The following is a 243,793-nucleotide window of genomic DNA, read 5'->3' as shown; positions in this document are numbered from 1 at the left end:
AGGGCCCTGACCGCCAAGCCCCCGTACACGATGTTTAATAAAGATAAGGTCCAGCTCTGCCCACACCCTTCGTTCCTCCCGAAGGTGGTCTCTGCTTATCACATGGGTCAGGTCATTTTTCTGCTGGTCCTCTGCCCCAAGCCCCATGCGTCCAGTGAGGAGCGCCGCCTCTATACGCTGGATGTGAGACGGGCTCTGGCTTTCTACCTGGAGCAGACTAAGCCATTTAGAAAGTTCTCGCAACTGTTCATCGCCTCAGCCAAGCGCATGAAAGGTCGGCCAATCTCCACTCAGCGGCTCTCCAACTGGATCACCTCATGCATCCGTACTTGTTATGACCTGGCGGGAATCCCAATTGTGAAGGCGCACTCGACTCGGGTGCAGGCCTCATCGGCTGCCTTTTTGGCCCATGTCCCCATTCAGGACATTTGTAGGGCTGCCACGTGGTCTTCAGTTCACACATTCACCTTGCACTATGCGATCATCTCCCAGCCCAGGGATGACGCCAGGTTCAGCAGGGCTGTGCTCCGTCCCAAGAATTTGTGAACACCTACCCACCTCCAACAGATATAGCTTGGAATCACCTATTATGGAATACCATGAGCAATGATTCGAAGAAGAAAAGACAGTTACCTTTTCCGTAACTGGTGTTCTTCGAGATGTGTTGCTCATGTCTATTCCACATCCCGCCCTCCTTCACATTTGTCGGAGTTGTCTGGCAAGAAGGAACTGAGGGTGGGGGGAGCGCACAGTGCCCCATATACCGCGCCATGGAGGTGCCATTCCAGGGGTCGCTGGGGCACTCCCTTATGGGTACTGCTAAGAGAAAAACTTCTGGCACCGGTGCACGTGGCGAGCATGCACACCTATTGTGGAATAGACATGAGCAACACATCTATTGTTGATGGGGGGGATTCTTTGTTTATCAGAGGGATAGCTCAGTGGTTTGAGCATTGGCGTGCTAAACCCAGGGTTGTGAGTTCAATCCTTGAGGGGGCCACCTAGGGATCTGGGGCAAAAATCAGTATTTGGTGCTGCTAGTGAAGGCAAGGGGCTGGACTCGATGACCTTTTGAGGTCCCTTCCAGTTCTATGAGATAGGTATATCTCCATATTATCTCGAAGAACACCAGTTACGGAAAAGGTAACTTTCATCCGAAGGAGTGAGGTTTTTACCCACGAAAGCTTATGCCCAAATAAATCTGTTAGTCTTTAAGGTGCCACCAGACTCCTTGTTGTTTTTTTTGGAAAAGGTAACTGTCTTTTTTGGTCTTTGGAAAATGATTTCAGTAGATGTTTCTGGCCTAGTGAGCTAGATCCTGCTGGGATGAGCCCCTTTCTCACTGGAATAGCTTTTCAAGTACACTATTGACTTTCTCCTCCAATCATTCAGCTCTGAAAATGTAACCACCACTTATCCTGCTGTCACAAAGTGCTGCAAAACTGTTTTTAAATGTCACAACAGATTTCTACAGTTTGAAGGTGCTAATCAGATGCCCGCCTCCATGTCCATTAGTAATCTCTGATTTGCAGGAGGCCAGTGTATTTGCTAGACTTAAGCATTTTGGGAGGGGACTGGACCCGTTTTAGGGGTAAGTCTGTTCTTGGTGCAGCTGGGCTGCTGCTTCACTCACAGCTATGACAAAATGAATGCAATACAAAATAGACCCCTCAGGCTGACTTTCTGCACCCTCCACAGCTCTGAGTTTATTGGAATAGCTCTTCCAGCTGAAGGAACTATGCAGACACAGCAGGAAGATATAGCTCAGTCCCATCCATTCCAGCAGGGGGCTCCAGAGCTGCCACCAACATGTACCATCAAGGTAAGTGACAAAACTCCCAACAAACCAGTGTGACAGCTACTAGCCAGTTTCAGGCTTTAGCATGATTTTCATAGACAACGTGTGGAACATTTAATTTGGTTCCTTAAGGGTTAATACACACTGTTGCACTTACGATAGTTGTTATCCAAGAATGACTTCATTCAATTATCCCTCTTTGGCAGTGGAGACCTTACTGTTCTTGGCAGCTTTCTGAAGGAATCATAACATAATGCATACTTTTGTGTTTCCCCTGTGGACATTCAGAGCCACGTTTTAGCAAAAGTTCTTGGTTGCAACATATTCAGATATGTTTTGCTATGGATTTGGGAGCAGAACATCATTTAAAAGAGAGAAGTTTGCTGATGTCATGGGGGAGTCTGAGCCTTTGAAGGTATTGAAAATAGCACAGAGCAACCCCCTTAAGGAGGCAGGAAGTTCGGAACAGAATCCAGCATGGAAGAGAGACCTGCATTGCCTACAGCAACATCCAGTCTAGCAGCATGTACCAAAGCACAATGGCTGAGAAAAGTATGCACTGAAAGTCCACGTCGCAGCTGTGCAGATCTCAGCAACTGAACTGTCTTTGAGTATGGCTATAGATGTAGACCGTGATATAGAATGTGCAGTCGCTCATAGGGGAAGTTGAGCATCAGCCAAATCATAACAAGTAACACATCCAGAGCAGGGGTGGGCAAACTACGGCCCGGCAGACGTTTTAATCCGGCCCTCGAGCTCCTGCCAGCTTGCCCCACTCCGTGCGGCTCCTGGAAGCAAAGACATGTCCCCCCTCTGGCTCCTACCCGTAGGGGCAGCCAGGGGCTCTGCATGCTGCTCCCACTCCAAGCGCCACCCCCGCAGCTCCCATTGGCTGGGAACAGCAGCCACTGGGAGCTGCAGGGGTGGCACCTGCGGATGGGGCAGCGCGCAGAGCTGCCAGGCCACACCTCTGCATAGGAGCCGGAGGGGGACATGCCACTGCTTCTGGGAGCTGCTTGAGGTAAGCGCTGCCCGGAGCCTGCACCCCTGACCCCCTCCCGTGCCACAACCCCCTGCCCCAGCCCTGACCCCCTTGGTCCCAAGCCCAGAGCACCCTCCTGCACCCCCAACTCCCCATCCCAGAGCCCGCATCCCCAGCTGGAGCCCTCACCCCCTACTGCACCCCAACCCCCAATTTCGTGAGCATTCATGGCCCACCATACAATTTCCATACCCAGATGTGGCCCTCGGGCCAAAATGTTTGCCCACTCTGTGTGGAAATAGTGGATTCCCCTAGACCTATCTGCAATAGAAACAACAGATGTAAGGGATTTCTTGAATGGTCTGATTCAGTCCAAGTAAAAGGCCAACACACTCTTAACACCTAGTATATGGAAGGTAGCTTCCTGTGTAGACTGATGCAGCTTAAGGAAAGAAAACTGGAAGGTGAAAAGTCTGGTTAATATGAAATTCAGAAGAAATTTTAGGTAAAAAATTTGGATGGGGTCATACCTTCTCCTTGGAGAACACATTAAATGGAGGGCCTGCTATTAGAGCCCCCATCTCCCCAACCCTCTGAGCAGAAGTGATGGCCACCAAAAAGGCCATCCTCATAGATAAATATAACAATGAGCATGTAGTGGCTCAAAATGCTGTTTCATGAGATGGTTAAGAACAAGGTTGAGATCCCAAAGTGGAGTAGGATCTCTAATTTGTGGAAAAAGATTCATAAGAGCTTTCAGGAACCTCACTGTGGTCAGATGTGCAAAAACTGAGAAACCTTCTACTGGTGAGTGGAAAGCTGTTACTGACACTAAATGAACCTTGATGGAACTTAAGAGACCCGATGTTTTCAATTCCAACAGAGGGTCCTGTGGCACCTTTAAGACTAACAGAAGTATTGGGAGCATAAGCTTTCGTGGGTAAGAACCTCACTTCTTCAGATGCAAGTAATGGAAATCTCCAGAGGCAGGTATAAATCAGTGTGGAGATAACGAGGTTAGTTCAATCAGGGAGGGTGAGGTGCTCTGCTAGCAGTAGAGGTGTGAACACCAAGGGAGGAGAAACTGCTTCTGTAGTTGGATAGCCATTCACAGTCTTTGTTTAATCCTGATCTGATGGTGTCAAATTTGCAAATGAACTGGAGCTCAGCAGTTTCTCTTTGGAGTCTGGTCCTGAAGTTTTTTTGCTGTAAGATGGCTACCTTAACATCTGCTATTGTGTGGCCAGGGAGGTTAAAGTGTTCTCCTACAGGTTTTTGTATATTGCCATTCCTGATATCTGACTTGTGTCCATTTATCCTCTTGCGTAGTGACTGTCCAGTTTGGCCAATGTACATAGCAGAGGGGCATTGCTGGCACATGATGGCATATATAACATTGGTGGACGTGCAGGTGAATGAGCCGGTGATGTTGTAGCTGATCTGGTTAGGTCCTGTGATAGTGCTGCTGGTGTAGATATGTGGGCAGAGTTGGCATCGAGGTTTGTTGCATGGGTTGGTTCCTGAGTTAGAGTTGTTATGGTGCGGTGCGTGGTTGCTGGTGAGAATATGCTTAAGGTTGGCAGGTTGTCTGTGGGCGAGGACAGGCCTGCCTCCCAAGGTCTGTGAAAGTGAGGGGTCATTGTCCAGGATGGGTTGTAGATCACTGATGATGCGTTGGAGAGGTTTAAGCTGAGGGCTGTAGGTGATGGCCAGTGGAGTTCTGTTGGTTTCTTTTTTGGGCCTGTCTTGTAGCAGGAGGCTTCTGGGTACACGTCTGGCTCTGTTGATTTGTTCCTTTATTTCCTTGTGTGGGTATCGTAGTTTTGAGAATGCTTGGTGAAGATCTTGTAGGTGTTGGTCTCTGTCTGAGGGGTTGGAGCAGATGCGGTTGTACCTCAGTGCTTGGCTGTAAACGATGGATCGTGTGGTGTGTCCGGGGTGGAAGCTGGAGGCATGAAGGTAGGCATAGCGGTCGGTGGGTTTTCGGTATAGGGTGGTGTTAACGTGGCCATTGCTTATTTGTACTGTGGTGTCCAGGAAGTGGACCTCCCGTGTAGATTGGTCCAGGCTGAGGTTGATGGTGGGGTGGAAGCTGTTGAAATCATGGTGGAATTCTTCCAGGGTCTCCTTCCCATGGGTCCAGATGATGAAGATGTCATCAATGTAGCGTAGGTAGAGAAGGGGCGTGAGTGGACGAGAGCTGAGGAAGCGTTGTTCCAGGTCAGCCATAAAGATGTTGGCATATTGTGGGGCCATGCGGGTGCCCATAGCGGTGCCACTGGTCTGGAGGTATATATTGTCACCAAATTTGAAATAATTGTGCGTGAGGATAAAGTCACAGAGCTCGGCAATAAGTTGTGCTGTGTCATCATCAGGGATACTGTTCCTGACAGCTTGTATTCCATCTGTGTGTGGGATGTTTGTGTAGAGAGCCTCTACATCCATGGTGGCTAGGATGGTGTTTTCTGGGAGGTCACCAATGCATTGTAGTTTTCTCAGGAAATCTGTGGTGTCACGGAGATAGCTGGGAGTGCTGGTGGCGTAGGGTCTGAGTAGGGAGTCCACATATCCAGACAGTCCTTCAGTGAGAGTGCCAATGCCCGAGATGATGGGGACCCCTCACTTTCATAGACCTTGGGAGGCAGGCCTGTCCTCGCCCACAGACAACCTGCCAACCTTAAGCATATTCTCACCAGCAACCACGCACCGCACCATAACAACTCTAACTCAGGAACCAACCCATGCAACAAACCTCGATGCCAACTCTGCCCACATATCTACACCAGCAGCACTATCACAGGACCTAACCAGATCAGCTACAACATCACCGGCTCATTCACCTGCACGTCCACCAATGTTATATATGCCATCATGTGCCAGCAATGCCCCTCTGCTATGTACATTGGCCAAACTGGACAGTCACTACGCAAGAGGATAAATGGACACAAGTCAGATATCAGGAATGGCAATATACAAAAACCTGTAGGAGAACACTTTAACCTCCCTGGCCACACAATAGCAGATGTTAAGGTAGCCATCTTACAGCAAAAAAACTTCAGGACCAGACTCCAAAGAGAAACTGCTGAGCTCCAGTTCATTTGCAAATTTGACACCATCAGATCAGGATTAAACAAAGACTGTGAATGGCTATCCAACTACAGAAGCAGTTTCTCCTCCCTTGGTGTTCACACCTCTACTGCTAGCAGAGCACCTCACCCTCCCTGATTGAACTAACCTCGTTATCTCCACACTGATTTATACCTGCCTCTGGAGATTTCCATTACTTGCATCTGAAGAAGTGAGGTTCTTACCCACGAAAGCTTATGCTCCCAATACTTCTGTTAGTCTTAAAGGTGCCACAGGACCCTCTGTTGCTTTTTACAGATTCAGACTAACACGGCTACCCCTCTGATACTCAATTCCAACAGTTAATCCAAGATTGTGAAAGAGATGACTGGATAGTTGAAAGATGATGGTGGTTACATCAAAGATGATATCTTCTCCACTTCTGGAGGTAAGCAAATATTGTAGATTCCTTCCTGCTATTTAACAGCACATGTTGTTCTTCCAATGAACAAGATACCTCTAGACCAAAGAACCACTGAGGAGCCATTCTTGGAGTTGTAGAATGTTCAGATTGGGGTGAAGTGTTCAACAAGCATTCTGAGACAACAGTTGAGAACGGATTGGGAGCCGCCACAGAGGATGAGAGATGAATCTGATGAAGTAAAGGAAACCAAACTTGTCTTGGCCAAATTGGTGCAATCAAAAAGACCCTGACTTGGTCCTGCTTGATCTTGTTGAGAACCTTTATAAGCAAGGGAGTTGTTGTATACACTTAAAAAGATCCTTGGTCCATGTAATGAGAAAGGTGTCTCCTAGACATTGGGGATCGAGTCCTTCTTTGGAACCGAATTTTCTGCACCTTGTGTTGGCTGCAGTGGCAAAAAGGGCAACCTTTGGAAACCCCTCAGCTATGAATATTTTGTTGAGGACTTGCAAGGCCAACTCCCATTTGTGACTTAGGGAGAAATGTTTGCTGAGATAGTCTGCCATGGTGTTTTGTATACCTGGGAGGTAAGAAACCAAAGTGACTATCTGGTTGGCTATCCACCAATTCCAGAGCTTTACCACTTTGGTGTCGAGTGAGGAGGAATGTGCTCCTCCTGGATGATTGATATAAGGCATGCTAGCTATGTTGTCTGTCATGATCTTGATTGATTGGGGAAGAAAGTGGAGGCAAGCATTTCTGACTGTCCTTGGCTCCTGCAGATTGATGGGCAAGTGGTTTGCGTTGTGACCATTTGCCGTGGGCTGTGTGGGGAAAAATGTGCTCCCCATCCCAAGAGGGAAGCATCCAGTGTTATGACTGTAAAGGGATTCTGGGTGCTATGCATACACATAATAAGAAACAACCTTTGCCCACTCCCAAAAGCATACAACCTAAATAGACAAAACAAAGGGTGGGAGAAAGGAGGTGGTGTTATCCTCATTTTATAGGTGAGGAGCTGAGATTAAATGACCCCTCAAAGTCACACACAGAGTCCATGGCAGAACCAAGAACTGAACTCATACCTCTTGAGTCCCAAGCCAATGTCTCAGCCACAAGACCAGTCTTCCTCTCAGGTAGTGCTATTGAGATTTTTGGGTGAACAAAACTGTATTCAGTAAAAAACAATTCTATTGACACACAACCTTATAGTGAAAAAAAAATCAACACAATACTAACTGGTAAGCAACTCTATCAATGTGTAATTCCATGGTTTTATTAGTCAATAGGCCTATACTGTTATCAAGCATCCACAAGGAAATGGATTGCCTATAACCCAGTGGCTACAACACTCATCATCTGCCAAACACACACACTCTCCTCCTCTTCAAATTCTTCCTTCTTTTTTCTCCTCATCAATAATTCTCACCTATCTCCCTCCTCTTCTGAACTAAAACAGCAGTGCTTGATCCAAAGCCCACTGAAGTTAACAGAAGTCTTTCTATTGCTTTGAGATCAGTCCCTGTGATGGGGCATACTCCCCACACTGGCCCTGAGGGGACTGAATTAGGCCAAGTGGGATCAATCCAGCCAGCTAGGTTGAAAATGGGGGAAACAAACTGGAGGAAGCTAATTAGAAGAAGGCTCAACTGTGAGGGAACAGGCAGGACTTATATAAAGTCAGGAAATTAGAAGCAGAGGATGCTGCAGGGAGGTAGTCTGCAGTCCTTCCCTGGGAGAAGGGAGTTGAGAGGCTGGCAAACCCAGAGAAGTGGGAAGAGCCAGGAGGTGAGGAAGAGGGTCAGGGAAAGGCAGCATTATGCAGGAGAGAATCACACCTTGCCTGCTGTTTAGAGGGTCCCTGAGCCAGAAATCGGAGTAGAGGGCAGGCTTGGGCTCCCCTTCCAGCCCCTGAGGGAGTGGCACCTGGGTCAGTGAATGGGAGGACTGCCTGAGAATGTTGGTAAGCAGGGACTTTGATACACATCTTCTCCCAAGAAGGGGAAACCACACCGTGACCTGGCCAGAAAGCTGAGCCATGAAGAAGATGCTGCGGATCCTGGAGACTGGGGCTGTGGGGAGAGAGAAAGACAGAGTGCAGAGCGTCGGCTGTGCAGGGGGCACCCCCTGTGGTGAGTACAGCACCCATCGGAGTCCCATATAAGGTCTTAGTTTAATCAAACTAAACTTCTTTTCAAAGCAATGTCTTTGAGAATGTTTCAATGTTGATATGACACCCAAAATTAATATTTATTTACATTTTCTACGTTACTGAAAAATACTGGCAACAAACATGAGTAACCATTTTAATGTCAAACAAGCAGTATGGAAAATAACACACCTCCACAGTAAGATTCCAGTTTTAAAAGAAATTAAGTGGCAGCTATGTTATGTTTACAAGTGTACAGTGGTTTAAACTCTATTTTAAAAAAATAAAAATACATCACATCAGAATATTGCATAAAAAAGTAGAATTTGCCATAAAATAAAAACCAATTTTAAAAATTGCAAAAGTAAAATGCATACAAACTCCAGTAAAACTGAACAGTCTTACAATCTGAGGATAGTTTACAAATCCATACCCATACACACACACACACACAAACCCTCTTATGTTTCTATATGTTTACACGTCAAAAGAAAACCAACTGTGACACATTATTAAAAGCCAATATTTCCATCACATATACTTGTTTCTAAAATATACAGTTGAAGACGAACATCGTAGGGCAAGCAGAATTTTAACCAAGTGAAAATCCTGCTGAGAGACAAGGGGCCAAATTCAGAGGCGATGCTTTACATTTGGCTAAGCAACATACAGGAAAGTACAGTTAGTTAAAGAGTTTGGGATAATCAGAGAGCTGTTAGTGAAATTTTGCTGGGTTTCCATTTAATGATATGAACATAAAGCCCCATGAGGCAAATTCTTGCAACGTGAGAGAGCTCACTATGCTTCTTGCCAAGGGCACTGTAACATGACTCATCAATTTTCAAGAAGCTTCTCTAATTCTTAAAATGTCTGTGTCTCTTTCCTGACCGATACATTTGACACAGATTTAAACCCAAGGTAGTTGTATTAAGTTCATAGGCAATTAGAACAAATGAGGACAATATCAAAGGGCAATCAGAATTTCAAAACCAATTCAAAGGTCAGTTAAATAACCAATGAGTATGACAAGCAGCTCTTAAAAGGTGACTTTGCAGTAGAAGAGCTATGAAAGAAATATAGGCACTGCTGATACATAGCTTAAGATAGAGTGGCTTTAAAACCAGATGACCCACTCACCCTCTGACACCCACCCACCCATCATTTTCTAAGATCATCGATTCGTGGTACACCATCTTTTCCGATCAGTTTGCTTTTGCTGAGGTTACCCATCCTGTCAGAGGCAGTTCTAAATGTATGGAAATATACACTTATATGCCATATATGGGGATCTGATCCCAATAATGCTGTGTGCTCTCAACTCCTGATGACTTCAAAGAGAGCTCAGTAACTCCACAGTATCGGACTCTATGTTCTCAATAAAAAGTCACTTTAATAAAAACCTGAAGAATATATAGGAACACCTCATATTAACAGTATTTTGCAGTTCTAGAGCTAGTGCCTTCCATCAGAGGATCTCGAAACTCCTTACAAACAGCAATTTCAGCATCACAACACCTTAGTGAGGTAGGGAAATATTATATCCATTTTACAGCCGAGGAAACTGAGGCACGAAGAGGTTAAGTGATTTCCCCAAGATCTCATAGTTTGTCAGAGCAAGTCCTGACTCCCAGTCCTGTGCTTTAACAACAAAAGTACCCATCACTTCTACATATGGACCATCTACAAAGGAAAATAATTTCTTTTGACTTTTACATATGGTGGAACTAAGGTTAGAGGGAATGCCACAATCTAGGGGGAAAGCTCTGAATAAGAACAAGTGTTCTGAATAAGAACAGGTGAAAGTCATCCATGAAATTCCAATACTCATTATGAAACAGTGAAAAAATTCACTGAAGCAACATAAAGAAAGTATGTGAGAGTAGGCAAGTGAGGAACACAGGGAAGACAAAACAAATTTATGTTTACTCTCCTGTACGCAAGGTCAATTACTGTCTTCTAAACAAACATCTCAAGGATGACTGCCGAATGGAAGCTTTAACAATTAACCCAGCAATCATATTTCCTGAAGTGTTATGAACACACAACACCTGTGCAGGGAGTGAGGAAGAAATACTGATGCAATAAATTATGTGTTTATAAATTATTTCCAGGTCCAAAATGGAAAAAAAAAATCAGGCAAGCTTTTCAGAAGTGATTTGGTTTTGGGGGCTTTGATTTGTGGGTGCCCATCTTGAAACACCTTAATGACTTCCAGGGGAGAGTGCCAAGCGCCTTCTGAAAATCAGGCCCTTTAAGAGGTCTCAAGTTGGGTTACCAAAAATGGAGACACCCCATATCACCAGTCACTTAAGGAAACCTTGGCTATTGCATCCATTCACCATCTCTTCTGGACCAATATCTACCATAGTGTTGCTACAGATATTTTCTGCAATGTTGCTTTCTTTTAATGAGTATTAAGCTGTAGTGTTCACTTTGCTTAGAACCTGTATGCAAATCTAGTAAAAAAAAGAACAAGTGTGCAGTGATGTGGGATCATGGAATTCAGAAGAAATTTATGTCAGAATGCACGGTCCCAGACATAGCAGTGATCCAAGATTAAAACAGGAATCAAAACATCTGCACAAATATTTACTTTTGCTTGTTAAAACTTCAAATAAAGATGAATTTTCCCCTTTATTTATTATTGTTTCATCTGCCTTAAAATGCCAACTGTAAATGCTGTAAGCAGACTGACAGGTTTTGATTTCACTGTGGCCTCTGTATCCTCCACTGATGTTACTTAACAGCAATACTCCTTCATGAGTCAAAACAGATATTTCTACACCTCCTAAAATAAGAAACTTAAGTGAGGCTTTTTCATGTTTTATGGATGCTGGGAGAGCACCACTGCCCAAAATATGAACCAGCATCTCATCAATAAGAGCATCGACTTGCTAAAGACAGACAAATAAGGTTGATCAGAGTGATGTGGGTATTGTTATAATTTCAGAGTTTTCCTCTTTATGATAGCAAGGGTCCTTGACTCTGGTCCCCATCATTGGAAGTTTTTGAGAACAGGTTGGACAGACACCTATCAGGGATAGTCTAGGTTTACTTGGTCCTGCCCCAGCGCAGGGGGTTGGACTAGATGACCTCTTATGGTCTCTTCCAGCCCTACATTTCTATGATTCTACTATATCCTGGACCCATTGAAGATAATGGCAAAATTCCCATTCATTTTAATGGGGTGAGCTTTTAGTCGTATGTGATTTGTGTAACTGCCATTTGCGAGAGAGAGAGAGAGAGGGAAAGAGAGAGATTACACTGGTACTTTACAAAATTTAACACAATGATATTCAACACAAAATTCTAATCACACCAGCTATACACACTGTACATCCATCCATCAAAGGTGTTATGAATTTCTGGCATTTTCACACCAACATAGTAGTTAACCTGCCAAACAATTACACTGAATTATATTTAGATTCTAACCAATCTAATAAAACATACAAAAATAGCATCTAAAACCAATTGTTTGCCACAAACTAGTCAACATTTGTTTTTCTCTTAAGTTTAAAAAAATGACAATGAGAAATAGCAGATTTATTAATAAATTGCTACTCTCACAGTTTTATAGGATGTCAAAAGCCATAGGATAAAACATCTAATCCCTATTCACATATCAGTCAATTCTCACATCGTTCCCCCTTTTTGGTAACAGCCGATATACACACACAGATCAACTTTTTTCTTCTTTTTACAATGTAAGAATATGTATTCACTCTTTGCTTAGTCCAAATGTTCTCCATAAACACACACTCCAGGTAATACAGCTCCTTCAAGATATCCCTTTCTCACATGCAACAATGCATTTGGTAAATTCCCAAGTTTCCAAAAGAGCAGTCACTACATGGAAACTTGTATTAGCATTACTATGTTTCTGTTTTCCCAACAGAGTTACCACAAAATAATGCTCATTATTTGAAAGTTACTTTGCAATTCACACATGTCACTACTGTACAGAAGACTGCACAAGGGACAGTGTGTCTGACAAATCTATAGGAGTCTGATCTTAAGAGGTGCAGAACATCAGCAGGTCACATACTGAATGCATTCCTCACTGGGTTTGATGAGAGCTGCTGGTGGTCACCACTTCTTGGAATCTAGTCACAAGCAAGATCATGGTTACTAACATGGTTCTACACTCAAGTATCTCTCTGAGCATCAAGGAACCAACTTTTAATTGTATTTGACAAATGTAACCTGTTATTTCAATTTTAAAGTGCCCTACAGAGAGACAGGACAACATCTCTAGCCTATTTCCAAACAATTGGATCTGTACAAAACAGTCTCTCCATAGCACTGTGGATGCACGAACCACATAGATAGGCTGAAATTTGCCCAGACACTAAGGGATTTAGGACCCCCAATATCCATTCTTTTTAAATTCCTTAGATGACTTTGAAAATCTCAGCTGTAGCATATACCAGTATACATTAAATACAGTATTACACAATTTCCTCCTTCATATTCTATGGATACAGGAACTACATATATAGTTTGTATCTGTATATGCGCTATATCCAGTACAGTATATTACAGTACCTAAAATCCTTGGATTCTGCACTTTATGTTCAGTGATTTTCTACCACTGAAAATAATTTTCTTTGAATATCGCATAGATGCCTGGCCAACCCTTTTCTTTAGAACTGAACTGGGAATTCAGAAAGCTCTGCTTCCATGGTACTTGTATGGACACACATTTAAGAGAGAAAGGGCCATAAAGGAAGGAGAAGGGAAACAAGAGGGAGGAAGTGGTGGGGGATGGGGTGAGGAGGGAAGTGAAGAGAGACAGAAAATAGGGATGGACGTGAAGGCCAATCCTTCTAAATCTTACCTACCTCATTAGCAGCAAGAGAAATAGTACAGCCCAGGAGCCAGCCAAAGGAAAAGGCAGCATAGCTGGAAGTTGAATTTAGTTATTATGGAGCCAAGTGAAAAACTGAGGAGCAGCCTAGAACGTAACTAGCTATTTAAAACAAAGATCTATTACAAGAGAGGAACGGGAACTGCACAGCCTCATTGCTCACATTTTCAACACAAAATGCAGCATGATTGTCCATACTCTAGTGGCTTTGCACATATCAGGGCTAGGAAAAATTGCTCTTCTGGATTTCTACAGGAAATAACTCAGAGCCAAGAGGGGAAAGGGAATAGTGTCTTTTCTCAGAGTATTTTCCTGTTAAAATCAATTACAGTTATGGTCAGAAGTGTTTGATATCAATCAATGTCAGTACTCACTGAAAATTAGAGGGACAATTAAAACTAAGTTGCACTTCCAAAAACTGATGTGCTTTTTTACTGCTAAATAATAAATATGAAATATTTTATATTTCATTTCTGAATCTTTTCTGGGACTACTCAATATTAATATATAAGCAATATTTAAAACCCTCCCATTGTCTCTTTCAGTGAGACCTGATTAACCAAGATAACATTTACCTTTACAAAGTCAAAAATACTAACAGGTAGCCTGCTCTGGTAATTGTTAGTCAGGCAAACTCTCATTGGCTTCGGTTGGATTTCTACCTGAGTAAGGGCTGCTAGCTTGGATTCAGTGGGGGAGAATGCTTTTTGTGTAGTCAAATGAAGATCTGAGCTATTTTAAAGATCATGTCAAAGTGCATTCTAACTCTAACAAAGCCACATTTTATATTTCCCCCACCCTCTGTCCTTCAACACATTCTCCCCCACCTGCCACCCAAAGATATGTTGATCTGATGAAGTCCTCAAGTCTGAAAATTCATTTCTATTTATCATAGCAGCAGACTCTTACCTATGGGAGAACTTCTTTATATAATTGGGATCTGCTCCTGTAGTTCTTCCTCAGGCAAAAGCTCCATCAGGCTCAAATGGGAATGCTGGTTGAGTAAGAACTGTAAAGTGGTGGCTTTTGCTAAATATAGTAGAACATAACCAAGAAAGCTGGATGGTTAACACCTTTGTACCAATCAACTGATGAAGACAGTAAAAGGATATGTCCAACTGTACTTTGCCAGTTTTCTTCAGCAGCTTGAACATGCTGATTAAATTTATTTAGGATATCTCAATACAGATAGCTCCATTGTCTGACTAGTGCCTTTCAAGGAATAACTCTGATCTTGTAATAGCTGATGTAGCCAATAAACAAGGTCACAACATCCCATACTTGCTATGGTAAATATGCCCATTTCACTGAAAACAATAAAAGCAGATGATGTGAAATAACTTATTTCATTTTACTGCATGAATACAATTTTGAATTTAAAATGTCAATAAAATATTCACTCTCTACAGAGAGCAGACAGAACAAATGGATACATAGCTGAAGGGTAGTGCACAGTTCAGCTTTTATTTTTGAGAGTTACAGTGGCTGTATTACTCAGGAGTGGCAGAGCAGAGCCCCTCACAGGAGTGGAGTGCGTTTGATTCAGATTTCTCACTGAAGCAGAACATTACATGCCAACGCCCTCAAACATGTACATATCCCTCTATATCAAATAGCTACATTAAGAAAAGACATTCACCCAGTGAAATAAAACTCATGTCACAGTTGGTATATGCGTGCAACTTCATTCACTGAAATGATAGCTTAAGTTCAAACAGTGGCATACCACCATCCAAAGACATAATTTTTAAATAAACCTATAAACACACTCTACATACAATATTTATATATTATATAATTATATACAACATATAAATATTATACACACACACATCTGTACATATATACATGTGCACACACACACATTACACAGAGTACAGGAACATACTCAGAATGGAAACGCCGTAAATATTTTTGAAATGAATGATAAGAATTCAGAAATTACTAATCAGTTCAAAATTGAGTTAAAAAACTACTTAAAGTCTCTTAAGTATCTCTGTTCAAGTAAGGGCCAGACTGACCACAATTTTCTGCTTGGCACAGTACTTCCCAGGTTATTCCAAAATTCATGGACTCATGAAACAAAATATTCCACATGATGTGTCATTTCGCTGCTAACAAGGGCACCTCACAAAGTCCAAAGACATTTCAGAAAAATGCCACTTATAAAGAACTGGATATTTAAAAAACATTACTTAGTACCCATAATTGTAAACTAATCTTAAAAACACACATGCACTACAGCCCAAACCCCAAAACCTTTACTAAAGCTAAACTTACTGGGGATTTGGCCCTACACACCTACATTATTTAGTGGCATGAAATTGGGGTTCACAGTATTAACTGGAGATGAAAGAGAAGTATAGTGGTGGCCATTACATCATCAACATTTATCAACAGAGACATCTGAGATACCATTGTTCTTTCCTATTCTAAGCATATGGAAAAACTGCAGAATTTCAGTGCTACTGTCAGCTAAGGTGACTTTTAGTGGCAACTACTGTGTAACTAAAACTGCACTTATCATTCAGTGCACACTTGTTCTGGAGTGAAAGTTAAAGATTTCTAACAACAGGGCAAGGACTGCTAAGATTAGTCAATATGGTTGAAAACTCGGGTACCAAAGTCTTACCAGAAATGGCTTTATTAGAACATAATGTAGTGCAGGAAAACCATATTATTTTAGCTTATATGTTTGCTGGCCTTTTAATATTTAAATGTGTTACCTATTTAAGTTATAGATTTTTAAAAAAAAGGTTATTCACTATTCGTATTCTGATAGAAGATGGAAAGATTACTGGTACCTTGGCATCTCTTTAAGTGGTTTGAATTGGCACAGAAAATCTGTACACTTAATAGCTGCAAGTATTGTTTTTTAAATAACGTATCACAGTTCTGACTTTAGAATATACACATCAGATATAGTCCACTTGTGTATTTTAGGATACTCTTATTCCCAACTGAAGTACCACACTGTTTATCAAGTCAGTAATAAAGATCAAGTCAAGAGATGTTTTAAAAAAATATCTTCGTAGTCTGGTAAAACCACATTTAAAATTTTGTAGTTTCTTTGCTTTTTCCGCCATACAACTGTGCAATTCCAAGCAATTTGCAGAATGCAGTATCGATTTCCAGTCTCTTTCAAAACTCTGTCAGTTCTGTGCTATTAAACTGAGACAACGACATCAAGATAAAGTCTATCATAGGATTCCCTGAAGCACAGAATAAGGAGTAGGCTGAGCAAACATGATCCTGGGAGGCACCAGTTGAACCAGGACAACTCTGTAAAACAAAACAAAAAATGCAGTTTCAGAAGTTCATATAACATCTCCACCGTCAAAGCAATCAGGACTTAAATACTGGAAACTAAAAGTTTAACTGATGGCTTTGAGCTAGCTCTGCTCTAATAGCAAAACAGTAACAATGCATGGGATTGACAGGTGGATGAAATATTTTATGAGATGTTATGGATTTCTTTTTTTAAAACCTCAATACCGTTAATTAATTTAATAACTTATTCATTCACCTTTCATAGATTCTAAGGCCAAAGGACACCATTATGATCATCTAGTCAGACCTGTGGTATAACACAAGCCACAGAACTTCCCCAAAAATAACTCCTAGAACAGAACTTTTAGAAAAATATGAGGTTACTTACTTGTACATGAAGGTTCTTTGAGATGTGTAGTTCCTATCTGTATTCCACTGAGAGTTATACGCATGGGCCATGCACCCGGAGCTGGAGATTTCAAAGTAGTAGTGTCCATTGGTCTGCGCATGCGCCCTTGCTCTGCCTCATGGTTTCGACCAACGTGATAAAGGGTGGGGCACACTGATTGCACCTTCAGTTCCTTTTCCACTGCAAATCGAATAGATCCCCAGCAGAGGGGAAGGAGGGCAGGATTGGAATACAGACAGGGACAACACACCTCAAAGAACCTCCAGTTACAGGTAACTGGAAGTTCTCTTCTTCTTCGAGTGAAGGTCCTATTGTATTCCACTGAGGGTGACTGACAAGCAGTATCCAGTTGGGAGGGTGCAAGGAAGAAGATGGCATTGTGGAACGGAGAACAGCCGCACCGAATGAGGCATGCATCGCAGAGTCTTGCACTAGGGCATAATGGGAAGAAAAGATATGTGCTGAACTCCATGTGGCTGCCCTACATATGTCAGTTGGAACCATGTGAGGCTCAGGAGAATGCTCAGGAACATGACCCGAAGGCAGCAAGTCCAAAGCTGGGGAGTGGCATCTCTGATGAGGTGACGCACCAGGAGACATGGGACCTCACCTCATCTATGTCAAACAGCTCATGAGGACCAAGAGCTGACTTGAGCTTCCCTAGTTTCAGCAGCATGCACTCCACAGACAGAGCTGGGGCCAGAACCAGGGCCAGAATGGAGGATTGCCTCTGAACCAATGATTCCCGTGACTTTGGGGGTATCGATCCGGAAGGGGTACGCAGTTCGGTAACTGGGATCAGAGGATCCAAGATTCTATGTGACTTCTTGTCACGTTTACATGCCATGGAATGCGCCACTTCTCCATGGCTAGAACCCATGGAGAATGCAGAGTCCTTCATGGGTCTTGAGGAAGACTTACTGTCATGCTTATGCACGTTTCCTTGCCTCACGGCTAGGCCCCGGCACGGGGTCCGTAGTGCTGGTACCAGCGGAACCGGACTGGAATGCCACAGTAGGAGGTGCACTCCTTGATACTCAGGTCAATATACAGGGAGAGAGGGGTTCCCCAGCCTGGATCCAACCGCGGCCTCATGGCGACATCTGTGAGGTGTTTCTTGAGATGGAGAGCCCGGCCTTCCTGCGTATGGGCAGGAAGGAGAGACAGATACTGCACCTGGATGCGACTTGGGCTTCGCCAAGCAGCAAAGGCAGCGTTGGTGCTAGTCACTGATGGGAAATGAGCAAGGGCAGGAAGTGCAGATCTTGAACCCTGGCATCTTCGACATAATCCAGTACCCAGGTGTGGGTGCTGATGGAGAAGAGGGCAGGAAACCGGCAAAAACGGCATCCCAAAATCCTTAAAGTCCTAAACTACCACTAAAACTACTACAAAAATAACAAAACACTAACTATACAAGAATAAAACAGTCTTTTCTCCTGAAATTAGGAAAGAGACAAGAGAACAGAAGGGGCTCTGACTCAGACCATGCAGTGGTGAGAAGGAACTGAGGCCGTGGTCGGTCTGCCTGACCCTTTATCACTTCAGTCGAAACCATGAGGCTCCACCTCATGGCACGTGTGGACCAGTGGACACTGCTATTTTGAAAAGCTCTGGCTCCGAGTGCATGCGTATAACCCTGAGTGGAATACTATAGGGACCATCACTCAAAGAACCAATATTGATTTAAAAACAGTCAGTGATGGAGAATTCACCATGACCCTTGGTAAATTGTTCCAATGGTTAATTACTCTCACTGTTAAAAATGTATGCCTTATTTCCAGTCTGAATTTGTGTCGCTTTAACTTCCAGCCATTGGATCACGTTATGCTTTTCTCTGCTACACTGAAGAGGCCATTATTAAATATTTGTTCCCCATGTAGATACTTATAGACTGTAATCAAGTCACCTCATAACCTTCTCCTTGTTAAGCTAAATGGATTGAGCTCCTTGAGTTTATCGCTATAAAGCATGTTTTCTAATCCTTTAATCATTCTCATGGCTCTCCTCTGAACCCTCTCCAATTTATCAACATCTTTCTTGAACTGTGGAAACCAGAACTGGACACAGTATTCCAGCAGTGGTCACAGCAGTGCCAAATACAGAGTTAAAATAACCTCTCTACTCCTACTAAAGATTCTCTTGTTTGTACATCCCAAGATCGCATTAGCTCTCTGGGCCACAACATCACACTGGAAGCTCATGTTCAGCTTATCCACCATGACATGATCCACCATATCTTTTTCAGAGTCACTGCTTCCTAGAACAGAAACCCCCCCATCCCTCCAAGTATGGCCTACATTCTTTGTTCCTAGATGTATACGTTTACATTTAGCCATATTACAACGCATATTATTTGCTTCCGCCCAGTTTACCAAGTGATCCAGATTGCTCTGAATCAGTGATCTCTGTCCTCTTCATTATTTGCCACTCCCACAATTTTTGAGTCATCTACAAACTTTTTCAGTGATGACAGTAGGGAAAAGAAAATCAACCTTAAATAGCAGTCTTATTGTTTCGTAGGACTTGTCTACACAAACGATTACATACACCATGGGAAACTGCCATAGCCTAACTATTCACATACACCATGGTGACACGTTAACCATTAATTAGAGCACTTTGATCTAGTCCTCTCTGAAACAGAACTAGCTCAAAGTGCTCTAGCAAACTGTTAACACATGGCAGGATATACCCAGCTAGAGCTGGATAGTTTCACACCCTATCATGCCATGGTCTGGTTGTTAGTGTACCCAAGCCCTTAGATTTCTACTGGCTAAAATATGAAAAGGATAATAAACAGCACTTTGATTATGCATTAGTTCAGCTACACAGTTTGGACATGGAAAGCTAATTTCTCAACAGAAACTTTTGTGCAGTAAAACTATCCAAGTTATAAAGGTCCCAGAACAAACTCTCAAGAGACCTCTTTGTAACCATTAAATGTAATGGGTAAGAGCTCTTAAGAGCGTGTGTCTTGTAGGTTTGAAGAATCCTCCCCACTGATCAATATTTAATTATTAGTTTAGCCATTTTAATCAGAAAGCAAAGGCATAGCAATTCCTTTTGTTTTAGTATTTTGTCTCTGACATAAGTTACTGAAGAAGCATCAGTTCTACTGGAGATGGTCTTTTGCCTCATTCAATATTTCTACAGAATTCTAAATGCTCTCTTACGGTTTAGTAATCATATTAAAGGCTCCAGCAATGCTGCTTAGTTTAATCCATAATTCATATGGCTAAAGGTAAAGCACAATGTGTGTTCTGGAATTCAAAAACACAACATCAGAAAGCTCGAGAAACCAAACCCCAGAAAATGGCAGTACAAAACCCACCCCCTAAAAACCCTGTCTCTATTATTGTAGTAAACTTAGACGTGCCTCAGTAAAACTCTTCGTTGGTTTAAGTAGGACTGCTGTATTCCCAGAAGTTATCAGAAACATGCCTCTCTAACATTTTCCTCAGAAAGCTATACTTGTGCTTAACTAGACTGAATATAATCTAAACCAAACATCTAAAAAGGCTGAGAATTTTATGACCTATTTTAAACTTTCTCTTTTTGTACTACAAAAATCAGTAGAGCACTAGTCAATTCATGCTAACACATCATAAAAAGTCCAAAGTTTAAAAAAAATAGAACACTGAAGAAAACATGAAACAATATGCAGAGACTGGGCTTTTGATACTAGAATACAGTGCTAAGAAGTTAGATAAAGGATTCTACATCTCACATTCTAATCATCTGGATCAGAATCTTCAGTCTTAGAAAACTTCAGTCTTAGAAAACTCTAAGGACTGTCTCCCCAATAGCCTTAATAATTGGGACACTAATATCAGAATATGAGGAGAGGGGAGACATCAGAATGAAAACTAGTGACTGATTATATGATTTGAAAGTGAGACAGAGAGGCCTAGAATTCTACTGCACTTCAGCTGGAATGACAGGAAAAGATGTATGAAAATCAGAGGAGAAAAGACTGATTTTAAAAAGGAAGCATTTTTATTACAAAATCATTTTCCATTTTCAATGGATTTTTGTTTTGGTAACATAGCCAGTAATTTAATCAAATGGACATTGATCAACCCTTAGAGATCATATAAATGATCACGCTTTTAATAATTTGAGACACTCCATCATTGAGACTGCATTATCTTGAAGATGACAGTGTAACTCAGTGCTTCTTCCTTTGGCAAAAAAGACTACAGCTTATGCTTTTTTCATGTTTGCATTCACGTGTATTTATTGACATTCTTTATGGAAAAAAGTACTAGAGTATTCTAAATAATGATCCAAAACTGTGATTTATCCAACATGTTACTGCCATGTTTTGAGGTATTACTGTAGAATACTATAATAATTATTTTTAGTAAAATGACCTCAGACCCATTGATTTGGTACAATGTACTAGCCTAATACTCAATGGAAAATGAATTCATAACACTGGACTTTCACTCTCATTTAGAAGTACACTGAAAATATTTCAAATTTGTTTTCTTTCATCTTGCCAACTCATTTGTGAATATTGGAAACAATCGTATTTGTGTTAAATCAGTTCACATCCACTACTATTCTCAATATAGATTTGATTAAATCATTGCAATTTGAACGAGTTTCCTAAACAAACATCAAATCACTTTTAACTGGTAGATACAGGCCCATGTTTGAAAAACTGGTTTTTAATTTCCAGGCCACAAACGATAGTTTAAATTTCTATCAGCTTGCACCTACAAAATAGTAGTTAGAAGGTAGAATGAATTTACAGTTATTCCTTTTCACAATTAATTGTAGGTAGAAAACCAGAGACATCTGAGTCTGGCCAATAATCTAATATTTTTAATGTCAAAATACAGTTTACTGTGAAGTTTACCACTTTCCTCTTGGCTGGGAACATAACATTTTAATTAAGAGATGTCTTGACAATTAAACTTAGAATTCATATAAGGTTTTATATTTACAAAGCAAACTACAAACATTTTGGTTGAAAGTATTCTTCTTGTACCAAGAAAGAAAAATTAACCTTGCTGATTTCTACATATAAAAATAGCAATTTGTAACTTTAAAAAGAAGAATTAGTGAGGTTGCAGGGTTTTATTCTAAACTTATCTAGATTTTCATATTGTTAGCACAGTAACTCGTATCTAAATGCAAATATAATCTGCAAGATATACCACTCAAAATTACAATGACACATTATGTGAGCAAATAAATAATACACAAGAGATGAAAATAATAAAGGATCTATAAAGAATTTGTTGGAAATATCAACACAAAGGACTATCTTAGCATATTAGACCACTACACATCATCTATTGCCGTATTCTGACTCAGAGCAGTGGCCAATATCTTGTGAAGGTAACTCTCTCCCGCCATCAATAATTCACCCAACCATGTGTTCAATGATAAACATTGCGGGGACGAAGGAGAAATTCTTTTCTGCCCACCACCGGCGAGCAGTTTATACCCTGAAGCATGAGATTGGATTAGCTTTATTGTTATTTTATCTAGCATAGCTACAAATGTTATTAATGGCCAGAACATTATCCAGTTCTTTGTAAAAATCTAACCATCATGTTTATCTCAATAGCTTCCTGCTGCGGTGAGTTCTATGCAAAGTCTGGATATCTGTTTTCTAACTAAAGGATTTCATTCTTCGATTGGCATGCATGTAAAGACAAACAATTACAGGCCTTTTCTCCCACTGATGTGCAGCAGATTTATGCACAGAATTAGCATTAATGGGAGTTTGGTATGTAAATCCTCCTCCCACTGGTGCCAAAATAGACCCCTTACAGAATGTCTTCACAGAGAATTACATTTAGTAAATAGCTCATATTTCTTACCTGTATGGTAAAATGTGAGAAAAAACAAAAGCACTCCCATAAACATGTTACTCAAAAAGGTGACAACACCACATGTAATTCCTTCTGGAACAGGGTAGACCGTCTCCACAAAAAGCTCAAAGAATATAGGTATGCTACTATTCAGGAATACTCCGAGCAAGATACAGGATGTGTATAGTGTAGCTACAACAAAAAACAAAAACAGTGGTTTAGTTTCATAGTAGCATTTTGCTATCATATTTCAAACAAAAGATGCCCAGGATATTAATGCTTAAGTAACTGGAAGACAAAGGAGAATCAGACCTATTTTTACCTCTGTGCATCATATAGTGTATAATGTCTCTCTGTTAGTAGTCAGCATTTATTTTTGGTTTGATCATGTCAGCAATTTTTATTTGGATACAAACTGAATTCCTGAAGATACACTGAGTGATTTGGAGTATGTTTACCAAATATCAGAAAACAGAAAACATTGGAAAAAATATTTATGCAAAGAGACATCTAGGTTGAGTTACCTCCAAAGTGAACAATAACTGTTTTATACTCAATTAGAGCAGAAACAATTACTGTACTGAATCAGAAATGAACTGGAAATTAACGTTTTGACTCTCAGTTCCAAAGGTCAGAACTAATTTTTGTTTTCACTTTCCAGACAAATACTACTAATGATCTACCAGATACCAAGGCACTGCAGGATTAGCCTCTTGTTCAGTGGTTCTCAAACTTTTGTACTGGTGACCCCTTTCACATAGCAAGCCTCTGAGTGCGAACCCCCCTTATAAATTAAAACACTTTTTTGTATATTTAGCACCATTATAAATGCTGGAAGCAAAACAGGGTTTGGGGTGGAGGCAGACAGCTCACGACCCCCCATGTAATAACCTCGCAACCCCCTGAGGGGCCCCGACCTCCAGTTTGAGAAAGCCTGCTCTAGTTGAAAGAGTAGGTTATTTGTCATTGCAGGACTCTGATTTTTCATCCAGGATGCATAATATTAGAATATGGCAATTTCTTTAATTGGCTGGGGTATTTTGTTCTGTGACTTCTGATGTCACCGCACTTCTTCCAGTTTCATGCTAGTATAGATATTTTAGCTAGGAAATCTAGATTTTTCTAAAGCTATGCAGAAATAAAACATTTTTCTTTTCATTCAGTAACTCTAAGGATCCAAATCAAGAAAGCACTGATTTCAATGGGACTTAGTCATGTGTTTAAGAGCAGTCCTGAATAATGATGGTTTTCTGAACTGGAGCCTCAGTGACATGAAGAGACCTATCAAAGGAAAAGCAAATATGTAAGGGAAAGCATTAGCTAGAAGAAATATTAAGACTGAAAAGAACAAATAAAATGTCTAGAATATTGCTTGGCGGTTCTGTAAGAGCTCTGGTGATATGAAAAGAAACATCCTTGGGATGCAAAAAGTCACCCAATTGCTAGGAAAAGATTTCAAATTTTAAGGTATCTTTACCCTGTGCTGTAGCAGAAGGATGACATATGAAAACTGAAACTATACTACATTAAAAAATCCATCATGGAAAGTGGAGAATTGAGAAAGCTGTACTTCATCTTAAATTAAGCATTGCTCAATTTCTCAACTGAGAAGTTGTTAGTAAGCAGGAGACTTGGCTTAAAAAAATTCACCATTTGTCAAAATATGAGGTATAATGAAAGGCAGAAAACAAGGCCTTAGGAAATACAGTAGAAATGCCTATTCATCAGCTCAATCATTTGATGCGGTTCTGCCAAAACACAGAGACGTTTTGGCAGAACACAAATTCCAGGGATTTTGCCTGGAAAAGGAGAGGGAGGAGGGGAGCAGAAAAAGCTGCCAGGAAGATGATATAGTGGCAAAACTTTGGAAGGGGACTGATCAGGCTGGCCTCTATACGTTTTTAAAAGGCCTGGATGTCACTGTCTCTCTCTCTATGAGAAACCGTAAAAGCTTTTCCAGCTCCTGTAAATTCTTTTATAACCAGCTGGAGGATGAAAGTCAGAGGAACTGTTCCAAGATAAGTTCAGAGTTCTCAAAGAGTGAGAACAAAATTTAGTATCCTGACGCCAACAGGCTCTTGTATCTGAAATTGAATGAGTAATTCCGCTGCCATGATATCCACAGAACCTGCTGCAAACTCTCATTGATATTTTGAAGTTAGTAAATCTCTCGCACAAGTCCTGGTTCCATCCAGTAGCACAGCCTCTTGCTTTCGCAGTTCTCTAATCCCTGTTAAATAAGCAGCCATCATTGATTCAGTTTTCTAATTTGTAGCTAACTATTTTAATCTTTTTTGATACCAGCAAAAAAGGATCTGGTAGTGGCTTTTGAAGCTGCAATATCAGAATAGAAACCAACAGAGACAGGTCTTTTCTCCCCCAAAAATTCAGCTGGATAAATCTATGGACACCTATTTAGAATTAAAGTGAGATTCTCTAGTACTTTCCAAAGAGAAAATATATAAGGAACTAGTAACTATTGGGAAGAACTTCAGATGGTGAAAATACATTAACCATACAGTTTTTGAGAAATTTTGCCCCAAATTTTAAATACTTGTAATTTAGCCAACCAGTTCTCATGAACTTTGAGAACTGTGTTCCTACAGTGCGGCTTGTTCTACACTACACACTTACTTCAGTCTAACTATGTCACTCAGGGGTGTGAAAAATCCACACCTTGAGTGACATAGTTATACCAACTTTAACACGGACCCCCAGCCCTCCTGTGTAGACAGCACTATGTTGGCAGGAGAGCTTCTCCCGCTGACACTGCTACTGCCTCTCACTGAAGTGGAGCTATTAAGCTGATGGGAGAGCTCTCTCCTGACTGCTTAGAGCATCCGCACCAGACACACTATAGTGGTGCAGCTGCGCCAATGTAAATTTGTAATGTAGACCTGCCCTAAATCTCAAACAACTCTAAGATGGAAAAGAAATCAATCATTGCTAACTGAATAGTGAGCACCAGTGTTGAACACTAAGGCACAAGCTACATGACTTGGGAGGCTCTAATATAATCAGGTTTGCTCCAGGACAAGCTGTACATCTCCAGCAGAGGACCGAATGAGTTTGCTATAGTGAGTTCCTATGAAATTACAAAAGGTCCTAATGCTGATTCTGCTGAAGAAAAGGATGGCATGGTAAAGTAACTAAGATAGTCCCTGAGTTTGGAGGCAAAAAGCTTCAGCTCCTCTCATAAGCACCAGGTGGGATGGAGTTGTCTACAGAATTTTCCAAATAGCACCTTCTTATTCAACTAATCTATATCCTGTATGTTTTCCAAGTCACTTTTGTTTGCTTTAGTGACAAACACACATTTTTATATTACAGTGAGCAATGCAGAGTCAACATGTCACCTTGAAAGACATTTACCCTCAATCACCACAGCATTAGCCAAGATACTGGTGTATTTCATTATCAGAGTAGATAGCATTGCATTTTCCTATTCCAATGGCCTATCTAAGTAGGAACTTACGTGGCCCTCATTGTAGCAGTAACTGTAGGGAAATGCTGCAGTATTTCAACATGCCATCATTTGGCATCTCTGAAAATTATAAGTATTTTAATGCTGGCAACCACCACATAGAAGTGCAAAGTGGGTTCTTCTCTGCCTCATTCACCCAATACCAAAAAGTGTCAGCTGTACTGACTTCAGAATCTTTACTGCTGTGAATAATAGTTATAGATAAGGCTGCGAGTCTGTCATGGAGGTCACAGAAGTCATGGATTCTGTGACTTTCCGGGACTTCCGGGACTTCTGCAGCAGCCGGTGCAGCTGGCCTGGGGGCCGCCTGAGCAGCTCAGGCGCACCGACCACTGCTGGGCCAGTCTCGGGCCACCACACCCCTCTCCCCCCAGCAGGAGTTTGGGCATGAGAGGGGGCTCAGGACTGATGCAAGGGGTTGGGCTTGGGGTGCGGGAGGGGGTGAGGGCTCTGGGTGGCGTTTACTGTGGGTGTGGGGGCAGGCTCCTAGGCAGAGGCGTGGCCAGGCGGCTCTGCGCATTGCCTCTGCCTGCAGGCACTGCCCCCGCAGCTACTATTGGCTGCAGTTCCTGGCCAATGGGAGCTGCGGAGCAGGCGCTTGGGGCAGGGGCAGCACGCGGAGCCCCCCTGGTCGCGCCTCCAAATCCATCTAGGTAGGGGCCGCAGGGACATGCCGACTGCTTCCGGGAGCCGCGTGGAGCCGGGTAGGGAGCCTGCCAGCTCCGTCAGCCCCCCACTTCTTCCCCCAGCAGCAGTGGCTCCCCCAGGCCACCCCCTGCCCCAGAGCCCCCGCAGTGCCCCAAGTTTTAGTCGGGTGTACAGTACAAGTCATGGACAGGTCACGGGCCATGAATTTTTGTTTACTGCCCGTGACCTGTCCATGACTTTTACTAAAAATACCCGTGACTAAAACATAGCCTTAGTTATAGATCATATTTATATATACCCTTTTCAATCACAAAGCTCTTGGGACACTGCATAAACACTTAAAATATAACATATCATAAAACACATGCACTTTAAAATCTAAAAAAATATTAAAAAAGTCAAAGCAACTGGATCAATGTTAAAGGCAGAAAGAACAGGGCGTGTTGTAGATCCCAGGATGAATTTACAGGATTTGCAGTAAGAAAATATATCTTTTAACTTGTGAACTAAGAAAAAATGGATGTGGAAATGACAGTATTAAAAATCTGGAAGCCTCCAATAACATATGTATAATCACGTCTCTAACTGTAACCACACTTTAATGACAACATTTCCATGTTATGGTAGTATAAAGCATCTAAAACTCCTGAGTGCTGTAAATATAATAAATAATTTTACTGCAACAATTCAGCGTTTAAAAGTAACAAATCCAATTTGGTCGACTATATAGAAAGTCATAAATAAAATATACACTGCAAGAAAAATTTATTGGAAGAAGTCAGATAAATGGTAGTCCAGAAGTGGGTTTGGCCTTTTATTTAACATACTGTAGTGAGTACAGTGCCTAAAATACCAGCTCAAGGGGTGACAAAGCTACTATGGCAGAGTGAGTGCCAGCTATAAAATGGAGTCCATTTACTTCTCATAACAGGACTTCAGACTGCATCATCATTAAAGAGTCCCATGATTTCTTTTATAGTTTAAAAGAACTGATGTTAAAATTACACTAAATGCTTTTTTAATTAAGAAACTCTGACTACCATCAATGGTGCAGAATGCAGACAAGTGTAAGTACCAGCACAAAAGCTAACATTTCTTCCTCACTCTCTTGTTCCAAAAACAGGGTAAACAACTAATTAATGTCTGCTTGGATAAAAATACACACCAGAACTGTACTTCATCTGCATGACATATATCATATCAGAAGAGCACTTGCCCTTTCCTGTGAAAAGTAATTAACTGGGAAAAGAGCAGTGTGCTAAGACATGTGCTCAAGACACTTACATTAGCAAGCTCTAGTCATTAAGAAATAATAGAATCGGGGTTTTTTAAAGCAACTGTGATAGAGTACTTGGTATTTTTAGGATCTATATAGATCTCTGTGTATATTAAGCAGCTATTAACTAACATACTAATGTAAGAATGGCCATACTGAGTCAGACCAAAGGTCCATCTAGCCCAGTATCCTGTCTTCCGACACTGGCCAATGCCAGGTGCCCCAGAGGGAATGAACAGAACAGGTAATCATCAAGTGATCCATCCGGTCACCCATTCCCAGCTTCTGGCAAAGAGGCTAGGGACACCATCCCTGGCCATCCTGGCTAATAGCCACTGATGGACCTATCTTCCATTAATTCTTCTAGTTCTTTTTTGAACCGTTATAGTCTTGGCCTTCTCAACATCCTCTGGCAAAGAGTTCTACAGGTTGACTGTATGCTGTGTGAAAAAATACTTCCTTTTCTTTGTTTTAAGCCTGGTGCCTATTAATTTCATTTGGTGACCCCTGGTTCTTGTGTTATGAGGAGGAGTAAATAACACTTCCTTATTTACTTTCTTCACACCAGTCATAATTTTATAGATCTCTATCATACCCCCCCTTAGTCGTCTCTGAAAAGTCTCAGTCTTCTTAATCTCTCCTTATATAGCAGCCGTTCCATTCGCCTAATTATTTTTGTTGCCCTTTTCTGAACCTTTTCCAATTCCAACATATTTTTTTTGAGATGGGGCGACCATATCTGCATGCAGTATTCAAGATGTGGGTATACCATGGATTTATATAGAGGCAATATGATATTTTCTGTTTTATTTACTGGCATTACATACCAATTCTTAGAAAGTGTTAGTATTTATATCCATAGCTATTATCAGCAACACAAAGTAGCAAGATATTGAAACTGAGGGAAAGGGGGGAAGAGGCAGTGGGGATGAAAGGGGGAGTGGAATAGGGCAGGAGAAAGGGAACGTGTGAGTGAGGGGAGGGGGATGAGATGAGGAAGAAAAGGTGATAGGGGAATCATGGGGGGAAGCAGGAGCCTGGTATGCGGCGTCTCCTCGGCAGCAGCTGGGGTTCCCCCATTAAGCAGGCTCATTGAACACTCACCCTGACATGCTCTACCCCCCTAAACCTAGATCCCCCCAATGAGCCTCCCACACACAGACCTCCACCCCACTGAGCCCCAACCAGCTGCACCTGGATCCCCACCCCATCAAGCCCCACTCCATCATCCAGACTCCCCCCACTGAGCCCCATCTCCCCACACCCAGACCCCCCCACTGATCCCCAACCACCTTCACCTGGATCCTTTGCAGAGTCCTATTGCCCCTGCACCTGAAACCCCCCAACGCGCCCCTGTGCATCCAGATCTCCCACTGAGCCGCCCGCACCCAGATTGCCCCACACGGAAATCTCTCACCCCACACCTGGATCCTGCTGGGCACAGCCTGCCTACCCACACCTGATGCGCATGGCGCAGAGAAGCAGGCCCCTGGGGTGTTTCTGGGGCAGGCCCAGCCCTTGCACTGTGTCAGGGTCAGGTGCAGCCTCACTGCTGAGTCCCTATAGCTGGGGAGGTGGGGACTTCAGGGTGATCTCCCACCTCAATGCAGCCAGTGGCCTGTGCTCCCCACTGCCATGCTGGAGCCACATTTATTTATTGACAAATAATATTTGCAGAACGTTGCAGAATTTTAAAATATTGTGCACATAATTTTTATTTTTCTGATGCAGAATTTTTAATTGTTTGACAGAATTCCCTCAGGAGTAATATATCCTGACCTCCAGTACCCTGGTTATTCCAGTAATGGGCCTCTTAGGAGCAGAAAAACTGTGCCAAGTCATGTAGAGGTTTTCTATGGATAAACAAGAAGGAGGGTAGCTCTAAACTCGTTTTCTCTTGGGACTCAACACGGAATTTAAACAGGTCTTTAGAGATCTGAGTTGTTTCTAATTTGGCAATCATGCTAGAATCCAAGTGCTAAGATGATAGGCTGGTGCCTCACCTAGATGTCTGTTTTGTCAATTTTACTGAACTCTGAAAATGTATTGAATGAGAGAAATTCTGCCCTAAAATCAGATCCTGCCACAGCTTTAATCAGTTTATTAAAGTAGAACAGCAAAACTTCCTTATAACTTCATTCCTATCATGAGCAAGGATAAGAACCATAAGGGAAGTAGCCAGCTTTAACTTTTCTGTAAGAAGTGTGACCCATTGTGAAGCAACATAACTTTTATTGTAATTTGCTTAACAGAAGCAAAGATAAAAAGGAAGGATTTCCCTTTAAAGTACATTTATAACATTAATATACCGTATATACTCGACCATAAGCCGGTTCATTCATAAGCCGAGCCCCCCAAGATGGATATGTAAAAATGGAAAAATTTTATGACCCGTTCATAAGCCGACCCTATAATTCAGGGGTCAGCAAACTTTGGCTCCCGGGCCATCAGGATAAGCCGCTGGCGGGCTGAGATGGTTTGTTTACCTCGAGGTCCGCAGGCATGGAGGTAAACCTAAGTAAACAAAGTGTCCCGGCGCGCCAGCTGCTTACCCTGATGAGCCGGGACAGCAACTGGTGGGGAAATTTTTGGGGGGGGAGAAGCTGGGGGCCAGGGGAGTAACCCCTGTGACCATCCCCCACATGACCCCGCCTGGGACCCCCACACTCTCCCCATCCCATCCCTTCCCAACTTATCTGGGGAGGGCCAAGGGAGGATGTCTCTGGCCTGGCTGGAGCTGCTACGGCAGGCTGGGCATCATGGCCGCAGCCTGCTCCGGCGGGCCGGGCGACGCGACCACAGCCTGCTCTGGGGGGCGGGGCCGAGCGGCACAGCTGCAGCCTGCCAGCCCCGGAGCTGCAGCTGCTTCGGAGGCTGGGGAGGGCAGCGTGGCCAGAAGCAGAGAGACTCTGGCCCCGCCTCTTCCCTTCTGGCTCTGCTGGCTGTGCTGCCTCTGTTGGGGGGAGGGGCTGTGTCCCACCTCTCCCTCTCTAGACCCGTTCAGAAGCCGACCCCCTTCTCTGGTGCTTCCCTTTTTTACTAAAAATATTCAGCTTATGAACGAGTATATACGGTAGTTCATTGGATGAATTTTCATTCCTGTGTGTGCTTAGCAAATTCTTAGATCTTGATATAGTTATGAAAGTGACTGGAAATCTGATCAAATTGGATTTGCTCCAAACATTTCCCAAAAGAAAAGCAAGTGAAACTTGTGGTTAAAGCTGAAGTACAAACTTTGAGGAGCTAAAAATTGTATGAACAGGTAAGTGATCCTTCAGCTAAAGAGTAGAGATCATGAAATAACGGAGGCTTCATACTGTTACATTTATGGGTATATTCTTGAAATGTTCCTCACTTCAGATCCAAACTGACTTTGCCACACATTTGCTGCTGTACTTGCTTTTTATTGTTGATAATCATAATAATAAACTTACCCTTTACAAAGCACTTTTCATCTGTAGATCTCAAACTACTTTAAGGAAGGCAAGTGTCTTTATCTCCAATATTACAGATAGGAAAAAACAAGGGACAGAGAGATGACATAATTTGCTCAAAGTCCCATAGCAGGTTAATGCCAAAGCTAGGAATAAAAATCTAGTTCTTCAGAGGCCCTAGCAACTCTATCATCCACTGGGCCATGCTGCTTTATTCACATCAAATATATGCTATTTATGGTAAAGAAATTACTGTCTTATCATTTTACCCTTTGTGCATAAATAATTTTCTAGCCTCTCTCACTGTGCTTGTTTCTTCAATATTATGGCCTATATTTGGGTAGAGAGATGTGTTCTTACTTGCTGAAAGTTTTAATTCATTTATTTTTAATTATATTGCATAACTTAAATTCAGTTGTTGACACCATGGACTGCCATGAAAATCTGACTGCCCGATGCCCAGTGTGAATACAGATTTTGTAAAAGGAAATGTTGACCCCAACAACTTAAAATACTGTTGAAAATATTGATATATATTAGAAATGTATTGGTATTTTTTGCATAAAACATTGAATCTGAGTCATATGCAACTGGCATTACATACCAATTCTTAGAAAGTGTTAGTATTTATATCCATAGGTATTATCAGCAACACAAAGTAGCAAGATATTGAAACTGGCATTGTGCCATGTTATATAGTTATCTTGGGTCAAAATACCCCATTTTACATTAATTAATGTAATGAGTTCAATACAAACCAAACTAACAATGCACTTGTGATAAATGAAGGGGGGGAGGGAGTAGCTCCCTTTTATGGATACCCACCCAGCCAGTTAGTTACAAAATCCCTGTTAGTAGCTGTTCTCTACTTGCTTTACCTGTAAAGGGTTAACAAGTCCACAGGTAAAAGGAAGGGAGTGGGCACCAGACCAAAAGAGCCAATGGGAGGGCTAGAACTTTTTAAAATGGGAGGGGGGGGGGGGAAATTCCCTTTGTCTGTCTGTCTGTTGTTCTCTGGAGAGAGGAGACACATAGCTGCAATGCTATAAGAAGCTTTAAGCCAGGTATGGAAATCATCAGATCATACCTAGAACTACTTATCTGAAACCCGAGATATGTAAGTAAATCAGGGAATGTCTAGGAAGATGCGATTAGGGTTATTTCTTTTATTTCTTATTGGCTTGTGGACTCCTCTGTGATAGCCCCAAATGCTTTTGTTTTGCTTGTAACCTTTAAGCTGAACCTCAAGAAAGTTATTAAGTTCCAAATGTATTTTTTCTTTTTTTGTTTTTAATAAAAGTTACCTTTTTTAAGAACAAGATTGAATTTTTGTGTCCTAAGTGGCAACAGCTGATTTCCTTTATTTTCTTTCTCAGCTCTTCCCTGGAGGGGGTGGTGGTGAAAGGGCTTGAGGGTACCCCACAGGGAGGAATTCCCAAATGTGCCTTCCTGGGTCCCAACAGGTTTTTTGCACTTGGGTGGTGGCAGCATCTACCCATCCAAGGTCAGAAAGAAGCTGTAACCTTGGGAATTTAATACAAGCCTGGAGTGGCCAATATTAATTTTTAGAATCCTTGCGGGCCCCCACCTGGGGGAATCAGCCTTGACATCACTATTCTAGCACAGACAATGGAAACAACTATTTTAGAGTTAAGGGTGTATACAAAACTGTCTTTGGAACTCAATGAAGAATTTAACTTAGTATAATTTAAATAATGTATATTAAAATTTATTAAAAGAAAAGTCAAGCTTTCTTCAAGTGTATTGTAATCAGTTATCATTCTTATATATGTTTCCAAATATGCTTTCATGTCAATTCTGCTGAAAATATCTTAAACCTCCCCTCCCCCCACTAATGACAGAAAGCAAAAGCCATGCTGTATAAAAGGAAGAAAAGCCTTTTGAATAGCAGTCTGAACATAAACTACTGCTGATTAAAGAAAACATGAACTAGTCACTGATTTTTAATATCAATGTTAAAGGTCTCTAAGCAATTTTGTAGGAAATCACTTTTATAAGCAAATGCAGGAAACAACCATGTTGCTTTGACCCCTTTTTTCAATATATTAACACCATCTTCCTCCCTATTTTAGCTAGAGATTTATAAAATTGCTACATATACTGCTGATTGAAAGTTGGTTTAGACAGTAGTGGGTGAAATTTTTCAACTGAAATCTTTTATCGGCAAAGAATGCAGATTCAGTGACAGAAAAATGTTTCACAAATTCATGTCAGTTTCATCGAATTGCTCATTTAAAAGAAATCCAAACATTTGACAAGTTTCATTTAGATGTTTTCTGTATGAAACATTTCATTTTTTATATGAACCAACTTTTTGTTGTAAAATTTACTTTTATTTTATTTTTTAAAATGCAAAAACATTAAAATAAAAAAGTTGAGATTTTGACCATTTTGTCAAAAAAAAAAAAAAAAAAAAATCACCAAAAAACCACATTTTGTTAGACCAAAAACATTTTCTGACTTTTGAAATTGCCAACAAAGATTTGCTCAGTTCCTCTACTCAGATCTTAAGGACCTCTTTCTTCCACTTCACTTTAGGGAGAATAATCGTACCTAATAACAACTTCCCCTTAAACATGTCAGGAACCAGTCTAGTGAACTGAGCGGAAGTCCAGGAGCTCCAGAGTTTTAACTCCAGCTCTGACATCAATTCCCTGGTGTTGGGTTGGCCAAGCAGCTTGGGACTAAATTTTCAAAAACAGGCCACCAAACATCACTCAGTTAACCGCTTCTTGATTGCTTCCACAGTCCTCCTGACTACTCACCCCACTGAATCTGGTAGACACTACCAAACACATACCTTCTCCTTCTGAATAGCATTCCTCTCATGGGAGTAGCCTTCCACAGGTACCTGGCTCATCCTCCATAATATTCTGATTGATGAGGTTTGCTTCCTCGTCCAAGTAGCTGGCTTTCCTTTTGGAACAGCTCCCCTCCTGACTGCTCAGACCAGCAGCATCGGATGAGTCCATCCTGATATCTGGCCAGTTTTAAGATGTTGCTGCAACCTATCAAGCGTGTGTTTTTGCATGTGTAGGGCCTATTTGCTTATGAGAAAGATGTTTGTATATACTAATGGGCATATGAGACACCCAGGAAAAGAAATTTGACACCACTGAAGCTCTCTGGGAAGAGTGGAGTGGAAGTGAACACACAAATCTTGGAAGAGAAACCTGTGTAGGGAGCAGAGAACTCCTCTACAGGTACCACTGCACATTTATGCTAGCTTCTGCAAAAATTATTTTGGACCTTGATCTCTCTGCCTTAAAATCCTCACAGTAATATAGGAATTATAGTACTTGCTTCCCAGTGGTGTTGTGAAGATTAGTTAATGAATCCAAAGTACCCTGAAGATGTAAAGCACTACACAGTAATAGCTACAAAAAATACTAAGATAAATTGTTTCAGCTATATATAGTGCTCTTTCAAACACAAAAAAGTGCAAACGACATCCTTGCCCTCTAATGTCACTGTTGCTCCACTGATTGAGCACACAGAGATGCTTCCACATTTAATAGCCATCTCTCAATCCTTCCCCAAAGCCCAAGTGCCACTAGGCAGTGGCCTGCATTCAACCTTCTATACTTTGGCTCACTTATATTCTATACTCTCAAACTTTTAATTAAACAAAAAAGTTCAACCAAATCAATTTAAATGTGCTGTTTCTCCCACTTACTGTGAAGTGCAGAAGTCATAAGCATATTGCATCATTACATTTAGGAATAATCTACATGAAGCCCTATACATTAGTACTTTAAAAAGCTTGTGCATTTTCATCCATAAGAATGTATTTTATAAAGATGTATCACTGGTATTCAATATACAAAGACCTACATTAAACAGGCATATTGCATTTATTTTATATTATTATTATATTATATTACATTACAGCTAGTACTGCTATTCAAGGCAAGGTTTTGTTTTCTCAAAAAGGTGCTCAGATACTACAGTGATGTGCACATTAAAAGAACTTAGACAGAAAATAGATAGAAAATCTACCACAGGAAAGGAATAGTTTTATTTGAGTACTTTATAAAAACCAAATTTAAGGGACTGCTTATTATGAAGGCAATAACAATACATCTATTGTAAAGAGAGCTCTAAACTATCAGATTAAAAAGAAGAATCTAACCTTTAACTACACACTGGTTTAGGAGATTTCATGCCAAATCCTAAAATATGGACTTGTACACAGGAATGAGGTAAGAAAGGCTTTTAAAGGAAAGCTTATTGCACTGACGTGCTACAGTAACATTACTGTCTACTCTGGACACTGCTGAAGTTATCACGAGTTGAAGTAATTTTCCACCTCACGGGAGGTGCTCACCATCTTGGAAGACTGGGCTCTAATTTTGTCAAGCTCCTTTTAGCTCTACCAGATATTCAACAATGGTCAGCCCAAAAATCATCCAAACAATCTTATTCAGGGAAAGTTTCCAGGAGAGTCCATGAATTACACAGAAGTGGCAAAATGCTTTCCAATATATTTTAACATGAGTTACAATGTAATACTTGCCAAACATCTTTAAATGGGAAGGAAACAAGGCACAGAAAGACAAAAACTAAGATGGAGACGGAGACATCAAAATTCCTGCTATAAAAGTTAATAGTGTGACCTTCCTCATGACTTTTAAAAAAAAACCTCACAAATGCACCTGATCATAGAGGAAGGATTTACAACAATCCTGCAGCCCAGGATCAGAAGAACCCTTTAAGGAGAAAGGAATCTGGAATTCTGCTACAAATAGTACTGATGGTGACTCAGTGGTCGTAATCTTTCACCTCAGATTCAGCATTGATCCAGTACCCCAGCATGGTGACTGAGACTACTATGTTGCTAAAGACACCTTCTTTAGTATACCATATAAAAGTAAGGGCACTGATCAGTCAGGTCTTCCAAAAAAAAAAAAAAAAAAAGGAAATGAATCTTTAAAAATAATAAGGGCTGAGATTTAATATAATAATCATAGCTGCAACTCTAACAACTCCTGGGTCCTTGGAAAAATCATTTAACTTTCGCCTCTTTTTCCTCATCCGTGAAATGGAGATACTCCCCCCAGCCCACAGGTGGACAGTGAGGATTGGAGATTGTATGTGGCCTCCACTTGTGTAATTTTCTATGTATATATGCACTATCCCTGGTATGTGTAAGCCAACATATTTTGCCCACAAAAATTCAACCAGAGGCACACACAAAGAGATGGGATCTATCATATTCATGCATTGATGCTTCATTCAAAGTTAGATTCAATATTTGTAAAGCACTTTGAAGATGAAAAGTGCTATGTTAATGTCATTATTACTAATGCACTTTGTGGCATACAAAGCAGACCAAAATTAAGAAATGCTGTTAAATCTGTTTCTCTGTATTTTTACCTTCCCCTCAAATTAACCTGGTTCCTTTCAGTTTACCCATTAGGATAGTTTACCATGAGTCCCATTCCAATTACAAGAATCCACCTGCCAATTACAAAAGCCTACCAGTGTCTGAAAGAAGACATGCTCTCCAATAAACACATTGCAGTCTAGCAATCATTAGTCAATCACAAAAAGAGCCACACTGACAATCACTGACTGACTGTTTCTTGAGCCAATTCTACCCACAAAAAGTAACATTTTAGAAGTTATTGTGTACTTGCATGTTGCTTTATATCTTTTCATTTGCCTACAAAAACTCCTTTCCAAATCTTCATTAATTTCATTTTTAAACAGAGTAATTGTGGGAGGGCACTAACATTAGTAGTTCTTCCTTGAGAGTACACAGCTGTCAGTTTAAGTTCTGTTTAATTTTAAGTATTTTTTTTTTATAATCACCTCTCCCCCCCCCCATTTTACAGTCCTGCAGCTGTATGTTGAGTAAACAAAAAGAGATAAGGAGGCTGCTTTATTTCTCAAGGATCCTATATAGTGTGCTGAGTTCTTAAAAAAATAAGAAAACTAAAGGCTGGTAAGTAAAAATTGATATACCAGTTCTGTTTTAGATCACCATGTATGTAATTAATTTCACCTACAGGAAGTGGTCTGCTTTGTTCTCGTATGTAGGCAGGGACAGGAGACTGATAAGTTTGGCTCACTGCATTAATTCAGAAAACAAAATTTTTGTACAAAGTTACCTTTCTGTAGGTGTGTAATGATGGAACAGACAAGCACAAAAAGTAAAAGCTGCTAGTCCATTTTTTCACCTGTGATGAAGAATGGGGGGCACGCCACACAGTTTGGGTTCCACTGGATTAATTAGTTCAAGGTTTTAGTTAATTTTTAATAATTTATTTAATCTTTTGAATTCTAAGTTCCCAAACTTGCCATTTTTCCTCTATATATTCACCACTACCATATACTCATAATATCACCATCACTGTTTTATTCAGAACCACAGCTATTCCCAAAAATGGTACTAATTAATAATCTGGATTATAATAATTATGTTTTTAGTCAAAGTTTTTAATTCTTTTATCATGCTTTTAAAAGCTGGTCAAAGACATTTTTATTTAATAAGCTTTAAATCCTTTTTTTGTCCATCATTATAAATTAGTGGATGAAAACTCAGACTATTATATTTAATGTATTTATCATCAGGATTGGGTTCTCAAAACAGATCATAATATAGTTTAATTAAGATGGCAAATATTTGCCTACAATATCAGTTGTTTATAAAACAGACCCAAAGAACAATAAAAATCATCTCTTTTTACGGTTTTACATTGTTCTAGGTACCTGTGGTTAAAGGCAGGTGAGTGACACTAGTAAGACAGGTGAGAGTGAACCAGGTGGATGCCAGTGTTGCGCCAAATAGCAGCAGCAGAAGTATAAGTTTCAGCATGCCCCTGATAAAATCTGCAAACCTGAAATAAAAGCACAAATCTCATAAATTCAAATGTTATTTTTCAAGTTATTTAAGCATGACACTTTACAGTAAAATTAATACATTCTCACTATATAATCCAGAAATTAGAAAAGACCCCTGCACCTTATTCTGAAACTGCTAGAAGGAGTTATATATAATGGTGATTTTTGTCATGGTTAAACTGAAGCCTGACTTGATTCCACAGCAATTCAAAAACGTCTGTCTCATCAATTCAGGATCATTGGCATACAGGAAGGATTCTTGTTTGCAGTTCTTAGAATGTAAATCCTCTTGGGCAGGGACCATATTATTTTTAAATATCTGAACAAACACCATGCTCTAAAACTGGAAAATAACTGTTTAACTCTGCTTTGAAATCTCTCTTTCCACAGTCTCACAACCACAATCCAAGATTTCTTTGCTGTTTTAAAAGTATCTTCACAGCTCCAATATACAAAACTTCATAAAACACTACACTCACTCCCTACCTCTTCCTTATGCTTGACTCCTATGTATTTTTGCCAGATCACAGTTATCATAGGGATCATCTCTGCTATTATAACACATTTTTAAAATTAACTCTTTGCTGCCATTCTCTGACATCTCCTTGTGGACATCTAGCTGCTAGCTGAAGCTCAACATGGCTAAAATGGAGCTCTTGATCTTCCCCATCAAGCTCTCCCCATTACCTCCTTTCTCAATCACTATGGATACCACCACCATGCCACCTGTCACTCAAGCCCGTAACTTAGGCATCATCTTCGACTTGGACCTCCCTCTATGTCCTCATATTCAGGCTATGACTAAACCTTGCTGATTCTTTCTATCTAAGGCCTGGTCTACACTTACCCCCCAAGTCGAAGTAAGGTACGCAAATTCAGCTACGTGAATAACGCAGCTGAATTCGACATACCTTACTTCAAACTTACTGCGGTCCACACGCGGCAGGCAGGCTCCCCCGTCGACTTCGCGGTACTCCTCTCGTCTAGCTGGAGTACCGCAGTCGACGGGGATCACTTCCTGGTTCGATTTATCGCGTCCACACCAGACGCGATAAATCGAACTCGGAACTTCGATCCGCAGCCGTCGAAATACCCGGTAAGTGTAGACTAGCCCTAAGATCTGTAAGACATGGCCTTTTCCATTCATCCACAGCTAAAACTCTGATCCAGGCTTTCATCTGCCTGGTGAAATTACTGCAACATCCTATTCTCTGGCCTTGATAAATGCAATCTTGCCCCTGTTCATATCCACGCAGAATGCTGCTGTAAAGATAATTGTCCTAGCCTGGTGCTTTGACCACATCACCCCTCTCTTTGCATCACTTAACTTGTTTCCTTTTCTCTATTAAATCAAACTGCTTCTCTTCACTTACCCATCCAATCATCTTTCATTCGCTATCAAGATGTTGACTCCCGCCTTTGACTGGCCCATGATGCCAGTGTCTATAGCCCACTTATTAAATTTTCAAACAAGTATTTTTGTACTTTCTCCTATGCTGCCCCCTGAGAATTGGGAAGAGCCCCCTGTAAACATCTGCAAAACTCACTCATTATCCTCCTCGACAATCCTAGTTCGCTGTGATGCCTAGAAAAAGCTTGATGACATTTAGCCTGTTGGTATGCAGAGAACACAACCTATCATGCTGGCTAGTACCGTTTCATTGTTTATTTATACTCCCCTCATTTGTGTCTGTCAGCCTGTAGTCTCATTTATTACTTTGATTGTAAGCTCTTTGGGGCAAGAACTGTCTTTTTGTTCTGTTTTTACAACACTCAGCACAATGAGGACCTGGTCCATGACTAGGGTTCCTAAACACGACAGTAATTCAAATAAAAATGAATAATAATAATAATAATAATTCAAAACAATTCAGCCAATGGGGACACTGTCTCGCTTTGTATATTTACAAGGGAAACTTAACAGATAGTTCAGATTGTGTTTTTCAGCAGCTAAACATAAGAGGAAATTTTATTTTTTTCCCCCCAAAGCAGATCTCTCTCAGAACAAAATCACATCCTTACTTACATGGCTGCTTGCCAGTCAGTGGCATTTAGACTTGAGGGTGCATTGATCAATTAGTTTAGGGTGACTTGCTTGATTATGTGCAAGCGTAGATATGTATTTATTTCATCAAGCTAGACTGAAGAGCTAGGATCCATTTTTGTGGAAAAACTCACACCTTTCTGGTTATTCTCAAATCCTCAATACTAATATCACTATGAAGTCATTGTAACAAAGAACAACATGCTGTGTATAACAAGAGAATAAGTTGGGTCTTGTAAACCCAAATGAATCAGTGATGGAGGTCTCAGTAAATAAGGCAAGCAGAAACCCTATGCTCAGACACTTGCACCTGGATACAAAACTAAATAAGATCTATTAAACAGTTTGCTGGGGCACTCAATTTTTTTGCACCTTTTGTGTTTATTAAAAAAACAACAACAATCCAGCTGAGCACTGAACCCACAACACAATTAGTACTGCAACCGCTCTTTTCAAAAGGGATTTTAACACTGGTGCAAACTTAGAAAAAACATTTGAGAGAGGGAGATGTTATTCAATTCGTTAGTAATTTTTTGTAGTTCCCTTGCTATTATTGAAGTTATGTCTGAAGAACTTCTCCCCTCATGGCTCAGTTTTAATCCTCTTGTTGGATTGGGGTAGTGTGGTCCAGGAAGTTTGGAATGATGAAGACATCCTAACTTGTCTGCTAATTGCCTTATTTCCCCTGCTAAAAAAAGAGATGGGTGGGTACTTTAAGGTCCAATCCTACATGGCCCACTTGATATAAAAGGTAACACTATATACAGCTTGAAAGTAATGCCACCTTTAAGTAATGTTCAGCAGTTTATCTAGCATGGGAGTTTTATGAAATATTGGATCTTAAGACCACATCTTTCCTCTTATTTTGTCCTTCCCTCTATTTCAATTCCACACTGAACTTCGAAGTCAATAACTGGCACAGCTAGAATCAATGCTGTACATCATCTTAAAGCTTGTAATCCCAGCTTTCAAATAGCACAGAGTATTAACTTCTAACTGCAGAAGTTTAGCTGTTCATGCTCGATTTGAAGGGGGGGGAAGAAGAAAGTAATCAGTTTGACCCAACTTTAAAATCACAGGAGTCAGTTTATTCATTCATTTTTTTCTGTATTTTTGTCATTAAACTAACTATGTGAAACTTCTCAGAAGTGTCACAAAACATGAACTTCATATTTGTCCCATAGAGCAAAGTCCGAGGGGTTATTTTGCTGCCAACATCAGTTTTCCATTTCTAAAGCTGAGCGGGGCTACATATGCTGCCTAATAAAAAAAGTGGATGAAATATCAGATTGGGGGTGGGGAAAAATGGAGTCAGATATTTTCTCCACTTTACTGTACTGAGCAGTTGCAGCTGTCTTTTAATATAGAAAGATAAGCTGCTGTTGAAATTAATAGCAGTAACGGGCATCTCAGATTTTGCTGGGAGTAAAAGTTGACATTTGCCCCTTATTTGGTTCTAAGTTTCACAAAACTGTTGAATTAAACAAAAATGGAGAAAACATAACAAATAAGGTCATACTCAGTCCTTTAGGGGCCTGTATTTCACCTCTGGTGAACTCAGTATGACTAGTAAAAATGCTTGCAAGACCTGTAAACTTTTCACAGCACTGGTCTCAGTCCAATGATCAGAAAGAAAATTTTTGTTCCCCAGTCCCAGCAGCTCTGTCACTTACAACCATGCAGCAACACACCAACACCACCCTGCACCCACAACTTCATATACTACCATCATCTATTATCCCAAACCAGCACTAACGGTGGATGTGTGCATGTACTAAAGAAGAGGTAATCCAGGATAGTAGGTGAGTATCTGCCTGTAATGGGGTCAAGACATATCACTGTGCCCTGTGCTTGTGGCAAAATCTTTCATGACCAAGCAAATCCACCTGTGCTGGATCCTGCAGTTAAGGCCTAAATGTATGTTGCTGAGAAAAGTCTGTTGCTAGGGAAATTATCACCAAGTCACAACATTTCAGCATTTTGACATCACTGCAGGATAAAAGCAGAAGGAAATGCTGGGCTGTGAAGGACAAAAATCCAGAAATATCTGAGATCATTAGCAAATGTGACAAGAAAAATTCTGGGGAAATGGAGATAGATTTATGTTTCAGCATGATAATAAAACATGAATGTGACTCTTTAAAGTTGCTTTGCTTCGGACCAGTCTCATTCTACCTCTGCCAGCAAAGGGTACAACATCTGCCAATTGCCCAAAATATCCCAGACTTTTCCATCATTAAAATGCATCACACAAATTAACCAAACATGTCTAGTTCAGGATTGTGGGGGAGTAGAGAGAAGTAGGATTTATTTATATACCTTGTGGAGAAAAACTCCTCATACCACCAAAAGCAAAATAAAGAGATTTGGATCCTGATTTTCAATATGGGCCTTCCTTTTGAAGGGGCACAATTTAATACCCACAGTGAAATTCAGGCACAAACGCTACCATTGCAGGCAGCAGGTGGTTAAGATATCTACATGGTTCCATTTGCGTCATCAAAAACTGAAGCCAAATTTGAAAAATCAGGCCCTTTGTATGCAGTTAAAGAATTAAATCATGTTAATGAAAGGGTAAAATTATATCTAGACTTTATGGTTTGAGGAGAATAAAGTAAAGCAACACTATCATTCTTAAATTGTAACATTTTTGGTTTTACAAATTAGCAGCTGGTAGAACAACCCCCCCCCCCCAAACCCCAAAACCAAAACCCCCACCTTACCACAGGCTGTTAAGAGAGATAGCTGCTTGCCTGGTAAGTCACAGTCCTGACACTGAAATACATCAGCTTGTCATACTTGACAAGAATCATTACCTAATTTTCCTAATTATAACTTTCAGCAGATTACAGTCAAAGTCATCACTGGTTCAATCCTACACAGATACCTGCTGAATAGGCCTAAGAGGAGGGAATCATCTATCAAAAGTGACAAATCACCCTTGCCCACTTTGTGTATGTGTGCAAACGCTACTGTTTGAACTATATATTGCCTGAATTGCAGAGACATATTTGGAAACAGACTATTAGCATTCTTTTAATTTACTCAAAAGCAAAGTTTTGAACTCTACAAAATACTGACCTTGCTATAAAGTTTGCAGTCTATTTTGCAGCAGTTATAAAGGCATTAAGTATTTTCTGAAACTAAAACTAGGCTATATATTAAATAAATTAATTTACCATAAAGGCTGAGATTTGCATTATGGGTCTGAATCAGCAAGTTCTTGCTAGAGAAGCTTAACGCTAGAAAGGGTGCCCCTCTAGTGTTCAAGGGCCTCAACTGCAGTAGCAAAGGCTAGCCCATATGAGAGAGAATTCCGCATGAGTATTCACACTAGTTTCTCCATCATACTGCTTTTGCTGCATGGACAGGACATATATTAATAGGTCATTATTTACCAAACACTACTTTTATAATGCCAGGAGGGCTTTAAACTTTTCCCTATGGAGAAAAATGTCATAACCAAATCTAGCAATAGCTAACAAACAATGGGTCCTCTGCAGGGATCCTATTGGAGTATGACCCTTGATTAGTATGATTTAGCTCTTTGGCTAGTTAGCATTTGGAGTACTGTGGTGGGGGAGCTCAAATGTCTTTTTCCCTTTTCCATGTCTGTGGGGGAGCTTTCCTCTTCCTCCTTTCTAGCTGTTAAGTGGAATAAGAGGTGGCAAGAGGAGAAACCCAATAAGAACGGCCATACTGGGTCAGACCAAAGGTCCATCTAGCCCAGCATCCTGTCTTCCGACAGTGGCCAACGGCAGGTGCCCCAGAGGGAATGAACAGAACAGGTATTCATCAAGTGATCCATCCCGTCGCCCATTCCCAGTTTCTGGCAAACAGAGGCTAGGGACACCATCCCTGACTATCCTGGCTAATAGCTATTGGTGGACCTATCCTCCACAAATTTATCTAGTTCTTGTTTGAACCTACAGTTTGTTATTTATTAGTTATACATGTTGTTGTTGTTGTACAGTACAAGAAGACGACTGTCTCTGCCCCCAAAAGAGATTACAGTTTTGGGTCCCAATCCTGCAATGACCTCTGTGCAGACAGACTCCTGCACCCGTGCAGCATTCATTGCAGAATCAGGGCCTCGGTAATGGATGGAAAGAAGACAGAATTCTACTGGGAAATCCAGAGATGAGTGTAATGTAGTGGTTTTCTATTTTTTATTAACTTAAGTTTCAAGAGCCGCAAGGAAGGTGATGGTTTTTGCTTTTTCGTTGTTTTTTTTTTTAAACAAAGCTTGGATGGAAAGAGTCTGGTAGCTTGGTTTGGGAAGGGCATTCCTATTCTCACTTTTTCACTCATAAATGCACATCTTCTCAGATGGTTGGTGGGGAGTCTCACACTACACCCATGGTGGTCAGGAGGAGAGATGCTAGGAACACTCTGTGTCCACGTATGTGGGAAGTGTGTTGTATTCTCAGCATCAAACACTCAGTGGATCAGATTGCTAGACAGGCATTGGCAGGAAACAGACACTGATGTTCTTTGATGCTTTTCAGAGGCGCTAAACTGGTTCTTCCCAAGATCAGGCAACCTCCTTCTCACAAGGCTACCCTGAAAGGGAGCGGATGGGAAGCACTCTCAGACATAACAATATGACTTCTTAAACTTGATGAGTGAGCAAATGGCATTTTCAACCCATGTAGTTCAGTAACATGAAATATACAAATTACAAAAAAAAACAATACATCATCTTGGAGAGTCATATTTGCCATCTCAAATATTTCACTAATGATTAGAAATAAATTCAGTTTATAGGCTTAAAAACCTAAGTGATCATTACAGGTGAAGAAAAATGAAGAACTGAAGGAGAGATCATTATTCCTACCTTGCCATTGCTATGCCAACAACACAGCCTCCAACTATGGACCAAAATCCAATCCAGCCTGCATCCACCTGATGGGAAACAGCATGGGGAAATGAAAGTGTTAAGGCTGAGAAAACAAGATGCTACACCTCTACCCCGATATAACGCGACCCGATATAATACGAATTCGGATATAACGTGGTAAAGCAGCGCTCCGGGGGGGTGGGGCTGCGCACTCTGGCGGATCAAATCAAGTTCGATATAACACGGTTTCACCTATAACTCAGTAAGATTTTTTGGCTCCCGAGGACAGCGTTATATTGGGGTAGAGGTGTACTTTGAAAAAAGGAGGTGGGGGAGAGTGGAAGAGGAGGGGTACTGAAAAATCCTAGCAAAAAAACTGATGGACTTTTCTAAGAAATTCAAAGGGAATATAATTTAGTTAAAAGGATACGGTCAAATAGTCTATGCCCCGAATGTGACCTCTCTTTATATTGGAATCTGCTGGGGACTGTCATCTGGATTTCTATGATACCCTATTAGAGGCTTAAAAATAAAATCTCTCTCTCTACTGATTTTGTCCTTTCAATTTGGCAAACATTGATTTTCTTTTCCTTCGCTATTTGTGAAGGTACAGCAGCCAACACTACTCCCTTTTATTTATTTGCCTCTTTATTAACATCAATAGGTGCGTACAGCTCTGAAAATATGAACTGCCACTGTAGAATCAGCAGGGGGAGCCACAATAACTTTTGGTATGTCAATGCTAAAAGTTTGTTTTGTTTTATGTTTCAGTAGTGAAGTGGTGTGTATATATTGATAGTTCCAGAAAACAGTGAGAAAAACTAAGGTAGGGAATATGTACATCAGCTCAAACACCATTACAAATCTAACAAAATACCTATGAAATACAGCAGCTGCTGCACGTAAATACTTACTTGGCTGACGTGAACTGGTGTTAATATCAAGTCCAGAACACCAGACCAGCCAGAGAAAACACCCAACGGTATAGCATAGGCTAACGCAATCATCAAAAAACGGAAATTGCTGTGAAGACAACATATATGCAGTTAGCTGCTGTTTGTATTAGAAATGGCTCAGATTAACTTCAAGAGTAAATTGTACCCTAGAATCTATATTCTGCCCATTAAGAAAAGTAGAAATCTAAAGAGTGAGTCAGAAAAATCAAGTATAGTATTTGGCTATTTCACTGAAATTCCAAGTGCTGAGAAGTTACTGCCTGGCACCATGTTATTAAAGAAAAAGCATTTACTATGTGCGTACCAATGGCACCTTCTTGATTTTTGGAACATGCTAGGCTCTCAGACTTTCCTTGTCTTCACAAGAAATTCAGTTTGTTATGCTATTTTATTACATTGACAATCTATGCAGTGTTAACATATTAAAAACCAATAAGCATAAATTCAGTGTGACAAAAGCATATTTCATATATAAATTCAGAAATTCATATTCTTCAAGGTACTCTTGCTGTTTACTTTCTTTGAGAAAAGGAAATTTACTGCATTCTCTCCTTGCCCTACCAGCTTGTCACTTGCATTACACATCACAAATTTATTTTCTTAAACTTATTTTCTGCTTAAACAAAAACATAAAAATATTATAATCCAACTCTTTGGAATACTTATGCAGAACATAAACAACAATTTACAATTATATCAGAACTTTTATGCAAGGATCTCAAAGCACTCCGGCAAACAAACCTCCCTGTGACTAGATTAAGTATTTTTCCATGTTTCCATAATAAAAGAGCCCAAGCTAAACTCATAAAATATGCACATGTAAAAGAAAACTGTGCACATAAATAATTTTGAAGCAGAAACTGGTTGTGTGTATAATTAGCCATTTTTGCACATGTAAATACATATTTTAAACTAATTGTCTTATTTTGCTTCCGCACATGTATTGTGTTGGCACAATTTAGGTACTTTTATTGGAAAATATGCCTTCAGTGATTTTCCCCCCAAGGTGACAGTGAGTTCGCAGCAGAAAGAGGAACAGAACCCAAGAATCCTAGCTCACCAGTAGAACACCTTTCCTCCAACGAATGTATTTGGAATACAGTCCTGTTATTTGAAATCCCCACTTGTTTAAATGTTGCTGTTCCCATTTTCTGTAGAAGCATCATAGAAAAGTACAGTGAAAAAGTCAATATTGTAAGCAATAAACTTTTCAGAACTTCCTCATATGTTCCTCATATTCAATAAGGACAAATGCAAAGTACTCCAGTTAGGAAGGAACAATCAGTTGCGTACAAAATGGGAAATGATTACCTAAGAAGGAGTACTGTGGAAAGGGTTCTGGGGGTCATAGTGGATCACAAGCTAAATATGGGTCAACAGTGTAACACTGTTGCAAAAGGAGCAAACATCATTCTGGGATGTATTAGCAGGAGTGTTGTAAGCAAGACAAGAGAAGTAATTCTTCCACTCTACTCCGCGCTGATTAGGTCTCAACTGGAGTATTACGTCCAGTTCTGGGTGCCACATTTCATGAAAGATGGGGACAAATCGGAAAGAGTCCAGAGAAGAGCAACAAAAATGATTAGAGGTCTAGAAAACATGACCTATGAGGGAAGACTGAAAGAATTGGGTTTGTTTAGTCTGGAGAAAGAAGACTGAGAAGGGACATGATAACAGTTTTCAAGTACATAAAAGGTTGTTACAAGGAGAAAGGAGAAGAATTGTTCTCCTTAACCTCTGAAGATAGGACAAGAAGCAATGGGCTTAAATTGCAGCAAGGGCGGTTTAGCTTGAAAAACTTCCTGTCAGGGTGGTTAAGCACTGGAATAAATTGCCTAGGGAGGTTGTGGAATCTCCATCATTGGAGATTTTTAAGAGCAGGTTAGACAAACACCTGTCAGGGATGGTCTAGATAATATTTAGTCCTGCCATGAGTGCAGGGGACTGGACTAGATGGCCTCTCAAGGTCTCTTCCAGTCCTACGATTCTAACACAGTGTTTGTGACCTATTCACATTGGGTGTGTGGGGGAGACAAACGGAGTTATAGTTAACAAGATACTCTAAACCAGCCAGTGGAAGAGAGTAACTGTAAGAAGCACTCATGGTAGTCTTGAAAGAGATTGGGTATTTATCTGGATACAAGCCAATGCCATTTGAATTCTGAATTCAACTTTCAAGGAAGATAACAGAAAGAAGAATGCTGAAATTTCAGGCAAGAATGAGAACCAACAATGTGCAAACTTAGAACCCAGAATCACTGCCTCAGGGAGACAAAATGACTGTCAACATTATGGGTGAAACAGGGCTCCAGTTCAAATACACTATACTCTGAATACGTTTACACATATTATTCAGCTAATAGTACTTAATGCCTTTTTCTTTCTTTGGGGAAGAGGGAGAGGGGAACAGTAGCAAGAGTGGAAAACATCAGCAATTTAAACCATAAAAAGTGGTGGAGAGAGAGAGAGAGAGAGAGAGAGAGAGAGAGAGAGACAAACACACACACAAGTCTAAGAATCTCTTCTAAAGAAATCAGGATTTTTTTCAGTTAAAAAGATTCACCTTCACTGTTCATTGAAGGTGAAACAATCAAAGGTTTGTCATCATCTGCACCCTACAAAGTTAAACAGGAGTTGACAAGACGAGTCCTAAAACAATCACCTAAAGCAACAGCATTACTGTAATTGACAGCACACACAAAACCTCAATTGAGAGGCAGCTTGCTCTCCATCTAAAGTATTCCAGTTTTGGAATAAAGAGGAAGATAGAAAACGGTGCCTTTACATTTAGCAACCCTAGTATTTCTAACTAAGATTTGGACAGTGTTTATTTTATCGCTTACTTTTAGGGCTCTGTCCAAGGTAGTTACCCAAAGGATGTTCATGTAACCACAAAAAGGCCTCCCTCAAAGCAGGTTCCATAGGACTGAAATTGATCAGCACCAGTTCCCTAGACATGAAGGGGCAATTTGCTAGTTCACACAACTATTGAAGCTGAGGAAAAGATCTTAGAACATTCTCTCAAATGTTCAGAATTTCAGAGGTCACATTTGTTTTATTCCATGAGAAGATCTAAAGAACATAGCCAACATTTACCTGGAGCCCTTTTTCTTTCACACAGCCTATTCTCGAGCAAAGCAACTACATTACATAAACATGGCCTTCTCCCAATACCACTTGTCAATTTTCTTTTAATAAAACAGTGCAAGGAAAGCCTAAACACAGGAGTAAGGTTATTTCATGTTCTCACTACAATTTTAAAGATGCATTTACAGTGTTTTCTACCATCATTTGTCTGCCGTCTACTAGGCCCACTTTCTCCTCCTTGACTCTGGTCTACCTTGTGCAATCTTGGAGTCTAAGAGGGCAGATTGCCTTTTGTACTCAGTGCTATTTTCCAAAATTATTTAACATTTCACATTTGGAAGGTATGTCAATGTTTGCAGAATAAAACACAATGGAAAATGTTCTACCTGTTTGGGCACTTTCTAAAGAAGGGACCGAACTTGTTCCAAAATACTGTCTGTCAAATAGTCACAAATTCTGGGTAGATGATTGCATATCTAGTCTTCCTTCTAGACTGAAAAGAGACACTAACAGGGGAGATTAAGTTGTAACCTACCTTGATGGTGGTCTCATCTGGATCGTCTTGCCTTTTGGCTATGAATCAGCTCTTTGGCTGTGGTATGGCTATTTTGCCAATGGATTCTGGCCATAAGCTGCTGTATCCAGCCCATGAGAATCACATCTATGTAAGGGGCTCCTCTGGTGACAGTCACCTATGCCACCCCCTGTACCAGCATTAGGGACTGGAGGAGAGAAAAGGGTGCATAGCTGAGGCAATCTTATGTTATGCCAATCTTAAGCTGTCATTTTGTCTCCTTGGACCTATTAATAGACAATATGAGTTGCAGCAGCCTTTGGGCTACTTTAACATACACCTGGGGGCTGGCTCTGTTTTCAGCAGCCCCAGCATTAGGGGGTAATGCAAAGGTGAATATAGCCAAGAATCTGGCCATGCGTATTTATCTTTGCAATTACTCCATCCAAAAATTTTACAGAAAAAGCAAGCGTGTTGCTGCCTGTCACACTATCAACCACTGCACCCACATTATTTCCCATCATAATATATACGTGCCTATGACATGGGAAAGTTAGCATCAACCTTTTTTTATTAAAACATTCTCCTGGAATATGGATCAGCTTTAAAAAAAAAAAAAAAAAAAAAGCTATTGCACACTACTAGACTCCATAAGGCAAGACTGTTCAGATGGGAGCCCTGTCAAAGTCAATCAGCTTCCTGGCAATAACCTTGACAATGTCTATTTAGCACCAACTTTATTCTGTGGCCTCCTTTCTGGATGTAGATGTCATGTGAAACTATGACTTCTAGTTCATAAAGGAGCAATAGATACACAGAGTCCTTAGTTTTATGAGCTTTAGAATAGTTTACATAGGTTCTTCAAAATATTAAATTTATATAATTGGCGAATACTGTCAAGCTGCTTTAAAACTAAATCTGTTATTGTTAATTTGAAACATAAATGTTTTAAACTATTTGCAGGTACTGGGATTTTTTTTTTTTTTACTGAAGCACTAGGACATGCTGTTTGTCCTGTTCCAGTGTAAAAAAAACATTGCTAAACTAAGGAGCTAAGAAAGGGTATTTTTCCCAGTCTTGACTAGGGTATTGTAACAGGATTGGTGGCCCACTGAGTTGAGTTGAGCCCCCATATGTGAATATTCAGTTGCCTACGAGCTGATGTTGTGAGACTGGGATCTGGTGATTGCTTGAAGATCACCTTGTCTCCGTAAGAGTCAGCAAGAAACTCCGTTATTAGCGAGAGCTGAAGGGAGTAGGTAGGCTCCTGGAGGAATCCTCATGTCAGGGGAAAGAACCCAGATCATTTGTAACTCCCAGGTAGATGGCCTGTGGAGTGTAATCCTGCAGGGAGCAGACTACAAAGGAGAAAGGAGCAGAGAGGCTCACTTTGATTCCAAGAAGGTGGGCTGCAAGGAGTACACAGGTTCCTGAAGAAAACACCACATCAGAGGTAAAGGACATGATTGAGGTGTTGAACTTATGTTAAACAGTTTTATTTTTAAGAAATAAATTGAAGAAATATTTGAAGAAATAAAACTGAAGCCCTGAAGAAAAAGATACAAACTCATGGCTGCAGTGTTTTTTGGTGTATGGACTTGTGAGTTAGCCCACAGGCTCAACATGTATCAAATACAGATATGCATATCAGTAACATATGAAAGTAATCTCAAAATAGGGACACTAACTCTGTAATCCAGGGAGTCAGGATTCATCAACTGAGTATCCCTAATTTACACAGCTCTGTCAGAAGAAAGAGTCCCTGTCTCAAAGACTACAAAATGTAGATTAGACAGACAACATGGTTTGATGTCTAACACAACCGATGATGGATCTCTCTCACAGCACAGCAGATTCCATTCTTTTATAAATCCTTCCTCTTTGATGGATTACTGCTGAACGGCTCCCCAAGAGAAGTGTGTTTTGAATGATGAGATGGCAATTGTTTGGTGTACAAAGGAAGAGAGAGAATGCCTTGTGGAAGGGACAGCATGGAAGAATGCATAAGGGGAGGAAGATACAACATTTACTTAATAGCAATAGACAATCCTGACTCTTGACAGCAATGTGTTAAAACACAAATAAGTTCACTATTTAACTGCAAGATATATTTATTAAGAAAGGTTTAGGTGAGTTGTTAATTCAGAGTTTTGCAGTTCACTAGCTGACACTGTAAGTATCCCAGATCCAGTGTTTACTGTACTGTGTACAACCAATTAGTTACAAGGCTCCCAAATGGAATACTGTCAACAGAAATTTTATATTTCACCTGCAGAATCAGTTGTTGTTTGGGTTTTTATTTGACAGTAACGTTTTTACAACTCATCCCTCAGGCAAGATCTCTGCCCATAGCAGTTTAGGCTCATAATGCAGCATTAATAAGTGTGCTCAGTGCCCTCAAGGGAATTGCTATTTTTTAATACTTCAAGTAGGTCACGTTACAGATTAACTGACCAATTCTGTTCTCACCTCCTCCTCCCTCACTGCCAACCTTCTCCAGAAAGGACACACTTTGGTGATTATCTTGCCTTGCACCTTCTGGTAACAGAATATGTCTACACTGAAATTAACCTGCAGCTGGCCTGTGTCAGCTGACTCGGGCTGGTGGGGCTCAGGCTAAGGAGCTGTTTAATTGCAGTGTAAACATTTGGGCTCCGGCTGGAGCCCAGACTCTAGGACCCAGTGAGGTGGAAGGGTTCCAGAGCCCAGACTCCAGCCATGGGTGTCTAACTGAAGTTTGGACATAGCCTTAGCCAGGTTCCAAATAGCAGAAATTGAGCATTTCTGATTGGAAATGATTTCCCTAAGAACAAGAAGAAGAGAGGAATAATTTTTGCAGGCTTTAAATGCAAGTAAAGGCGGCACAGAGTTATAACAAGTATGATTTTATTGCTCTCTAATAATTGCTTAGTTAAAAAAGCTTCACAAATATTCCATCCTAAATGGTCCCTTTTACACATTGATTTTATTCCTGCTACTGACAGCATGGTGGTAGACTGCTGCACATGAGCAGAGTTCCACTGAAGTCAACTGGACGGTGCATGGGCATAACAGTTCACCTTTGCGCTATCAGTTACGGGATCCAGGCCTTTAATATTACTTATTATTTGTATTACAGCAGTGCCGAGAGGACCCATCTAATATCAGGATGCCATTGTGTTAGGTGCTATATGAGCACATAGAAAGAAATAGTCCCTGCCCTGAAGAGCTTTCAGTTTAAATACACAAGACCGACCACGGGTGAGAGAAAGGAAGCAGCATTAGGACATTTTCTTCATAACAAAGTTAAAAAAACACTGGAAATGTTTAATCTGAGACCTTGCCCAGCAATATGACTTATTTTCCATTCCCCCATTTTGCATTTTAACACCATATGCAATTAACTGAACTCAATAGGACAAATTCTGCCTTAGATGCATTTGTGTACTTCTTTCATCATAGCAAGGGCTGTGGGGCTCACATTTGAATGGGGAACTGGACCCCAAGTTATTCCAACATAATGAGCAATGTTGGCAGCTTAAGAGCACTGAAAATGAATAAAACAATTTAATGCTCAGTTATTCACAATGTTAAATTACCTCAACACTTTACAGAACACATCCCTTTAATTGTCTTGTATTCATTGTAACAAAAATATTTAGAGGCTGTGATGTTGATGCTGAATGACTCTGACATGTGGTTTGCAACATTTTTGAAAATAGTTAATAATTAATGACTACACTTTTTAACATCTAGTGTTCTTTCATGTCTATGTATTAATATTTAATTTGATTACAAAGCACTACAAATTAACTTGTTTGTTCTTCAGCGAAAAGATTAAAGCTCATGTTCTGTTGTTTTGCTTTTTAAATGTAGGTTTAAAAAAAGCTGAATTGGCTTTGAACTGTAAACCCAAGCTGTCCCCAGGAGAACCTACCTTAATAGCCGACAAAAACTTCTCCTATAGCTGAGCCGCTGACTAGCTGCAGCCACACTGGGAGGAAATGGAGGGCGTGATGGGAAGTAGGCTAGTGCTGCAGAAAATATCAGGGAGACCATTCCAAATTCTAAGAGACAATTAAGAAAAACCAGTTTAACATTGTGATGGATTTTAACAGTGAGAGCTTATTTTAATACAATAAAGTTATCTAGCCTATTTCATACAAAAATTGTATGCCAAATGCTTTATAAACTTCAATAATAGAACTATAGATCTAAAACAATAGGAAGAGGAATTAAGGGAATATATTTTTAAGCAAGATTGGGAGTCAATTAGGTAGATAGATATAGGCAGGTCATTGGCAATGGCAGGAGCTGCAGAGGTAAAGGCTTTTGCATCAACAGTTATAACACTACCTGAAGAGACAGAGAGGAGGCCAATGCAGAGACGGACAAGGTCTGTGAGGCAGGCTGGAGCAGGTCTGCTTGTGGTTTTAAACACAAGGAGGATAATATCAAACTGGACCCAAGTGGATAATTCTGAGGGCGTGAGGGCAGTGATGAGGTTACTTTTCATTGTGTGAGAAGACAGGTAGCAGTACATGCTAGAGTTTGGACAGCTGGGACTTGGGGAAGCCCTAGAGCAATGAATTTCAATAGTCACAGCACAGAGTGATGAAGACATGGAAAAAGAATTCAACAAGAGACAGCACACACAGAGAGTGTTACTGTGGTAACAGACAGATTTACAACGTAAGAAGGAAAGTACAGTCAGCCATGTCCCAAGGAGAGAATGGCCACAAATGGGACAGAAATGAAGAAACAGAGTTGTTTGCAGATGCTGCTTTTGCTCAACAGCAGTGGGTCTGTCTGTCAGAAATCTCAGTGTGGCAATTTGGGCCTGAACCTGCATGAGACACTCAGCAAGTCTCATGATTAGACTTTTTGAGAGAAAGCCACAAATGTTAATCAACCCCCAGCCCATCTAACATTAAGGGTACGTCTATACTTACTTCCTGGTCCGGATGTAAGCGATCGATCTTCTGGGATCGATCCCGGAAGTGCTTGCCGTCGACGCCGGTACTCCAGCTCAGCGAGAGGAGTACGTGGCATCGACGGGGGAGCCTGCCTGCAGCGTCTGGACCCGCGGTAAGTTCGGACTAAGGTACTTCGAATTCAGCTACGTTATTAACGTAGCTGAATTTGTGTACCTTAGTCCGAAGTGGGGGGTTAGTGTGGACCAGGCCTTATAAGCATTTACAATTTACACAGCATTCTCCCTATTCACAGGCTTAACCCTAATATGCTAGTTTTCCTAAACTCTTAAAAACAGGATTCTTTACTACTATATAGGCAATCCTATAGCTATGGATTATGTCCTCTGAGGAGCACCTGGGATCTTATTACAAAGAAGTGATTCACCAGTACTACCTGGAAATACTATCTAGAAATCCAGTAGTGCTGGGTACTAGATTGCTTTAGCTTCCTCCTCTCTAAATACTTTTTTTTTTTTTTAAATAAAGTCAATACAGAGAGAGAAGGCACTTTGCCAACTGCTCTGCCAAATGAGGGGGAAATAATTCATGAAAGTGAAAAGTAAATGATACACAGAATCTGAACGGACCAGGTGGGGGGGAAAAAAACAGAATAACTGTTTCAGTATGGAAAAAAACTATAAACACACAGGATTTCTTTTGAGGGTGAATTCTTGTAGATTTGACCATTTTGTTCTCCAGCATCAAATACTAAATGATTCACTTTGGACGAAGCCGTGTTTCCTTTTCCTACTGCTGTCTCATCATAAAAGGATTGTCTTTGAGGGTGAAGGACACGTTAGCTACCCCCACTGTACACTATAACACCACTGCCTCTAGGCTATACAAATACAGTAAGTTCTATGCTGCTGTACATTACTGCCTTCAAGGAAATAAATGGTGAATAAGGAATTGGCTATATTGTAACTGAATAAACCCAGACTTAAAAAGAAGAGAAGAACTTTCTGTGATATTGGGGTGAAGCCTAGAAAAGGAAGCAAGGTATGACAATAATAATTTTTTTAAAAAATGCCTTTTATTCCATTTTCAAAACAAGATTTCAGAATTACATGTGGACACATCCAAAAGATCATCTGGTTAGAGACAAATCTGGAGATTGGCTAATGTACACTACTATTTAGCTATTATATAGTTTAACTATAAATCAGAAGGTTTAACTCTTTTTAAAATGTAAAGCATGTTGATTTAATATTTTTAAGAGCAGACATTTTACAAGTGCCTATTCTCATTTAGGGGAACTGCTGAGATTTACCTGACAGTCCTTTTCATCAGAGCCAACTTCTCTAGCATGCTCTAGTAATGCTTAGGTCATTTTTTAAATCATTCGAATAACTTGGTGGTCTCTGAACTGTTTCCCTGTAACCTTTAGTATCTTCCCGCCTTATATCTGCTACTCTGATGAACCTGCCTTGTGGTCACTGCCCTTTCACATAAAAAAGGACAGAACAAGTTTGATATCTAGCCAAAAACAAAGGGGTCACTGCTACTAGGTAATAAAGGACCCTCATATCAGTTTAGCCCTGTGTGCCCTACACTTGCAGCTCTATCTGAGGTTTAGGAGCCCAGAACGGAATCAGCTTCTCACATGTCACAAAGCTGATGCACTGCTGTCCCCACCAGGACCACCAAGAATAATGGGTTTGCCTTTGTCCCTACCATCATTCATTATACCATACTCTAGATCAGGGGTGGGCAAACTACGGCCCGCAGGCCACATCCGGCCTGTCAGACCATTTAATCTGGCCCTCAGCTCCCACCAGGCAGTGGGGTCAGGGGTTTGCCCCGCTCCGTGTGGCTCCCAGGAAGCAGCCGGCATGACCCCACTCCTGCTCCTACGTAGTATACGGAGCCGTGGCCAGGCGGCTCTGCGCGTTGCCCCGTCTGCAGGCACCGCCCCCGAAGCTCCCATTGGCCATGGTTCCCGGCCAATGGGAGATGCAGGGGTGGGAGCTGCAGGAGTGGCGCCTGAGGATGGGGCAGCGCGTAGAGCCACCTGGCCGCACCTCAGAGCCAGAGAGGAGACATGCTTCCGGGAGCTGCTTGTGGTAAGCACCGCCCAGAGCCTGGACCCCTGAGAACATTTCCTGATCTGCCTGGTTGTGAACCGGTCTACCTGGGGAGACCCCCATCTCTGGAAGATGGATCTGGTCACCTCTGGGTGAAGGGACCACTTGTGGTGAGAAAAGAAAGACCTGCTGAGGTGATCTGCCAGAGCGTTCCAGGCTCCCAAAAGATGTGAAAGAAGCCAGGGTGAAAGAAGCCCCTCTAAGCTAAGAGAGGGGTTCTAACTATCTACACTATCTACACTATGTACACTAAACTAGAAATTAAGATTAAAATAAAACTAAACTAGAGAATAACAGGAAAAATCACTGAATGAACGTCTTGCCAAAGCAAGAGGACCTATTCCAGCGACCATCATAGGTGGTAAGAAGGAACTGAGAGGGTGCGGGGCCAGCTGGGCCCCTTATACCAGTGCATGAGCTTGCAGCACCAGAGGGCGCTATGGCCAGCCCGACAGATACCACTGAGGGAAAATTCTCTGGCAAATGTACACGCAGCGCACGCACACCTAACATGGAATGGATATGAGCAAGCACTCAAAGAAGCAGGGGCTATGTGGTACCCACTTACATGATGATCCAACTTCAACTGCTTGTTATTAAAGTAAAGAAAGGAAAGTGCCCCATACCCTGTCATTATTAACCTATAAGAAAACTCGCCTCATGAAGAATGGACTGGCACAAAGCACTGCAAATAGCCAGCAGAGTCCAATATACTTGTATATACACTTTTAAACATTGAAGTGCCTTTTCAAAAACATTTTAAATAGAAAAAAATGAGCCTAGCAATATCTCTTGACTGAACTCTAGAGAGAAAACTGGGCCAAATTCTTAACTGACACGAAATGGTCAGCTATAGCAGTTTACATTAGAAGAGAATCAAGCCCTAGATTCTTAAACCGGTTCAGCCACATCTTTAAAGAAAATTTGCCACTGAACATGACTAGAATAAGTTTCTTAAAACACCTAAGGAATTATCCTGCTGAAGAAACCATCGCAAGGAAAAGCCTGGATAAATAAATCAAGTATTTTACAGTGTTCATTTTCATACATTACTATTATTCAGTAAATTGTTGCTTCTGAATAATAACTGTCACATAAATCTAAAGAACAGCATTAAGTAGTTTTTGGTTAAAAAAATCAAGATCAAGTGGGGTTTTATTCCACAATTATATTCTTAAATAATTACTTAACAAATCACTTTTGAAAGATTCTTACTAGGGCTGTCAAGCGATTAAAAAAATGGATTGTGCGATTATTGATTTCAATTACAACACAGAACACAAAGTGTACAGTGCTCATTTTACATTTATTTTTTATTACAAATATTTGTGCTGTAAAAAAAAGAAAGTATTTTTCAACTCACCTCATACAAGTACTGTAATGCAATCTCTTTATCATGAAAGTTGAACTTACAAATGCAGAATTATATATAAAAAAACTGAATTCAAAAATAAAACAAAGTAAAACTTTAGAGCCTACAAGTCCACTCAGTCCTACTTCTTGTTCAACCAGTCACTCAAACAAACAAGTTTGTTTACATTTGCAGGAGATAATGCTTCCCACTTCGTTTACGTCACCTGAAAGTGACAACAGGCGTTCGCATGGGACTGTCATAGCTGCCATTGCAAGAGATTTATGTGCCAGATGCGCTAAAAATTCCCTTCATGCTCCAACCACCATTCCAGAGGACATGCGTCCATGCTAATGAGGGGTTCTGCTCAATAACGATCCAAAGCAGTGCAGACCGACACATGTTCACTTTCATCATCTGAGTCAGATGCCACCAGCAGAAGGTTCATTTTCTTTTATTTGAGGTTTGGGTTCTGCAGTTTCCACATCGGAGTGTTGCTCTTTTAAGACTTCTGAAAGCATGCTCCACACCTCGTCCCTCTCTGATTTTGGAAGGCACTTCAGATTCTTAAACCTTGGTTCAAGTGCTGTAGCTATCTTTAGAAATCTCACATTGGTACCTTCTTTGCGTTCTGTCAAATCTGCAGTGAAAGTGTTCTTAAAACGAACAACATGTGCTGGGTCATCATCTGAGACTGCTATAACATGAAATATATGGCAGAATGCAGGTAAAACAGAGCAGGAGACATACTATTCTCACCCAAGGAGTTCAGTTACAAAATTTAATTAACACATATTTTTTTAAACGAGCGTCATCAGCATGGAAGCATGTCCTCTGGAATGGTGGCCAAAGCATGAGTGCAGTTGTGTAACAAAAAAAATCTACCTTTGTAAGTTGCACTTTCACCATAAAGAGATTGCATTACTGTACTTGTATGTGGTGAATTGAAAAATACTATTTCTTTTGTTTCTCATTTACAGTGCAAATATTTGTAATAAAAATAATAATATAAAGTAAGCACTGTACACTTTGTATTCTGTGTTGTAACTGAAATCAATATATTTGAAAATGTAGAAAAATATCCAAAAATATTTAATAAATTTCTATTGGTATTCTACTGCTTAACAGTGCAATTAAAACTGCAATTAATCATGATTAATTTTTTTAATCATGATTACTTTTTTTGAGTTAATAGCTTGAGTTAACTGTGATTAATCGACAGCCCTAACACTCTCACATTTAAGCCCTAAATGGAGGACTGATTTAACACAGAAGTTAAGCATGAAATGCTGAGAGATTTTTGGATTTACACTATCACTGTTAATGATAGAGAGAAACATGAACTGGTAGTGAGAGGTTTACTGTTAAAAAGTTCAACAAAACAAGCATAATTTTGAAGTTCTGCATTAAAACACAAAGCCCTAGTGGAAGATATTTGTCCTGGGAAATCAGAAGATATGAAAAACTAGACCAGATACTGCATTTAGAATGAATCTGTGTCTGCATTCAGAGACACAGCCCAATTGGTTACCCCACATGTGTGGCAAAGGGAACAGAATTTAGCTCCCCCTAGAACACAGGATTCTACCACTTGAAATATAGGACAACTACTCTTTAAGCCATCAGCAGTTTTGTCTGCAGGCCAGCCACTAGAGGGTAGTAGTTCACACTTTAGATACAATAAAAGTAAATTAGTTTTAAAATACCTGCATACAACACAGCTTCAATGCGGTCCTTGATATGCTCAGAGTTACTTTCAGATGCAAGTGGAAGATGGGATGTTCCATTAGGAGATGGAACCACCAGAGGTCCTACTAAAAATGCACATGCTGCACCAAGATAATTGAGCAATGATGCAATAGCTGTTGCAGTGGCACGTTCATCGGGAGAAAACCAGGTAGTGGAGAGAAATGGAGCAGCATTCATTACAGTTGGACCTGCCAATCCATTTAACAGCTGCCCTCCATGAATCAGTCTGGAATGGAGAAAAGAATATGCAGACATTTACAAAGTAATTACTTAAACATTATGTAAGATATAGAATGCACTAAAATGTGTAACTCCACAAAAGATATGCAGAAATCATTAGCAGAACAGGAATATTCTATACTAAGAGAAGCAGGAGTAGACTCATGAAGAATCTAGAAGCTACTTTTGTTCTTATTAGCACTTAAATGAATGGAGAAGTTAAATGTTCTCTTCAAAGAAGGAATGGTGAAGGGAATAAAAGAGTGACATTGCTTTGGAGAGGAGGATAGCATGATAGGGTATAAAGGAAGAAAGAGGCTTAGTCACAGTCAAGCTCCAAAATGTTAAACCTAACCCCATGTGTGTTATGCAGGCATGAGTCCCACTGGGAGTTTAAAACCCCTTATCGGGTTTCAATTTTGGATCTATCACAAAGCCCTTTTGCATATTTTCATTATATTATTTACTTCCACACTAATGGAAGATTTACGCTAAAAGCAAGATAAGATTGGACCCTTAGTTGTTCTGAGACAGAACCATCTTATTCTGCTATTTAGAACAGCCATGTAGCAAAATACAATTTCCCTTTCCCTGCCCCACTCCCTGATGCACTCTCACCTGGGTCTAACAGCTAACGGCTGGAAATCAAAACAAAGGTATTAGTCCCAAACACTATAGACACTGAACACACACATCCAGCACTGGCACAGTCAGCACACACATGGAGGGATTTTTGAGGTCTCTTATAAACAAGGAATCGAGCCAGAAACCTTCCACTTTGACTTTTGCAAATGTAATCAGACTTGAGATGCCAAGACCTTTTGGAATTTATAAAAGACATGAAGTCTAAAAAAGCAGTCAGGGACAAGCTAGCTAGCAAGCCAGCCAAAATCATTTTCAATCTCCAAAAGGGATACACCCTTTGTACATTAAGATGAGAGTGGAGGTAATTTCAAAATTTATTTTGATGGTTATTTTTTAAAAATGAAATGTGAACCCTCTGTTACTGCTGCAAGAACATAGTCATAAGAAACACAAAGATATGGCCTAAAAATGGGAAACATAAGCCAAGCTTAATTAGCATTTAGGCAACACTTCAAGCCACAAATGCTAAACGTCATAGAGCATTGCAGGAGCTTTAAAACGTAGGAAGGAAAAAATCTCAGGAAAAGGCTGATAAACTATCTATCAAATTAACAATCTAACATGTACCTATAAGAAAAACTGATGAATGCCACTCATTCAACATTCATTTCAATCCAAATCTATTATAAAAGATACTTACGAGCAAAAAAACACCATCACATACCATCTAAAGGAAACATTTTACTGACTCTTTACTTGGGGGTTAAATTATATTAACGATTAAATGAAAGGAAAAATATCTGTTATAAATCTAACAATTAGATGTGTTATCCTTTCTTTGTAATATGCAACTGCAGCTATACTATCTCATGCTATGATTTTAACGGAAATCGCAAGCTAAGCAGGATCAACCATGTTCAATTCTTAGATTGGAGGTCCCAAAAAAACCCCAAACGAACAGTTACTGACCTTCTGTCACAAGTTGTTCTTCAAGATGTGTTGCTCATGTTGTGACCTGCAAATGTCTTGCATTGGAACCTGGGCCAGAAATGCTGCTGAAGAGGCCTGCACTCTTGTGGAATGAGCAGTCAAGATGGCAGGCGGTGGAACATTCGCTTGCTCGTAGCATGCCTGAACACAGGAGGTTATCCAGGATGAGATTCTTTGAGCTGAAACCAGTAGGCCTTTCATCCGCTCTGCTATTGACACAAAAAGTTGTGTGGATCTGCGAAGTAGTTTAGTTCTCTCAATGTAGAAGGCGAGGGCACGCCTAACATCCAATGAGTGAAGCTGCCGCTCTTCTGAATTCTTGTGCCACTTCGGGAAGAAGACTGGCAGAAAAATGGCTTGGTTGCTATGGAACTGTGAGACCACCTTTAGCAGGCAGATGGGGGTGCAGTTGAATCTTGTCCTTGAAGAACACCGAGTATGATGGCTCTGACGTAAGGGCCCCGATTTCAAAGACCCTTCTAGCTGAGGTAATTGCTATCAGGAAGGCAACCTTCCATGAGAGAAACAGCAGAGGACATGATACTAGCAGCTCAAAGGGAGGGCCCGTGAGTTTCGACAGGACCAAGTTCAATCCCACGGGGGAATTGTTTGCAAACCTGAGGGTGAAGTCTCTCTAACCCCTTAAGAAAGCGAATTGTCATCTCGTGAGAGAAAACTGACCGACTGCCCACTGGCAGATGGAAGGATGAAATTGCTGCTAGGTGTACCTTGACAGATGTGTGTGCCACGCCTTGTTGTTTTAGGTGAAGCAAGTACTCCAGAACACACAGAAGGAAAACCAAGCCAGAGAAAGACCTCATTGGGATGACCATATCAAGAAACACTTCCACTTGGTGAGGTAGGTAGCCCTAGTGGACGGCTTCCTACCACCCAGCAAGTCTTGTCAAACGTGTTCTGAACAGGCTTGCTCCTCCAGGTTCAGCCATGGAGCTTCCATGCGGTCATGGGAAGGGACCTGACATTCGGTGGAGCAAATGGATGTGGTATTGCGAAATCAGGTCCAAACAGAGTGGGAGTGATAGCAGGGGTGCTACTGGTAAGTTTAGCAGCATGCCGAATCAGTGTTGGCACGGCCATGCCCGGGCTATAAGAATAACTCTCACCCTGTCCCGCTTGATTTTTAGAAGGACATTGTGTACTAGAGGATCTGGAGAAAATACATAGTATAGGAGCTCTGTCCATGGAAACAGGAAGGCATCTGAAAGGGAGCCAGGGCTGTGCCCGTGCAGTCAGCAAAACTGATGGCATTTCCTGTTCTGCTTGGTCATGAACAGGACTACCTGGGGAGATCCTCACCTTTGGAAGATGAACCTGGTGACCTCTGGGTGAAGGGACCACTCGTGGCAAGAGGAGAGAGATCTGCTGAGGTGATGAACCAAGGCGTTCCCGGCTCTTGGAGGATGGGAAGTCTCGAGGTGCTTCATGCAGAAGTCCCATAGATGGATGGCCTATTGACATTGGGCGGAGGAGCATACTCCTCCCTGCTTGCTGATGTAGAACATGGCCGTGGTGTTGTCCATCAGTACTCGCACTACCTTGCCTGGGAAAGAAACACTTGGCAAGGTAAGCAAATGGCTCTTAACTCCCTGACATTTTTATGCCCAGGACAGCTCTTCCTGGGACCACAGGCCCTGCATCCTGAGGCGATCAAGGTGGGCTCCCCAACCTAGGTCTGAAGCGTTTGACACTAAGGATATGGATGGCTGGAGGGCAACAAAGGGAATACCTACCACTGCCGACTGGGGGTCTCTTCCATCAGTTGAGGGAGGCAAGGACCGAGGCCAGAACAGTAACTACTGAGTCCAAGTGGTGTCTGTTCAGTGAGTACACTGAAGCTAACAACGCCTGCAGGGACCTGAGGCGCAGCCTTGCATGCCATACACGGAAGTGGACGCGGCCATGTGTCCAGGAGCTTGAGGCAAACCTGGGCTGTTCTGATTGGGTGAGCTGTGACCTGGGATATCAGAGCTGACATTGTCTGGAATCGAGCCTCTGGAAGGAAGGCTCTGGCCTGGGTTGAGTCAAGCACTGGCCCGATAATCTCTATTCCCTGTACTGAAATGAGAATTGACTTTTGTTCATTTATCAACTGGCCCAGTGTTCAGAAGGTGGCTTGGACCAGGCCCGTGCTGTTCTTTACTTGGGCCTCTGAGCAACCCTTGATCAGCCAGTCATAGAGATACGGGTAGACTTGAACGTCTTGCTTTCTGAGTAAAGTTGCTACCACCACCATGCATTTTGTAAAAACCCAAGGGGCTGCAGACAGGCCAAATGCAAGGAGGGTGAACTGGTAATAGGTCTGGTTTACAATAAATCTGAAGAATCTTCTGTAGCCATGGAAGATAGAAATGTAAAAGTAAGTATCCTTAAATCGAGGGCGGAGCACCAATCCTCTGGATTGAGGGAGGAGATGATGGAGGCCAGGGAGACCAGGCGGCACCTCAGTTTCTTGAGATAACTGTTGAGGTGAAGCAGGTCCAGGATGGGATGAAGCCCTGCCCTCCCCCCTTGGTCTTTGGGATTAAGAAATATTGGGAGTAAAACTCTTTCCCTCTCAATTTTTGAAGTGACTCTTCCACAGCCCCCATCTGTAGGAGGATCTGCACCTCTTGGGCTAAGAGTCGCTTGTGAGAAGGTTCCCTGAAGAAGGATGAGGGTGGGAGGGAGGGGTGGATGAAAACTGAAGGGTATAACCATCCACCACTCTATTTAGCACCCAGGGGTCCAATGTGATGTGGGACCACACTGGGCTGAAGTGTGAAAATCGGTCCAAAATCAAAGGGGGGGGGGGGGCAGGATTCAAAGCGGGAACTGATAATAGTGCCTTCGAGTGCACTTTCAAAAGGCATGCTTGGGGCCACCGGAGTACCTATGTGATCCCGGCATCGAAGTTGAGGTGGATAGAAGTGGTTGATGACACTTGTAACCTCTGCTCCTTCTTTTTAACAGGTCCTGTCTTGGCGGCGGAGCCGAAAAGTGAACCGGCTGTTGAGGCCTAAAGTGCTTCCTCAGAGTAGATGGAGCATAGAGGCCTAGCGACCTGAAGGTAGTCCTTGAGTCCTTTAGGCCATGGATCTTTGTGTCTGTTTGCACTGAAAAAAAATGACGAGCCTTCAAAACGGAGGTCCTGAATCGACTGCTGAACATCCTGAGGTAGCCCCAAGGACTGCAGTCAAGAGCATCGCCTCATGACCACTGCAGGGGCCATCATCCTGGCTGTGCGTCGGCTGGGTCCAATGCCGCCTGGAGTGAGGCTCTGGCAACGTTCTTTCCTTCCTTAAGAGGGCAGAAAATTCCTGCCTTGAGTCCTGAGACACAGTCTTTAAATTTGTACAAGGAGACCCACAAATTGTAATCGTATCTCCCCAGCAGGGCTTGGGGAGTCCACCTGTCGAACTTTCTCCCAAACAGATAGAGTTTCCTTGCGCCCTTTTGTTTGTGGGTAGCACTTGCTTAGCCCTGTCTAGACCTCTCATTGGCTGTCGATATAACTAGGGAGCCAGGAGGGGGGTTAGAGTATAGGTATTCGTACCCTTTGGCTGGCACACAGAATTTCTTCTCTGCCCTCTTCGAAGTGGCAGGGAGAGAAGATGGGGTCTGCCGCAGGGCTCTGACCAGACCCATTACAGCCTTGTTAATGGATAGAGCCACCTTAGATGGTGCTGGTGCAGCCAGAATGTCAACGAGGCTGTGGGATGATTCCTTGAGAGCCTCAACCTCTAGCCCCAGGTTAGCCGCTATGCTCTTTAGAAGCTCCCGATGGGCTCTAAAGTCATCTTGTGGCAGTGAGCCACTCGGTCCCGAGATGGCCTCATCTGGGGAGGAGAAGGAAGAGGCCTGTACCGGTGAGGGCGAGAGGGGGCTTCTTCCACTTCTTCAGCCTCAACTACCTTCATGGGTCCTATGTCCTGTGTATCGGCACCAGAGTGAAGGTCCGGTGCCAAGTGAAGTGGTGCAAGGGGCCCTCCTCTTGGAAGCAACCAACCAAGTCTGACTGCTGAGAAGACGGACCCAGTAGTGGGGGAAACCCCCATGGGTTCCAGAATGGCCATTGTATAGACCACTGTCCATGTGGCCAAGTACCAGCGGGGGGACCTGCACCGGGGTCCAGCGGCATGTAAAACAGGTACTGGTGGCAGTTCTTGGGATGGGTGTTCTTGGGAGGGCTCCACCTCGGACTCAGACGCTGAATCCTCCCGAGGTACCCCTCACTTCCACCGATCGGTGTCGAGGGTCCGGGGACAACCTCGTAGAAGAAAGCAGGGTAAGCTTGCCCCTGGAAAGTATCGAAAGTCCCGGTGCCGGGAAGAAGCTCGGAACACCATGCTCTCTTGCGCTCGAGCTCATCGGAGCCAGTGGTTGTCCCACTGGAGATGGCAGTACCCAGAGTGATAAGTCCCTGGCCACGCTAAGGACTCTGGGGTTGAAGGCACTGCAATTCCGCTGGAGCCATGATGACTTCCTGGCATAGGCAGGGGGCCCGCACTGGACTCAATGTTCTGGCCAGAGTCAACAGTGCCACCATGGGACCAGGGGTGGAGGAATGGCCCAACGAGGGTCGCACTCCACTACCTTCCCTTTCCCTGCCTTTCTAGGCACAAATGAGCACCCTCTCTCGGAGCAGTGCTTTTTATGTTTCTTCCTTGGCACTGGAGATGGCAAATGGTGCCAGGATATGCGTGGTGTCAGAGGAGCATTTGCACCAAGGCCAAAGTGCTTGGTGCCGAATCCAAGAGGCTTGGCTCCAAAGCTGGTCTAAGAGCAGCTTCCATTAGGATAGCCTTCAGTCTAATCTCTCTGTCTTTCTTCATACGAGACTTAAAAGTCCTGATAAATCTGACAGCGCTCTCTTACGTGAAATTTCCATTACATGCGTCTGACGAAGTGGGCATTCACCCACGAAAGCTTATGCGCCAATACATCTGTTGGTCTTAAAGGTGCCACAGGACCCTCTGTTGCTCTTACGGGAGCCTTCCAAACACTCCAGACAACTGGAGTCTGGGTCACTCACGGGCACAGGCTTGCACAGAAAGTACAAGGTCTGAAGCCCGGGGCTGGGCATGCCCAGCCCCAGGGGTGAAGGGAGCCCCTCAACAATAAAGGAAAGGTTCTAACTATTTACACTAGTATTATATACAATATTTATACTAAAACTATACTAAGACTAATAAACTAGGATACAGAGAAGAAACCACTGAAAAACGCCTTGTCAAAGCAAGAGGAGTTGTTCCAGCAACCATCATGGACAGTAAGGAACTGAAAGGATGCGGGACCAGTGGGACCTCCTATACCAGCACATAGGTGTGAGGCACCAAAGGGCGCTAGAGCCGGCCCAATGGATACCGCTGAGGGAAAAAGCTCCCGCAACAGTGCATGCAGCACGCACACACCTAATGTGGAATGGACATGAGCAAGCACTTGAAGAAGAATCTGGTGATTCAGCAGAGAGATTAAATCAGTACTGAAACAATGCTCCAGAATGGGTTAAGAAATGACATGCTGTCTTTGAGCAAGTTGCAAAATGAAGACCTATTATCTTTGTAAAGATCTATAATCGCATATATAACCTCAGAGATACAAAAATATTCACTTCACTGTACGAACCCAAGATGGAGACATCACATTTTAATTCGGTACATTATCCAAATAACTTAACTGAGGGGGGAAATTTTTTTGAATTAAAGACTTCACATTTGTCTCTTCAGTTTATTTTCTTTAACCCATGCTCTCTTTCCTTTCCCATTTAGTATGACATCTTTTTAACTATATCATACCAACTCTTTTTGCCTCTTAGTCATCTATAAAGCCTGGTGCTATCCCATCGTATAGGCTATTTCTTTTACAAGTATTTTCACATTATTTTTCAAATGCCAATATTTTAGGTTTTTAAATGTCAAAACTTTATTCTCTCAACTATTTGTGCTTCCGGAGTATTTCCTGCTTCAAATGTCTCTGCATATGTTTGTATTGTTAACTTCATTTTATCCCTCATTCATGAACTTGCTTGAATTAAGTTACTTTTCAAGAGAAGGAGATTATTTTCATTGTTCCTCTATGTATCTCTAGCTTGTCTCTCAAACGAGATGGAAAAGATACTCAAAATGTGGTTCAGTGCATTCAGTAGCAACCTACTACTATACTCTAGGAGACAAATATATAGCAGCTAATACGGATGACAGAGAAATATGAACACAATAGTATCAGGGATTGCTGTTTGTTACAGTGTCTTGCTATCCATGAACTAGATTTCGGTCTAAAAGACTATCAAGACTATTTCCTACAGACCATCATCAGCACTAAAAATTGCTCTAAGATTAGAACATTTGTTCCCATTATTTCCCCATTTTCTTCTGTTTGTGTTATCCAAAAGGAGCAAAGAGCAACTACATTTTTTCCCTACAGCCTTACACTGTAATTTAAGTTTGATTCTGTAATACAAGATGTCTTTTGTATGAAAGGCGATGACTGAAAGAGAATTTTAGTCCAGTTCTGAACCCAGTTGGAAACATTTTTAAGACCTGACACACTAACAGTTGAATTTTGCTTGATTCTGTGTTCAGCTCTGTTCTGCTCTCAGATTTCTACATTAATTAGATGAATATTGGGAAAATATTTTCAGGTACCAAGCAATGTAGAAAGTATTGAGCTCAAACAACAGAAAATATCCCAAGAGTGTGATGCTTTTTATCACAATCATGAAAAAAAATTATGACAGAAAAATTTCATAAGGAATTTAACACAGACTTATAAAATAACCAATTGTTCTGCTTCTGCCTTAAAATGGAAGTGGGTGAGTGCAGGCCTGATTCAAATACAACCTTGGCAGCCATCTTAGAAACCCATGTTTAGGAGCACTTTTTGGATATCTGCTCCTTTGGCTAGTGAATTTGGCATTAAGTGAAACTTACGTTTGGAGGGTGGGTCACGGATTCTCTGCTAAAAGCTTTTTGACTCAGGGAGTGGCACTGGTTTTAGTCTTTCAACTTTAAGTATCATGTATCACAGCATTCTATAGTAAGGAGTGCTTGTAAAGACATGCATAGGATAAAAATTAACTGCCATACAAATTGACAGGTCATGTGAATCATCCAATTGTGCCTAGATCATCTTTTTAGTTAGCGAGAGACAGGGAGAATGGAGAATCTGCATAGAACAATAGAGGCTGAGATTCAAAAGAGCTCTGTAGTCCATCCTGTCTGCCTCTTTTCAAGGTGTTTATCAAGTCTAATTGTAAATGATTCAAGCTATAGAGTTTTTCTCTTCCCTCAGGTCACTAATCCACATCCAGAGACTGGTCTATGCTGAAAATTTACACTGGCATAGCTATACATCTCTCAGGGGTGTGAAAAATCCACACCCGAGAGATGTAGCTATGCCAACCTAACCCTCTGTGTAGACAGTGCTAGGTCAACAGAAGAAGTCTTCCATCAACCTAGGTACCACCTCTCAGGGAGGTAGATTACCTACAGCAACAGGAGATCTCCTCCAGTCACTACAGAGAGTGTCTACACTGAAGTGCTACAGCACTGCAGCTGTGCCGCTGCAGTTTTAAGTGTAGACATAGCCTAGAGCTATGTCTACACTACAGCTTATGTCAGCAGAATTTATGTCACTCAGGTGGGTGAATAAATCATTCCCCTCAGCGACAAAAGTTACACCCATATAAGCGCCAGTGTGGACAGCGCTATGTTGGCAGGAGAGCTTCTCCTGCTGACACAGCTTCTGCCGCTCGCAGTGGTCCAGGAACAGTGATTTACCCTGCCCCTGCAGCTACTCACCATTTTGGGGGTCTTGTGGCTCATGTGTGCTTGTCAGCCAGTTAGTGACAGGTGTGTGAGTACTGGCTGTGTTTTAAAGCACTGAAACAGTGTGGTCTGTGTTGCAAACAACACTGCTTCTGTAAAATGTTGCATTTAAACTTCACAGAGATGACTTGGGAGCACAGCCTCTCTCTTTGTTATCGGCGGCAGAACAGCTACGCAGAATTAGAAAGCGACCAAGAACTAAGGAGGACTTTATGCATGAGGTTATGATGCACTCCGCCACTGAGAAAAAAGAATTGAAGGAGTGGCGGGACAGCGGGAAGAGGGACCAAAAGAACGCGACACTCCAGAAAGAAGCCACGGAGCTGCTCTTTACAGTTATGGAGCGCCAAGCAGACACACTCCAGGTGATACTAGCTCTTCAAACCAAGCAGCTCCGCGCCCACCCTCCCCTGCAGCCTCTGTCGCAAAACTCTTTCCCATGCGCTGCCCCCCACACCGCCAACACACTCTTATCAACCTCCTGGTTCCACTCTCCAAATGAGAAGGTTGGGTATGATCCCTGGACGTACACAAATCTGTAGCCATCCTGAGACCCCTCCTCCTCTTGAGACCTTCCCTTCCCCCAACTCCCATCACCCTCCCTGCTGATGATTTTTTTCATTTGACTCTCTCCTCTGGTTGTTGCTTTTCAATAAAAGAATTGTGTTTGTTTGAAAGCATTTTTTTTTCTATTAAGTGAAAGCAAAAAGAGCACTGCAAAGCAACATACAATTATGTTACAGAGTGGTAGCCGTGTTAGTCTGTATCAACAAAAACAACAAGGAGTACTTGTGGCACCTTATAGACTAACAAATTTATTTGGGCATAAGCTTTCGTGGGCTAAAACCCACTTCATCAGATGCATGGAGTGGAAAATACAGTAGGAAGATATATATAGCAGTACATGAAAAGATGGGAGTTACCTTACCCAAAGCAGGACCAATCCCCGGACAGATTTTTGCCCCAGATCCCTAAATGGCCCCCTCAAGGATTGAACTCACAACCCTGGGTTTAGCAGGCCAACGCTCAAACCACTGAGCTATCCCTCCCCCCAGCTGGGGCTGGGAGCAGTGCCGTGTCTCGGGAGGGGCGGGGGGATGACCCGGGCAGGGGTAAGGGGACAACGTCTGGGGCCAGGCACGGGGCCAGGAGCGGAGCCCTGGGCACAGGGCCTGCAGCCGGGATCCCACATGCAGGGCCAGTAGCAGAGCCCCGGCCGCAGTGACCCCAGGCACAGGGCCAGCGGCCGGGAAGGAGGGCTGGCAGCCAGGACCCGAGCCTCGGGCATGGAGCTCTGGGTGCAGGGCTGGGAAGTGGAGTCCTGGGCTCGGGGCCCCAGACACCGGGCTGGGAGTGGGCCCCCTGCGCAGAGCCGGCAGCCAGGACCCAAGCCCTGGGCTGGGGAGTGGAGGCCTGGGTGCGGGGCCAGCAGCCCCACATAAAACCTGGGGGTGCTGCAGCACCCCCCACACGGCTAGTTCCCGCGCCTATGGAAGAGGGAGGAGCGGGGATGGGGCATGCTTGGAGGAGGGGGCGGAAGTGAGCGGGAAGAGGAGGGGTGGGGATGAAGGGGGGGTGGGAAGAGGCGGGGCGGTCTTGAGTACAGTACTGTACAGGGGGTTCCCAGTATCAGTGGTCTTTTTCAAGAACACAACCCCGACGTATACTGGCGACTTGCTGTACCTCAGGCAGTAGAGGGATACTAGGTATGTTTACACTTCCCATGGCAGGCCTGTGCTACTTGACCCATGCTCGCAGGGCTCTCGAGCTATGGGGCTGTTTAACTGCAGTGTAGACGTCTGGGCTCAGACTGAGGCCTAGTTTCTAGGACCTTGCAATGTGGGAAGGTCACAGAGCTTGGAGCTGGAACGTCTACACCACAATTAAACAGCCCCACACCCTGAGCCCCAGTCAGCTGATGTGGGCCAGCTGCGGGTATCTAATTGCAACATAGACATACCCCCGAGTGCGTCTCCACCCAACAGAGGTGACGGCTAAGTAACCTGGAGCTTACAGCGGGTGCCCTTGCTGGATCACAGAGGGTGAATACAGGTGTAGTAGCAGCCCTGAACTGTGACAGTATGCCATGGTACGCCCACATCTTGAATACTGTGTGCAGTACTCCTCCTCCTAACACACGAACTAGGGCTCACCAAATGAAATTAATAGGCAGCAGGTTTAAAACAAACAAAAGGAAGTATTTCACCACACAACGCACAGTCAACCTGTGGAACTCTTTGCCAGAGGATGTTGTGAAGGCCAAGACTATAACAGGTTCATAAAAGAACTAGATAAAGTCATGGAGGCGAGGTCCATCAATAGCTATTAGATAGGATGGGCAGGGATGGCGTCCATAGCCTCTCTTTGCCAGAAGCTGGGAATGGGCGACAGGGAATGGATCACTTGATTACCTGTTCTGTTCATTCCCTTTGGGGCACCTGGCATTGGCCACTGTCGGAAGACAGGATACTGGGCTAGGTGGACCTTTAGTCTGACCCAGTATGGCCATTCTTATGTTATGTTAACAGTAACATCACTGAATGAACTGAGCAAGAGAAAACAAACTGATTACACAAGAGGAGGCATTTAGTGATCAGTGATAACACTATCATTAAGGTTGAAACTTTCCATTCAAACCCTTTTATATTAGTCTTTGACTAGCGTTTGGTAAATTTGAAGCTCCACCTTCATCTAGTTACTGGAACGGAAAAGGAGCAGTCTGTCTCCCTTCTCTCAGAGCTGTGTGAAGGAGCGAAGGGTGTCTTCATATCACTACTCCTTCTGGCTGCTGTGAGGCTGAAGGAAAAAAGGTCCCTGCTACCTTTCTGCCTTCACAAACAACACCATGCCTGCCTCCGCTGCTGTTTACAGGCTCAAACAACAACAATAACTGAAAACATTCTTGACAGTTTAATTGCCGTCCACACTTTTAAATAGAGGCACTAAAAATAATTAGTGTTTTGTTAGTTTCATTCTCTTGTTTGGCAAACCTATGAGCAGCAGCAGAGGCAATGACCTGCCCATGTGATGACTCATAAAAAACAACACTGTATGGAGTCACATTCAGTTCACAATTGGCAGATTATTTGCTGGCCTTTATAGCTGCTTTAAGAAAGGATTTTTTGTAGTGAAGTTTATATTTTGCAGCAATTGATGGTTATGTCCTCACATTCGCCAGGGAAAGCTTCTCATTTACCATAGGCAGTGAATTATTCGATCCATGCTAATTTTCATTACTCAACTCATCAGAAAGAGATGGTGACTTCTTCTGAGTTCACACAGTGATTAATACTTTGTGGAAGCTACTGGAAACAAACAACAGAACCTTTCATGTGAGGATCTCCAAGCACATTTCAAACATGAATGGATTTAGCCTCGCTAGATGGCAGTGAAGTGAGTAAATATTAACCACATTTTACAGTTGGAGAAACTGATGCACGGTAAGGTTAAGTCACTTGCCCAGAAAATAAAAAATATATGAAAAAAAAGATTCTATTCACATTGTACATTGAAGATTTATTACAGGATAGGAGAAAATTGATTCTACTTCTTGAGTAAAAAAAAATATAATTTTCACAATGGCTAGATCTTTCCTTAGACTCATGCTAGAGGTTTAGAATAGTTAAGTTATAAAGGTAGAGGGAAACCAGGAAACTAGATAATATCAGTGCTTTCTAGCAATACAATTCCACTAAAAAGCATCAAACTCTCTCCTGCTTATGGCCCAAAGATAATTTACCTACAGTCCATAGCAGGATAAAAGAATTGGGAAGCAAACTTACATCTGGAGAAAGTAATGTATTAAACTAACTTACCAAAGGATTTCTTTGTGTATAAATGGCAACTTTTTCAAGATTTTCATTAAATGATACATTTGTAAGGCAAAAGCTTTGTGCCACCTGGATATTCAGGGATTGTGGTTGTTAGCGTTTTCTGGTTTGTTTTTGACACATGTAGTCATTAATATATGTGGGATAATGTAAGGACATTTTTCTCAGTAAAAAGAATTATTATAGGTAGAAAGTCACAGTGTAGCAGAGCCACTGTGTGGTACATTATCTCTGGCAATAAATGAAATAAAAATTGTTATAAATGTACCGTCTACAGTTTTCATTAGGAACTCAGCTCACATCTCATCTGTTGTACTTATTGCAGACTCATCACAATCTATCATGTTATTAGAGAATGAGCTGACTTTGAAATGACCAACATCAGATCAGAACATCTCTCAGATTTAAACATTTTATTAAAGCTAATGTTAAAAAAATTATGTAATATCATAGGTTGAGAAAAGAGTGTCTGTACATCTGGGTATAGTACTTAGATTATCCACAAATACAGAGTTTGTTTTTAAAAAGTCATATGATACACAGAGTACATAATTAGCAATAATCCAAATTAGGTGAATACATTTAAGAACACAGTTTATATATTAGCATCCATGTATTCGGGTACATCACTCATGAGAAGTTGTACAGAGATTTGGTTGTGGAAAGCAAAATATATCAATGAGTGGAGATTGTCCCTCAGTAATTGAGAATTAGGGTAGGTTGTCCATAGGAAATACAATCTATCAGGGAAGTCTTTCAGTTACTTTCCTTACTGCGCTTCTCGTCAGCACTCTAGCTCATCCCTCCTAGTATTGCCGATGTCCGGTGATGTGTTTTATGTAGCCGTCCCTCAACCATCTGATGGCATCCGACACCATGAGTTGCTGCATCAGCCAAGCGTAGTGTTGAATGATTCTGCATTTTCGCAATACTAACTCGTTACTGGGGTCCCATGTGCCCAAGGCTCCGACGATCAGTACGTGCATCTGAACCTGGTAACCCCTAGCTCTCAAGGTGTTGGCCAGAGGGGCGTATTTCTCCACCTTTCGAGCTCGGGTATCGTGGAAGGCCGGGGTCCTGTTCTCAAAGGGCACCATGACGTCCACCATGATGATCTTCTTCCAGTCCTCGTTGGGTGATGACAATGTGTGGTTGTAGTTGGCTGTCAGTTCTGAGGATGGTGGAGTTCATGGCAACCTTCCCTATGGGTGGTGGGATGGCTCTGACCAGGGATCTAGGATGGCATTGTGTCCCAGCTGCCAGGCTCCGGAATGGGGCTTGCAGGATGTGGGGTAGTGTCTTGTTGGCACAGTCGCACTTCCTACATCACTTGTCCCGATTCCCATGGCGGACAGCTCCGTTCAGCAGAACGCAGTTGAGCTGGGCCCCGTAGATGAACCTCCAGTCGGCAAATCGGCTGAAGCTGCCCCCGGGGAGGAAGTGGTTGCTGGCGTCCCACTTGCACATCACCTCGAATGCCTTGCCCTGGTCTGGCTTCCGCTTCAGGTTTTCAACATACTGGCAGCGGATAGCATCCTTCAGGGTCCTCTCCAGCATGGTTCTAGCTTATGGAGTGAGGACTGTGTGGTCCATGTTCTTCACCTTTGGCACCAAGACTCGCAGCTCCTAGCGTTCCTCGCACCATGTCCAGCAGCAGCAGATACGCTTCTCCAGTTGTCACATAGCGTTGTGGGCACGAGTCCAGAGTGAAACAAAGTCTCCCGTCTCTTCCAAATTCACCTTCCAGCGAGCCGCTCAGGTAGGAGGCAACATCTTGGTTGGAGGTGGTCCTGGTGACTTGCTTCTTGATGACATCCCGAATGGCACTTTCTGCGATGTTCCTCACCATGGCGTCCGGGCACGGCAGAAGGCGTGAGTGATCACTGCAACACTGCACAGATCACCCATACAGGGACGTTGGTGTCACTCTGCCTGTGCGAGATGTACACCAGTTCATTGCTGACTCTCTGGGGAAGAAACATCCGCTTCATCACTAGCTGCCTGATGTTGTTGTCTGCCTTGTTCAGCGATACCTTCGCCACGGCAGATCCCCTCAGGACAAATGAGATGCGGGGGATCAGGAAGGTGTCCAAGGCATTGATCTTCTGCCATGGTGCCAGTAGGGAGGAGTCGATTGTGGATCTCGTAGTATCTCTGCAATGGTATCCTCAGGTGTCTGTTGGATGCGGAAACCTGTGGGTGTGCTGAGACGTTGGTATACTTTCCCGTCCTCAAGGAAGATCATAGGTTCACCCTGGATCTGAAAAGACGTCGCCTGGACTGAGTCCATTCTACTGCCATCGATATGCAGAGATGTGCACCTCCTAGCACTGAAGTGGAGTTCCATCCAGTTGGCAGGATGGCTGGTGATGTCGAGCATTTGTTGGAGACACTCGAGGTTGTCTGTAATCAGGACCAGATCGTCTGCGAAGGCCAGGATATTCATGCTGTTGCTGTAGAGGTCGAAACTGCCTCGCCTGCTGGAGATGTCTCAAATGAGCGGCTCCATGGCTAAGTTGAAAACGATGGGGCTGAGGGGACAACCTTGCTTCACGCCGCTATGGATAGGAATTTCAGGCGTCTATCCTTCCATGGAGCGGATGATGGTGGTGCAGCCTTCATAAAGTTCCTGGATCAGCTGGAGAAAGTTTTCAGGCATCCCAAACTCTCGCAGCATGGCAAAAATGTGCTGGTGGGGCATCGATCCAAAAGCATTAGCCAGGTTGAGCCACGCTAAGGCACTGGTCTCTACTTCCTGTGATGTAAAGTCTTGTTCCAGGTCTCCTGCACAGTCAACGTGGGGTAGAGGATGAAGGCACTCTGGACGCTGCGTGTCGCTCTGAGCTACACAGTCAAACATACCCTTGAAGTATGAGAATAGTCTCTCTGACAGGATTGCGCAGTAAGATGAGGGCCTGTCAAGGCTCTCTCTCATAGCCTTAGGGCGGTTTGACCAGTAGAGCTTCTGGATCCTGGCTGCTGGGTCGTAGCAGCGACTGATGTTCCTTCTCCTGGCTTGTTATGTCTCTACGCAGAAGTTCTGTGAGCAGTCGGTGTGCACTTATTGCAGTCTCATCACAATCTATCATATTATTAGAGAATGAGCTGACTTCGAAATGACCCACATCAGATCAGAACATCTCTCAGATACTAAATCTGGGTATATCTCTTCTCTTACCTGTGTTAAAAAAAAACTTGTAAAGTTGTGGGGGAAAAAATGGATTGTGTTTTTAAAGTTAAAATAATTGAAAAAGTGTAGTTACTTTTAAACTAATATTACTGAAAGCCTACCAAGAGAAAGACAAGGATTTACAGTGAAACAAACACTGCAGTATCAGGCCAAGACACTGACATCTCTGTCAGACATACTGACAGTTAAAAAGCAACAACATAACAGTATAGCGAGACCCTTGACAGTACGGCGACAAATTCACTCAAATCCTCACATCATAACACCATGTTATTTGTACAGCCATCATAGCTGTCATATACGTGAGAATGTTTTTTTGGTCAAAGCTTTATCCAAGTTTGAAAAATGGGGCCATATGAAATGAAAGTTTCTTTTCAACATTTGTTATTAAGAGACTATTGAGGTAAAACTAAACAAACCCAGCTCAATAGCCTTATTTTTCTTCTTTCAGTGCTATTAAAGATGTTCTCAAACCCTATAATCAGGGAAGGTTATGGCTAAAGCAGCACGAATGCCGGGCAAATTCACTAAATGTGAATAAATTTTAAAAGACCCAATATGACGAGTTGCTGCATGCCCAAAAACAAACAATTGTGTCATTGCCTAATCATGAGACACTAGATACAGCATAAAGAAACAAAGTCTCAAGGAAGGGCTGCCACATGAGGAGAAATGTAAAAGAATAGGATAATACTCTGCACTTCTTCGGAGTCTTCTCTCCAAATATCACCAAGGGATATTATGGTAAATTTGTAAAAATATTAATGAGTTGAGCCTCACACCACAGCCCAAACCTGAAAAACAAAACGATCACCTTCACAAGAGGACATTACCATTTTGAATTAAGCATTTTCGCACTCCTGGAAGCTAAGATATAAAATGGTTGGCACTTGTCTGTAAAACACTGCACCTTCCTGTTAGACAGTACTCTAAGTTTCCAAGAGGTAAAGAACTTCATGTCTCCTCAGACAGGCAGGCATTGCCCAATACTCAATTTTCTCTAATGACCCTCCATGCCTTGAGACTGACACTCAAATCAACCATGAAGGATATTAGGGCTTATCTATATGACAAACTATACCTGTATAAGCTATGGTGCGATTTATAGCCATATAGTTATACTGGTATAACTCCCTCTGTGTATGCTGTTATTCCAGTATAACAGCACCTTTTTTTCCTATTTGGTTTATGTCACTCTGGATGGGTTTTAAGCTAATCTAAAAAAAGCCACTATTAAACTAATAGAGTTATAAGGTATAATAGAGTTATAAGTGTGTTCATGTGAACACACTTATTATGGTGTAACTATATGGGTATAATTACACCATCTGGTAAAATCTTTCCCTTGTAGACAAGTGTTTCTGGACTGAAACACTTTTGAAACAAAAATAAAGAAGACAATCCACAGAGCATTTCCGCTTTACATACAATATTTAAAATTCTTTACTCTGTTTTTACAAGTAGAATAAATATTGAAGTCTACTGGATGGAGAAAATTTTGCCTTCATATCAAATCACAAGTATTTTAGATTTAGTGCAAACTGAAAAGATAAGAAGAAACCCAATTTAAATCTGCATATAAGAGGTGTGGAGGCTTTCATCACATTTAGAAATTTGTTTAAATAACCTTTTTACAATTTTACAAATTTACCATAATATTCCTGACACTTACAACAGCAATTATCTGAGAAAGTCTAGATGTGTCTGGTCTGAGCCTACATAAAATCAGGACGTCTGGTCACCCTAGGTCCACAAGTCTCATGCCAATATCTATACCTCTCCATTTCATCCATGTCCTTCAGTCCAACCTCTGTTAGATTTATTAATCTTTGGCATGGAGTCCTAGTTTGACAGTCCTGCTAATGCACTTAGATCCCCCTCTTGTAGGTTCACCAGAAGGATCAGCTGCCTGGGAATAGATCCATAATGTAATTCCTCAGTAACACAAACTTACAAACTTAATTCTGACTTCATACTTTCTCACATGCAAGTCATATTACAGATTTTACCACTACACCTATGCATACAGGACACAAGTCAGCTGAGGTCAGTATTAAGTTTTGTTTGAGTGTGACTTTGAGGTATTGCATGTGTACATTGTGGGTGGTTATACACTAGAACTGAGGAGTTTGTTGTGGACTCTATATTTGGGGATTATACTGTTTATCTAGAAAAGCATGCGAGTTGGTGTGGATGGAACGTAAATTTAATTCGTGATCTCCTGGATTTTTAGTGATCACTTTGATAGGAAATGTGCTTGAGCAACCTTAATACTGAGTTGCCAAAGTTTTTGGGATGGAATGTCTACCAGGCCAAACTGAGACTGAAAAAAACAAAAACAAAAATAAAAACCCAGAAACCATTATTCTAATTCTATTCATCATAATATCATTGCAACTCTCCCATGGGTAACCATTACATATGTTTCTATAGATTATTCCTTGGACTGTAACAATATCATTACAGAATATTCAAAAATGTTTCAAAGATTTTCACTTATACCACCTTCTAAAATAGGCATTATAAAGAAGAAAATCAGTTTTCAATTCAAGAAGACTTTATTTGTGGAACGACAAACTATTGAAGTATTGCCAAAGCATAACCTGTTAATCCTATGGGCTGATGAAAGCTCATATATTTATGAGTATTTGGAATAACTGCACAGTTGAGGGCACAGCCAACTGTTACAAAATTTAAAAACAAAACTGTATAAACCAAGAATGCCTGCTTCAATAAGCACAATTTTACTGGATAAAAGATTTCTCAAGTGATGTAACTTGGCTTTCAGTCTTCGGCCTCAAAATGCAGAGTTAACAGCAGATAGCTGCATATACAGTGTGAACAGTGCAGTTACAGTTGTCACAAGAAATCTACAATAAAAAGAACAGCCTTTTTTCCACACAGTTGGGAAATAATTAATCCTCTGTATATTTTTATTACACAATCTAAAAGATCAAACTACACCTCTACCCCGATATAACGCGACCCGATATAACACGAATTCGGATATAACGCGGTAAAGCAGTGCTCCGGGGGGGTGGGGCTGCACACTCCGGCGGATCAAAGCAAGTTCGATATAATGCGGTTTCACCTATAACGCGGTAAGATTTTTTGGCTCCCAAGGACAGTGTTATATCAGGGTAGAGGTGTATTTCCATAGGTATAGCTGTAATTCCTAAAAAAAACCTCTCTACTTTTATAGAACAGGCAAAATATCTAGCAATTTTATCAATTTCAATTTGAGATTATATATATTTTCACAGCACAAACAAATGAAATAAGTAATCTTCTCCATCAGGATTCTGCTCAGGCTACCGATCGAGCTATTGGTTTTCAGTAGCACACCTCACCATAAAAGCTAAGAGCTTCCCTAATAAATTAGATATGGATGGTAAGGTCCTTATTGGTCTTCATCGAGTCTTCAGCTCCTCTCCCTTCCCTAATTTAAGAGGCTCTTGGTGATAAAAACACCTACAAGGGAGTGGGTTTTTTTCTCCCCATCCTTCCCTTCATTGTGGACATGGTGGAAAAGTTTACTCAAAAGGCTGATTTAATTAATCTGATCTTCTCAAGAAACTTGTTCCACAGGCAACCCTGCAGTTTGAGAATATAGTATCTCTGGTGCTTACATGCTTTGTAACCCTACTATAGCAGGTCAGAGATGAAAGAGTACAAAATATTTCATTCCAATGCATTTAAACTATTTGACACATTTTTGTAATATTTAATTGTTGGTGCTGGTGAGAGATACAGAATTGACAGAGCTGTAGACTGAGTACTGCTACATATCCCCAGAACAGGTACAGCATGGGCAATCAGCAAGAACAACTCCCCATGCTGCCTTGACAACATGCTTCAACCTCACTTCACAGCCCATTGAATCCTTGAATAACCTGCTGCGACTAGCAACAAAGATGGTTAATATCAGGTGTACCTGTGGTTTTTGTAATATACATACTTGTCATCTGAGAATTGGAATGAAATCATCAACACATTACACCTAGGTCATTAAACTAGTCATCACATGATGGTAACTTTACTCACTATTGACCGGGTCTGGATTAGAATCAATGACCTAGATGTCTTATCTCATTACCTGTCCCCTAAACCATCCACCTCTCTCTTTACAACTTACCTGATTTGCAGTCTGTAAATCTCTGCCCTACAATGTACTAGCATTTCAAAAATAAAAGCCACTGTTCTTTCCTCAGCAAAAAAGTTTCTACATTGCTATTTCATTTTGGAGCAATGCAAGTACTCTGCACTAGCATGTGGCTGGCTGAAATTCAGGAGCAAGGCTAGGAGCAGGAGAATTTAAAACATTCCTTCTCTTTCATTGTTCTCTGCTGAATGATCCACAAAGAGCAAATACATGTGGTCCTAGAGCAAGTCAATTATCCTGCTCCTATTACTGAAAGCAAAGAGACATGAGGTTAAATACACCACTGAGTTTCTAAAGCAAGGAGACACTTCCAGACCAAAAAATCCTTTAAAATTAACTCCTTTTTTAGATAATAAGATACAGTACACACACACAAATATTCAAGAGTCAATGCTACTACACTCTTCTGAAGAAAAAGAAATGTATAGATGTGTTATTATGCTGCCTCCTATTGGCAAGAGAGTGTATAAAAACAGACAAATAAAGATGGCTGAACAACAAATGGTCATTTAGCATGACCATAAAAATAGGACTTGTAGCCTGTACTAGGGACAGGCTTCCAAATTCAAGACATTCTAAAGAAAGGCACAACTGAACAGTTTGGATTTATGTGGCTTTATTAAGATACTACTTTCTATTCCCATCTCTGACATTGCCTATGTGCTAAGGACACATTTCAACCACATAGAAAGCAAGTAATTTTAAAATATATATTTCCTAGGAATGAGGATTGTAATATACTGTATGCAAGGGGGCACTTTCATATTAGTTCATTTGCCTCAGTGTTTGATCACAGAAATCCAATACATAAAATGTAAGCTACTTATTTAACATTTGCAAACAAATAACCTATTTTTATTTTGTGTGGGATGATTAGCTGTATGATCTTGGGCAAGTTTCTTAACCTCTCTATACCTCAGTTTCCTCATATGTAAAACTAAGCTTAATGCTTATCTTCACAGGGGTGTGGTGAGGCTTAATTAATTGAAATTCATAAAGTGCTTTGCAATCCTCAGATACCATGTAAAAGAATTATGCTAAAATCAATTCTGAGAAACAAAGAAAGAAGTGTTACAGCTAGTTTAAATTGAATGGGTGTTTCTATATATCAGAGTCTGATATGGAAAACCTGTGTTGACATTACTCTGTATTGTAATAGCAGCGAAAACAGGGACATTTAAAACATGCCAAAAAAAAAAATATTCTCCACTTACTTTTTTCTTATTGTTAGATCTGACAGTGGTACACATCTTAGGCCGGCGCCTAACACCATGAGGAAGGATGTTAACAACACTGTTACCCTGAGACCTAAGACAAACAAAAATTGCAATATATTACAATTCTTTAAAATAAATCAGTAATAATGCTAAGAATGAAGCTGAATACATACACATACATGCAACCTGAAATTGCTTCTTGACACGCCATCTTTTTCATAAACACCTACATAACCATGAAGCTTTGTGTTATTACATATATCAACTATGACTTCACATTGTAAAATACAGACCTCTCTATATTCAAGCTCCAACCTTTTCAATCTTTTGCAGGATCTGGGCCAATCATATATAAGCACCTTTAGAAGAGAAAAATACTATACAGTTTCACTGGTACTCATGCTGAAGGTTCCTTATTATGCACAATTGACGTGTCAGGCAATAACATGATCTGAAATCTAAAAATCTCTGGACTATATATGTAGAGGGAGAAATGGACCCCACACATGTTCTTTTCTGAACACTAAATGAAGTAGTGAGTTTTTGTTTTGTTTTGTTTTGTTTTTTTGTGGGGGTGGTGGAGGTTTGCTGCATTCTTTCATAAAGCAGATTTACATTTCACCTTGAAAAATAAATTATTCACTGGAAAAATTTGCCTTCTTTGCAGTACTTGCAATTAACAGAAGTTTTTGATGTGTTCAGATCAAGTTGTCAGAGGTTGTGTGTATAATACATTTCTAAAAAAATAAGTTACAATTGACTGATTCCTTAAATATTTTCCCCTCCAAATCTGTGATTCAGGATTGAGAAGTTGCTAGATCAAAAACAACTTCATCTTTAGTGCTGTAATTTCATTTGCCAACTACTAATGATGATGTGTTTCTGTCATCAGTAAACAGAAGGAAAATAAATATACCTTGACAGAGTTAAATCTTGATAGCCTTATGAAATATGGCATACATCCAATGAAACAGCACTTGTATATTTCATATTTATGTGGCCATACAACTTGAAGTTAATTCACAGCAAAAGAAAGCATTGCATGTAGCAGGATGTCTGTGTCCCAGGGAGCACAGACTAGTGCAGGGGTCGGCAACCTTTAAGAAGTGGTGTGCCAAGTCTTCATTTATTCACTCTAATTTAAGGTTTCACGTGCCAGTAATACATTTTAACGTTTTTAGGTGGTCATAAGAACGGCCGTACCGGGTCAGACCAAAGGTCCATCTAGCCCAGTATCCTGTCTACCGACAGTGGCCAATGCCAGGTGCCCCAGAGGGAGTGAACCTAACAGGCAATGATCAAGTGATCTCTCTCCTGCCATCCATCTCCATCCTCTGACAAACACAGGCTAGGGACACCATTCCTTACCCATCCTGGCTAATAGCCATTAATGGACTTAACCACCATGAATTTATCCAGTTCTCTTTTAAACGCTGTTATAGTCCTAGCCTTCACAACCATGTAAGGAGTTCCACAAGTTGACTGTGCGCTGCGTGAAGAAGAACTTCCTCTTATTTGTTTTAAACCTGTTGCCTATTAATTTCATTTGGTGACCCCTAGTTCTTGTATTATGGGAATAAGTAAATAACTTTTCCTTATCCACTTTCTCCACATCACTCATGATTTTATATACCTCTATCATATCCCCCCTTAGTCTCCTCTTTTCCAAGCTGAAGAGTCCTAGCCTCTTTAATCTCTCCTCATATGGGACCCGTTCCAAACCCCTAATCATTTTAGTTGCCCTTTTCTGAACCTTTTCTAGTGCCAGTATATCTTTTTTGAGATGAGGAGACCACATCTGTACGGAGTATTCGAGATGTGGGCGTACCATTGATATATAAGGGCAATAATATTCTCAATCTTATTCTCTATCCCCTTTTTAATGATTCCTAACATCCTGTTTGCTTTTTTGACCGCCTCTGCACACTGCGTGGACATCTTCAGAGAACTATCCACGATGACTCCAAGGTCTTTTTCCTGACTTCTTGTAGCTAAATTAGCCCCCATCATATTGTATGTATAGTTGGGGTTATTTTTTTTCTCTTTCTATAAGTCTATAATATATAACTAAACTATTGTTGTATGTAAAGTAAATAAGGGTTTTAAAATGTTTAAGAAGCTTCATTTAAAATTAAATTAAAATGCAGAGCCCCCCGGATCGATGGCCAGGACCCAGGCAGTGTGAGTGCCACTGAAAATCAGCTCGCGTGCCGCCTTCGGCACACGTGCTATAGGTTGCCTACCCCTAGACTAGTGGAGTATTTTTTTTCTAAATTATTCAATTACATGAAACTTAAAACAGCTGCAATACTAATAGGCAAATAAGAAACCATAATAAATGCTTCTTGCTCTAAACCCCCTTTCTGTAAACTTGCAGAGATCCTGGGCTTACCCACCATTTCTGAACTACAACTGAACATAGATAATTGCATTTGTAGACACGAATAAACAAAGTCCAGCCCTGGTTCAGTTGCACCAGGGGTGTGCCGTCCATGCATGCAACGTATGCATTGTGTGCCCCAGAAAAACTAGCTGCCTTTGGTCCCATTCTGTCCAGCCCCCTTGCCCGAACGAGCATGGAGGATGCCATTTTAAAACCATGTCCTCTGCTCAGTGTGACTTAGCTTGTACCACACATGCAAGGGCACATTGCACGGAGGATGCCATTTTGTGGAACGTCAGGCATGCAAGTGTGTAACTGAATACACTAGGTATGCACTGGAGAGTGGGACCAAGATAAGCAGCAGTCAGTCAGTGGTAGCCACTAGCCAAGTTCTGCTAAATTTATATACAGGAGAACATAGAAATTCATATAGCACACTATAAACAAATTATGCACACTAAAATTGCCATGTTAAACAAAGCCCCTAGATAGTTATATACATAATTAATTTGAAACTTTACTGTTTTCTAAAACAAGATCTACTTAAATATTTATGGTGCTTAAAAACCAAGATGTCCCCCCTACTGTTTCCACTTCATTAGCCACACCTGATTCTTTTCCTGCTTTAAAGTGCATCCTTGAAAAATGCCTTTTTATATGCTTCTCTTTAATATGTTCTTCTGTTCTCTACCATATACACTCTGACTAGCCAGTACTTTGCAAAACATTATTTCTCTGTAAAAGCTTAAGGCATAAATTAAAGTTTCACACAGGTTGCTGGAATAAAGTCTCATTAATGGCAAAACACAAGTTTGGAAAATAAAGAGAATATCAAGTATGCCCAGGAAGGGGATGGCAGCGATCACTGTTACTATGTTTTCCTCACCTGTGCTATCCTACAGCTGAGACCAAGCCAGAGAGAACTCCCACTGCAAGTGTAGAATTGAATATACAAGGCGTGCAAGTGTACAAATGAATCATCTGTGATAGACCAAAACTAGTGGCATAAACTCTTAATCAGTTTAGTACAAAATTAGTTAATTTAGGGCAAATGACTATATAATTAAAACAAATAATAGTAAATGGACGGTCAAAACCAAAATTGCAATTAGTGAGTTCTTACAGAAAAGCAGGAAAAGATCTGAAACAGTATTTCAGTGAAGCAATGTATAAATGTGAATGGATCTGTAGGTGTGCAGAAATAAGGTATAATGCTGACCCTGTCTACCTTTTTATCAAGGAAAAGAAAGTGTGGAATAAGGCAGGATATAATGGCCTACACAATCTACAAAATGTAGACATCATGAAACTAGCCAGAAACACCTAGCACCCTGCATACAGTTACAAACATTGGGACAAGCTTGCACTGATCTTCAGTTAGATGAGCAATAGAGAATTGCTGTGAGACAACTCACACAAAAATTTGCTAAATAGCCTGATTCTGACAGCAACTAATTTGTGTTGTATGTCATCTTGGAGAACAAGAGCTGGCATTTCATGGGCATAACAAATCAGATGATTCTCTGAGACAGGGCAGTTATGTAAAAATCCTAGAATTAGTCAGTGAGTTCAATTATTTACTCAAGCAACATCTGGAAACCTCTACTGTTTTTTCAGGAACATCAAACAGAATTCAAAATGACCTCATCAAAGCAGAAAGCAATGTTCGATTTAATGTCATTGTCAAAGAAATTGAGGAATGCCATTTGTTATTATTTTACTGGACGAAACCTCAGAAATCGCCAATAAGTCTCAGCTTTCAACTATACTGCATTATATGAGCAAGAATGGTGATACTACAGAATTCTTGGTTGGTTTTACTGAAGTTAGCAACAATTGAACTGCAGCTGGCCTTTATCGCTATGCTGAAATGATGTGCCAGAAGTTTAAATTCAGTGACAAGTTGGTAGCTCAGACATGCGATGGTGCAGCAGTAATGGCAGGTCATGTAAGTGGGCTTCAGAAACATATTTGTGAAAAATTCCCCTGTGCACTTCTTGTTCATTGCTATGCTCATTTTTTAAATCCTGCTCTCAGTTTTCCAGGATACAGTATCAGAGAATGACTGATTCTTTAAAAAAATTTAGAAGGAATATCTGCATTTTTCTCTTGATCTCCAAATCAAGCTGAACTTCTTTGAAACGTATTTAAACAAAGCCTGCCTTCTATTTGTACCACAAGATGAAATTTTCACTCAAGGCTTGTACAAACTGTTAAGCAGAACAGAGAAGTATACTGCAAAATCCAGGAGATTGGAATGCTCGTCTTTCACCTCAGCCAAGACTTTTCTGACCATGCTTGATGATTTTCAGTTTATGTTTCTCCTTTGCCTCTGGAGTGACATATTTGAAGTGACAGGAGAGTTATTTGATGTTCTTCAAACCAAGATGGACAATACTGGGTTTTGTATTCAGCAGATTCGTGAGACAGAATAAATTCACCAAAAGCGACAAACTTTTGATGAGTTTTGGAAAGGTGTCAGAGCAAGATGCACACGAATCTCGGGAAAAGAGAGCAAGAGAAGGCCAAGCAACATGTAAGCGTCTCTTCTTTGAGGTTACTGACAATGTCAGCAAACAGATGTCAGTATGATTTGAAAGCGTAGAGAAACTTGAATTTCTCCAAAAAGATTCAAGGCGTTCCATACACATTTTCCAGCTGATAGTCTCATATCTCTGCAAGTACGTTACCTCAGTATTTTTTATATTAGTCAGCTGCACTCAGAACTGTTTGCGGTGTACAACTCAGAACAGCTCCAAGGGAAAGATCAATTTGGACTTGTATAGAACTATTCATATGCTGGATTTACATATTTTGCTTGTCTGAGGTCAACAAGTCAGATACCTTAATTCTGACTATTCCCTACTCTACTGCCACGATGGAACAGTCTTTTTCAACTTCAAAGTGCATTAAGACATACACATGCAACACTCAGCACAGCAAATGCCTGTCCAAATTGGCTTAAGTGATCATCAAAAGGGAATTGCTTATGTATCTGCGCAGTTTACCAGATTTCTACACCTTGGAGTTTCTTAAAAAAAGATAGAAGAGTAGATTTTCAGTTTCAGTAGAAAGGTCAGGCAATCACATATTTGTATATTCTCAGCTTTCATTATATTTGACTACTAGTATTTGCCAAAACATATGTATCTGGTTTATTAATTGCTAGGGGTAGGTTTTTAGAAAATAAATAGTTTCATCTGTCATCTAAAAAGTTGCTGTATGCCTTGACAATTTCACCGCGCACCACTGAATGGCACCCATTTCTGATAGCTATTGCCAGCAACAGTTAATTTTCCTAGTGTAGATAAGGTTACAGAGACACATGACCATTTTTTGATGTGAGCACAAGTAGCATCTAAAGCATTCTTAAACTGTATAGATTATCTCATACTACAATCACTGACAGTGTGCTCAGAACTATACAAGACAGATAAAGACAGAGGTCCACACCCCAAGAAGCATATAAGGTAAGGCCCTGCCAATTACAACTTTTAATTGAGTTAGTAATTAATTACTAGCATGGCTGGTTCTAAATACTCTCTCTCCTCACACTACCTGATTAAAATACTGTTAATAACCGTGGCAGCAAACAGTGTCTTGCCTCTGACAAGAGGCAGGAGCTGGAACATGGCTGTCTTCATGTAATGGGCTAGCACACTTTGTTTTGCAACACAAATAGGAATTCCATGTTTTATAAGCAGTTAAACTAGGCAGCCTTCTGCCCAGTTTTCATTGCCATAGAACACCCTTGAGGACATTGCCCCATGTGCTGCTGATGCCACATAGCTGGTGGATTGAGTGTATGAAGGCTAGGGCACTATTGGATAAGTACCCAGATTTTCTCAGAATGCATCAGTACAAGTACAGTTTGGTAGCATAGTAAAAGGGGGGGGGGGGAGATGCACAAACATAGTTGTGATGTCTGAAAAGCTATTTTGTGGACATGAAGAGAACGTATTAAAATTCATAAAGCCACCACCGTATGCTCTTAAATACCTCCTTTAAATCTACCTCTCCTGTTGCCTAAAAAACAAAATTCAAAAAATTACTTCAGTCCATCATTAGCTAGGCAAGCGGCGAGCTCAGACTTTGGCTTCTCTTCTAAACTCTGTGCATTTCATTGTTTACCTCATCCTCCCAACCCATTCCCAGTTCCATTTGTCTGTTTTTTTCCACCTGTTGCATTCTGTCTGCCATGAGGATTGTGAGCTCCCTGAGGCAGAACTTGTCTTTTTGTTACCAGTCTGTACAATGCTGAGTACTGTGGACCCCCTATTTTTGATTGTGGTTCCTATGCACTACTGTGAGTTAAATCGTGATAATGTCTCATATACCCAGTAAATGTGGCTGCATCTCTAGTTATTTACAAAACAAACAAACAAAAAGTCACATTACAGATCTAAATGTGAATAGAGGCCAAAAGATGAACAAAGAAACACACAATGGGCGGTTCAGATGCTTACTTTTTTGTCACTTAGTGTTTCTTAAATTGGGTGGTTTCAGAAGCAGTGTTTTAGGAGCATAAACACATATTAATAGAGAAATATGAATGTATGTATTTCCTTTTAATATGAACTAGTGGTTTTCGTAAAGATTTTGCTTTCACATAACCATCACAGCACCATTTTTTGACAAAATATAATTTTAATTAAGGAAGAATAATCTATTATTTACATTACTGTAGCTCCTAAGAGCCTTAGTCATGGACAAGGACCCATTGTGCTAGGAGCTGTACAAACAGAAAAGACCCTCCCTGCCCAAAAGAGCTTACAATCTAAGTTGTTCTGAATAGATGATACAAGCCTCCTTCCCACACTATGTAGCAGCATAAGCCCCAAAATGAGAGAAGCTTAATCATTTTTAAAAAGTAATTCTTAAACTCTTTATTTTATCAATATTCTAAGATAAAGTTAATTGGGAAAGTGCAGCAGGATATAGTCAAAAAAATCTCTCTCTATATATATAAATAAGTGTATTCTGTGCCTGATGCTCTTCTTCATAAATTTAACAAGACAAAAAACAAAAACAAAAAAAGCTGGCAGTAAATTACAGAAAGTTACTCTTCTGTGTTTCCTGCATCCCTGTTTGGCTAGCATCGCTTCCAAAAGTAAAAACTCTGCCCCTAAATGGAAAGAACATAGGCACATTCCTGTAACTTTGAAGGATCGACTCTCTGTGCAGTAGTCAATGGAAGTCTGCCAAAAGAAGGTTAAAAGCACCAACAATCAAAAATATTTGTTTGCTTCGAGGACTTTCATTAGCTGTCAAACTTATATGCCTGATTGAGCATTTAATCACTGCATATTACCGTGAAACTGGATTTTCATTTCCAGTGTGTGGAAAGCACCAACCAGTTTATCTGAGGATATCGGTGCTGGATAACCAGTAGAGGGAGGAAATGTCGGCAGGTGTTGCGGACCGCTCATAGTTTTAGGAGATTGATGTGTAGGGTGGATTCGGTCAACGACCATCTGCCCTACACTGTGAGATTGTGGAGATGTGCTCCCCAACTCCTGTTAGATACCAGATCTACTATAGCCAAGAATCTGTGATGTGGTAGGAAGGCTCTGGCTTGTATGGCATCCAACTGTGCGCCGATGAATTCCAGTTGTTGTACCAACACTAAAGTGGACTTTTCTAGGTTCAAAAGGAGGCCTAACTTTAGGAACAGGTCTATTGTTATGTGGACGGCTCGGAGAGTGTCGGTCTCAGATGGGGCCTTGAGGAGACAGTCATCCAAGTATGGGAATATGACGACTCCTTTTTTCCTTAGGTAGGCATCAACTACCACAAGGACCTTGGCAAACACCTGAGGTGCCGTGGACAGTCCAAAAGGCAGTACCTTGTATTGGAAGTGATTGTTGCCCATGATGAATTGGAGATATCGTCTGTGGGCAGGGTGTATTGTAATATGGAAGTATGCATCTTGGAGGTTGAGAGCTGAGAACTAATCCAATGTTCCAGTGCTGGGATAATAGCGGAGAGGGTAACCATCTTGAAGCATTGCAGTTTGACAAACTTGTTTAGATTGCAAGGGTCCAGGATGGATCACCAGCTGCCAGATTTCTTCTGGATCAGGAAACAGTGGAGTAGAAACCCTGTCCCATTTGCTGGGAAGGGACCAGTTCTATGGTTCCCAGTTGCAGATGATGATTTATTTCTCCCTGTAGAATGGAATCGTGAGAGGGGTTCCTGAAGAGAGACGGGGAGGGGAGGTGGCGGGGGCGGAGTAGATAGGAAGGGGATGGAGTATCCTTCCTTGATTATCCTGAGAATCCACTTGTCCGAGGTGATTAGTCTCCAAGATGGGGAAAATGGAGTTAGTCAGTCACCAAACTGGTGGAACATTGAAAATGGTGGGAATGACTGGAATAGGGGGAGGCTTCTCAAGGTCTCGACCACACCTTCTAAATTGTTACTTTGGTGGGGGTGCATGAGAGGTAGCCCCTTAAGGAGCGGTCTGTCTACACTTGGTAGGAGATCTTTGTCTTCAGTTCTGGGTGTCACAGTGCCATCGAGGGGTACTACTGTGGTCAGGATCGTGGGAGGAGATATTTCCCTGGGTGTCTCTTTGGCACTGGCGTGTAAATGCCAAGAGATTGGAGTGTAGCTCGGGAGTCTTTAAGGGAGTGCAGAGAATCATCCATGTGGTTCAAGAATAGTTTCTGGCCCTCAAAAGGTAAGCCCTCTGCCACGTTGGTACCTTCTTAGGAAAACCCAAGAGCTTGAGCCATGATGCATGCCTCATGGCCACAGCAGTTGCAATGGATCAGGCAGTGGTGTCTGCAGAGAGGCTTGCAGGGCTGTATGGGCTAGGAGATGTCCTTCCGATACTAAGAACTGGAATTGCTCTTTCTTGGCTTCCGGCAGGTCATGACAGAGTTCCTCCAATTTAGAGCAGTTCAGGTAATTACACTTAGTAATGAGAGCTTTGTAGTTGGAGATTCTAAATTGTAGCATGGCTGATGAACACGCTTTGCATCCAAATAAGTCTAGGCGTTTCCAATCAATTCCATAGACAGACAGTCTATGTCTGTCTGGATAACTAGCATAGGATTGGTATAGACGGCCTCTCTCTTGTACTGCATTAACCACCAAAGAATTTGGGGTGGGGTGTGAGAATAGAAATTCTGCATCCTTTGCCGGAACATAATATTTTTTGCAGGTTGGAGAGATGAATGCCGGTCTGCCAGAGCAGCTTCTAAGGATTGAGAAGAGCCTCATTGATCGGTAGTGTAATCTTGGAGGAAGAGGATGTGTGGAGGATATCAATCCGTTTATGCTGCTGGTTCTTGACTTCCTCCAAAGGAATCTGCAGGGAGTCTGCAATCCTGCAGAATAAGTCCTGAAAATGTCTGAAAATTGTCAGCAGATGTAGGAGGTGGAGGCATGATAGCCTTGTCAGAGGAGGAGGATGAAAAACTTAGTGCTGGTGGAGTGTCCTCCTCCTGTTCCTCCTCTTCAGTTGGTACAGGCGGGGATTCAACCGCTGGAGGGTGAGAGACTAATGGAGAAGGAAGAGGTATAGGTCTCCAGCTTTGCTTCCTGGGAGAGTTCCCAAACTGTGCCCTGTACATGGCCTAAGGGTCCCAATATGGCCAATGTTGAGGGAGTGGAAAATGTGGCTGCATCCATGGTAGTCTATGTCAAGATTGTGGACCAAATGTGGATTGTGGATAGTGAGGATGAGTTTGTGTGATTTGCCTGGCAGATGAGGAAGCAATGGAGACCTCCTCTTCCTCCTCATCACTGGGGAAGGGAGGCGCCATCCTAGGTGGAGAAAGGGAGGAGTATTGTGAGTCCAGAGAGGAGGGTGGAAGTGGGGGGAGGTCACGTTGAAGGAGTGAAGACTCAGGAGTGTCAGATTTCAGCAGATCTTTAGGATATCTAAAGTCTTGGGGGTGGGGGAGAAGAGCATCATCTGTGCTAGTGTATGACTCGGTGATGAAGGGTGTATTCTCCTGAAGTGTCTGAAGATGGTGCCAGCGATTTGGCCGGCGCCAACTGTTTCATCAGTGTCGGAAAGGCACCAGTGCCGGCAGTTTTGTCAGTGCTGTAGCTCCTGAAGTTGGCCTATTTCACTGCCCAGAGTTGGGAAACTGTGCCGAGGGCTGTAAGTCTGCCCAGTTAGGATCTTTAGACCGTGTCTTCACATCGGTATCAGGGGTATTTGAACAGGTCCAGGAGCTGTGTCCGCTGTCAGATGATGTTGAAGCAACAGATCTCGCTGGAAACGGTGTTCTTGTGGGCTGTGCCTCAAAGTGTGAGGAGGGAGCCCGTTTCTTTTCATCCGAGTGAGAAAGAGAAAACTTTCTTTTCAGGGGAAGTGGGGAGTGAGGATCAGCAGACGACCTGGCAGAGTGTGAAGGTCTCTCCGCGGAAGAAACTGGGCCCGGGTCCAATGCCAGTCGCAGCGATTTCTCCATGAGGCGAAGTTTTAATCTAATGTCCTGGTCTTTCTGGCTCTGGGTTTCAGGCCAAGGCAGTGGGAACACTTTTGTGGGACATGTCCCTCTCCCAGACAGCAAATGCACCGCGGGTGGCCGTCTGTTACCGGGAAGACAGCCCCACAAGAAACGCACCTCTTAAACCTGGGGAATCTGGGCATAAGGGTGAGGGAAAAAGCTTCCTGGTCGGGAAGAGCGGGAATCAGGGAAATGGAAACCTAAGCTATGAGATAACCGTGAAAGTAAAGTTAAAACAAAAATTTTTTTTTAAAAGATAGAAGAAAGAAAGGATGAGAAGAGGATACTAAATACACTACACTAATAGCTAAAGCACTGCCTAGTAAGGGAATTGGAGAAGCGGGCTCTGCTGTGGATTCTGTCCCAAATCAAAGGCATTAGAGAAGGAACTGTGGACGGCTGGACCACACAGCGCTATATATACATCCTGCACACAGTGCGAGAGTGGGGAGGTGCGCATTATTAAAAAAGAACACCGTTACAATATAAAAGGTCCACATTAAAAAGCAACAGAGGGTCCTGTGGCACCTTTAAGACTAACAGAAGTATTGGGAGCATAAGCTTTCGTGGGTAAGAACCTCACTTCTTCAGATGCAAGTAATGGAAATCTCCAGAGGCAGGTATAAATCAGTATGGAGATAACGAGGTTAGTTCAGTCAGGGAGGGTGAGGTGCTCTGCTAGCAGTTGAGGTGTGAACACCAAGGGAGGAGAAACTGCTTCTGTAGTTGGATAGCCATTCACAGTCTTTGTTTAATCCTGATCTGATGGTGTCAAATTTGCAAATGAACTGGAGCTCAGCAGTTTCTCTTTGGAGTCTGGTCCTGAAGTTTTTTTGCTGTAAGATGGCTACCTTTACATCTGCTATTGTGTGTCCAGGGAGGTTGAAGTGTTCTCCTACAGGTTTTTGTATATTGCCATTCCTGATATCTGACTTGTGTCCATTTATCCTCTTGCGTAGTGACTGTCCAGTTTGGCCAATGTACATAGCAGAGGGGCATTGCTGGCACATGATGGCATATATAACATTGGTGGACGTGCAGGTGAATGAGCCGGTGATGTTGTAGCTGATCTGGTTAGGTCCTGTGATGGTGTTGCTGGTGTAGATATGTGGGCAGAGTTGGCATCGAGGTTTGTTGCATGGGTTGGTTCCTGAGTTAGAGTTGTTATGGTGCGGTGCGTGGTTGCTGGTGAGAATATGCTTAAGGTTGGCCGGTTGTCTGTGGGCGAGGACTGGCCTGCCTCCCAAGGTCTGTGAAAGTGAGGGATCATTGTCCAGGATGGGTTGTAGATCACTGATGATGCGTTGGAGAGGTTTAAGCTGAGGACTGTAGGTGATGGCCAGTGGAGTTCTGTTGGTTTCTTTTTTGGGCCTGTCTTGTAGCAGGAGGCTTCTGGGTACACGTCTGGCTCTGTTGATTTGTTTCTTTATTTCCTTGTGTGGGTATCGTAGTTTTGAGAACGCTTGGTGAAGATCTTGTAGGCGTTGGTCTCTGTCTGAGGGGTTGGAGCAGATGCGATTGTACCTCAGTGCTTGGCTGTAGACGATGGATCGTGTGGTGTGTCCGGGGTGGAAGCTGGAGGCATGAAGGTAGGCGTAGCGGTCGGTGGGTTTTCGGTATAGGGTGGTGTTAACATGGCCATCGCTTATTTGTACGGTGGTGTCTAGGAAGTGGGCCTCCCGTGTAGATTGGTCCAGGCTGAGGTTGATGGTGGGGTGGAAGCTGTTGAAATCATGGTGGAATTCTTCCAGGGTCTCCTTCCCATGGGTCCAGATGATGAAGATGTCATCAATGTAGCGTAGGTAGAGAAGGGGCGTGAGTGGACGAGAGGTGAGGAAGCGTTGTTCCAGGTCAGCCATAAAAATGTTGGCATATTGTGGGGCCATGCGGGTGCCCATAGGTCCACATTGTTATTAAACATTTATATTGTGGTGGCACATGCGGTCTAATGCCTTCCTTCCCCTGAAGCAGCCTTGTTTGTTTTTGTTCTCCCTCTTTTACTACACACTCTTCTACCTTTCTTCATTTGTGGTTTCTATTGTGGCTGTGGGAAGCTAAACTGAAGAAATGAGCTCCACGTACAGCTGATCAAATAGTGAGTTTTCTTCTGCTAAAAAGTGTGTCTGATTTTTCCATGGAAAACGTCAATATTTTGGTGGAAATTCAAATACCGAAAAAAGTTGAGCTGAAAAAAATCATTTTATTTCGATTTGGAAATGCTGCTGCAGTGCCTCATGGGAGCTGTAGGTAGGACGCCTCATGCTCCCATTCTCATGTACACACTAGGTTCTGTGGTTGGATTATGTCTCCCAAGATGCACCACAGTCTCCCCTCTTGGAGAGGGAAGGGATACATCATGGAAAATGAAGTCCAGTCAGGAAGCCTGATCCATAGAGAAGAATTAGCAACCAAATTAAAACTTCCATGAGGCAACATTTACAAATCAAAATATTTCCATTTTCAGATGTTCATTTTTGGGATGAAAAGTTGAAAAATTATTCATAGCAGACTTTTGCAAAAAAAATTAATCAAAAAACCCAATTTTCCACTGAAAAAATAATGGACACAAAAATTTTGAACAGCCCTTGTTCTACGCTTTACTCTTAAAACAGTGAGGTCTGTAGTCACTCTCACTTCTGTCAGAAGAGTCTCTCTTTAACCTGCAGCTAAGAAATCTGTAATGAATCCAAGTTTTAGTGTCTTTCCTTAAATTTAATCTTAATCTCATATGCCAGGAAATTTAACTGAAAATCATCCATTTTACCTAATAAAGCAGATGAAGTAGTTGATAACTCCTCAACCCTTCCAAATTTGAAGTCTAAACCTTGAGTTCCTAAGCTACAAATTATAATGCATTGCCTTTAAGTGTTTCACATTGTGCTGATGATTTCTTTGACCTTTTGTTTCCTCTTAATATGCATGTACACCTAAAAATCCCCCTTGGTTAAAGAATAATACAGCACATTGAAACTGCCACACCAAAGAAAATCAGTAAAAGAATGTCAGACAAGTAGCTTATTTTAGACAATAGTCTCATTGCTAATAACATGCTTCCCTATTTATTTATTTTTTACATTTCACATCTTGTTCTCTCAACTCCTTTTTCTTTTCCACCTTAGTTAATGAAGACAATAGTCTAACAAAGACTACCCAAACTGCAGTTACAGTATGTTATTGTTTAGTATCTGTTCTTTTACTCTAAAGCCTTCATATATTTTGGCTTTGACGTTAGTAGCCGCTCTTAAATTTAAAGCTTCTTTATACAAAATGCTATCTGGGGCACATATCCTGAAACAGGTTACTAGTAATTTTCGGTATACAATAAACACACACAAACTACAAATAAAACTTACACAAAGTTGAATACCTTATAACATTTCTCTAAGGCCTGGTCTATGCTGGGGGGGGGGGGGGGAGGGGTGTTTTGATCAAAGTTATGCAATTTCAGCTACGTGAATAATGTAGCTGAAGTCGACGTACTTAGATCTACTCACCGCGGTGTCTTCACTGCAGTGAGTCAACTGCTGCCGCTCCCCCGTCGACTCCACCTGCACCTCTCGCACGGTGGAATACAGGAGTCAACGGGAGAGCGCTCGGGGGTCGATCGCTGCCCACCGATCCGGCAGGAAGTATAGACATACCCCAAGGCATGGTTTTTAAACATACACAATCAAATGTTTGATTTAGCTAGTTGAAAATCTCTCCCCCACTGTTAAATATCTATCAAGGCTTTAGGTGGGGAACACTCCTCTAAACTCTCAAATATAATATGTATTTAAATACAGCAAATTACATGATGTACTACTGGGCCCAAATCTTCTTTCACCTACACAAATATAAATCAGGAGTAATGCTGGTGTAAAAGAGAAGGTGAGAGAAGAAAACCAGGCCCTTACTGTTTACTAATTAACCTTCTAATGCACCAGGGTGTGGAATATAAGGAAGTGAGGAGAAGAGGCTAGTTGCATGGGAGGTCACAGCAACTGTTGATCATACAATTTGAGTGAAAGCTTTTATTTAGGACTAATTCCTACCCTCATATATAACGAGGCAATTCCTGGCCATGTGTATGTGTTCAAGAGCAGAAATTAGCTCCAGCTGTTTAGCGAATTTTTCCAAGCATTTTGGTCCCCACTTTGTGTTTCATCCACAGGGTGAATCTGGGGTAGTAAAGCCCTCCCACTCCACCTCCCCCCAAAATACCCCAAACTGCCTGAAGATTCTCTCTTGTGACTGCTAAAACAGAGACACTGCCTCTTTCTCAGTGACCATCATAAAACAAAAACATGAGACAGGAGTTGACCATACCTCATACAGACTTAATACACAAGAGACTGGTAATCTTTAAAGCGATGGAAGAATTTCTAAAAGACAAGGGTGGTATCTATGCAACATCAAGGGAACAATCCTACCCATCACAGAGTTAGTATTTTTCCAACAGGTGTCTTCTGTTTGAAGTTATCAACGGTAAGTTTACAGCTCCAACTTAGAGATTGAAAGTGCTAAATTAGGAAAATATGATCATCTTGGAGGTGCCAAGAAAGATACCAGTGATTTATAAAACTTCTTTGCTGAACATGTCACTGAAGAAAGATCATATCTTAACTTTTTTCTTCACTCTACTACTACACGGGAAGGATTAGGAAAAGGTTACAGTATGGGAAGCACCTTTCATTTCTGAATTTTTTGTAACCATTTGCAAAAGGAGTCACTATACAACAGCTCTTGAGCATTAAGGTGTTAATATTTCATTTAATACCTCAGTTTAATTTTTCTGTTCTAACCATGAATCACTCTCACTATGTGTTTGTTTTTTCTGAAGCCCTACCCCCCAACACATCCCCGATGACCTGGCACACCACTTACACAGGGGCCTTCCTCCATAGTGCTTGTGCCAAAGCAATCTTCACCAGGCTGTTATAGGGGTTTTAGGTGTCCCTTTACACCAATCCAGCCCTTCTATGAAGGGGCCAGAGCAGGGATCAGAATCTCAGCCTATAATTTTATTAAATATAATAAGCATAGCATTATTCCTTTAATACTAGATCCATTTGTAAGGGCTGCAAACCACTAAATATTTACCCTCCCCCCAAACTGAAGAATGCAGTGACAACATTCCATATAATTCAAACTTCCTGCTTCCTTTCTATTTTTACAAAATACAAATTAATTCAAAAGTTATGACTCTTCACTGGAATGACAGAAAATAAGATACACAGTTCCCTGTGTATGTGCTGTACTTTTTGTCCCATCATGCCTACTTGTAAGCAACACTTTAAGTCATTAAAATAGGATTGGTATTTTTTCTTTTGTTACTGGCATTTTACCCAATTTGCGACCTAAGACATACCAAGTGCATTTTTCCATAAAAACAAAGATCATGCAAAAACAGTATAACTACCTATAAAGAGACATGAATAAAATCTACATATTTGTAAACCTTAAAGATTACTCCTCCTTTCACTTTCTAAACTATATTCTCAGTCACTTATTATGATGAAAATACAGAGAACCTTGAAACGTACATGTGAAAAGCAGATGGTAAAGGTCCAGTCTTTACTCAGAAGAAAAGACGGTTACTCACCGTTGTAACTGTTGTTCTTCGAGATGTGTTGCTCATATCCATTCCAATTAGGTGTGCGCGCGCCGCGTGCACGATCGTCGGAGAATTTTCTACCCTAGCAACACCCGGTGGGTCGGCTGTGGAGCCCCCTGGAGTGGCGCCTTCATGGCGCTGGATATATACCCCAGCGGACCCAGCGCCCCCTCAGTTCCTTCTTGCCGGCTACTCCGACAGTGGGGAAGGGGGGCAGGTTTGGAATGGATATGAGCAACACATCTCGAAGAACAACAGTTACAACGGTGAGTAACCGTCTTTTCTTCTTCGAGTGCTTGCTCATATCGATTCCAATTAGGTGACTCCCAAGCCTTACCTAGGTGGTGGGGTCGGAGTGAGACATTGCTGTGTGCAAAACCGCTGACCCGAATGCAGCATCGTCTCTGGATTGCTGCACCAGCGCATAGTGAGCGGCGAATGTGTGGACTGACGACCAAACTGCAGCTCTACAAATGTCCTGGATTGGGACTTGAGCCAGGAAGGCAGTCGAGGAGGCCTGGGCCCTCGTGGAGTGAGCGGTGAGGCGCGGCGTCGGGGCGCCGGCCAGGTCGTAGCAAGCACGAATACAGGACGTGATCCAAGAGGACAGGCACTGTGAGGAGACCGGTAAGCCTTTCATCCGGTCGGCCACTGCAACGAAGAGTTGTGTCGTCTTCCTAAACGGCTTTGTACGGTCAATATAGAAAGCCAGGGCCCTGCGTACGTCCAAAGAATGCAAACGCTGGTCTTGGCGAGTAGCGTGTGGCTTAGGATGGAAGACCGGGAGAAATATATCCTGGTTCACGTGAAAAGGTGAGACTACCTTGGGAAGAAAGGCAGGGTGGGGGCGAAGCTGCACCTTGTTCTTATGGAAAACAGTGTATGGGGGCTCGGACGTAAGCGCCCTGAGTTCAGAAACGCGCCTTGCTGAGGTGATGGCTACAAGGAAGGCTGTCTTCCAGGATAGGTACAGGAGTGAACAGGTAGCCAATGGCTCGAACGGAGGCCCTGTGAGCTTGGAGAGAACCAGGCTGAGATCCCACGTCGGAACGGGCTGGCATTGCTGTGGGTACAGTCGGTCTAAGCCCTTGAGGAATCTAACGACCATCGGGTTAGAGAAGACCGTGGAAGCGAGTTCTCCTGGGTGGAACGCCGAAATAGCGGCGAGGTAAACCCTGATTGAAGATATCGCCAAGCCCTGCCGTTTTAAGGATAGGAGATATTCAAGTATGAGAGGAATAGGCGCCTGCAAGGGGGACGTGGCTCGCTGCTCGCACCAACAGGAGAACCGTTTCCACTTGGCTAAGTAAGTGGTCCGTGTAGAGGGCTTTCTACTTCCCAGCAGAATCTGCTGGACGGACTGCGAGCATTGCCGCTCTGTCCGATTCAGCCATGGAGCATCCACGCCGTGAGGTGGAGCGATTGCAGGTCGGGGTGACATGGTCGGCCGTGGTCCTGAGAGATGAGATCTGGACACAAGGGAAGTGTGATCGGTGTTTGAACCGATAGCTCCAACAGTGTGGTGTACCAGTGCTGCCTTGGCCAAGCTGGAGCGACTAGAATTACCCGTGCCTGGTCTCTGCGTAGCTTGAGCAGTACCCTGTGGACCAGTGGAAATGGAGGGAAAGCGTAGAACAGGTGGTCTTCCCAGGTTAGAAGGAACGCGTCCGACAGAGAGCCCAGAGCTCGCCCTTGTAGGGAGCAGAATGCGTGGCACTTCCTGTTGGCTCGAGATGCAAACAGGTCGACCTGGGGAAATCCCCACCTCTGGAAGACGGAATAGATGATGTCTGGGCGAATTGACCACTCGTGTGTCTGGAAGGACCTGCTGAGACGGTCCGCTAGCGTATTCTGGACTCCAGGAAGAAACGATGCCGTGAGATGTATCGAGTGGGCGATGCAGAAGTCCCACAGGCGAATGGCCTCTTGGCATAGAAGCAATGAGCGGGCTCCTCCTTGCTTGTTGATGTAAAACATGGCCGTGGTGTTATCGGTGAGGACTAACACACAACGGCCCTGTAGGAGATTGAGAAATGCCTGGCATGCCAGGCGCACCGCCATCAGCTCTCGAACATTGATGTGCAGGGCTAGTTGGGGTGCGGTCCACATTCCCTGGGTATGGTGCTCCCCGAGGTGAGCGCCCCAACCTAGAGATGAGGCGTCCGTAACCAGGTGCAGGGAGGGTTGAGGGGCGTGGAACGGCACTCCTGCGCAAACCGCCTTGCGGTCCAGCCACCAGGTGAGAGAGGCCAGGACCGAGGTTGGGATTGTGACCACCATGTTCAGGCTGTGTTGATGAGGGCGGTACATTGACGATATCCAGGCCTGCAGTGGGCGAAGTCAAAGTCTGGCGTGTCTGGTTACATAAGTACAAGAGGCCATGTGACCCAACAGGGCAAGGCACGTCCTTATTGTGGTAATCGGAAAGGCCCTGAGCCCTCGAATGACGCTTGTGACGGTATGAAAGCGATTGTCTGGTAGAATAGCTCGGGCACGTCTGGAGTCTAGGACTGCCCCAATAAATTCTATCCTCTGGGTTGGCTCTAGAGTGGACTTCTCTTTGTTGAGTAGAATGCCCAACTCGTGGAATGTTTGTACTATTATGTGGACGTGAGCTTGAACTTGCTCTCTGGTGCGGCCGCATACCAGCCAGTCGTCTAAGTACGGGAACACCTGTATCCCTTGTCGACGAAGGTATGCTGCCACGACAGCCATACATTTTGTGAACACTCTGGGAGCCGAGGACAAGCCGAAGGGAAGGACTGCAAATTGGTAGTGCACCTTGTTTACCACAAATCGCAGGAAGCGCCTGTGAGGCGGATAGATCGCTATATGAAAATATGCGTCCTTCATGTCGAGGGCGGCGAACCAGTCTCCAGGATCCAGGGAAGGGATAATGGCCCCCAATGATACCATGTGGAACTTCAACTTTACTATGAATTTGTTGAGTCCGCGTAAGTCTAAGATGGGTCGCAGACCCCCTTTTGACTTGGGGATCAGGAAGTAGCGGGAATAAAACCCCCTGCCCCTTAACTCTGGCGGAACCTCCTCTATGGCCCCCATAGAGAGGAGCCCAAAAACCTCCTGTGTAAGGAGATGCTTGTGAGAAGGGTCCCTGAAGAGGGACGGGGGGGGGGGCGTGGGAGGGGGGAATGAAGAAAACTGGAGAGCGTATCCCCTCTCCACCGTGCGAAGGACCCAACGGTCCGAGGTTATAAGGGACCAAGCACGGTGGAAACGGGAGAGGCGATCCCGAAAGGAGGGAGCTGGATCCTGGATAGTGGCTGGGGCGCCGTCCTCGACCGCACCTTCAAAAGTTCTGCCTAGGGCCTGAAGGTGGCCTAGGTGGCCCCTGGTTCTGACCGGGTTAAGGGACGGTCGACCTTCGCCTACCACCTCGGCCCCGCCTTCTGGCGAAGTCCTGTCTCGGACGAGGCGGGGGAGGGTAGAACCTTTGAGGCTGGGGCCTAAAGGGTCTGCGCTGGGGCCCTGGGACATGCATCCCCAGGGAGCGCATGATCGTTCGAGTCCTTGAGGCTCTGCAGCCGAGAGTCCGTCTTCTCCGAGAACAGCCCGTGGCCCTCAAAGGGTAAATCCTGCAAGGTCTGCTGCAGTTCCAGCGGCAAGCCCGAGACCTGGAGCCAGGAGACTCGCCGCATGGCGATACCTGAGGCCAGCGTCCTCGCGGCCGAGTCTGCTATGTCCAAGGAGGCTTGTAAGGAGGTCCTCGCCACCTTCTTACCCTCCTCCACTACGGCCCCGAACTCTTCCCTTGAGTCCTGGGGAACCAACTCTAAATTTCCCCATAGAGTTCCATGAATTAAAGTTGTAGCGGCTCAAGAGCGCCTGCTGGTTTGCCGCTCTGAGTTGTAGCCCTCCCGCTGAATACACCTTACGCCCAAACAAATCGAAGCGCTTAGCGTCCTTCGATTTGGGCGCTGCAGCCTGCTGGCCGTGACGCTCCCTTGCGTTCACCGATGACACCAGTAGTGAACACGGTTGGGGACGAGTATATAGGTACTCATAGTCCTTGGAAGGGACGAAGTACTTCCTTTCCACCCCTCTGACTGTGGGTGGAATAGAGGCAGGAGTTTGCCATATTGTAGTGGCATTAGTCTGAATCGTCCGAATCAGAGGCAATGCCACCCTGGATGGGGCATCAGCCGAGAGGATGCTCACCACCGGGTCCTGCACCTCTACTATCTCCTCCGCCTGGAGATCCATATTACGCGCCACCCTACGTAATAGGTCCTGGTGGGCACGAAGATCTATCGGGGGCGGGCCTGAGGCTGTTGTGCCCGCCACCTCAGGTGGCAAGGGGTCTAATGGCGGGTCCTGCTCCAAGGGTCCCTGAAGCGGAGCATCGCCTGCCCCTGGGTCCAGGGCCTCAGGTGGTGTAGGCACGGGAGCCTCCATGCCCCCTGAGGGAGGACGGGAGATGGTGGCCTCCGGGACCCTGGGCTCAGAGCGTGCCGAGCAAGAGGCTGATGGTGGAGCCCCCTGCGCCTGGTGATACGCCCACGGGGTCCAGAACGACCAGTGCATAGGTCCCTGTGCAGGGTCCTCCGCCACCTCCTGCCAGTGGCCCAAGTCAGCCGCAGCAGACTGACCCTGAGGAGGGTATGCCGATCTCGAGGCCCCATCGGAGGAGCGAGACGCTGATCTCGAGGGCCAAGGCGGTGCCGGACGCGTCGAAATCGGCTCAGGATGATACGGTGCCGATCGGTGCCGGTCCGGAGGTGATCGGTGCCGGGATCGGTGCCGGTGGCCATGTCGGTGCCGAGATCCGGATCTGGACCTAGACGACGACGACGACCGCGAGTAGACCTGGTACCGGGAGCGGCCCCTCGAACTCGAGCGGCGCTCGTACCGGTGCCGAGAACTACGTCTGGAGTCCGATCGGTACCGATGATCGTGACGGTGCCGAGACGTAGACCGGTGCCGTGAAGAGGATCTTGGCCGCGAGTACGACCGGTGCCGAGGCGATAGTCGGCTCCGGGACTGCGAGCGGCGTCGGAACCTGCTCCGAGACCTGGAACGGTGCAGTGAGTCCACGTCCTGAGACGGCGGGCGCACCAGGGCAGGCTTGCCCCTGGATTGCACTGCGCGAGGAGCTGACGGTGCCGGCTCCGTGAGAGCAATAAGGTCTCTCGCCGTCGCAAAGGTCTCTGGGGTGGACGGAAGACAAGGCTCCACCACCGACCGAGGTGGTGATCCAGTCCGCACCGGACTCAACGGCCGCGGTGCCGGAGTCGACGGTGTAGCAGGCACTTGCTTCTGGCGGTCCAAAGGCGGACGCGGCTCTACCCCCGGCACCGGGGGAGCCGGCATCTTCAGGACAGCAGTCTCCTGCGCCTTGCGGGATTTCTTGTGTCCTGGAGACAGGGACCGGCGCCGAGGCCCCTGTGGCGGGCGCGGTGCGTAAGGAGGCCGGTGCCGTGAGGCCTTGTCCAACTCTGCCCGCGGTGCAGTACCGGTCGGTGCCGCAGGGGCGCTGCGCACCGCGGCACTCGGTGCCGGGGCTGGACGCGCCGAGGGAGGATCCGGGCTAAGTGCCACCTCCATGAGGAGCTGCCTAAGCCTAAAGTCCCGCTCCTTTTTGGTTCTCGGTCTGAAGGCCTTACAGTTCTTACACTTATCTGTCTGATGGGACTCTCCTAGACACTTCAGACACGAGTCGTGCGGATCACTCGTAGGCATAGGCTTAGCGCAGGACGCGCACGGCTTAAAGCCAGGAGCCTTGGGCATGAGCCCGGCTATGCGCCGGGGGGAAAAGGGGGGAGAACAACCCCCTTAACCCCCGCTAACTATTTACAACTATTAAAAAACTAAGATGAATAACTATCTAACACTATACAACAACTATAACTACAACTATCTACAGAAATAACAGGATAAGCTAGGGAGAGTGGAGAACAGCTATGCCGCGCTCCACAGTTCCAACGACCGTCAGGGGCGGTAAGAAGGAACTGAGGGGGCGCTGGGTCGGCTGGGGTATATATCCAGCGCCATGAAGGCGCCACTCCAGGGGGCTCCACAGCCGACCCACCGGGTGTTGCTAGGGTAGAAAATTCTCCGACGATCGTGCACGCAGCGCGCGCACACCTAATTGGAATCGATATGAGCAAGCACTCGAAGAAGAAACACCCGTTCAAGTCAAAACTCCTGTTCATGTCAAGAAATGAAAAATTCTATTTATATAGTGTCTTATAACAGCAAACATCTTTCTTTGTGTATCAGCACAATTGACTGATGTTAGCATAGATCAGCATAATCTGCTAGTGAACTGCTGCACAGAATCAGAACAGTGAACAAAACATTCTCATTTTGGGGAGTCACAAAAACAGCAGCAATTTGCTTATTGTAAGCATAGTGCTCCTTCATGGAGAAATTTAAATTAGATATTTAGAGTGAGGAACACTTTACACTATTCCACCAAAGCCAATGGGAGTTGTGCTTGACTAAGGGATGCAGAATTTAGCCCTAAAATTAGAATGCACGGATATAAATTTACTTGATCATTGAGGCAATGCCTTTACTTTAGGCACATCAGAATTTCAGAGGTTGCTCTCATTCACGTTCATGCACTAGAATCGACTAAAGACACCAAATGCCACAAGATTCCAGCGCAACAGAAGGGGTGGCATCTTGCTGTACATTTTATGAGTTTTTATTTTCATAGATTGTAAGGCAAGAAGGGGTCACATGATCACCTTCTTGGTATAAAACGTCATTTAATTTCACCATTACTCCACGTTGAGCCTAATAACTTGTGTTTGGCTAAAGCAGGGGGAGTCAACTATTTTTTGTCAAGGTCCAAATTTCTTGGTCAAGGTATAGTCAAGGTCCAGACTCCAGGGCAATATTTTTCACACCACATGTGCCACTCATACAATGCTGTGTAATATACCCAGGGCCTATTTCTTATATTTTTAGTGAATTAAATGAAAAATAAAACCACTGTATAGCCTCAAAATAACCTCCAAGAAAGATGTAATAAATTACTTCTGAGACTTTGAGAAAGTATATAGATAAAATGTCAAATAGATACAAATATTAGTACTAAAACACTTTCAGACAATTGTTTTAAGTTTTGAATGTGTTCTGTCAAATAAAATTATCGTAGGCATGTATGTATATAGATAAACATTCCAAATGTTCAAGCCTTTTGTGGTTTATTTAATAAGTATCAGAGTTCGAAAGAAAACACTTAGTACACATGAACTCTATCTTTTATGATTCAAGTCTTTCCAATAACAAGTACACACTCACCTACACATGTATTGAGCAAAAGAATCAAATAATTACTGTGAAATACCTGTTAAAACTGTATTATCACTACTGAAAATGTAACTTTATACGGCAATACAAATTTAAAATAAAATATGCACAAATAATGTATAATTAGACTACTCGCTATCAGTGGGAAAAGTGACACAAGTCCTCTGCTGGACAAGGGCCCTGAAGTCTGGAGAGAGTTCAGTCAAGGCAACACGGAGGCAATTGCACAGATGATTATCAGTCAGAACGGAGCAATTACGCGATTTAATGTTGTTCATTGTTGAGAATCCTGGCTCACACATGTATGTCAAGCCAAACATAGTCAAAATGTTAAATGCCATCTTCCTCAAGTGTGGATACATGCAGAGTCCAGCACAAGGGTTGTCCAGAAAGTTTCAGATGTAGTTTCGGTGTGCTGCACCTTAAGCACTTCATCTACTTGTAAATCAGTAAGCTCCAGCTGTAGTTTTGCTTTTTCAACATCTGTAAATGATGCTTTTGCTTGATCACACCAAGTGCCATTTGCCTATATCATGAATGGGTTCCTTACAAACAAGATGATGTCCCTAACACTTTCAAATTCTTAGAACCTCTGTTGGAAGTTTTGAAGAAGCCTGTCCAGAGGTGATGCCATCTGATTGGGGGGTGAGGGATAGCTCAGAGATTTGAGCATTGGCCTGATAAACCCAAGGTTGTGAGTTCAATCCTTGAGGGGGCCATTTAGGGATCGGGGGCAAAAATCCGTCTGGGGATTGGCCCTGCTTTGAGCATGGGGTTGGACTAGATGACCTCCTGAGGTCCCTTCCAACCCTGATATTCTATGATTCACACCTGCAGTATTCTGGCAGCTTAGCAGCATCAGGAAATGCAGTGTCTCCCCAGTTTCCAAATCACTTTTGAAGAGACTACATTTGTTTTGAAATGAAGCGACAATGCTGTGGAGATCCACTACATTTTAATTTACAGCCATAGGGGAAAAAATCACAATAATTTAAGTGGCCTGTCAAATCAACAAAGAAGGCCAATATCCTCATGCTTGTAGCATCCCTCAAAAATGCGTGTAGCTCTTCTGCCTTTTTCCCTGCAATGTTATGTAGGTATTCTTCTACATGAACTCAAGTTTCTCGCAGCTTTCTAAGTACTTGCCCTCTGCTCAGCCAGCGGATGTCATCATGAATCAACAGATCATCGTAATCACCAGATACTTCTGAAAGCAAGCTTTTGAACTGCCTGTGTTGCAGTGATGACTTGAACCGAAGGAAGTGGACAAGTTTAATCACCATTGACATTACATTAGCATACTCATTACTAAGCTTTGCATAAAGTTCAGTTTGACAGATTACACAGTGATAGGAAAGCAAATTGGGGTTCAGATCTTCCAGACATTTCACAAGCCCTCGTGAGTACTGTTCATTGCAGGAGTGCTAGCTCTTGTAATTGATACAATCTGATTCACATCAAAACCTTCATTAGACAAAACAGTTTAAATAAATCCTCACCTGACGTGAGATTGTTATCTGATATAAGGGACAACAAATCCTCCACAAATTTCTCTCCATCAAAAAAAACGGACATACAGCACTAGCAGAGCTATGTCCCTGATATCACAGGATTCCACTGCCATGGAACATTTTCCTATTTTCAGGCTTGTCAGGGTGAGGGTTTGATGGGCCTGCTTAATGTGGGAACCTCAGCTGCTGCATAGGGGATGCTGCATGCAGGGCTTCCACTTCCCCCTATGATTCCCCTATCCCCTTTTCTTCCCCATCTCATTCCCCTCCCCCACTGCCCCATGCCCCTCCCCTCACTCCATTACACTCCCCCTGCCCTATTCCACCCCCCCTTTCTTCCTCACTACCTCTTCCCCCCATTCCCTCCCTTCCCTCATTCCCCCAGATCTCTTTACCCAGCCCCACCACTGGCACTGTTGCACAGAAAACAGGAAGGCTCCCAGCACACAGAAGGGGAGCACAACTGGCACTAGGACCCAGGAGGCAGCGTTCAGCTGCAGTCACCAGAGCTGAGAAGCAGCCTCGTCATCTGGACAGCTCTGTGCTTACAGAAATAAGGGGCGGGGAGTGGCACATAACCCTGTGTGCCCCCCCCCCCATGCCTCACTTCTGTTTGGGGGGCAATCCTCCCCCCAAAATTGCACCTATGGTCGTCCCCCCGCCCCCTCCTTCCCCATGCGCAGCTTCCTTGCCGTTTTCTGCGGAGAAGCACAGGAATTCATGGGGGAAGGAGGGGCGTTTTTTGCAGGAGCGCAGAATTACCCCAGGAATAAATACTGCTAAGAACCTGATATATGGACTTTGAAGTCTTATGTATGTATCTGATTGCTTTAGCATTTAACAACTCTCTTCTTGTTCTTTTCTTTTATAGTAAACTGTTAGTTTCAGATACTAAAGTATTGGCTGGCAGCATGGTATTTTGCATAAGATCCAAACTAACATTGACCTGGTAATGTGGCTTTGGGGGTCAGAAGAGCATTTCGTATAGTGAGCAGAGTTTTTAAATAACTCCTCGTCTTACTGGACCTATGTCCTGATTGGGAGGCAGAGAACTGGAATGCAATAAAGGGGGCTGTGCGATTTCTTTTTTCATCTTCTTGATAACCAGTGTGAGTGATCACGAGCACAGTTTGTGACTGACTGGTGAGCCTAACTTCAGTGTTAGCCACCAGTTTTGGGAGACTCTGCTCTCCTTTTTGGAGCCTGCCCTGATGTTAGCATTTTCAGTGAGGGCAACCCTAGGCATCCTGGGTCACATGCCAAAAGAACAAGACTGTCCACGTTTGGATGATGATCAGGAAAAAAACCTAACTCTGGAGGGTGGGTCCCATTAAGTCCAGTATGGCCATAGTGGAAAGCTGTATGGATAAAGTTGACCAGATTGGTTAAGGATACGTTGGTTGGGATGCTGACATCCATGCGATGGGTAAACCAGGGCTCTGAAATGAGTGGTTCATCCCTTCAGATCAGAACTACCTCCTGAACTCAGTGAGCAAGAAGGTGAAGGTTCCTAGAGGGATTTTTTGGGGGGTGCGAGGGAGTGAGGGGAAATGTGATGTGACCGGGAGAAGGAATAGTTCTCCTTTAACGGCGGGGTCCTGATCTCTGAGGTAATGTTGATACTGGGAGCTTAGATGTCAGAGCTGGTACTGGATGAAGCACCCTCAGTCCTGAGGATGGTAACAGAAGAGGGAACATCCATCAATAATAAATCAGATGGAACTGTTAGTGCCTCAATTGCTGGTGCCAACTCTGGTGATGGTACCGTGAATTTTGGTGTTGGGGAATCAGTACCAGACACAGGGACTAGGAAAACCTTCGGACCCTTCAGCACTGAGCTGGAAATTGAACCTGCGTCACTTGCCCCTGTAGCATGAGAAGGATGTGTGTTCAGTTCTCAAGAGGAGAGTGAAGGCAAAGAGCTCTTCTCAGGCCTCTGAACTTTTCCCTTCTTAGGGGAGAAAGATTGGTTCTGGGAACTGTGCTTGGTCGGGTGCTCTGACCGATCTTGTGTGGGTGTAGAAAAAGCAGTACTCATCTCTAGTACCAGAGCAGCCAGTGTTGAGCTGGTTTTAGACTTGTCAGTGCCAGATCAGATTTCTTACTGATACCAGCCTTAGGAGTCTCATCCCAGCTGATTGTTAAACTGACAGACTAGAACTTCAAGGTGGAAAGTTCCATATTGGAGCTCAATTCCTGTTCTTCTGGGTCCAAAGTGTCCCTCATACACTCCCTCCCAAAGATGTAATTTTAGCCAGATGTCTCAAGATTTTCTCCTTCTTGAGAATGACAAGCAGACAGAGTAACGGGCAGACACATGGCTCTGGCCGAGACAAAATAAACACTTGCTATGACTTGTCTAGAGCAGTGGTCTCCAAACTTTTTTTTTTCGCGCACCCCTATCAGTAAAAAAATTTGAGCACGCACCCCCTGCCGTGCCGGCTCTACCATTTTGGCCGCTCGGACTCCCGCCCGAACTGACGAAGCAAAAAAAATCAAAAAGCACTCTTCCTGCCGCGCACCCCCAAGGATCCTCTTGCACACCCCACTTTGGAGACCACTGGTCTAGAGGACCGTGCCTGCCAAAAGATGGGCAAGGTCTGAAGGTCAATGGCTATGAATTTGACATTTTAAGCAGCTGTGGGACAAAGCGCTGAGAAAAAATAAGTTACAAAAAAATAATTTAAAGATTTTTTTTTTAAGGGACCATTTCTAGGAAATTAACCTTAACTACCTGGATAAGGATAGATTTGGAGAATACACTAAGGGGATGGTTGCAACTGCTCTGCCCCTTCTGCCCATAGTTTGCGGGGCGGGGGGGGGTCATACAGGGCACAGACGCAGCCCAACAGTCACTGCTATTTCAAAGATTCTGAGGGGGCACATCCCCACCTAGACTGGGATAAACATGGACAAATACTCAAAGGAGAACCTAATTTACCGTATCTCAAACCCAGCAAGAGGTTTTCATACATCGTGGACGTGAAAAAATCATGCATTACTCTCATATTTTGAGGTCTATTATCTCTGGATGTGGAGTTGAATGCACAAACTCCCTCTATTTGAGAGGAGAAAATAGACCATTTTGTATGTTACCTCTTACATTTTCACTGCTATTATCAGTCAGCAACAACCATAAGTGCAATAAAGGAGCAGTAGGAAATGCAATAAACAGAAGAAAACAATTTATTTTCGAGTGGCATATAAAACCCCCAAAAGGTCCACAGAATAATATGAGTATTATGAAATGATTAAACTGAATTCTTAAAGAAGGTTACAACTGTGCATATATGCAGTGTCAGAATTATTAGATAATTAGTATAAAAATGTAAAGACTTTTTTAAATCAAAAACAATATACATCAAGAAGTACAGTTATTCCAGCTACATATAACTTGTTGGATGACTACAGGACTTTTACACACATGCATAACAAGAGGTGCAATATCCATTACAATCAGCCTTTCATGCAGTACAACCCTCACAAGACTGAGTGTGCATTATTCAGTATAACCACATACTTTGCCAAACGATAGCTCACATAACTACTGTGACACTGGCAAATCAGCTAACCTGTGTATGACCCATAACAACTTAACAAGAGGCATTGCAATTGTAATAAGGGCAATTTACTTGTATGTGAATATCAAAGATGTATTAGACCAGTAATCACTAATCCATTCATTCGTAGTAATAGAAATCAAGGGTAGATGCTAAATGCGTTTCTCTGTGTACCTATATCCTGTTAGAAGTTTACCAATGTAACCAAATTAGCTTTTAGATTTTAAATCTTTTTCGTGTTTTAATTGCCTTACATTATGTATGCAACTGTGTTCAGTTAACCTTAAGATGAAAGATGTCAGACACTGCAGAAAACTGATATTATCTACATTGTCTTCAGTTTATCTATCCCTGTTATAATGAATGACCAACTCTTGCCTTATGTTAATAAGTGTAACTAGATTATCTGAGTAAGCATAGGCAATAGAATGTTAACTTCAAAGTTGTGGGTCAGTGTGTGAGCCACAAAAAAGAATCTGCAGTCATATGCTGTGCTCAAAACACCTGAAAACCTGCTTCAGCTATAAAGGAGAAACCTCGGGCCTGATCCTGCATCTCTAGTCTGCTGAACTTTAAACAGGAAAAGGTTCAATCTGTAAGATGGGGAACTCTGAGTAGTTACTTAGAATACCCTGGAAAATCAGTCTATTCCATCACTGCTACAAACCTGATCTAAGGACTTTGCAATCATTTGCATGTATATGATTAACCATTCATAACTCTATTCTTTCTTTTATTAATAAATCTTTAGTTTAACTAAGGATTGGCTGACAGCATGGTATTTGGGTAAGATCTGAGATATATATTGACCAGAGGGTAAGTGTCTGATCCTTTGGCATTGGTAGAACCTCATATATGGTGAATTGGGTTTTCAGTAACCTCTCATTATATCAGATCAATTTGTCTGGATGGGAACCAAGGGCTGGAATGCCTAAAGGGGACTGTTTGGCTTCTTGTTAACGAGTGTGGTGCTAAAGAAGCTCTTTTGCTACTCGTTTGGTTAATCTAATTATAGAATAAACCACCAGTTTGGGGGGATTTCTGATCTGTTTCTTGCAGTCTGCCCTGAGTGTGGCATTCTCAGTGGGGTTCATTATAGACACCAGTCACAACTACACTCCCACATTTTGAAGTTACTCCGAAGCTTGTAAAAGATTATAGCAAAGGCAAGAGATTTAAAGCAGCAAATTTAACTAAAACTGAAATTGAGTGTTTCAGTGTGAACACTCAGACAACCTTCAAGGAAAAGAATGAACATTTATAATAACTAGAACAAATGTACAAGAAGCTAGGAAGTGACAGTCATGAGAATATGCACTAAACAGATTTCAGCGGAATCAGGACAATCACGTAACAACTCATTGCTCTGAAGATGTCACACTGCCTCTTTGAAAATCCTGAATAATCCAGAATTAAGATGTCTAGGTAATTTACGCAGTCTATACTTTGTCTCTAAAATTCTGTCTACACAGCCCATTTTACCATATTGCGATTGTGTTATAACTGGGCAGGTAAAAAAACCAAAGTAACTGATCATGATTCCCCCCCCCCCCCCCCGAGTTTATGAAAACATTTTGAAATTCAATTTTTTTCCAACCAGCTCTACTTATAACATAGTCTGATCCTACCTTTGTAGTCAGGGTCAAGCCATGTTATAACTATGTAAAAGGGATGTAATATGCCTTTTGTCCCATCTACACTGGCAAGACCAAGTCAGGTTAAAATGTGATAAGTGGAACTATTCTGTCAACATCCCAAAATATTAAAATTAGAATATAAACAAACTCTGAAAAGATGCCAAGTATAAAACAATTCTCCACCTCTCCACTGCAGTAAACTTAGTTACAGTAATATTGATGGTTCTGGCTTCTTTTCATGTGTGTTGTAACATATGTTTAGCTCAACTAATATGGACTAAACTACAGTTGGTGCTAAACAACCAATGGGGCCACTGGACGATTGAGATACAAAAGGAGCACTTAAAGATAATAAAGAGGAGACTAAGGGGGGATATGATAGAAGTATATAAAATCATGAGTGATGTGGAGAAAGTGAATAAGGAAAAGTTATTTACTTGTTCCCATAATATAAGAACTAGGGGCCACCAAATGAAATTAATAGGCAGCAGGTTTAAAACAAATAAAAGGACGTCGTTCTTCACACAGCACACAGTCAACCTGTGGAACTCCTTGCCTGAGGAGGTTGTGAAGGCTAGGACTATAACAGGGTTTAAAAGAGAACAAGATAAATTCATGGAGGTTAAGTCAGGATGGGTAAGGAATGGTGTCCCTAGCCGCTGTTTGTCAGAGGGTGGAGATGGATGGCAGGAGAGAGATCACTTGATCATTACGTGTTAGGTTCACTCCCTCCGGGACACCTGGCATTGGTCACTGTCAGTAGACAGAATACTGGGCTGGATGGACCTTTGGTCTAACCCAGTATGGCCATACTTATGTTCTTATTATATTTTGTCTAAATTCTAAGCGAAAACAACTTCGTGTTTTAGGCAGTACTTCCAGTTTTAGCATACCCTCTGTATTATTGACTCTCAGAATGGAATTTGTTTGTTCTGAGATTCTAGGTACATAAAAGGCAGATTTTTTTTTACAAGTGTTGTAGTTTCTTCTGTTTATCAGCTAAGAATTTTGAAACATCACAGGAGGGATAGCTCAGTGGTTTGAGCATTGGCCTGCTAAACCCAGGGTTGTGAGTTCAATCCTTGACGGGACCAGTTAGGAATCTGGGGCAAACATCTGTCCAGGGCTCGGCTCTGCTGTAAGCAGGGGGTTGGACTAGATGACCTCCTGAGGTCCCTTCCAACCCTGATATTCTATGATTGTTTAGTCATCATTATGCAAAAAGAGTTGCAATGCAATGATCCAGTTAAAAGATTCACTTTTCAGTTAAAAATTACTGCAGAGGCTGTAAATTTTATTTATTCAAGACTTTTTTTTTTTGCATTGATAACAAGCAGTGAAGTTATGTCTACACTGCAAGTGGGAACATGCCTCCCATCCCGTGTAGACAGATTTGCACTAGCTCCACTCAAACTAGTGTGCTAAAAATAGATGTGTGGACGTTGCAGCAGAATGGTGGCTCGAGCTGAGACCCGAGAGTAGGATGAGCTTGGACTTGGATGAATAGCTTGTGCTGCTGCCCGTGCCGTAACATTCATGCTTCTATTTTTAGCATGCTAGCTTGAGCACAATGAACACAAGTCTGTCTACACAGGTTGGGAGGCATGCGCCAAGATGCAGTATAGACATATCCAGACTTTAAACAGCATGAGCCTGCAGACCAGAATGCTGGCTTGGAACAAGCTTTAGTGTTTTTAATAAAATTTATGGTTTTTATCTCTCTTGCTTTTAATTTCCTACTTCTCAGCTTCAGAAGGAACCAATGAATTTGCAGTTGTTTATTCACTTTACATACTTTGCTACAGAGAACCTCAATCTCTCACTACTAATGCAAGTGTGATATATATCTGTTCAGGTTCTTAAGCAAAGCATTCCAGAAAAGAGAGCACTAAACTAAGACACACAGATGAGAGATTTATTCCTGATTTTGCATCAACATGCTTTGTGAACATGGTCAAGTCACTTCACCTCTTTGTGCTTCTTTCTCCCCTCCCAGTTTTTTTCTTATCTTGTCTATTTTGATTGTAAACTCTTTGGGTACATCCACACTGCAGCTCTGAGTGTGCCTCATAGTCCAGGTTGACAGATTCACACTAGCTCTGCTTGAGCTAGTGCAGGGGTCGGCAACCTTTCAGAAGTGGTGTGCCGAGTCTTCATTTATTCACTCTAATTTAAGGTTTCGCGTGCCAGTAATTTTAACGTTTTTGGAAGGTCTCTTTCTATAAGTCTTTAATATATAACTAAACTATTGTTGTATGCAAAGTAAATAAGGTTTTAAAAATGTTTAAGAGGCTTTATTTAAAATTAAATTAAAATGCAGAGCCCCTCGGACCAGTGTCCAAGACCCAGGCAGTGTGAGTGCCACTGAAAACCGGCACGCGTGCCATAGGTTGCCTATCCCTGAGCTAGTGCATTAAAAATAGCAATGTGGATGTTGTGGATGGGCAGCTGATCAGGCTAGCTGCCTGAGACTGACTATGCTACCCCGTCGGTCAGAGTTTGTGGGGTTAGTGAAAGCCACCAGCCATGGATGATCTTCATCCGAGAATATTAAAGGAACTGGCGCGAGAAATTGCAAGCCCGTTAGCAATAATTTTTAATGAATCTGTAAACTCGGGGGTGGTACCGTTGGACTGGAGAATAGCTAATGTGGTTCCTATTTTCAAGAAGGGGAAAAAAAGTGACCTGGGTAACTACAGGCCTGTTAGTTTAACATCTGTAATATGCAAGGTCTTGGACAAAATTTTGAAGGAGAAAGTGGTTAAGGACCTTGAGGTCAATGGCAATTGGGACAAATTACAACATGGTTTTACGAAAGGCAGATCGTGCCAAACCAACCTGATCTCCTTCTTTGAGAAAGTAACAGATTTTTTAGATAAAGGAAATGCGGTGGATCTAATATACCTCGATTTCAGTAAAGCGTTTGATACGGTACCGCATGAGGAATTATTGGTTAAATTGGAAAAGATGGGGATCAATATGAAAATCCAGGGGTGGATAAAGAACTGGTTAAAGGGGAGACTGCAGCGGGTCGTACTGAAAGGTGAACTGTCAGGTTGGAGGGAGGTGACCAGTGGAGTACCTCAAGGTTCGGTTTTGGGTCCGATTTTATTTAATCTATTTATTACTGACCTCGGAACCGAATGTAGAAGTGGGCTGATAAAGTTTGCGGATGACACAAAGTTGGGAGGTATTGCCAATTCGGAGAAGGATCGGGATATCCTGCAGGGAGACTTGGATGACCTGGTAAACTGGAGTAATAGTAATAGGATGAAATTTAATAGTGAGAAGTGTAAGGTGATGCATTTAGGGATGACTAACAAGAATTTTAGTTATAAGCTGGGGACGCATCGGTTGGAAGTAACGGAGGAGGAGAAGGACCTCGGAGTCCTGGTTGATCGCAGGATGACTATGAGTCGGCAATGTGACGTGGCCGTGAAAAAAGCTAATGCGGTCTTGGGATGCATTAGGTGAGGTATTTCTAGTAGGGATAAGGAGGTGCTGCTTCCGTTATACAAGGCGCTGGTGAGACCTCATTTGGAGTACTGTGTGCAGTTCTGGTCTCCCATGTTTAAAAAGGATGAACTCAAACTGGAACGGGTACAGAGAAGGGCCACTAGGATGATCCGAGGAATGGAAAACCTGTCGTATGAAAAGAGACTCGAGGAGCTCGGTTTGTTTACCCTAACCAAAAGGAGGCTGAGGGGGGATACGATTGCTCTCTTTAAATATATCAGAGGGATAAATACCAGGGAGGGAGAGGAATTATTTCAGCTTAGTACTAACGTGGACACGAGAACAAATGGATATAAACTGGCCGTCGGGAAGTTTAGGCTTGAAATTAGACGACGGTTTCTAACCGTCAGAGTGGTGAAGTTCTGGAATAGCCTTCGGAGGGAAACGGTGGGGGCGAAAGACCTCTCTGGCTTTAAGATTAAGCTTGATAAGTTTATGGAGGGGATGGTTTGATGGGATAATGTGATTTTAGTCAATAAGTCAATAACATGCCATCGCTGGTAATTAGTATCAATGGTCAATGTGGGTCTGGCTGGAGAATCTTGCCCGCATGCTCGGGGTTCTGCTGATCGCCATATTTGGGGTCGGGAATGAATTTTCCTCCAGGGTAGATTGGCAGAGGCCCTGGAGGTTTTTCGCCTTCCTCCGCAGCATGGGGCAGGGGTCGCTTGCTGGAGGATTCTCTGCGACTTAAAGTCTTTAAATCATGATTTGGGGACTTCAACAGCTGAGTCAAGGGAGAGAATTATTCCAGGAGTGGGTGGGTCAGATTTTGTGGCCTGCATCATGCGGGAGGTCAGACTAGATGATCATAATGGTCCCTTCTGACCTTAAAGTCTATGAGTCTATGTTGCAATGTCCACATTTTTAGCACACTAGCTTAGTGCGAGTCTGTTTACTTGGGCTGAGAGGCATGTTCCCAGCCACACTGTAGATCAGGGGTCTCAAACTCAAATGACCAAGAGGGCCACATGAGGACTTGTTCATTGGCCCGAGCAGGGCCGGCTCCAGCATTTCTGCCGCCCCAGGCAAAAAAAAAAAAAAAAAAAAAGCCACGATCGGCGGCGGCAGTTCAGCGGCAGGTCCTTCGCTCCTAGAGGGAGTGAGGGACCTGCCACCCCCGAATTGCCGCAGGTGCCGCCCCTCTCCCTTGGCCGCCCCAGGCACCTGCTTGTTAAGCTGGTGCCTGGAGCCGGCCCTGGCCCCGAGGGCTGCATCACTGACACCCCCCCCTTGCTGCCACCATCCCTGCACCGACTCCACCCCTTCCATGAGGCCCTGCCTCTTCCCACCTCTTCCCTGCCCCCATTTCAACCCCTTCCCCGAAGTCCCCACCCCAACTCCGCACCCTCCCTGCCCCCAGAGGGAGCAGGAGGGGTGTGGCGGGGGCCCAGGGCAGGGAGTTCAGGTGCAGGGTGCGGCAGGGGGCTCAGGGCAGGGAGTGCAGGAGGTGTGCAGGGTGCGACAGAGGGCTTAGAGCAGGGAGTTGGGGTGTGGGGTGCAGGAGAGGTGAGGGGTGCGGCAGGGGGTTGGGGTGCAGGGTGCGGCAGGGGGCTCAGGGCAGGGGGTTGGGGTGCAGAAGGGGTGTGGGGTGCAGCAGGGGCCTCAGGGCAGAGGTTGGGGTGCGGTAGGGGGCTCAGAGCAGGGAGTTGGGGTGCAGGAGGGATGTGGGATGCGGCAGGGGGCTCAGGGCAGGGGACTGGGGTGCAGGCAGGGGGCTCAGGGCAGGGAATTGGGGTGCAGGAGGGATGTGGGATGCAGCAGGGGGCTCAGGGCAGGGGATTGGGGTGCAGGCAGGGGGCTCAGGGCAGGGAGTTGGGGGGCAGGGTGCAGGAGGGCTTCGGGCTCTGGCCCGGAGCCGCTTACCTAAAGCGGCTCCGGGGTGGCAGCGGCAAACACCGGGACCAGGGCAGGCTGCCTGCCTGCCTGCCTGCCCTGGCCCCGGCCCCACTCCGCAAAGCAGCTGGAACCATGTCCCTGCGGCCCCTGGGGGAGGGGAGACGCAGGGCTCCGCACGCTGCTTGCCGCTCCTCCAGGTACCTCCCCCGAAGCTCCCATTGGCCGCGGTTCCCGGCCAATGGGAGCTGCGGGGGGGGGGCGGTGCCTGCAAACCAGGGCAAAACACAGAGCCCTCTGCTCTCCTCTCCCTCCCCCGGCCGCAGGGACATGATGCCAGCCGCTTCAGGGAGCGGCACGGGGCTCGAGGGGGGCAATCCCGCGGGTGTACTTTGTCCACTCCTGGCCTGGAGGTAGGCCGGGGGGAGCGGCGCGCGCACCACTTGGCGGGCCGCAGGAAATAGCCCCGCGGGCTGCATGCAGCCCGCGGGCCTTGTGTTTGAGACCGCAGCTGTAGACATACACTTTGAGACAAATGTTGTCTTTCACCATGGGCTTGTCTTCACTGCATTTTAAGCCCAAGCTATCACTCAAGTTTTGCTCCTAAGACTCCTGTCCCCACACAAAAAAATCTAGTTTATGTGGTGCTTTAACCTCGGGCTAACTGATCTATTGGCCAAAGGGAATGGGGTGGGGTATCTGAAGTACAAATGTTGTTCACATTTGAGCTAGTAACGTAGTAGGGATGCAGTAACTCATCAGCTGCTAATCAAACAGAGACAACGCCACATTGCCACAACTGTGCTGACATAACCCCATAGTGTGGGCACAGAAAAAACACTTCTGTCAGTTTAGACTGTAAGTGTACAAATACCACCTCAACGAACGACGGTAGCTACATCGACGGAAGCATTCTTCTGTCAACATAGCTGCATCTACATTAAGAGTTAGGTCACCACAGCTTCATCAGTCAGGAACAGGATGGATAAAAATCAATTTTTTTTTAAACAAATTTTAAAAATCAGATTTTTTTTTATTTAAATTGGATTTTTTTTAGAAAAAATGCTTTTTGAGGAAAAAACCTATCTAAAGATAGTTTTAATTAAGATATCTTTGAGCTATAATGTATCTCATCATGGAATAGGGATTATAAATTCTAATTCTATAGTATAAAACAATATATTCATGTAATGTTTAAGAAAAGTTTTGTAAATGAGTTCCAATAGTTCATGGATTAGGGACCCAATTTTATGCGGTTCCAGGGGCTTCTGTATTGATTATTTAGGTTAATCTTTCTATATACCCAATGGGACTCAGAGCTCAGTCTAGAAGATACCATCAGAGATGCTTAGTTTTGCAGATCTCAAACTATGGATTTGTGTCTCCAGAGATAACATGCTTGTTAACAGCAAAAATGTTTTTAAATAAATAATTAAATAATATATAGAGGTGAGAAATAACAGACCTCAACCCTATTGTCCCTCTGCAAATTCGTGTACACATAGTTAATCCCTTCCCTCTCTCTAAAAGTCCAAAGTTTCAAAAAGTTCAATGAATAGAAGATTGTTGGGGACGGAATAGATCTGGACAAGTAGGTGTCTGAAATTTTAAGATTCACACTCCTTTTGCTGAGGGACAAGAGAAGTACCTGACTGTCTCCCCACCCACTCACTCCAAGGGCTCCTGACTGCTGTAAGAGGAGAGAAGTTTCCACTATAATACCTCTGCACAAGAGGCCTCTAACTGTGGTGAGTGCCTCTCTTGCTCCCACCTGACACAGGAATAAATGCTCTGCTGTTACCTTAAGTTCGCTTCCCGCATTACAGAACATGGTTGGTGAAGATTCTGCATTTAGAGAAATATAGCTGCTTCCATCCCACCTTACAAAGAAGAGGAGTTAGAAGCAGCTCTGGCTCAACGACTGGCAAAGAGACTATCTCCTGGTGGTGCTTTCAGTGGAGACACTGAACAAAAAAGCAAGTATGAAAATTCTCTCTCTGCTTATCCCTCCTGGGGAGTGAGGAAGATAGGACTGCTAGAGTCCAGTCAATGAAAAGACCATGTAAATCCTGTGATTTTTAGGAAAAGTTACTGTAGCAAGCTTTCAACCTTGGCATTTGGTTTACAATTTCAATTTTATCTTTGCAATAAGATGGGCTAGGAACTGTTATGTAAATGATTCAGATTAGAAGTGACCTGAAGGTTTAACCATTAAGGTTCATAGGCTCTGCTGGGGATAAGTCTTCAAAGATTCAAAAAATTTCATGGCTAATAAATCAAAAATTAACCCTACCTTCCCAAAATATTCCAAGGGGCTAGTTGTTGTTGAAGGCAACTCAATAAAACAGATGTGGTGTTTCTAGGCCCAGCTGCATTTGAACTATAACATTCCAGAAAAAACACCAGAAGACTTTACAAAAGCAGAAGACCTCTTACTTTCAAAACTCTCATCCCTCTGTGATGTTGAGTCAGATTAACCTCAAACTTCGCAAAGAGGAAAAAAAGTCCTTCTCTGGCTTACAGAACATGCATTAGAATGCTTAATTTGCAGATTTTTGAGGAAGTTGGAAGATTGGTCAAAAGCCAGTATAATGGCACATTAGTTACAAGTTAACTACGGAGTCACAGCCAGAGCATATATATAAAAAGCACTAAATAAAGAACACTGTGTGACAAAGTGAGAGCTTAAAATGTTAACATAGCGTCTTCTCATCTAGACATTCTGAAATAAGACACACAGGGAGTAGAAAGGGGAAGGAAGGAATAAAAGATGAAGTAAGCTGCCATTTCTTTGCCTTCATGTGCAAAAATAAATCTGTAAAGAAACAGTTATTGAAAAGACAAGGGTTAATAGTTCAGCATGAAGTGGTTAATATTTGTAAAAAGACATGTACGTGCTCAGCACTTAACCACAAAACACCTATCAATAATACTGCTACTAATTATAACAAAGCTGTTGAGACACTATGGTTAAGGTTGTGTTGTTTTGCACTTTAAGGGGGAATTTAACCTGTTTAATAGGAAGTACGTAGCCCAAATTTTCCAATCACTGAGTAAAGCTTGAAATTGTGGAGAGGTTTCAAGAAAACCAGTTAGTTTCCAAATTTTCATCAAATAAAAATTACCCCCACCAAAAAAAAAAAAAGTCACTTTGACCCTCAATTTGGGGACCTCTCTAGCTTAATAGTTACAAACTATAGAAAGGCAAAATAAAATTACCTAATTTGGTAGGTTCTCTGGAGTTATGTAATTATTTTGTTAATTATTTGTTCATTCATAGAAAGAAAAAATTAACATTCTTCTTGAAAATGGGGTCCTATGGCAGCAACTACCACGCTGAGGTGTGGAAGCCTTTTTGAACAGTTCAGGAGAGGAATGTAAGCCTGCCTTTTGATGTATGCTTTCAGTAATGTTCTCTGCACCCCAAATCAGTGGCATAGGGAATGGATGTTTGTTAGGCATGGGGCTTTGTACTGTTTGAGAAATCTTAGATGAAGAAGCTGCTAGTTCATTGCTACTGAACAGTTTAATGAAGAGTAGGAACTCTGACAAAGCAATAGCTCATTTCACAAAGTAGCATCATCACAGAGTTCTTTGACAGAGGTCCAGTTCTTCATAAGAGTTTTGCTACACTGAAGATTCAGCTAAAAACATAGGAAATTAATATGCAAAGAAACACTGTATTCTGCATTAGTTAAGGTTATGCTATACATAACTAGCACAAAACCTAAAAGACCAGGAAATGAAAGCATAAAGCTTATCCCTTAACTAGTAGGGCAACTACCATACACAACAGAGAACATCCCAAAATCTTAATTCTGCCCCAGTAAGAATGCCAGCCTTTCACCACCACCTTACCCAAGCTTGAGTGTGTAATTTTTTGCTAATATGCAGAAGGGATGGTATAAGTATGTGTAGCAAGACCGTGGATGACATAATGGTGTTTATTATGTGCTGACCCAAAATTAATCGTAGGGTTTTATGAACATCTACTCTACCCAGCTTAAATTCTTGTTTTTTTCCCCTCCCTACATACAATTTTCAATCATTCTAATTTATTTCAAAATACCTCACTGGAATACCTTAATGGGAACATATCAAAAGGATAATTCGACCAAGGTTCTGCGGTCATCTTGATTGTGTACATCCCCATGCCACCAGTATTAGTTCAATCCAGTTCATTAAAAAAGTGTGCAACGCTTGAATTAGTATTGTTACTGGCTTTTGTGTTTTTCACCCTTCATTAAGCAATATAACCAAATATTTGATCTCTTTTGATAACCATCGTAAGTTCCATTCTTACAGCCAAGTATTTGGGCGTAGAGGACAATGGAAGTAGTTTAATTTTTTTTTACTAATTTATTTTTAAACTGGGAAGTCTTGAGAAACCATTTTTAATTATTAATTCTATCAGATGTCTAGTGCATGTACTTTGATTAGTTAGTATTAATAAGCTGTCATCCACACTGAAAAATGTATATTAAACTCCCTCAAAAAAGTCTTGTTTCCTGGATGCTTCGGCAATTATAAAGCAAATGTAAACAGGAGTGGTAGAAGTCAATAGTCTGTTTGTGCCTGTCTAGCATTAAAGATTTGAATGCAATTTCATCACTTAATTCCAATGCATTAGGTTTTGCGCATAGCCAATGTATGCACTTTGATATTGCCAGGACAAAGTGGCACACTTTATATATTTGTAATAAGTAATCCCATTCCACCCTGTTGAATGCTTTCCCTGTCTAGACACATGGAGAAGAGAAGGAGAACTGAGTTGCATTCACTTTATATTCAAGGAAAACTGAGTTGCATTCACTTTATATTCAGTATGCCAATGCTCACATCACCTACTTAAAATTGGCAATTATTCAACAAAAAAACTTCAAAAACAGACTTCAGCGAGAAACTGCAGGACTGGGATTAATTTGCAAACTGGACACCATCAAATTAGGCCTGAATAAAGACTGGGAGTGGATGGGTCACTACAAAAAGTAGTTTTCCCTCTGCTGATACTCACACCTTCTTGTCAACTGTTGGAAATGGGCGACATCCACCTTGATTGCATTGGCCTCCATAGCACTACAAAAGAAATTTTCCCTCTCTTGATATTCACCCCTTCTTGTCAACTGTTGAGAATAGGCCACTTCCATCTCAATTGAATTGGCCTCGTTAGCACTGACCACCCCTCCCCCTTGGTAAGGCAACTCCCATCTTTTCATGTGCTGTAATATTTATACTGCTTACTGTATTTTTCACTCCATGCATCTGATGAAGTGGGTTTTAGCCCACAAAAGCTTATGCCCAAATAAATTTGTTAGTCTCTAAGGTCCACAAGGACTCCTCATTGTTGTCACCTACTAAGTTTCTATACTTTATTTCTCCCATATGAGGTATCCAATTTTGCTGGGATCTGACTTTCTCTCTTTAGTGATCAAATGTTAGTGTAGATCTTAACTTTGGTGCTCAAAGATAGCGATTTCATTATTTGAGTTTGTGATCCTGCAAACACATGTGCACAGGCTTAACAGGATTTTCAAGACTACTTAGAACATAAAGTTAAGCACGTGCATATATCTTTGTTGGCTCGAGACTAAGGCCAGGTCTACACTACCGCGGTAGTTAGACAGCTGGCAATCGAACTTCCGGGTTCGATTTATCGCGTCTGGTCTGGACGCGATAAATCGATCCCGGAAGCGCTCGCCGTCGACTGCGGTACTCCAGCTCGGCGAGAGGAGTATCGCGGAGTCGACGGGGAGCCTGCCTGCCGCGTGTGGACCGCGTCTGAACCGCGGTAAGTTCGAACTAAGGTATGTCGACTTCAGCTACGTTATTCACGTAGCTGAAGTTGCGTACCTTAGTTCGAATTTGGGGGTTAGTGTAGACCAGGCCTAAATGAGGAACTAATTTGCCCTTTACCTTATCCTTTGAAAATACAGATTTTTATACTGGAGCCTTCTGATCACAATGAGCCTGACAGCTTGGTTTTACAAAGCTATCTTTCTCCAGAGGGATTTACCTATATTTAATTGCTTCTCTCATCTCTTCACATGAAAAGGATCCCTCGATGTCATCTCTTTCAAGATTTGTTAATTTAGGTAAATTAATCCCTTCCATAAAACTTGTTATGTTCAGATTAGTGTCACCTTTTAAGACATTAAAAGGTTTATATTATTCATAAAATTCAGTTGCTTATTTCCACAGGAAGAGTGTGAATGCCCTGTTGTGCAATTAAACTAGAAACATTTCTTCATGTTTCTTTTGCCTTTTTTGACTGAACTGGATCAATTTACTTGCTCTTTCACCAAATTCATATTGCTTTTGCTTTGAAAAGACAGCTTTTGGTTTAAAAAAAGTACTAATTTCACATTTAGCCTCCATTAAATCCTCCAGAGCCTGTTGCTGCTCCTGTTAAAGTCAATGGGAGCTTTGCCACTGACTTTAATGACAGCAGGATCAGGATCTTAATGTATTATCAGAGGATATTTCAATTGAGTGCTGTAATGTTGCTACTCTCTCCTCGCCCCCCAACCACCCTTATTTTCAAAGCTCTGTGCTTTACTGTCAATATTTCTTTAAGGTATACCTGTGACAAGAGACCTCTTTGCAAAGGGTCCCCTGAACCTTTTAAACAGCTCTTACCTCAGACCAGAAAAACTCATTATACCACAGAGATATCATGTGAGGTGTCCACAAACAGACGGCAACTTCTCAAGATTCAATCAATGTGAGATGTATATACAGGTAATATTTAAGGAATAATATATTTATACTGAAAGTATGCTTTATGGACGTATTTTAGAAATTAATCCCCAGGACATGATGTGCCTCAAATATGGCTCATTCAAGTAAGAGGGAGTTGTCACTGCTCCCTAATCAGCCGGCGAGGTAATGCAAGGCTCCATTGACTAGCCTTGCTCCCTCCACAAACTATCAAAGGAAAACTATCAGAGGCACCACCAATCAAAACCTGTTGGAGGTGAAAAAGAAACATTACAATGGACAAAACTTTGCCCTGGCTATGAACAGAAATAGAAGGCTGTTTTCAGTATTTAGAAATTCAATAAGGACAAATGCAAAGTACTCCACTTAAGAAGGAACCATCAGTTGCACACATACAAAATGGGAAATGACTACATAGGAAGGAGTACTGCGGAAAGGGATTTGGGGGTCATAGTGAACCACAAGTTAAATATGAGTCAACAGTGTAACACTGTTGCAAAAAAAAAAAAAAGCAAACATCATTCTAGGATGAATTAGCAGAAGTGTTGTAAGCAAGACACGAGAAGTAATTCTTTCGCTCTACTCCGTGCTGATTAGGCCTCAACTGGAGTATTGTGTCCCCAGTTCTGGGCGCCACATTTCAGGAAAGATACGGACAAATTGGAGGAAGTCCAGAGAAGAGCAACAAAAATGATTAAAGGTCTAGAAAACATGACTTATGAGAGAAGACTGAAAAAACTGGGCTTGTTTAGTCTGGAAAAGAGAAGATTGAGGGGGGACATGATAACAGTTTTCAAGTACATAAAAGGTTGTTACAAAGAGGAGGGAGAAAAATTGTTCTTCTTAATCTTGAGGATAGGACAAGAAGCAATGGGCTTAAATTGCAGCAAGGGAGATTTAGGTTGGACATTAGGAAACTTCCTGTCAGGGTGGTTAAGCACTGGAATAAATTGCCTAGTGAGGTTGTGGAATCTCCATCATTGGAGATTTTTAAGAGCAGGTTAGACAAACAGCTGTCAGGGATGGTCTAGATAATACTTAGTCCTGCCATGAGTGTAGGGGACTGGACAAGATGACCTCTCGGGGTCCCTTCCACTCCTATGATTCTATGATTACACAGAGAAGGGAGAAGCACTCTGGATCCATTCACTGAGGAAACCCCTTGGGAAGCAAGGCTGCTTTCATGAACGTTTGGGTCCTGGTTCTTGTGAAACCAGCCAGCTTGGCAAAAGACTGAACTTTTGGAGGCAAAAACCTATTTTATATAGGAAAGGTAACTATTTATAAGTGTAGACTCAGATTTGTGTTTTATGATTTGGTTTATCTACTTGTTTCCATCACTTTCTCTCATTTCATAAATCTAGTTAAATCTTTATTCTTTCTTATAATAAAACAAAAGGAGGTTTATTTAAGTGCTCACAAGTGCTGTGTGGTTTACAATAGGAGTGGTTTAAAGTAAAACTGATAAACTGGGGTACACTGCAACTTTGAGTGCAGAAGATCTGGAGTTCTTGAATAGCTAATGTCATGGGCTGGATATTACAGGGAAACAATTAAAAGGGATTCGGAGATTGGGATGCACCTATTGTTAACCTGCAACATGAAGAAAAGGTGGCATAAGCCCAGAGGAGAGTGCTTGATGGCTGCAGATGTAAGGGAGTTAATATCCAGCTACTACAAGACAGACTCCTTTTCACTAAAGGGAGGGGATAACAAGGTGACTTACTGTCCCGGGTACCCTGAGAACTGCCACATCATCTTACTGGACCTGACCAAAATCGCAGTAACTGAAGAGACTGCTCAAATTAGGTTTCATAAATTCTTCAATTTCCCTTTTAACCAGGACTCTACTTACAAGAGTTTTTGAAATGTATGAGTCTAGCCTCACCTTGGGTTTCTTTAGCTGGAGCTCACACTTGTACTTGACTTGTGAATGATCCAACAGGAGGCAATATAATAGTAGAACCTCAGAGTTACGGACACCTCAGGAATGGAGGTTGTTTGTAACTCTGAAATGTTCTTAAGTCTGAACAAGACGTTATGAGATGTTCCTCAGGGTGGATTGCTCGGAGCGGGAGCTCACAGCTTTGCCTGTGAACTTCAGCATCTTCACCTCCTACCTATAAGTGGCTGCCCAGCAAGTGGGGTTGGGGACTGGCAACTGGTTCTAGCCCCCTGGCTGCAAGCGTGATGAGTGAGGCACACTGGGGCACTATGGCGTCAGTGAGCATGCGGAGCAGGCTGTGGCCCTTTAAAAGTGAGCTGCTCCTCCAGAGCACAGCGTGCAGGCAGAAGATTGGGCTCTGGTTCCAGCAGCTCACACTCCAGGCCAGGTTCCAGCAGGAGCTGGGGAAGTTTCTTTTCCCAGGCTTGGACTAAGCTTGCAAGTTTGTCCCCTTCCTGGCCAGGGGGGAGGGGACACTGCACCTGTGGCTTACAGAAAAGCAGCGCAGACTCCAGCATTGCTCCTGCTCTGCTTGCTTGGGGGCTCACAGCTGCGTCTGTGAACTTCAGTGTCTTCACCTCCTACCTGCATGTGGCTGCCCCCCATGTGGCAAGTAGGGGGTTGGGGTGGGGGACAGGCAGCCCAGATGTGCCTACTTTTAAGATGAAATACAGTACAGTATTTGCTAGGGTTTGGGGGGTTTTTTGGTCTCCACTGCTGAATGATTGCTTACTTCCAATTCCACGTGGTGTCCGGTTGACCGGTCACTCCATAACTCTGGTGTTCGTATCTTTGAGGTTCTACTAATGTTTCAAAACCACCAACCTCTTGCAGTAATGCAGCTGAGATAAGAAAAGACTGTTTTTGAGATCATGGCATAAAGGAGTGAAAGGTATACTCCCTAGCCATAGCATGACAACTCCTTTAGGCTTCTAAGGCAGGGAGTTTACCTACTTCTGTGCTTGTATAACACCTGATGTTAACTAAGGAACGAGGCACTGATGTTAACTGAAGTCTCTGGGGATTACAACAATATGAATATGAAAAAATTACAATAAAAGCCACCACCCTGTTGTGTGTGCCAGTGTGAAAAATGCCTCACTCTCTATTGATCTAAGCAAACAGTGGTAAGATTTGTCCAAAATTGGGTCTGGCACTGTGTGTCAAGTGTCAGTGATGTGCACCAATTAAACAATAATAAATATAATTGGAGTATTTGTATTACTGTATTGCCTAGGAGCCTTAGTCATGGAGTAGCACCCCCTTTATGCTAGGCAGCACTGTACAAACAGAGAACTGCTGTCTTTGGTTCTGTATTCGTGTCTTTCACATCTTCTCTCTTCTCAAATTTTGGAACAATCTTTCACTTCTTGTCTGTCGTGCGCTCTCTGTATTTTCTTTCAAAACTCTCCAAAAATATCATTCCATAAACCCTTCCTCAGTGGAAGTCCAAAGTAAAGAGGGGACAATGTGAATTGAAGTAATTAGCCCAAAAGTTGCTCTAAGCCAGTGGTTCGCAAACTAGGGCCGCTGCTTGTTCAGGGAAAGCCCCTGGCAGGCCAGGCCGGTTTGTTTACCTGCCGCGTCCGCAGGTTCAGCCAATCGCGGCTCCCACTGGCCGCGGTTCACCGCTCCAGGCCAACGGGGGCTGCAGGAAGGGCAGCCAGCACGTCCCTCATCCCGCGCTGCTTCCTGCAGCCCCCGTTGGCCTGGAGCGGCGAACCGCGGCCAGTGGGAGCCGCGATCGGCTGAACCTGCAGACACGGCAGGTAAACAAACCGGCCCGGCCCGTCAGGGGCTTTCCTTGAACAAGCGGCAGCCCTAGTTTGAGAACCACTGCTCTAAGTTACATGGACCCACTTGCAACTTAGATCAGAGATTTTCAGTTGTTGGGGTGCATACTGACCACATCTGGTAATTTCAAATATTAAAGCCACTGTGCAAAATTCTATTTGTCCACCATAAGTAATTTATTTTACCTATATAACAGTTTTTCCACCATTGTCCTCATAGTATTAAAGGATAGTCAAGTAAATATTATGCTTACATGCTAAAGTTTCATGACAATTTTGCAAGGCTGCATTAAAGAATTAAGCCTCACAACACACTGGTGATGTGGGTAGGAATTATCATACGTCTTTCCTAAATCAGGAAACTGAGACACAGGGAAGTTAATGAGTTGCAAAATAACAATGAAGTCAAGAGCTTAATATTCAGAAAAGGAATGGTCATTTATGTGGGTAACAAGAAAATCAACAGTTACATTAGATAGGCCGATCTTGGAAGCTAAATTTTTTTATTAATTTATCTAAATTTCTCTTCCCACTTATTTATCATCAGGACAGGAAGGCTATCATAAATTTGACTTTTGCAAAATCAAGAGAATAAACTGTCTGAACAATCCACGTAACTGTTCATAATTTAAAAACAGGTAAGAAAGAAATAGATGCAATTAAATATCTGACATGACACTGTCAAAATTCTTCTGACTGTTAAATTTATTATAAGATGGAGAATGCCAAGACCATAATCAGAAATGACAATTTAATAATATTCAAGTTATTTTCAATTAGTTTAATTTTGCGTTACTTGATGCAAAGTAGAACATTTATTTGACCATTTACTTCCGTTTTGTGTGCACGCATACACACCCACATTTACAGAGAGAGAGTGCATATGATGTAGACTGTCAATACATATTATTTATAGGACTTGTATTGTCATTACTCTGAGTTTATAAAAAGGCTGAGAGTTTACAATTCCAAACAAGCCATAATACTGATGGTACACAACATTTAAGTGCCATGTTACAATCTTTAGCCAATTTGTACCATTCAAACAATAAGAGCCTGATCCAATACTCACTGAAGTCAGTGGGAATATTCTCATTTACTTTGATGAACGATGGCTCAGGTCCTAAGAGAACTGAAGAAAACTCTCTTTTAACATTTGTATCATTTCTACTCTCTGACTGAAGAAAGATATATTTGTGAAAATCAAACCCTCATTCCTCTCAAATAAACTCCTACAACTTTAGAAGAATAAGTGTGTGGTCAAATTACATTAGGTCAGGAAAACCTCACTCTCAATACAGAAGAAAGATTTTCAACCATAAAAGTATCCCTTGACTCATTCTTTTACTTGTTTGTCAAGCCCATATAATATTTTAGGGTTTATTTTCCTGAAAACAAGTACACCTCTACCCCGATATAACGCTGTCCTCAGGAGCCAAAAAAAATCTTACCGTGTTATAGGTGAAACCGCGTTATATTGAACTTGCTTTGATCCACTGGAGCATGCAGCGCCCCCCCGCCGCCCCCCCCCCCCCCAGAGCGCTGCTTTACCGTGTTCTATCCGAATTCGTGTTATATCGGGTCGCGTTATATCGGGGTAGAGGTGTACTAACTAGAAGATATTTCATACTATATTTTCTTATCCATGAGCTGACAACAAAAGCATTACATTTCACTTACTTAACACAATATGCTGCACAACAAACAAAACATATCTGTCCGCGAACATGCCCCAAGAGAATGCCAACTGGATACAGTTGTGCTATGACACCGCACACCCAACTCCCCCCCCCCCCCCAAAATCACATACATTAGGGATGAAAGGACCCTAGTGGAGCATGACATCAGCCCATGTGGGACCCACATCATCCCACTCTTCATGGGACTGGGAGATTTTTTCCAGGCAATGTGAGAATCTCCATGAGTCATCCCTTGCGGAAATTCTCCACACTCAGGGGGCAGGGTTTACCACAAACACCATTAGGAAAAAGGCTGTGGGACCTGCCCTCAAACCTAGGAAATCCCTGGGGATCTGCAGGAGGTTAGGCCTCGTTCTCCCACACTGGCATGGACACTAGCAGACAATCTGGCTCCATAGGAGCCATGCCATAAGCCAGCGGTTCTCAAACTGTGGATCGGGACCCCTAAGCTGAAGCCTGAGCCCCACTGCCCAGGGCCAAAGCCAAAGCCCGAGGACTTTAGCCCTGGCCCTCCTGCCCGGAGAGGTGGGGCTCGGGCTTTAGCTGCCCCCGCCCGGAGCGGTGGGGCTTGGGTGGGCTCAGGCTTCAGTCCCCTCCTCCTGGGGTCGTGCAGTAATTTTTGTTGTCAGAAGGGGGTCGCGGTGCAATGAAGTTTGAGAACCCCTGCCATAAGCCCATCCCCGGCTGCAGCTGCTCCCTAACTCTTTGGGAAGCTACACAGACCAGACAGCACAGCCTATATGCTGGGGATTCTCTGTGAAGCCAAATATGGCATGATACACATCACCTGCAGCCTGTCCACTCCTCACACCCCCAGCTCACCCAGCCTCCAATCCCATAACCTATGTGAACTCTGACTAGAGCTCTCCACAGGATCCAGGAGACTCGGGAGGTGACAGGGGGAGAGAATAACAATGGTATAGGCGTGGCTGAACCCTATTTTTATGACAAAGTTAAACTCTGGAATAGGCTTCCAAGGGAGGTTGTGGAATCTACATCATTGAAGGATTTTAAGAACTGAATGGACACATACCAGCAGGGCCGTCCCTAGGGGGGTGGGAGGGCCCGGGGTAGAAGTGACAAATCTGTCACTTCTGGGATGGACCAAGCCAGCCAATCGCACCAGCCCACGGGGCCCCCCCAAAGCGGGCCCGGAGCAGTCACCCCGATTCGCCATACCCTACGGACAGCTCTGCAGACCAGTCAGGATGGTCTAGGTTTAGTTGGTCCTGCCTCAGCACAAGAAGCTGGACTAAATGACCTCTCGAGGTCCCTTATATTTCTATGATCTGTGCGTGAAGTATCCCTTCCACGTGCAGATGTTGGTAGGAGGGAAACAACATGGTCAAGGGTCAGCTAAGTGATGTTTATTTTAGTCTGATATGATTTACTAAAAATAAACACCACTTACCTAACTCTTTTAGGGTTGACTCCATAGTCCAGGGTTGACAGCTGTAATGTCACAAAATGAGTGTGTGTCTGGAGCACCAGAGTACACCAGCATGATTTTAGAAATCCTTAGAAAAGAAAGTGTGCTGTTGTCTATATGCAGAGTATCCTTTTCAGCCTAGTTTCAGCCTAGTAGTGGGACTACTATTGAACACATATGCTGAGTAAGTATTTTTCATTTCCAGATTACTTTTAAAAGAAAAAAACAAAACCAGTAAGAACAGGCAAATAAGCAGCAGTATAACAAGACATGCATGTAATACAGACAAAACAAGTTTGGTAGGGGAACAGGTTTAAGTTCCAAGCTTTTAAACTATTCACAACAGTAATTTAAAAAAAAATAATAATAATAATAATAATAATAATGACAAACCGCTTTCATGTCAAAGAATCTGAACCATCATGAAACAAATTCAGACTGAACAGATCATGGCCAGCTACACAGCTAATGACAAACCATACTCTGGCTTCAGAGAGGTGCATAAATATTTATGGCAGAATATGGCCCAGTAGTAATATTGAACTGGAATGTTTTTTCTTCTCTCACAAGTTGTGATATGTAACAATTAAAATAGCAAATTTTAGATGATGGCATTTGACAAATAGTTTTCAATGTATCTTTCTGTGCTGAAGATAGCCAGTAATGGTGAATATACCATAAGAATAAATGGTGTGATTTCAGTATGTCTGTACAGTACAGCAAATTCAGTGTAATTACAAACATGTTTGTATTCCTAAATAGAAAACAAAACACTGCTCTAAATGAAAATGCCTAGCCAAGAGAGCTTTAGAACCAAGGTCACTGCTCTGACCAAGCTTATGTGCTCTGCAGCAGCAGTTCTCAACTGAGGGTCTGCGGTCCCCTGGGGGCCCGTGAGCCAGTTTCAGGGGGTCCGCAAACCCTGGTGCCCTATGGGGCAGAAGTCCCGAGCCCATGGGCAGAGATGGGGGTGGGGCATGGGGGGTGATGCCCCCCAACTGCAGTGCCAGAGCAGGGCAGTCCCAGGAGCAGTTTCACACACCCCACCTCCTCCTCACCCTGCCCCGGACCAGAGGCAGGAAGCCTAAGCTGGGCAGTGCAGGGCAGCTGCTGCTCTGGCTGGTGTCATGGAGCAGGCAGCCATGGTGCTCCCCCGTAGGGTGACCAGATGTCCCGATTTTATAGGAACAGTCCCGATTTTGGGGTCTTTTTCTTATATAGGCGCCTATTACCCCCCACCCCCGTCCCGATTTTTCACATTTGCTGTCTGGTCACCCTACTCCCCCGTCTCTTCCTCCTACTGCTGGTGCCCAGGGCTGCAGCTACTCATCAGCTCCCAACTCACTTTGACTGCTCGTGCAGTCAGTAAGAGCAGCATGGGTGGGCGGACCTGGCTCCAGGGCCAGCAGAGCCCTCGGGGAGCAGTGATCAAAACCCTTCCGGCACACACCCCCTGGCTACCCTCTCCCTGCACCGAGGTATCCCCCGTGCCTGCACACAGCCCCTAGCTATCCCCTGCCTGCACCCTGAGCAGCTTTTAACCTTTGTGAGCTGAGCCCCTCCCTCCCCCCATCACACACATACTTTGAGTTTTAATTTTTGGTTGTGCCACTCCTCCAACCCAGACAGGCTGAGTGGCCTGCTGAAGTGAGTCAGAGGTTGGATGTGGTGCTCCCTCCCCATGCCCCGCTGTGCAGAGCTGGCCTGAACCCCGCCATGTCCCACTCCCCCAAAACAGAAGTCAAACTATGCCCAAGTTGCCTCTCCCCCCGCCCAATGCCTAAAGCCCCAAAGTCCCCCCACCCCTCCCACTGAAGCCCAAAGCCCCTCTTCTTCCCCCCATTGGGCCCTGAAGTTTATATAGCATGTTGTAGGGGCCTCAGAAAGAAAAAGGCTGGGAACAGGTACTTTGCTCAGCAGTGCAGTTCTAAATGTTATGGTAGCATGAACCATAAAAGCCACACAAGAAAGGAACTCTTCTGTGAATCATAGGCAGACCCCAAGTAAAGGGGGGAAAACGGGGACACTTTACCAGGGTTCAGTCCAAGGGGCCCAGCCAGACGGCCACAAGCCCATCAGCACCACGAGAAAAAAAAATTCAGGCTAAATAGTGGACGTTTCAGTTTGACTAAATGTTATTTATATAATCTTAGTCAGTATGTTTGCACCTATGTATCTAAAAAGCATCCAGATCACATGAGGTTTACCTGAGTCAATTAGAAGCAGTATTAGAACAGAAGCAACCTCCTCAACAGTGAACTGGTCCTCCAGGATGCCGACAAGGGCTGAGAGTGAGACCAAATCCCAGGGACAGGGAACAGTGAGCTGGTCACCCAGGAAGCCTGTGTAACAATCAAGGTCCAGACAATCCAAGGGTAGGAACAGGGGATCTGAACCCCAATGAATAAGCTATTGAATCAAATAGTTATATACAATTTTATTGTGTACAAAAATATGTCACTTAAGGTCTTTTATGAACACCTGTAATGTTCTGAACTTGATGGTCATTATCAGATACATATTTACGTATATAGCAGGGATCGGTAACCTTTGGCATGAGGCCCACCAGGGAAAGCCGCTGGCGGGCCGGGCTGGTTTACCTGCAGCGTCCGCAGGTTCGGCCGATCGCAGCTCCCACTGGCCGCAGTTCGCTGACCCAGGCCAATGGGGACTGCGGGAAGCGGCGCGGGCCGAGGGATGTGCTGGCCACCCTTCCCGCAACCCCCACTGGCCTGGGACGGCGAACTGCGGCCAGTGGGAGCCGCGATTGGCTGAACCTGTGGATGCTGCAGGTAAACAAACCAGTCCAGCCCGCCAGGGGCTTTCCCTGGTGGGCCTCATGCCAAAGGTTACCGATCCCTGCTATATAGTATAGTATGCTCATGACCGGCACTACAATTTCAAGTACATCTCACAGCAGGGAGGGGCTCCTCTTAAGCCAGTTGTATGCGTGAAACTAACTTCAAGTACTTATTCGTTGTCCTGCCAGGAAAAGACAATGGTGGACCTTTAGAGTTAATGGGAAAATGTTGAAACTGAAAAGAAATCCCCAGTCTTGGAAAACTAATGAGGGCATGTCTACACTGGCAGAGTTACAGTGCCGCTCAGAGAGCGCTAAAGAGAAACTGCTGCAGTGTGTTCACGACAGCTGTCTGCGCAACAGTGTGTTAACACTTCCGGCACTTGCAGCGGTATTCGGAGCAGTGTACTCTGGGAAGCTATCCCACAGAGCACCTCTTTCTCTTCTGCCGCTAAGAGTTATGGGAAGACGGAGGGGGTCGCGGGGCATCCTGAGTCCTGTCCCAGTGCCCCGTGATGCATTGCTTCGCATCCCAGCAATCCCTGTGCTTCCATCTGCATTTGGCACCATCTTTCAACGGTGCATGAAGCACGCATTTTTCAGAACACTAGCCTGTTCAGGAAGCTGCAAGCAGGGACTTTCTTCCCAGACCAGAAGATCACCATAGGGGAAGTCGAAATGCCCATTGTGATCCTGGGAGACCCCGCCCAACCCTTAATGCCGTGGCTTATGAAGCTATACATGGGGCAATTTGACAGCAGCAAGGAGCGGTTCAACAACAGGCTGAGCAAGTGCAGAATGACTGTTGAGTGTGCTTTTAGCCATTTAAAAGCCCGCTGGTGCTCCCTCTATGGAAATCTGGAGCTGGCCGCATGCTGTACGCTCCATAATATTTGTGAAGGGAAGGGTGAAATCTTCACTAAGGGCTGGACTGCAGAGGCTCAGCGCCTGGAGGCTTAGTTTGAACAGCCAGAGACCTGGGCTATTAGAGGGGTGCAGAGTGAAGCCATAAGGATCAGGGATGCCTTGAGGCAGCAATTTGAAGCTGAAAGCCACTAATATTTGTTGCTATGCTCGGGAGTGCAATGCTAGGTGATTGGTGCAGATGATGCAATATGTGGGTTTAAACATAATTGTATGTTGCTTTGCAGGGCTCTTTTTGCTTTCAATTAATAGAATAAAGATTGCTTTCAAACCAACACAATTCTTTTATTAAGAAACAACAGAGAAGAGAGTAAAACAAAAAAAAAAAAAACCAGCAGTGAGGGGGATGAGGGAAGGGAAGGTCCCAGGAGGAGTCGTCGTCCTGGGACAGCTAAAGATTTGTGTATGTCCAGGGATCATATCCAACCTTCTCCTTCGGAGTACAATGCAGCGGGCACTGTGCTTCAGCAGGGCCAAACTGCAGAGGGATGGGTGTTGAGTGCAGTGGGTAGTGGGAGTCCGGAGTGCTGGACTGTGAGGGGGGAGGACTGGAATGCCGCGGGTACAGACTGGAGCCAGGAGGTTGAGAGTGTGTTGACGGTGTCTGGGGGGACCATGGGAAGAGTTTTGCGACAGCAGCTGAAGGGGGGTGCGGGCGCGGAGCTGCTCAGTTTGCAGAGCTAGTATCGCCTGGAGTGTGTCCGCTTGGCGCTCCATAACCTTTAAGAGCCACTCTGTGGCTTCATTCCAGCGTGCCACGTTCTCCTTTTGGTCCCTCTTCTCGCTGTCCTGCCACTCCTTCCATTCCGGTTTCTTGGTGGCGGAGTGCATCATAACATCACGCAGAAAGTCCTCCTTAGTTCTTCTTGGACGCTTTCTAATTCTGCACAGCTGTTCAGCCGCCGATAAAGAGGGAGGCTGGGCTCCCAAGGTCATCTCTGTGAAGTTTAAACGCAACATTTTACAGAAGCAGTATTGTTCTGCAGACAACAATGATTCAACGATTTAAAACACATCCAGTACTCACACACCTGTCACTAACTGGCTGACCTCATGCAAACACACATGAGCCACAAGATCCCCAAAATGGTGAGTAGCTGCAGGGGCAGGGTAAATCACTCTTCCCAGACCCTGCTGTAACTGGGCACATGGCTCTTGGGGAGAGCTACAATTATGGAAGGGGGGGCTGATAATCATTCCTGTCCCCACACTTTCCACAGGACGTGATCATTATAGAAGATATCTCGCTGCTGAGGGTGAGTAGGGAATCAAGGGAGGGTCTTCTCCAAGATTGTGACTTCCGCCCTGGCCTCTATGCGGCTTGCCTGTGGGCAGCAATGTTGTCCCCCCTCCGTGACGACACACTGGCGTGGGAAAGTTACTGTTAACAGTGCAAGAAACAAAGCAGTTCTGCCGAAGAACCTGCAGCAGCGGATTGCCAAGTATCTCCACGAGAGTTTCCTGGAGATCTCTGAGGGAGATCCACGTGAAGTGAGGGAGTCAATCAACAGCCTGTTCCGCCACTCAGAGTAGACATGTGGTGAGAGACAAGCCTGTTTTCTGCAACCCTCCTTCCCCCAACAACTCACTTCAGCGATTCCCAAAATCAAATCCACTTACCAGGGGCCTCCTCTCCTGTTCGTGCTTTGCCAACATCTGACAGCTGTGACTGGCTAGCCTCCTCCGGGGTAGAAAAGAGCTCCTGGCTGCATGCATCTCTGACCTCCGAGTCATCATCTGCCTCTGGGTCCCCCTCCCCCTCCTCGTTCAAGATTTCCTCCTCCTGGCTCGGTCCACTTTCGAGTAGCACACAAGCTACCGAAATATCCACAGTGGTTTTCGCAGTGGAGGTGGGGTCACCGCAGAGTATCGCATTCAGCTCTTTGTAGAACCGGCAGCTTGCGGGCACAGCACCGAAACAGCGGTTTGCCTCCCGCGCATTGTGGTAAACGTTCCGCAGCTCCTTCACTTTGACCCTGCACTGCAATGTGTCCCGGTCATGGCCCCTTTCGGTCATGCATCATGAAATCTGTCTGTAGGTATGATAATTCCTACGGCTGAAGCGCAGCTGGGACTGGACAGCCTCCTCTCCCCAAATGCTGATGAGGTCCAGCAGCTCAGCATTGCTCCAAGCAGGTGATCGCCTGGTGAGTGAAGCAGGCATGGCAACCTGGAAAGATGCACTGAGACCACTGCACGCATCACTGAGCAAACAGGAAGGGAACTTTCAAAATTCCAAAGGAATTTAAGGGGTGGAGATCATGGTTGGTCAACTGAGGGCAGGGCAGTAGAGTTCAAACCGATGACCAGAGAGGTGAGAACAGGCATTGTGGGACACCTCCCGGAGGCCAATCGCAGCGCTGTAATCGACCACGGTGTCTACAGTGGCACCACAGCGCTGTAGCCCTGGCGCAGAAAGCTGTTCGCCTCTCATTGGGGTGGTTTTTTTACAGTGCCACAACTGCGTAGATTCTGCACACTACGTGGCTTGGCAGTGTGTACACCTCGGGAGTTACAGCGCAGAAAGCTGCTTTACTGTGCAGAAACTTGCCAGTGTAGACAGGGCCTAAGAGAAAGGAATTTCCCCCACCCTGAAAATCACCATAGTCTGAGAGAAAGAAAAACTGAAAACCCTTAAAGGAGAAGGGGTTTGAAGTGAAGGACATCCAGAAACTGAGGGCTAGCATCCAGGCGCTGACAACAGAGGACATGCTGGGAAATGGTTCAGAGGCTACAATATAGAAGGGTGAAGCCTGAAGTTGCATCTTTATGTTTATTTTCTGTGTAACTTGTATGCGTTTGATTTTCCTTACTATTTCATCTCTGAATCTATGATTATTCTATTAAATAATTTTGTTTTGTCTTTATCCCAAGCAGGTCTCTGGTGTGCACACTGCATGGAGTGTGTACCCCAAAGCATACTGATAACAGAGGCAGGTTTCACTCACTCAGACGTAACGAACCAGAGGGGAAAAGTTCAAATTCCTGGTAGTTAAGATTTCAAGATAGAAAGATTTGGGGAGACTCAGAACCAGAAGCGCTCTTGTGGTCCCCCTGCAAGGCGTAACTACGCTGACAGAAGCCAGGGTGAGACTTTTATGCTTGTAGGCTGGCAACTGGTGTCAGGGCTTTGAGCCATAGCAGCATAGCATTAAAGCACCCGAAGTTACAAGGCAGAAAGTAACAGAACCCTTTGTTGGTCTGGCTGATCCCCAAAACTTTACAGCCTAGAAGGTCTGAGAGTTAATAACCGATCCCAGAGATGGAACATTGAGCTGGTCCTCCGGGGTGTCTAGAAGGGCTGAGACAAGATCACAGGGACAGGGTACAGTACCTCCAGAGTGCTTAGAGGGCATTTGTCACTGGTGTATTATTCATATATGTGCCATACTGACATGTCTGGCTGTAAATACAAATCAGATAGCTTCTTTTCTTTAAACTCCTCAAGTTTCTGGCTAATGGACAACAGTAAATCCTCCAATTTTTCCAAACAGACAAGACCTCTCAACAGTCTGGTTCAAGCAATGCACAAACTGGGGAACTGGATGAACACAAACAGCAAGGTGAAGGTGATTTCAATATAGAGACCGTGGAAATTGATGAATGAAAGCAGGCAGATGAATCATATGGTTCCAATCTAATGACTTTCAAAGAGTCTATCACCACCAAGCTCAGAGGAAGATTTGCAAGTGCAGCACTAATCTCTCCTGCTTCTATTTACTAATTCATTCTTTTTTAACTGATTCACGATTGTGGCCAAAACACATTACAGATTCTATTAATCAAAAAATTGTTCTATCTGGTGTACTGAATTTAAAAGAAATGCAGACACTGGTGAAGTCTGTGCCAAAAGATGTTGATAGCCATAATTTTCCTGAATTTCTTCTCAAATGTAAGACTTCCAACAATAGAGAAAAGATTACAAGACATTGGCTTGTTTGAAGGGCTCCCCACCAAGCACTGTACTGCTTCCCATGTTGACTATTTTCTGAGGGGGAGGACAAACAAACAATGCAGTACGTTGGCAAAAAGTGAAGAGTATTCTCCAGCTATGAAAAAATGTCTCAACCTACATCAAACTTCCTGAACATAAAAAGAGCATAGACCATAAAACCCACTACTGCCAGTAGAAGGAATCAGAGTAGGTGTTGTGATGTGGATGGGGAACACACTGTAAGATCCAAAAACGAATATTAACAAAAGCTACAAGATGGACAGCAATACTGGAAAAAAATTTAGATGTTATCTTACATCTTGCTTCAAAAGGCATAGCATTTCAAGGAGATAGTCTGATTGATGATCCATACAACGGCAACTTTCTTGGAACTCTTGAGTTACTAGATCATGACAACATAACTCAGGGCCATTTGGCTAGAGTAAACAGAAGCAGATAGAGGATAGAACAACGCAAGGACAGGTACATTACCTCCCATGAGAGAGTCAGAATGAGTTTATTGAATTATGTGGTAAAAGCGGGAAAAGGCCATTCTTGCAGCAAAAGAAAAAGCCATCTATTATCCTATCATATGTGATGCTACTCCTGATGCCTCTTACCATGAACAAAATGTGCTGATATGCAGGTTTGTAGGTCAGGACCACAATAGTAGTGCATTTAACATTCAAGAAAGATTCTCCAGTTCATCAACTTTAATAAAAAAAAGATATAGATGAAATGCTAATTGTCAGGTGAAACACCATAACATTCCACTTGATGACTGCTGAGCTCCAGTATTTGAATATGTCAGGAAAATTAAAAGGCATAGGCCTGCATTATGTTCAAAAATAGACTTGCTGTGTCTTCTCCTTGCACTTTCGATTGACATAATAATTACTTAGTTATTGTTTTCCCTTTCCTCCAGATAAGCAAACAGTTAATCCCTAGAATAAATGAAATAAGTAGAGATAAAAGCCTCAATCCTGCAAACATACGTATGCTCAACTTTATCCATGAGTAACCTCAATTCACTTCAGTGGGAGTGCTCATGTTCTTAACAGGCCTTGCACAAACTCGCTGTAGATATTAGACTTTTTGCACACAAAGTGTACTACTTTAAATACAGGTAAGAAAACAATCCTCAAAAAGTTTATAATCTAAATTCACAACTTCAGAAATTATCTTAAATTTCCTCAAAGGTTGGTTAAAAAGATATCACAAACTTGACAACTAGTCCATTTTAAAAAATGAATGTAAAGTTTTTCAAGGCACTGCAACTGCCCCAAATGCTCCAATTTGTAATAACATTTTCCTATTTTCAGGAACTTTTATTATGCAAGCCTCACATTGATCCTAGAATGGTCTCAAAGATTAACCCAATACTTCAAATGGACATGTTAGAAACACTAAACCTTCTCTACATCCTTACCTACAGGTTTTGAGATTAAGGGGATTTAGGGAATTTCCCACCCCAAATTGTAAAGGTATTGTTAAGACAGTTTTTAAACATCCTTTGTAGTGAATGACTTCTGCTGTGCATTTGCTTCAATTATATATTTAAAATATCATTCATTTCATCTTTAAGATATTTCCTCATTCAAGCAATCTTGACAGACAACTCAGCACAAATGGAAATGGGTTAGTTATAATGAGATCTACAGATGAAAAGCACTACGTAATAGGTAGGTAGTAGTAGTATTATATATTTATGGGAACAAAGAAATCTTAATATATGGTTTAGCTCCAAACCACAGCCATCCAAAAATGAAACCCAACCAAAGGAAAAACAACAAACACACAGAAGTACGTCAGAGTCCTCATGTGACCCCTAGAGAGAAAAGGGAATGGCGAGGGGGAGAAAGAAGAGCTGAGAAGAGGTGCTGATGGGGATGGGGTGAGCAGGGAACGTGACAAATATGAATGGGGAGAGCGGGATAAGGAGAACAGAGATTTTATGAAAACTCCTTGCAGCCCCAGCCCCCCTTATACCGTCTGCGTCCGACACGCCGCCATGGGAGTCCGCTTGCCCCACCAGTGCCCCAGGGTTCAATGGCAGCCCGTGCCTGCCAGAAAGCCTTTTGCCATGGGAACCCTTTGCCACCCACCCCACGACAGCTCCAGACCCCCTGCAGAATGTCCAGAGCCTCTGACCCCCCCACTCTTACCTCTTTTATCCATGAGCCACATGAAGGCGAAGCAGGGCAGGAAGCCGATTGGGCCCCACAAGACGAGCAAGGCGATGTCCCAGCTGGAGAAGCCGAAGGCCAGGCGGGCCGAGTTCTGGATGGGGCCCCAACTGTTCCACACCAGGCCCTGCGCGAAGCCCAGCAGCGAGAAGACCAGCAGCACGAGCCAGCGCCGCCCGTAAACCCGGCCCAGTACCGGCACCAGCCGGGGCGCCGCCGCCGCCGCCGGGGTAAGGCCCCGCCGAAGCTGGGGCACAACGGGACCCCCCGCCGCCCCCCGGGGCTGCGGTGGTAGCAGGGACTCCCGCTCCTCCGCGCTGCTCCAGCCTAGACCCATCTGCGGGGGGCGGCGAGGGACCTGCCTCCGGGCGGCCAGGACGGGCTCGGGGCCAGCAGCTCTCGGGGCGGTTGAGGGGCCCGGGTCCTGCTAGGGCATCGGGGAGGGGTCTGGGGAAACGACGCCAAACTCACAATCACAGCGCCTCTGCCGGGCCCTGCCCAGCCGCATGCGCGAGCCGGGCGGCCCTGCCCACGAGCCGGCGCCTTCCCTCCCACCCACTCTACTTCCAGTCAGAGCCGCCCCCAAACGGTCACTCCCTCAGTCAGAACCCCCCCCCCCCTCGGTCACTTCCTGGGGGTGGGGGGTCTCCCTCAGTCAGAGCCCCCCCAACGGTCACTCCCTCGGGGTGGGGGGGTCTCCCTCAGTCAGAGCCCCCCCAACGGTCACTCCCTGGGGGTGGGGGGTCTCCCTCAGTCAGAGCCCCCCCCCAACGGTCACTCCGTCGGGGTGGGGGGGTCTCCCTCAGTCAGAGCCCCCCCAACGGTCACTCCCTGGGGGTGGGGGGGTCTCCCTCAGTCAGAGCCCCCCCCCACGGTCACTCCCTGGACTCCCTCATCTGGAGCCGCTCGGGGGCAAGGAGCCTGAAAGGCCCTTGGCCGGGGTTCTCCATTGTGTACTGAGCTATGCTAGAGCTGCCCCACCCCGACCAACCCCCGCTGCTGGCCGGAGCCCCCAGGACGGGTCAGCGAGCGCGTGACCACAGCGCCCGGCTCCTCCGCACACAAACAAACCCACGTGAGGGTTCCGCTGCTCTCACGTGATCGGAGGGGGCGGGGCTGCTGGTGACGGACAAAGCGTGAGCCGGGCATGTTTGCCCCCTATCCCCACCCCTCTGGTGCTCTGCCCGAACACCCGGCGGGAGCATGGCAGAGGCCGCAGCCCTGGACCCCCCGCTGCCCGGTAGGTGGCCCCGGCCGGCTGACGTGTGTGCTGCGGTGGGTGTACAGCCGGGCAAGGGTGCGGCTTTCTCGCAGCCTGCCCCGCTCGCAGAGCGCGCTGGCTGCCTTGTTCTGTCATGGCCTTAGATCGCAGCCCGTTGTCCGGGCTCTGACCTGGCCCCCAGAGCTTGGGCAAGTGTGAAGTGCCTGGTTGGGTCTTCAACACCCTCTTTGCAGACGGGGCGCTGGCGCCTTAGCGGCTCCCTCCCTCGCTGCCTGAACACGTGTGCACACGCACGGTTTGCTCCCAGCACCTCACAGTCTGGCCTCCCTTAACCTCAAGGCATGAGTTCAGTTCCGGTAAGTACCTCCGTGCTAGCAGGTCTCCAAGACGTGCATTCCTCTGCACTAGCAAACTCAGCCCTGCTTCAGCTGGGGGTAGCCAGCAGTGGAAGCTGAGGTGTAGACAGGTTTTGCCTCCTGCGGGGAGTCCTGTCTGCTGTACTGCATCCACCGTTCCTAACACCGCTGGAGCTGTACCCCTGAGGAATTACATCTACAAAGGTTACTGGTGCTGACAAGTTTCAGAGTAGCAGCCGTGTTAGTCTGTATCCGCAAAAAGAACAGGCGTACTTGTGGCACCTTAGAGACTAACAAATTTATTAGAGCATAAGCTTTCGTGGGCTACAGCCCTCTTCTTCGGGTGCTGACAAGGCTGTTAATGTGTCATGTGTATGGTCCTTTACATTCGTGCCTCTGGCAAGTCATTACTACTTAGGGCTTGGCTACACTTGCGAGTTACAGCACAGTAAAGGAGCCCCGGGGGCACTAGCTCACTACCCATCCACACTGGCAAGGCACGTAAAGCGCTCTGACTCCACGGCTACAGCGCTGCTGGTACTCCACCTTGGCAAGTGGAATAACATTTGCTGCACCCCGCTGGAGCGCCACAGCGCTAGTGTGGACAAGGTGTTGCATTACTGCGCTCTGATCAGCCTCTGGAAACGTCCCTTAATTCCCTTAAGTCAAGTGGCCACTCTTCTCATTGTTTTGAATCACTGTTGGAATTCGGATATGCCGTTTGAAAGCTCTGTTTCTGCAAGTTGGCTGCTTATCTGCTCCGAGACAGATAAGTGTGCTCTGAGACAGATTAGTGTGGAATGATGTGTGTGAGAGAGAGAGGCAGGGGGGAGGGAGGGTCTGCTGCTGTCTGAACTTACAAGACAGCATGCTGACATGCTCTCAGCCCCCCAAAAGCCCACTCTCTCTCCCCCCAAATACACACAACACACTCCCTGTCACACTCCACCACCCCCCATTTGAAAAGCACGTTGCAGTCACTTGCATGCTGAGATAGCTGCCTATAATGCACCGCTCCCAATGCCGCTGCAAGTGCCGCAAATGTGGCCATGCCAGTTTGCAAGCAGCTGTCAGTGTGGACAGACTGCAGCGCTTTCCCTACTGCGCTCTACGAAGGCGGGTTTAACTCACAGCGCTCTACATCTGCAAGTGTAGCCATGCCCTTTGATTTTAAAAAGGGGAAGAAAAACTAACAACAAAAGTAGGAAATTAACAGCCCAATGACATTAAACGCATTAAGGCTATAAAATGTCAGGAAACACAGAAGTTAAAGTTCTCGTAGTAACATTAACTTGCCCACATGAGTATCCACTTCATATTTCCAAGTTAAGATTTAAATTCATTGTATTTTTAAAATAAATTCTGTTTTTCTATTTGCTGTTTTCCAGCATTACAAATTATAGATTAAATCTTATTCTCTCTCTCCACTCACCCCTTGTATCCTTCTGTAAATTCCTCTGACTAATCTTCCACTGGCCCTTGGGATGTTGTGCATCATGCATCTTCCTTCTGCTCCTTCAGATCCCCACTCAAAGTCCACATTTCCCTCAACAATGACCCACACTCCCATGCCTGAAACACATATAATCTTTAAAGGAACCTCCTCAGTATGTATGGGTATCTTACTAGTACAAGCAACCTCATTATATGTACTTTGCATAAATCTCTCTGATCTGATATCACCTCTCCCTGACTTAAATGAGACTCCTTGTGATTCACCTATACAGATCCAATTGCAGGATCCAGGATTAAATTTGCTTTTGAGATGCTATAAAAGATGGTGAGGTATTGTGACAGGTCATCCACTTGTTACTTTTTTTCTTTAACGCAAAAGGAAACAAAGAGGTGGGAAAGAGATCTGGTTTCTGCTGGTGACTGCTAGATAGGACTTGGATGGGCACAGTTCCACCAAATGTAAACTACCCTTATAGGCTGCTAGTATTGTTTTATAACAATGGTGGTCTAAATAAAAAAAATTAAATCCCCATTGAATGTTATGATATGGATTTACTTTTTTTAAAAACCTCAGATGAATTTACAGTCATCTGTCACATGAGCTAAGCTCATTATAAACTATTATCATTTGAATAAATTGAAGAATATATTCAGTTCATTATGCCATAGATATCAATAGGTAATAGACTCTGTTTACCACATGCAATTATCATAAAATTAATGGCTTATGCTGCACAGTATTCCAGTTTCTCTGAAAAATTATTTATTTCAGATTGGCTTCAGTTCTGTCGCAATGATTGGAAATTTAATTGATAAATGGCAGTATGTTGAATTGGGGTAAGCTGGGTAGTAGGGTGCACCAGAATTTATCTCACTAATACATCTAAGCAGCACATCAATGAAATTCAAATGATACTTAACCCCTAATTCTGCAATTGGATCTGTGCAGGTGGATCCTTATGCCCTTATGGAGTCCCATGAAAGACTATGGGCACTGGCATAATGGTATGCCCATGCAGGTCTGATTTCAGGATTGGGGCCTAAACTAGGAATTACAAGCACCAGGGTGGATTGAAGAAAATTTATACCAACCTAAATAATTAGAAATATGGGCAAAAAATAAGAAAATGAGATTCTGTCTAGACAAATTCAGGCTAGTTCACCTGGGAAAATATAATTCACACACAATTATTTAATAGGAGACATATGGATAATAGCAGAGAGTAAATAGATATGAACCTTAATGTGAAATGGCAGCAAAACTAGATCAGTCCAAATTCAGGCCTGGCTCAATTAAGTAGTGCCTAGAGGTATCAACCAAGATCAGTGCCTCATAGTGCGAGGTGCTTTACAAACACTAACACCTCACTATATTACAGCCGTGCCCCAGAGATCTTGCAATCTAGTATAACTACACTGCTACTGTAATTTCACTGACTCATTAAAGTAGTGCCAATGATAACGTGCTGTCAAATGCAAAAGATAAACAAAGAGGGGGGAAAAAGAGATTTTTCCCCCCCTCTAACCTTTTTCAGTTATAGTAATCCTAGGTGTTTTTTATTACACTAATGAGTAGAAAATATAATTCATTCAGAAGTGTGACTTTTCAGTGCTCTTTAATGTTTAGTACAGTGATACTCAGACCTCTGTCATTCTGGAGCCAAATTAGCGATCAACATTACCCAAAAGAGCCACAGTATTGTGAATTCATTGTTTCATTTAATATTTTTATATTTATAATATTCTCACAGCAAAATGACTGACCAAGGATTCTACAATTGGTTAATAACATAGTAAAAGCATCCCGATTGGCTAATAACTTAAATTGGTTAATAATTAAATCACTGTGTTTTAATATCATGTGCTGCAAAGAGTTGCAAGTGACTCTTTAATATGTCTCCTGCAGCTCCCAAGCCTCAGTCTGAGAATCACTGGTCTAATAAGTAAATACAATACTCCCCTGTTTTTACCATAGTGTAAAAAGGAAGGCTCTGAATATATGTGGAATAATTAATACAATAAATGTTCACTAATTAATTCAAGCCTTCTCATCGTCTGACTGTTTTGGAGTATATTTTGACACGCATACTGACCAGTAAGAACTGATATATTTTAAGCAAGAAACAGCAACCATAACAAAAAATGAGCAGCAGATATTAAAATAGATAATGTAAAGCTATCTTTATTTACTATTGATTTCATATGATTAAAATGATTTATTTTAATTTTATTTGAAATCATTCCACCATATTTCATAGCACTATAACAAATATGCAGATATTCCAGTGGTGGCATGACCTTTTCTAGCTATTTAATTAACACAGTCTAACATGTCACATGAATTTTTCTTGTTTACAGGATTTCATACCATTTAAATTTGTTAATGTAAAGGAGCATTGCATTGTTGATAAACTGTTGGAAATCAAATTATCTGGCAGCTAACTGATTGCATTATTTCACTCATGGATATAACACTTCTCTAAATATGCTAATATCACTCTTTCCTCCATATGATGGCATTTTTCCCATTCTCATAACTGACATTTGTATATTTGGGTGTGGAAATCTCTGCATGCTTTAAGCTCATTATAATGTAACCTAGAAACTTGAATATCATCAGATCAGCTAAATGTGTATTCAGACAAATATGAAGATTTTTTGACTCCTAAGACTTACACAAGTAGAGTTTTATGGGGGGTTTTGTTTGTTTTTGTTTTTTTAATGTAGTAGCAAAGAATTTGGTCATGAAGGGTTAGACTTCTGTTATGAAGTTGAGAGAGACAAGGTAGGTGAGGTAATATCTTTTATTGGACCAACTTCTGTTAGTGAAAGAGACAAGCTTTTGAGCTATAAGGAGCTCTTCTTCAGGTATAGGAAAGATTCTCAAGCCAGGTCTACACTACCACTTACTTCAGTACAACTTATGTCACTCAGGGGTGTGAATAAGACACCCCCAAGTGACGTAAGTTACACCGTCCTAGGTGCTGGAGTGGACAGCGCTATGTCAGCAGGAGAGTCTCCCTTGGAAGTGGATTTATTATGCCAATGGGAGAGCTCTCTCTCATCAGCATAGAGTGTCTTCACCAGACATGCTACAGCGGCACAGCTGCACCGATATAGCGCTTCAAGTGTAGACTAGCCCTCAGACTGTCACAGCTAAATACAAGGTGGAACAGATTGTTTAGTGTCAGTAGTTCACACACATTTTAAGGACCATTTAAGATGAAATGGCCTGATCACACCCCTGCAGTCATAGGACAAAAAGGGGAGTTAGTGGCTTACAGATTGTTCTAATAGCGATAAATCCAGTGTCTTTATTAAGACCATGATTTTTTGTGTCTAGAAAAGTTATGAATTTGAGCTCCCAGGCTTGTCTTTTGAAGGCATAAAAGAATATGCTATAGTATACTAAGCAATCTGTTCCACCTAGTATTTAGCTGTGACACTCTGAGTACCTTTTCCAGACCTGAAGAAGAGCTCCGTGTAGCTTGAAAGCTTGTCTCTTTCATCAACAGAAGTTGGTCCAATAAAATATATTACCTCACCCACCTTGTCTCTCTATTATCCTGGGACCGACACAGCTACAACAACACTGCAAACATGAAGTAGGGAGATGTTCTTTTGAAACTGCTCCAGTCTTTCATGTAAAGGCAATTCACAATGCCTGCTACTATATATGTCTTAAAATTCACTGTACAAAAATTTGGAAAAGTGCATTGCTGTGCATATAATCCTGTTTATATCATAATATCTTTGATTGGTTTTGTTTGTGGTTTTTATGGGAGTCTTGTTTGTTTTGGAGAGGGTACTAGGGATTTTCTAAAATATTCAAGATCTCTGTACATTTGCAGGTTTCTGATAGTCAGTGTGAAGTTCATTATAAATAAAAATAATTTACATTGGTATTTTTGATTGAAGCCAGCTTAGTTAGACAAGAACTGACAAGCACCTGAGACCAATTTGCTATTCCCACACACCCAAAATTGGTTCAGGTGCAGTGAAGCTTGAAGGCACGTCACTGATCTGAATGCGTATTATTTTTCAAGAATGTTATTTAACAACCAACCCCCAAACATTCAGACCCCAGAAAATGCACAGTTAGGGTTTGTCTACTCAGTGAAGTTAGTGCACAGTAAGCTAGAGTGAGAATTTAAAGCATGCTAGCGGCTTTGCACTAACTCCCCGTGTGGACACCCTTACTGAGCACTGAGAGTGCCCTGGGGTGTTTTGCTTAATGTGTTTCTGAAGTGCATTAAGCTACAATGCACAAAGGCACTCTTACTGTGCTGTAGGAGTGTCCACACAGGGTAGTGCACACTAGCTGCTGCAAGCATTTCCACTGTGTAGACAAGCCCGTAAGGTTGAGCTTCTCAAAAAAGGCATCCAGACCACTTTAGATTTTCCTTGCCCCCTAGAGATGATAGCTACCATCTTCGTTCTTTGCACAGAACATCAAAAATATGCACCAGAGAACATTGATTCTGTAACTTGTTTCATATGTTCATGTCTCTCCATACTAAGTGAACTCCTTTTGTCACCACACTAATGGTTGTACTGTTTCCATGTAATTGCTCTAATGTAATGATCTAGGCATTTGTGATTTATATATGAAGATATTCGATCTTGAATAATTGGCTGCCATATGGAATCAAAGGAGGCACGGTGCACCTTACAAAATCAAATAATTTGAGGAGCTGAATGCCTTCAGGGTGATCAGGCCCTTCATGAAAAATGGGGAATGACTGCCTTCAATAAGCTGGTCTTTCTATTGAAGATGGTGCACGACCACCAGAACATAGATAGGGACACTTTGGAGTGGGACATTATATATAAACAGTGAAGAAAATCTTGGGGTTGAAGAGAGATATTTTGATACCATTAGTAGTAGTTTGTCTACTATAAAGCTGTGAAATTTAATATATTTCTACATTCTAAAGCTGTACTTTCCAGTAAAATTCTGTATATTCTATCTCTCTGGACAGACAGTAACTTTTCTATCGAGTGTATATGTATTACGTAAAAAAACTAACATTAATGCAACTTTAAGATTGAGAATTCATTCAGAAAGGTCAGGGGATTCACACCTTAATGGACAACATTAGGTCAAATTTAGCCCTAAACCAAGGTTTTGTAACAGCAAGTTTTTGCTAAACCCAAACTATGAAATTAAAAACAAAATGCTGGAAACAATGTTTCATAAACAATTATTCCCCTTCTTTGCTGGAAACCTAAACATCAGCATTATGCTAGTGCAAGGGTGGGCAAACTTTTTGGCGTGAGGGCCACATTGAAGGGCGGGGTAGGGAAGGCTGTGCCTCCCCAAACAGCCTGGCCCCCACCCCCATCCGCCCCCTCCCACTTCCCGCCCCCTGACTGCCCCCCTCAGAATCCCTGACCCATCCAACCGCCCCGCTCCTTGTCCCCTAACCGCCCCCTCCCAGGACCCCCCCGCCCCTAACCTCACCCCCTATCCAACCCCCCTGCTCCCAGACCCCTGACTGCCCCCCTGCCCCCTATCCACAGCCCTGCCCCCTTACCATGCCGCTCAGAGCAGCATGTCTGGCAACTGTGCCGCCCGGCCGGAGGCAAACACACTGCTCTGCAGGAGTGCTCAGCCCTGCTGCCCAAAGCGCTGCCCGCGCGGCGGCATGACTGCAGAGGAGGAGGGACAGCGGGGGAGGGGGAGGGGGTAGCCTCCCCGACCGGTAGCTCAGGGGCCGGGCAGGACGGTCCCGCGGGCCGGATGTGGCCTCTGGGCCGTAGTTTGCCCACCTCTGTGCTAGTGCATGAAAGTGAAATTGATTAGGAACTGACTCAAAAGTTAAACTCACCAGACTATTTTCATCAAAGGAAAATGGAAACAAACATAATAAATAATGAAAAGCGCTGTTATTAAATATTTACATTACAGTAATGCCCAAGGCCCCAATCAGGATCGGAGACCCTCTTGTGCTGCATGCTGTATAAACCTCTCTGGACAGGTATACAATGGATTCTTCACATTTCTTTCAGTTTAATAATCTAAGGTGTTATTAGCACAAATATTTGTTTTGTTGTAAAGTATATATTTTAACCTGACAGCCCTTTAAGAAACTATACTGCATCAATAACTAACCATGATTACGGTTAAGATTTTGTCATGGTTCTTTTTAGTAAAAGTCACAGACAGGTCATGGTCAATAAACAAAAATTCACAGAAGTCCGTAACCTGTCCAGGATGGGGAGGGGTATCACTGACAGCCCAAACCCCGCTGCACGCGTGAAGGAGCAGCTGACAGCTCGAGTCCTGCCACTGTCCTGGGAGCTGACAGCTCCTCCAGCCCCACCGCTGCAGGCGGGGGCTGAAGCCAAAGAAGTCACAGAGGCCTGTTAAAGTCCCAGAATCCATAAACTGTGACAAAACTATATTCTTAATCATGATGCACATCCTATATATATGTGTTCTCACCCTTTTGGGGCTTAGGATCTATTAGTAAACCTTGATGGCCTGTTGTGACCCAGTACATAGCTTTAATGCAAAAAATACCTAGCTTGCTAAATATGTCTTACCCACAGTATATACATGTTAATGTAATAAGTATTGAATAACAACGAAATAAGTACACCATTGTGACGGAATACACTTCTGTATTCACACTCTACACACTATTGTAATAATCTTTGTACAAAGTATGCCTTGTAAGGTATCCTTTGAAAATTCATAATTTGCTGGTCAGTATTGTCCTGGTGAAATACGTATGGCAACATTGTGTGTGAAATTATAAGATTCCCCTGTATGGTGTTAACACATTTTCCAAACCCCACAACCCTGCCCAAACAAAACTTGGCAAACAGGTCTGTCCAAACCAAAAAATTAAGCAGAGCACACATTCCTAATTTAAGCAGTAAATACAGTCATCAAGCAGGAAGGGAAGACTAAGGAAGTTCAAACAGGTGGAAAAAACCAGCAGGGAATATCCATCCACATAAACTCTCTGACTCCTGGTTCTCAGCTGGAAATTTTTTTCAAGAGGGGGACTGAAACTCTGAAAAGGAGGGACAGACACCCCAAGGCGCACCCCTCTCTTTCTCCCCCTGCCCATCACATTCACTAGACCCAAAGAGATGAAGGAAGCAGACATTGAACTCTAGGAGGGGTGGACCAACGCCGCAACCCCAGAGATCACAATGGCCAGAGCAGGGAGCTGAGCCCAGCCCCAGCCCCAGGGGATGGGAGCCGCTGCAATGGTATACGTGGTTGTGACATACCAGGATACAATCCAGACTAACGAGTAGCTGTGTCACCCTGCCCTGTAACCTTGCTGCTCACAAACAGCCTCCAGCATGTAAGTCACTCCCAGCTCCGCCTGTGTGCGTGCTGCAGTCAGCCAGCCACCCCTTGGCTCTTACCAGCCTTAAAGACTGCCACAGGGTGATCCCAACAAACTCCCACTCTCAGATTTCCCCCCAGAAATGTATGTCCTGTACTGCCCAGCCCCCTCCTGGACAGTACCAATATACTGAGTCTGTTATTCCTTTAAAGGAATAATACAATTTGTTACCCAGATACTTCAACTTGAACACACAGGATTAGATAAAACAATCAAACTAGTTTATTAACTACAAAGAGAGATTTTAAGTGAGTACAAGTAATGAGGCATAAAAGTCAGAAATGGTTAGAAGAAAAATAAAGATGAAATGCTTACTGGTGGCTAACAAACTATATTAGAGTCAAAGCAAAGTTTTCTCATCATATGCTTACTGACCGAACTCCGTTGATCTGACTGGCCCTCCATCATCATGATGAAGGGGCGGCTAGGCCTTACCAGAGTGGCGCTGCAACCTCACAGTGCCTGGAGAGGGGAGCCAAGCCCAGCCAGCACTGTGGGACCGGAGAGCCACTGCTGCAGGGTGAGTGTAGGGTGAGTTCTGCAACCCTCCCCCACACCCCCTGCGGGCAGAACCTGACCCTTTCTCAGGGCCTCCCATCTCCTGGGTGAGGGACTTGATTTCCCCCTCCCCCACTGGGACATCCACACAACCCTTTGACACATTCTGGTGATGCAATTTTGGGTTGCAACCAATGGGTTGAGAAACCGTGTTATAGGTTGTACACTGTTACTAGCTAAAGGGAGTAGTCCCTTTTGACCAGAAAGATCTACAGTCTCTCTCTCTCTCTCTCTGCTATTGCCCTGAAGTTCTGACTATGTTGTACAATACAGACACATCTGTGAGGTCCTACATGACTACAAATGTCAGTGCATCTTATAGTATGCATTGAACAACTTACAGTAATATTAAAATTGACCATTAACAAAGAAAGCAAAAAATAGAAAACATTTTGTATGTACAATGTGGCCACACCGTGTGATAGGGTGGGATTTTGTAGGTTGTTGGTTGGTTGGTTTGAAAAATGAATGTTTCAATATCCTGACTTTTGAATTCTCAGTTTTTCTACTGTGTCATTGTAGCAACATTACTCTTTGCATTAAATACCCTGTACCTTTGAAGAAAGTAGCTACAGGGTTGTGATCGGGGTACACAAGTGCTGCAGAAGCACTTGAAAGGTACTTTTTTGCTGCTAAATCACTCTCACAGCAGTGTAAGTGGGTGTAATTTATGTGCCAAAGGACAAAGGTGTGGATTTGTGGCAGGCAAGAAAGACAAAGCCTCCCCCACACACCTTACATCATGTTGGAGATTTTTTGATCGAAGACCATGATTTTTTCCCTCTAAAACTAAATAAATATATTCATCTGTCCAGTGAGTTCTGCAGATCCTCTAAACGTTCTGTTTCCCATAACTCTGCTAAAGCCAATAAACAGAAATATACAAAGGTTACCAAAAAATCTGTTGAATGCTATCCTTTAGACCAAATGAGTATGCCTCATATGAAGTCTGGAGCTGTATCCTCTCCTTGGCAACAATGAAAGTGCAGCTTGAGCACAAAGCTGGTTTCTCAGTTAATGACTTGAATCACTTTTCAAGGAAACAGGTTTCAGAGTGGTAGCCATGTTAGTCTGGATCAGCAAAAAGAACGAGGAGTACTTGTGGCACCGTAGAGACTAACAAATTTATTTGAGCATAAGCTTTCGTGGGCTAAAACCCACTTCATCGGATGCATGCAGTGGAAAATACAGTGGGAAGATTGTATCTATCTATCTATCTTCCCACTGTATTTTCCACTGCATGCATCCGATGAAGTGGGTTTTAGCCCACGAAAGCTTATGCTCAAATAAATTTGTTAGTCTCTACGGTGCCACAAGTACCCCTCGTTCTTTTTCTTTTTTTCTTTTTTTTTTTTTTTTTCAAGGGAAGAAAAACAAACTGTAGGTCAGGTGATATATGTCATCAGTCTCTGCATCAGCGTATCTTGCAGACTGATCACTCCCTTTGCTATTAGCAGGATTCTTCAAGGATGCTGTTGGTAGTGGGTGAGGTCTATTTCTTCTCTCTTCCGCTACTCCTCCACTAATAGCAGAGATCAGTGACAGTTTAATCACGAAAGTCTCATTGATGCTCAGAGAAGTTGTATCTAAACACTCATGTATTGCCCTGAAATCTTATCAATATATATTTAAGTGCCTCCTAGTGCCATAAAATAGTTTGTAGTTTTGCAGACCAGTGTAATCACATGCAGATTACTGTAACTATTTAAAAAAATAACACTTACCTTGTGGGTGTAATTGAGAAAAATTTTAAGTATAAGCCCCTGGCCAGATCATTACATTTACTTTTGGTTTTGAGGGGTTTTGGATTCCCCCCCCCTTCTTAACCATCCTCCCCTGATTGCCAGGCACTTAGGAAGATGGAGGTTAGTTGACTTGAGTGGCTTGGCACTCCCAGAGTACTGTATTCAAAATACCTGGGGTTGTCCTTTAACTCTTTATCATTTTTTTCTCTTTATAAGAAGTTAGGATGATAAATTCTTACACATTTGCAAGCAAAACAGTGTAATGGGGGTTATTCTACAAATATTTTCAATAGAACTTGTTCTCCTTCCTTTCGAAAATAATTCTAAACCCTCTCAATTAAACTCCATTATTTAAACAGCGGGGTACATTGGCAGGAGACAACTACTGTTCGCTAATGAATTCTTGTAATTTGCTACATTATTCTACTTTAATGACAGCACATTTAACTTTTTAATGACTGTACATTTAACTTCTGAACAACTTTAATCAAACCCACTTTTCTGCAGACTCCCTGCTGTGCTAAACTCTTTATTCCCAAACCCTGTACAGTATTCAGAATAAATTTTAAATCAGAAATTGAGAACTGATTTTTCTCTTGGCAGCACAGAGAGACTGGAAAGTGATTGTCAGAAATCATCACTACCCTTTCACCTCCCCCACAGTATTAAAATCTGGATCCATTGTTGTATATTAAAACACCTCTTGTAAAGATGATTGGCTTTTCAATTAGCAGATTGTTATTTTGGAACGTAACAGCAATGAAGTGCCATTGCAAACAATGCAAAACATCTGTGCCAAATCATATAATTTCTTGCAGTAATTGAATTTGAGTTGAAACTTGACAAAGTATGATTCTTGGTTGGCTTCTAAACATGTCTCGTGTAAAGTCAAAAAGTGGAACAAATTATTCATTCGCCTTTTGTGCTGTGGAGATACATCACTTGTTGGGGCCGATAGAAAAAATTAGTTTGCTAATACTCTTGTCTCTTTTTTAATCAGATTACAGTTGGGCAGCAGAAGACTCAGTCTCAGTGTTTCCTCTCTTTAAAGGGAACATGCATCTCCACTCCCTGCTTCCCCGTGGCTTGTGGCGTACTATGTCCAAGATGTGTTATTGGCATTTTGTTTCCTTTGTATAAATTTTACTTTTACTTATCAAAGACCAAATTGTGTACTGATTTACACACGATGCAATGTGGGGAGTTTGCACAGGGTATAAATCAGTGTAGAATTTGGCAATTAGGAATGAGTTTAAGTAAAATTGAGGGTAAACCAGAGGTATTAGAGGAAATAACTTTTCTTTTTAAAAGCAGCAAGTGGCATACCTTGCATCAACTGACAGTCTTAATAAGTTATTCACAATCATTAAAGCCTTGATCTTGCAAGTATATGCTTAACTTTACTCACATGAGCACATGTATTATAGGATTGCGCCTACTTGGAGATAAAGAATAAAAATTTAGAGGAGTGACTTGTTTTACTGCATTGAAAATAAGATTTCATGTTAGATACCTGCAGTTCTGAGCAAGAAGTATTTATCTATAGCTCACAGCCAGTTAATAAAGCAAAAAATCACTACATTCATTTACAACAACTGACATGCACCAGGGAGTATAAAACAATTTAAATGAAGTAGTACATGATTAAAACAATTTTGCCTTTTCAAACCTGATCTGTTGTCCTATTTTTCACATGACAGAAACAATTATATTTTTGTGTGAAAGTTTAATGTGACATAAATATTTTATTAAGTGGTATGATATGACCTGAATATTTAGGAAGTTTTACCTTCTATTTCATGCCAGGATTTACTGGCTACATTCTTTGCAGTTGGCTGATAATCATCTCCCTGGAGTAGATAGCCTTCTTAACATACTGTGTGTATCATGGTGCTGCCCATGAATTCACTTAAGGAATGAAATAATTCGTTCGACCTGGGTGAACTTTTTGAAAAATGAATATTCTACTTAGCTTGCTAATTACCAAGAGGCATGAAGAGGACTACACCAGAGACTACCTCCTGGTTAAGAGCTACACAGGAAAGAGCTTGACAAATCCTATCGCAGCACCTTTAGATGTGCATTTTTTCACTTGACAGTGCCATAGTCAGCCCAGAGGAAGGAAGGAGGTAACAAAAATTTGAAGCAAAAAATCTACCTTCATATCTCCTGTCAACTCTCATTGCCTACAGCTCTTCAGGAAGCCATGGAGGGGATTGATATAATGCTGCAAAATGATAAACTAAATGAATATAGGGAGCTTTCAGGAGCCTCAGATTCCAGAATGACTGATCCCTCAAAGACTCTTGATGCAAGTGTCACAGATCAGGGCAACTGCACCAATATTCCTCCTCTATGGTCCACCAAGGGCACCCACTCTCGGGCTTCCAGCTCCCCAGCTGTCACGTCTCTCTCCCTCCTCACTGGGTTTTTTTCTAGGCTGCCTACACTGAATTCCCCAGCGAATTAGACTGCCTAAGCAGGGCTGCTGTGCCTTTTCCTCAGAGGCTATAAGCAGCACAATTGCCCGTAGGTATAAGTTACTACACAGCTCCTTCTGAGCAAGCACATTTATTCTTAAGGTGAAAGCATTACAGACAAACAATAAAAGAACCTGAATGCATGCTAACAAACTAACCAGAGATCACCCCCAACTCCAACAAGGGCTATGGCAGGTGATCAGTCCTTCAGATCCCACCTGGGGTATTTCTGTGGTTATAAGTTCATAACCACCTTGACTCAGAACAAGCACCCCCATGACTAGGTCAAGTCCTTCCAACCCTTCCGAGGAAGGATTGAGGCCTCTCTTGGACAGAAGGCCTGTCTGTTTTCTGGATCAGAAAGCAGGCCTCAAGTCAGTTTAAACTTAGGCTTTTTATCCAAAAGTCATTTCTTTGTCTGTTGGTTCTCTAGAGAATCCAGTTTGAACCAGTATATGCGAGCCTGTCCAGGTTAGGGGTATCTCTCTGGGGAGGTTACAGCCTGAGTGAATTTGCCTGATCACTTCCCACTGTCCCATCCTTCCCCCATGGAATTACTTAGAATCTCTGGCCCATAATGATACACATATGTAATACAGTAAGATCTTCCAAAGATACAGCAAGTTCTCTGTTCCTGGGGATTTTACCAAATCATACAAATTACCTAAATAGAAAAGGGCTTCCTACAAGACTATTCTCTGAGGCTTCAAGCTCCAGTTAATTCTTGCCACTAAGAGGCCTTTTTTCTTTGCCAAAAAACTAACCCACCCACTCTCTGTTCCTGGGCAAAAGGACGTAGGGAGTTTTTGTTTTGCTTTAATTAAAGAATTGCTTATTTGCTGTACACAGACTGCTTTTTTACTGAATGGAGAAGGTGTTTCAGTACCTATCCAGACAGCAATGCTCCAAAGAGAGTTGAGAACATATTGGCTCTAATTCAGGAGTGGTCAGCCTGAGCCTGAGAAAGAGCCAGAATTTACCAATGTACATTGCCAAAGAGCCACAGTAATATGTATATATATGCACACACATAATTATATAATTTGATAATCATATTTTATATATTTATAATGTATAATTAACAATAATAAAAAACTTACCCTTTTACTTAGTGGGACTTCTGGCAATCCTTGCTTTCAGCAATTCCCTTGAAGTTTTATTTCTGTTTAGTTGTGCTCACAAGCAGCAGTTCTCTTAAGTGGCTGTCTGTCAAAATTGATCGGTGGTTGGATTTCACATGTTTGAGTGTCGAGAAAATAGACTCACAAAGATAGGTCGAGGCAAGCAAACATCAAGATTAATTTTAGGGCTGCACCTCTGATGTTGGGGTATTTATCCTTTGGTACAGATTTCCAGGAAGTAAGGGTCCCCTCTGTCTTCTGAGCAGAATTCAATCTGTCATCTTCCAAAAGTTCTATTATTTCGGTCTGGGATGTTGCTTCATCAGTGACTAAATGGTGCTTCAGACAGTCGGCTTCAGCACTAAAAGGGTCAATCAGAAATCTGAGTTAGGTCTTTTCCGCTGCAAATCTTGGAATCTTTCCTCAAAACTGTCCTTACGATCTTTAATCACGCTCGTATACCTAGTTGTGCTCCATTTTAGGGGTTCTGCTGCATCTTCTTTTGATGTGGCTTGAAGTTGTGACATTGAGGGAAAGTGTGTCAGCTGTCCCTCAAGCATTTGTCTGGGAAACAACTGCAGTTTGTTCATGAACACAAATACGCCTTGCACTAGATCAGACAGCAACCGGAATTTTCCTTGCAAGTCCACGTTTAGTTTATCCAAATGCAGCAGCATGTCTGCAAGAAATGCCAAATCTAGAACCCACACAGGATCTGTAAGCTCGGGCAGTATTCTGTGTTTCTCCTCCATAAACAATTTTACTGGTTCCAGAAGCTCAAAAAAACGGGAAATAACTTTACCTCTCGAGAGCCACCGAACTGCACAGTGAAATGGCAAATCGGCAGGGGAGTCTTCTTCATCCAGTTCTTCAATTAGATTTTGAAATTGTCTGTGATTGAGTGCATTTAAGCAAATGAAATTTACAGCGTGCAAGACAGGTTTCATGACATGATCAGATTTGAGATTTTTAGATACTAGTTGCTTCCGATTGAATAATACAGTGAAATGTCCAAAATTCATGAAAGCTCTCGTCAGACTTACAAAGCCCTACTAATCCATTCGCAGATCCCCACATGGATGGAGCTCTGTCCGTTGCAATGGCAGTGAGCTTGGTAAAGGCAAGTTGTTTTTCACAATTACCAACATCAACGCCTACTTTAGATCTTGTCCACAAGTTCTGTGCCTTAGTAACACGATATCGAGGAATTCTTCCCTTATAACACAGTCGTCAGACACAGTGCGGGCAAATACCAATAATTGAGGTTTATCCTGTGCATCGCATGACTCGACCAAAGTGATATTCAAATACTCCCACTGCTGAAGTTGCGAGTGCAGTTGCGATTCAATGTCACCGTTCAGGTCAGAGATTCTGCGTTCTGTTGTGTGACGTGAAAGCTGCAGACCAGAAGTTTTCTCCCGTAGATTCTTGTTCTCTGGTGACAGGATTGAAATCACATCAGTAAGGCACGTTTTTTTACGAACTCCCCTTCAGAGTAGGGCTTTTTCGCACAGGCTATGTGCCAGGCCACATAATAGGAGGCTAACGTTACTGTTTGCTATCGGTTGGAAAATCTGGTGAAGAACTGGGGTTCTACATCCTTTTGTTTTTTCCAAAGTTTTCAATTTTAAAGTGTGGAGTTCAGAACCTTGTGGGAATTCTTGATCCATATGTGCATGGCTCGAAGAGAAATGACACTGCAAGTTTGAAGATTTGAACTGAGAGATATACGTCTGGCAAAGAAGACACATGGCCTTCCCATTACATTCAACGAAAAAGTACTTATTCTTCCACGCCTGTTGGAAGCCTCGATTTTCATCTGTGTATTTTCTCTTCCATTTGCATTTGCCTTCCATTGTTAGATGGTGTAAGAAAAATATTGATAAAAATTTCCACAGCAGCACAGTGTTTACACTCCCATTTCTGAGTCCAAACTGAGTAATGTGCTCGCCGCGAGACGTGATGTAATGGCTATGGAACCTAGTCACCATGTGCTTGTGCAAGGATTCAAGGAGACACAGGCACCGACTTTCCGGAGTTGAGGCCATCAGTATTGAGGTTGTCAGTGCCAGCATTCTCACTGATGCCTTCTTCTTACCACCAGATGACCGAGTATGGTGCCTGCTTGAGGGGGCACTAGATGACCTCTTTGGTTCCGTTTTTGCCATTATTACCTCCTCTGGGTCCAAACTGATCGTCATGAGTTGCTCCAATATGTGTAGCTCAAAACAAGCATCCCTGGACTTACTGGGTGCTCAACCCCCTGCTCTGCCCCAGGTCCCGCCCCCACTCCTTGGGGGAAGGGATGGAATTTTAAAAATTACCTTTACCTTATTTTATTATATTTTAAATTTTGCAATAAAATATGCCCATATGACTGGAGAAGGTGTGTGATTTTGACATCACAAGAGAAACTAGAGTAATTGAAACAAGAAAGGATTTTTAGTTGGTCTCTGTTTTTATTTGACATAAGTACAAACTCTCTATGGCTCAAGCCCCAAGCTTCCTAGAAGAGAGTATTTGTTTAGATGCACCTTGCTAAAGCACAAGGTATGTGTATAAATCAGTTTAGAACGACTCTCAAAATCAACAGTTGGCTGAATGGACGCTGTAATGAATCTTCCCACCCCTTCAGGGAAAGTCTCTATAAACAGACAGGCTTTTGCAGTACGCCCCAACAGTTGAGCACCTTAAACTATACAATATAACTGATGTTTCCACATTAAAATGCAATTTTAAAAAATCCTACAAGCAAGAAAACTGCCATACATTGTTTGTGTTTCTTTGGATTTATGTCCTTAAAAATGAAACTTTGCAGGCTTTTTAAAATCAGACCAGGCAAAAGAACAGCTGTATGGTGATAAACTTAGCCTAACTAGGAGTAATTTTATTTTACTGTATGTTTGAAAAGCTGAAAGACAAATACGACCAGCACAGCTGCCTAGTCATGGAAGGCTAACTCTGCTTTATATCACAATGAATTGCACCAGGAATTAGCAGTTTAGGATGGTATAATTTTTTAAAAGGTCTCTCCTCCCAAAGTTCTGTCTGTCCCTCCAGCAGTGTCTGAGCTTCGCCCTTAATCTTTGACCTAGTGTCACAGCAAAAACATGCTGAGTAGCAATCTGTTAATCATACCAGATAGCCAGCTTGCTTGTGACTGCACCAGTATCTGCTGTCATGCTCCCAGATGAACACTTTTCCTGAACTTGCTTTTTCCATGTGTATTAATCTATTGCTTGGTAACCCATTGCTGCTTCTTCCTGGTGTACGGGATAACATATGGCAAGGCATATGGTCCCCATGAGACCTCCATATGCTTGGGTATTAATGTAGTGGAGTGTGTGAGGCCGAAGGCCAGGACTTATCTTCACCTTCTCTCTCAGCAATGCCATGTCGAGTTTTGTTCTGCTTATAAGAGGAGAGCTTATAAAAACCTCCTGAATTAAGAAATGGCAGCCATCTTTAAAAATATTACCGTACTTTTATCATTTAAAATGAGTGAACAGAGAGGCCTTTGGTTTATTCTTAAAACTTTACATGCTGGAATTTTCATAAAGCTAAAGGCAGTTAGGAATTCAACTTTCATTGAGATTTAGAGACCGAACTCCCTTAGTCTCCTTTGACAGTTCCAGACTTAGTGCCTCTATGGGAGTAGGAACCAGTGCTTCCATAAAATACAAAAACTTCATTTATTCCCGTTGCAGGGCGTCATGAGGTTATTACATGGGTAGTCGTGAGCTGTCAGCCTCCACCCCCAAACCCCACTTCACCTCCAGCATTTATAATAGTATTAAATATAAAAAATATGTTTTTAATTAATGGGGGGGGGGTTGCAATCAGAGGCTTGTGAAAGGGGTCACCAATAAATAAATTTGAAAACCACTGGTCTGAACTCTACTGTAAGAAGAAATTGAATTTATCCATTTTTCTCCAGGTGGATAAAAATCAATGATTTTTTTAATAAAATAAATTTTTTTTTTATTTAAATTGGATTTTTTTATTTTGTTAATTAAATTATAATAATTTTTCTTTTTAAAAATAAACCTGTTTAAAATAAAATCTGGATTTAATACAAAATATGATAAGGCCTAAATTTATTATAATCTCTTAAAACATTTAAATAAACCATAAATATGCTGAATCCATTGTTGAGTTAAAGGCTGGTTTCCTATATAAAGAAAGCATCGGCGGGAAATGGCTAACTTTTGAGGACTAGATTTATAAATATGGCACAATAGGTCAGCCTAAGTAACTTAGGAGAATGTATCATTTTCAAGAGACAGCTGAGTAGGAAGTTAAGCTCCTGTCACTTTCACTTAGGCATATTTGAAAATTTTCCCAGGCTGACCTGAAGTAATCAGTTTAATTCACTGACAACAGTTAATCCCTCTGTTAACACGTTTTGATAAGAGAAGTTAATGTATCCATAACATTTAACGTAGTTTTGTTGAATAAAAATCTATGCTGTTTTGTGCGTTTAATTAAATTTCAGTTACCATCCTAATGCAACTTGACATCTATCATGAGCAAAAAGTTAACTGTCTAGTAAATAAGCAATATATCATTCACCATTTTCTAACATACTAAAAATTTACAATTTTTACAATTTACAATTAAGAATCTGAAAATGTTAAGCTATGTAATTGCTTACCTAAATGTATATAGTTGCAGTTTACCCTCCTAGGTAGCAAAACGATGTACCAAATCTAGTGAAAAGGCTCTATTTAGATGTAAATCAACATGTTTTAATAGTTATATCAACCAAGGAAAATGCACGTTTATTTAGAAACTAACTAGAGAACAAATGAAACAGATGAAGATCAATGATTTCAAGGCTTTCCACTTGTTGATTTAAATAACTCCATCCTGTTTTTCTTCTTCCTTTTTTAACATACCAGTTTCTTGCCAGACAAAATTAGCCTTTCCATAGCGTTTAGGAATATAGAAATCTAGGATATCCAGTTATTTTTATATTTTCTAAACATTTATTGATTGATTAAAAACTGCTGTGTATGCTGAAGAATTTTTTTTAATGAACATTGTTCTTTCTCTTGGGTGTCTAAACTGAACCTGTGGAAGTCTTGTATGGCTCACAAAATCAGATCTTTGCTTATGTTATTCCACTTCTACATGGTATGAAACCAAATCACATTGTCCCTTCTACATCTCGTTTGATAAGCACAAGGGCTTTGTGTTTTTCTAAAATAAATGATACCATGACTTCTAGGGACAACTAGACTGAGTAAAGAAACTGAACAGAGTTTTCATATGAAGCATAATATATGAGGCAAGGAAGCTTTTATATAGGGCTTAATCCTACAAGATACTAAACACTCTGGCCCCAGCCCAGCAGAGCACTTAAGTACATTCTTAACTTTAAGCAAGTAAGCAGTCTCACTGGTTTCAATGGAACTACAGTATTCACATGTTTAAGCGCTTTGCTGACTTGGGGCCAGTCTGCTCAGCACTTTGCAAGATTGAGCCCATAGTGCATTTGTGGTTTTCTTGGCTTTGCCAACAGCAGTATAATTTTCAGGGTGGAAAGCTGGTATTTGGTTAATGCTGGTGATCACGCAGTCTGCACTTTGAATTCAGGTAGCTACATTCTTTGACATCCCGGTTTCCACTGGAAACAATATCTTTGTAATGTTACTTTTCTGTTTTATCAGTCAGATCCACATCAGTTTGACCATTGCTAATGTCCCCCAAGGACCGGGAGCTTTATCTTTGCTAAACTTTTCTCTTCTCCAAGAAAAACTTAGAAAATGAACTTTTATCATTTGTGCAGTAATTGTTAATTATTCAGTACCAGTGCCTCTGATGGGATACCTTTACTTTTTATTCCATGGGAAATACGGTAACACAGTACGTGCCTTTATTGCTTATTGGTCAAGTTTTCCATCAGGCATCTTTGTGCTTTCCCTCAGACCACACCTTGCAAATGGGAATTGCCCTTTGTAAAAATCTCCCGGGCCACTCCGCTGTCCCCTTTGAAACCCCTGCTTTAAAACTCACCTACAAATGCCTTTTAAATGGTTACGCAGTAGGTGTGCTGGGCCTCTTGTTTATTACATGAGCCAGACTTGTCTCACTGTTACTTTGTGCTTCCCCTGTCTTTTTGCTTTATCCACATGTTGTCTCTTGTTTTGTACTGGGGCAGGAACCATCTTTTCATATATGTGTGTGTATCATACGTAGCATAATAGGGAGCCAGTCTGTGATTGGAACCTCTAGGCACTACGCCAGTGAAAGTATTTATTCATGAATTAATAATAGTTGGCTCTCTCATGGCACTGCCATGAACCCAGACTGAAAGCCAGCATGGGGTACTGCCCTAGGAGCAGCCTACCAGGGAGACTCACTTTCACAGTCACAATTACCTTTTCAGTTTCCCTGCCACTCTGAGGAGAGAGTACTCTACATTAGGACTATACCTAGTGCAAGGTTTGTCTTCTGGCATGCTGGCACAGCTATGCTGCCTAACGCACTGGAGGGGTAGAGAGTGTAGAACCAAGACTCCACCCCTTCCCACACACCTGGGAGAACTAGTGGCTTTGCAGATCCTGCTTCCTCTTCCATACTTGGAGTGGTGGTAGGGGAAACTAGCACAAGGGAATAAGGGGCCACCTTATGACGTGCTTAGGCACTGTGCGGCATGGGCCATGATTTGGCCCCAAAAAAAATTATTTATTTTTTTTAAAAGGAGGAGGAAATTGGCAGAGGTGGGTGTGACAAAACAAAGTTATTAGTCCTTCTCAATTTTTTGCATTATGTGGATACAAATTCTGGATGAGTTAATTTTACTAGAGGTTAGAATAATGAATTTATAGTTTTTTATGATCCAGAAATGTAGTCCACTGCCCCAACACTGTGGAGCTGTTTTTTTTTTTTTTTTTTTTTTTTTTTTTTAAAGAAACTTTACCTCTCAACACATTCCTAAAGGGAAGTTGTAAAACTGCCGAGTTTATACAAAGTTGCCAACTTTTCAGCTTGGCAGTTTCAGTGGGGCATATAAATCTTTCCACAACTAAGGGCTAAATTGAAATCTGGGATTAGCATAGTCCTTGGATTGGCACTTTTGTCTTTTAAAAACCTGTAAGTGAAAATAATTTAAAATAGATCTATATCTATCTTTTGAGATATCTGCTGTTGTGATTGCACTGAAAGGAATGTTTAATTCATTGGTTAAAGTCAGATGCATTAGGCACTCGGTGTGCCATCTCTGATGGTATGCTGCACTTTTCAGAAGGAACCCTGCACAGAAGGAATGTTAGTCATAAAATTTATATTCTCTAAACTTTGGACATTAATCACAAAGCTCTTAATTGTCAGAGTAATTCTAAACCACTGGGCTACATTCTACATTAGGGAACTGAAAATAATAAATAATTACCAATGTTTGTATTCTGGGTGTTGATGTGCCTCTTTAAATTTTAATTTAGGATAGGGTATGACCTCTCAGGAATTGCAATAGAATTTTCATTAAACAAATATAACAAGTACATAGAAAAAATCAATCATCATCGAGGGAGATATTAGTAATTTGTGTTTTTCACACTGTGTGAAATCATCTCTCTACAACTGTTTGTTTCTTTCCAAAGGTGAAGACGTCAAACCTTTTACTCCAGAGAAAGCCAAGGAAATTGTGATGTGTCTACAACAACCTGCAGTGTTTTGTAACATGGTTTTCGATTGGCCAGTACTATATTGGAATGCTAAATATCTTTCTGAGGTGTTGGATGGAAGGACAATACGGTTTAGGATGGGAATGAAGAAAAGGGACGCAGGTAGGATTTTAGATGGCATTAGGTTACATTTAGAAATTCTGTTTAATATCCTCCTTAATCCTCTGCAATGCTTTCATGCCAAATGTTCTTTTCACAGTACATTACATCTAACAAAGACTGTGGGTGAGAGGAATGAAATGGGAGGTTTGTTTTAGCCAGTGATTTTTCTCTCTCACTGGCTCTCTTTTTTTCTTTCTTCCCCTTTTAACATTTGGATCAGTAAGTCTAATGGTTAGAGCTGACTTCTGAGAATCATAAATCCTGGTTTCCTTTCCTGGCTCTGTTACATAATTGCTGTGTGGTCATCCCTAAATCACTTAGATGTTTTAGATGGTAAGTGATGATTTAGATCTTCAGAGGTGCTGAGCATCCCCATAGGAATTGCTGGGCTGTGCATATTTGAAAATCATGCCATTAACCAACCTGTTTGTTTCTTCATCTGTATAATGGAGGTAATCCTCATCTGTTTTACAGGGAGTTTAATTACTGTTTGTTGAAACATTTTGAGATACTCTGATAAAAGATGCTATAGAAGTACAAAGTGTTAATAAAAGCATTTGCCATAGCCACTGTGAGCTTCAAGACAGCATAGAGCATAGAACACAGAACCTCCTGCTCCAAGAATATGACTTGAGTCAATTGTGGCTTTGCCGAAAGCCCCATGTATACCCCGCCTAAATAGCAGACTGAAAAGTAGGTTGTGAGTCAAAGCCACAGCCTGCCTCCTACTTTCTCCCTGCTAAGGGAGTGGCGATATACTTTGCTCCATCCCTATACCTGCTCCAGCGTACACCCCCAGCTCAAAGGTGCAGCTGCACTAGCCATTCTGTTGGGAGGGCAGAACCAAAACTCTACCCCTATGTGGGGAGGAGGGGTGGAATGAAGCAGCCTTTTAGCTGCTACTGTCTGTGGTTACAATCAGGTCCAGACAGGACATAATTAAACAGTTCTGAGTCTATCCAGTAGAGGGCAGTGTCACACACACTAGCTAATTAATTAGGAAGATATAATATTTTTTTTTAAATGAGTCAAAGCAACACCAGGAAGATAAAAGTATGTAATAAGTATAATGAGATACTAACAAGCATGGAATTGACAAAGTATATGTTGGGTTATTGTGGAATACAAGAACTGCCAGATATGTAATACTTAGCATTTTATGTTTTCAAAGCACTTTACAAACAAGAATTAATCTTCACTTCACCCCTTTGACATGTGGACTAGTGGTGAGAGTATTGGACTGATACTCAGAAGACCTGGGTATTAGTCTATTCCTGGCTATGCCACCCACCTGCTGGGTGACCTTCAACAAGTCATTCCCCCCCGTGCCTCAGTTTCCCCATGTGTAAAATGAGAATAATGACACTGACTTCATTTGTAAAGCTCTTTAAGATCTATTGATAAAAAGTGCTATCTAAGCAGCCATTATTATTATCATCGCCATTTCACAGATGGTACCATATTGATACCAATGGAAACTAGCACAATACAGGCAATGGCCGTGAAGCTCTCCACAATGCTCTGTTAATGTACTTCCACCTTAACATGGAGGAAGCACCAATAGGAATGAAAGGGTAATTTAGTCTCAGTGTCTGTCAAATCTTAGGCATCTTTCTTGAGGTTGGCAACTAGAGTTGTGAACACCTGTCAAGAATTGGACTGACACCAACTTACTTGATAAGAGTCCTTGTATAACAACAACTTTCAGTCATCAGGGATTCAAAACAGTTAGAGTCTTCATATTTTAAGATTAAAGTCCTCGTATGTCTTGCCCTTCATTGCTGATCCCTGGAGACAACCGGTCTCTAGGAAATCAGTTTTGTCTCCAGGACCACACTGTTATATGCTAATAGAGGTTGCAAATGTCTTTAAGAAAATGAGTAGAGCCCTCTGGGGTTGGACTGTAGCTAAGTGAGGATCTTGTTCCAACAGAAAGCGTTACACGGTAAGAATTTGTTAGATAAGCCACCTAAGAGTCTAAAATAATGTAATATATTTGTGGTGTTGCTAGAAATAAGTAGGTTGTTTGCTATCTTGTGCATTAACATTGTTTTTCTGAGGGGTGTTCTTGGCCCTTTCTTTCCTATCACTGTTATCCAGATCCAGGATCACTTGTCCAGACAAAAATGAGGTGCTGATGGTACTATAGATTATAGGGAGGAACTGGATGATATAGCAAAGGTTATATTGGCCCCTCTGATTGAGTGTGTTCACCTGCCATTAGTCACCTTAGTTTACAATATAATGGTGGTGTTAGATGATCCTATCAGTAGTTAGCGTAACAACAGCCAGGATGGCTTTTTCCATCCAGGCCTGGCTAGAGGGTTGCAAACATTTATTTCGGATACAGATATTGTCTATGTTCATTGCCTCAAGATTAGACTATTGCTATGTGCTCAACCTGGAGCTACACCTGAAATCCATTCAGAAGCTGTTTCAGACTGAGACAAATCGCTTGTGTAAAGGGGGATTTTGTTGCAAGCCAACAGTATTATCACTCTAAACTGCACTGGCTGCCTATTGGTTTCTGGCAGGAGTTTAAGATGGTGATTTTGATCTATAAAGCCCTAAGTGGCCTGGGACCTGCCTACCTGAGAGACCACCTATATTACCTTCTAACACAGTCAAAGCTATAGTTTGTGGAGGCCCTCAAGCTGAAACTCATTCAGTATAAAGGAGAGGGAGCTGCTGCAAGCACTTGGCTCTGCACTTGCTTTTCCTGTTAGTCTGAAATAGCCAGTTGCCAACTGATCTTTAGTGCATATTCCACAGACCAGATGTGGAGAACAAGTGAGATATCTGTATTGTGTGTATGAATATGATCGGTGCCTCAGCTTACCTGCTGATATTATTCTGTCCGACTACACAAAGTTATATCAAAGGAGGCTGTTAGGAAAGAACAAGCAGGGAATAAAACAATGACAAAGGTTCATCCAGAGAGAATACCAAGAGTGGTCGAGGGATTATTGATCAGGAAATGCCTACCTGCTTGGCTCCAGCCAGATTAATAGCTTTATTTTCTCAAGGCCAGAGTTTAGGATCAAAGGGACATTAAACTGTTAAAGCCCGCTGCCTAGAGCAGTGGTTCTCAAAGCCGGTCCGCCGCTTGTTCAGGGAAAGCCCCTGGCGGGCTGGGCCGGTTTGTTTACCCGCCGCGTCCGCAGGTTCGGCCGATCGCGGCTCCCACTGGCCGCAGTTCGCCACTCCAGGCCAATGGGGGCTGCGGGAAGGGTGGCCAGCACATCCTTCGGCCCGCGCCGCTTCCCGCAGCTAACAAACCGGCCCGGCCCACCAGGGGCTTTCCCTGAACAAGCGGCGGACCCGCTTTGAGAACCACCGGCCTAGAGGAAGGTGGGGGGAGCAAGTAGCAGCAGCTGAAGGTTAGTCTCTGACAGGATATGCCTGCGCTGCAATCAGTAGATGTGGTTGCAGCACGTATAGACATACCAAACTAGCTTTAATCTAGCTAGATGAAAGCTAGTTTGGGTATTACTACATCTGCTGCAACCACACCTCCTGATTGCATTGGAGAGATGCTGAGAGAATGTAGCTGCGCAGTCTCTCTCTCCCACCTCAGAGATGGAGATAGCTGGACTCAGGGGAGCTTAGCAAAACTTGCAAGGAAAGGATAAAGTTTAGGTGAGACAAAATGCGTATAGACTTCCATTGTTTTAACCCTTTTCTCTGCTTGCTACGATACCTTGGGATGAATAAACAATATGAGAAGAAGCTGGTTTTGGGTCCCGTTAATCAACTGTGGGCCATAGACTCCCAGAGAAAAGTTTTCTTGCAGGCGCCAAATAGAGCCGGGCCTGTTGTATTACGCAGATGGGAAACGGCTGGATGTGGTGGTCTGTTCTTTGGATGTTTACATCCCTGGCTATTTTATTGAATTTTGGTATGTGAGTGTGTGTGCGCTTTGTTATACTGCTAAATAGTTATTCTCTGCATGGATTGTTATTTTAAATAATTAAGGTCCCTAGAGATGTGGATGGATGTTTGGTAGGGTGGTAAATCAAAATACATAAAAAGGTGGAGCCATGCATCTTTATTGGAGCCTTCGGGTATTAAATTTCCCCTACTTCTACTAAGAGGCCCTGCATTGCAGACACCATCCTTCTGAATGAAACAGCAGTTGGTATCATACAATCATAGAAATGTGGGGCAGGAAGAGACCACAAGAGGTCATCTAGTCCATCCCTTTGCACTGAGTCAGGATTAAATGTACCTAGACCATCCCTGATAGGTATTTGTCTAACCTGTTCTTAAAACCCTACAGCGACAGGGTTTCTACAACCTCTTTAGGTAATCCTATTTCAGTGCTTAACTATCCTTATAATTAGGAAGTTTTTCCTGATATTTAACCTAAATCTCCCTTGCTGCAAATTACAACAATTACTTCTTGTACACCTCTACCTCGATAGAACGCTACCCAATATAACACGAATTCGGATACAATGCGGTAAAGCAGTGCTCCGGGGGGGGGGGGGGGGGGGGCTGTGCACTCCGGTGGATCAAAGCAAGTTCAATATAACACGGTTTCACCTATAACGCGGTAAAAAAATTTTGCCTCCCAAGGACAGCATTATATCGAGGTAGAGGTGTACTACCCTCAGTGGACATGAAGAACTATTGATCACCAACCTCTGTATCACAACCTTTTATATATTTGAAGACTTATGTCCCTTCTCAGCCTTCTGTCAATGCCAGTGCTTAAGCAGGTAGGTGAGCTGATGTTCTGCACAAAGTACTCCATCTTACTCGCAAGTTTGAGTTCACAACACTAGTGCAGGGAATGAGAGATCAGGGACAGGCATCAAACTCCGATATCGTCAATGCACAGCACTGCTAGCCCAGTTTAGAATTGTTTGGTTTACTCTAAGAATGATCTCATTTTTAAAATTCTTCAATCTTCAGTCACTAAATAGTCAGAAGCCTGTTCATGTTCTTGCTTTCCAATTCTGATCACTGACACTTGCATACAGGCTGCAGTAGACACCTCCATTTTTCTAGATTTCTAAATACTTGTTTTTTGTTGTTTATTATTCATTATCCAGAGTGTGATTGATCCTGAACCAAATCTAAATTAAACCAAGATCCCTGCCCTGAGGAAGTTACAGCCTAGAAACAACAGTCTTCAATAGTCTGCAGGATTTACTGTTCATAGTTGGAATTTTCCAAATAAAGCTTTTTGTGTAATACATGGAAAGTTAGAAATACCCTATTTCTTCACTTTAAAATAGTTGCTTCTATCTTATCTCATAAAACAGGCAGTATCATGAGCACTCTTTGTTCTCATCAAAATAATTCAGATACTGAACTGTCTTCAATAGTTCTGATACCTTTTATATAATTTTTACATCAGCCCATCCTTTAGCGAAATGATGTGCACTGCATTAATGACTGGATATTTGGAGGCAGCATTGGACTGCAACACATAGGATGAATCAGATATAAGATTTTAAGATGGGGGGGTGGTTCTTGGGTCTTCAATGCAATTCTTATGCAGGGAAAAGTGATTTCTGGAGGAAGCCCCTTATATAGCACCAAGCCAAGTTATATATTGCTAAATACTAAGCTTATCTGACATTCTTAGCTAATAAACTTGAAAATAAGCTGCTACCAACACTACTACAGTAGAAAATGACAGGGTGACAGTGCAAGTTTGTAAGGGCTTGTCTTCACTACTGCTGGAGCGCGTCTGGTGAAGACATGCTGTGCCAACGGGACAGCGCTCTCCCGTCAGCTCTATTACTCCACCTCAATGAGAAGTGGAAGCTAGGTTGGTGGGAGAGCATCTCCTACTGACATAGCGGAGTGTAGATGCTGCTTTAAGTCGCACTAACTTACGTTGCTCAGGGGGGTGCCTTTTCACACCCCAGAGCGATACAAGTTACATCAATTTAAGTAGTAGTATAGACAAACCCTAAGAGAGCTGATCACCTGCCCAAAGGAAATCAGAACAAATGTATGAGACTGTATGGGAATTGCCATGATAGCAAAATCAGAGCAATGAGGAATTCCCCCAGAGCTCTTACTATTGTGCAAGAATAAAAGGATTCCCTTATTAAGCAGCTGTGTGCAAGTTGTTCAAGGTTAAATTACTGCTGTTTCATTGCCATTCAGGCAGCCTGTAGTAATTTTTTCCATCAGTAATGGTTATAGTACAGTATGTAATTTTTCATTTTACATTCTGGATGAGTATATCTGAAGCTGGCAGGACTAGCTGTAATGGGAAATGAAGGTCTCTGATAAGCCAAAGGTGATGTGCACTATGGTGCAGCAACAGCAATGTAGGCCTTCCCATGCTACTTGACCTTGACCTGAAATAGTGTACCAGAATCTTCCTGGGACAAGAGGGCAATGATAGTAAAACCAGTGTTCATGCTGATTCAGTACCCTCCGTCTTCTGTGCAGTGAAGACTTACATGCTCTGTTCTGTAATGGTGCCAACCTTTATGGTATGGTTAACAGAACTGATGATGCTGGTGACTTAACAGATTCCACACAGTTGTTACAACCCCCGGGTTCTATTTTTCCCCCCATCTTACTTGCTAAGGGTTTTCAGACATGCTCCGCATTGGCCTAACTCTGCTCCTATTGAAGTCAATGATAAAAATCCCCTATTGAGTTCAATGGGAGCAGAGTTAGCCAACTTTGAGTGCTTTGCAAAATCCCACCCAAAGGGACAAATTCACCCATTAGCACAGAGCCCACTCAAAGGCTTTTGTGCCGTGGGACTGCACAGGGCACATGTTTGTAGGCAGAGTAGCTGTGCAAGGGGACCTGTGCAGTGGGGAGGTGACCTCCATGTCTGCTCTGAATACACTTGTGTGAAGGAAAGAGTTCAGGATTGGGCCTCTGACTCCACTGTTACATGAATCCATTGGCTAGGAATCCCAGTGTACAAGGCATGGCGGTACTGTGGACATTATTTCAAACTAAAGGCTGGAATAGCAGCCAGACCATGGCTGCACTGCAGCTTACCCCAGATTTGGGATAGGATAACATCCTCTTCAGCAGCTCCACACACAACAGCTTTTTATTAATACATTCCAAGGCCAGAAGGGACCATTGTGGGCATCTAGTCTGACCTCCTGTATAACACAGGTCATAGAACTTCCCCAAAACAATTCCAACAGCAGATCTTTTGGGAACACATCCAATCATGATTTTAAAATTGTCAGTGATGGGGAATCCACCACAACCCTTGATAAGATTTTCCCAGTGGTTAGTTGCTCTCACTGTTAAAAAATGAAACCTTATTTCCTGTTTAAATTTGTCTAGCTTCAACTTCCAGCCATTGACTCATGTTATCCCTTTCTCTGTTAGATTGAAGAGCCCATTATTAAAGATTTGTTACGCATGCAGCTTATAGAATCTAATCAAGCCACCCCCTTAACCTTCTCTTTCTTAAGTGACATAAATCGTGGCCCTTGAGTCTATCATTATAAGGCATATATTTAATCATTCTCATGGCTCTCCTCTGAACCCTCTCCAATTTATCCACATCCTTCTTGAACTGTGGACCCCACAACTGGACATAGTATTCCAGCAGCGGTCCAGAGCCAAATACAGAGGTATAATAACTTCCCTAACTCTGACTCAAGATTCCCCTGTTTATGCATCCAAGGATTGCTTTAACCCTTTTGGCCACAGCGTCGTGCTAAGAGCTCAAGTTCAGTTGATGATCCCCTACGAATCGCAAATCTTTACTGACTTGGCCATATGGATTGTCTGTAATAATTAGACTTGATCCACCTATTTATTTTGGTTGCTTCTGTTGTGGTATGTTTCCTCTTGCCACTGTTCTCTGCACACACAGATCAACATAATAGGATTTTGTGCAGAGAGATGGGTGTATTTGTGCGATATTTTGAATCAAAATTCAAGCCTTTTGCCAGAAGCCCTGCACATATGGGCTAATGATCCCTTTTCTCTTAGCACAATGAGGACTCCAGGGCATTTATAGCGTAGATCTTTGTGGCTGTACTTTATATCCTGAACAAAGTTTTAAAAATGTTTCCCAAACAGAGTTAGATACAGAGCGTTTTTCATTGAATTTCCAAACAGCCATTCTGTCAGCTTCAGTGAATTCAGCCTTGTGAGCTGATTCCCATTTGTGGAAGTACTTTAAATCCTTTTTTTGTGATATAATACCATAAAATTGTTATACATAAAAATTACCTATCTTGTATACCTATTCCTGAGGAAAGAACGCTTGCTTCAATTGGGGTAATGGTCCTAGTGAATCTTTTATGGCTGGCAGGGGATGCTGCAAGATGCTTTATCCATAAGTGCTGAAAAATAGTGACAGCCTTTCAGATGGATTATTGGCCATGTGTAGGGATCCACTATTTGCTGCTTCTGTAAAATGGTGCTGATTTAGTTATTCCCTTAGATAAGAGGAGAAAAGTTAGAGTCCAGCTCCATAATCAAAGAAGCCTCAATAAAGGTGGTGGTGGGAGGAACGTGAGAGAGAACCTTTAAGGAGAGAGACTAATTAAAGGACAGACTGACTGTCAATTGTGTTAAATTAGTCATGAGCTTGGTGATGTGGTCTATTTTCAGTTGTGTGTTGGGGTGAGGCAACCGAGCTAATTTCACTTTGGATTTTATATTGCATTTAATCCGTGGGCCAAGCTGAGACAAAGTTATTGTTTCGTCTGCTAAACTGCTTCACCCTATCTCTATTTTTATAGTGCTGTGTTCAGTATGCATGTAATGTTGTCTTTTCTTATATTGCTCCAGCTCCTCAATTTGAAACCAAGTGTAGTTATGTGGAAGCTACACTTGAAGAGTTTTTGGCCTGGACTTCTGGACAGCCTACTTGTGTCTCTAGACCATTCAGTTGTTACGATTCCTCCAAATATTGGGCTTACGCTGACTATAAATATATTGCTAGGATATTTGAAGACAAGACAGAAATTTTCAAGGTAAACCGTTAACTTTACCTTCAACTCAGAACTATGCAGGTAAATGTCCTAAAGATGTTGGTTAATTATTGTAAGTGATTTATTATAGTTTTTTAAATCTGTCTAGCCTTTTCACTTCTCTATTCCTTTGACCAATTTTTCAGTTTTATTGGATACCTATTTATTTTGATTTCAGTCTAACAAAAATATCACACCAAAGAGCACCCATCTCAGGCTTGGGGAACTCTTGACATATAAAACACATCAATATAGAAGTTACAAAACAAATTGTCTAAAGCAGCTGTAACTTCTTCCTCCCACCCAACCATACATAATTTTGGGTCTGCTCTAGACACCACTGAAGATAATGGGTGTCTGGCTTTCCACTGACTTTTGTGGGCTTTGGATTAGGCCCTTAAATTGCCATTTATGTGACCTCTACAGCTTAAAACCTCCACTGCTTTCTTTTTTTAAGATGTGAGTATGAGGTTTGATTATTCCACTAATATGATAAGCAATTGGCAAGCGTGATAGTTTCCAAACCTAGGCCCTGATGCTGCAGTTGGATCAATGCAGGAAGACCCTTACACCTGTGTGCAGCTCCATTAACTTCCGTAGAGCTCCACTGGCCCAAAGATCCCATCTGCATAGATCCATTTGCAGCATCAAGACCATAATACAGTTTCACTGCCATTTTGTTGAGCTGTATACTGACTCAGGAGGCACACAGTTCCTCATAAAATAATCCTTGAAGACCAGTGCACAAGTGTTTGCAGGATTATGCCCTTACTATTCGTGAAAGTGCTAAAATACACTGGAGTAGCCCATTCTTGAAAGGATGAGCACGCATCCAAGCCAAAGTTTTGGGACACATTGCAAGTTTTCTCCAGGCCTTCTCTGCCTGCACGCTCTTGTACAGCATGTCAAACACGTTGCCAGTGCTTAATAAATAATACAGTACGAGTTGAACCTCTCTAAATGTTGGGGTGTTTACTCTCTGCAAATGTCAGCATGATTCATGAGGGGAATTCTCTCTGGCTAAACAAGATTGGAAGCTCTAGCACCATTTCAGGCTTGCCCAGACTCTACATGACTGCCTCGAATTTTGGCCCTATATATTACTGTCCCAATGGACCCTTAGTTTATGGCACAAGATTGGGAGAATTACATAAAATAACCACGTGCAGAACATCTACCTAAACTGCTATTTCAGTGGGTCAGTAAGAAATTTTCTTGAAAGAAGCAACTTCCATCCCACCCACACAAGTACATAATTAGGAGTTTAAGAATCTTATCTACTTATCATATGCAGACTGTACTGACATGGGAGTGAAATCCTGCAGTCTGTTACAGACTGGCAGGATTTGCCAAGCACTACTGCACTATTGTGCCACCCAAAAGTATTATTTGTACAGTAGTAATTCTCCCTTGTTCTATGAATTTGATGTTAACACCTTTTTCATTTAGATTTTATTTAGATTTACCTAAGGTGACTTGAAGGAGAAAAGAAGGCTAACTACATTGTTATTTGTAGTGATTAATAGGGCCATTTAGAAGTTGTTTGAAATTTAGATTGCACTGTTTATCATTTACAGTTGTGTGGGTTAAGGTAATGATTCCATTATTCTAATCTCTGAGCAGTATCTAGCATCTTACATTTTTTTTGTTCAGTTGATATTTTATTACAGCATTTGAGATATAAATCAGCAGCAAGATATATGCATGAAGTTTAAATAGAAACGAGTCCTTTTAAAGTGATATACGGATACAGATTAACTTCATTATAAGCAGAAAATGAAATAAATGTAATTCACAAGTAATGTGCCATCTGTTATGGTTGGAACACCTCTTTGAGTGCATTTCTTCTTTCTGTAGCTTTTTTTATTGTAAAAAAGAAGCCCATTGTGCCAAGCTATCAGTAATCCTACCCATTTCTTTTCAGCTCATTGGTTAAAAACTATTTTACCCACAATTGCTTCAAGTATTTACTATGGCTGCAGCATTTTCAAAGAGTTCTTTTAAATCTAATATTGATTGTGCACACAATCTTCCCATTTAAATTGTAACAAAATACAGAAACTATTTAGGTGTGAGATTAAAGGGTAGAGATGTTATTACGCCTAACTTTATCACTGAAATAGTTATATTGGATTTTAAATTTTATGTCTGTGGAAAGCTCTATGAGCAATTTTTCCTTTTTGATTTCTTGCTGATTTTGACAAATGTTTATTAGGCTTTTGTATTTTTTTAATTATATTTTTAAAATCAAGATGTCTCTAATAGTACCTCATTTGTTTTGAAAGATTCCAGAATATGGAGTCATGGCAGTAATAATTATTATCTAGCTATATTGCTTTTCATCTATAGATCTCAAAGCACTTTACAAAGAAAGTATCATTATCCCCATTTTACAGATGGGGAAACTGCAGCACAGACTTGTTTAAAGCCATCCAACAGTTCAGGGGCAGAACTAGGAATAGAACTCAGATCACCTAAGTCTCAGTTATGACTCTATCCATTAGACAATATTGCCTGCCTCAGGATAAATATTTTGTAATGGACAAATCCCCTGCCCAGCAACTAGCCAGACTATTTAGGGTGCGCTCTGGTCTGGGGGGGCAGGCTGGGGGTGTAGATGGGTATCCTTTGCCCCAAACTAGGGAGAACCATTCAAGGGAAAGCCACCCAAGCCCATGCATTATAGGTCACTACCACGCTGTGTATCCTCATATGCCTTTTGCACCAAAGAAAGGAGGATGGGAGGATCCAAACGCTGGTGGATTCCTGGGCCGCCCTCCTCCATAGCAGTTATGCTTTTGTCCTTCCCCATCTCCCTTTACAGCAGAACCACATCGAGTCAGCTGCCCCGGATGCCTCCCTGGCTGCAAATGCAGGAGCAGGACTAGCCCCGTTATACAAAAGGAGGAGAAATTTTCAGACATTGAGGCTGGAGGATACAAAAACATTAGCCACTGGGGTGGAGAGAGAGGAAGGGCTGAATGTTTTAGAAATTGTGGTGGAAGTAGTGACAAGATGTTTAGGAAGAAAGAGAGAGGAGTCAAAGGCGCCACACAGCTCATGGAACGGGTTGAAAAAACAGTGAAGATTTTATGAAAACGTTGTTCCTTTCTTTTGTTGAAGTTTCAGATTTTGACATTTTTCAACCAGGAATTCTGAGCCTGAGCGGATGGTAGAGGAATGGAGACAGGAGGATGATGAGGGTTTAGGAAGACAAATAAGAAACTCAGCTTAGTGTTGGAGAGATATTTAGATATAGGGACAGGCAGGAATGGAGAGGTAGATTTCTAAATCGTCTGCATAGACAATCAGGGCACAGGAGGTCACCCAAGGATAAGATTTAGAGGGAGACAAGGAGAAGGCCATGGACTGAGGCTTGTTGGATCCCTATATGGAGGGGAATAGGGGGAACAGAAAAAAGATGAAAAGGAAAGAGTGATCAGAGGAGTAATGAAAGAAGAGAAACATAAGAGGACAGGGTCACAGAAGTCGAAGGATGATAAGATGTCATCGCTCACATCAATAATTTTGTCTCTGCAACAGGATATAATGTGGTCTGATTTTGGTTTCCCTGGAAGAAATGGAAAGGAGAGCACATTGTGGATTGGCTCAGCAGGAGCAAATACTCCTTGTCATTTGGATTCCTATGGCTGCAATTTAGTACTACAGATACAAGGAAGGTAACCAGAAATATTTATGTTTGTGCAGAGTTTACAGAGGCAACTTTTACTATAAACCAGCCTTCAGGTATTATAATTGTTAACTCGTCAAACATTTTAATTTTTTGAAGCCTTCGGTGATCCAGCACAGCTGAGCGTTTTTCTTTGGGAAGTGATGAAAGGTTTGAGGGTTTGGTGCGTAATTTACATTTTGTTATGTTTGAGGAAGGAGAGTCTTTGTTTACCTATTTTTTTTTAAATGTCATTGTAAATTATACAGTAAACTGGTTGTACTGGGCCTATTTTATACATCTAAAATAAATAAATATTTTAAATCATCAGTAGTTATGAGTTGAACAGGATGGGGTTAGGAGGATAGGAAAGTTTGTTTGGCTTTTTTGTGTTTTGCAATAAAAAATATGGAAATAAACTAATCTAGGCCAGTGGTTCTCAACCAGGGATGCAGAGGTCTTCCAGGGAGTACCTCAACTCATCTAGATATGTGCTTAGTTTTATAACAGGCTACATAAAAAGCACTAGCAAAGTCAGTACAGACAAACATTTCATACAAACAATTACTTGTTTATACTGCTCTATATACTATACCGTGAAATATAAATACAATACGGTAACTCCTCACTTAACGTTGTAGTTATGTTCCTGAAAAATGCAGCTTTAAGTGAAACAATGTTAAACGAATCCACCTTTCCCATAAGGTTTAATGTAAATGCGGGGGGTTAGGTTCCAAGGAAATTTTTGGGGGGCAGACAAAAGGCATTATATACTGTACAGTACTGTGGTTGGAAAGTGCCCCTGGCTTACCCCACACAGGCACAGCCTGCCCCAGGCAAGGACGCTAGGAAGCACCTTTGCAGCAGCAGCTTCCCCGGAGAAGAACAGGCTCGGACTTTGCCGAGAACGCTCCAGGCCCGCCTCTTCCTGTCCCCACTCCACTCCGCCTCTTCCTGTCCCCACTCCAGGCCCACCTTTTCCCACCCCCACTCCACCTCCTCTCAGGAGCACACCACATCCCTCCCCCCCCAAAGTCCTAAGCTGCCAAACAGCTGCTTGGCGGCGCTTAGGACTTTCTGGGAGGGACGGGAGAAGAGGAGACGCAGCACTTCCCCGCTCCTGCCCCTCCCTCCCAGAAAGTCCTAAGCGCCGCCAAGCAGCTGTTTGGCGGTGCTTAGGACTTTCTGGGAGGGAGGAGGAGGAGCAGAGACCTGGCGCTTCCCCGCTCCTGCCCCTTCCTCCCAGTGCTTCCCTGCCGCCAAACAGCTGTTTGGCTGCGCTTAGGACTTTCTGGGAGGGTAGGGGAGGAGTGGAGACGCGGTGCTTCCCTGCTCCTCCCCCTCCCTCCCAGAAAGTCCTAAGCGCTGCCAAACAGCTGATTGGTGGGGGGGGAAGCCCTGGGAGGGAGGGGGAGGAGGCGGAGAAGTGGAACTTGTGCAATGCTCCCTTGTAAAGTCACTGCTCTTCCACAGAATCTTACAAGCAGGCAGCCAAAGGACGTTATAAGGGAGCATTGCACAACTTTAAACGAGCATGTTCCCTAATTGGGCAGGGACGTAACATTGAAACAACGTTAAATGCGGAGTTACTGTATTTATATTCCAATTGATTTATTTTATAATTGTATGGTAAAAATGAGAACGTAAGCAAGTTTTCAGTAACAGTGTGCTGTGACACTTTCGTATTTTTATGTCTGATTTTGTAAGCAAGTAGTTTTTAAGTGAGATGAAACTTGGGGTATGCAAGACAAATCACTCTTGAAAGGGGTACAGTAGTCTGGAAAGGTTGAGAGCCACTGCTCTAGGCTAAAGCCTCTAATCACCTGTTAGAATTAATTTAAAAGGGAAACATGAGGATAGTAGCAGCCAGCTCTGAGGAAAGTTAAAATGGACACTTCAAGGCTTGAAATTCAAATTTGGGGCCTGTCTTTTTGTTGTTCATTCTTCCTATTTGCAAATTCCAAGCAATTCTTCTTTCCCTTTCCCTTAAGTATTTGCTTTAGTTTCCTTAAAAAAATTCTATTAAACCCCACCCCAGTTAGCAACTGTCCAATAACAAAGCAGTTTGTATATACTTGTGTCAAGCATTCCAGTGTACTGTGGGGGTGGGGCAGAATAGCTTGCCAGTGGGGTTTTAATGTGATTAATTAAATCACTGTGTTTTGGGAAGGATAGTCTTGTGACTAAGGCATAAGACTGGGAGTCAGGAGTTCTGGCCCTGCATTGCTGCAAGGCTTTTATCTCAGTGGTCCTGCATCTTTCAAACAGGGTTAGTTATACTTAGCTCACAGGAGTGTTTTCACAGATGTTTGTAAAGAGATTTGAGATCCTGATGTGGGAGGCTCGATAGGCCCAATTCAACAAATACTATTGACCACAGTGCTTATTACCATAAGCAGTCCCACTGACTTCAGAGGTACTATGTGCTGTCCTAACCACGTAGTACATGTTTGGGGGATCATCTGCATCACAGAATTGCCGCCCAGCTGTCCTTATAGTTTATACACTTTGGAGTTCCAGTCTCCAGCGTGGAACGGTGGACAGAATTCTAGGTCTGCTCTGCAAATTTGTCTGCCTTCCCAAAATTACTTCCTCTCTCTCTGGGAAAGGAAAGTCCTGTTGCTTGCTCTCCCTGTGACAGAATATGCATAAAACCTTCAAGCAGACTGGAAAGAAAGTCCTTTTTCTCCTCAGAACAAGAAGAACGTAAAGCTTTCAAAGAGGCTGCATGTTAAGACAGTTTGGGGATCCCTTGCCTCTTTAGAGCAGAGACAGTAAAGCCTTTTTAACTGACTGGCAAACAACTCAGTCTTTATTTCCCAAAACAGGCTTACACTGAAGTTAGTGGTGCTGCCTCTCCAGTACAGCCACTGAGCTACCCCTAGCCCTGTGCTGCTAACACGTGCTTCCTCTTATGTGTTTCAGACTGGCTTCTTTAGAGGCTAACAGGCTATACTGCTGTATTGTGGTCCTGCTCATATAACGCTTGCCTTCCTGCATAGAACCCGGGGCTGGAGCCCTATGGCTTTCTAAGCTAGTCACTCTCCTGTCCCTTCCCAGGGCGTTATGGTTGTGCAAAATATTACTGTAATTGAGTTTTGGGAAATAGGTTAACTATTTATACTGAAAATTCTCTCTTATGCCAGCTGCTTAGCAGTAGCTTTTATTATCTGTACCAAGAAATGTCAGCAACCTGTGGTACTCCCATCTGTGCTGATCTCTCTGGTTCTGGCTACTTTTCTGTTCCCATCTCTTCTGGTTTTGTGCCACTTCGCTTTCTTCATGTCTCATTTTCAGATCTGTGACTTCGAACTGACAACCAGATTCTCTAGGCAAGTAAGTAAGAGCTGAGTAGCATGAAAATAGGAGAGGAACAAGAAGTGGGGAAGCAGCCAGAATCTGGAAGTAAGAGGGGAGCAGCACAGATTGTTTTAACCTTGCTTCAAAGTGCTGCCTTCTGTTTTTCCAGTCCATGGTGTCAGTAAATGTGCGGGTCACTGCTGTATTGATTAGATGGCTACTCTTCAAACATTTCATAATTTCACCATTTGGGCTATTACTTTAATTACTCCTACTCCTGGTTATTTCCATCACGTAATGTATTCTCCTTATAAATTGTTATTTATATGCCTGTTTACTTTGCCGCATGTATTAGCCATTCAGCTTTATGGAAAAATACATGCAGAAATTACCTGGTAAGAAGATTTATTTATATTATACATAAAACTGATGCTCCAAGGTCTGGCAAACTCAACATTTTTTCAGTGCAGCATGTGCAATTTAAATAGATTGTAAACTCTTTGGGATATGGTCCATCTCTCCTGTTTGTTCTGCACAGCCTGGTGCATGCTGATGGAGGACCTGCACCACTGGTCACAGATAGGAATTGAGCTTGGGACCTTGCTCTCTAAAGCATAGTCCTCTACTACTAGAGTTAAGATCCCATTAAGTGGGAGCAGTAGTAGGCTCTTATCACTATGTGGATTAGCTACTAGAGACGTCATGACCTTACCCAGTGTGTTACACTGACAATACTGAGGTAGTGGGTTTTTTTTATGCCGATGGAAGAGCTCTCTCCTGTCGGCTGTATTGGTATAGCTGCGCCACTGCTGCGCTGTACGTATAGACATACCGTAATCCAAAGTGGCACCAGACCCTGTCATAATAAGAGATGCAAAACCTGCAGACGTATCTCCACTGCTACAGTGATCAACACCCTCCTACAACACACCTTTCAAGAGCCATGGGTCCTATACGTGCCTATCACAACATGGATCCTACAAATGCCTCATCCAGTGGACTAAATGCCCCAAAACAACTATGATGAGTGAAACTCTCTACACTCTCAAATGAACTCAGGAAAATGACAAAAAACAAAAATACCTTATCACCTGTGGGTGAACACTTTTCACAAAGAGATCATTATGTATCTGATCTATCAATCTTCACGTCAAAGAAAACCTACACAACACTTTCAAAAGATGAGTCGGGAGCTTAAATTCATAACTCTATTAGACAGTACAAATCATGGACTGAACAAGACACTGGATTTATTGTTTATTACAACAATCTGTAACCCACTTTTTTTGTCATATGACTGCAAAGGTGTTAACAGGCCACTCCACCTTGAATGGTCCCTTTAGATTAGAATATGTACTAACTACTTATGCTAAACAATCTGTTCCACCCTGCATTTAGCTGGGACACAGTACCTTTCCCACACCTGTAGCTTAAAAGCTTGTCTCTCTCACCAAAAGATGTTGATCCAATAAAAAAAATTACCTCTCCCACCTTGTCTTGCTCATCACATACCTATCTAACTTATGTCTTTATACCCTACTCATAACTATGGTAGATGACCATCAAGTTATTATGGATTATAAATTAAACGACAATTAACTTTGTGATTAACTAATGAATATAAGGGTATGTCTACACTACGGGATTAATCCGAATTTAGATAATTCGAATTTGGGAAACAGATTGTATAAATTCGATTGTATGCGGCCACACTAAGCACATTAATTCGGCGGTGTGCGTCCATGTACCGGGGCTAGCGTCGATTTCTGGAGCGTTGCACTGTGGGTAGCTATCCCATAGCTATCCCATAGTTCCCGCAGTCTCCCCTGCCCATTGGAATTCTGGGTTGAGATCCCAGTGCCTGATGGGACAAAAAACATTGTCGCAGGTGGTTCTGGGTACAGCCTCACCCCTCCCTCCCTCCCTTCCTCCCTCCCTCCCTGCATGAAAGCAACGGACGGCAGACAACCATTTTGCGCCTTTTTTCCTGGGTGAACACTGCAGACTCCATACCACGGCAAGCATGGAGCCCGCTCAGCTCCAGACAGCAGTCATGAACATTGTAAACACCTCGCGCGTTCTCGTGGAGTTTATGCTGAGCCAGGACCAGAAAAACGAGGCGAGGAGGCGGCGGCGGCGGGAGCGCAGCGACCAGCGTGATGAGGACATGGACATGGACACGGACACAGAATTCTCTCAAACCGCGGGCCCCGGTGCTTTGGAGATCATGTTGTTAATGGGGCAGGTTCTATCCATGGAAGGCCGATTCTGGGCCCGGGAAACAAGCACAGACTGGTGGGACCGCATAGTGTTGCAGGTGTGGGATGATTCCCAGTGGCTGCGGAACTTTCGCATGCGTAAGGGCACTTTCATGGAACTTTGTGACTTGCTGTCCCCTGCCCTGAAACGCCAGAATACCAAGATGAGAGCAGCCCTCACAGTTGAGAAGCGAGTGGCGATAGCCCTGTGGAAGCTTGCAACGCCAGACAGCTACCGGTCAGTCGGGAATCAATTTGGAGTGGGCAAATCTACTGTGGGGGCTGCTGTGATGCAAGTAGCCAAAGCAATCATTGAGGTGCTGCTACGAAAGGTAGTGACTCTGGGAAATGTGCAGGTCATAGTGGATGGCTTTGCTGCAATGGGATTCCCTAACTGTGGTGGGGCGATAGATGGAACCCATATCCCTATCTTGGCACCGGAGCACCAGGGTAGCCAGTACATAAACCGCAAGGGGTACTTTTCAATGGTGCTGCAAGCACTTGTGGATCACAAGGGACGTTTCACCAACATCAACGCGGGCTGGCCGGGAAGGGTTCATGATGCTCGCGTCTTCAGGAACACTATTCTGTTTAAAGGGCTGCAGCAAGGGACTTACTTCCCGGACCAGAAAATAACCGTTGGGGATGTTGAAATGCCAATAGTTATTCTTGGGGACCCAGCCTACCCCTTAATGCCATGGCTCATGAAGCCATACACAGGCAGCCTGGACAGGAGTCAGGAGCTGTTTAACTACAGGCTGAGCAAGTGCAGAATGGTGGTAGAATGTGCATTTGGCCGTTTAAAAGGTCGCTGGCGATCGCTACTGACTCGCTCTGACCTCAGCCAAAGAAATCTCCCCATTGTTATTTCTGCTTGCTGTGTGCTCCACAATCTCTGTGAAAGTAAGGGGGAGACCTTTATGGCAGGGTGGGAGGCTGAGGCAAATCGCCTGGCTGCTGATTACGCGCAGCCAGACACCAGGGCGATTAGAAGAGCACACCAGGAAGCAGTGTGCATCAGAGAAGCTTTGAAAACCAGTTTCATGACTGGCCAAGCTACAGTGTGAAATTTCTGTTTGTTTCTCCTTCATGAAAACCCGCCCCCTTTATTGACTCATTCTCTGTAAGGAACCCACCCTCCCCCTTCCCCCAGCTTGCTTTCAAACCAAATAAAGTCACTATCGTTTAAAAATCATTTATTCTTTATTCATAGATTATAAAAAGAGGGAGGGAACCCGGGTGGGGTTTGGGAGGAGGGAAGGAAAAGGCCATTAAAAAATGGTTAAAAAAATGACAGCCTTTTGCTTGGGCTGTCCACTGGGGTGGAATGGGAAGGTGTACGGAGCCTCCCCCCCCCCCCGCGTTCTTACACGTCTGGGTGAGGAGGCTATGGAACATGGTGAGGGGGGAGGGGGGTTATACAGGGGCTGTAGCGGCACTCTGTTATCCTGCTGCCGTTCCTGAAGCTCCACCAGACGCCGGAGCATGTCTGTTTGCTCACGCAGCAGCCCCAGCGTTGCATCCCGACTCCTGATCTTCCTGCCGCCACCTCTCATCTCGAGCATCCCTCCTGTCCTCACGTTGGTCCCTCCTGTCCTCACGTTCACTGGCTTCTTTCCTATACTTTGAAACCGTGTCCTTCCACTCATTCAGATGAGCTCTGTCACTGCGGGTGGATTCCATGATTTCTGCGAACATGTCATCTCGCGTCTTCTTCTTCCGACACCTTATCTGTGATAGCCTTCGGGTTGGAGGAGGGAGGCTTGAAGAATTTGCAGCTGCTGGAGGGAGGGAAAAAAGGAGAGAATTTTTTTAAAAGATACATTTTGCAGAACAATGCTTATACTCTTTCACGGTGACCAACACTATTCACATTACATAGCACATGTGATTTCTGTGCAAGGTCGCATTTTGCCTCTTAATATTGAGTGCCTGTGGCTTTGCTGCTAGAGATCACAGACGCAGGTCCGGGCAACAGAATTCGGCTTGCATGCAGCCATGGTAAGCCATTGTCTTTCGGCTTCTGCGCCCTCCTTTCCCACATACCAAGCAAAGCCCGTTGAGTGCTGCGGTTTTCCTGTTAACCTTCAGCAGCAGAAAACAAACTAACCCCCCCCCATCCAATTCTCTGGATGATCGCTTTATCCCTCCCCCCACCGCGTGGCTGGTATCAGGGAAGATCCCTGCAGGAACCAAACTAACACCCCCCACCCCGCCATGAATTCTCTGGGGTGATCGCTTTATCCCTCCCCCCACCGCGTGGCTGGTATCAGGGAAGATCCCTGCTAGCCAAACGCGAAAAGCTCTGGCCCAATTCCCCCCCTCCCCCCTCCCCACGCTCGCCTAACTGCAGGGAAGGATTTCTTTTCAGCCACAGGCAAACAGCCCAGTAGGAACGGCCACCTCTGTCCCCTTAATTAAATTCCCGTATTTCAACCAGGTTACCATGAGCAATATCACTCTCCTGAGGATTACACAGCAAGATAAAGAACGGATGTTGCTTGAATGCCAGCAAACACTGGGACCATACGCTGCCAGGCTTTGTCAGGCAATGATACCAGATTACTTGCTGCAAGCATGGCGTGGTCAAGTGTCCTACCATGGAGGACGGAATAAGGCTGCACTGCCCAGAAACCTTGTGGCAAGGCTTTTGGAGTACCTCCAGGAGAGCTTCATGGAGATGTCCCTGGAGGATTTCCGCTCCATCCCCAGACACGTTAACAGACTTTTCCAGTAGCTGTACTGGCTGCGAATGCATCCCAAGTCCTCAGGGCAAAATAATCATTAAAAAACCTTGCTTTTAAAACAAGTTTTATATTTTAAAAGGTAAACTCACCTGAGGTCCCTTCCATGGGGTCGTGGTCTTGGATACTGGCTTGGGAGGGTTCGGAGGGTACTTCAGTCAGGCTGAGAAAAAGATCCTGGCTGTTGGGGAGAACGGAGTGCTGGGTGCTCTCCGCAAGCTCGTCCTCCTCCTCCTCTTCCCCCTCCGCAGAATCCTCAGGTGTAGCTGTTGAGATTATCCCCGCCTCGGAATCCAGGGTCACAGGTGGGGTAGTCGTGGCGGCCCCCCCCTAGAATTGCATGCAGCTCGGCGTAGAAGCGGCATGTCCGCGGCTCTGACCCGGAGCGACCGTTTGCCTCCTTTGTTTTTTGATAGGCTTGTCTGAGCTCCTTGACTTTCACGCGGCACTGATCTGAGTCCCTATTGTGGCCTCTCTCCATCATGCCCTTGGAGATTTTTTCAAAAGTTTTGGCATTTCGTCTCTTTGAACGAAGTTCTGCTAGCACTGAATCCTCTCCCCATATAGCAATCAGATCCAGTACCTCCCGTACGGTCCATGCTGGTGCTCTTTTTCGATTATCGGCCTGCATGGTTACCTGTGCTGATGAGCTATCTGTGGTCACCTGTGCTCTCCACGCTGGGCAAACAGGAAATGAAATTCAAATGTTCGCGGGGCTTTTCCTGTCTACCTGGCCAGTGCATCCGAGGTCAGATTGCTGTCCAGAGCGGTCACAATGGTGCACTGTGGGATAGCTTCCCGGAGGCCAATACCATCGAATTGCGGCCACACTACCCCTAATTTGAACTGACAAAATCGATTTTGGCGCTACTCCGCTCGTCGGGGTGGAGTACAGAAATCGATTTTAAGCGCCCTTTATTTCGAACTAAATGGCTCCGTTGTGTGGACGGGTGCAGGGTTAATTCGAATTAACGCTGCTAAATCCGAATTAAAGTCGTAGTGTAGACCAGGCCTAAGAAATGTAGACGACAACATGTAGCAGAATATCAAAATTGTACTCCTATTACTATCAACATCACATACGTACAGTGCCCGCTACTTATAGCAAGCAGGGATATTGCAGACAGTCAATTAGTGAATCAAAATATATTTACTTAGTGAAAATTTATTCTTCATCCATGAGATCATGGTTCATAGGAAAAATGTCAGGTGTTGTGAACATTTTGAGGCCTAACTCTCTAAGAGTCTACGCTTACACTTTACTCCCGCTGATGTAAGCCGCCCACTACACTGACTTAACAATTCCACCTCCTCGAGGTGTAGCACTTAGGTTGATGTAGTTAGGTTGGTGCGGTGTCAGTGTAGACACTGCGTTGCTTACTTCAGACTGTTCTAGCTGACAGCCGGAGCCCCGCTGCCCAGGGCTCCGGCTGTCAGTACCCCACGCAGACAGTTAAATCGGTGCAAGCACCCCTGGTTAGGACGTGCACTGCCGACAGAAGGAGTTAGTGTGACCATGCAAAAAATTTAATTACTACAGTGGCTGTGTGTCGACGTAACTTAAGTTGACTTAATTTTGTAGTGTAGAGTTGCCCTGAATATTTGTAGGTTATTCACGTGCTCTGTAGAAGGAAGGAGAAACTAAATGGAAGAGCTACAGACTACCTTTTTTATTCCCCTTGCAAAACTAATTGTTGAGAAGCTGTAAATCTTCCTTTTTAACTAAAAATGTGTAGAATTTTTTTTAAACCATTTTTAGTAGAACAGCCTGTAAGAACTGCATGTGTTCTTACTGTGTAGGAGATGCAAACAGCAGGCCAATTTATGTTTTATTGAAAACCTTGTGATTGCCTTCAGTCATCCATCAGAACAGGCATTTATTGAATCAACTTTTATCTTCTCTCTCCTTTCAGGAAAAGATGGCACCTTTTCCCACCTAGCAACACCACTTTCCTTTATCCCACTAGGATCCCTTATGAGGAATCCAGCATATTCAGCAAAGTCAACGTTGTGAACCCTGATCTGAAACACTATCCTCGGTTCACGAAAGCCCGGGCCCATGTGGTTACACTCAATCCAGGACAGGTACCACCCACACTTAGACTTTACGTTATTTTGTAACTTTTTGTAAATAGTTTATGCTGCTAAACATGAGCTAGGAAAAGACAACAGAACAGCTTTCCCCTTCCCCAGTATACTTGGGATTTAATACAATTATCTGGCTACAGTAACTTGCTTTGCTCACCATTATTGTTTCTCCTGACTTTTAAATGAGAACTGCAAACACTTTGAGGACTAGCTCAAAAGGCTGCCTAGTTTTATAGAAGTCCTTGCAAGTACTTACATATCCTCTTCTTAAAAAGGTTGTTTTGAAACTTTCTAGAGCAGTGCTCTAGCCTGTCTACTCTGAAACCTGGATGTTGTGTGAAGTGTACTTGATTAATGAGTAGGCAGAGCTAACAAAGAAACGTGTTTATGTTATGATGATGAGGAATAACCTTCACCATGGAAACATTTGCCCAACTTGTTGCTTTAACAGTGGAGTATTTATAATGACAATGCTTGCATTTATAGTGCACTTCATTGAAAGATTGTGTAGCATTTTACAAGGGTATCTGAGTATTAGTAACCCTATTTTAGTGATGAGGGAACCAATGGACTGATAAATCAGTCTTTGAAAATCAAGCTATAAGTGAGTTGCTCAACATCACACATAGGGTTGCCAACTTTCTAGTCGCACAAAACTGAACACCCTAGCCCCACCCCTTCCCTGAGGCCACACCCCTATCCCGCCCCTTCCCATAGGCCCTGTCTCCCACTCACTACATTCCCCCTCCCTCGGTGGCTCACTCTCCCCCACCCTCACTCACTTTCACTGGGCTGGGGCAGGGAGTTGGGATGCAGGAGGGGGTGAGGGATCTAACTGGGGGTGCAGGCTCTGGGGTGGGGCCAGAAATGTGGATTTCAGGGTGCGGGAAGGGGCTCTGGGCTGGGGGTGGGACAGAGGGGTTCAGGGTGTAGGAGGGGGCTCTGGGCTGGGGAAGGGGGTTGGGGTGCAGGGGGGATGAGGGCTCTGGGGTGGGGCCAGAGATGAGGGGCTTGGGGTGCAGGAGGGGACTCTGTGTTGGGGGGGGAGGCTCAGGGCTGGGGCATGGGCTTTCCTCAGGCTTCCTGCCTGCCCTGACTCTGCGCTGCGCCCCAGAAGTGGCCAGCAGGTCTGGCTCCTAGGCAGAGGCGCAGCAGGTGGCTCTGCGCACTGCTCTCGCCCACACACACCACCCCCACAGCTCCCGTTGTCCACGGAGCCGGTGCTCGGGGCGGGGGCAGTGCGCGAAGCCCCATGGCCCCCCTGCCTAGGAGCCAGACCAGCTGGCCACTTCCAGGGCGCAGCATGGAGCCAGGAGAGGTAGGGACTAGCCTGTCTTAGCTCCGCAGCACCGCCGACCAGACTTTTATTGGCCCGGTCAGTGGTGCTGACCGGAGCCACCAGTGTCCCTTTTCGAGAATCCACCACGAACCTTGGTAAATTGTTCCAATGGTTAATTACTCTCACCGTTAAAAAATGTATGCCTTATTTCCAGTCTGAATTTGTCTAGCTTCAACTTCTAGCCATTTACTGCATTAGTTACCCATTTTCTTACATTTAGCTATGCACATTCTTGTAAAGTGCTCCTGAAAATAGAAAGCTTAGACCTTTTCAAAGTAATTTTATTGTGTGCAAAGCATATTAATAGTTTACACTATGTTAAACTAAATGAATGGTTTTGCCATTTGCCCTCCTTACAGCAGTAGTGGGGGGGGGGGGAAGGGGGAGGAGGGAGGCTTGATATTAAATTATTATTTTTTGCTTAATATCAGTAAAACTGTGTTTATTTAGCATAGCATTATCTACAGTGCCAAGCACTGCTATTGCAATTTATAACCTCTGTCTGAATGATTCAGTTTGATAATGACTATAATATGATCTTAATTAGGCTTAAACTAATTACAAATTAATCTTTGTTAAGAATAAAGGTCTTGGGTCAGCTCAGTAGTATGCAGTGCCATGAAGAGATATGTGCGTGCGCGCACACTCACTCTCTCTCTCTCTCTCTCGGTACTGAGGAAGTGCCTCCATCCATTCCACAGCAAACTCTTAGAGCGGTCTCATCCCATACTTCTCAGCCACAAGGATGGTGGTTACTGGCTTGGGCCCTTTATTGTTTGACTGAGAAGGAAGGAATAACCTAAAAGGATGCCATTATTAATGATGGAGAAGATCCCTAAATAATAAATACTTTGATATCCACTCAGTCTCTCTCTTTCAGATGGGAATTAATACAATTACTTTAGGATTTGCAATCAGATTTATTTTGTGGTAATTTTTAGTAATCTCCACTCCTTCTTAGAGAGTGAACAAAATGTTTCGGATTAGATACTGTAACAATACAGGATTGAAAAATAAAGACAAAGGTATTCTTGGGTATTCAGGAAAGCAACTGCATGTAGGCTGAGTGCAGCTATGAATATCAAATAAACTTAATGTTTCTAATGCCACCTTCTGGCCAATGTGTTTAATTTCATCAGTTTGCTATAGGCAATTTTCTATGCTCATTTGCAAAGTTTAATGCAGTATCCCTCATTAGTACATTGAGACATTATATATTGGTACAATGTGCTTTGATTATAACATTATGTGCTCTTTAGCCCCTTATTGCTGGAAGAATGGATTCTATTCCCAATTTAACTAGCTGTATAAAGACTGCATTAGTTTTTAAAAAAGACTTCAGTTTAAACATGACTTGTGGCTGTGGGCTAAATTTCTAATAAAGCCTCAATGCAACCTCCAATTTTGCATCCACAATATATTTTGGATGCACATGATAACACTGAGACATCTAACTGTTTGGAGGGCCAACCAGGTAGCTGGAGGTCTCAAAGCTAGTGTTTGAAATCTGCAAGTGACTGAATTCACAAAATTGCAAGCTCAGACAATTGCATGCAAATTTGCAAAATTTCAGGGGCAAATTGAGAGGCTGTTTTTAAAAATGCGGCCTTAGCCATTACTTGATTGTTCCACAGGGGAGAATCACAAGTGAGTGAGTGACTGCTGATCCATTCATTCACCAAACCCATGTGTTTTCACCCAAAATGCTGCTGTTCTGGTTTCTTTGTTCAAAGATGATTCAATGTGTCCAAAAAAAACTTTAAAAAAAAGAAAAGCCTGAGCCACATCGTATTCTCCCTTCATCCTCTCCCTTTCTCTACCTTTTCCCTGGACTCCTTCCAGAGTAATAAGAGGCTTAAATTTAATGCCTGTAAAATACTTTAAGATGGTATATAATTGCAAAGAATTATTGATCATTGTTTCCCTTCGCCCCACCTCCCGTTACTGTCTCCTCCTAACTTCTCAGGCTCTGATGCTCCTGTCATTACATCCCCCACGTAATGTGATCAATAGTAAAGAATCACAGAAAGAAGGAACACTGAAGAAGGAGCTTTATCAAAATAAGGAAAACAGAATAAAGAATCACTAACACTCCGTCTTTCTCTCTCCCCCTCTGCTTCATTGTGTGGCTTCTGCCTAGAACATCTCACAACTCCCCTCCTGCCTGGCTTCCTGCTAAAATTGTAAACAAACAGTATACATGTCCTCGCACCAGCCTCTCTTTCCACAATCAGTAATTCTGCTAAGCTCTTTGAGGCTCTTTGTTCTGTGTTTGTACAACACCTAGCGTAATGGGGTCCTGGTCCGTCACTCGGGTTCCTAGGTCCTACTGCAATACAGATAACAAAATAATACCCCAAACAACACTGTGACTTCAGGTGGGGCCAGGTCGTGAACTCTTTACTTTGTTCTTACCCAGCCCTTAGGCAGGCAAAACTCGCACTGATTTCAATGAGGGTTTTACCTGAGTAACCAGCTTTTTAGCACTTCAGGAATTGGCCCCAAGTAATAAGCAAGAGCAGATAAATTCTTGATCAACAAAGTTCCTGTCTCTACATAAATACCCTTGAAAATAAAGAGCAGGTCAGGAATACAGGAAACAGAATCTATTCAAGCTCTTGTTAAAAGTCAGTAAAATGTTACAGCAAAATCCCTCTGAGCTTGAACTGGGAGTTTGAATGATTTTAACTAAAGAAGAATCCAGAAGTGTTGGAGGTGAGGCCGTTTGATTAACATGGATAAAACAACTCTTTTGGGGGAGCGGTGCATGTGACTGCAGAGCAGCCTCTCACACTGCCCTACGGAGTGGGCTCGTGCTAACACAGTGCAGCATCTGCTTGGTTCAGTTAAACATCAGAACAAGCCTATCAGGTACAGAAAAGTTGGACGAGGTGGAGCAACTGGTAGTGGATTTATGTCATTATCGATGTTGAGCTGCCAGAATAGGTTGCCTCAAAAAATTGTTCACCTCGATCAGCAAAATATGTGAAAAATAGACTCATAGACTTTAAGGTCAGAAGGGACCATTATGGTCATCTAGTCTGACCTCCCGCATGATGCAGGCCACAAAGGCTGACCCACCCACTTTCCCTTAACTCAGCTGTTGAAGTCTCCAGATCGTGATTTAAAGACTTCAAGTCGCAGAGAATCCTCCAGCTTGCGACCCCTGCCCTATGCTGCGGAGGAAGGCGAAAAACCTCCAGGGCCTCTGCCAATCTATCCTGGAGGAAAATTCCTTCCCGACCCCAAATATGGCGATCAGTAGAACCCCGAGCATACAGGCAAGAATCTCCAGCCGGACCCTCATTTTACCAGCGATGGCACGGTATTGCCTAATTGACTAAAATCACGTTATCCCATCAAACCATTCCCTCCATGAACTTATCTAGCCTAATCTTGAAGCCAAATCCCTGGCTGACTCACCCATCACCTTCCCCATGAAAAAAAATCCATCAGCTCCACTCCTCCCTGTACCCATCAATAAGGAAATCTACTAACTACATACTGTTCCCTCCCATTCCATCAATCCTTCCATCCCCTGGTCTAGTACCTCTTGACCCACCATGCTGTCCGCTCCCCGGTATTTCACTGAGGCTGCTCAAGTTGGCTCCCCTACCAGATAGCTGTTGCCTACTGCTGCAGCTGTGATAGCAGCCCAGTTCTCCTGCAGTGTGTGAGAAGAAGTGGAGACAAGCCAAGCTGTTGTGAATGGGAGGACGGGAGAACCTTGTGGTGCACCGCCCTACCAGGGTACATTTACATTGCAATAAAAACCCAGGACACCAAGTCTCAGAGCCTAGGTCAAATTGACTTGGGCTCGTAGGGCTAAAAATCACATTGTAGATATCTGAGACCCACCCCCCTCACAAGGTTTCAGACACCAGGCTCCAGTCCAAGCGTCTACACTGCCATTTTTAGCTCTGCAGCCTGAGCTCCGCAAGCCCAAGTCAGCTGTCCTGGGCCAGCTGTGGTTGTGCCATGGGTCTTTTTATTACAGTGTAGACGTACTCTTTAAGAGGCTCTGTTGAAGGATGCAAGAACGGGATAGCTCTGTCAGCATCTGCCACAGTTGCCGCAATAGTGGGTGCACTCAGAGAGGGAAGACCACTGTAATAAGCTGAGCTGGCCTTGGAATTTTTAAATTGCCACCTTCACCACCCAAGTTCTCTGTGCATCACTTTCTGATTACCAAATATCTCTTTGTGACAAGCAGTGATTACTTCACTCCTCGGGAAGCTCAGCGTTTTCTTTAAAAAGCGAGACTATCAGCACCTTCCATTTGCATTGGAAGTTTCAGTAGCAGTTCCAACCCATTATGTGGCTCTGGATATACAAATCCATCATTCCATTTACTCTATAGAAGTTATCTCTCTATCTGTGCTCTAATGTTTTGCCCTTTCGTTTTATCTTTTTCAGGAGATTTGTGCAATTGCGTTAGTTTGCCTTTATCTGCGATGAGCTATATCTGCCATCCACTAGCCAGAATATTACAATTATCTGAGTTGCTTCTATCTGATTGTTTATTTAGTTTTGTATCTTTCTTTTCCAACCCCTGCAACCAAGTGGCGTGAGTGAAAAGCATGCCAACAGCGAATTCTTTCTCAGCTTGACATTATTCTGTCTGTGCTTTGCTTTTTGACTTAATCTTTCACCAACGTCCGTAGATCTGTACGCTAAACATTTACCCCTATTCCTTCAATTTCACTGTGGTTTACCAGCATGTTTCCCATTGATTTTCAGATGTTGTTAAATATGTATGCTCCACTTTGAAGGAGCACAAAGGTATGGAACTCTGTTTTGTTTCATTTGGAGATCTGATGAAGTTTTTGCTTTCCTTTCTGTAAAACTAGGCATATGAAGATCCCTACCTTTCCATTTCTCTCTCTGATCTGAAATATTCCCCGTGTTCAGCCGGTTTTGTTCCCTTAGGGGCTGTCCATAATTTATGTAACTCATTAGGGCAGATGGTGCCCAATCTTTATTACACAGGAGGGCAATCTAAACCTAAGCACAACCTTGCGTGGGCCAAACAGATTCAGCATATTTTAATAAGATTTAAAGTCACCTGTATTGATTTATATTTTAAATCCTTCTTGTTTCATCTGTGTTTAGATTGAAACAACCTATGTACAGTACTGTCTGTTTACATCATTTTAGTTTACACAAGTGTGTAAACATGATGACAAAATGCTAATGAATCAGCTGTTAGTATACTGTGTTGAAGCAAGCCACGGGCCTTATGAAATGCTCTGGTGGGCCGTGTATGGCCCGCGGGCTGTAGGTTGGGTACCCCTGCACTAAGGGGTGGATGGGTCTTTAATTTTGTGTGTTTTGTTTCAGTGTTACAGTGTTACAAGGGATGGAGGGGTCTTGAAAAATCACCAAAAAATGTGTTACATAATTTATGGACAGCCCCATACAGGTTATTTTTTGCACACAGGTGTCTGTGATCACTTTTTTGCTATGTCTTGCAACTTCCCTAAAGATTTGCCTATTACCTTTAATAATTCCACATTTCTTGCTAGCATAAATTCTGATTTTAATGATCATATGCTTACTAAACCCAGCTGTTCTCGCTGCTTCTTATTTATGTTTCCTACTTTTCCTCTTGCAGTCAAAGCTTTGTAGCTGCCCCAAAAATTCTGTAAGGAAACAGTGCTGGCTCCAGATATATACATCCTTTACAATTATTACATTTGATGTAATGGCACATGAAATCCCCTCTTCTGCTCCTGCAACCAGAGACCAGCCACACCGAAAGGCCAGACTGCCTTCACAACCTTCCGTTCCTTACATCCAATTCATTTCTCCAAACAGCACCTTGTATTTAAGCATTTCTGCACTTACCAATTTATGTTATCTTGCTTTTGCTTCCTTGCCATCACCCTTTCCCTAGTACTCAGGAGACCAGGGTTCTAGTCCTAGCTCTGCCACTGATTTGTTACATGATGTTGAACAAGTCACTTCTCCCTGTGCCTCCGTTTCCTCATCTGTAAAATGGGAATAATCCTGTTAAGTATGGCCAACGTTCTTTGGCTGTATACATGTAGCCATATTAAAACACACCATTGTTTGCTTGCTGTCAGCCTATCAGGCGATCCAGACAGCTCTGTATTTGTGGCCTCTCCCCTTCATTATTTACCACTCCCCCAATTTTTGTGTCATCTGCAACTTTATCATTGATGATGGGGGAAAAAACATAAAATCATTAATAAAAACATTAAATAGCATAGGCCAAGAACTGATTCCTGTGGGACCCTACTAGAAACACACCTGCTCAATGACGATTCTCCATTTACAATTACATTTAAGACCTATCGGCCAGCTTTAAATCCATTTCATGTGTGCCATGTTAATTTTATATTGGTCTAGTTATTTTAATCAAATCCCAAGTGTGACCCCAAGTCAAATGTCGTACAGAAGTCTAAGAATATTATATCCTTATATATCTTCTCTCTACTCCCCCTTCCTGTCACCAGCTAATATATCAGAACTTTCAAAGTGAAATCCTGGTCAATAGGAGTTTTACTGTTGACATCAGTGGGGCCAGGATTTCACGCTGCACCTTAGGGCCTGTTTCTCATTTATTCTGATGCTCATTCACACCGCTCTGGAAGTATAAATTACACTCCTGAGTGATGGTGTGAAGTGGCCTTAGTGTAAATGACTATTGGGTGCTTAGAGTTTTGCTATTGACTTTGGTAGATCAAGTTCAAACTCTAAAACTGGGGACTATAGTCATAGATTCTGAGACCAGAGAGGACCTTATCATCTAGTCTGACCTCCTGTATAACACAGGCCATAGAACTTCCCTGAATTAACACCATTGTGATCCATCTCTAGCAACTGGAAGGATCTGTAACATCTTTGGACTTCTGCACCACATCTACATTTTAACATTTGGTTTGTTTAATGGCAAGTATGCATTGTGCTCACAGCTGCATGATTCGGTCTGTTCTTGCTCAGATCAGCCGCTTACTCTGGTCTGTAAGCTGCATGAGGTTAAGGTTACTTTCTGAATATTCTTGACCCTCAAACATCTATAGCCTTTCGCTTGTTTTAAATGGAAACTCGTGAGCCGTATTTCAGCTCATCATCCAAAATTAACCCAGCTCACAGCCCTGATGCTACATTTATGCAGGTGCTTAATTGACTTAAATGAGACCACTCATGTCCATAAAGTTAAATGTGTAAGTGTTTGTAGAACAGGGGCCTCATTGGTCTTTTTCCACATAGTTTTCTAGTCAACCCAGTACTGTATTATCTGAAAAGGTGGTTATCTTGATGATAGGACATTCTTATAAGTAATTTGTGTCTAGCAAGAAAAAAAATGGCTATAGTTCAGATAAAAATCATTGCTGCTCTTCCCCTTACTGAAGTGTATATTTTTACTGTCTCTATAGTCCAACCATTTTCTTACCTGTTCAGAAACAGTCTTTTATGCTGTTCTTGATAACCCTATGTTAATCTAGTGTTCTGCAATCTATAAAGCTAGTACTATATCATCAAAACAACATTAATGTCTTTGTACCATAAAAGCCAAGGTTTAAAATCAATTTTATGTCAAAAATATCACACTAATATAGTAATATAGCTCTGATCTAAACTAGATAGTCATGATTTTTTAGGGCATCTTATTTTTTAAATAGTCTACTAAATTTGACAAGTGTAATAAAGGATAGTTATTCACCAGAATTAGAGCTGCACATTATTAATCACTTAGAAGAACTTTAGAATACTGACTTCCTGGGGAAGCCAGCTTGGCAGTCTTTATAAAGAAACTGGAAAGCCTACTAAACTGGAGAGTCTACAAAGAGTCCTTGCTCAGCAGGGTATGGTTAGGACTTTCTCTAATGTCCTGCTAAGCCAGCTGGCAGCTTTTTATGCATCTGGCCCTCACTTAACTGAAACAGTTATGGGGTTACAACCCTGTTTCGGATAAGAGGTAGTACAGGACTGTGTCCACTGTCATACACAGTAGCTACTGACATTGTGAAACAGTGGAATATGCTGAGCTTGAGGGAGAAATGAAAGTCAGACCCCCTGCATTGTAGACCTGGCTAACCTCTTATGTGACCTTGGGCAAATCATTTAACCTCTGTGTGTCCATCTACATAAAAAGCTTGCTGTTACCTCACAGGTGAAATGTATTCGTGTTTGAACTCTTTGGATGAAAGGTATATACAAATAACATTTGCTTTCTTTTAATGATTCTGGGTACAGTATGGTGCTTTGCTAATGAGACTTTACCATCATTTTTGCCTGACTGTTTCAGACTGGGAATACTCTTCCAACTTCCTTCTAAATAAGGGAAATATTACTGTTACACTAGAGGTTTAGTAGACCATTTGCTACAGTATTTGAAAAAGGAAGATTCCTGCTGCTATTCTAATGACTGTGTCCCTTCATTTCAGGTCCTGTTTGTTCCCAGACACTGGTGGCACTATGTAGAAAGCGTTGACCCCATCACAGTCAGTATAAACTCTTGGATTGAACTGGTACGTTCCTTTTAAGTCATTGCTATGGGGTTCTTAAGCTACAAAGCATATGCCATATAGCGTAGGCTCACTGGTTAAAAATAAATAATTCTGCCCCACATCTGATGATACGATGAGCCACAGAGTGGTTTATAATCTAACGTTTTCATAGCACTTTTCATCCAGAGGGATCCCAACACACTTTACAGACTTGTGTTTATAGAAGGATTATTTATCACCCATCACTAGAATGCAGCCATGCTGGGCCAATACATTGCACAACTGTTTGTGTTTGCCTGGATGTTTTTAGTAAGGAAGCAGAAGAACTTCTCTAACTAATACTACAGAGGGGAATTTGACCAGGTCACAGAGTTATCACATGTCTGCTCTTGAGGAAGGAGCTTGAATCATGCATCCACTGGCCCAGCTCTTCCTCTAAATCCTTACACTGGACTACAAGGAGCCTTGTAGAGGCTCCCTTAATCTTGCCCCATGCCTAGCAGCTGCATTCATGGCTTGGCAAGGGAGTAGGCAGGCTCTACCCCTGAACAACATGATCAGTCAGACTTTACATGAATAAGGATTTGAAAGCTCAGAATTTAAGGCCCTGATTGAGCAGAGCACTTGAACTCAAGCATGTCCTTACATTCACCCTATTCAGCAAAGCAATTAAACACATGCTTAATTTTAAACTGTGACTTTAATGGGACAAAAAAAAGGCATATGCTTATGTCCCATTGAAGTCACAGGTTAACATTTAAGCATGTGTTTAATTGCTTTGCTGAACAGGGATGGACTTAAGCATGAGCTTGACGCCTTCCATATGCTTAAGTGCTTTGCCAGATCAGGGCCTAAATGACAAACAAAATGGCAAAGAATACGACTGCCTGGAATGTTTAATTCACATCTTCCTGAGAGTGGAGATTGTGCTTGTATTGGATTTTCTGGCTTAGTTAATTTCTCTTTTCTCTAGGCGTTGATTTTTTACTGTGTTTGTTAACCAATAGATATGTGATCGTTCCAGTGATATAGTCTCAATACGCCACAATGTTTTTAAACCCAAATCATGTTATCATGAACACTATCGCAGTATGAAATACTATTAAAGTGGCTAAAGAAACAGGCTTTACTAGGACAGAAATCTGAAGTACTGAATGAGTTATACAGGGCTAGCCCCTTTTCTGGGCCATCTTCTGGCATCTTTATACTGCTCTGGAAGAACAGAGGGGTTCAAACCTGGGTGGATCCTCCTATGAAAGAATTCTCATTGTAAGGGATATTCAGCTATAAGAACAATGTGTAGCAGTCCTATGCCAGTCGCTTACACAGTGTCACGTACAGGGGGCATCTAGGAACACTGCATTCCCTCTGTTCTGGGTCAGCAAGGCAGCCTACAGGCAGCCATTCAAGGCTGTCATAAATTTATACAGGCCCTGAGGCAGTTCTGATTTGTGCCAGCGACTGGGGGTGCCTCGGTCAGTGTCTAGAATGCAAAGGTGACTTTAAAGCCCCCTCCTCATCCCTAAACTGGGCTCCGCCTCTTGAACTGCACCACTCAGGAGTTGAAGGTCGGAGTCGGGCCCATTGTACTAGACATTTAAATACAGAGTGATAGAGCTATTTGTTGGACATATTTTTGTTTCCTTTCCCTTACTATTTTCTCATTTTGTTATCCACTGGTACAATAAAATAGAGCCAAATTCTGCAACCCTTACTAAGGCAAAGCTCTGACTAAACACAATGGGAGTCCAATTTGAATAGAGTCTGTTGGAGTTTCCTAATAAGATATCAAAAATTAAAAGCCCCCACAAACAAAATAAATGACTTTGGCTAATAAGCAAATTGCACAGTCGCTGAACCTTAGAAAGGAGTGCAATGTAATCATTGTGGCACAGGTGACAGTTGATTACAGCCTATTATCCTTGCAGGTGACAGCAACATTGTTTTTAGATGTGGGCAATCCATCTATGAAAGTAATTCATGACACGGGCACTAAAATATAATATTGAGAACGTTTCCATTACCTATTCAAGCAGTTCTCTCACTTGGAGCTGTAACCAGCCGCTTTCACTTTGACAGATGCGTGTCATGCCAGCATCATCCTAGTGATACCATTAATTATTTTGCCAAGACTTTTTAGAATAAGAGTAGAAGTTTAATTTGTTTTCAACATAATGTGACAGATTCAAGCCCTGCTTTCTAACGAACTAAGTCACATGATTAATGCAGCCCCAGGATTTAGCACAGTCGGATGACTCCCAAGATCACAATACCTTGAAAAATATTAACCGTTTACATGTGTAGTTTTGCAAAGGGATTGCTCAGTGCAACAAAAATAAGTCTACTCACAGGACTGCAGGCTGGGAACGTGCTGCTTTATTTTACTACATCACAACAGAGCCTAGAAGGGAAGGGGGAGTCAATTCCCTCTAACTAGACAAGAAGAGAGGAATAGAGCATGGCTGCTACTCTGAGTAACCCAGTTAACCCTTGAGGACAACTTTACTATATGTAGCAATCAGGATGTTGTCATTTTGGCAGGGAGGAGGTTTTTATGAAAGAACATTAATAAATGTGAACAGATACCCCCCTAGGACAGCCCCACACACATCACCAATGGCAGAATTTTGTCCTAAAACTAGTGTGCAGAAATGAAGATAGATTATTTTTCTGCGTGAATTCCAGGTTCTACTGTGAAACTCCAAGAGGCATTACAGCCTTTAACACCCTTCCCAGCAAGCTATAAGGCTTGACACATCCTAATGTTTCAAACCCCCAACCCAAAATTTGACAGTCCATGGCTGGCTGGCTGGCTCATACTTATGGTACATCTTCCTTTTTTTCCTGCTTTTCCCCCTAAGAGCCCAAGTGACTCTTAAATTATCTGTCCATTTCTATTGTACTCATCACTGTGATATCTGAGTGCTAATCAACACCGCACACCCTGATCAACCTCCTTCCCTTCTAACTACCCCTCCACTGCCTCTAAGCTATTCAGTTAAATAGAAAGTGGAAGACAACGGACTGTCATTCAAAATTATGTTTCTCTGTTCTAAAATCCCAAATTAGCCCATGTCTAGCTGGCCAAGGGATGAAGGAAGAATTCAAGGTCTGTACCACGCAAGAATCAATTACAAGAGCCCCATAAAACTCTTAATCTTTTTATAATTTTTCATTTTATTTTTTTGGGAATGTCATGTTATTTTGTGTTATCCTGCCTGCCAGGAGAGTGGGAGGCCCTGCGGTATTGCAGAGCAAGCCTGCCCTGCACTCACCCCACAGCGGCAGCTCCTGTCTCACAGGGCTGGGCCCGGTTCTCCTTTCTGGTCATTGCAATCTGGCGTGCAGGGTCATAGTACCACTCAGATTTGACCCAGGTGTCCCTCCATCATGACCAGAGAGTGGCTGGACCAAACTGGAGTAGGCCCTCAGGCCTGGCCCCGTGAGACAGGAGCTGCCACCGCGGGATGAGTTTTGTTTTATGTCATTTTATACATTCTCTTCACATTTGCAAAGCTGTATCAATTACTGATTTTTTTAGTTTAGCAGAAGCCCATCAGCATCCTTCCAGGAAGGAAACATTTGTTTTTCCTTCTGTTGCTATTTAAAACTGCAACAACGTATTAGTGGGCTTCTGTTACTGTCAAATGACAACAAGCTTCCTGAATTTTCATAGGACTTAGTCATGTGCCTTAGTAGCCCCAAGGTATTTGCTATCTCACAGTAATATCCTTTGTGGTTCAAGTGTTTAAAATATTTATATGTATAATTTTGTAAAATGCTATTGGGGTCCATCTAGATTAAAGGGGCTATATAAATGCATATCATTAGAAATTCAACAGCATTCATATGCTGTATAATTTATGAGGTATCAGATTTAATTAACAAAATAATCCCTCTTGCAACCTCTTCTTCATGTAAGTAATCCCATGATTTCTTGTGTTAAGAAGGATTTTCAAGTTAAGGCTCTTGGTTTGGTCCTTTCCAAGGTCCTCCAAGGCTTTCTAAAGGGTGCAAAGTGCCACATTTTCTCCATTTACCTTTTATTTCCTTGGGATAGGATGCAGACCACAAAGCCCGGGTGGAAGAGGCAATAACTCGAACACTAGTGTGTGCCATAAAATCTGCAGAAAACCCCAGTCCTGTGGATGCCTGGCTGAATCCTACAGAAGTAAGTTCCCTTTTGTTTCCATTAGCAGCAATAGCCTGGAGTTACTGACATTTCTTTTAAACTTACTATGAGTCTTTTTTTCCTGTGTAATAAATTAAGTGCCTTTCATACAGCTAAGAAGAAGCATAGCATTGAATAGAAACGTACAGCTTGTTCACTCTGTTTATTTTTGTTTGCTTGTTTAGGTCGAGGCAACATCCCATGAAATCAATCTTCAGTACTTAAATGGAGCAATGTCTGCATATTTAGAATATCAAAAGGTAACTGTATCAGAGGACAGAGATCCCAGCACTCATGATACAGAGAAGGAGGCATCTTCATGTAAAAGAAGGAAAATACAAGTCAACACCAAACCAGAGGACTATAAATCAGGAACCCATGAAGCTGGTTTTACAGTGGTTAAAGCAAAAAAGTTTGAGAAAATACCTTTTGGGGTGCATCTTATTCCAGTATTACCACAGTCTCAAGAAGCAAGCTCAGTGGCGGCAGGAGCAGTGGAAAGTGACTCTAGAGACCTTCTCAGCAAAAATGAAGAAGGACATTTTGGAAAATCACGCTGCACTGGGAAGCAATCGGTAATGAGTAATGACTGCGAAACACTTGCAGATCAAACAGATTCAGACAGCACTGCAAACTCTTCACAAATGGCCATTTCAACAAATGACTTGTTAGATTGTTTGGTTAATCCACAAGTCGTCAGTTTAGTGGCTGGTCTCTTGTTGGAGAGAGAGAGAGTTTGATAGAGTATTTTATCATTTCTAAATAAAGAAAAACTGGCAGGTTTGTTCTGGGTTTTTTAACTCACTAGTAATTGAATATTTTACTTTTTTTTAAAAAATTTGCATATTTTTTAAGATATAGACAAGTATGCTTGGGAATGCATGTAAGGCCCCAGACCAACACCATATTTCAAATGGTTAAATGGCAGAATAAAAATAAATACCTGAAACAAGAATAAATAAATAACATTAGGCAGAGACAACTAATAGAGATAAAACAAAGCCCCTTTGGGATCCATCTGATTAGAAATATAAAATACCCAGCGGCTACACAATTGTCCCGATTGGGTTACAACATGGTTCCAATTTGTGGAGTGTATCTTAAGTGTCCTGTAACCTAATAATTAGTTTAAACCTATAACAGATATGTGGAGCCTCAATTTATATGGGGTTCAAACAAACTCATGCACAGGCTAATGAGAGAATGAGTCAGACAGTAGGCACTGGTGTACTTCTATGCCTCCTATTCTCTGCCTGTGTCTCATAATAGTCTAGTTTCCTGGGGGTTGCAATACTTAGGTCTAATTTCAGTTGTTGGGTTTAGTGTGTGGGTTCTGGGTGGTGCTGATGGACTGTGATATACAGGAGGTCAGACTAGATGATCTGATGGTCCCTTATGGCCTTAAATGCTATGACTGTATGAGTGGAGCCTAGAAATTGATACACACCTGGACAACAGATTCTCAGTACGTGGCAAAAAAACTACTCCTGAGGTGAACACCAGCACTTGGTCCCAGAGTATCCTGTCACTGAAACAGGCGTAATCCTGCAAAAGGCAATAACTATGGGGAGTTAAGATCTTGTAGCACCCAGTACTTTATGGCCATGGTCAAAACTGGAAAACAACAGAGTAGGATGTAATTAATCCACTTCAGCATTTCATGGAATGTTGGGCTTGATTCAGCGGCGCAGACACAGCAATAACTGTACCCGAAAGGAAGTTTCATCCCAGGGGAAAAACAGCTGTCGTCTACCAGATAGTAGGGCAGCTTCAATCTCCGAACCAAAGCTGCCAGGGAGATGTATTGAATCATGCACTACTTTGGTACACTAACCCTATTCTCTCTCCAGCCAGTGCTGGCTGGCTCCAATAAAAAGTTCTGTGGTGGGGTGTGAAAAGAACCTACAGGGAGCAGGAGGTGGTCCTCAGGTAGGTTGGGCTACAGCACAGGGAAATATAGCCAAGAAGATAGTTTTACAATGAGGATTTAAAAAGAGTCAGGAAAGGAATAGTACATGAAATGGAAAATGCATGAAAACCAGCTACTCCATATGAAATATGAAAAAATGTTAGTGGTGTAAGTTCTGCAGTCCTCCCTCGGCTCAGACCCTCTGAGCGGCTGTTCAGATCATAGCAAATTTGAATCCCTCTTCATACAGTGGGCTATTTTAGACTCATTGATTTGTTTTTTCAGCAGGTTTCCAGGGAAGTTGGGAGGAAATCCATCTTTGTATATCCTGGAAAAAGCATATTTTATTTTCTCCGGTCCACAGCAAGGGTCTGATCACAAGTTTAGAAGCTGTGCAGAATCTTTTTGAAGCTACGGTGTTGCTCTCTGAAGCATGGTCTTGGGGGATTAACACATGGTGAACTCAGGGTTGTTTTCATCATAGGATATGTCTAGCTGGAGGATCTTCGCAAGAACATTACAATAAAACACAGTTGGGAAAGTCACTTAAAATTCCCCTGAAATGCTTAATGTCTTTGCTTGACCTGCGGCAGCACTTCAGAATGGCACTTGTCCTAATTTTAGCTTCAGCCATATTCTTTTTGGAATAACTTCTGCAGTTATTAAGGTGACAAACCGGTTTCCAGTTTTACCCATTGATAGCTCTCTTAAGCACCCAACCTTTTGGCCTGAAATTTTCTTGGCCTGATCTCTGCCCAATGGTGCTATTTTCACACAAGTCACTTTCCAACTGTTTTTGAGTTATGGAAGTCATAGGGGTGGAGATTCTCTTCATCTGCAGTTGTACAGTTCCCAGCGCTGTGTTGCCCTGATCCTATTTCAGGCCTTTGAGTGCTACAGCTATGTAAATGATTAATAATAATATTGGGGTGAGAGACACTTTTCCAGTCATAAAAAAACAAACAAAAAAATCAAACCCTTTTTGAAGAGGGTTAGAGAAAAATGAATGGAGGTGGAAATTTGAAATGGTACAGATATGTTCCTTACTGACCATTTGGTGGTCAGATTCTTCACTACTGACATGAGTAAGGGTTGCAGGATTGGGCCCTTGTCCTTTGGTTGGGAGGAGGGAGGGAATTAAAATTAGAGAATAAAATTATAAGCAGTTGGGAAAAGTCACTTCTGAGCATGCTCAGTGGAAATTAAGAATTTCAGCAGAGTTTAAAATGTGGTTCTGCTATGAAAAATGACTCGTTGCATTAGGGGGCTGGGAGGCATATTTGTTGTCTCTCTCTGCCCTAAATGTGCTCAGTTCACAAGTAAAATCCTATTTTATCTAATTCCCAGTCCTACACACTCAACCATGGCCCCAGAACCAAGATGGGTTCTTTCCTTTTTCTTCTTCATTACCAGTCACAAAGATTGCAGGCCAAATTAGATCACTTATTACATTTATACAAACCCCCTGTCTGTTTAATGCCCTCAGTGGTAATGCCTCCGTGAGATCGCACAGGTGTGACAGACTGGAAGTTAGTAAACCGTTCTGTTGATGAATGACCCAGAGTACAATCCACTTCATTTACCGGTCTGTGTGTTGGTGATGCCATGCCAGGGGGTGTAAGAAGTAGTTAGAAACTTATTGTAGTGGCATCTGCTGCCTTTAGTGACTCACGCGGCACCCTGGGAGCAGATCTGTAGAGTAAGAAGGTGCAGTTTTTACATAGTCACTTTTCATAATAAAACCACACTCTAATGAAGCTCCATCCCCTTTGTCACATTGCTACATTTGCTCTCTTCTTAGCCTGACCACAGGCATTGGGCACAGACAGAGGCTGATGCTGGGAACATTTGCAATAAGGTGAGCGATATTGTAAATGTTTCATTCAAATACACTCAGTGAAAATCCTCATGAAGAAAGCTTTTATATCTGGGAGAGGGTACATTCACGGGGTGGGAAGAATGAGCAGATCCTCGGGTGCAGGGCTACTACATTCGGCAAAGTCAAAGCTTGCTTAGAAAAAGTTTTTTTTTTTTTTCTATTGCAAAGATAACTTCAGATATCACAGGGCTAGGGCTTTTTATATTAATGTGAAAGATTTCCCAACTCTGTATTTCAGAATGTCTGTCCTTGAGAAGGCTTATAGACTCCTAAAGATCCTAACACGATCTCCCCTATGGGCAAAAACCCAGATATTGGTACAGGAGGGCCTACCTTAGAGTCTGCATAGCAGGGAAAGCCATTGCCCCAGCACTGAATTGTATGCATTAGACTAGAGAGAGAGACACATCACTCATTGCTCTAAACAAACATTCAATCTGTCCACAGAGAGCAGCGTTTTTATGTCTCGCCAGGTGTGGACCATGATTAACGGATGAGGCTACAGTCAGAGATTGTTATCTGGGGAGGCCAGAGCAGATCTGTTTACAATGCTAGGTAAAAGCACCAGAAGGGCTTCATGTCTCAGAGGCAGACTATAAAAATCAGAGTCATACTCAGTGCAAGTGGTTATGGAGAGAAAAATTACCACAGATGAATGGAGTCATGTATGGCAAATGGTCCGTGGACTAATAAGAGGGAAATTTACAGTTCCATGAGCCAATTCAGAGTATACCGAAGACCATGATTTCTGACTCTCTCGTCATGTGCCTGCACACAGGAGTTTGAATAACTTTCTCCATATTAAGAGTGTTTAAACAAACTGAGTTCTGACCTTTTTAATGACAGCCTGTTTGGACAATGAGGTGGGAGCTGAGTCCTCATAGCCCCAAGGCTAAGGAAGGTGAAGACTGATGTTCTAGCTATTTTTCTATACAATAATTACAATATTTTTTATTTCAAAAGAATATAGACCATGGATTTCCTGATATCTCTTATCCTTACCGCAGTAAAGATTTTATAAGGTAGTGGTTATAAAGTGTCTACAGCTAACCCTAATACCATTACCAAAGTACCATGATGGTTAACCCTTAAACTACAGTTCTCACCCTTCCCCTGGCCCCTTTCCCTGGGCGAAAGGGCCAGAGAAGTGAAAAGGGCTCTGAAAGCTCCATATCCAGCACTGGGGGAGATAAGTCCTCAGGATGGCTTATGGCTCTCGCAAGGCCTGGCGGGAGCGTGCCAGGCGTAGGACAGGAGGCTGGTACCAAGGGTGTGGCTGCAGCATTGTGGGATTCTGCACAGTGCTGTAGCCCATAAGGTAGTCCAAGGAGGCTGCCAAGTGCTGAGACAGACCCCAGGGCTCCCTAAGTTCTGCTGAGGGCTCCAGCACCTGGAGCAACCCAGGACTGGGAAGGCATAAATGTGGTTTAAAATCACTTTAGCCCCCGCTCCCTGGCTGCAAATTCTGTGCCGTGTCACTTAGAGCAGTATTTTTGCCATTGACTGGAGGAGGCCAGGATGTCTCCCTAGGTGTGGAAGCAGGCTCATAGAGGGGCGCATTTCTCCGAGTATAGTGGGAGGGAAGCAGGGCGCTTTTCCAGTAGTGTGTGTGTGTGAGGGGGGGTTCCCTAGGAAGACTTTGCTGGCTTCAAGGACTGGAGTCAGAGCAACTGACAGGACAGTCCTGCTGGAGGAGGTTGTGGGAGGCGTAAGTAGCAACAAAAAGGGCTGGGAGCTCATAGGATCAAGCTGTTGTGGGGGCTTTTCTGGCCTAGTAAAGCAGACAAGCAGTTTTGCCAGTATCCAGAAGAGTAACGTCACTCGTGGTGTCTGAAGGGTTAATGTTTAATTAATGTTTCTAGTGCCCAGTCTACACACACAGTTGCACCGGTGTAACTAAAAGGGTGTTTTAAAATTGTTTTAGTTAAATCAATGCCAGTTTCTGAATGGACACTCTTAATAGGACTTCAGCCTGGTTTATAGCCATTTAGCTTGTGTTGATCGCTTACTTACTGAAGCTAAATGGCTAGAAACCAGACTGAAATCAAATTAAGAATGGCTTGCAGGAGTTTGCACTGATTTAACTCCATCTATATTAAAAACAGATTCTAGTTAAGCCCATGTAACTTTGCATGAAATCCTAGCTCCATTGACCTCAATGGCAAAACTCTTTCTTTTTTGGGGACAGGATTTTTGTGCATAGCCAAGACCTGTAAAAGGAAGTGAGATTTCCCAAAAGTCCCACAGGCCAAGATTTGTAAAGATTTGTAAAGGTATTTCGGTGTTGCTCCACTCAGAGCTGCAAGGCCTACATGATTTATATGGCTATGTACCATTTTCAAAAGTGACTTAGGCACTTAAGCACCTGTAAGTCTCATTGACTTTAATAATGTGGGCCTTTGGAGCCTAAGTTTTACTTAAAGTTCTTTAGGCACCTTACTGCCATTGACCACAGTCAAATGCAGAAGTTTTGCTCTGTCACTGTTAAAGCTACCTTGGAAAGCCTGGACAAGTGCAAGCTAACTTTTGCATACTTAAGTGAGATAATTTAGCTATCAACGTACCAGAAGATGACAGGAACTGAAAACTCCTATATCAAAGCAAGATAAACTTCCCCATTCCCCTTGCAGGCTCTTTAAAACAGCACTAGTAACTTTCTGTCCTCAAACACGAAGGGAGCTGAACTTATTTAGGATGTCTGCAAAAACAGTCACATCTTTTAGGGAAAAACAAAACACCCAAGCAATTAGGTTTCTTACAAATTTTTGCTCCCTTCTTGTAAACCTTTTTCTCCATTACAGAAGCGTCATTTCACAAGTTACCATTTTACTTCATGTCATTAATTAGTTCCCTGTATTTAAATTTTGTTCCCTTTGTATGTCTCATGACTTTCTGTATTTATTTGAGGTCACAACGCAATTGTGCTAAAGAACAATAGCATATGTTATGCTTCAGCATTAGACAGAAGTTGGAATGTTCAACTAATAATGAATTTGGCATATTGATGAGGCAACGTGAATGCTTGCACAGCCCTAATTGCCTTTTAAAATAAACATAGCGCTACATATCAATACTTCCGGCCTACTAATAAACTACTGTGTTCTGTTTCTTACCAAAAAGCATGAATCATTTATGCTTATGGTAATGGCAGCCTCTTTATTTGTAATATTTTGCTGACACCATTTTTTACAACACTGGCTTAAAAAAAAATCCATCACAAATGTGTGACACAGCCATCTACCGTCTACTGCATCATCACAGTGTCTCTCTACCTCTCACCTTCGTCTGTCTTGTTCTCCTAACTAGGAAGCTGATCCTGCAATGCGATGCAGATAGGCAGACAAAGCCGTACACGGAGCCCCGGTGATCATCAGCATGTCTTTGCTCTGACAATTCACTGTAACCAAGATGAGTCTATTTTAGTGACTGGGGCCATAAGGAAGGATTTTGCAGTGTGCACCCATTGCAATAGTTGAAGGTGGTAGAAAGGAACCTTCCTGTTTTAAATAAAATACACACAAGATTTAGGAGCTCAGTTTTGGGGACATTCCTAGGGAACACCTCACTAAATCACCATCCAGTTTATTTAATCCATCTGATCAGCGGTTTTTAATCTCTTCTACCTTGGCAGTCTCAACACAGAATCCAAAATCTGAATGGGCATGAAGACAGAATTACTGTATCTAGAGAGGGAGCTAGGGTAGACCTTAACCAGCTCAATCAAGGTACAAAGCATTACTTTTCACCTGTGCTAGGGAAAAGGTCATAGTCCAGCCTGACTTCAACCTTTTTCCTGTCTCGACAACCCCTATGTAGCTAAAAATGTGACATCGCTGTTGGGAGTTTTAATATCTGGGCTGCAATTATTTTGGGAATGAAGTTGCCACATCATATGAGTGAGTTGGTTAGGTTGGATAAACTAGGAACCCAGGACCACCACGTCTTGTTGACTGGATTACTGGGCGCTTTTAGCTAACACTCGAACTCAACATTAAGGCAAAGGGCTAGCAGCTATATTTAATACATCTAGCTTTGCCTGAGACCTACATTGCACTTACTAAAGCTTCTAGTACGCCCGCTCCCAGCATCATTATTTACTTCTGTATAGAGGACACCTGGCACCTTGCGGGCAAATAAATTGACAGGCCCCCGTTTAAAGGCGTTTGAAGCATGTACTGATACGAAGTGTTTGGGGGTAGACTTTGCTTTTTTGTTTTTTCCAAAGCCCTAGGAAAGGGGATCTTTTCAGAGCGTTCCAACGGGTATTGCAACCCTGGAAAATCAATTTAAAATAAAAATCACATTTTTCCAAAGAATGGAAGCCGAGAACATTGATCTCTAAACCCACATTCTTAAAAAGAAAGCACATCTCTCCCCAGGAAGGCTGTGAAGTTTATTTGCAAAAAGCTCTAGGGTATTTTTCCTCTCTTGCTGCTGCTCTGTTTTAACCCCTTATATACTGGCATTCTACCGAACCACTGCAACTGGAGAGCACGTCTGAGTTTCCGGGACAACAAGTGGGCTAAACTCCTGTGCTAAATTTCTCTCTTCCAATCATTACAATGTCCCTCCCCCCATTGTCCCCCAGCTCAGGAGATGGCTATTCAAAGTGCTTAGAAATGCTGGACGGCAAAATCCACCATTTTCATTTAACCAATGCTGCCCTTGTTCTGAGTCCTGGCAAAGCATACGAATCCAATCCAATTAGTAACAGCCTGTACAAAGCTGACTGAAAAACCACCATTAAAGTGAAAAATGATGTTGTGTAAATAAAAGGCAGAGCAGGCAGGGCCATAATACAACTTACTGCCAGCCCAGAACGAACCGCCTTGAACGAGTTTTAGCCTGTTTCCTCATGAGTGGTAATATATTACCTCTGCCCGGCATTCGGTATTGTTTGAGCTTTGTCTTTTGTCAAAAGAGATTAGAATCCTTGCCCTTGCTTGCTGTCATGTAGCAATAGTTCACTGCAATGTTGTTTAATTCCTTGTTTGTAGCTACATTGAAAGCAAAACAGGAGATGCGTGTTCTGCTCAGCACATAGACCATTGCCATTTTATCCAAGAGTTCCTTCGGTCTCCACAGTGAATCCTCACATCTTCTGTCCCGCAGCAACCATCAAGATAATAATGTCTGTGGGGGGCACAACTTCTTAAGAAGCTTTGTCAGTAGCTTTTAGGTTATTCTGAGTGGGACCATGGCTAGGGCTAGAGGCCTGATTCAGAAAGGCACTGAAGCATGCGTTTTAATACAGCCAAATGCTGAGACCTAAGATTGCAGGTTATACCTACAGGGTGGGAGACGGTCTTGGAAAGCAGTGACTCAGAGAAGGACTTAGGGGGTCATCCTAGACAATCTCCTCAACACGAGCTCCCAGTGCAATGCTCGGGCCAAAAGGGCTGATGCGCTCCTTCCATGTATAAAAAGGTAAATACCAAGTAGAAGTAGAGAAGTGATTTTGCCTCTGTACACGGCACCAGTGAGACCACAATGAGAACACTGTGTTCCAGTTCTGGTGTCAACACCTCAAGAAGGATGTGGAAATTCTGACGGGAATTTGGGAGTGGGGGGGCACCAAAATGAACCAGGGGCTGGAAAACAAGCCTTACAATCAAGTATCAAAGGGGTAGCCGCGTTAGTCTGGATCTGTAAAAGCAGCAGAGTCCTGTGGCACCTTATAGACTAACAGACGTTTTGGAGCATGAGCTTTCGTGGGTGAATACCCACTTCTTCGGATGCATGACTTCAAGCCTTACAATGTGATGCTTAAGGAGCTCAACTTATTCAGTTTATCAAAAAGAAGGTTGAGAGGTGACTTGATCTCTGGGTATATAGGTCCTCACACATGGAAAAAAGATCTGATAATGGGGAGTTTTTCAATCTTGCAGGAAAAGGCATAAGAAGATCCAGTGGCCAGACGCTGAAATTAGACACATTCAACCTTGAAATAAGATGTGATTTCCTAGCAATAAGTGTAATTAAACATAGGAAGAGCTTATCGGGGAGGTGGCAGACTCACCATTGCTTGGAGTCTAAAGTGAGATTAGATATTTTTCTAAAAGCTATGCTTTAATCCGTCTTCTGGGAGAAATTCTACGGATGATGCCTGCAGGGGCACAGGTTGGGTGGGCATGGTGGTCCTTTCTGGCCTTGGCATTTGTAAATCTAGGAGTGTCCTGTCCCGGTTCATCCCCGGCCTTCATGGGCCATGGGGGGAATGGAATTGCCTGCATTGTCTTCAACAGACTCATAACACTTGCAGCTCTGGATTAAGACAATGGCATAATCAAATCTCATGCTTCAAGTGATCAATTGGTCATCTGCAGGGGTCAAGAAGGAATTTCTCCCCCTCTATCCCCCAGTGCATAATTGGTCAGATGTATTCTGGGTATTTTTGTTTTGGTTTGGTTGGGGTTTTTTGCCTTCCTCTGAAGCATCAGAGATTAGCCACAGCTGGAGGTGGGACACTAGACAGGGTGGAGCAGGGTTCTGCGGTGGTACAGAGAATCCTCTTTTTGAGATGCCCAGCTAGTGTGTCTTGCTGACTTGCACGGGGTCAAATCAATCACTAGATTTGTGTTTAGGAAGGAATTTTCACCCTCAGCAGATTGGCAGGGACCTGGGAGTTTTTCCATCTTCCTCTAAAAAGGGCTCTAGAGGTGATCCCGGCAATTACAGACCGGTAAGTCTAATGTCTGTACCGGGCAAATTAGTCGAAACAATAGTTAAGAATAAAATTGTCCGACACATAGAAAAACAAACTGTTGAGCAGTAGTCAACATGGTTTCTGTAAAGGGAAATTGTGTCTTACTAATTTATTAGAATTCTTTGAAGGGGTCAACAAACATGTGGACAAGGGGGATCCAGTGGACATAGTGTACTTAGATTTCCAGAAAGCCTTTGACAAGGTCCCTCACCAAAGGCTCTTATGTAAATTAAGCTGCCATGGGATAAAAGGGAAGGTCCTTTCATGGATTGAGAACTGGTTAAAAGACAGGGAACAAAGGGTAGGAATTAATGGTAAATTCTCAGAATGGAGAGGGGTAACTAGTGGTGTTCCCCAAGGGTCAATCCTCGGACCGATCCTATTCAACTTATTCATAAATGATCTGGAGAAAGGGGTAAACAGTGAGGTGGCAAAGTTTGCAGATGATACTAAACTGCTAAAGATAGTTAAGTCCAAAGCAGACTGTGAAGAACTTCAAAAAGATCTCACAAAACTAAGTGATTGGGCAACAAAATGGCAAATGAAATTTAATGTGGATAAATGTAAAGTAATGCACATTGGAAAAAATAACCCCAACTATACATACAATATGATGGGGGCTAATTTAGCTACAACAAGTCAGGAAAAAGATCTTGGAGTCATCGTGGATAGTTCTCTGAAAATGTCCACGCAGTGTGCAGAGGCGGTCAAAAAAGCAAACAGGATGTTAGGAATCATTAAAAAGGGGATAGAGAATAAGACTGAGAATATATTATTGCCCTTATATAAATCGATGGTACGCCCTCATCTCGAATACTGCGTACAGATGTGGTCTCCTCATCTCAAAAAAGATATACTGGCACTAGAAAAGGTTCAGAAAAGGGCAACTAAAATGATTAAGGGTTTGGAACGGGTCCCATATGAGGAGAGATTAAAGAGGCTAGGACTCTTCAGCTTGGAAAAGAGGAGACTAAGGGGGGATATGATAGAGGTATATAAAATCATGAGTGATGTGGAGAAAGTGGATAAGGAAAAGTTATTTACTTATTCCCATAATACAAGAACTAGGGGTCATCAAATGAAATTAATAGGCAGCAGGTTTAAAACAAATAAAAGGAAGTTCTTCTTCACGCAGCGCACAGTCAACTTGTGGAACTCCTTACCTGAGGAGGTTGTGAAGGCTAGGACTATAACAGAGTTTAAAAGAGAACTGGATAAATTCATGGTGGTTAAGTCCATTAATGGCTATTAGCCAGGACGGGTAAGGAATGGTGTCCCTAGCCTCTGTCTGTCAGAGGGTAGAGATGGATGGCAGGAGAGAGAGATCACTTGATCATTGCCTGTTAGGTTCACTCCCTCTGGGGCACCTGGCATTGGCCACTGTTGGTAGACAGGGTACTGGGCTAGATGGACCTTTGGTCTGACCCGGTATGGCCTTTCTTATGTTCTTATGTTCTCTACTGCGCAGGGTATGGATCAACTGGGTAAATCTCACCTAATCAGTTCCTTGCCATTACAGGGTTCTTGGACATTGGGGGGGTACCGTGGCCTCTTCTGCTCTTGACCTGTGGCGCACAACAGTTTAGTCTCCCCAGGACTGACTTAAATCATTGGGCTGAGTACAGGGCTATCTGGGTGAAATTCGGTGGTCTCTAATATACAGGAGGTCAGGCTAGATGATCTAATGGTCCCTTCTGGCCTTAACCTATGAAAGCACATGTCTGATTTTAGGCATGTGTGTAGTTCCAGTGCCATCAAAGGGATTTCTCATGAGGTTAAGTGCCTTGCTGAATCAGGGCTAAAATGCAACAGTCCTGCTGTAACTGAACCAAGAGGACCAAGGTGTAACTGTCCCCAGAATCTGGGCCCCAAAACATCAAACGGTGTTCACTGCTTTCGAGCTCAGACGTCATATCTGTCCCATGGCATTCTCTATGGCTGTAGGCCACAATGTTGTCATTTTAAACTTCAGGGTAATGTTTAAAACTCTACTAGACAAAGCACTGGAAACAACCCTTCACTGGCTGGAGACAGAAGGGAGAGGGGAGAAGATGACTGTGACGCACGGCTAGAAAGGGCTAAATAATCCTGCAAAATAAATAACCCTCAAAAGACTGGGGAGATATTTGGCCATTGGACTATAATCTATGAACTATTTCTGAAAGAACTCTTTGCAACTACAAAGCTCGCCATCTCTGCTATGAATCTGAACCTCAGTGAATTGAGCTCATGTCTGTATATATATATCGCTCTTTTAACCATACTCTTTTTTTTTTTTTAATACATTTTAGTTTAGTTAATAAAAATTGGCTGTAGCGTGTATTTGGGTAAGATCTGAAACATTCATTAACCTGGGAGGTAATGTGTCCAATCCTTTGGGATTGTTAGAACCTTTTCTTTTATGTGATGAAATAAGCTTTTCAGAAATCATCATATTTGACTGAGGTACCTAGAGGGAGGCATGAGGCTGGATTGCTTTAAGGGAACTGTGTTGTTTGGACTTCTGAGTAACCAGTAAGGTAATAAAGAAGCTGTTTTATGCTGGCTTGGTAAATCTAAGTATTGGAATATCCACCAGCTTTTGGGGGGGATTGTCTGCCCCATTCTTTGCAGTTCACCCTAATTGAGTGACCACAGATGGCTCCCACTGGGACCCCGGTCACAATACCCTAACAGGCCTTTGCCATTTCTAGTGCCTACAAGAATTAATTAGCTGGGCTAGTTGATGGTCGACTGTTTATGCATCTACTGCATGGGCTGATTACAATAATTGTTACGCTGTATGTTAAAGCCAAAAACATCACATCCAGCGAAAAGCAATCAGGACCAATTAATGAAGATGTAATTTCCCCAGATGCTGCTATTAACATAATTCACAATGGTCCTAGCAACATGAATGTAATTAACCCAGTTAACGACAATTCTTGGCATCGCTACATTGGGCCTGCTCCTGCAAACAGAGGAGTCCCATTGATTTCAGCACCCAAGCTGTATTACTAAAGGCCATCTCCATGTTGTTCTCCCACATTCAACTGCAGGCTTTCTTCCACTTGCCCCATATGCCTGCAAAACCCTTCCCTAAATTGGTCTGACGCACCCATCCCTTCTTCATGTTCCTTAATATTGATTATTTGTATGACTGCAGCACCTAGGAGCCCCAGTCATGGACCTGGACCCTTTTGTGTTAGGCACTGTACAAACACAGAACAAAAAGACAGCCCATGCCCCATTCATTTTACAATCTAAGTGAAACAGTCTTCTTCAAGGAGGCTTGTATAACTGTAACCCAGCCATCTGCTTAAATCATGGAAAGAGATGTGCATACACATGCATGAAAACAAAGCAAGCCAATGGGGAAAACAAATCAGTCCGCGGGCTTACCCTCAACCTTCAATCTGTAGCTGCCACCCAATCCTCTTTTGTCCATTGTCTACTTAGAGTGTAGGTGCCTGGGCCTGCCTGCAACACATGCAGTGCACTATTGGTGCTAGTTAATTAATAAATAACATTTTTTAAGTTTATCTTCTGCACATGGGTACTTCCTTACTGCTATGCAAGAACCGCGAGCAAAAAGTTCTTTTTAGATGGCAGCTACTGGAAATGTGTAAAAAAAGGTGAGCAATGGGGGTAATTTCTCCTCCTTCACAAAATCAGTGTGTACCTCTAATTGTTAGCCATGGGCCAAGGATGTGGTGTTCAGATCTGGACTGCATTTTCAGTGGGGTCTAGGTTCAGGACTGGACAGCATCTAAGTCTCCTGAAAACTATGCATGCAGACTGGAACCTGAAAAGTAACGTCTTTCAAGTCTGGATTGAGCCTGGAACCAGGACTTCAAGGATCTGGCTTGGACTCAGATTCAGCCACACTCTCCCTGGAAATTTGAAGGGATTTAGACCTGAGGTTCTAATTTTGGTCTTTTTTAATTTTTCTCTCCTAGTGGTTTGTGGCCAGAGTACCTTAGAGACATGGTAACTGATCAGCCGAGGTGCCTGAACTAAGAGCTCCCTTGTTTAAGCAGGAAAGGGGGCTGGTGGCAGGGCATTCTCCATGAAGGGTCCTCAATTTTGGCATGCACGTCCCATTGCTGTCTATCTCTCAACGTGAGGGAAGATGGTCTTGTGGATAAGGCAATGGGCTGAGGCTTAGGAACTCTGGATTCAACACCCAGCTCGGCCACAGGCCATGTAATCTTGAGCAAGTCACTTAATCTTTCTGTGCCACTTATTTTTCCCCATCTGTAAACTGGGGTGATAGAATACTTATCTTCCACACAGGGGTGTTTGTGAGGCTAATCCATAAGCTTCTGGAGGTGCTCAGATACTACAGTGGAGAACTTATTAGTACTTAGATAGATAGTTCATCACCATCATATCCGAGCACCTATGCGTGGTTTCACCAGAGCCTGGATTTGGAAACCTTCAAGTCATGTTCCATGGCCTATCTTCTTTTCTGGAAATGCTAGGGTGTGTGGGGGAGGGTAGAGCAGAGGGGAGGTGAAGGTGGTTGTGGGGGGAGGAAGGGCTGTGATTGGTTTTTGGTCCCTTAGCTATGGGTTTTTAAGACAATAGTGTAAGCTGCACCCAGAAACAGCAGCATTTTAATAAGTCTAAATAGATCAAACAAAAATACTTTATTTTGCTCTGAACTAGAGATGAGTACAGCTGGTTGAAATTTTTCAATTGAAAAAATAATTGTCAAAAAATGGTATTTAACCCAAATCACAATATTTCACAAAAGAATGTCAATTTCTTTGAAATTTCCTGTTTTTCACTGAAAGTTCAAAACAAAAAAATTTGAATGTAATTTCTGACAAATGTTCAAAAAGTTTCTATTTTTTTCTTTAGTTTTATTTGAAAAAGAATCCTAATTTGTCTTACATTTTGTCAGGAAACGTAAAAAATGAATTTTTTTGTTTAAATATTTCAAACAAAAAAATCACATTTGTTTCTTTTGAAGTATTTTACTAACTATAGTTACCTTTTTTTCAACCAGCTCTGGGGATGATCCTGAACCAAAACCCATGATGTGAAACCCCTGGAACTTTGAGGAAGCTCTGGGTCAAACTGGAACTTCATAGCTTGGGCCCATCCCTGCTTTAAATCGTCCTTATTCTTATTTCATTTAACTGGATTTAGCGTGAATAATCTGCAAATGTTACATTTAAAAAAAATGAGCGGGGGAGAGGGATAGTTCAGTGGTTTGAGCATTGGCCTGCTAAACCCAGGGTTGTGAGTTCAATCCTTGAGGGGGCCACTTAGGGATCTGGGGCAAAAATTAGTACTTGGTCCTGTTAGTGAAGGCAGGGGGCTGGACTCAATGACCTTTTAGGGTCCCTTCCAGTTCTATGAGATAGGTATGTCTCCATATATTATTTATTATTATTAAATCTTAGTCAAAAAAGGGAAATAGCTCTGACATTTTTGCAAAAGTGCCGAACTCTCTAAAACAGTGAGTAGTTTAACAACTGCCTGGAATAATAACATTAAAAAAAACCCAGTACAGACAAAGGTGAGATCACTCATGTTAATTAAAATATCTGAGCTGGAGCATTCCTGCCTTAATAGTAGATTTAACTGCAGAGTTGTAAAGCACTGATAACATGGTCATTGCATTAATGTAATTAAGGAAGGAATAGAGAATTAACAAGTGCTTTCATGGAGTGCAGATGAAAATACTGCCAAGCTCTTCAGTGCCACTGATTGACGGTGTTTTGGGGATTGCACTGGGAATTAGTAGGAAAGTAAATGACTAAGGTCAATGTCAGGGTGACAAGCTACTGCTGTAATTGTGGTGAGAGACTCTGTCTTGTATTTATAATTGTTTAAATAAGTACATTGAGCAATTTAAACATTGGACAGTGTGTTCTTCAGGCCTTTTCCAAGGGGGATTTTTCTCATTGCTTTTCCTGAAAAATGTATTTGAATGGGATGACCCTGGTGACACAGGGCTAAAGTGCGACTTGGACAGCAGGGGGTCTCCTCCCTCTCTTGCCTCAGGCCAGTAAAACCCTCCTGCACCCTTATGCCTATGTGCTCCCCAGTCTTTGGGTCTAGGCATGCAGCAATAAGCAGGCAGCATAATGCCCACAGAACAGGTTGGCTGGGAGTGGTCAGAGTTTGGCCCCACCCCTTGCAATGCAAGGGCCAGCACAGCCACGCTGGAACAGAGAGGTAGGATTCCTGGGAATGAGCAACAGGGGATGGCTCACTTGATGATTACCTGTTCTGTTCATTCCCCCTGGGGCACCTGGCATTGGCCATTGTTGGAAGACAGAATACGGGGCTAGATGGACGTTTGGGCTGACCCAGTAGGGCCATTCTTATGTTCTTATGCTTACCTATACAAGCAACACATTAATACCCTTCCCAGAGTCAGAGAGAAAACAGTATGGGAACTCTCTCTCTGAGGCACAATACTTCCTGGGGCTGTCCTGGGCTGGTGCATGTTATTCACCACCTCTTCCTCAAGTCTTTGCCTCAAGGCGTGATCTAGCTCTAAAGGGGTTTTGTGAGTAACGCAAACTCAGCCAAACATAATCACTTTACCAGAAATATTGTACGTCACAGCTTAGGGCTGCCAGTTTCCAACACAAAATAAAAAAAAAATTCTGCTTCTTGATTAGATGCCATCAATCCAGGAGTATTTCTCTCCTGCCCTCCCCCAGACCCCAAGATGCTTTGCGGCACTCCCAGGCCTACCACCTGCTTCTTGCCAAGCACACAAGGCTCCTGGATGTGAAATTGACAAAAGAGAAAACAAAACCAACAACAAGAAATCACAAGGATCAGAACAGCTTAAAACTGACAAGCACAATTGCTTGGGGTTTTTAGACCTCCTTAGCTCTAAGTCCATTGAGGGAATTAAGAATTTGCTGCCATTAAAAATTGTTTCAGTTGAAAATCTGAGGCCAGCAGCAGCTCTCTGGGAATAATACAATATGTCCTGTGATCTGCTCACTGGTGGTAGTTTAGTGAAGCAGAAAATAACTTGGTTTCCATGGGGAGGTTAAAATTACAACAATGAAAGCATCAGAAAAATAAAAATGATTATGGAAACAACAGTCACAAGGAAACCACAGAACACCACCACTTACTCAAAACTGGGGTGCCATTACCCAGATGGCTATGCCAGGATAAGCCATCATTTACAGCTCCTGTTTATTAAATATGCATTCTGATCTGACCCAGTGGGCACTGGCAACAGCTTATTCCCTTTACACAACAGCGACAGAACTTCACTGTTCTCCTAGGGCATCAATGATAAGGTCAGGGAAGTCATCAATTACCATGTACCTCAGTGTCCTCAAGAAAGATTGCTCACAGGACAGAACTGTTTTCATTTTCTGTACAAACACTTGGCTGGTGCATCTATTTCAATTGCACGGCAGAGGCCTGCTTCTCAAGTGGAGAAAGTTTCTTATATTCTGAACCTGTATTAGCTCTTATTATTTATTTGTTATTTGCAATTGAGATCAGGGCCCCGTTGTGGTGCGCTCTGTATACACACATACTAAGGGACAATCCCTGTCTGGAAGAGCTTGTCTATTTAGATTCTAAAACCCACAAAGGATGCACAAAATAAAGCATTATTGTCCCTGTTTTACAGATGGGGAACTAAGGCACAGAGAGGTTAAATAACATTCCCCAGGTCACACAGGAAGTATATGTCAGATCTTGGAAATTGAATGCAGATCCTCTTGATTCACAAGCCAGCGCCTTAACCACAAAACTATTCACTCCTTATGTGTATGTCAGGAATTTAACCTAATACACTCTTAGACTTAACTTTATTAGCTCTCATAATCTTAATGAGGGTCTCACACTGAACTACATTAACATCATATTAAAGGGAGATGCTTAAAAACTACACTTTGGTCTGAACGTTTGTTTTACCTACTCTTGTTATAAGTGAGGCCTGACATGACTGAGTCTAAGAGAGAACAGAGGTGTAAAAAAAGAAAGAATTGGTCCATTTTTTCCATCTTGATTGTTTTGTGCATTTGACAGAACTTTGAGAACCGTCAGATTAATTGTGTTTCTCTATAGTCAGTTTCCCCTGTTGTTTACACAGGTTTTTCACTCAGCAACAATGTAGAGAAAAATGTTTTAAAAACTAGGACAATGTGATTGGAAAAACAAAACAAAATTGGCCAGGGGACTGTGGGGCAGGTGTGGTACCCCAAAGTCCTTTTAAACTGACTAAATGTCAAGTTGATGATGTCCCTTTAAGGGTCTGACCTAAAATCATATAATTAAGGCACTTTGGGTCTAAAGTTCTGTCTGGGTGCTGTGATAAGTCAGGCCTGAGATCCATGTAAAAAATGGGCTGCCAAGTTTGAGCTGGGAGTAATTATTTTTGTGATGGTCAATCTCCATCCCAAGCCACTATAGACACTGAAACCACTAGCAACTCCTTCATTACAATCTAGTGATTAGAGTGAGCATCATAATGCCAGGAGACCAGGGGTAGCAATACCAGGGATGGTGCTGCCTTGTTACCTCAAAAAAGATGGTTCAGGAAAATTAAAATAACGTTTCAATGACTAATAACATTGTGGATAGCCACAGCTACATAGTTCAGGTCCTAAACCTGCCCTACCTGGACACAGTTATAACACTACCAGCAATTTCCTCTTCAGTCCCTCTATATAGATAATAAGATTCCAGGATTGTCACTTGTCTGAAGCCTAAGATGTCTGTTGAGTCAGCGTGAAGCAGTGGCAACAGCTACAAGCATGTTGAGAGCTCTTTTTGTCCAGAATATCACCAGGTTGAAGCAGCCCTGGGGTTCACGGGCTGCCACTGTCCAATTTTTAAATGATCAGTCATTTTGACTTTATAAATTACACCTGTGCAGTGTACAGCCACAGTAAGGCATGTATCTACGCCAGGGGTGGCCAACCTGAGCCTGAGAAGGAGCCAGAATTTACCAATGTACATTGCCAAAGAGCCACAGTAACACGTCAGCAGCCCCCCCCATCAGCTTCCCCTCCCCCCCCCTCCGCTTCCAGTGCCTCCCACTCACCAGCAGCCTTGCTGATCAGCGCCTCCCCCTCCCTCCCAATCATTTGTTTTGTGGTGTGCAGGAGGCTCTGGCGGGTGGGGGGGGGAAAGAGTGAGGGCACGGCAGGCTCAGGGTAGGGGGCAGGAAGGGGTGGAGTGGGGGCAGTGCCTGTGGCAGAGCCAGGCGTTGAGCACTGAGCACCCCCTGCACATTGGAAAGTTGGCGCCTGTAGCTCCAGCCCCAGAGTCGGTGCCTCTACAAGGAGCCGCATATTAACTTCTGAAGAGCTGCATGTGGCTCCGGAGCCACAGGTTGGCCACCCTGGTCTACGCCATGCCAAGTGTTCTAGAGCAGTGGTTCTCAAACTAGGGCCGCCGCTTGTGCAGGGAAAGCCCCTGGCAGGCCGGGCCGGTTTGTTTACCTGCCGCGTCCGCAGGTTCGGCCGATCGCAGCTCCCAGTGGCTGCGGTTCGCCGCTCCAGGCCAATGGGGGCTGCGGGAAGCGGCGGCCAGTACGTCCCTCGGCCCGCGCCGCTTCCTGCAGCTCCCATTAGCCTGGAGCGGCAAACCGCGGCCAGTGGGAGCTGCGATCGGCCAAACCTGCGGACGTGGCAGGTAAACAAACCGGCCCAGCCTGCCAGGGGCTTTCCCTGCACAAGCGGTGGCCCTAGTTTGAGAACCACTGCTCTAGAACACTATGATATCAAAGGGAACTCAACCAATCACCACCCTTATACTACAACTAATTTGCATGCAGCAAGTTCATTGGTCATATGAGGGAGATGCTGGATTATTTGGGCCAACTGTCACAGCCGTATGACACCACACAGCATAACCTCAAACACACACATAGCCCCTCATGGCATGCCAACCGCACAAATCAACACAAGTCTCCCATCACAACTCCCCATGACAAATCAACACAAGCACCCACACAACACCACAACCATCATACACAATACCCATAAACACAACTAACTCCTCACTGCAGCACACACCCCTCTCATTCACCACACGCACAACTCTCCCAGCACAACACGGCCCACACACTATAATCCCAACAACCACCCTGAAGCCTGGAATGTCTGCTGAGTCAGTGTAAACAGCTACAAGCATGGCTAAGAGCTGTTTTTGTTCCGAATATTCAGTCTGTTACTGTCCACTTTTTAAGTTCTCAGCCATTTTCAACTATTTTACACACATGACTTTACAACTTACACCTGTGTGACAGCACAGGCTTTCAGCTACTGCTAACTTTAATAAAATATCTTATTTGTCTCTTACTCATGAGAACGCTGTCGGTCTGTCTCCCCTGAATGGCTAGACCACACATAGGAGATTATGAGGGTAGGTCTACACAGCAAAGAAAAACTGCAGCTGGCCTGTGCCAGCCAACTGCGGCTTGCAGGGCTGTTTCATTGCTGTGTAGACTTCCAGGCTTGGGCTGGGGCCCGAGCTCTATCACCCTGGAGGGTGGGAGGGACCCAGAACTTGGGTTCCAGCCCAAGCCCAGAAGTCTACACAGCAATGAAACAGCTCCGCGAGCCTGAATTGGTTGGCACGGGCCAGACATGGGTTTTTCTTTGCTATGTAAACATACTAGGGTGACCAGATGTCCCGATTTTATAGGGACAGTCCCGATACTCAGGGCTTTGTCTTATATATAAGCTCTTATTACCCCCCACCCCGTCCCGATTTTTCACACTGGCTATCTGGTCACCCTAAAACATATCCTAAATCTGCTGTTGCCTTGCAGCTACCAGACTTGATCCTCTAGCTCAAGCAGTAGAGGCTTGTGTGTTTAGTGCCAGAGGGTCTGGGGTTCAGTCCCCCATATAGAACCTTTTCAGGGGCATTGCTACACCTCCAAGAAGCACTAGCATGCACAAGAGTTGGATAGGACATGCAGCGTTTTCATTTTACTATTTTCAAGTATGCATTGTACAGCTGGCTGGTGACGGCAAACTGAAACCTCATTCATTTGTAGTGCTGGTTTTCTGCCCCAATACAGCCCCTTTGAGATCATTTCCTCATTAAATTTCATCAACAAACTCCACAGTTACCCAATGCAATTCCCATTTTACAGATGGGTCAGCTAAAGCAGTCATGTTGATGGATTAGTCCACCGTTACATTGCATGTCAGTGGCAGACTCCTGTCTAGACCCCAGTAGCGTTGGCTCGCAGTCTCCTCTTGACCAGCTTGTCAACACTTTGTTGGGACTTTTTGGTTGAAGTTTTCTTTCAGAGCAATGGTCCTCAGCCTTTTCCATACCAGGAACCTGCTCCTATCTAGAGTCGTATCTTCTAAGGTCAGAAGGGACCCTTCGATCATCTATCCTGACCTCCTGTATAATGCAGGCCTTAGAGTGTCATCCAGTTACTTCTCTGTTGAGCCCAGGAACTTGTGTTTGTCCAAAGCATATTTTCCAGAAAGGCGTCCAGTTTTAATCTGAAAACGTCAAGTGACAGATAGTCTACTACATCCCTTGGCAGTTTGTTCCAATGGTTAATCAGCCCTTGCTATTTAAAATGTGTGCCTTACTTCTAATTTAACTCCCATAAAGCTGTGATCTAGGTCAGGGGTTCTCAAACTTCATTGCACCGCAACACCCTTCTGAAAACAAAAATTACGACAGGACCCCAGCAGGGGGGGGATCGAAGCCTGAGCCTGCCCAAGCCCCGCCACCCGGGGGAGCAAAGCCAAAGCTCCACCTTCCCCTGCTGGGAGCGGGCCCAAGCCCAAGCCCAAGGGCTTCAGCTCCAGGCAGGAGGCCTGTAACCTGAGCCCTGCTGCCCAGGGCTGAAGCCCTCGGGCTTGGGCTTTGGCCCCAGCAAGTCTAAGCCAGCCCTGGCGATCCCATCCCTACTTTGGGGTCCCGACCCACAGTTTGAGAACCACTGATCTAGGTCATAGATTCCAAGGCCAGAAGGGACCACCGTGATCATCGAGTCTGACCTCCTGTGTTGCAAGGCCATAGAATTCCCCCAAAACAATTCCAAGGGCATGGTTGGAAACTTCTGCCATGAAACACTGCAGGATTTTCAAGCCCTTGCAGCCTTTTACTGTGCAACGTTTTGCATATTTTCAATTTTCCATTGCTCTCCCTCCTGGGGGCCAGTTGGGATATATGGTTTTTATTTAATCTTACTTGAGCGCGCACACAGCCATTGGAGATTTTCATTAACCTTGGCAAGCTTAAGCTTCTGAGCGCACGTTTTCTGAAGACTCCAGCTCGGTGTGGGGCTTAGCTGGCTACTCGCTAACTTAAATAATCCTTGCTCCTTATGTGCTAATAAATCTTAGTTGCTTTTTAAATATGATGACTCTTTGGGGTCAGATGTCTCCTTTGGGGGATCTGGGGAAGTCCCAGGGCAGGATTTTTACTCCATTTCTGAAGAACTTTGGGATCTGAGCTTCCCAGGATCCAAACCCGCCTCTGGGAGTTCTCTGATGCTGCCACACTCCAGTTACTATGCTTGGAAAGAGCAGAATGGAAGTGGAAAGCATTTTCCTCCTAGAACTCCAGAAACATGGAAATGTTTAGCTATACCTACGTGTATTGGTTTGGGGCGCGGGAGGTAGACAGCAGAGATCTATGCAAAACAGGCCAGAAGCATTTATCTACCACCAACTGCTTTGTATTCTTTATCCCTCATGGGCAACTGGATAGCTTTTTAAGCCAGAGCAAGTCTGTGAACGTTATAAGGGGGCAGAGAAATAGATGATGTGAAATCTCACTGATAAAATCCCAGATGATGAGCCAAACAAATGCTCAGACCCTGAGACCAGGTTTTGGTTAAAATAGTTATAGAACTAGATAGCATGATGGTTGATCCAAGTTATTTCAAGGGCTGGGTTATCCCCATTGGTTTTATATGTAGAAGGGAGCGACACGGGACAGAGGGGGATGGTAGATGGGAGCTCCCACTCCATGGCACACTCTGTACCGTCATTGGGGCTCCATGTGGCTTCAGGAAGCAGAGCGGGCATGAGAAGGGTCTGGAGAGCAGAGGATATAGACAACCAGGTTTCAAAGATTCATAGATTCCAAGGCCAGAAGGGATCATTGTGATCATCTAGTCTGACCTCCTCTATAACAGAAGGCCGTAGAATTGCCCTAAAATAATTTGCAGAGCAGATCTTTTAGAAAAACATCCAATCGTGATTTAAAAATGTCAGTGATGGAGAACCCACCATGACCTTTGGTAAATTGTTCCAAAGATTAATTACTCTCACTGTTTAAAATGCACACTTTATTTCCATTGGAATTTGTCTAACTTCAACTTCCAGCCATTAGATCATATAATACATTCCTCTGCTAGATTGAGGAGCCCAATATTAAATATTTGTTCTCCTTGTAAGCACTTATAGACTGTAATCAAGCCACCCCATAACCTTCTCTTTGTTAAGCTAAGTAGACAGAGCTCTTTGAAAGCAGCAAAGAGTCCTGTGGCACCTTATAGACTAACAGACGTTTTGGAGCATGAGCTTTCGTGGGTGAATACCCACTTCGTCAGATGCATCCAACGAAGTGGGTATTCACCCACGAAAGCTCATGCTCCAATATGTCTGTTAGTCTATAAGGTGCCACAGGACTCTTTGCTGCTTTTACAGATCCAGACTAACACGGCTACCCCTCTGATACTTGACACAGAGCTCTTTGAGTCTTCACTTTAGCACTTGAGTCTATCATTTGTGCTGAGATGGTGATGGCTTGAGATTCATTGGGAATGCATTGCACAGCTCTCCACATATGCAGGGTCATGCAATGGGCAGGGGAACAGGGAGGCTCTTGTGATCAAGGCATAGGAATGCAAGTCATGAGACCTGGGTTCTGTTCCTGGCTCTGCTACAGATCATGCGTGATCAACGGCAAGCCTCTATGCCTCTCTGGCCTTGTACTTAAGACGTTAGACTAGGGTTCAGGAGATCTGGGTTTAAGTCTTATCTCTGCTACATGCTTCCTCAGTGACCTGTGTCATGGCACTTAACCTCTTGGTTTCCCATCTGTAAAATGATACTATTTCCCTACCTTACAGGTGTGTGAATATAAATGCATTAATGTTTGTGAGGCACCACAGAAAATCCAGCAAACAAATCAATTAATATCCTATCTGTTAAACAGAGATAATTCCTCCCAGGGACGATGTGAGGTTTAATTCATGAATGTCTGGAAAGTGCTTGGAGATCCCTGGTTAAAAAAGTCCTGGTAGAAGCATTAAGTGTGATCATTATTTTTCTGTGTGACTCCAGGGGGTGTATGTGCCTCCTTCCTAGGTGGATATGCTCCCGCCACACAGCACCCTCAAAATCCACACTGGGGTAAGTGATGGTTTAGGTTTAACGGAGAACCACCTTCAGTTTATGTGAGCATCAGCTCCCATAAATACATTGGAAATACTGAGGTGACTTTTAGAACAAAGTTTTTTTTTTTTTGTGCCACACTAATTCTTTTTATTCCACAACCTCCAGCAAATCGATACATTTTTCTTTTCAGTTAAAACTCCTGGCTTGAATCTTTCAGTTTCTTAAATCATCTCATGTTTTAAAGGAAGGTAAAAACATTTGTCAGGGCAAGCTCCAGTGCAGCCTTTCTAGCAGAGAACATGCCTGAAAAAAATGTAGGGCATGAAAGAGCCTCCATCCTAACTTTTAACATTATTATTAGGACCTCCAGCAAGTGATGCAGCATGTAGGTGTTGTTCGGGGAGAGGGAGAGAGAGAGAGAAGCATAGTTCAGTGGTTAGGGTACTTGTCTAAGATTTAGAAGATCTTGGTTTAAGGCCTGGCTCTGTCACAGCCTTCCAGTCTGATCTTGGGCAAGTCACTTAGTCTCTCAGTGCCTCAGTTACCCCTCTGTAAAATGGGGATAACAACACTGCTCTAGCTCACAGGGGTGTTGTGAGGATAATTACATGAGTGATTGTGATGGGGGCCATGTCAGGTACGTAGCTCGAAAGAGGGCATTTGCCGTGGTGTCAGAACTCCTTGTTGGCGCCCCACTTTTATTGCTCGCAATCCCTGTGACCAGGCTTGATGTTAGGATTTACAGGGCACAGGACAAGAAGGAGAAGGAGGCATTGCCCCCATTAAATGACTGCCCAGTTTTGAGCTTTGATCAACACTTTGGTCACAATTACGTTTCATATGGAAATCACTGAGACGCGACAAGTGCATAGAGCCCATATTCCATAGCCTCTCGCAGGGCAGAACTGCCCCTTGAATACTAATCCATCCAGACGGCATCAAAACCTTTATCAAGTTAAACTTTGAGAGCTTTTAAGTTTTCTCTTCAGAATGGTTTGGAATAATTTCTTCCGAGAGAATCGGTTAATTGACCGGTTACTTTTTTTAGTTTTTGGCAGCCTGCTAGATTGGAGCGGGTCGTCAGGGAGCTGGTGCCTCCCATTAATTCAACCTTGCCGAGGAGTTCTGACAAGATGCTAATGAGGTCAGCATGTTTTTCTGATGCTCTATTGATTTGACTGAAGCATCAGTAGTAGGTGGAGAGCCCCACAAACAACTTCTAAAAATTCTTTTGCACTTCTTTGCAGCCAATCCCCCTTCTCTGTCCCCCCTTGAGATCGCTCTGGAAATAAAGACAACTGCCGTGGGGCCGAAAAGCACAACTCTTTTGTCTCACGTTGTAAGGAAGGAAAATAGCATTGTGTGGCTATTTTAGTGCATGAAAAATCTTTGAGCTAAATCACCATTTATCAAGCAAGACGGACGGGGGCACAGTGGAGAAGTTATTGGCCGTGCAGCCTTTCACCTGGTACCTTTGTTTGTACTATAAAGGGGGTGATTAGGATTGCTCTTTCTAGAAGTATCACAGGGCAGAAAATTTACAGCTGAAGATCACGAGATCAGAGTAGACACTGGTCCTTCTTTCCTGAGAAATCACAGGTTATGTCCTAATTTTAAAGCGGAAATGTGATGCCATAGATATAAATGGATTTCTTACACAATTGACCCTTTACATTTGGTTCAGGCAGCGCATCTGTCATAAGCCTCTAATCCAGACCAGCTCCTGTGCTTCTGGTGTAGCTCAGAGGTTTGCAGAGGTGTCTGTAAGTCACTTCTGCTGCTCCCTCATCCTCAGCGCCACCACCCCTGTGCTGGTCCAGTCCTGAGGAGCTGTGCTGGCTTCAGCAGCCTCTATCTAAGGTGTTAGTCTGACAGCTACTCCTAGCGGAATTCTGCACCAAAAAAATAAAAATTCTGCGCACAATATTTTAAAATTCTACAAAATTCTGTTTGTCAAAATAACACAATATAATCGTGCCAGTTTCAATTATTTTGGTAATTTATTTCAAAGTACCTGTCAGCAAGTATGTCTGTAACAATACAGACACACAAAATATTCCTCCAGGAATAGAGGGTTAAAGAAACCCCTAAGACAACCCAGTTCCTGTTTCTCTGCCCCTTCCCCCCCAAAGCCCAGCTATGGGGCCTTCCCCCTCAGACACTCACACCCCGTCCCCCCCCAGAGCCCAACCACTCCCCACCTCCCGGTCCAGACACTACCCCCCAGAGCCCAGAGATCCAGAGAGAGAAACACGGAGTTTCCTGCACACCACCATCTCCTTCCTTCAGGGCATGCTGGGAACTGCAGCTCCTCCTCCCCCTTCCCCCGGCAGTGTCTCCTACTTGCGAGCTGGGTTCTGCTGGGTCCAGCGGCTGCTAGTGGCAGCCAGCAGCTCTGCAGCCCATTTCTGTGGGGGGGGGGGGAAATGAAATTCTTCACATACAACATTAATTTCTGCAAAATTCTGCTATGCGCAGTGATACAGAATTCCCCCAGGAGTATGACAGCCGAGGATGTGTTGAGTGCAAGAGCACAACAGGTACCTCCTTTTTTCCCCAGCCGTGACCCCCCACTATTAACACAGCTCTTTCCTCAGCTCTGCACCATGTGATGCTCCTAGCTACTTGTACGTGACTAAGAAGATGTTGGTCCCAGTCTTACTAATCCTCCATATGAGACACCCCTCTAGAAATGACTGGGATCTCTATATGCAGCTGGCTTATAGGATTTGGCCCTAAAGTATGCACACATACTGACTTGAGAGTTATCTTGTTAGTTTGACACATCTCTTGTAAATTGATGTAGATAGAATATGTTGGCAATGTATTCTATCTGTTTCAAGTATCATCCAGATTGTAATTGACTGGCTAATGTGTATACACATTATATACAAATCCTATAATTACAATCTGGATCATACATTAAACAGAATTTGGCATGCCACTGCCCTCTACTGGGTGGAAAGAGAACTACCTGTACATGTGTTATATGCCCTATACTGCCAAGAACTAATGGAGAGCTACTTTAGCTACAGTGGTACTTTTGAAGCTGGACAGCTAAGTTTTATTCCTACTGTGCAGCTTCTCATAACTATGCATAGTGTCAGTCATGAAATTCCTAGATGGCCCAGGCTTTTTACCATAGGCAGCATCTGTTTGTGCTTGCCTATTTTTCCTATGTATTTATCAGGAAACAAAAGTATATTATTGATGCTTCTCATTGATCTGAACATAGTTTTTTAACCAATTATTTATGCAATTAATAGAGAAGTCAAGTAATGTAAATGAGTGATAATATTTTAAGGTAATTATTTGCTACAAATGAACACAAATGATATCAATACATTATGCATTAACACCAGCAGCTGGGGAAATTCATCATAATCATAGATGCACTTGGGCTGTGCAAGCTTTTGGCAGTGGCACATTTATCAATGCGCCTGGCTTTGGGATCCTGTCTGAAATGCCCTCTCCAGGAGTATCTCCACATAGTCTTTCCTCCCTTTTAGTGACAAATCCCTGACAGATCTTGCTTTAAAATAATACATACAGTTACAAATAGCTTGGGGTTTTTATAATACACAATGAGGTTTGAAGAAGGTGGAGTATTAAAGGGTCAATGGCAGGTTATAAATCGTGTTCCCTTACCTGTTGTAAAGTTCTTCTGAGGGTACAGAGAGCTTGTGTTTAAGAACTACAATAATTTTATTTAAACACCGCATGGCTCTAACACGACAGGACACAGAGCCAGGTGTTGATGGCAGCTTGCTGCCCAAAGCCCTGCCTTTTAAAATGGAGGAGGACCTTTGGTGTCACATCCTTACATGACAATCCCAGTTGCTCCTTACACGTATTGCCAACCTTCATGAAGGTAAAGACAGGAAAAAGGGGCTGTCTAAGGAGTTGCCTGAATAAAATAAACTCCTTCCTCAATGTTTTCTGCATAAGACACATGTCCCAGGTGGCAAAGTCCTTCCAGCTATTACAGGATTTTCACATAATCCCTTCAAGCGTACTGTGAGGTGAATGACCATGGGTCTGCGGAAGGTATAGATCCCTGGGTTTCCTTTGTTCCTTCAACAGCGCTCACTCACTGAGGGCCAAACACACCCTAGGAGAGTGGTCCCCAAACTTTTTCATTTGGCGGGCACCAGACGACGAGCCCCGGAGGACCATGGCGGTGGATGAGCATCCGCTGAAATGCCACCGACAAGCGGCAACGGCAATAGGTGTCACTGCCAAAATGCCGCCGAAAATCGGCAGCATTTTGGCAGCGCCGCCTCTGGATGACGTTGCTTCTCGGCGGCATTTCAGCGGATGCTTGTCCGCCGGCCAGTACGCGGGCGCACTTAGACGCCCCGGCGGGTGCCATGGCGCCCACGGGCACTGTGTTGGGGACCCCTGACTTAGGAGTTGGAGGACACTGTAGGCTGACCAGATGTCCCGATTTTATAGGGACAGTCCCGATATTTGGGGATTTTTCTTATATAGACTCCTATTACCCTCCACCCCCGTCCCGATTTTTCACACTTGCTGTCTGGTCACCCTACCAACTCCTCATTTGAGACCCCTATCCAGGAATGCATCCTAGGGTATTAGCAATGTAACCTCAAAAAGTCAAGCCAAATTCTGATCTCAGCACCACTAGTGCAGTGCCATGGAAGTCTACGGAACTACCCCAGGACAACTGAGCAAAGAATTTCCCTATCGGCTTTAAAATGCCTCAGTGATTCAGATTCCAGCTGTATATGATCACCATTGTGTTACACGTGAAGATAAACAAGAGGATCAAAAACTGCCATCAAACAGGCATGCACAATGACTGCCATGGGAGCTCCATGTAAGCAGCCAATGGCAGAGGTTTTCTCCAACAAAGAGACTATGGCCAGAGTTGCTTCGTTCAAAATAGCTACAGGAACAGAAGGAAAAGGCCCAGCTGTGATGTTTAACTAAAGGCATATCAAGACAGCAAGAGGGTGACCAAATAGGGGCGTCTGGTGTTTCCCTACAGGAGACTGTCTGATGCAAAGTGATCCTCCAGCTTCTCTAAAAGGTTTGCCTTATATTCACTGTGGAGGCAGAAATTTAATCCCAGAGTGAAATCATGGCTCCCTTGAAGTCAATAGCAAAACTCCTGTTGACTTCCAGGATTTAACCACAAGTGTTAAACTCTGTTATTGCCTCTAAGCGTCTTTCATTTTATTCACCTTGCAACTATGAATACCTGTAAGTATTAAACTATGACTCCTTAATAGATGTTCTCTGGTTCTGATCACTTAAGCCATATGAAGAACCTGGTTGTAATCTCTTACTGAGGTGGAGATATTTTGTATGCACAATGCAATATCTTCCACTTAACTCAGTTACTGGTTAATTAGATTAAAGCCTCTGGAATCTATTTATTTGTACTAAAAGAGCACAATTTCCAGCTTTTATTTTGATTGCTTCAGGCAAGTAATATTGGATAATCTAATCACTGGCTACAGAAAGTTTCTATTTAATTAATGAGAGGCCAAAGAAGGAGGGAGAAGAGAAAAAGGAGCCCTTTGAAGAACCATGTGATAATTAAAGATGATTGCAACTAATAGCTGTGTTTTAATGTCAGTAACAATTTCTGAGTAAAGAACAATCATGAGTCACAGAAGGCATGATATATCCCTCAGGTGCTCATATGGATAACAAGATCAATTGCTGATGTCAATCAAAGAGAGAAGAACAGGCATGAATCAGAGGAAGTTGCTGTAGCACAGACAGTCAGGTCCGGCTATTATTTGGTTATTTTTAAGTATTGACAATATGGCTTAAAATATGGCTCTGTACAGAAACCAAATGAACACAGACCGTGTCCAAAGAGCTTATGAGGTGGAAACACACACACACAGATCCACTTTTTGTGGACATCATGAATATAAATGTTTAAAATCAAGACTGCATGTTTTTCTAAAAGATCTGTTCTAGTTCAAACAAGAATTAATTCAGGGAAGTCCTATGACCTGTGTTATACAGGAGGTCAGGATAGAAAGATGATCCGTGGTCCCTTTCTGGCTTTATAATCTACGATTCTATAGTGCCTTTTTTAACCAGACATCTCCAAGCACTTTACAGACAATCATGAGTTAAGCTTCAAACCATACCTGGGAGGTAGAGATGTATTATCTTTGTTTAACAGATGGGATATGAATTTATTTTTTTGCTGGCTTTTCCCTTCTGACTTTATAATTAGGCTTGGCAGAATTCAATTTTTATTTTTCGATCATTTCAGTGGATAATATGTATGTTTATTTTTAAGCACTTTTTATTGTTATCTGCTTACATTTTCACAGTTGTGCAAAATTATGGGTTTTAAGGATGTTTTAATTTTATTATCCATTTTTAAATTTCCACAGTTGCAGGAAATGATGGCAGGTCAGCCAATGGGAGGCTCAGACAAGGATTATTTCAAGAGAGTAGACACAGATTCTAAAGTTAAAGCGTTATGACCATTAAAACACAAATTGTCAACATCACATGTCAAAGTATACAAAATAAATAGCTTTACATCCAACTAGTAAGTTCTCAAGCAGCATTTTTCTCTCTTTGACTATCTGTAAATTTCAATGATCACTGATGGAAATATATTTTTTGTCAGTTTGTGTGTGTCCAGTGAAATCAATGTTTAATGATAAAAACTGAATCCTTCCAGGACTATTTATGATCTAGGAACCTATGAGAGAGGGATTCTTTAGGAGGGATTTGAATGTGGGGAAGGTGATACTTTGGCTTAGCAGGAGCTTTAGCGCCTTAACAACTTAAAATAATAACTAATGATAATCTTACATTTGTATTGCACCTTCGATCCAGAAGGATCCCAAAGCATTTTACAAATCCCAGCATTTGCAACGGAATCTACTTGTCTCACCACAGAAATGCAACCACTTGTGGGGTGGAACCTGAAAGCTGTTGAACGGGGCACTGCAACACTACACAGCTGCTCAGGCCTCTTTTCTACTAGACCGAGTGGAAATACAGAAAGTGCCCATGAGCTGCAGCCAAGCAAGGAGGAACAGTTCAACCCAGGGCATGTATCTGAGAACACACGGAGACTCAGAGGCTGTGTGATAAGATGCAGAGAAGTTACCTGTAAAACCAGCATTAGCTATTTGTTCATATGATTCAATGTCCCAGTGCTAAGTATTAGGATAGGCAAAAGCATAGGAATTTTAACACCAGATTAGACGCATGGTCTGTCTAATCCAGTATCATGTCTCTGACAGTGGTCAGCAACAAATGCTCTAGAAGAAGGTGCAAGATACTCCTACTGGACAATTGTGAATCAACCTGCTTATAGGGGAGTTTCTTCCTTACCCCTATCAGTTAATGGCTGGCTTATTCCCTGAAGCATGAGGGTTTATACCCCTCTGTGAAGGAGTACACTACCCTGTAAGGGCCAGCCAGGGGCCGCAATCAGAACCAACTGCATATAATCAAGGAGACTCCCTGCTCCATCCGAGGGCTGCCTTGTTTAAAACAGGAAGAGGAAGCTGAATGCGGGGTGGGGAGATGATTAGAAGCTGCACAACTGGAAAGTGATCGCTGGCCAAGTTCTCTGAAGACTGGATCTGGTCAGATCCAGAGAGTTTTTGTTTTGGACTTCTAAGTTTTGGGCTCTGAGGTAAGGGCCTTTACACTGTTCTCCAAAGCTCCTTTCAGGGGGCTTCACTAAAGGGAAACTTACTTATGGCTTGGCTTCTCTTTGTGCTGCTGTAAGCAAACACACTTGATAACACCTAGTCAGGGTAAAGCAAGAAATGGGCAATTTCTATGCCACACCTGGCCAGGAGGGGGTGTAGAGGGATGGCTCATCCCTGTACACCCTCATAAAATGTAACTGTGGCTGCTTTCATTATCCATATAATTGTCTGATCCTTTTATGGACTCCATTGGCTTTTGGCCTCAGTGACATCTTGTGGCAATGAGTTCCACCAGTTAAATATTTCCTTTAGCAATGTTACATTTGCTGCCATTCAGTTTCACTGGCTACTCTCTTGTATGATGGGAAAAGGTAGATCTGAACACCCAACTTACCTTCTCTGTCCCATTCATTATTGCACATACCTCTATGCTGTCCCCTCTTGTTGGCCTCCTCCCTAAACTAAACAGCCTCACTCTTTTCAATCTCTCTTTGCACAGAAATCTCACTGGGCCTCTAGTCACTTTCGGTGCAATCTTGGGATTTGGGAGTTTTGCATTGATTTCAATGGGCCCAGGGTTTCACCCTGTGTGTTTATTTCTTATTAAACATCATGATAAATAAATGCTTCTAGTGTGCATGAGCCACCGATGTCTGGAAACTGCACAAGCCAGACACGTATTCTTATTTCTGAGTTCTTACTGGTACTTGTTTGGCAATGGATGGATGTAACATGCCTAAATGCTCAGATCATCATAGTTTTGGCAGGGGGCCTGCTCTCTTTTTGGAGATTTTCAATCCTCATATACATAAAGCGAGAAGAGATCTCACTCCATGCACAGAAACAACACAGCTTGCGGGTAAATTATGCTTCCTGAGAATTGCCAGTTTGCTTTGCCCTTGTGCTGTTCAAATATTGCATGAATCCTGTGGAAACAGGGAGAAGGGTTTTGTTTTTCTAGGCGACACCCTTCACCACCTCGGTGGTCACTTCGATTTTGCATGATTTGATTTTAATATTAAATGTACCACCAAAACATTATCGGTAATTCTGAGGGCATGGGTTTTTCAAAGATGGAATTACTTCTGGATCTCCACAGAAGTGTCCCTCTATCCCTCCCTTACTCCCAAGGAGGTCAGAAGCTTATTCAGAATGGCGAACTGTCCACACTACACTCATACCTCGTTTGCTAGTAGAGATAAGTCATTCAGACAGCTTGGAACTAGGAGCCAGAGCAATGGTTCAGCTAGATCAGACAAGATGAAATTTCATCTCAGCTATCAGCTGACTAGATCAGCTAGAAGCAGCACTCCTGTAACACAGCATACTATGAGTAGGGCCCTACCAAATTCACAGTCCATTTTGGTCAATTTCACAGTCATAGGATTTTAAAAATCGTAAAATTCATGATTTCAGCTATTTAAATCTGAAATTTCACTGTATTGTAATTGTAGGGGTCCTGACCCAAAAAGGAGTTGTGGGGCGGGGGGTCACAAGGTTATTGTAGGGTGGTTGCGGTACTGCTACCCTTTCTTCTGTGCTGCTGCTGGCAGCGGCGCTGCCTTCAGAGCTTGGCAGCTGGAGAGCAGTGACTGCTGGCCGGGAGCCCAGCTCTGAAGGCAGAGCTGCCGCTACCAGCAGCGCAGATGTAAGGATGGCATGATATTACCACCCTTACTTCTGAGCTGCTACCTGCAGAGCTGGGCCCTCAGTCAGCAGCCGCCACTTTCCACGCACCCAGCTCTGAAGGCAGCACAGAAGTAAGAGTGGCAAGGTATGGTATTGCCATCCTTACTTCTGCACTGCTGCTGGCAGAGCGCTGCATTCAGAGCTGGGCACCCAGCCAACAGCCGTCGCTCTCTGGCCGCTCAGCTCTGAAGGCAGTGCAAAAGTAAGGGTGGCAATACTGCAACCCCCCAAAATAACCTTGTGACCCCCCCACAACTCCCTTTTGGGTCAGGAACCCCGATTTGACAAACACTGGTCCCCCCCCCCCATGAAATCTGTATAGTATAGGGTAAAAGCACACAAGAGACAAGATTTCACGGGGGGTGACCAGATTTCATGGTCCGTGATGTGTTTTTCATGGCTGTGAATTTGGTAAGGCCCTAACTATGATCCAAAATCCACTGATCTCATTAGGAATAGCCCAGAAGCACCACAAAACTCTTCCTCACATGCTGCTAACATTAGAAGGCAAAACATCCTGCTCAGGGGACCACACATCTCAGGATAAAAGGAGATACATGCACCGGATATATGCATAGTAGAATCTTTCCTGAGAGGCGGGCAAAATTTTTCAACCAAAACTTTTTTTCAGCAAAGATGCAGATTCAGTGGCACCAAAAATATTTAGTGAATTTGTGTCAGTTTTGCCAAATTTTTTCAGTTGAAAAACACCTAAAAAAACAACCCCTCACCACCAAACAAAATATTATTTCGACATTTTTAAAATGAATCATTTTGATTTTTCAACTTGAAACAACTTTTTTGGTTTGAAATTTCATTTAATTGTATTTTTAAAAATTTTTAAATGTACAAAAATACTCATTCTGCCTGAAATATTTCATTTGGCACAAAACAAAACAAAAATAAAATTCAGATTTTTGACTCAACCCAAAACAAATTAAAAAATTTTTTTTTTGAATTGTCAGTGAACTGAGAAATCCCAGCTCTTTGTCCTGCTCACTCTTTCACCACTAGGGTGCTGGCTTGAACCAAGACCCAGTCATTAGTGATATAAATTGTTGCCTGCTGATGTCTGCTCAAAGATGTCATATTATTTCCATAGAACCACTAAACAGGCATGGAGATTAGCAGACATAAGAGAAGGCACAGTCCCATCCTTGAGGAGTTTATGACTTTGGTGCTTTATGTGAGCTTTGCTTGGTGGTCTTACAACCCAGTGGCAATGTATCCCCCTATCTTCAAAATTAAGTGTCAAAAAAGGGGGCAATGAAAAAATTAGCACAGACCCTGAACTGACCTCTCTCCCCAAGAGGGAATCCCAGTCGGTGGCTTTAAGTCATGGCCTGTCTTTAAGGAGGGCACAGAGGGGCTATGCTGTAGGAGGAATCCTGTCAGACTCAGAGTGATGCACCCTGGAGGGGCAGCTCCACCACACATTGAACAAATGAAGTGAGTTCTCCCCACAGTGCTAGCAGAGATCTACACCCCATCCCTCCCCCACCTCCTTGGGAGAGGGCTAGCATTCCTATCAGTGCAACCCTGGAACCGTGTCCCCACTCCTCATCCAGACAGTGTAGGAGTTCCAAGAAGCTGGACATCATCTCGTGGCTTCTTCCACTCAGGGCTGGCCACAGTCAGTCCCTCTTTATCCCCTAAAGATAGGAAGGAGACACCATGCCAGGATCTACATATCTTTGCTGCATTCCTGTTTTCTCTTGCGTATTCCTATCAGACGTTCCACGTAATAGGAACTATATTCTTATTTATTCATAGAAGCTAAAATTTCACAAGTGTCTTACACCCACTATTTTAGTCAATAATCAGGATTAGGCAAAAAGTCTGCAAAGTATTCTTTGTAGAGATCAGAAGTTGGGCAGAAATAGGAAGCTTTTTAGCCATGGAAAAACCTTAGTCAGTCATAAAAGTTCATAAAATAAATTCCCTTTTCAATGGGTCCTCTGGGGCCTAAAAATAAATACCTGAGGATTCATGTAGTGGTAAAAGTCGATAAAAATCTTTGAAGCAAATGGCCTATTGAGAAATTATGTGTGGAAATAAATGGATGGATTCTTCTACAAATCTCTTTATAGAGGTGCATTGACATAATGAAGACAGAGTACATGCATTAGGAAGAATCCTCTTTTTAATGACTGCTATACCTTATAGTTTTCTTAAAGCGATGGGTTACCACTTAGCGATTTTTCTAGGAAAGAGCCTGAAACAGCTCCACTGGAATGGGCCAGTGTAAGTTAGGACTCACTCATATAATTGAAAGTAACTTGAGTTAAAGAGACAGGCCACTGAGCCATGTGGAGATTTGGATAAGGGAGAAATCTTGGTCTCTCGTTACATTTCCGTCCTAGTCTGGTGATCATTGAGACCGTTGTCAATGGTGGGTGATATTTGCTCTTCAGAAAATATTCAGTTCAGTGAGGAAGGCTGGTCTTGGGAGATCTGGGTTCTACTCCAAACTCTGCCTTAGATATTGTACGTTACCTTCAGCAAGTTATTCAACTTCTCTGAACCTCAACTCCTGCTCTGTAAAATGGGGGTGATGATACGTCCTTTCTCGCACCCTTTGTTGTGCCTATTCAGTTGGTAGCTATTTGGGGCAGGGGCAGCCCTAGGTGCGTGTATAGTGCCTAGCACAAGGGAGCTCCAATTGTAATACAAATAATCAACAACAACAAGCTCTCTCCACATTGCTGTGTGGCACCCATTCTTCTTAGGGTTTAAAAATTCAGTTCTGTGTTAATTACTAAGCGCTGATCCTGACCCCATAGAATTCAATGGTAAAATCCCCATTTACTAGAATGAGATCAGGACAGATAAACTAGCTTTATAGCCCTGTGTTGCAACAAAGATCTGTGGGAGGGGGTGCTGAGGATCTAGCCCTGAGATCAGCTGGTGGGAGTTCTCAGTGGAGGACTCGCATCTCTGGCAGCTGCTTTCTGCCATTGGTCTGACAGAGCCTAAGTTTGTAAATCTTTAGAGCACAATGTAAAACCCCTCTTTTGCCCTGACACTGGCTGGTGAAGAGGAAGGTTATTTCTTTAAGGACGACTGGTTGTTGGTTAGATGCTACCTCTGAGTTATGTTGTATTTTCACTTTATCATGTACATTTTGAACTTGAGCCTGTTACATAGCATTAGTTCTGGTGGGAAATTTTTTATGGAAAAATATTCCTGTTTTTCTGCCCAGCCCTCCTTATCTGGACCACTCGTCCACCACTATCTAAGGATTCCACAGGGCTTCTATGTTTCATTGGGAATGTTGTACATTTGGGTCATGCTGACTGTTGGCAGCATGACGATAAATACAGGATTCGTTGTGGTGGATGCATTCAGAGGCTCAGGCAATGGGCACATGTATTTATAAGTCTGAATAAGTAACTTTCTCTCCCTTTTGAGCCACATGCAGTAGCTGATCTGCTAAACTTCAGACATTGCATTAGCATTCTCCTGCACCGTCACACAAGGTCACCAGAGATAATCTGCCAGCAATCTGATTTTTACCAAGACACAGTACAATGGAAATCAATTACTGTATATTGCATAGAATGTCATGCATACAGATTCAACATCCAGGGTTTCTGAATAAACCAATGCCCAAAGTGCTAATTTAGGACCAGCCACCTGGTGTTTAAAGTGAAATAAATTTCAGATCCCCAGACATCACGTTTAATAACTTACCAAAATACTACATCTGAATCTTACCTCTATAAATTGAACTCTTTCAGTGCTCCTAATCTCTTATTTTAACTTGGTATAAAACAAGGAAAGCCAGACAAGCCAGACTAACTGGAGACACACATCAGTTAAGCTTTCCCACTTCACTGTGGTTTCTCTCGAGGTGGGACAACGAAGTTGAGATGGGGGAACCTGCCTAGATAAAATATAGACTGACCTCAAAGTTTACCTAAAACTCAGATTATATCTGAACAGAATGTATAGTTAATGTTATGCAGGAAATACTGTGAGAAATTCCATTAAAAAAAAAAAACCTCCCCTCCCAATGGGTCAAATTCTCTCCTAGTATCCTATACTTTAGGTTGGAGGTTTGTAGAGACAGACCAGTGCTAGCTCTGATCTTGCAAGCTGCTAGCTTCCCAAGCACGTGCCTAACGTCTTGGATGGAATCATACCTGGGGTGGCTATCCTGGTCGCTGCTCGCACTCGTTATGGCTACATGCTCTTTTTAGCACACTAGCTTGATCGGAGCTAGTGCAGCTATGTCTCCTTGAGCCGGAATTTATACCTCCAGCTCAAAGTGTGGACGTACCCTAAGTGGGTGCAGCTCCACTCGCTTCAGCTGCATTGTGCCTTCTTACTCCTGTATTTTCCTGTGTCCTATAAACGTGAGCTGTTGCAAAGAGACCACTGAAGTTTAACAAGCACCTGGCCAATAATGTTTCTAACTGCAGGCACTGAGTAATCATTTTGTGTATCAGTCAGATAGCAAACCAGTATTTTGTCTGATTATGTATGCTGTGGTCAAGCCCTGCAACTCCACATCATTCAGAACTGGGACCAAGCAACCTCTGAACATTGCTAGAAGGGACGGGTTGGTTCGGTGTCTTCTCTAGGGTTGCACGTCTCCTTTATGGCCTAATCCAAAGCCCATTGACGGTTCCCATTTAATTCAGTGAGTTTTGGATCAGATCCTTTGAGCCCAAACTCTGTCTGACCTTCCTGTGCGCCATATTCTAGCTCTGGGAGAGTAGCTGCAGCCATGAGCTAGGCTGGGAGTCTCTTCTGCTGTGCGTGATTACATCTTGATCCAGCAAAGCACTCGAGTACACTGATTTCAGAGAGGGACACAAGGTACCACCCAATCCCCTCCCCCTGAGCTGCCGTCACTTCCCTCATGCTTAAAGTTAAGTGTGTGCTTAAGTTCTGTGCTGGATTTTGGCCTAAACATGTTCTTGCCATTATTTCTAGATTTGTTCTTTTCCTGCTCCCTTCTAATACACCGTAAATGTCCTCACAGTTTATAGGACTTGATCCTGGAGTCAGCAGGAGCTCTGCCACTGACTTCAATGGAAATAAGTTTGGGCCCGTGGCAAATGAGTTTTCAATTTCAGTCCGAGCCATTAAACAGTTTGGATTTTTAAAATATATTAAATTCCGAGAGCACTGGCAGAAAGGTATTTTTAAAAGCAGATGCTAAGCCTCTGGGAAGTGGGATTTATAAGTGATGTGCTGCCATGAGAGTAACAAACAGCGCCACCGCAGTGTATATCACACCAGCACAGCATGCTGGCAAACGCTCTAAATCAATAGCTCCGGTTTGCGAACTCGGAGCTGGAATGATGTGATGACCAGACATAAGGGGATACGCTCTACTCAAAGTGTGGGAGATTTACATCAGTAACTCCTGCTAGTGTTTGATACGAGCCAGGAGCTGCCCTGTGTGTCCAGGGAGACAGAGATCCCCAGCTTGATGATTTCCATCTTCTGAGGCTGGAATTTCAGACAGATCCAGTTTTTGTTTTGCTGCTCATTTTGTGGGAGCTGATCTTTGCTTCTGCCTCTGCACTCCAATCAGCAGCTCCCACTCTGAGCTGAGGCTGCATGCTGACAGAGACCATCATCACACCTAGCTAAACTGCACATATGTAGCATCTGGGAGAGAAGAACTCAGGACTCCGACCTCAAGAACCCCTAGCTCTCTACCACAGAAGCTAAAAGAACTCCTCCCACAGCTGGTAATGGTGGTAGTAGTAGGGCTTTTACCTTTCCATGGACAGCCATTAGGTGGCTGTGATAACATATTCTATCCCCATGCACTGGAGTCCATAGAAGTTCAATTCGTAGAGTTGGGCACCAAAATGTAACAACTCTGTGGCCAGATGCATAGTTTAGCTGGTGAGACCTCTGTGTATTTGCAGGACCAGAGAGAGAGCCTAGAAGGGCCACCAAACTCTCCCAGAGTGAGGACCACCTTCTCTCCTGATCATGATTACATGATATCACTATGGTAACAACAGCAATTGCTTACCTGGAAGAGTAACATTAGAGAAGCATTTAGCGTATTTAGTGCTGTCGTTAAAGTGATAGGTGGTTTGAAGAAAAGTCATTACAATGGCTAGTTCTGGGCCATCACACTGAATGGGTTCCTTCAGAAAGAAGGATTTAGTCTGTCTAGTTTTGTTTTTCCTTTCATCTCCCTTCTAGTCTGTTTTTCTCAGGTAGAAATAAGGAGGAAAGCCAGTGCCATGTGCTCAGCTCAATCACCACTGGCTACAATGGGCATGGAAGCTATTTTCTTCCCCTCGGATGCAGTCCCTCCAGAATAAGCCTGAAGCCCATTGGTGGAACAGGGCAGAAGCTCTGTGCTGCTGTCTGTTGATAGGGAGGTCCCAGGCCCAGTCCATCATGTTTCCCCAGCACTGAGGTCACATGAAAAATTAAGAAAAAAGAAAAAATCCTGGAGATGTTTTACAGATCACAACTGCGTTTACAAGCCCTCTCTGGGAGGATTGTGTGTACCCTCAAATGAACACAAGGGAAGTCAGTTTTACATAACAGCCGAGATTTGTTAAAGAAACGAGCCATGTTTCTGTAATTATTATTGATTTTAGTTTTTCCAAGGAAATGCTGGGCTTCTATAAACGCCCACGCTGACTAAGGAGTTCTCACACGGATTTTGGCTGAACAAGCATTTCACACTCAGATCTTTATGCTACAGCTGCATAAGTAGCCAAAACGGAGAGTTCTCTACATGCTTGGGTTCTTTACATGCTTGAATCCTAGCAAGGGATTAAGATTGACACAGGGTGCTGAATTCTGATGTATTCATTTGCAGTTTATTGCATATTGTCACTCATGTGTTCATCCTCTTTAATCTCCTTTTAGAGGTGTTTTGCTATAATTATTTATGTAACCAACCCATATGGATAGGAATTAGGTGCTTTGTTACTTTCTGTTTCGTCTATCCATATGCCAAATGTACATGTGCGTGAATGTGGTGGTTTAAAATGACACAACATAAAAAGAGCATGTTGTTAAGACACACTATTGAGGAGACAAATTGTTCCTTAGTGTATGTTGAAGAATATTTTAACAATCACCATGTGATCCCCTCATAGACTCTTTCTAGCAGCGGTATTAACGAATGAGCGGACAGTCCTTACTCAGGAAAGCACCACTGAACAAAACAGGAGTTTTGCCTGCAAGATCTGACCTTTGCTTCCTAGAGTATTTTCTAAAAATACACATGATTTGC

The 243,793-nt window shown here is 43.1% G+C and overlaps 2 protein-coding genes across 3 annotated transcripts; one reads left to right on the top strand and one right to left on the bottom strand.

The window, feature by feature from the left end:
* Positions 1–14,808: 14,808 nt before the first annotated feature.
* On the bottom strand, positions 14,809–141,660 carry SLC49A4 (solute carrier family 49 member 4). The gene is made up of 9 exons (XM_065413480.1): positions 141,303–141,660; positions 82,105–82,198; positions 60,046–60,314; positions 53,866–53,995; positions 46,307–46,415; positions 45,390–45,457; positions 38,377–38,504; positions 22,809–22,991; positions 14,809–16,571 (listed from the first exon to the last, which is right to left on the bottom strand). The coding sequence occupies exons 1-9, from the start codon at positions 141,658–141,660 to the stop codon at positions 16,456–16,458; spliced, it is 1,455 nt and encodes a 484-aa protein (XP_065269552.1). The 3' UTR covers positions 14,809–16,455.
* A 790-nt stretch (positions 141,661–142,450) lies between these two features.
* HSPBAP1 (HSPB1 associated protein 1) lies at positions 142,451–203,183 on the top strand. Of its 2 annotated transcripts, none has more exons than XM_065413479.1 (8): positions 142,451–142,563; positions 165,235–165,420; positions 174,172–174,356; positions 177,897–178,033; positions 188,293–188,410; positions 198,167–198,250; positions 202,290–202,400; positions 202,586–203,183. In XM_065413479.1, exons 1-8 carry the CDS (start codon positions 142,527–142,529, stop codon positions 203,138–203,140), a joined length of 1,413 nt encoding a protein of 470 aa, XP_065269551.1. In that variant the 5' UTR covers positions 142,451–142,526; the 3' UTR covers positions 203,141–203,183. The 2 variants fall into 2 exon arrangements, with proteins under 2 accessions (XP_065269551.1, XP_065269550.1); XM_065413478.1 differs by having other exon boundaries at positions 188,239–188,410.
* The last annotated feature ends 40,610 nt before the right edge of the window (positions 203,184–243,793 follow it).

Source organism: Emys orbicularis, chromosome 11, assembly GCF_028017835.1.
Source record: "Emys orbicularis isolate rEmyOrb1 chromosome 11, rEmyOrb1.hap1, whole genome shotgun sequence".
NCBI lineage: Eukaryota > Metazoa > Chordata > Testudines > Emydidae > Emys > Emys orbicularis.
This window is presented reverse-complemented; position numbering and strand designations above follow the sequence as displayed.

Excerpts from the sequence above, each read along its gene's own strand:
- HSPBAP1 (XM_065413478.1), top strand. The coding sequence starts at position 142,527 with ATGGCAGAGGCCGCAGCCCTGGACCCCCCGCTGCCCG. Across the intron at positions 165,421-174,171 it reads AATGAAGAAAAGGGACGCAG|CTCCTCAATTTGAAACCAAG; the intron begins GTAGGATTTTAG and ends ATATTGCTCCAG. Across the intron at positions 198,251-202,289 it reads TAAACTCTTGGATTGAACTG|GATGCAGACCACAAAGCCCG; the intron begins GTACGTTCCTTT and ends TCCTTGGGATAG.
- SLC49A4 (XM_065413480.1), bottom strand. The coding sequence starts at position 141,660 with ATGGGTCTAGGCTGGAGCAGCGCGGAGGAGCGGGAGTCCCTGCTACCA. Across the intron at positions 60,315-82,104 it reads GATCTAACAATAAGAAAAAA|ACTGATTCATGGAGGGCAGC; the intron begins GTAAGTGGAGAA and ends TCTCCATTCCAG. Across the intron at positions 22,992-38,376 it reads TCACCTGCCTTTAACCACAG|CTACACTATACACATCCTGT; the intron begins GTACCTAGAACA and ends TTTTTGTTGTAG.